General features: G+C 36.9%; 1 protein-coding gene and 1 long non-coding RNA gene across 5 annotated transcripts; both read right to left on the reverse strand.

The window, feature by feature from the left end:
* Nucleotides 1–17064: 17064 nt before the first annotated feature.
* PLA2G4A (phospholipase A2 group IVA) lies at nt 17065–175407 on the reverse strand. Of its 4 annotated transcripts, XM_082401668.1 has the most exons (19): nt 174585–175407; nt 150231–150380; nt 149293–149395; nt 128205–128286; nt 105421–105569; nt 104601–104714; nt 87300–87337; nt 84068–84209; nt 71494–71630; nt 62831–63053; nt 61788–61902; nt 55807–55944; nt 55626–55718; nt 52708–52779; nt 47740–47982; nt 40028–40212; nt 29374–29569; nt 27701–27858; nt 17065–17678 (listed from the first exon to the last, which is right to left on the reverse strand). In XM_082401668.1, the coding sequence occupies exons 3-19, from the start codon at nt 149323–149325 to the stop codon at nt 17547–17549; spliced, it is 2250 nt and encodes a 749-aa protein (XP_082257794.1). In that variant the 5' UTR covers nt 149326–149395; nt 150231–150380; nt 174585–175407; the 3' UTR covers nt 17065–17546. The 4 variants fall into 4 exon arrangements, with proteins under 4 accessions (XP_082257794.1, XP_082257793.1, XP_082257796.1 ...); XM_082401667.1 differs by lacking the exon at nt 150231–150380 and having other exon boundaries at nt 174585–175406; XM_082401670.1 differs by lacking the exons at nt 55807–55944; nt 150231–150380.
* A 3529-nt stretch (nt 175408–178936) lies between these two features.
* On the reverse strand, nt 178937–188971 carry LOC309606365. The gene is made up of 3 exons (XR_014231780.1): nt 187373–188971; nt 187116–187168; nt 178937–184549 (listed from the first exon to the last, which is right to left on the reverse strand). It is a non-coding gene; the product is annotated as an uncharacterized lncRNA (long non-coding RNA).
* Nucleotides 188972–215812: the final 26841 nt, after the last annotated feature.

Below are 215812 nucleotides of genomic sequence, written 5' to 3' on the forward strand. Positions count from 1 at the left end.
AGAGGGGCAGGCAGTAGCGTGCGCTTGCTACTTTACACAGCGTGGTGGCAGAAAGTGTCACCTGGTGGCACTGATGAGTGTCACCTGGTGGCTAGTTGGGGAGACTAGCCGAGCAGGTATCTGAGTGGGAAACATTCCAGGCAAAGAAAAAGACATGAGCAAAATCCTGATGCAGGAGAGGACTTGATAGATTTCCAGCTTGTGTGGCTAGAACAAAACATTTAGGGGAAAAAAATTGTAGGAAATGAGGTTAAAGAAGTAACCCAGCCATGTGATGACTTTAAGCCATCAGGTATTATTCCAAATGCAATAGCAACCATTGGAGAAGCATCTTTTGGGTGAATCATTTCTGCTGAAGTTGGTCTCACCCATCATATATTGACTTCTGGCCTTAACTAAAGCTCTGCTGGCTTTGTTGCTTGACCCTGAAGATAATTTTGTGTGGACTCCATTGCTCTAGCTAAGCATACAGCCATTAACAACATATTACAACTAAAATACTTGGAGGTGAATGAATTATTGAGCATGGCCCAACGTATGAGGCTTGGATCAGTCGTAGTCGATTCTAATAAACGTTAACGGTTAGAAGAAAGTCTGAGGAACCGTACTGTTCATCATGCCATTGCTCATATCGCCTCTTCAGTCGGCATATGCTTACCCACCTGTGTCCCTTTCTCCTACAGTCATCGATTTTACTCAATGATCCTTTTGTCCTTTGGGTGGTGAAAATGTCACTGGAGTTGGAGTCAAAATGCCTGGACTTGTAGCTTCAAAGCATGAGTTTTGGAATCAGACCTCAGTTAGTGGCAGATCAATTCATCTTACTTTTTGCCTTCAAAATAGGGATAAAATATCTACCCTTTAGGAGTTTTGTAAGAATTGGGATTATTTGTATTAAAAAATTATCATGACACCTAGCATGTAGCAAATGCTAAATAAATGATATGATTTTTAAATTTATAATATATGCTTGAGCATCTCTGCTCTGTCAAGGAACTTTCCACAGTTGGGTTTACATTATGGTTATGTGAACCTGTGTGTATTCTTACACTAGTGTGTGTATGCCTTGAGATTAGAACTACAAGCATATAATTTTTATGCCCAGTACCTGCCACTCTGTATCTGAAAAGGTAGATACTCAATAAATGTATGTTGAAAGCATGAGCAACTGGGTTTTACCAATTTCTGTAGGTTGCTCCAGAGCCAGACTAATGTAGGTCTTTCCTTTCCTTAACCTACAAAGAGAATTGGGACACGGTCAGTGTGTGGTTTCACCTTCTCTATCCCACTGGAGTGTCTCTTGGTTCAATTTCCTGAGAAAGTCAGTCTTCTAGCTGCTTCACCCTCTAGCAAGCCTGTATGTCTCTCTGTCCAGAATGGTCTAGATTTCTCCAGTATCACTGTCTATTCTTCTTCCACGTAATTCGTTGAAAGTTTCTGGTGGGAATAAAACTTGAACAGTTCATTGATAGGGACTTGTGGGTCACATCTGGATTTAATGAATTCTGGTAGTTTGAATATAATATAATAAAGTCCTCAATTTGTTGCTTGACTTTATCTCCTCTCAGGGAAGGCTACTGTTTTGTTTCTCTTCCTGATAAGTAATACATTCAACATCTCAAGTTATAGCATATTAGGGCAACACACCTCTGGGAACAAAGTCATCTGGTTGATATGTTAGGTTTTGTGGGAAGTGTCAAGTAGTTTGTGGGAGTCTTTGTGAGTTTGCTCTTTCATTACTAAGTTGCTTTGTGTGTGTGCACACACATACCCACACGCACACACACTCTCTTACACAATCAAAAGCAAGAAGCTACAGTGTTTTCCAAATTTGATGTTACAATGTCAAGATGATAAATTTTTACTTTTCAACTGTCTGGGATTACTAAGTTAATTTTTATGAAAACTTGTAGTAAATGATCAAGATACTTAGGAATATGTAAGAAAACACAATGAGTTCCCCAGGAATAATATGGCATTGCATTTAATAAGCACAATTTACTGAGAAAATGTGAAATGAAAAGTCTTAAGTAAGTAAAGAGTGCCACAGTGTGGTTATAGTATCAAATTTCATATAAACTTCTGTCCAAAAAATTTTTTGAAGCTAAAATAGGATTAGTTTGTTACTATTAAAGTTTCTTCTATATACCGCAACTTAAAATAAACATTTTAAATCTATCAGTTGTTCAACTTAAAGACACATATGATGATTAATGTTATTATTAATAAAAACCCAAAAGTTACGCTACTGGTAAATGGCTGAGCAGTATTAAAATTTATTTTTATCTGATTTCAGGTGCTATGCTCTCAACAATCTATAATCTAAGCGGAGGCCTCTATGACCTAAAAGACATCCCTCATCCCTCCCCACCCCTGCAATAATTAATGATCTTGGCTTCACAGGCCTACAGGATCAATGATATTGCACACATATTTTTGAGAGATCACATTAACACCTCAAACACGACTTCTCAGTTTTGATGTACTTCACAGTAATCTTGTCAAACAAAAGAGACATTCATTTTTGCAAACATGGAGAATAAAACTCAAAATATTTATGTGCTAATGTTTACATGGCACTTAAGTGACAGAAATAAGACTGGAGCTTCTGGCTTGAGGTCAGTACATCCGGATGATTATGAGAACAGGTGGAGTCAGAAATCAGGCAACCAGGACTTCAGGCTAAGCTCTGTCACGTGGTTAGTTGTATAATGTTAAGCAGATCACTGAACTCCAAGAGTTTCTAGTTCTTTATTTTGTAAACAAAGTAATTATATTCCCCTTGCTTGTCTTTAGAGACGGTTCTATCAATCAAATGAAATAGCACATGAAAGACCTTTTTACAGACTGTGAGGTACTATAAATGTTAGCTGTTTTTATTATTTTTCTTGCTACCACCACAATGTAAAAATGCTTCAATAATGTAGTAAAGCTTAATCATTGCTTTTTCAAAATCCTATAAGCGCTGTAATTGTAACCTAAGCTAAAATGTCTGCTTAAATCACTTATTCAAAATTATGATTTTTATACCAGTCTGAAAAATGCATAATCATCAAATTCTTATTGGTATCTTCTCACTTAGGGATGCAGTATTCTTGGCCCAGTAAATATTGTCCACTATATACATTATATGTATTACCTGCAGTAAAACAGAATCTGGAGTTATAGGAGGTGAGTTTTAAATATAATTTTATAGTAGTCTGATATTGGGTAAACCTTCAGAAAATCCAAATGCTGTACACAAGTGAGACCACGATAGCTCACATCTCACAGGACCTAACATTATAATAAATGTAGATTAGTTGTCTTTAAAACTGGCTAGAAGAGGACTATCTCCTTGAGAAGCAGATAACAACATTAATTTCATCAAATGTTTTTAGAATTAGTGCCAGGGGTATATTTTCTATACATGGTTCAGATCCTCTTCAAATTCCATAACTCACAGTATTTGGTTTTATTCATATCATTAGTTATTAATCATGAAATGGGTTCAAGAACGTTCTGAAATAAGATTATTTACCTACATGCTTTTATATTACATAATTGCCATAAAATTAACATAATGACTTTAAAGAGCTTTTCCACATTCACAAAAGATATAAGAAACTCTGGCAGTTTAAAACCCTGTCATTAAGTTTTGTTTCAGCACTTGAATCTGCATGGGTATGTCCAACATTGGAAATGTGTGAAGCGGGTACAGAAGATTTGATTTGATGAATTGGGGCCAAATAATATCTTGGTACAATGTGTAGCAGAATTTATACAGAATTAGGTAAGTTTAGGGTTCATTCAGCAAACAGTCATTGGTTCCCTACATGTAATAAGTACCACTGCCAGACTAACACCCCAGTCCCTGTGCTTAGAAGTTCATGGCAAGGTGGGGAGACATAAATAAATAAATCATTGGACAATAGGATGGTGCTATAATGGAGATATGCATGGGGAGTGCAGGTGCAGGAAAGAACCACAGAGGAGAAATGGGGTTTTTTTGCCCTTAGGATAAAGGGGAGGATGAAAATGTGAGAGCAAGTAACACCTGGAAATGCTAGCATTTTGAAGAAATTCCAGGGCCAGGGACAACATGTATAAAGGCAAGGTTGAGAAAGTGTTAGAAATTGGGAGGTGATTCTCTAGTGTGCTGAGTAGATCATTCACCCACAGGTTTTCATTATGTCTTTCTCATTACTCCATTTTATTCCTATGTATCTTTAAATTATTTTACAGCAGCAAACAAAATGAACAAAAGAATGGTTGAATCACTTTTAAAAATATGTGTTACATTTTTGTAATCCAATGACATAATATTGTATGTGTGTTCCTAAGTGCAAGACGTGTCCTGAACTGTGCTTTAACAGACCTACAGAAGTGCTAACGTAGAACAATTTTGGAGGAATGCTGCCATCTAGTGGTCAAATTGAGAAATTTACTCACTTGTGAATATATTTCTCAGCAAATTTCTTTCAAATGTGAGTCAAGGGGTTTTATACACTGAATACATGTTTTCCTGTTCACTAAGAGTTAATAATTTCTTATTTACTTTCAGTTATTGGGGTCTCTAACGGTTAAGTCTTACATTTGGCTTCTTGACTCTTGAAGAAATAACTTCTGTAAGAAAAATAAGTTGCCCAAAAGGCCTTATATTTGTTAACGTTTTCATACACACAATATCATTTGACATTCATAGCTATCTTATGAGAAAATAAAAACATTTAATATTATTCCCCTCTTTTATAGGTGAACAAACAAAAACATAACAGAGTGGAGCTTCAAGATGGTGGAAGAGTAAGACGCGGAGATACACATATACATCAGAAACACATCTACATGTGGAAGAACTCCTACAGAAAACCTACTGAACGCTGGCAGAAGACCTCAGACCTCCCAAAAGGCAAGAAACTCCCCACGTACCTGGGTAGGGCAAAAGAAAAAAGAAAAAACAGAGACAAAAGAATAGGGACGGGACCTGCACCTCTGGGAGGGAGCTGTGAAGGAGGAAAGGTTTCCACACACTAGGAAGTCCCTTCGTGGGCGGAGACTGCGGGTGGTGGAGGGGGGGGAGCTTTGGAGCCACGGAGGAGAGCGCAGCCACAGGGGTGCGGAGGGCAAAGCGGAGAGATTCCCGCACGGAAGAGCGGTGCCGACCAGCACTCACCAGCCTGAGAGGCTTGTCTGCTCCCCCGCCGGGGCGGGCAGAGGCTGGGAGCTGAGGCTCGGGCTTCAGTCGGATTGCAGGGAGAGGACTGGGGTTGGCGGCATGAACACAGCCTGAAGGGCCTAGTGCGCCACGGCTAGCCGGGAGGGAGTCCGGGAAAAGGTCTGGAGCTGCCGAAGAGGCAAGAGACTTTTTCTTGCCTCTTTGTTTCCTGGTGCGCGAGGAGAGGGGATTAAACGTGCCGCTTAAAGGAGCTCCAGAGATGGGCGCGAGTCGCGGTTATCAGCGTGGACCCCAGAGATGGGCATGAGACGCTAAGGCTGCTGCTGCCGCCACCAAAAAGCCTGTGTGCGAGCACAGGTCACTATCCACACCTCCCCTCCCGGGAGCCTGTGCAGCCCACCACTGCCAGGGTCCCGTGATCCAGGGACAACTTCCCCGGGAGAACGCACGGCGCCTCAGGCTGGTGCAATGTCATGCTGGCCTCTGCCGCCGCAGGCTCGCCCCGCATCCGTACCCTTCCCTCCCCCTGGCCTGAGTGAGCCAGAGCCCCCGAATCAGCTGCTCCTTTAACCCCATCCTGTCTGAGCGGGAACAGATGCCCTCAGGCATCCTACACTCAGAGGTGGGTCCAAATCCAAAGCTGAATCCCAGGAGCTGTGCGAAAAAAGAAGAGAAAGGGAAATCTCTCCCAGCAGCCTCAGGAGCAGCGGATTAAAGCTCCACAAACAACTTGATGTACCTGCATCTGTGGACTACCTGAATAGACAACGAATCATCCCAAAATTGAGGAGGTGGACTTTGGGAGCAACAATATATATATATTTTTCCTTTTTCTCTTTTTGTGAGTGTGTATATGTATGCTTCTGTGTGTGATTTTGTCTGTATAGCTTTGCTTTTACCATTTGTCCTAGGGTTCTGTCTGTCGGTTTTTTTGTTTTTTAGGGGTTATTTTAGTATAGTTTTTAGCGCTTGTTATCATTGGTTGATTTGTTTTTTGGTTTGGTTGTGCTCTTCTTTCACTCTTTCTATTTTTTTATGACCTAAAAAAATTTTTTTAATAATATTTTTTTATATTTATTTTAATAACTTAATTTTCTTTTATTCTTTCTTGCTTCCTTCCTCCTTCCTTCCTTTCTTTCTTCCTTTCTTCCTTTCTCTCTTTCTCCCTTCCTTTCTTTCTTTTTTTCTCCCATTTATTCTGAGCCATGCGGCTGACAGGGTCTTGGTGCTCCAGCCGGGTGTCAGGCCTGTGCCTCTGAGTTGGGAGAGCCAAGTTCAGCACATTGGTCCACCAGAGACCTCCCAGCTCCACATAATATCAAATGGCGAAAATCTCCCAGAGATCTCCATCTCAACGCCAAGACCCAGCTCCACTCAATGACCAGCAAGCTACAGTGCTCGACACCCTATGCCAAACAACTAGCAAGACAGGAAGACAACCCCACCCATTAGCAGAGAGGCTGCCTAAAATCATAAAAAGGTCACAGACACCCCAAAACACATGACCAGACATGGACCGGCCCACCAGAAGGACAAGATCCAGCCTCATCCACCAGAACACAGGCACCAATCCCCCCCACCAGGAAGCCTACACAACCCACTGAACCAACCTTAGTCACTGGGGGCAGACACCAAAAACATGGGAACTACGAACCTGCAGCCTGTGAAAATGAGACCCCCAAAACAGTAAGTTAAGCAAAATGAGAAGACAGAGAAACACACAGCAGATGAAGGAGCAAGGTAAACACTCATCAGACCAGACAAATGAAGAGGAAATAGGCAGTCTACCTGAAAAAGAATTCAGAGTAATGACAGTAAAGATGATGCAAAATCTTGGAAATAGAATGGAGAAAACACAAGAAATGTTTAACAAGTACCTAGAAGAACTAAAGAGCAAACAAACAATGATGAACAACAAAATAAATGAAATTAAATATTCTCTAGAAGGAATCAATAGCAGAATAATTGAGGCAGAAGAACGGATAAGTGACCTGGAAGATAAAATAGTGGAAATAACTATGGCAGAGCAGAATAAAGAAAAAAAGAATGAAAAGAATTGAGGCCAGTCTCAGAGACATCTGGGACAACATTAAACACACCAGCATTCAAATTATAGGGATCCCAGAAGAAGAAGAGAAATAGAAAGGGACTGAGAAAATATTTGAAGAGATTAGAGTTGAAAACTTCCCTAATATGGGAAAGGAAATAGTGAATCAAGTCCAGGAAGTTCAGAGAGTCCCATACAGGATAAATCCAAGGAGGAACACCCCGAGACACATAGTAATTAAATTGGCAAAAATTAAAGACAAAGAAAAATTATTGAAAGCAGCAAGGGGAAAACAACAAATAACATACAAGGGAATCCCCATAAGGTTAACAGCTGATCTTTCAGCAGAAACTCTGTAAGCCAGAAGGGAGTGGCAGGACATATTTAAAGTGATGAAAGGGAAAAAACTACAACCAATATTACTCTACCCAGCAAGGACCTCACTCAGATTTGGCGGAGAAATTAAAACCTTTACAGAGAAGCAAAAGTTAAGAGAATTCAGCACCACCAAACCAGCTTTACAACAAATGCTAAAAGAACTTCTTGAGGCAGGAAACACAAGAAAAAGGAAAGACCTACAATAACAAACCAAAAACAATTAAGAAAATGATAGTAAGAACATACATATCGATAATAACCTTATTATCTTAATTTTTAACAGATTAAATGCTCCAACCAAAAGACATAGACTGGCTGAATGGATACGAAAACAAGACCCATATATATGCTGTCTACAAGAGACCCATTTCAGACCTAGGGACACATACAGACTGAAAGTGAGGGGATGGAAGAAGATATTCCATGCAAATGGAAACCAAAAGAAAGCTGGAGTAGCAATTCTCATATCAGACAAAATAGACTTAAAAAAAAAGACTATTACAAGAGACAAAGAAGGACACTACATAATGATCAAGGGATCAATCCAAGAAGAATATATAACAATTGTAAATATTTATGCACCCTATATAGGAGCACATCAATGAATAAGGCTAATGCTAACAGCCATAAAAGGGGAAATCGACAGTAACACAATCATAGTAGGGGACTTTAACACCCCACTTTCACCAATGGACAGATCATCCAAAATGAAAATAAATAAGGAAACACAAGCTTTAAATGATACATTAAACAAGATGGACTTAATTGATATTTATAGGACATTTCATCCAAAAACAGCAGATTATACTTTCTTCTCAAGTGCTCATGGAACATTCTCCAGGATAGATCATATCTTGGGTCACAAATCAAGCCTTGGTAAATTTAAGAAAATTGAAATCGTATCAAGTATCTTTTCCGACCACAATGCTATGAGACTAGATATCAATTACAGGAAAAAACCTGTAAAAAATACAAACACATGGAGGCTAAACAATACACTACTTAATAACCAAGAGATCATGGAAGAAATCAAAGAGGAATCAAAAAATACCTAGAAACAAATGACAATGAAAACACGACGACCCAAAACCCAAAGGATGCAGCAAAAGCATTTCTGAGAGGGAAGTTTATAGCAATACAGTCCTACCTTAAGAAACAAGAAACATCTCAAATAAACAACCTAACCTTACACCTAAAGCAATTAGAGAAAGAAGAATGAAGAAAACCCCAAAGTTAGCAGAAGGAAAGAAATCATAAAGATCAGATCACAAATAAATGAAAAAGAAATGAAGGAAACAATAGCAAAGATCAATAAAACTAAAAGCTGGTTCTTCGAGAAGATAAACAAAATTGATAAAACATTAGCCAGATGTATCAAGAAAAAAAGGGAGAAGAATCAAATCTATAGAATTAGAAACAAAAAAGGAGAAGTAACAACTGACACTGCAGAAATACAAAGGATCATGAGACATTACTACAAGCAACTATATGCCAATAAAATGGACAACCTGGAACAAATGGACAAATTCTTAGAAAAGCACAACCTTCCAAGACTGAACCAGGAAGAAATAGAAAATATGAACAGACCAATCACAAGCACTGAAATTGAAACTGTGATTAAAAATCTTCCAACAAAAAAAGCCCAGGACCAGATGGCTTCACAGGCGAATTCTATCAAACATTTAGAGAAGAGCTAACACCTATCTTTCTCAAACTCTTCCAAAATATAGCAGAGGGAGGAACACTCCCAAATGCATTCTACGAGGCCACCATCACCCTAATACCAAAACCAGACAAAGATGTCACAAAGAAAGAAAAATATAGGCCAATATCACTGATGAATATAGATGCAAAAATCCTCAACAAAATACTAGCAAACAGAATCCAACAGCACATTGAAAGGAGCGTATAGCACGATCAAGTGGTGTTTATCCCAGGAATGCAAGGATTCTTCAATATGTGCAAATCAATCAATGTGATACACCATATTAACAAATTGAAGGAGAAAAACCATATGATCATCTCAATAGATGCAGAAAAAGCTTTTGACAGAATTCAACACCCATTTATGACAAAAACCCTCCAGAAAGTAGGCATAGAGGGAACTTACCTCAACATAATAAAGGCCATATATGACAAACCCACAGCCAACATCGTTCTCAATGGTGAAAAACTGAAACCATTTCCACTAAGATCAGGAATAAGACAAGGTTGCCCACTCTCACCACTATTATTCAACATAATTTTGGAAGTTTTAGCCACAGCAATCAGAGAAGAAAAAGAAATAGAAGGAATCCACGTCAGAAAAGAAGAAGAAAAGCTGTCACTCTTTGCAGATAACATGATACTGTACATAGAGAATCCTAAAGATGCTACCAGAAAAGTACTAGAGCTAATAAATGAATTTGGTAAGGTAGCAGGATACAAAATTAATGCACAGAAAGCTCTAGCATTTCTATACACTAATGATGAAAAATCTGAAAGTGAAATTAATGAAACACTCCCATTTACCATTTAACAAAAGGAATAAAATATGTAGGAATAAACCTACCTAAGGAGACAAAAGACCTGTATGCAGAAAACTATAAGACACTGATGAAAGAAATTAAAGATGATACAATCAGATGGAGAGATATACCATGTTCTTGGATTGGAAGTATCAACATTGTGAAAATGACTATACTATCCAAAGCAATCAACAGATTCAATGCAATCCCTATCAAACTACCACTGGCATTTTTCACAGAACTAGAACAAAAAATTTCACAATTTGTACGGAAACACAAAAGACCCCGAATACCAAAGCAATCTTGAGAAAGAAAAACGGAGCTGGAGGAATCAGGCTCCCTGACTTCAGACTATATTACAAAGCTATGGTAATCAAGACAGTATGGTACTGGCACAAAAACAGAAACATAGACCAATGGAACAGGATAGAAAGCCCAGAGATAAACCCACGCACATATGGTCACCTTATTTTTGATAAAGGAGACAAGAATATACAATGGAGAAAAGACAGCCTCTTCATTAAGTGGTGCTTGGAAAACTGGACAGCTACATGTAAAAGAATGAAATTAGAACACTCCCTAACACCATATACAAAAATAAACTCAAAATGGATTAAAGACCTAAATGTAAGGCCAGACACTATAAAACTCTTAGAGGAAAACATAGGCAGAACACTCTATGACATAAATCACAGCAGGATCCTTTTTGACCCACCTCCTAGAGAAATGGAAACAAAAACAAAAATAAACCAATGGGACATAATGAAACTTAAAAGCTTTTGTACAGCAAAGGAAACCGTACACAAGACGAAAAGAGAACCCTCTGAATGGAGAAAATATTTGCAAATGAAGCAACTGAAAAAGGATTAATCTCCAAAATTTACAAGCAGCTCATGCAGCTCAATATCAAAAAAACAGACAACCCAATCCAAAAAACGGGCAGAAGATGTAAATAGACATTTCTCCAAAGAAGATATACAGATTGCCAATAAACACAAGAAAGGATGCTCAACATCACTAATCATTAGAGAAATGCAAATCAAAACTACAATGAGATATCACCTCACACGAGTCAGAATGCCATCATCAAAAAATCTACAAACAATAAATGCTGGAGAGGGTGTGGAGAAAAGGGAACCCTCTTGCACTGTTGGTGGGAATGTAAATTGATACAGGCACTATGGAGAACAATATGGAGCTTCCTTATAAAACTAAAAATACAACTACCATACGACCCAGCAATTCCACTATTGGGCATATACCCTGAGAAAGCTATAATTCAAAAAGAGTCATGTACCACAATGTTCATTGCAGCTCTACTTACAATAGCCAGGGCATGGAAGCAACCTAAGTGTCCATCGACAGATGAATGGATAAAGATGATGTGGCACATATATGCAATGGAATATTACTCAGCCATAAAAAGAAATGAAATTGAGTTATTTGTAGTGAGATGGATGTACATAGAGTCTGTCATACAGAGTGAAGTAAGTCAGAAAGAGAAAAACAAATACTGTATGCTAACACACATATATGGAATCAAAAAAAAAAAAGTGGTCATGAAGAACCTAGGGGCAGGATGGGAATAAAGACACAGACCTACTAGAGAATGGACTTGAGGACCCAGGGAGGGGGAAGGGTAAGCTGGGACAAAGTGAGAGAGTGGCATGTATGTATCTACACTACCAAATGTAAAACCAATAGCTAGTGGGAAGCAGCCGCATAGCACAGGGAGATGATCTCGGTGCTTTGTGACCACCTAGAGGGGTGGGGTAGGGAGGGTGGGAGGGAGGGAGATGCAAGAGGGAGGAGATATTGGGATAGATGTATATGTATAGCTGATTCACTTTTTTATAAAGCAGAAACACACCATTGTAAAGCAATTATACTCCAATAAAGATGTTAAAAAATAAATTAATTAATTAATTAATTTAAAAAAAACATAATAGAGTAAGAAATTCACCTAAGGTTTCCATACAAAAAATTGACTCATGTCAGGACAATTCAGTTCTTATGTTCCTTTTTCTTGATGCATTAGGGACTTGTTTCATCATTAACTCTCTTGGTAAAGTTATGGATCCTTTATATGATGTGAATAATATCTATTTTGTGAGTTTGGAATTTGGAAGTTATGAGGTTTTCATAATGTAATGTATTAGTCAGCATAGGCTAGTTGATGCCAGGGTATCAACCCCTAAATCCCAGGGATTTCACACAATAAAAGTGTATTTCTCATCTTGACTCAGCAGTAGCTCATATCATATCTGCTTGCATTTCATCAGGCTAGGCTGCAGGGGAATGGAAAATGAACAGGAGCAAATTAAAATTTGGGGGAGAATTACTGTCTGCCACAGGAGGCATATAGTCTGTTTTTTCATTTATTAATGTGTATATAAAGTAAGGCTTTGGGATCATTTGGGTTTGCAAAGCATTACTGTGCTTTTATTTCTGTTTTGCTTTGTTGTGTTTCTGTAGAGGACCTCAGGATCACAGAATTGTTTTCATCTTCATCCTTGGCTCATGGCATTCTTATGGATGGTACATGCATGACCCTCTTCTATGTATGTATATATGCCTGCATGTGTGTATTTAATAACGTAAAAAGCACCTGTGGACTTAATAGCGAATATGAAAGCTCAGACTTTGGCAATAAGTTACATCCAGCTGTGTGGTCCCCGCTCCATCCATCTGCAGATCAACACACACTCCCTGAGCCAGTGGTGAGTCACCTCACATCTGACAAATGGGCCAAGCTCAGTTTCATCTCTGCACCTCTGTTCATGCAGTTTCTCCAACTTAGAAGGTTCTCCTAACTTCTCATGGCTTCCTTGAGAAGGAGAGCAAATAAGCAAATCATCCATATATTGCCACAAGGTAGAACTGAGGGAACTTTATATCATCCAGATCAGCCTTCAGGATTTGTGAGAAATAAGGACTTTCAGTAAGTTGAGGCATTACTGTCCAGGTGAATTGTTGTTTTCCCAAGTGAAAGCAAGAGGTATTGGCTAGCTTCATTAACTGGAATACTAAAGAATGCACTGCATAAATCAATTACAATAAAGAATTTGCTTCCAGGGAAAATGGATGTCAGTAGCACATGAAGGATAAGAAAAACAGGGTGTAGAGGAATAACAATGTTTATTGCTCAGAGGTCCTAGACAAACCTCCACCCTCAGCACTTTTTTTTAGCCTATGATTTATTTCTTTGGCTTTTATTCAGTATAGAAAAAATAGGATTTACAGTGATCATCTGTAAGAAGAGTTAAAAGAAAAAACCATGGATATTAAATGAAAGCGGCTCATGTAAACCTCTTTAATTCTTTGAGAATCCTCCAACTGAGATTCTGCTGCCAAAATTTTAATTTTAACATTTTGAAACAGTGCCAAGCTTACAGAAAGGTCGCAAGTAGAATTCGAAGGCATTGTTTTTTCTTTTGTGAGTCACTTGAAAGTAGGTTGCCAGCATGATGTTCTATCACGTAAAAATATTAATGTGTATTTAATACAAACAAGGATAATCTGCTACATAGCCACAATACAACAATCAAAATCAGGATATTAATAATGATAGCTTACTATGATCCAATCCTCAGAACTCATTCAAGTTTCAACAGCTATCCTGATGATGTCCTTCATCGCAATAAGAATTCAGGTCAGAATGAAACGTCTTCAGTAGTCATGTCTCTTTCATCTTCAATCTAGAACAGTTCTTTAGTCTTTCCCTGATTTCCCCGACCTTAACAATTTTGAATATTACAGACAATTATGCTTGAAATTTCTCTCATTTGGGCTTTCGTGATACTTATTCAAGAACAAATTCAGGTGATGCATCTTTTTAAAAAAAATTTGTATTGGGGTATATTTAATTTACAATGTTGTGTTAGTTTCTGCCCTACAGCAAAGTGAATCAGTTATACATATACCTATATCCACTCCTTTTTAGATTCTTTTCCCATATAGGTCATTACAGAGTACTGAGTAGAGTTCCCTGTGCTATTCAGTAGGTCCTTATTAGTTATCTATTTTGTATATAGTAGTGTGTATATGTCAATCCCAATCTCCCAATTTATCCCCTGTACCCCGCTTTCCCCCCTGGTAACCATATGATATTGCTTATATGTGGAATCTAAAAAATGGTACAAATGAACTTATTTACGAAAGAGAAATAGAGTCGCAGATGTAGAAAGCAGGTGACACATCTTTGACAGAACTACTGCAGAAGTGATTCTGCATTCTTCTCATTGTCTTCTATCAGGTGTGCAAGATTTCAATTTGTCCTGTTACTCATCATATTCATTTTTATTACTTAGCCTGCCTGGTTTCTCCATTGTAAAGTTACTCTTATTTCCCTTTGTAATAAATAAGTACTTTGCAAAAGGACATACTTTGAGATGTTGTAAATATCTGATTCCATATTAAACCATAAACTTATTTACCTATTTATCAAGATGGAGTCATGGTTTCCAATATTATTCAATGAGTCATAATCTCTTCCTATCAATATTTATTTTAATGCTCAATTTCCCCAAATGGAGCCAGTGGGTGTTCCTTCAATCTGGATTCTGTGAGTTTTTGACATGTCCCTATCATTCTTTGAGCACTTCTTTGCTTTCTGACGAATAAAATGGTCTAGGATCATTTTATACTTTTATTTTCCCAGCCCTGGAATCAAGTTCTCCAAGGAGCCTGGGTTTCTTTTAGCAAATAATGGGATTTAAAGGCCAAAATCTGGGCACCAGTGTTCTCCTTGTTCTTGGGGTGTCACTGCTCCTATGTCTTCTCACCGACCTACCTAGGGAATCTCTCTCTCTCTCTCTCTCTCTCTCTCTCTCTCTATATATATATGCTTTCAATTTCAACCTAATACTACAGAATACATTCTGGTTTTCATTTTCATATTTGTTGAGAACTTCATCATTTGTTGAGAAACCTGGCTTCCACTACATTTAATACATTTAATTATTCGATTAATCTCCATGTGTGTAACCAATCTACATTGTCATTGCTCTTCCTCTGCTTGCATGCCCCCTTGACACTTAATGTTCTCATGTCCTACTTTGATTCATTGTGGTTCCGTGACCACCACCACCCCCACCTACTTGTCTCTGCCCCACCTAATGGTTTTAGGATCAAATAGTTTAGGAAGTAAAAAGAGAGGAGGGGGGAAAGAAAAGGAAGAGGAACGATTACCAAAAATTTTTTATGAAGTTTTTTAATATTAGAACAAAAGTATTTGTGTCTAAAATTTTCTTTTTCAGAAGGAATGAAATATGTGTATATGTATACACACACACACACACACACACACACACATACATACACACACACTAAACTTTTATCATGGTGTTTTTGTTACTTACCAAAAAAGTTACCTGAAAATAATCAGATTGCACCAGATGAAGTAAAGTAGGATCCCGGTCGTAGGCATGAACAACAGGCAAATGCTTATGTCAAAAAGGCAAAGAACTAAGCCAAAATCACTGAGGCATGTGGATCGTTTGCAGGAAGACTAAGAGGACATTTCACTTACCAGTCATTCATTGAGACAGAGATAGAATGAAAAAATAAATGTATAGATTTAACTTGTCATCAAAATGTATTTTTATAAAATCAGAACTCTAGCAAATTTATAAATGAACAAATTGGTAACACTGAACTAGTTAAGGAGCCTCTGGTATTGGCATTAAGAAACTGAAAGCATGTGAACAAAGAAAAAGCAAGGACCCTAGATCATTCCGTTTTATAATCAATAGTCTTTAAAGTGTTCATCTAGTTAGTTTCTGGGAAGCACTGTCAATTGTGATATAAAGGCCATGAGGTCACGAGCATAGGACTCCAGCTCAGACTTTACTAACCTTGGACAAGTCTCTTAACCTCTCTTGGTCTTGTTATTTCACAGGGGTATTTTGAAGGACAAATTAAATATAAACAGTATTGCCATGTCTTGAACAAATAAGTGAAAATTAATTTGTTACCCCTCCCACTCCGCTCTGGGCACATTGGTCTCTTTCCTGTTCCTGGAACATGCTTGGCGCTCCACCTAAGAGCATTTGCATTTGCTATTCCCTCTGCCGGGAATGCTCTTCCCTTAAATATTCACAGGTCCTGCCCTCTCAGCTCCTTCACATCTTTAATCTGATGTAACTTTCTCATTGTGATCTTCCCCAGGGCCCCATTTAAAATGATACACCCCCAATATTTTCCATCTCCTTCTTTCCCTTCTTTAATTTTCTCCTTAGGACTTATTGTTAACATTCTAGAAACTTATTTGTATTGTTTATTGTTGGTCACCTCCACTAGAATGTAAGGTCCTTGAAGGCAGGCAATTTTGTCAGTTTTGTCCAATGCTGTATCCCCAGACCCTACAACATGCCTGGTGGCCTGTAGTGGGCATTCATTGGCTGTGTGCATTAATCAACCAATGAAAGAATGAACTTTCAAGTGTTCCCCTCCTGTTACATTTTTTGTCTTTCTTCACAAGTAGAAATGTTAAATGAAATGTGAGATGAAAAAAGAGACATGAACAAAGACATTAAAGAAAGGTAGACTCAAAGAAAGAAGAATGAGGAAGCCCTTATATACGGAACACTAACTCTGAACCTTAGCAGTTCAACGGTAGCAAACCACAGTCATGCAATACAGATTGTCCCTAACACAAGCCTTGCAGATACAGCCCTTGTCACTCTTCTGGATTCTTCTCTGAGGTCAACTGCTCTCTGTTGGACAAACAGGGTAATATCAGCAAGTAAACTAGAAGGGGTTAAATTTTTTTTCTACACTTTGAATAAATGTATGCCATTTGCTCAACAAATTATACATACTTTCTAAGAAAAATCACCATGATTGAAAATGACGTTTCACATTTGAGTTTAGGTTTAACAACTTTTGCGTTTGAAAGCCATGAATCTGAGCATCTGTCATAGCAATGGTGCAATATTTCATTAAAGATAACAAACAAAAACTCAGTTACCTCTTGCTCATTTGTATATAGATGTATTTATTTCATATATGTATCTATGCATATATAAATTAAAAATAGTGTTGTCTCATGGCACAAATAAATCCAGTCAGTGACTTACATTCACACACAATACAAAGAATTACATATTGAGACTAAACTGTTAAATAGTCTAGAAAAGAAACCACATTTTTAAAAAGGGAACACATAAGATAGTTGGTGAGGAATGTCTAAAAATACAGCATATGTCCCTACATTTGCATCAGGAAATTCATACTGATAGAAAATGTAGCTAAGTATATTTTTACGCAATTGACATCATCTGTCAATCTAACAAACATTTAAGGGTATTATTCTCATGCAGCTAAATAACTGCAACTTTGAGTATTAACCAGTCTCTTGAGACCAGTGCTAATATCTGTCCTGTGCTTTTAAATCCAGTTGTCATGGAATTTCAGACAGCCTCCGCATCAGAAATTGCTACGCTTTCCAGTACACAAACTATGCTGTGGGTTTGCTTAGAAACTCCTTGTTGAAGAATCTTCTTGCCTCAACACTACTGAGGGAAACAGAGCAACGAGATGGATTCTGTCTTCTATATTCAATGCTTTCAACTATGGCATTCTTTATTACCTGCGAATAGAAGCAAAAGATGTATAATTAGTGCTGTTCTGAACTCATTGAAACATTTGTTTGGTCAAAAAATATATATATAATTAATCTTTTTATTATAGTATTCTCTTTGAAATAGAAAGAGAAATCTCTGAGTCATTCATGTATATATTTATTTATTTTATTTTATTTAATTATTTATTTATTTATCTATTTGGTTGCATCAGGTCTTAGTTGCGGCTCGTGGGCTCCTTAGTTGCAGCTCACTGGCTCCTTAGTTGTGGCACGTGAACTCTTAATTGCGGCATGCGTGTGGGATCTAGTTCCCGGACCAGTGATCAAACCCAGGACCCCTGCATTGGGAGCAAGGAGTCTTAGCCACTGCACCACTACGGAAGTCCCGCATGTATATATTTAAATTCAACATCTCTATTACACTTAAAAAAATTTTTTTTTAATTGATGTATAGTTGACTTACAATGTTGTGTTAGTTTCAGGTGTACAGCAAAGTGATTCAGTTATATATATATATTCCTTTTTTTCAGTTATCTACCTATCTATCATCTATCTATCTATTCTTTTTCAGTTTCTTTTCCATTATAGGTTATTAGAAGATATTGAATATAGTTCCCTGTGCTATACAGTATGTCCTTGTTGTATATCCATTTTATATACAGTAGTGTGTATCTGCTAATCCCAAACTCCTAATTTATCCCCCCTCTTCCCCTTTGGTAACCATAAGTTTGTCTTCTATGTCTGTGAGTCTATTTCTGCCTTGTAAATAAGTTCATTTGTACTACGTTTTTAGATTCCACATATAAGTGATACCATATGATGTTTGTCTTTCTCTGTGCACATTACACTCTTGTTCAGTTCATAACCAGATACTATTCCTTCCCCCAGCAGAGAAAGAACTATTGTGGGAGTGTTTCAGATTTTTTTTTAAATTTATTTTTATTTATTTATTTTTGGCTGCGTTGGGTCTTCGTTGCTGTGCGCGGCTTTCTCTAGTTGCGGCGAGCGGAGGCTACTCTTCCTTGCGGTGCATGGGTTTCTCATTGTGGTGGCATCTCTTGTTGTGAAGCACAGGCTCTAGGTGCACAGGCTTCAGTAGTTGTGGCATGTGGGCTCAGTAGTTGTGGCTCGTGGGCTCTAGAGCACAGGCTCAGTAGTTGTGGTGCACAGGCTTAGTTGCTCCGTGGCATGCGGAATCTTCCCAGACCAAGGCTCGAACCCGTGTCCCCTGTGTTGGCAGGCGGATTCTTAACCACTGTGCCACCAGGGAAGCCCCTGTTTTGGATTTTTTGCTGTTAAAATAGGGAATAAAATGTGTGTAACATGGTAAATTTATCTTCGTTCTGTCCTTCATGGGGAAGGTAGTAAGAGGGAAGAAATAAGTAATTACTAAATCTAGAATTTATGTCCTTTATAGTTAGTAGATAAGCAGAAATGAGAGACCACAAGGAAGTACAAGACTTTCCCTAATCCTAATGAGAAAAGAAATTGCTGGAGAATTGCCCTGCTTCCTCAGTGAAACAAATACAGTTATAAAACATGGATATCCTCTATCTAGGAAACACCACGCTTTGTGATTTTATTGATGATGGCTCTTCTTTATTCAGAATAATCTTTGCATATACCCAGATTAATGGTGAATACAACCTCTAAGAATTGCTATTGTAATTATCATATACTTTTTTGGTATGATGTTAACCTAGTTAGGAACTTTTGGAATGAAGAGAAAATCTGGAATTTGGTTGAAGCAGTTATTGCAGAGCAATGGGAATGGGCTTTTGGAAAAGAGGCCTGGATAGTAACCTTGGCTCTGCTGCTGTTTTTGAACCCTGACAAAATCAGGAAGACTCCATTCCCAGGATAGGACTATACCATTTCATCGTTTTTTTTTTTTTAATTAATTTTTATTGGAGTATAGTTGCTTTACAATGTTGTGTTAGTTTCTGCTGTACAGCAAGGTGAATCAGTTACACATACACATATATCCACTAATGAGATAGAAGTTTCAGGGCCAGAGGCAAGTCACATCGATATGCCACGATTCACTTTATTCCCTTCCCCAGGGATTGTGAGGCCATGTTAAGGTATTATACACATGCTTTTCAGCCCACTGCCATGAGCAGGAATACTTGGCAAGTCTGAGAAGTTTAGAACACCATGGCCCCTCCCACCCAGAGCTGGTGTGGCCCTCTTGACCTTGGAGATGTGTACACAGTAGGGTTTTCCCATTTCACATCCAATCTAACTCGGCAAGCTGGGTTCAGTACCTGGAGGCGAGAAATGTTTGACTTGGGTGACACTAACATGCAGTTAATATTCTGTGACTTTATGTAAGGCCCAATGGGCAGGGCCCTCTATTCTCTAATGCTAACTTTAAACAAACTGTCATATTCTAGAAAGAGGGACTTATCACAGGAGTGTGACACCTTTGTTTGCTTTATGATTTTTAATTTTATATATATTTTCCCCAGAAGACAATTATATATATATTATAACTATATATATATAATTGTCTTCTGGGGAAAATATAAAATACACATTTATTTTAAATAAATATATAAATACTTATATATCTATATTATAAATATATAATTATATTATATATAACATTATGTAAATATAAAATTATATATATAATTATATGTATATAATGGTCTTCTGGGAAAAATGGGCTCAAATGTTACTGAGTCTTTTTAGCAAAGCAGATATTCGCTGACCCCATCTTCCCATGAGTAAGGGAAACATAATTCTATGGAGACAGAAGAGGGAGCTTCAAGCCTATGAAGCACACCTTGACAGAGGGCCTCCAGGCACAGTCACTTCTTGACTGTGTGAGATCAAGGGGAATTAACTTATGTCCTTAAGCCTGTTTCCTCTTCTTTAAAATGGAAATAATAATACTAATCTTGGTTTTTGTGGGAACTGGAGATCATTTATATAAAGCACTTTGCACAATGCCTGGCACATAGGAAACATTCCACAACTAGCATCTATTTATTGTTGGTATTTTTAAACTGACCACATGTGAGGAAATTTAGGAGCTTAAAATTAGATGTGAGGCTGTAAAGCTTACTAGAAACAAAGGCACCATGTATAGCCAATAGCGGGCTTATTATATGGTGAAATTCAGCAAATCAATTCTGCTATCAAATGTGTCCTACTACATCTTCTTTTAATAATCTCCCTGTCTTTCTAGAGACCATGTCAGCAAGTTTTTGGTTGGTTTTTCCTTCTGAAAGGAGCACCAAAGCAACATTTGACACACCAACCCTCATTGCAGAGAAGTACCCAAGTAAAACTAAAAATCATTTCTTTACTTTCCAAACACCCAAAAAGCTTTAAAATATATTAAAAAACAAAACAACAACAAAAAAACTACAGGGGACATTGTACTAATCATGACTGTTGTCAACACCTTTACAATGAATTCATGAGCACAAAAAGATCAACAATATCAATATTATGAACTAGTGGGTTTATCATAGTTGGCTCTTGGAAGGTGTTTTTAGTAAACAGGCCATTCTTTTAAAGGAAAATGGATATTCACATTTATAACTGAAAAACCCAAATAATATGCAATTAGAATGTGCATTTCGAACCACTAGGTGGCACATTAACACTATGAAACCATTAACCAGGTTTTTCAGATTACCCGTTTGTTGTGATGTGTAACAGCGGTCCCCAACCTTCTTGGCACCAGGGACCGGTTTCATGGAAGACGATTTTTCCTCAGACCTGGCAGGGGGGTGGGGGGGGGATGGTTTCGGGATGATTCAAGTGCATTACATTTATTGTGCGCTTTATTTCTATTACTATTACACTGTACTATATAATGAAATAATTATGCAACTCACCATAATGCAAAATCAGTGGGAGCCCTGAGCTTGTTTTTCCACAACTAGATGGTCCCATCTGGGAGTGATGGGAGACAGTGACACCCAAAGTGTGTTGCTTATGTCCAGTCTACTCCGTACGATGCAGCTGAATTGTCACTCGCTACTCACTGATAGGGTTTTGATATGAGTCTGCAAGCAACTGATTTATTATGGTCTCTGTGCAGTCAAACCTCTCTGCTAATGATAATCTGTATTTGCAGCCGCTCCCCAGCGTTAGCATCAACGCCTCAGCTCCACCTCAGATCGTCAGGCATTAGATTCTCATAAGGAACCTAGATCCCTCGCATGCGCAGTTCACAGTAGGGTTCACGCTCCTATGAGAATCTAATGCCGCTGCTGATCCGACAGGAGGCGGAGCTCAGGCAGCGATGCAAGTGATGGGGAGCGGCTGTAAATACAGATGAAGCTTCGCTCGTTCACCCGCCGCTCACCTCCTGCTGTGTGGCCCGGTTCCTAACAGGCACAGGTCCTGGCCCGGGGGTTGGGGACCCCTGATGTATAATCCTGTGATGTAAACAGAAGTGGCTGAGCTCAGCATTACATCAGTTGCTAAATTCAAACCTTTCGGCATGACACAGGGTACAATAGGATGTGTTCGAAAAGGCGATATGTTATATTTGAGTCTTCCTATTTTTTAAAATTATACTAGGAGTAATCGTCAATAGTATTGACATCTAATTTCTTCTTTCATTCCCCCCAAAAGTCATTGAGATACCAAATCCTTCCCGTCAGTTTTATCCTCGCAGGGGTCCTTATATCTCAACCCTCTTCATCCCCACCACCTATCCCCAAATAAGACTGGTGTCATCTTTCACTTGTGCCATTTAATAGTCTCCCAATTTGCCAGATCCTTTAAATATTTGGCACTAAAGGCATAAAGAAAAAAAAGAAAACATGAAAAATGTAATCTTTCCCCAAAAGGAACAAATTTAGAGATGTGAGATTGGAAGCACTCCACAAATAAGTATTGGATTTGCACAACAGAAAATTTAAAATGAGCCTTAAAAGAAAGTTACAGTATATTTTGAGAGAGAAATAAAAATTATAAATATAGCAGAATGCAAGAAGATATTCTGGAGTAAATTACTGTGGATTTACTGGCTAATGCCTGCTTCCTAATAAAAACTAAAGTGTCATGAAAGTAGGGGCCTTAAGTAGTCTTGTCATTTTTTATCCCAGCACTTAGAACATGGAAGGGGAAGAATAAAAATCTGTGAAATTAATGACTGCCCAGAAGGTGCTCAGTGGAGGTCAATTAAACAGGATAAGGCTCAACTCATGGAGACAATGAGATTTGAGTTGAGTTGAAGGACAAGCAGGATTTGATAAGTGGAGTGGAAAGACCGGGCATTCTCAGTAAAAGGATAATCTCATAAAGAGGCTGAAGATGGAAGGTCATGGCATGTACAGGAAACATCTGGGAAGTGGTTTGGCTGGAAAGGAAGCTGTGTTTGGGGTATACTAGGAAATAAGGCTTCTTGAAAGATAGATGGTTCAAAAGGGAGGAAAGAGTGCGAAAAAACCTTTGGCCCCATCTCAGCTCCTCAACATAACAGTGTGACTTCCAGCAATCAGCCTACCTAATCCATGATTCGGTTTCCTCATGTAGAAATAAAAAATACCTACCTCATAGGCCAGTTGTGAATGCTGAATATTTGAAAAGGAAATATCTGGCTTATATTAAGCACTCAAAAGTTTTCCTTGTTCTTTAGATTTTGTGCATTGTTGTATCCTTAGTTCCTAAGGATACAACACAGTAGATACTCAATAAATATGTATTGAATTAATAAATAAATAAGATACAAAAAGATTATAGGTAGCATTAAAGGTAAATGAATTTGGGCCTGATATAGAAGGCCATGATAACCAACAAGGACATACTGTATAGCACAGGGAACTATACTCAATATTTTGTAATAACCTAAAAGGGAAAAAAAACCTGAAAGGGAACATATATAGAGATATAGATATAGATATAGATATCCATATAGGTATAACTGAATCACTGTGCTATACACGTGAAACTAACACAGTATTGTAAATCAGCTATACTTCAATTAAAATGAAAAAGAAATGCCTAGAGATATCACATAAAAAAATAAGGCTATGATACATAATAAGCTTCTAAATTATTTTGTAAAAGATAAAAACTTTAACTTGTACCTAGACACTCTTAACATGATGATGAAATATCAGTAAATGAAGAAGTAAATACCAATACTTCTGGATATACACTTTTCCTCACTTTAATTAACACTTAATATTTAACACTTTACAGGATCACTGGAGAATTTTAAAAGCTCGTGATTATGCAGCGTTGGCATATGCTGTCACCGTCTTTAGAATATGCCAACAGAATGAATAAATTGAATGAGTGAGACTGCATAACAGTACATTTTCCTGTGATAACTGGTCCTGGAAAAGAGACCTCAGAAAGTGTATTTCCTCTAGATCGAGGTGGTAGTTTATGGGTACAGCATGTAGTCACACTACCTGGCCAGGCATACATTGCCTGGAGATTCTCCACAGTCAGGCATCTGCCTCCCACCAGCAGGCCCTGTATCCTGACACTCACTACTCGTTCCTCCTATTACGTTAAACTCTTTGACAGTTTCAGCCAGTAAGTCGATGACATTTTTTAAACGATTTATGAAAATTTTGTTGCATATTTATTTTAGGTGCCGGGCATTGTGATCAGTACCTCTGGAGGATACAAGGTAAATAAGGCAAGTCATTGTTTTTAAAGGGTTTAATTTTATAATTAAAAGCAGAAGAAAAATATGGACACGGATAATAATTATTATCATTACATATTACCTGTTTCAATAGAGTGTCTCATACACGCCAAGCTCTTAAATTGTATTCTTTTACTTAATCCTCATCCCAATCCTATAAAAATCTGTATCATTGTTTCCTTTTACAAATGAGGAAAGTAAAATTTGGAAAGGTTAATCAACATGCCCAACGTCACCTAGTGAAGAGGCACAAGCAAAAATCTGAGTACCCAATTTGGTTTAACTCGCAAGCCTCTGCATTTTGCACATACCACATGTCTACCAGTGTAAGTCACTATATATTAGGTTTCTTAAAATAAAAAAAAAAAAAGACAAAAAAAAAAAAAAACATGAAATGCTGCCATTGTAAAAAGCACTTGGGCAACGTTCAGTGAAAAGGAATTTGGGAGGACTGAGTAAGTGCAGAAACCCGACACTAATGAGAAACTCAGCCTGCTGTCATGAAGTGAGCAGAAACAGGACAGAAGTTCTCCAAAGATGAACTGGAATTTAGCTTCAGCAAAGCAGGGTTGCTAGAATCTCTGGGGAAAATGAAGCAACAGAAGCACAGCAACAGAGCTGTCAGAGACAGGTTGACATTTTCAGAGTAAAGATTTAAGTCAGAATGTGAATTGAAGATGAAAATTTGCCTTAAGTCACGGTGGTGGTGGCCACAAAGTTGAAAACTGCCTCCATGGGATTGGCGGTCAGATGTCTTTGCATCAGAAGAGTTTATATACACAGTGTCCACAATTGGTGAACAACTCTGACAGTCTGTGGCAAGTAAACATGTGTTGTGTTGCTGCAGCGTGAATACATCACCTACTCTCGTCAAATCGTGTGAGAATGAGTGATTTGGCTCATGATTGAGCCTCGTGACCCAGCATCCTACCTCAGAGTTTGGCTGTTCTTTATTTATCATCACTTACCAAGAAGCTTTGTTTCTGATAAAATGTGTTTTCCTGGTTAAAAGCGGGGAGTGGGAGTCATCAAGGGAGAGATAACTGAAGTCTTACCTGGGTATGAGGCACACACACGCGCACATATACACAACCAAGAATCACTTGAACAGAAGTCTCAATGGTCATATAATTTAAGAGGAAGCCTACATTCATTCATTCAAAAAATATATGTATTTACTGCCTAGGCTGCCATTACGTATATTGACTTGTCTATATTCTTAATTCTGGGCATTTGCAAAGGTCTTGAGGTGTATCCATCGCGGTATGGGATATAGACACACATAGTTATGGTTCCCATGTATTAAGCAGCTTCTGTTTGCAGGGCACTGTTCATACATCACCTGATTCAAGATTCACTACTGCCACTATGATAGGTGCTGTGACACCTGTTTCAGAGGTGAGGAAACTGAGGCTCAAAAAGTTTAAGTAGCTTATTCAAACTCACACAAATAGCCCATCTAAGAGCTAAACATGATATAAAATCTATGACCTTGCTTCTACTTACTGTGTCAGAAAACTTCTTAGGAGCAATTAAAACCTGGTTAATTAAGCGGCTTGTGAAAAATCTATATCTGATGAGCTCAGGACAGTTATTTTGGAATTCAGTCTGGTTTTGTTCAGGCTTTAACTGTTTCATCTATGTGTCAAACAAATTACTTTGAAGAATGTTTGTAAAATATATAAATAGAACTATATCATTCTTTACAGACAATAGCTTACAAGGTTTTACATAAACCAAAACTGAAAACAATGAGAGAAATGTAGTTGTGTAAGTTACATATATATATAGGCATACATGTATATATACATGTATGTCTATATACAGATATACTTTTGTGTATGTGTCCTTTTATTTTCCCAAGTTCAATAGGGTATTTATATATTCCTATAAGCTATTTTTTTTCCATTTGAGGACAACTGATCAAGTTTAATACATTTCATCCCAAGGAGTACAAAATATGATTTTGAGTTTATTGGCTTCATACTGGAAATATAGGATTACTCCTGTATTAACCCTTAGTTCATTTCTGTTTTAACAGCATGAGGTTTCATAAAACACAACTCCATTTTGAGAATGCCTGTTTGTTCCCTATGAATCATAGATTAAAATGCTGATTTTCTCTTAATATTCTTTAAATTTTCACCATCACCACAGAAACAATGTAGCATATGGGTTTCAGATTTTCACTGAATAATATAAAAGAGAAAGAAAAGGAATAAATCTATTTAGACAATGATATATGCTATAAATGTTGCTAAGCATGTTTTACTTGAATTATCACATATTCACAAATGAAGGCTGACAAGAAACATTTTAGAGTTGCAGAAACTGAAGGTTATTGGGAAAAATTTTATATGCTTACAAAAATTAAAGACATTGATTAATAAACGTATTACGGTGTAACTGTTATAACTGCACACAATTGATCATTACTAGTTTCAGACCAAACTAAACAAACAAGCAAACTAGATGTGCCAGTATTCTATTAGACCACAAAATGTAATTAAATCTCATATGCACGGAAGACTCATTCGCATGGTACATTCTTTTACTCCATTCATACAGTCTCCAAAAAGACTGACAAATCAGGCATGATACCTTTCCCTCTCCATTTGATTTCTTTCTTTCTTTTTCTTTTATTCTTTTTTTCTAATGTGCAAAATCCAATTAGGCCAATGAACTTGGGCTTTTACGACTGATAACCATTTGTCAGACACTATGATGTGGAACCGCAAGCCAACATGATTCCAATTACACAATAGTGGTCCTAAATGGTGAGTTTGCAGCTAAAGAATTTTACACAGAGACAGAATCTTAGCAGCAGATAAACTAGTGATAGGAATAATACTGAAGAGAATGACTTGTTTCTAATATTTCTGAAGCAAAGCATACTTGATATCTCCAGGGCTAAAAATGGAGAGACTGCTACTTTGAGAGACATTTCCAATATCCACAAAAATAAAGACATTTAAAAGCATGAGTGTATCCATTAAAATTCATGCTATTTTTGCAGGTTAACTACACTTCTGGTTACACTCACTTTCTCACTCTTATATTTCCATTTTATCACTTTTCTTCCTAATTAAAGTTTATTTTTTCATATGATAAATACACTAGATACTTTGGGAAAGAAGCTGAGGATAACTATCCTTCAATCAAATAATATTATAAAATGTGGGCTCTGCCAATTTGGATGCATTTGTTTTCTTATTCGTGAATGTTATGGGGTTCTTCTGGAGATTAATAGAATAATTCATGAAAAATAAAATGGTACAGTTTGGGTGGTGTCGTTCATAAACCTTATTTTTATTTTTAATTAATTAAAATGAGGTATTGTTATGTTCATGTTATATGGAAGTATTTGACATTGTCAATGATTGTAGGAGATACTTACATTGATGTTGTTCAGGGTATTGAAGTACATCAGATCATGCAGCCTTTTGAATGCTTGATTTGGGTATTGAAAGTTGAAGGTGGAAAACGGTGATTCAGGGTCATCAAAAATATCAAAATCAGCTATTTCTTTCTCTTCCTGAGTTTCTCTTGGAACACCTAATATAAGAGTCTCAAATGGTGTTATTTTGAAAACCACAAATTATCTCTAAAATCCAGGGCATAAAACATACAAATAGCCAGAAACACAACATAGGTAGCCCCTTCAGGGGTCATATAATCCTTAGTATACACTATTAGGCCTCTGCCTATATTTCCTGGACTTGACCATTTTCGTATGTTCTGACTGGGCAACTTCCAATTGCCAATTATCAGCATCTCTGTGCCTAAGAGCTTTCTACTCCTCCCTGTAACCGTTCAAGGCTGCTTTGCTCACTAGCATTAGGCTGGAAATTCCAGTAAATAATACTCTGTCCCAGGAAGCAGTCAACCAAAGACTCTATGGTGTTGGTATATAAGTTCCCCAGTTCCCTTGCTGCTTACTGTGTAAGTGGGAAGGATGATTCCAGACCATAGGTTCTATTTCATTTCGTAGAGTTTCCCAGCAGGATCAGGTTCTCCTAGTGGTAGCAGCTTACTAACACATCTTTTGTTGTCTGCCTTTCTTCCCTTTATCAGTTCCCTGCTCTCTTACTAAAGTTTCCTAGTTCACCCAAATAAACCATTTGCACTTGAACCCTTTGCTTGGAATCTGCTTCTGGTAGAACCCAAATCCAAACACTGATTAACTGTCTTCATGTCACAGGAATCCCCTCCACATCCTATTTTTGAGAATTAATAGTGATAGAAAATTCAAAATTTTCTAGGTTTTAAGTATTCCACTGTTCAATAACTAAAAATGCCAACAAATTCTTCCTTCTTTTGTGTTGAAGTATGACTCATAATAATGTCCATCTCTATTGATTTTTTCTCTGACTTCCTCCACTATCTAGAAGAAGATCACTGTCTTTTCCATAGTCTCCATGACTATTTTTTGTCTTTCCTCTCACAGCTACATTTTCTGGTCCTAAAATAATATGATTTTGAGGCATTTAGCATCTTGCCTGTCAACCTCTAGATCTCCTTTTGTTAATCAATAGCTTCCAGGATACAGAAGAGTCTATAGACTCCTCTGGATGTGGCAAAACAAAATGCCTGTGCCTTAAATTTGATTCTCTTTTTTTTTATGGAATATAACATGGCAAGCTGAAATTACTAGCCATATCGTACTGCTAGATAACATTAATTTTTATGGTCAGTTAACATTCCCAGAATTTTTTGCATGATTTGTTCTGAAACAAAGCCTCCCTTTCAAGGGTAGTATTTAAAATATTTAACAATGCCTATGACAAGGGTACCAATCAATCAGAACAAATACAATCTGAGGTTGTGGAGTAAAGCCCCAGAGATTTTTACTGAGCTAGTTGTTCACCCTTCAGTTTCTGAATTATGAGGAGCCAGGGGATCTTGGGCTAAGAAAGAGGGGGAGTACTCGGGGTCTCAGGATAGTAGCCATTTATCAAGGTAAGGGAAGTGTTCAGTGTTGTAATAGCTGGTATGGCAGTGTCAGCATGCACCAGCTTAATGTTAGTCTTTATCAGATTTCTACTTTACGGAATATAACTCCCAATGTACCTGGAGCCTTGTACTTTCTGAAGTTGATGTTGGCCAGAACAAAGTGGATGATAGTTGGGCAATCTTTCTCGACATCAGGATTCTTGGGTTTAAAGACATAGCATTCCTTCAGTCCTTCTCGATCAAACACATAAGGATCGATCTTTGGAAAGGGGAGCTTATTCATTTTAGCCCACTTTTCTGCAAGTAGAAGTTCCTATGGAAGAGAAGGAAAGATCATTTGTTCAGTTGGTCTGCACATTATTCAGTATTAGTTAGGTGTCTACTATGTGCTAGCTGTATGCTCCTTGCTAGGGTGAAAAATGACCCCGTTCTTAAGAAGCTTATCAATCTCAAAAGATATAAAATTACTCCATAAACAAACTCACTATTATTTTGTCATCTTTTTGTATAGGGCTAGTTCCATAGGAGGCATTGAAAAATTATTAATGAACTGAACTGAATGAAATTACGTCGATGCAATTGCTAGAGAAATAAGTATATATTATGAGTTCTGGGCATTTATAAGCCAAGTGAATGCTTTTTAACCCTTCAGAGTCAAAAAAAAATCTGTTGAAACAGAATGAGGAGCACTCTTGTTACTGATTTTTTACCTGCATCTTCTCCACAAAACTGATTAAAAATTAATAAATTTTCTGAACGCAAAAACATTGAGTTGCCCTGAACTAGCTTTTTTTTCTTTTCTTTTTTTTTTTTTTTTTTGCTTTTGTTTATGAAAAGAAACTGAGCTTCTGGCATCATTTGTTATTCTATGTGCAGTGGCCAAGAATTGGCCATACAGAGGAACCAAGAGTTAGTTAATGGGTGTGGCAGATTGTCATTACTTCCACATATGAACTTCCTTCCGGGTAAAAAGGCTTATACATCCCCACTGGAATGAGAAGACACCTGGCACACAGCCACAGCAGCTGATTTGCATCTACTGACATGTAACGTGACCAAGAAATGCAAGTTTGCTGTCGACTACTGAGGTTTCAGGTTTGTTTCTGCATCAAGGTTGACTAACACAATAGGTAAGCACAAAAAATAATTAAATTTAAACTAAAGAACATAAATCAATACAGAGAGGTGCAGCGAATAGAGCTTATTTCTACTGAAATGCAGCTGAAGGGCAAAAGGGACAAATAAGAAGCAGACTGTGGTAGTGGGAAAAGCACCAACTCTGGGGCCAGATTGCCTGAGTTAAAGTGCAAGCTCTGGGACTTTGGGCATGTTCCTTAATGTCTCCACACTCAGTATCCTCAAATATAAAGTAAAGATGGCAATGATAGTACATATTTCATAAGACTGCTGTTAGAATTAAATAAATTAATATGAGTGCAGTATTTAGAACCATGCCTGTCACATATTTCATGCTATACAAATATTTGACAAATAAATGCCAGTAAAGAGAAGAAAAGAAATGGAAGGGGAAAAGTGAAGAAAGAAAAGAGGAAAAAGAAAGAGGGATAGCAATGGTATTGGGGAAATCCCTAAAGAGGGGAAGTTTTAGAGAAATGATCACTATCATCTTAAGTTTTTGAACTACTCTTGTCATCACATTGATTCATTCAGTGATAATCATTAGTTGCCAATCTAAGTTCCATGCTAGGAGGTGGGGACATAACACTGAGTGAAACTGTTGTTCTTGTGGGATGTACATAGCCTGGTAGGTTAGAGATAGTAATCAAATAACACTTCAGGTTTAAAACTGTGGCAAATGCTATGAAAAAAGTATTTATTTGCCAGGAGATTTTGCAGTATACCTGGACTATTTCCTCAGAGTGCTTATTAATTCATTCAATGTTATAATTGAGCACCTATGTTCTAGGCATAAGAGAGAGGCTGTCCTTGGATACTTAGGGATTATAAATCAATGGGAAAGATAAAAAATAGATATGATAGTGCAGTATGGAAGAGGCAGGGAACATGATGGATGGCTTCATGCCTGGGCTGTGCAGCCTGAAAGGCCCAGCACATTTTGACTTGCAAGTTCAGTGATCTGAGACAAACCGCTTATCACTACAGCTAAACAGGGAAGAAATTATTTTGTGGGAGGAATTATGCAGTGATGCTCTCCTAATGGCACCATAGGAATCATAAATAACAACAAACGCACATGGACCAGGTTGTGTACTATCCTTGAAATAGCAGGCTCCCAATCCCATTTTATCTACATTTCAGCTGTTTCTTATTTCTCAGCAACTCATGCATACATAAATGAGTTGTAAAATAAAGTTAGCACTATTATCTTCCTGAACATTGCTGTGAGGATTAAATGAGATCATGTATTTTTAAAAACTCAGTAATTTATATTTTAGAAAACAAGTACTTTAAAATAGCACCTTATGCTTTGTGACCACCTAGAGGGGTGGGATAGGGAGGGTGGGAGGGAGACACAAGAGGGAGGAGATATGGGGATATATGTATAGCTGATTCACTTTGTTATAAAGCAGAAACTAATACACCATTGTAAAGCAATTATACTCCAATAAAGGTGTTAAAAATAAATAAATAAATAAATAAAATAAAAAAATAAAATAGCACCTTAAATTCAGAGAAAAATATGTTTTTCATTGAACTTTCACTGTTCCTGATGCTTCTAGAATGTCGTGAATTTTAAGTTGATCAACTCTCTCAATGCCATTTACTGAGAAATAAAAATCTGGGAGAACAAAGGATTTGATTTATATTAAAGCGTTTGTTTCATAAACTGTTAAGCTAAATGTGATTATATTTCACTGAAAATCCCATACATATATATGAATAATTGCTTGTTTGAAACTTGAGAAAACTTTTATCTCTAAATCATTTTTCTTCCTGTTCAGTTGAATTATTCAGCCTGTTATTTCTTGTCTAGCACTGTTCACAGTTATTCATTAAGGATTATTCAACATCAAAATAAAACTAAAAGTTCACGCTGTGGAATTGCGTGAGAACAAGGAAAAGAAGGAGCTTTCTAGTGTTTACAAACATGACTCAAGGGTATGACCAGTGATGTGTGGATGTGTGGAGAAAGAGGAAAAGGGGAATTGCGTGAGGTAAAAGACCGAGCTATTTTTAGATAAATATTTTACGCTGGAATCAGGAAGTGATGGAAACTTTCCCTTTCCTTATATGATTCTGACATGGAAAAGATTAAAAACTGATGACTCTAAAGGCAGTGATTACAGGATGGAAAAGCCATCTCCTCTCTGATGTCTTGTTTCTCTGTTTGTAATGGCTAAGAAACAATGACACAACTATAAGTAGAGCAGACGAGTTTGAAAAGAGTATTTTAGAAGAATGCAGTGAGCAAAAAAATTGCTGCTCCACAAATTACAGCAATATGCCAGAACTGTGTTCTAACCATCCATTTTGGTTATTGTTTGACACCGCAGACACTTCAGATTTCCACAGACTAATTCATGGTAAATTTACATAGTACTAACTAAAATGATTTTCTGTGGAGATAAAAACTTGATAGTGTCCTTCCAAGTGATACTTTGTAAGATATTTGTGCTCATTTTTAAGTACTAAAACATCTTGAAGGATAGGAAAAACAATCTAAGTAACATAGAAATATATTCAAACTATAGTGTTAATGGCATATATATGCCATTTTATTTATATATGTAAATAAATATATACTTAAATTAAATTTAATCTATATATGTATAATAAATTAGCTTTTCTCTAGAGGAAATGAGGTTTTTTTTCCTGTATAAACCTAGGCTATGTGTTTTCTAAGATATTTCTCATTATTCAAAATCTATTTTTAGATTGGGGAGAGGTATGGAGTATAATTGTGTAAATAAATTTACAGAATTTTTAAAAATTATTGAAGCAACAATTGTATAAGATACAATGGATATAAACAACAATTTAGAATTCATTATTTTGTGGTTATGGTCATTCTCACTTCCAAAAAATGTATTATATTAGGTTCCAAGAGCTTTATAATGCAATAGAGCTGAAATAATTTTCTATATCTAACAGTGTATAGAATTTACAGAGCACTTTGTACTTCTTAGTTCTTTTTCACTAAGAGGTTACTATACATTCACCAAAATATGTAAGGAGAAATTAATGTTGGGTATATTTCCTCATCACAAGGCATCTGATCCTCCATGACCAATACAGGTGTAATGGGTTGAATGGTGGCCCTCCAAAAGACAAGTCCATGCCCTCAACCCCCAAGACCTGTGAATGCAACCTCATTTGGAGAAGGGGTTTTTGCAAATGTAATTAAGGGTCTGGAGATGAGATCATTGTGGATTAGCTGGGTGAGCCATAAATCCAAAGACAAATGTTCTTACAAGAACACACACGCAGAGGAGAAGGCCATAGGAAGACAGGGGCTGAGATTGGAGTTATACAGCCACAAGCCAAGGAAAGCCTGGAGTTGCTAGAAACTGGAAAAGGCAAGGAAGATTTCTCCTGTAGAGCTTTTGGAGGGAGTGTGGCCCTGAGGACACCTTGATCTCGATTTCTGGCCTCCAGAACTGTGAGAGAATACACTTCTGTTGTTTTAAGTCACCATGTTTGTGGTAATTTGTTACTGCAGCCCCAGGAAACTAACATAAGAGGTAAATCTGTAAATGCTTCATTTAATAACATGCAGTTCCTTTCATCAGCCGTGGTGGACTGACGCCCACAGAGCTAACACTTGGATTGGTTTGGCCATGCTGGTTTCATCCAACCTAAAAACCATAAGTACATCATATACAGAGGTTCTAAACCAAGGATCATGCCATAAGGTCAATAAATAAATCAAGTTAGTGTGGAAAAATACAGATTCCTTTTTTGTGTTATTTGTGGGTAACTGAAATTTTGACCTTGAATGAAAATATAGGGAGATAAAGTTAATTTAGATATATTACTTCTATAATTTGTAAAGACTGGCTCATTTCAAATTTTCCTTGCTTCTTTCTTCTTTTTCTCCTTCCTTCATTGCCTCCTTCTCTCCTTCCTTCTTTCCTTTTATTTTTATTTATTTTTTATTTTATTTTATTTTTTTGGCTGCGCCACACGGCTTGTGGGATCTTAGTTCCCCGACCAGGGATTGAACCTGGGCCCTTGGCAGTGAGAACGTGGCATCCTAACCACTGGACCCCCAGGGAATTCCCCTTTCTTTCTCTTTTATTTTTAAGAGAATGAACCCATTGTTCTGGCTTCTGATCATTGAGCATTTAATAAGGCCTGAAAAACAGTGAGATTTATGTTCAATATACAGCAACATAATATAAAATAATATAATTTATGGCATAACAACCCAAATCTATTATTCTCCATAAAATTTTGTAAGGTAAAGGAAAAAACTCTCCAGTAGTAAACTAAATTTCCCTATATTCCTTGTTTTCTCCTCAAGACATCCAAAATTATTTCCCCCTTAAATTTAGTCTGTTTATTTTGCAGACTTGAATATGAAGACCCTGGCTTATTTTTATGACCAAAATTAAAGATAAATCCTACTAAAATTTTCCCTGGATGGATCCTACTGGTAAAATGAATTTGGATAGCATATATTTAAGTTACTAAATGGTTAACAAAAAGAAACTTGACAAAATGAAACACAGAGCTGTTTTTCTTAAATCATTTAATAACACTATTTAGAGTCATGAGGCTCTTTATAGTTGGACTATTATTAGGGTGTGTGCCCACTAATCTAAAAAAAAACAAAAGAACTCCAGTATCACTGACATTGACGTCATGACCTTTCAAGGCCAGTTATAAAATATAATATGAACTTTGTTGCCTTTACCAAAAGCCATGATATCCATCATTCTCTATCTCCCTGACAAAATCTGAGATTTAACTATACTTATGAAATAAAGTTAACGGTTCTAACTTTTTGCTCTACTCTTTAATTTCAAATGGTATCGATATTTTAGTCTCAAAAATAGAAAATTATTCACTATTTAATCACCTTAATAAACTCATATTGCTTATATCCAGGTATTGCATTGGAGCTTCTCCCTTTCTATCAAAAACTTTGATGTAGATTCAATTTTTAAACCTTACAATATTATACCTAAAATAACTATTCTACTTTAGCGTTAATAGTATATTTTTATTAACTTAAAAACTATATTTGAGTAATCTTTTAGATCCATATTGAAATGCATATTATTATAATGACACTCTATATAACAACACTCATAAGTTTAAAAAATCATTTTCAGTATTCCAAATGAGCCTGAAAAGTTCATTTTGTTCACTCTGAATTTCCTGAAGTTCATTTTTGGAGGAAAAAATGTATTACATATAATATATTGCAATTTCCTTTATATTAAGTCTCTGATTCATTCCAGAATTATAGGCTTTGTGCTATACTAAACCAATAGTTAAAGGATAGTTGAAGGTTAGTTAAGGGATATATTAACCAATAACCAATTGTTATTGGTTAAAGGATATATTAACCAATAACCAATTTAACCAATAGTTAAAGGATAGTTAAAGTATATATTCACATATGAGGAAGAGGGGTAGGATGTAAGGGGTAGGATGACAAAATAATTCTAAAGCACATCTATTAGCATGCACAGCTGTAATATTTTTTTCATGCCAACAAAGCTGTGTAAAACAAGGGCTTGCATGTACAATCTAATATAGTAATGTAAAACGGTGCAGCTTTTTTAGAAAGTGATCTGGAAATACTTATTAAAAATCTTAACTAATGCATATCTAAGAAGCCAACTAAAGAAATAATAAAAAGTGTGATTAAAGATTCATGCACAAGTATGATCATTAGAGGAAAAAGGTGACAAGATAGCAATAACCTAAAAGGTGAAAAGAGAGCATTGTTAAATAAATTCATGCATACCCACATATAAAGATACCATGCTGTGCTTAAAATTATGTTTTTTAAAATATTTAATGGCATAGTAAAATGCTCACAATGTAACTTTAGGTAGAAAGAAGCAAAAATATATGACCCTAGTGTTAATAAACACACACACATGCACGCACGCACACAGTGAAGAGAGAAAAAAAGTAAAAACCAAAATATCAGTAGCCATTGTCTATGAATAGCAGAAGCACTTGATGTATATTCCAAATTTCCAAATTTTTTACAAGTATTCTTCTTAATTGGAAATAGTGAATCAAAGTATGTTTAAAAACTAGACAAAGTACAATGGTTCTTTTTAGAGGTAGAAAGTAATATTCTAAAACCTTCTTCCAATATCAGTTCATTAATGTAGTGGAACTTTGATTCATATATAAAATGATGGCTTTGACATTTTACACTCCCATTGGTGAAATGAATAATCAGCTTCTCTTACCACCCGAATGAGCTTCTAAACTATCATGGTAGCGTCATCCATTGAAACTAACCTGCCATTGCTGCTCATGGGTCATCAAATCCTGCTCTTGGTTTTCACAGTCACCTGTCCTGGTTCAGTACTTCACTGTCCTATGCTTGCATTACAGTAAATCTCTCTTAATTTTAATCTTTTGTTCTCCATCCTCCAATTCATCCTACTCTCCATTGCCAGATTAATCATGCTAAAATTCCAATTTCATAAAGTCATTTGTCTGCTGGAAACGCTTCACTGATTCTCTGTTTGCTATCATCCAACCGTAAAGTCCTAACGGGAGCGTAATATCTATCACTCTAATCAGATCACTCCTCAGATGTGCTCATTGCCATTTCTATTCTATTTCATTTATTTCCCTGTTCATCTACTCCAGGACACACCAATCTATTTTCGTATGGATCTCCTATAATACACCTAGTTATATAAACCCAAGTAACTATTTAACAATAAGTTACTTAACTTCATTCCGAATGACTTTGTGTATAAAAGTCTTCCCCCCCCACCAAAAGCTAAAATTTTATCAAGATCAAGAACCATATTTTGGGCTTCCTTGGTGGCTCAGTGGTTAAGAATCTGCCTGCCAATGCAGGGGAAACAGGTTCAAGCCCTGGTCCAGGAAGATCTCACATGCTGTGGAGCAACTAAGCCCGTGCGCCACAACTACTGAGCCTGCGCTCTAGAGCCTGCAAGCCACAACTACTGAGCCCTCGTGCCACAACTACTGATGACCGCGCACCTAGAGCCCGTGCTCTGCAACAAGAGAAGCCACTGCAATGAGAAGCCCGCACACCGCAATGAAGAGTAGCCCCCGCTCGCCGCAACTAGAGAAAGCCTGTGCGCAACAAAGAAGACCCAACGTAGCCAAAAATAAAATAAATAAATAAAAATAAATTTAAAAAATAAACAAAGATATTACATAGTTACGAAAAAAAAAAGAACTATGTTTTACCATTAACTGCTGTGCACAGCACATAGCACACAGTGCAGGGAAAAGTACACACACAGTGTGTACAAAGGAGGCAGCTAGTGAAAGGAGAAGAACGTTACATTTTCATTCTGGAGCCTTAGAATTTGGTCCAACTTGACTACTTCTTAACTACCACTTTCCTAGCCAGATCCTGAGCTATGCTCTTTTCACCCATTATCTTATTTAATTTGTTGATGTGATGAGATTTCTTATCTCATCAATCCTTGTTTCTTTGTCTGAATACCAGTGACTGCCTCAAAAAAGGTAAAATATGAAAGCACTTTTAAAATATGAGGTTTAGGGGACTTCCCCTGGCGATTCAGTGGTTAAGACTCTGCGCTTCCACTGCATGGAGCGTGGGTTCGATCATTGGTCGGGGAATTAAGATCCCACATACCCTGCGGCATGGCCAAAAATTTTTAAAAAAATAAACAAATAGAGGGGCTTCCCTGGTGGCGCAGTGGTTGAGAATCTGCCTGCTAATGCAGGGGACACGGGTTCGAGCCCTGGTCTGGGAAAATCCCACATGCCGCGGAGCAACTGGGCCCGTGAGCCACAACTGCTGAGCCTGCGCGTCTGGAGCCTGTGCCCCGCAACGGGAGGGGCCGCGATAGTGAGAGGCCCGCGCACCGCGATGAAGAGTGGCCCCCGCTTGCCGCAACTAGAGAAAGCCCTCGCACGAAACGAAGACCCAACACAGCTATAAATAAATAAATAAATAAATAAATAAATAAATAAATAAAGTAGCTATTAATTAAAAAAATAAAATAAAAAATAAATAGAAATAAAATAAAATATGAGGTTTATATATATATATAAAAGAGTTATTATAACCATTATTAGTCTTGAGAACAGTTTAATCATGTACAATATAAAGGAAAACAGATGTCTGAGGACCTGGGTTATCACTGACTCTTCCTGGTTGGGAGATCATGAACTATTTCACTTAATTTCTGTGAGTTTCCATTTCTTAATCTATGAATAGGGAATAATAACTTCATATCTATTATAGCATTTCATTCATTCACCCACAAAAACTGTCCTACATACTCATAATTTGGGCTAGCACTTATAAAGCAATTAGAACCAAATGATTAACACACACACACACACACACACACACACACACACAATGAGTGTTCTAGTTCCCAAGGAGTTCACAGACAGTGGAAGCAATATGATGTAAACAAATATGGAGAGTAGAACATGAAAATCGCTGTTAGACGAATTTACTAAGTCCTTTGTACTAAAACTATACCTGTGGAGGTCAAGAAAGGTAACATTTGAGCTGCATCTAAAGAAAGTTTGAGGCAAAAGGAACAAATAACATTCGTGGTCTCACTTGAGTGCTGCCCAGCAATTGTTCTACATTGCCCTAGTCAGAACTTTTCCTCGTTTCTTCATATAGGCAGACTTTTACTATCCTCATACCCTGGCTCCACTTCCTCCATTCTCTCACCCTCAAAAGATAATGCTGACTCCTAATTCCTCTAAAAGTTAGAAGTTATCAAGTGAGTACTTTCCCATCTTCCCTTCTCAGTGCCTAACAGCTAAACTCCATCCATAGCCATAATTTCCCCCCTTCTCTCTTGTCCCAATACAGACATTTCCAGACTCCTGTCCACCTGTATTTTTGTATCTTCCTTCCACTCCGTACCCCTGTAACCTTCCCAGGGGTGTAACTCTATCATGTATGTCATCTCTCCATTCTCCAATAACATTTCTTCATTCATGAGTCCTAACCATCGAAACATTTAAACACACTCGAGTACCTCCGACACACCCCTCCACACACACAATTTTCTTATTCTCCACATCCTCGTGCAGATATAGCCCATCTCCTTCTTCCTTGAACAGTTTATAGAATTGTCTCCATTTTCTTAACTTCCACTTAACCCTCCAATCACTGCAGTATGACTTCTGCCCTCTCAACCCTATTGAAACTGCTTTTCACCAAAGACTTCCTGTTGTTAAATATCTTGACTTGGTTTTATAACACTGCACATTTCCTTGGTTTGTATCCTTTTCCCCTGATATTATTGTTGAATCATCAAGATACTATTTTACATCCTCTTCTCTTCTCATAGTATACACTCCCCGTGCATCGTTTTACTTATCTTTTACCTGCTAACTCCCAAATTTCAGCCTAATTTGCTTCATGAACTTTAGATATATTGCATCATTCTTGTCCTGCTCAGGACTATGAACTTGAACAAGGATCATGGGAAGTCATTTAAAAGTTTTTTTAAGCAGGGAAGTGACTGAACCACATCTGTGTTTTGGAAATATTACTGAAAATAATGTAGAAAATAGGCTAAAGGGATAAGAAATTGGGAGGACTAAGATAGCTACAAGGCAATGCAAAAGAATGTGGCAGATAATGGAATGCTACATAAATTCTCCTTACCTTGAACGGAGGACTGGAGTCACTTGGCCTTGCAGAAAAGTCAAAGGAGATGATGAGATCAACTCCTCTTTGAGGTCTCAGGATCAAGGGGTATGGCAGGTTAAATGTGAGGCCACTGTCCACCACATGAATCTTTTTCCTTTTGACATCCAGAGGCTCATATATCTGCTCAAATTCATCAGGATCTTTAAAAAGGATAGAAAAGAAAAGAATGAATTAAACAATCATTTAACATTATTTAGAATATTAAAACTATTTGTTATGTAAGTGTGTGAGAAGAATTCCCTATGGTTAGGCCCTCAGGGCTTGGAGACTTTTGGTTTCTTCATCTGTAATATCAGAATAAAAGATTCTATCAACAAGGTTGCTGTGAGGATTAAGTGGGATGATACATGGAAAGTGCAAGCAAGGCTCAGGCCCTAGTAGTAACTCTACTCTGTGCACCATGATCCCTGTCGTAGCATTACTTCACATTACATAGATCTTTAGTGTTTAAAAACATTTCCTCATGCATTATCTTGCTTAAGTCTTAGAACAGACGTGAGATAGAGGATATCTATAAATGGAGGATGAAATACATTAAATTCATCTCTAAAATGACACAACTTGGGAGTGGCAGAGTCTGAAGGGATCCCACACAGCACCTCTCTAGGTGATGGGAGTCTAAGAGAATAACCCAGCTGACACATTCAGCAAACATGTATTGTCTGCTACTCTTCAGGCACTACTCCAGGTGCTGAACAAGAGAGATGCAAACTCTTCTCCAATAGAGCACACTGCTGGTAAATCAGTAAACAAATATATTAAAAGATGGTTCAGGCAGTGATAAATACAATGAGGGAAATAATAGAGGGTAATAGGATAAGGAGGAACTTCAGGTAGGTAGTCAGGAGAGACCTCTCTGAGAAGACTTTGAGACCAGATTCACAAGAGAGAATTGGCCATCTAAGGATTTGGAGGGTGTGGTATTTTTTTCCAGGGAGAGGGAAGAACTAGAGCAAAGGCCCCAAGGCAGAGTAAGGAGTGGTATGTTTGAGGAAGTACAGTGTGGCTACAACTTAAGAGGAGAGTAGGATGAGATGGCAAGGGATCTGAAGGAAAGCAGGGCCTAGAGATCATTAGTTTTATGAACAAATAATATTGATAACATGTTGCTGTTCACATTTATGTGTGGTGCTCCTAATCCTCTTCCTAAGAGAAAGAAATGTGATCAGAATTAAATTGATTTGAGCTGAATGAAATGACATGCAATTATTTTGTTCTGTCCCCTTGCCCTCACACTTGTTCCCACTTGTTCTGTTAGAAAGAAGGGCAGCAAAGCTCAAGAGGGAGGTTTACTACAGTAGGATAGAGTGAAGGTGCTCATGCTAGACATGCATTATGACCTCTGAGCAAGATTTTAAATTCCACTGGTGAGCATTTTCATAGAGGAAACAACAAAAACTAGAGGATCAGAGCAATCTGTGTTTATACAATCACCTATAAAATGCAGTTAATACCTATTACCCAGGAAAATGTTCAGTACATGGTAGAAACCCATCACATGTTAATTCCCTCTATATATTTCGAAATAAGAATGATGCTGATTATAATTCTCTCACAGTCGATTTTATCACTACATTGTAAGAGCAAGAGATCAAAGAGGAAAGTAAATCTTTAAATTCTTAATGTCTGATTAAAATCTATAGTCCTCATCATCACTAGAAGCTGAAACTAAAACACCCATGAGACAATTAGCCAGAACACTTATTCAATGTGAATTGAAACAGTTCTCAATTAGACTTTGGTTTAGTTACTTAAGAAAACATTAATATCCTTAGAAGTTTCTACAGTTAACAGTCATTGTTTTCTTCTCTCATATCTATAAAAACTTCTCATCTCTAAAATACTGAATAACAAATGAATGTTAGAAACATTTACTAGTGATGTTTGTAAATAAAGTGGAAAAGAGTTTACATCTGAGGTGATGTGTACTGAAGGAAAGTAGGAAGGTGTGAAAAACAGTCTTAGACGAAAAACACATATGCTAAAAAAGAAAACCAAGAAACAATGGGGGACGGGGGTGTTAGACAAGAATAAGGTCATGTAACTGAATGAAAAGGCAGGTCAAGTTAAAAAAGAAAAAAAAAGTCTTGCTATGTCCAGGGTGAATGCCTAGGCCAAAAAGGAGAGAGCAGAGATATCATTCTTTAAATAATTATCTTCAGGTTAATGCTATTTTCTTATCAAGTATCGATGTAGTGACAATGTACTTTGCCACCAGCCAGAATTCTAAATATCTATCTATCACAGAACCTGAAACTTAAGAATTGTAAAATTGAAATATATATATATATTATATATATATATATATATATATTATCAAACCCAATTGTATCATCTATTCCTCTGAAATTTTTATTGTTTACAAATTACATATGTGAATTTTTTAAAAAGGTGAAGAATTATGAGTCTTTATCTTATATTAGTTTTAAAACATTTTACTAATAAGCTAGAAATTTATATTTGGGCACTTTTATTTGTCCTAAAAGCAGCTTTATTTTGAGTATCTATAATCTATTAGAAATTTCATATATAAGATTTATCATCCTTAGAAAACTCCTTAGAAGACAAAAGAGATATTATTAGTATCATTTTAAAGATAAGGAAATGAGGCCCTAACAGGTTCAGTTTCACACTGTGAGAGTCCAGTTTCCAAGCCAGGTCCAGGAAGTCTAAACCCTACACACAGTGTCACACTGTTACTTCAGAAAGTGGCACAGCCATAAGACTAAAAGGTTTTGAAATGGGTAATTTAAAAAACAATAACTGGGGATTTCCCTGGTGGTCCAGTGGTTAAGACTTTGCCTTCCAATGCAGGGGGTGCAGGTTCAATCCCTGGTAGGGGAGCTAAGATCCCATATGCCTCACAGCCAAAAAACCAAAACATAGAACAGAAGCAGTGTTGTAACAAATTCAATAAAGACTTTAAAAAAATGGTCCATCAAAGAAAAAAAATCTTAAAAAAAAAGCAATAAGTACAATGTATAGAGGCAATCTACACATGCATCTATCAATCATGAAAACCACATTGATATGTGTTTTTTATCACAATTAAGCATAAAAAATTAAAAACACATTAATGGGAATTTTTTTTACAATGACATGATTTTCCCTAAAATAATAAAGTACAATGATAATTCACAAATATTTTTCTCTGGTTTTATAAACTGATGCTTTAAATTTTAGCTAAAAGATTAACCAGAAACAGACTATTTCTCTCCTATTCTGTTTGAGTTCCCCCTTCTCATCATGAAGCTAATAGTCTCCTTTTTCCTGTTTTAAATCCAAGATTATATTTGAGAGAAAAATCATCATGTGGACCAATTCCCAGCTCTGGCATGTAGCTAAACACCATGGTTCCAACCTTCCATATAAACTGACGGGAAGTAATGTTTCCTAATTGTGTTGTAAAAAAAAATAGTTTTGCAAGATATTAACAGATATTCTATATACAAATTAAGAGTTCCATGATCAAATAGGTTTGAGAAACACAAGATTCAACAACTTAAAATAATAACAAATTATAATGCATGTTCCCTATTTTCCTTACTATGCCTTGGACTAATACTACTTTTTAGTGGAGATGCCACTTAATCTTGACAATAACTCTATAAGATAGGTAACAATTGTTTCTGTTTTATAAGTTAACCATTGGAGTAAACAATGAAGATTGTTGCTTCCTCACTAACCTATGGTTCCATCAGGATCAGGTTGTTGGTTTTTAGTTTCATTCTACTTTTCTATCGTTGTTAGCAGAGGTTACGCTAAGTAATGGCTCAGGACTGTCCAGCTAATAAATGACACAGTTGGGATTCAAATGCAAGTGAAGCTGCTTTTAAAGTACTATACTTGAGGCATCTTTAAGTAGGATTTCTCAAACTCATTAGGGTATCCCATGGCATTGTGAAGAGGGGGATGGAGTTGTTAGTTTTTCCAAACTTATTTGAACTTGAACCCTATTTATTAATATCTACTAAAACGTCATAGAAAGTTTGATGAATGCCCCTATGAAAGAACATCCTCCTGTAAATTAAAGTTTACATGGTTTCTCAACCTGTGAATGAGTTAATCAGGTTCTTTGATAGGTACGGAAACAATCTCTGTTTTATAATTATGAACCATTTCCTTAACAGTTCAGCTGTGGAATTTTACAGTGGTTGTTCTACAAATACATCACACAGATTCAATTTATAATGTACAAATATTTGGATGTTTGTGTTTTGAACTCTGTCCTAAATGAACTCATGTCTTGATTTCTTATTCCAGATGGTGTATGTCACAGTAAATAATATAAACACAAAAGTAAACAGGAAAGAAGTCATGTAACTAGTGAGCAGCTTCTCTAAAATTAGTTTCCACAGGTATACAACTATTTTGAAGTAAACAAATGAGGGGAATTTTTTCATCTTATTTCTCTTGTTTTCAAAAGATGGTCTGCAAGGTGAAGCAATAGGCACAAAAGTAATACACTAACTTTTTCTCATTTTAGGTTGAGAGATTATTCTAAATGCTCAAATTTTAATCTGTATAAACAAAATCCATATAAACAAAATAGTGAACTAAATGTAAGATTTTTCCCAACATAATACTAGATAAGATTTTTAAAAATCTCTAAAAATAAAAGAGCAATAACCTTAATTAATGTTTTCATTGTGGTATTTTAACTGTATAATAAATAAAAGTTTTAATGACGATTTTATGAACAACGTTGATAACATTTTATGATAAACCTTTTAACTTTTCATTTCAAACATATAGTTTTATTCTAAAATTTGGAAATAACCAGAGGGAGATAAAAAGGGTCTATTTTGGTAAGGGCTTTGTCTGAAAAAGCACTAATCAATTCAGTATATTCAGTCTAAAATGCAGTCAGTTTTAGCAATGTTGGTTCATAAGCAACAAACTTGAATGAACTTGTCACTCACCGAACTGGATTTTTGACTAAAGTCAACATGCTGTATACATTTTTTCAATCAGATAAATATAAAGTGACTGAAGTGTAATTTAATGAGATACACACTGAGAAATAATATTTAAAGTTCCTTCTGAAGCTCATTAATCTAAAACAATTTTAGGTTAGAACATTTCAATATATCTCAACAAAAGAAATATTCAACCTGTGTAATATCATATTTTAGGATGATTAATATTTTCTATCTCTTCATGTCATTTTATGAAAACTGTCCCTGACTCTTTTTTCAAAAGGCACCGAATAAAGAAGTCAGATAAGGTGATGCACGACTATTATCCTCCAAGCACTAGAGGGACGGCAAATGAAGATCATGCATCCTCGGGGACCTACAATCGCATCAGGATCAGGGTTGCTGGCTTTTAGTTTTACTGTACTTTTCTATCATTGTTAAATAAAGTATATAAGTCCCTCCAAGAATCAAATTTTCAAGGAAGGGTCATGAAATGATTTTAATCTTCATGAGGGCAAGGACTGCATGTCTTGTTGACAGCTGGATCCCTAGTGCCACGCACACTGAAGGAGCTCTGTAAATACTGTGGCAATGCAAGAACGAACAAAGGAAAGAAGAAAGATGAAAATGAAGAACAATCTGACATATGGTGAGAATAATGAAAGAGGCAGACTTCCTAAGGGTACCAAATGTATCTAATAAAAACGTAGGTTGCCCAGTTAAGTTTAAATTTCAGATAAACAGCAAACAATTTTTATACAAGGATGTCCCAAATGTTATAAAGGGCATACTTATATTCTCTCTCTCTCTCTCTCTCTCTCTCTCTCTATATATATATATATATATATATATATAAATTGAAATTCAAATTTAACTGAGCACTGTATTTTTCTGAGCAACGCTAACACCTCCAAATCTACATAAACTATTGCAAAACCACCAGGAAGCTGTTAAAATGTCGAGTGCAGGACTTGTGCTGTGCAAACCACAGAAGGAGCTATGCTTGGTATTGTGATTAAAGTAATAACATAAAACAGACGTAATAAGTACACACAAGGAAACTTCCATTTTTACATCAGCAAGACGATGACTAATAAAACCAAGGGCTATGAGGAAGAGAGTGAGCGGGAGGGAAAGGCTTCTGAGCAATGTCAAGAAGCCTGTTCAAGTGTCCCAATTCTAGCTCAGCTGAGCAATTCTAGGTAAACATGATGCTATCTTCTTTGATCTTCCTTTTCTATGGAGTAAAATAACTAACGATTCTTTCTAGTCCTAAATGCTCTATGAGGCTGAGTTTTTTTGTTGGTTTGTTTGTTTGTTTAAGCCCATCATAATTCATCCATAAAGCCTGCTTCTAAAGAAGATACATTTAATTGGTATTGTAATAGCAATAAGTTAAATCATAAGTAACACACAAAAAAATAACATCACTGATTGTATGGTCAAGTGTTTTTATTTTGGATGAATTTAAAAAGAGACACTGACTTTATCACAAATAGACTTTTATTATAGTTCATGTGAAAGGGTTTGCATTGCAGGTATATAATCATGTCCTAGACTTTGATGCCACAAACATAATGCAAAATATAGTGAGTTTCTACTCCTCTTGTTTAAAAAACAGGGGTAACTTTTGCTTCTGCAATTTCCCTTAAGCTCAAGCAACAAACAGAAACAGCATTACCTAAACAATAATAAGATCTAAAGCCATGTCTAATTTTTATAGGTAGAATCCTTAAACAGTAGTAGAAAGTTTTTTGGAAAAATTTCCATGTACATTCTCATAGCCTCCTGTCAATGTTCTTAGGCAGAAATGATTGAGAAATGACGTTTGGGCAGTTAAGGGGAAAAAGATGGTATGAAGAAGTAGAAAAAATGTAAGATGCCAGGAGCATTATAAGAAAGATAATTATGTAGTGATTAGTCACCAAGACAAATTTACCTTTTAATTTGGAACATGCATGGAACCGAAGAATCAAGGCAAGTATTCTTTGGAGTTTGGTTAAGTGACAAACCTGAAAGTGAGTGGGTTCTTATGAGGTTCTTAAGTGGCCTTAAGAAAGTTACCTAACCTTTCAGAGAACTGGAAGGACAGATTCAGTAGCCTGAGGGACACTGCAGATGGGCAAACTCAACTCCACTCACACCCCTAGGGGGCACACATTACTGCTCTGCACTGGAGACATAGGCTGAGGACCACGTGTACCAGATTCCCTCCCAGCTCTGGCTCTGCTGAGACCTATTCTCTGCCAAGGAGAAACACCCACGTGAGATTTGAAGGAGGAAATGAGACAGAGGCTATGTTTCTGCTATTTCTACTGCCAAGCACCGTTGTGGGGAGCGTTTGTGGGGGTGATCCTGAAGTGTTTTTGGAGTCATTCCGAGATGCTCAGCCTGGAGCTTGCTCCTCCAAGCCCTGGAACAATTTTGTAAGCACCTACTTTAAACCTCTTTTGCTTAAACAAGGGAGAGGGTTTCCTGTTTGTTGTGAGTGAACCTTGACCAATATAGAGAGGAGCAAAGTCCCCCTCAATATTTCAATGAAAACTGTTTATGCTGACATGACGATGCCACTTCCTGCCCAATGTATTTTTTCTTCCAAAAAAACAACTCAGAGCCCTTCATACATTAAATGCATGTTTTAAAATTTGATTGTAAATTAATTACTATTAATAATTAAAATGCTCCTCCCCAGAGAAGGAAGAAAGATCTCCTGAATTAGCTTCCATGGATTACATTTTGTGTACTTACCTGCTACAGCTGCATCCAATTCATCTTCCTCCAAGGACTCCTGGGTGGTAAAGTTTCTCAAAGGAGACATCGGATAGGATGTATTGAGATTCAAGCCCAGCATGAAGTTGTGCACCTTCCCAGCTCGTCCTTCTCTGGTATTAAACAAAGCTGAGTCACTCACCAAGGCCATTATCATACGTTGGACCCAACTTGCTTGATTATCATTTTGATATTCTCTTTCTGCTTCTTCATTTTCAGTGCCTAAGGAAAAAGAAAAGATCATTATACAGATTCCGAAAATCCATAATAACGAAAAAGATCTTTGGGCGATGGAATGTTAACATTAATGATGAAGCTCTACAGCTTTTGACTCAATAAACATTTGTGTAAATTATAGTAAATATTTCCGTTAATCATTTTTGTTCTTTACTTATTTTTACTGTACTGTTTACCGGTAGTCAGTCTAAAGGCTGTATTCTCGGCAGTGTTGCTTGGCCTATTCTTTAATTTCCAGAGAAACTTCTGTTTTTCCCTTTCCCAAATTCTTTTCTTTCTTTTCCCTGGCTACACACACATACACACACACACACACACACACACACATACACACAGAGGGAATATCCACAGTAGCTAATCCCCTTCCTTTCCCAAGTTTCCTTCCCTGTCCTGTTTAATAAACATCCAGAAATCATGCAGACTGAGAGCAGACAACTGAAGGATTCAACATATATTTGCCCTCTGAACTGTCATTTCATTCTTGCTTATAAAGTTTGGGGTTTAAAAGTCTGTAAATTAAACATGTGTTTTAAAATGTGTTAAAATTCAGGAATCTTCCAAAAGAAGCCATTTTCAACGATTTTTCCTTAAAATCTATGCACTCATCACTACTACTGGGAAGCCATATTGTGTAGTTATTTAGAGCAGTGGCTCCAGAACCACACTACCCTGATTCCAATCCTCTCTCCACTGTTTACTAGTTAGTTGACCCTTCTCAGTCTTCATTTCCTCATAAGTAAACCTCATAGGGTTGTTGTGAGGATAAACTAAGTTAATGCATTCATGTAAATTTCTTAGAAAAATTTAAGCCCACGTTAAATTCTCAATAAACACTAGTTGGTAGTAGAAATAGTTGTAATAGCAGCAGTGTCATAATCCTCATCATCAATATTATTCATTCATAACTCAAATCTAAGAACACTGTATGGTAGAGTACAATCTCCCCTACCTAAATCCCTTCTGTTCAGATTTCTGGGAACCCTGGATATAAATATATATGCATATATAAATCTATATGTGTATGTGTGTGTGTGTGTGTGTGTGTGTTGAGAGAAGAAAAAAAGAATCTATGTTCAAACTTCATAATTTTCAATAAATGGTAACTAAACATACATAAGACCATAATAAATATTGATTTTTATCTTCAAAAGATTAGCTTAACTGAGCTCAGTAAATGGAGGGATCTTTCTCTCAATAAACAATGCAGATGACTGCCTAGTCATGAAAAAACAAATATACAGTCTTTTCTACTCCCACATTTTTCTAATGCCAAGTATAACAAAGAAAATCTTTCAATAGAATGAATCAGGCTCTAAAATGAATGATTTATATCTTAGTTACACAGGATATGAATAAGACACTCAATCATTTTCCAAAGGTTTGGAGCTCCCTCCTCTTTTTCTTCTTCTTCATCATCACTGTTGTTGTTATTATTATTATTATTAAATTTATCCCACTTCTATACCAGCAGTGGATCTACTTTCCTTATGATGTATTTGGAAATGGCATCATTTGTGGGACGAACCCAAAAGTCAACAGATAAATCATATGTATTGCTTATTAGCTATAATTCTAATAGTAAATTTCTATTTATTAGCCCTTTACAACTTAAAACCCTTTGTATGCACTTGCTAATTTGATGATTACAGCAATTCTGTGAGCGCAGGTAAAATGACGCCAGCACAGATTTGAAAAAACTAAAGTTGAAAATGCCTAAAGACCTTGTTCAAAATCACGTGACTAAAAATGAAGGGGCGGGCTTCCCTGGTGGCGCAGTGGTTGAGAATCTGCCTGCCAATGCAGGGGACACGGGTTCGAGCCCTGGTCTGGGAAGATCCCACATGCCACGGAGCAACTGGGCCCGTGAGCCACAACTACTGAGCCTGCGCATCCGGAGCCTGTGCTCCGCAACAAGAGAGGCCACGATAGTGAGAGGCCCGTGCACCGCGATGAAGAGTGGCCCCCGCTTGCCGCAACTAGAGAGAAAGCCCTCGCACAGAAACGAAGACCCAATACAGCCAAAAATAAATAAATAAAAATAAATTAAAAAAAAAAAAAAATGAAGGGGCATCAAGAGAAGGAGAAGACAAGCCACAGACTGGGAGAAAATATTTGCAAAAGACACATCTGGGGAGCTCCCTGGTGGCCTAGTAGTTAGGATGCTGGGCTTTCACTGCCATGGCCCGTGTTCAATCCCTGGTCAAGGAACTGAGATCCCACAAGCCATGTGGGGTGGCCAAAAAAAAAAGAGAATTGATTAACCCTTCAATTTAAAAAAAAAGACAATAAAAAAAAAGAATTCTACTCAAAGTAAAACATTGTTTAACAAAACTGTTAACTGCTCATCCTCCCCAAAATTAAAAAAAAAAAAGACACATCTGATAATGGACTGTTACCCAAAATATCCAAAAACTTTTAAAACTCATCAATAAGAAAACAAACATCTCAATTTAAAAATGGGCAAAAGACCTTAGTAGTCACCTCACCAAAGAAGACATATAGATGGCAAGTAAGTATATGAAAAGATGTTCCATGTCACATGTCATCAAGGAAATGCAGATTAAAACACCAAGATGACACTACACACGTATTAGAAATGTCAAAATCCAAAACACTGACAGCACCGAATGCTGGTGAGGATGTGGAGCAACAGGAACTCTCATACATTTGCTGGTGGAAACACAAAATGGAACAATCACTTTGCAAGACAGTTTGGAAGTTTCTTACAAAACTTTGTTATCACATGATACAGAAATCATGCTTCTTGATTTTTTACCCAAAGGAGTTGAAAACATATCCAGACAAAAATCTGAACATGGATGTTTATAGCAGCATTATTCATAACTGCCAAAATTTGAAAGCCACCAAGATATTCTTCAGTAGGTAACCAGATAAACTATGGTATATCCAGACAATGAAATGTTATTCAGTGCTAAAAAGAAATGAGCTATCAAGCCATGAAAAGACATGGAGGAAACTTAAATGCATATTACTAAGTGAAAGAAGCCAATCTGAAAAGGCTACACACTGTATGATTCCAACTATATAACATTCTAGAAAGGCAAAATGATGGAGACAGTAAGAAAATCAGTGGTTGCCAGGGGCTGGGGGTGGAAAGCAGAGGGATAAATAGAGCACAGAAGATTTTAGGGCAGGGAAAGTACTCTGTATGATACTATAAACGTAGATACATGTCATTATACATTTGTGAAGACCTGTAGAATATACAACACCAAGAGTGAATCCTAAAGCTTGGACTTTGGGTGATAATGATGTGTCAGTACAGGTTCATTGATTGTAATAAATGTGCCACTCTGGTATAAGATGCTGAAAGTGGTGAAGGCTATGTGTGTGGGTGCAGGAAATATATGGGAACTCTGTACTTTTTGCTCAATTTTGCTGTGAGTCTAAAAGTACTCTAATAAATAAAGGCTATTTTAAAAAATGAATATTAAGAGCTAATAAGAAATCCTCAGAAACATCCTAAATATCATTCTCCAATGTAGGCTGGCAATAAAACAAAAACAGCCGTATTCAGAGGGTCCTTGAACTACTCAGCCTTAAGATAACAAGCTAGTACTGCAGAGGTGATCAAATGTACTGATCATTTTGGCAATTTACTTAATAATTGATAAACCATTATTACATCTACTTGATAGTCCCCAAATCAATACATAATTAATTCTAGAAATGCTAGGCATATGCTATTTATCACCTTTGTACTATCTCGCTTCATTAAAAAGAAATTCAAAATAAAAAAAAAAAGACCGGAACAACTAAAAAATAACAGCCCAGCTATGAAAAGAGAACTTTAATTTTAGTGTTGATTCAGCAAAGATTAAACAGGCTCTTCCAATATCTATACCTTGGCTGGTGGAGTTCTTTAGGTTTTGGACAAGAAAGCATTTAATATCTTTTAAAATCTAGATGATTGTATTCAAACTATAACAGGACATGTTCACCCAGTTGTTATAAAATCTTCTCTTTGTTTTTTATTTGTTTTGGCTTTTGAGCTATTAGGAACATTTGTACCAATGGCTGTGTCAAAATGTAAAATCATTCCATTTTACCACATAACAATTGCAACAAATATCCGTGATCCTTGCCTTATCTCTTCCCCGACTCCCCATTGACTATCGGGATCCACACAAAGCTAAAAACCGCCTTGTTAAGGTGTAAAAGTACTCACTTGTACTACAAAGTAATATACAAAACAAAAATTTCTCAATAATTCCACCCCACTTCATCACTGATCCCTTCCTGACAGATAGAATGTTGGCAATGGGATAAGGCTCAGGAATGGAGTGAGAACATCATTTTCTACAGGTTACTTAATAATAAGATTTTAAAAGATTAAATTTTAGTTATTAAAGCCATGTAAAAATGTTCCCAAATCACAATTTCCATGTTGAGAAGCCTGGTGCTCTAATCAGACTTAACACAGAATTTGGTATTTCTACCATCTCAGTTTGTTCTCTGTTCAACTGATAATATTTTTGAGGTATTTAAAAGAAATGAAATAAGGGATACTTGTGTTGCATATTTTATTACATATATGACATTAATTCTTGCTCTGAATTGAAAGCTACCATTCTATAACTCAATGCCTTAAGCAGAGACTACCATTAGCATCTTGAGTGAGAAAATCAGACAAAACATTCATGTCCTTTCTTAATCCACTTCTGCCAGAGGAGGTTCCAGCTCTCTTACCTTTGGGTTCTTGTGATTCATCATCACTATCCGAGCTATCATTACTCACAATATGCTTTGCTGTAATATTTTCTGCAGAAAGAAAACGAAACAATTGAAGAATCTCAGGTGTCAAGACTCACAATGAAATTTACTGCAAGGAAGTAATCGTAGCAAAACCACAGTGAGGTCTATTAGATTTACTGGTATAAATCTAGGTCAATTTAGTAAATCTAAATGTCTTAGCTTTACTAGTATTTTCAAATTTCTCATTTGAAAGCAAAATTTCCCAGGGTATGAAAAATTAGTTTAGAATTATTTATATATGATTTTAAAGGGGAGAATTTTTATTTGTTTATCTTAATTCTGACAGAAAGAATAACTTGATTATATAATTCTTATTATATCAAAAAATTTTTTCTTCAATTAAATATGTTGAAATGATGTTTATGAAGGTCAATACAGGGTAAAGCCAAAATTTACAAGGGGGCCACAAAATTGTTTCATCAAAATGAATGAAGCTACTAATATATCTTTTGATTTTAATAATACTGAATATTGTCCTTTGAAATGTCTGTTTTGGTATCAGTTTATGCTTCCTCGGAACATATTAAGAGAGCAGTTATAAAAACTAAAATAGAAACCATAAATCCGTAAAACAAAAACAAGAATAAAATCTAGCATAACTTGTCTTTTTTCAAGTAAGAAGCACTCAAATTATGGAGCACACAAACCATTTTATAATCAACATTTGTAGAAAAATCAAACATTTTTTGGACATGTACATGAAATCTTTATCTGTAGAGTGATTTTTTTTCCTTCTGTTAGTCAATAGAATTTTTTTTTTTTAATCCTAAGAAACTGACTCCAAATTGATAACTTTCAGTAATAGAGAGCCCTTTGGGCTTTTAAACTGAGAGAAATATAGGTATAACATTTGGTTTCCCCATATTATGCTCCAATTTACCTTAAAGTGTTTCTTTGAAAGAGAGGAAAACAAAACAAAAACCACCTTTGAACACCACTTTAAGAGGTAGACTTTAGTCGGCCAGTGGATGAAAGGGTCACCAGGAGTCCTCAGATTCCCCTCAGCCACCACTCTGGTCTCATTTCTGGAAACCCTTACCTAATCTGAGGTAACACGCATCCTGCTGGCCGGTGGTTCTCAAGGACACAATATTCCCCTTAAGTCTGACACACAGAGAAAGTAAATAAGCTGCCAAACCACTGGTCTCAAAGGGGGTGTCTCACAACAAAGAATATTCAAGACTATTGAGTATAAACATTCTCCTTTTCCTTGGCCGTCAGCCATTGTCTCATCCACCTTCAGATGTGTTATTTCAGTCCTATTCTCTTCCTGCCTTAGAAGGAAAAAGCAGCAAACCCTGGGTTTATCTGGATTATTTAACATAGAAGAACACAGAGAAGCAAGCCTCATAAGAGGTGGTACTTCTATTCTTTTTCTCTTCTTTTTTTCTGAACTCTTCACATCTTAGAGGAGAGTTAGTTATTCCCACAAAGTTAGAGTTGAGAACAGGTTATTCTTCTGGGATATAATGTTCATTCAAATAAATCAAGTCAGAGCTTTTCAGCATTATGCACTTTGCCTTTCAGTTACCCTTAAGAGCATGTGGCTCTGTAGTTAAGGTCAGAGAACACTCAAAAGTTCCACCAGCCTTGGCTGCTTATTCACTGAGTGATGCTCGGAGGACAGGAGCAAGTTCAAGGACAAAGTGCCTTTTTGGTTGTTTTTATTTTTATATTAAAATCTTTGGCTCTATTGCAATCATAAGATCACTTCTCCATTATTTACTAAGAACTACCCCCAAATATTAAGGACTATAGCAAGTTACTGCACTTAATATCAATATCACATATCTAAAATCAATTCTCACAGGAAGAGTGATCATACTACTTATAAGCCAATTTGTAGTGCATTAATTAAAGTACAATTATATTTTTGTTTTGCATATAAAGTTTAATTAAATAAACTGTCTGTCTGCAATAACTAAGGATGGCTTGTCAGAAAAATCCTACAGTAAGTTTTTTACATGCTAGTATTCTTCAGATAAATTGATTGTTGAGAAAGTCATTTATGCTGTTCTGTTAACTCTGTCCTCAAATAAATGTGTGATATTTCACACACAGAGAAGAGGTAGTAGGTAGGTAGTGTGCTGATAATCTACAGGACCCTTCTCCCCAGCCTCAGCTAGGCTGGCCCCAAATTCAAATTTAGCATCTCCCTGCTCCATCCCACCGCCAGTCAAAATAGCCATGAAAAATTTAGTGTTGATTGAGCTACAGATGGCAAGACATTTAGGAGATACTGAATGCATGTTTTGTTTCATTTACTTTAAATCAAATTTATTCATTAAAGAAAACATATGTTTCTATGGTATAAATATCATAACAAATGAATACTGCTGGTCCTCAATTGAGTTCATCTACTTTTTCAAGCTTTGTAAATATTATTTTTAATTTATTGTGGGCTAGTGAGTTAGATTTAAAGAAAATCATTGGTGTTAATTTATTAAATGTGATTTGAAACATTTTTTCCTTCTTTTTTGGTATGAATAAGCTGTGAGAAGTGAGGTAGTATTTAAGAGGTAAATGAACTGACAAGCATGAACTTAAGTGTTATACTGCATTCAATTGTTGTTGAATCTATTCTTCAAAAAGCTACCCTTACTGATAAAAGGAGTACAGATCTTCCTCAAATTACAATGGGGTTATGTCCCAATAAACCCACTGTAAATTGAAAATTTTGTAAGATGCACATGCATTGAATACATCTAATCTACTGAACACCACAACTTAGCCTAGCCTACTTTAGAACAATTACAATCTTTATGATGATTTAATTTTCTCTCAACATATGTGTTAATGAAATTTACCAATATAGTGTAATTATTATCAATGTAAGCATGTTTTTACAATACCTAGTTCTTCTTCCATTGTGGAACCTTTACTTTGTGAGCCAGAAACTCCCAAGACTCTGTTGAACAATATAGAAAAGGCACTCCCCCAGACACCTAAAATAAAGCAAAAACAGAGAATAACTTAGAATGCACCAGGATTTAAAACAGTCAAACAAACTCATGGTAGATTTTTATCACTTACCCATTAAGAAATGCAAGGGGTTTTCTTCATATTTCTTTACAACTGTTCCCATAAAAAATTTACTTCCAAATAAGTCAGGAGCCATAAAAGTACCATATTTAGCCATGCCAATCTCATATGGACTAAATTCAACCCAATCTGAAATCATTTTAAAAAATGCAATCCATTAATAGGGAAATACTACGGAGATGTGCACAAAGATTACTTCAACATTGTCGTGATTATTCTCATTCATTTATTTAAAATATTTTTTAAAAATTAACCAAATGCCTATTATGCATATGGCATTGTATAGGAGAAGTTGGGAGGGGAAAGCTTACCGATGAATAAAATGAGAACACAAAGGAGCCCTTAATTTGCACAAATTGAATAGCTTTTCGCATTTAAAAACTCACACATCTTTTATAAAGTCCATCTTAATTCTAAAGAAGGGAAAACTTTAGACTCAGTTTTAAAACTGCTGGCTCAGATGTTTAAAATCTGTGCAATTTGGGGTAGATTACTTGTATCCTCTGTGTTTTATTTCCTTAATCTGTAAAATGTGAATAAAATCAGTAGATAGTTTGTAGAATTGTTGTGAAGATCTAACGAGTTAAGAAACTTAAAGAACTTAGAAGAGGACATAGCACATTCTAATCACTCAATAAATAGTAGCCACTATTATATTTCATGTATTCCTGTGGCTATAACTATGCCTAATAATTATCTGAATCTTAATCTATCCAAAAAGAATTCCTGGTTTTCGACTCCCATTTCCTTGCCAATCTTTGTCTTCCCCTGTTTGGTAAATGGTACTACTTTTCATATATTCATACCACTATCCATACTTTAGAATTATTCTTGATGGTCCTCTTTCTCTTATATCTCAAATACAAAAAATCAAGTCTGTAGGCTCCATCATCAGATGTGGTTAGAAGCGGGCTACTTATCCATTTGTTCACCATGACCATACTGGTACAAGCTGCCATACTCTCTCCTGGATCTCCACAATAGCCTCTTAAGACTTTCTCTATTCCCCTACTATCTTGTTGATATCCTGTAGCCAGATGGATTTTTAAAAATATAAATCACACCACACCAGTGCCAGCTGAAAGCTTTCCAATGGCTTCCCATTACACTGAAAATAAAAACATGGCCGAGAAGTCCTCATGATGGTCTGGCCCATGCTCCTTGTCTGACTACATATCTTAACCAATCTCCTATCACATTTTGTCTTACTTATTCCACTTCAGCCACACACCTTCTTAATGTTCCTCCAAGAGACCAAGCTCATTCCTATCTCACAGCCCTTATGCTTGCGATTCCCTTCTGTAACCATAAGGCTTGCTCCTTCCTAACTTTAGTTCAAAGTCTTTGTTGACCATCTTCTATGGAGTCCCACTACCATGCACCCCTGCCTAACCCCAAACTCTCTGTCTGCCTTTATTTTTTTTTCAGTTTTCCCCTTTCTAAAATTATTGCATGTCTATAACTCTTTATCCAACAATCCAAAATCCAAATAACTCCAAAACCCACAAGTTTTTTGCTATTCATTTGGTAGTAAAACCTGACCTGAACTAATTTAGCAGAAAAACCAGTCTTGAAAAGATGTGAGGCTTAATCTTTAGATATCCCATGGAATGTGAATATCAATACATTCCACTGGAGAAATCACTCTATTTGATTATAAGATCCCAGTGGGGTATTATGTAATACATAGTATATTTTTTAACTTCAAAATCTAAAATATTCTGAATTTTAAAACATCTGTCCTCAAAGTTTTGGAAAAGGAATTGTGGATATGCATATATTTATTATTTACTCAATAGTATAGGTTAGAACATTCTACTTTTGTGAAACAAATTATAAAATCACAATTGTGATGAGAACACATTATAATTCATTTCACATCAAAGCCAAATGGTGCATATACCCTTCATGACAAAGTGGTGTGTTTTATAATGACTTACATGGAGTTAATGAGACATGACTAGCAATGAATCAGAGGCCATTAGGAAAATTTCTATATCACTGTGAGTAATTTCTTATCTCTGAATTTAACACCCCTCTCCAGGGTACTAAAGCGTAAAGACCTCCTGGTTCCTACTTCTCTAGCAATCTCTTCTTGATTAATGTTGTGGTTTGTATACACAGTAATGAGAGACATTCTCAAGAGGTAGATTTGCTCTCTAATCCTCACTGAAGAACTCACTACGGTACTTTGACTACTATTTCTCTGCTGCTGATTCCTACATTTCAAACTTGAACCTCTCTCCTGAGCCTCCATCTACTCATTTCCATCTTCTTGTTGTACGCTTGAGTATGCTGTCATCATACCCTGCTACACTTGCCTGGAAAGGAGCTCATCACCTTGCTTCCCAGTCTAGCTTACCTGTTTCTGTAAACCACGCTACCACCGCCCAGAAAAAAAAATTTTTCTTAACTGAAATCACTCTTAAACCCACTTACATCGAATCCATCCATCACACATTTCACTGGCAACCTTTAAGCTTTTCACATCCATCTTCTCCTCTCTTTCCTTATCAGTTTCTCCCTAGTTTCAGGACCTTATTTAAAGAAACACAGTAATATCACTGCTTCTGGTTTCCTTCTTACCAATCTACCCATATGAATCACCAAAATACTTTTTTTCAAAAACACTATTTAAATAATTTTATTGCCCTACCAAAAATCATTAAGTACTTCCCATTATCATAACTGAATAAAAACATTTCTGTCTGGAATTCAAAGCTTTCTATAACTTGGCACTAATGGTTTTCCCAAATATACCACTACTCTTCACCAGTTCACGCATGAGACCAAGGCTAGTGTCTCTTTACTGCTCCCCAAAATATACCTTTGGCTTCCCTTCTGAACATTTTCTTATACTGTTCACACAAAGTTGACTTTTCACTCCCAATTGATAGATCTTTCCAAGTTCAACTTAAATCTGAGTTCCATCACCCTCATGAAGTCTTTCTTATGACTATACTAAATCTCTAATGTCTTACAATTTATGTCAGTTCTATATACTCTAAAAGATAGTAGTATTCTATGTGTATGGTCTACTAATTTTTCATGTTTTATTTTTGTCTCGTTAATGAGACTATAGACTTCTTGAGGAAGTACTATATTTTTACTACTATAGTGTCTGTTAAAGAACTTAACATGATGTTAAGTCTATAAATTATGCTCAGTAAATGCAATTTACTGACCAATGGAAACTTTAAAATGAAAGTTTGAAATCCTGCTAGAAATGTAGTGAAGTGGAGGAACCAAAAATATGTAACCATTTAAACAACTAATATTTATGTGTTTAAAGTCTTCAAAAGGGGAAAGTGTTTAAAACTTTTCTGAGAGGGAAGATATAAACATTCTCTGGTATTGTTGAAGTAAAGTTGATAAAACTTCTGTAAGGTAATTTTGGTCTTTGACTTTTTATAATATAATTCAAATAATATTTTAACTTTTTTTTCTTGAATATCCATTTTAATCTAAGCAAATTTAAAGGCATAAAGTATAGGCATGTCTCCTTTTTCTTTTTCCCCAATAACTCAAGCTACCAAACACTCATAACATGCCCCTTTGAATGTCTTATCTGGGTACAAGATCAACATAACTAACGTTTGATGGTTTTGTCCAACTCTGTTGGAAGAAACAGCTTGAACCTCTTCATCATAGAAACTTAACAATGAAGGTTAATGGGGCTTCTCTCATCTCAGTAACAATATTGAAATTAGGCAGTTGGCCCAAATCAGACACATCCAGGTTGAAAGACTACTAACTGCACATAAAACAGCCGTTTCTCACTCTAGATGAATCCAAAATATTCACTCGCTGGAAATATTATTTATTCTTTAATTATTGTAGTCAGATTTTCTCTTGAGAATGGCTGCTGGCTAAAACTTCAGAATAGAAAGAGACAACTGTGAAAATGCCGTTCACAATCGTAACAGTAACAATAAAACTATTATATTTTTATGTCCCTTTATCATATTCAGTATTATCCCTATCTCATGCAGTTGGCTTAATAGCTCTGTACGATAAAACTGATGTTTATTAATATCCTTCTTTTTAATAATGAGGAAAATAAGAATCAGAGAGATTAAATGACCCATCCAAGGTATTTCAGCTTAGAAGTAAGACAAGGCTTCCAAATTAGTTTAATGCTTGTTTAACTAAATCATAATGCTTCTGGGGTAAAAGAAGCCTTGTTTGGCTATGCACAAATTTGACTGGCATGCTAGTGGTATTTACCAACCAATTTCCAAGCATTCCAAGACCTCATAAGACAATAGCTATGGGAAAGCAAAAACAAAACAAAACCAAACCACCAACAAGAAAAAACAATTTATCATGGCCCTTACTTTTCATATATGATAGAATCTTAACTCTCCCTATGAACTCCATCACACAGTGTGGTTCCTCATTGCTGCTGAGTAGGCCATGGTTATCCGACACTCTTACTGCATGCCTGAACCCCCCATCCAAGAATTAAATTTGCCTTTCATATACAAATTCTATTCATCTTCAGACCTCTGACTCTTCTCATACAGCTTTCATAGAACGCTCCACATTGTTAAGATTTATTGAAACTTGATTTGGGCCTGCAATTGTTTTAAGTACTTTACATACTTTACCTCATTTATTTAGCAAAATACTATAAGGAGGGTCTCATCCTCATTTAACAGATGAGAAAACTGAGGCTAAAAGGTGTCACACAACTTGGTCAAGGAAACAGTGCATAGTAACATTCTGTTCTCTCTTGTGATTTAACTTCTTTAATAACTATTGTAAATTTCTCAAACATACTATCAGGTCTTACAGAAAAAGGGTAACATACTGTGGAGGGGAAGGGAGTTCATGCTCAGCACCTGGCATACTACATTCTACATCATCAGTAATCAGAGAAGCCAATATTTTTATAAAAAGAACAAAGGATTTCAAGACCAATTCTCAGCTCTGCTACTTACTTTCTAGGTGGCAATGTGCAAATCACTGAATCTTTCTGAGGTTTTATTTTATTTTTTTCTGTGAAGCAGAGATAAAAATACCTCCTTCCCTCCCTGGGTTGTAGTAAATATTGAATAAGACAATAAATATGATAAGTGCTTTCTGAACCATAAGCATGAGAAACATTTTAGCCAAGATAATTGATAAACACTTGTTGAATGAATGAATTCCAGGTGCACTGCTTTTATAAACTATTCAAAATTCTTGCTTGACAGTAGTCGGTTGAAGAAAAAGTGAGACTTGGTAAAACTGCAAAAGAATTCTAGATATAAATCTAGTAATTACATGCCATTCACAATGATTTTTTTAAGCTCATGGTGTGACTGATGTCACTGAGATACTTTTCATAAAAATACAGTGAACCCTATTAGCCACAGTCAGAAATTCTACCACACTGCAGACTCAGACTGGCAGTGGCCTGGAGAAGTAGGACGTCACATACTTTTAGGGCACCCAACAAGAAACAGAGCTACAGAAGAAATAAATGTTTACCTCTGAGATTTAACAAAATGAGGCATTTTGTTCACCAGCTGCCACAAATACAGACTAGTACTTTTAAGGTGCTGAATTATAAAAATTAGAATAGTGTTTTGAATGATAAACAGGTATCATGTTACCCAATTTAATGAACAGATAAGCAGCAAACAAAAATATATGCCTTGCCTAAAAGCCCTAGGCATAGTATTTTGTTAAAAATCCTTGAGAAATGAATAATTAAAATTGAATATTGATTATATTCATGATTTACTTTTATATCTTCTTTCCAACTAATTTGAATGAAGATATACTAGTCACTAGTTTTGTAGGATAGTCCCTACAACCAGAAAATCATCTAGTTTAAAATATTCTTATATTTTCAAAAGTTTTTTTGTTACAGAAATATATTAAAATAAGCAACTAAAATTGCTTATGATCTTCCTCTAAAGAAAATCATTAGAAACCACAGTTCAAAGTTTCCAGGAAATGTTTTGCAAGAGGAAATTCCATACCTGCAAACATCAGCTCTGAGACATCGGGTTTGACGTGGAGACAGGTGAAAAGAGGCAAAGGGCACTGTCCAGCATTGACTTTTTCCTTCAAACTACTCAAGGTAGTGTTCATTCTCTGTCCACAGAAGAAAGAAAAGGTTTTACATATACAAACAGATACAGATTTTAAAAAAACTATGTAAAATAGTACTTCTAATCAAGACACAAAATTTTTGTAATAAAAACAGTCTTATGACTTCTAGGAACCTCTGATCCTGAAAAACAACAAAAAGTAAGCTCTATGGAGGTAATTACCTTCATTCTAAAAAGAGCTATACGTCTCGGGACTATGTCGACGTTTGGCAGCTAGGGAGCCCAGAAGGAATTGAGCCCCCAGATTCCCTGGCACAAACTCTACCCGCCCTGTTTCATGTTCAGATAAAATGTCGTTCTGTTGTCATGTATCGAATGGGTTTCTTCCATGTGATTCACTCCTTTTTTTTCCTGACTCTCTCCAGGCAAGCTCCATTCTTCTTCTGCTATTTAAATATTACTTGTATTCACCTCTTTATCTAAAAAGATTGCTATTTGGGCAGAATGGGCAGTTAAGGGTTAAAATGTGTATTTTTCCAAAGAAAAGGAATACAAAAGTATTTCCCTATACATCAAAACTGACACGTAGGGAGTTCCCTGGCAGTCCAGCGTTTAGGACTCTGCGCTCTCACTGCCGAGGGCTCGGGTTCAATCCCTGGTCGTGGAACTAAGATCCCGCAAGCCGCGCGGTGTGGCCAAAAAAACCCAAAAAAAACCAAAAACCAAAAACAACAACAAAACTGACACATAGTTAGAATAAATTAGTAAGCTGGTAAGAACTAATGTAATGTAGAATGAAACGTATTATAGAAGAGTTATGTCTGGCAGGGAGTATTTACTCAGTACATGTTGATAGGATAAGGTGAGTCAACTGACTTTTACAAAATGTATCGTATTTTGTTTTATTTAAAACATTACGATATACATGGTCTTCTTGTATTAAAAGGATTGTAGACTGAGCCAAGGCTTACATTGTGAATTAGTGTTTCTCCTATTAACATCCCAAAGATATCAGTAAAGGTGACAGGTTGTCCAGAGCTTTTCTTCTTCCATAAAGACTCAACGTATCTTTTAATTTTCTGTGGTGTGAGAAGTAAAAGAGGGTTGTGGCTAACACTTTTCATTAGCTCTTCGTTAATCTCCTCTGGCCCTTTCTCTGGAAAATCAGGGTGAGAATATAAAGTTGACATGTACCTGTAAAGAAAACAAAAGACAATCAGTAACGATAAAGGGCATCACACAGTAAATAGTCTCCAAAGAAAGCAGTCATCTTTGCCATCAGAAAATGAAAGAATAATAGAAATAGTTGGTTAACTAATTTTCTGATTGAAGATATTAGCTCATTTAAGGAAAGGATGCAACAATCAGAATATAGCTGGTCTACAATGGAAGTAAAGGAGAGGTCTCAGAGGAAACACTGGACTTCTCCTGCACAGTCCAGAGGAGAGGATGCCCTATTGGGCCAACTCTTCACTGTCTAGTCTCCAGGAATGGGTATCCCTATCAGACCATCAGAGACTGATGACACAACACACTGAGAGCCATGTAAATAAATTGACTTGCTGGATATAATACTAGCCAAGCAATTTGATAATTTGACTTTCCATTATGATTATCTATAGGTAGAAAATGTGCTGTGCAAACAATTGTGAATGCCTAATTCTCCTGACAATTGTGTGTGTGTTGTTGTTTTTTTTAATTGTCCATTGGCCAACTAGACAGAATCCCAAGCCTTGCCAACTGTAGGTCTCAGAATTTCTGAGCATACAAATCTAATGGTGAAATCATGGAGAGGAGTAGGTCTGAAAGATAAATGCTTTCTTGTGAAGATTCTTGGCCAACAGCCATTTGGCCACTTCTAGTGATGCTGGAAATCACCATATGCCTTGGTATTTGACATTTAGACAGTAAACATTAAGTTATGATCCTCCCAGGAACCAATATCTCTAATATTGTAGCTCTCAAACTAAATATTAATTATTAGTTTACTTATCTGTCTCCGCTAATTAGTTGTGACCATCTGCAAGGAAAACTTTGCTTATTTATCTTTTTTAGTCTCAATGATTAGCAAATGCCTAGTATACGACAAGCACAGTATATTGAACTGTTGAACTGAGAGCACAAACTAATGAAAGAAATACTCTACCACTTCACCCAACCAAAGAGAATGTAGCACATATTTAAATCTCCTGTCTCCCTGACATTCATATCAAAATGCCACCACAGTGATTTATCTTCCCTTCATGGAGGGGAGAAAACTAACTGTTATTGAGTCTTGGAATGTTCTAGGCCTGTGCTGGCTAATTGCTCATAAGGTGTTGTCTTGAAGACTTGTGATAACTTTCAATTCTTCTATTTTAAAGATAAGCAGAGGACTGATGAATTTAAATAACATGTTCATGGAAGCAACCTAAGTGTCCATCAACAGATGAATGGATAAAGAAGATGTGGCACATATATACAATGGAATATTACTCAGTCATAAAAAGAAATGAAATTGAGTTATTTGTAGTGAGGTGGATGGACCTAGAGTCTGTCACACAGAGTGAAGTAAGTCAGAAAGAGAAAAACAAATACCGTATGCTAACACATATATATGGAATCTAAGAAAAAAAAAAAGGTCATGAAGAACCTAGGGGCAAGACGGGAATAAAGACACAGACTTACTAGAGAATGGACTTGAGGATATGGGGAGGGGGAAGGGTAAACTGTGACAAAGTGAGAGAGTGGCATGGACATATATACACTACCAAACATAAAATAGATAGCTAGTGGGAAGCAGCCGCATAGCACAGGGAGATCAGCTCGGTGCTTTGTGACCACCTAGAGGGGTGGGATAGGGAGGGTGTGAGGGAGGGAGATGCAAGAGGGAAGAGATATGGGAACATATGTATATGTATAACTGATTCACTTTGTTATAAAGTAGAAACTAACACACCATTGTAAAGCAATTATACTCCAATAAAGATGTTAAAAAAAAAAACTATCACAGAAAAAATAAATAATAATAAATAAATAAATAACATGTTCACAGTTCCCCAATTAATAATAGAACTCGAATTTAAAATCTGTTCTCTCCCCTGATAGCCTTTATTTTTTAAAAATCTTTAAAGTAAGATTTCAGTTCTTAGAGACCAAACTACTCCCACTTAACATTAAATTAGAATTACTTGTTGGATTCAGAGTTCTTTAGAGACAAACTGAGAATAATTAAAACTTAACAAATGAAGAGTGATGACAGACCTAAAATGGAACACATGTTCTGCAAAAAAAATTAAACATTCTTAAAAGATCTTTATTATATAAACTGGGTTCTTAACATTTCTCACAACATGAGATAATGATAAATCAGATAGACTTACTCTGAACTCAAGCCTGATATAATCACCAAATATCTATTAAAAATACAGCTGAGATTGCTAGAAAGATGCAGAGTCCATCCATTCCCATAGTTATCCCAAGGTCTACCACATGATTCATCTAGATGAACAAAGATCTGATTCTGGACCTCATCATGCTTTTCAATAAATGCACACATTGGTGTAATGATATTGGTTTACCTTTAAGGATACAATAAAACTGGGAAAATAAAACTTCCTTTTGAGTTTCTAAGTGATCAGTTCTGGAACTATTCAGGATATGTTTCATTCTTTATGAGAACATTAAGAAATTCTTTACTGGTCTTAGTATCAAGAATAATTTCTACATCCATGGATCACTGGCTTGCCCTTAACTTATTAAAAATGTGCATTATATAACTGTGCATAGTTTGGATTTTGCCTTGAATTCTAGAAACCTGAAACCAAAGTCTGTGTCTCATGCCTCCCAAAGCTACAGGTTATAGCATGAACTTTTAATCTAGTTTCTAGTTTTATACATATATATATTACACACACACAAACATATACTTTTTTCCACTTCTATCTTTATTGTATGCATTCCAGTTTTACTTTATTATTAAGATACATCAAATCCTTTCCTTAATGAAGCAGGATAAAAATAAGGAAAAGAATCAAACAAACAATGTCAGCAGAAATCAATTTAGCCACAGAATTTTTTTTTTTTTAAGGTAGGTGAAGAGGAAATGATATGATCATTCTGCTATTGGAAGTTGTCATTTCTAACTGTTCAGCAGAATGATGTAATTACTCACATCTCATCCACGTTATTTAAGACTTCTCTTCTCCATCTATATTTAGTTGGTCTTTAAAATGAATCAATGTAAGATTCTAACAAGTACCTCAGCCTCATGGATTTCCTCCAGCAAGATCTGGAGGCTCCTCTTTTCTCTTCCCTTCCTCCCAATGTTCGCCATTGGATCTAGACTAAGAAAATCCTTCCTCTGAGGTTCAGAGATTGCTCAAAACCTAGGAATCTGTGCCACAGTTTCAGAGGCAGATCATTTTAAGAGGTCAAGTGCATATGCATGTCAGTCCAATTCTCTCTTTTTTGCTCCATGTAGAACGGCTGCAGTCCATTTCTGCTCTCTAAAGGTTGAAGTAAACTCATTCACTTGGGGAGTCTCTCTCTCCCCCTTTCTCTCTTTCTTTCCCTCCCATGAAGCAGTTGGCTCGAGTATACAAGCCCTATGGAAAGACAGAAAGACCTAGAATACCTCAACCATTTGCATTGGGGCTAAGGTTCTCTGCTTGTTCAGCATGTATGAGCCCATTTTGCTTAGAAGTAACAAGTGTGAGTTGGATAGACATTTCATGACATCATTATGGTGACATCTAAGGCTTGGATTTTGGCTTTGGTGACAGCTAAAGATGCAATAGCAGGCAATGGTCAGTTTTCCTTAAATTGCTTTTTTGCTTTTTGTTTGTTTGTTTGTTTCTTTGATTGCACCAAGGCAGAATTCAGCTATCATGAGCTTCTGTGGACATATTACCATCTAAAGCACACAAGCATCAACTCTGTAGTTAAGCCTTAATTTTCATCTCTTCACCAATAAGTGACTCCCAATTATACCAATCAAGTTTCAAAAACTAAGTGTCTTAGACATAGCAGGGCCTCCATAAATAATTATTGAATGAAAGGGTCTTCAATTTATTTCTCTATAAATCTGAAAATATTCACCTCTAATTCTTCAATATATTTATATGATGGGACACCTCATTCTCTCCATATGAATGTATTTTAGGCTAAGTACAAAGTTAAAAAAAAAAACCTTTAAATTATGCCAGAGAACAAGGAATTCTCAGTTCACTTCCTGCCTCCAAATCACAGAGTCAAAGTTTTAAAATATCAGTGTCTGCCTCCTACAAAAAAGGACCTTCCTAATCAGAATCTTCAGGGGTAAACATTTAGAATTTCTCTGCTTAAAAAAGTGCCAGAAGTGATTCTCATATGCAATAAAGGTTTGGAATGTCTTAACAAGACCCTCGACATTGTGAAGCAAGTATCCTGAAATCCTAAAGAAATTCCTAGATTAGTTTTTCCCCAAAATGTAGTTACTTATGCAAGGCTTCATTTAGTCATTAAACACGTGACAAGTGGGAGAGGTTCGTTAGCACAGTCTTCACCTCAAACAACATATTTTCTCTAACATAATCTTGATCTTTTAGCCTATCATTTCTTACAGGTCAGCTCCTACTAAAATTGGTTCATTTTTCAATGTCCCACGAATTCTTCAGATGCTAAACTGAAAGTTGTCATTCTTGAATTCTTTTTTATAGCTTAATGAATTGGGTCCCATTGCCTATAGACACAGAGCTGCTCTCATTTCTCTTTAGACGGTAATGTCATACAAACACAGCAGTCGAAATCCAATAGCCCTGTGACACCACAAATGAACAGCTGTGCTGAGGAAGACAGCTGTGCTCACTGAGCAAAATAACACAGGATTACTGTCACTAGTTCACTCAGGCCAGTTCTCCTGCTTGGCTAATTCTTACATTTAATGAATAACAACTATCACCCAAAAATAATTTCAGAAATAACTATCATAAAGATAGTAGCAATTATAAGAAAAGCTTTGTCTTACATAAAATTCTCTTTTGTGATCACAGAAAACTTTACGGGAGGTCCAAGCCTTCTCCAGATATTTCCGTATTACCTAATTTGTGCCAGATAATGGTCATGTATCAGCAGAATATAAAAACTTATACAACACAAGAGTGTACTTTCTTTTTCCAAGTGTTTCCGAATTCCTTCCTTTGAACTTTCTACCTTCTCACCTATACTGTTTGAGAGAAAATTGTTAATATGAATCATCCTGACCACCTTTTCTTTTGTCTCAGGAAGTGTCTCTTTTCTCCATGGTTAATAGCTTCACTTGTGCTTTTTATCTTGTCCTGTCCTGTCTCTGCCCGAATCTCTTTATATCCAAGATCCATCTATTTCTTTATCTTCCATCTATCCCTCTATACTGTTACCTTCACCTCAGACTTCTACAAAAATGCTCTAGTCTTTTATATTCTGAAAACAAAAATAAAACAAAAACATTTCCTGGGTCCTATATTCCCCATCTTGAAATAATAGATGGCTCCTACTAAGGTTCACATTCCCACCTTTCTTTCTTTCTTCTCCTATTCATTTCTTATTTGTAATTTCATGATCAAAAGTGCCTTTCATTTACTTTATCTAGTAATTTTCGCTAAAACCATGAAATCTCCAAACCCAGTTCTAAGCGAAGCTTCTCATAGATCTTTCCTCTATTAAAATACCCACTACTTTGTGAAGCACTCCCATGCTTGACCTCTGCAAACCCATCTTCCCTTGATTCTCTTCTCTGATGGCTACTTTGCATTGTCCATTAGGGTTTTCTTTCTCCCTTCCTTCTTCCCTTCCTTCCTTCCTTCCTCTCTTTCTTTCTTTCCTTCCTTCCTTCCTTCCTTCTTTCTTTCTTTTTCTTTCCTCCCTCTCTCCCTCCCTCCCTCCTTCCTTCCTTTCTTTCTTTCTTTCTTTCTTTCTTTCTTTCTTTCTTTCTTTCTTTCTTTCTTCTCTTCCTTCCTTCCTTCCTTCCTTCCTTCTTTCCTTCCTTCCTTCCTTCCTTCCTTGCTTGCTTTTCTTCCAGTAAGTTTTTGGATGTTTTGAAGAACTACAAATTAAATTATTGATGGTAATAACTGAAGTGGTACAAATTGGTGAAATTACCAAGGGAAGGGAGGATGTGTTGATATAATAGAAAAAAGGGGAGGGACTGGAGGAAAGCTCATTTTAAGGAGAAAAGTAGTGGAAGTAGAAAAGACAGCTATGAGGAGAGAGCAATCAGAGAGGACGGGGGGGAAAAGGCATGGTAGGAGGGATTTGAAAGAGGGACAATTGAACGTGTGAAATATCTCAACTCCCAACTTCATCCTCCCTGACTCCCCCCAAAAGTTGAGGAGAATAAGAACTTCAAAAGACACCATTATATTTGGAAATTATGTGGCCTCTTGGTGAAAAATGATTGTAGGATTTTAGGAGTACATGGATTTTAAGGAAATAGAATAACTAAGAAAAGGCTTCAGCTCAGTGCTTTGTGACCACCTAAAGGGGTGGGATAGGGAGGGTGGGAGGGAGACACAAGAGGGAGGGGATATGGGTATATATGTATACGTATAGCTGATTCACTTTGTTATACAGCAGAAACTAACACACCATTGTAAAGCAATTATACTCCAATAAAGATGTTAAAAAAAAAGATAGGCTAATTCTAAAGTCAACTTCCTGCAACATTAAAATGTATACATTTAAAAAAAAAAAAAGAAAAGGCTAACCTTTGAGGAAATTAGACACTGAAGGATAGAGCAGGAATTTAAGGTGGCCTATAGTATTTAAATGATTGGCCTGTAACATCTAAAATTCTCTTAATTACATTTTGTAGGACTTGTTTTCAGAACCCTGACAGGGGATCTTAGATGTTTTCCCAAATCTATAACCAAAGCAATGACTGCAGCTCTAATTAAACACAAATATACACTGTTACACCACTAAAATAGCACTCAAGGCCTGGTCTTTCTTTGTTAGATGAATTTAAGGAAGCAAGCTTCTTGCAATGTATTAGTCAGTGATGGACCACAGGGATCTAAAAATCAGTGAATACAGATAAAGAAAACTACCTGAAGAGTAATAATAAAATGCTTGAATAGGTGAATTAATCTAAGGGTCCAAGTTTTTCCATCACATTCATATTACTCATTAAACAGGCAGGTGCATGCTCTTTCCTTCAAGGGGAAGAATAATGATGGGCTACACCTTTCTTTCTAAAAAGACAAATCATTTTGAGAGTACATACACAGAAGGTGGCAACCATGGTTCTAAGTTTTTGTTTTTTAGCTAAAGAATCTGGTTCAAAATATATAAGAAACTGTAGACTCTTTAAATGTGAATCTCTATGTAGAACAGGGGTCCCCAACCCCTGTGCCGCGGACCGTTAGGAACCGGGCCACGCAGCAGGAGGTGAGCATTAGGCGAGCGAGTGAAGCTTCATCTGCCTCTCCCCATCGCTGGCATTACCTCCTGAACCATCTCCCCCCCAGTGGAAAAATTGTCTTCCATGAAACCGGTCCCTGGTGCCAAAAAGCTTCGGGACCACTGATGTAGAATATATAGCTGTCCAAGAGAAGGTTCTGGTTCAGTTGAAAGAACCTAGAGTAGGGGATCAAAATCCTAAGTCTATATGTTGGCTCTGCTAGTGATCTTGGACAAATCACTTGCCTTCTGAATCATATTTTCTTTACTTGAAAGATGAAGAAACTCATAGCCATCTCACAGGATGAGAAGACACAGAAATTTTAAAATACAGACATATATAATATATATTATTATATATATTGTAATTATATGATATATACTTATATAATACATATGTTATATATTTATATATAATAAAATATTATAAAAGGTAAGTTTTACCATGGCTGAGTGACTAAAAGGCCTTATAAGCCAATATCAGAAGTTCTATGATAAGGTGATACTTTTATTTGAGACATCTAAGCAAGGACTAAATATTTGATTTTCAATGTGCTTATGTGAGGTAAGCAAACCAAAAAGTACATAGTATTGTCTTTGAAAATGTTTTATAAATATATTCTTGAAAATGCAAATCTACAGTATACAAATATTATACATGCAGATGCTTTAACTCTGTCTCCAAATTTAGCTGAGCTTAGATACATTTAAAGGATTAATTTCATAATTAGATATAAATCAGTGAAATTTATTGCATTTCTTCATTCAGAAGTTGTTTCCTTCTTCTGTGTACTAAGGTATCTTGCATTTCATTCTATTTGCCTTAAAGAAGAAAATGAATGCCTAGTGAATCATGTAGACTTAGACATGATTGCTGCAAGATTACAAATCAGTAAATTATAGGAAGATTAAATTGATTATGGGCGGAGTATGTTATTCCACTTCTGAGGTATTTCTATAGAATTATTTCAATTGACCTATTTTTTTGTTTTATGTTTAACTACATTTTAAGTCACAAACGGGCTTAAAGGGAGAAAACTTATGACAACAGTCATCATTAGGTATGAATTTGCCTTAAAAAATATTTTTAAGAAACAAATTACTGCATCAAGCTGGAATATTTCAGTAATTTGAAGTTAATGTCAATTTTCTAAATCCTCATTTCTTTTCTAAGTTTCAGGTAGATAAACGCTAAGCATTTAGGATGACAAAACTAAGATTTAAAATGTATACTAACCACGTAGATCCAGAAAGACCAGCAATGTAGGTAGCGCAATCTAAAACGCCTGATTCATACAGTGCCTTCATCACACCGGAGAATCCTACCATGGCTCGGAACCCCCCGCCTGAGCCCAGTATGGCCACCACAGGCACCTGGAATGATGAAACACAGAGATCATTTGTAAAGTAAAATCATAAAATATGTCATTTTCATTTCAGTTTTTCTATGTCCCACATTTGGTAACAAAGAATTGTAAGTTCACTCATACCTTGATAATATCTAATTGTTAAAGAAGAAGAAAATAATGTTTCATTTAAGAAAATCAAGAATTAATGTCTATTAGAAAGCAGACATTATTAAAATAGCCAACTAACTGTTTGATAACAACAACAATAGCAACAACAATCCTTTGTATTTGCTTGACTGCTCGCAGTTTGGGGCTTGTTTTGGGGTGTAGTTTTTTTTAATTTGATCCTCTCAAAATTGCTGTAAAATGAGCAAAAAAGTATTTGCTCATTTTTCAGATGGAAGTTCTGAAAGGATACTATTACTTGTATAAGATCTATTAGCTGGTAATCTGCAGTTGAGTAAGCACCTTGCCTTCTTGGTCCAGAATTCTTAGCACTCCTTTATGCTGACCCATTTCAAAAATATGCTATTATTTAAGCCATCAAAAAGAACTTAATGAACTACAAAAAAACCTACAAAATTTATTTCTTCATTCTTTAATTCATTCATCAGTCTGATTAAGTGGTCTCTATGTTTCAAGTATCCCCAGGATGGATCTGGGGAATATAGTTAATTTAAGTGAGGCAGAAATGTAATAATAATTATGACAACAAGAAACACAGGAATAGATGATATTCACTGAGCTCTTATTATCTGGTAGGAACTGTTAGTATTTTACAGAAATTGTCTTATTTAATCTTCACAAAATCACTATGAGGTTTCCATTTTACAGATGAGGAAACCAATGCACTTAAAACCAAGACCTTGATGCACAGTTATTCCATAGGGAGAGATGAGGGCAGGGAAGGCAGCTGTTCTGGAGATGGGAGCAGCATAAGCCAGTGAAGAGTTTTTGCAGTAAAATAGGCTGTCTGTAATGTGACTGAAATGCAAGGGTGTTTCTCTGAAGAGGGAGATATTGTCATTTTCCTTGTGGTCCTGAACCATTATTGCCTAAGAGAGCTGGTTGTTTCCCTATACCCAGCAGTTCTCAAAGTGTGCATAGTTTTTAGGGGGTCCACAAGGTCAAAACTATTTTCATAATAGCAGGAAGATCTTATCTTCCTTTTTTTCATTCACATTCTCTCATGAGTGTACAAAGGAGTTTTTCAGAGACTACATGATGTGTGATATAGCAACATTTGAATTTAAAAGCAGATATGAGAATACACCTGCATTGTGTTCCCAGCACTTGGATCCTGACTCTTGGGTGTCACTCACCAATGTGATAAATATATATATATATATATATATATATATACACAGAATCATTATTTTAGAACTAAAAAGACGAAAAAGGCTATAGAATTCTTTCATAGAGAAAGGGAAGTCTCTAGAGGTTAGGTATTATTGGAGGTAGAACAATGAATAGCAGGACACCTAGCACTAATTTCCAAATTCAGGGCTCTTCTTTAATACTCAGTGGCAATCAAATCAGATGCAAATTGAAGACCACATTAATGAAAACACAGTCTACCAGTTCAGTGCAATGCAGCAATTTAAATGGCTTTGAACCTGTGGATGTTCAGATGAACAGAATGCTCTCAAACATAGTTTTAAAATTGTAAATAAAGTAAAATATATAAGTTCTTAAAAACTTCTATGGAGAGGGAGGAAAGCTAAGATAGGAAACTAAAGTGGGTTATAAAGTGGGTGAATAGAGTATAATATAGTATTAATATTAAGAGTAGATGTAAGGAAGACAGATTAGAAATTAGGAGAAGGAGGAGGGATTTCGATTAGGCCTTGAATGAAGGGTTGAGTTTATAGGCAATACAATAATAGTGATAATAACAATAATAGTAAACCATTTATTGTTACTATGTGCCAAACACTGGGCCTAAGGTCAGGCCAAGATAGGCACAAATAAGAAAGGGTATGTGATTTTGAGATGAAAAGACCAGCCTTCTTATTGTAGCAGGAGTATACTAGGGAGTTGGGGAAAATAAGACTATGAAGGGCTTTAAGGGGAAAAGAAGTCAGAGGGGATTTTAAGCCTGTTGATTTGGTTACTTGCAACACTAACATTAAACCCAATACAAGTCAGGTAGTTCAGAGTAAAAAAAATTCTTAGTAACAGATTACACTGTTTCATGTCAACATAAAACACACAACCTGTGCTATTGTTCAGAGAGAGATTTCATAAGAGAAGTTGGAAAATTGAACATAAAACCTCTTTAATCCTGAGAAAACAACTCCCCAGATGTCCTTCTTCATGTGCCAGTAGCCCAACACATATTTATGGATGACTATTTTATGTTAGGAATTTTATGTTAGGAATTTTCTGGAAACAGCTACTTATTAAACCGGGATTCATGTGTTATGTAACCCATTGTTTTCATTATTGCTTTACACTAATTCTTAAAGAGAGTTTTCAGGTAAGATATTGAAGTCAGAAATCTGGGTTGCTATCAGATGAAAGTGTCATACTATTTGTACATAAAAATTGAATAATGAAATAATTGAATGATTGTACACATTATAATTTATCCTTTATTTATTGCACATGAATTAATCTGTTTTTATGCATCATTTAATTTTCACAACTCTATGAGATATATATTATTACCATTTTATATGTATAATTTCTGGTCTATTTCCTTTTTCTTTTTCTTTTTGCTTGCAAGATCTTAGTTCCCCAACCAGGGATTGAACCTGGGCCCCAGGAGTGAAAGCCCAGGATCCTAACCAGTAAGCCATCAGGGAACTCCCTATTACCATTTTAAAGATAAAGGAACTGAAACACAAAGAAGATAATTTTTCCGCTGTCTCAAATCTAGAAAGTGGTATCTTGCGGATTTAGAGCCGGGTCTGTCAGACTCCAAAGCTCTTAATTCACTCTGCTCCATTCTGTCTCTGAAAGCTTCCCCTACAGCTAGGGGGACCTAGGTAAAGAAAATCCTCTTTGGACTCTTTACTTATATGTAAAAATATTGGGTAGAATTAATGAATCTGAAGCTTTTTGCTACTGGTAGCATTCTAGATTCTATAACTCATACAGAATATGAATTATTAAACTATAAAATTATAAATTTTTATTAAATATAAAAAAGAAAGGGAAATTAGACTGATGAAGAAAATTTATTTCATTTAATCTTCTCATGCCTCATTGGGAGATTGGGATTGACATATATACACTAACATGTATAAAAGAGATAAGCAATAAGAACCTGCTGTATAAAAAATAAATAAATAAAATTCAAAAACAAAAAATCTTCTCATCCCTCAAAAATCATTATTATTTTCACGTCTCAGAAGAGGAGGTATGGAGTGCACACATATAATACCTTGTTCACATCCGGATTGCTGATAACCAGGATGTGAGCTGAGGTGTCACTGACATATAATTCATACTCTTTCCTTTTCCCCATTATTCAGAAAGAAAAGAGTCATCTTTATTGAGAGAAACCATTTGATATTTAGCTAAATTACATTTCAGATTCATGTATCACTTCAGATGATAGCACAATGTTATGCAATAAATAGACTAACTTTGGATGTTTTAATAGTGATTGTTATTCTGAAATAACTTTCAAAGAATAACTGAGGACTTATAAGGTGCAGCTGTTAGTCTGGGCTTTAAATCTAAAAAAATCAAACAAATTAAGGTTGCCAAGAGTTTTTAGGTTATACTTAGACTTAAGTGCACCAATATTTGTGTATAAATGATATCAATGAATATTACTCATACTTCTCTCATACGATTACAGGAAATGAATTTTTATTTACCAAAGACGCTGTGTTTTGATTAAATTATCTTCATGCATTGGCTTGCAGATAGTATTAATTGCCTCCCTCACAAAAGAAAATTCTAAAGTGCTCAAGGATTTTTTTTTATGTTTTCATAGATTTTAAGTTCTGACAATTATATAAAGACTTTTGCCTCCCTGGTTCCTGTATTAGTCAGGGTTCCCCAGAGAAATGGAACCAATAGGTAGGTAGATACATAGGAAGGTAGGCTATCTATCTATCTATGGAACTGGATCACACAGGTGTGAAGAATGACAAGTCGAAATTTGCAGTATGGGACAGCAGCCTCCAAACTCTGGAGAGTCAATAATGCAGTTTTAGTCCAAACACCAGCAGGCAGAGACCCAGGAGAGCTGATGCCTCAGATGAAGTCCAAGGGTAGTCTGCTGGAGAATTCCCTCTTGCTTGGTGAGGTTGGTCTTTTTGTTCTACTCAGGCCTTTGACTGATTAGATTGGGACCCACCCACATTATAGACGACAACCTGATTACATAAATTTCACTGACTTAAATATTAATTGCATCAAAAAACATCCTCCAAGTTGATGCCAATTGACCATCACAAGTCCACCCCTCTCAACTCGGCAGCCACATACATCTCCTTCAACCATACTTAATATCCAAAGAAAGACAATAACAAGGTCATACTCCTGGCTAACATGATACAGACATCCTGTGTACAACTGGAAATGCACTAATCCTTTCCCCAGAAAAGGATACAAAGTCCTTAAACAATGCTTATTCTTCTCATTGATACTTCACAACTTAAATATGAATCTGTTTTTGTATTTCTGTGTGTACATGCACACACACACACACACACAAACATATTCATAACAAACTAAGGAAGAAATACTCATGGCAAATACAGTCTCATTTCTGTAATTGGTCATCTGGTCATAGCCGGTATTTATAACTACCTTCTTTCACCATCCATTCTGTATTTTCTTTGCCTTCAACAAGCACCTCAGCTGATGAGTAACCAAACCTTCATTCCTGAAGGGTCTGGGTCATTAGTAGTCCTTCCTGGATTGGGTTCTTATAGTTTTCCATTGACTCAACTCATGGCATGATAATACTAAGAGACACCACAGCGGATCTCTTGTATTCCAGACATACTCTTCATTACCTCCACCTTAGAGGAGTAGTCCAATCTCCCTTTAATAGTCAGAATCAACCACCCCAGCCAAGAGAGTAGCTCCCTTCTTTGCCTCTTGGTTCAGAGGCATGAGGAGCCAAAAAAGGTCAGGCAGCAGTATTAAATTACAGTTCAGTAGAATCATTGCTCCACTTCTGGTGGAAGCATTCCTTCCTTCAGAACTAAGACCTCTAAGTCAGAAGACTATAAGGTCACACAGACAGGAAACAAATATTTTGCTAGTGGGTCACTAGGGGTAATAGTGAGTGGTGTCACTCCCACTTCCACTCCTGGACCCATGAATCCTGGGGATAAAGAGCACCAATATTGGATGCTGAGTCAGAGCATTTACAGCCTCCTGGAAAACCGTGTTCCAGCCCTGCAGGATATTGCCACAAAGCTCGCACTATAACTGAGTCTTCAAAAGGTATTCTACCATTCTATCAAGCTAGTTACTTCATGATGGTGGAGAACATGGTAAGGCTGGTAAATTCCATTGCCATACTTCCTTTGCTGTGAGGTGAGTTCCTTGATCAGAATGCTGTGTGGAATATTGTGACTAAGGCATTTTGTGTATCTGTAGATGGTAGTTTTGGCAGAATCCTTGAGTGCAGGGAAGGCAAATCTGCATCCAGAATAAGTGTTTATTCAGGTAGAAACAAAGCATGCCCCTTCCAGGATGGCAGAAGTCCAGTGTAATCAATCTGCCACCAGGTAGCTGACTGATGACCCAAAGGAATGCTGCTATATTGGGGACTCGGTGTTGTTGGGGACTCTGGTGCTGGCCAATTGAGTACTCAGCAGCTGCTGTAGCCAGCTCAGCCTTGGTGAATGGAAGACCACGTTGCTGAGCCCTGCAGCTGTCCTCTTTCAGGTGGTGCCTAAATAGCGTGTACAATCACCTCTAACAAGGCCCAAGTTTTCTCTCCTTTTGTCAACTGATCGTAGGGATCTCCCCCATGAGGCTCTGGGTGGAGGATGGAAAAGAGAAGGCAGTGTAACAGGAATGGGGAACATGGACATTTGGGCCACTTCTTCATGGAACTTATTTGTATCTTCAGGGCCTGTTCAGCCCAATTTCATATACTCCACTTCCACCTGATGATGGAGTGCATCTGTGCACACCCAATTTTATGGCTTGGTGGGTCAGATAACATGATGGTCAGCTCAGGTCACCTGATAACTTGGTCACCCATGGTTAAGCATTCAATCTCTACTATGGCCCAGTAAGCAGGCCAAAAGCTATTTTTCAAAGGACGGTAGTTATCCACAGAGGATGGCAAGGCCTAGCACCAAAGGTGCCTATGCTGCAATTCACCTACCACAGCATCCCTATCTGTCACACACACTTCAAGCATCAATGGATCTGAATGGTCATATGGCCCAAGGGGCAGAGCAGCTTACGCAGTAACTGAGTCCTGTTGGAGAGCCTTCCCTTGCTCTGGGTTCCATTCAAAACTAGCTAAGGGGAGTTCAAACTGTTTGCCCAAAAATGTTTACAATCTAAAAGGAATAAGAATTGACACAGCAAAGTGCTATTGTCATAATGAAGGTGGAAGCAAGAGGAAGAATATTGTAGATGAAGAAAACAGAACAAACAAAGGAATAAAAATTCTTATTGACAACTCAAGGTCTATTTCTATTACCTCCTGCAGAAACTATTTTGCTTTGCCTCCACCTCTGTCACTAGACAGTCTCTTTTTTCTCTAGTTTTTCACTTAATTTATCTGACAAACTTAAGTACAGAATAGCACTCTATATAATAGATTATATTATTTAAGGACCACTTTATACTTCTATTTTCATCCAAAGCTATCTAATTGTATATCCCTTATATTCTGCCTTGACAGGAAACATTTCCTCCTTTATTCTTTGATGAAGGTTGGAGTAAAATTTCCTTCTCTCATTTCCCTGCTATTCTAATTCCAGATCTGAGTCCCCCAACCAGCTTTGCTCCCTTTATGGTCAGTTATGTGGAGACATGAAAACTGTAAAGCAGCATATCACTTCACAGAAGAGACTGTAATCTGGAAACTACATCTGACCAAAAGCTATTTTGGAACAAGAAAATTTAAAAGAAGTGGCCTCAAAACTTCCCATGCACAAAGTGTTACAGATCTTACTCATAGGAATGATCTCAGCCCTTTATTTATGGAGAAATTATACTAATCAGAGACACTGTTCTAACAACAAGCTTACTTATCAGATTTTAATTCCACAACCATAAAGTTGAAAGAGAAAGGGGTGATTTGAAGAAATTACTTCAAGGGAATATATAGAGCATGGAGAAATGGCAGTTGATTGCAAAGGCCACAGACATGAGAGCACTTAAATCAGTTCAGTCTGGGCAAAGGATTAAGTTTTTTAGAACGACTTCCATCCAAATGATTAAAATCAATACATTTTAAACTTTTTTTTTTTTTATTGAGAGTAATTTTTTTAAAGTCTTAGTACTTAAGAGAAGAAACTCTTGGATTACTAGAAACCTTAACTATTTAACTAATTCATTATCCAAGTAGGAAAGCTAAGGTTTTATTGAATTTGACATTGCCCTGGGGTGTTACGTAACAGCAACACCCATGTATTGGTTTAATAGCTACTATCGTATTGAGTAACTAATATGTGCCTTACACATTGTTCGGGCTGCTTAGTACTCATCCTTTTAACTGAATGAGACATTGTCTCCATTTTACAAGTGAAGTAGAGGAAAGAAGCAAGGCGCCCAAATGCCTACTGCCCAAGTTCATTCAACATTTTAATTTGACACTGATGTCCTAAACTGGATGCTGCAAACCATTTGTTGAAAATTGGGAACAAGACAGGCACCGTCTCTGCATCGAGAATTGAGTAGGGCTGTTCCGTCTTAGACAAGGTGTCGCTCCTCCTTACCTTCAGGAGGCCAACCAGCCAGCACTGAAAGTGAAAGTGAAGAAAGTGAAGATCTTGGCAGGGAGCAAGGGAAATGGGAGTTTAAGAGGCCCTTGGCCAAGGAGAAACACAAAATAGGAAAACGATATTTGTGTTATGGGAATGGGCGGTGCTGAATATATCTAAACAGATGATTTATGCCAAAAGAAAAAAATGGCTCGACCAAATCCAAAACAACAACATCAAAAGTTTTAATTTGAGGAATGACTTCCAAAAACATGAGTTTAATATTTTTGAAGACTAGCCCAGAGAAAAGCATAATTACCTCATTCTCCATCTGCTGCAGAAAAGCCAATCTGTATGAATATTAGGCCAAATTTCATTTTCCCAGAAAGATTCCTTTTCACAAAAGGAGGAGTGCCTGGGAGGTGAGGCAGAAACTTTCCTTTCGAAAAGGAAAACCTAAGACCAAAGGCTACTGGACATCTGCGCCAATATGCCCCACAGACTTTCTAATGCAACCATTCAAACTGGGATCTTTTCATCCAAGCCTTCTCCTCAACCTGTCTCCTCCCTAACAACCTGATGCAAGTGTTCCCCAGTTGTGAGCCCCTGATGCCTCTCTAGTGAAGCCATCCCCTGGCTGAAATGTCAAGCCACTGCCTACACTTGTGCTCTGACCCTCACAACACAAGATTTCCCAAGGCTCTGCCACGAGTCAGGAGCTGAGCTGGTGCTGGGAATATAAAGGTGAAAAACACAGACACTGCCCTGGTCCTCATGAAAATTATATTCTAATGGAGAAAAAAAGACGTTAAATGAGTATCTATACAAATACTTTTTTTTTATATACAAATATTTTTAAGTATGATTGTGGGAAATGCAGAGAAGATCACGTGCATATTTGTGCTATGAAAGAACATGACTGAGAGACCTAACTTGGACCTGGAGGGAGGGAGGAATGGATGAGGAAGACTGTCTGAATAAGTGACATGTGCACTGGTTCAAGAATGGGAGACTGGCATAGCATAGGGAGATCAGCTGGGTGCTTTGTGACCACCTAGAGGGGTGGGATAGGGAGGGTGAGAGGGAGACGCAAGAGGGAGGGGATATGGGGATATATGCATACATATAGCTGATTCACTTTGTTATAGAGCAGAAACTAACACACCATTGTAAAGCAATTATACTCCAATAAAGATGTTAAAAAAAAAAAAAGAATGGGAGGCTGTTAGTTAACTGAAAAGGGGGTGGGGTGGAGGGAGGGAGGGGAGGGCGAGGCCTAAGCAGAGAGAAGCAACAATGCATGCAAGAGCGTCACCTGGGAAGGGTTCTGCAGAGACCTGGAACCAAGAGGCACTTAGAGGAGGGGGCGTGGGAGATTTGAGATGAACCAGCAACACATGAAGCTGGAGAGATGCTGTGAGGCCAGTCCTAAGAGCAGTGGAAGGATTTTAAGCTTGGCTTGGATAGAAACAGGTTTGTGTCTTGAAAAGATCACTCTGAATTCAGTGTGAACAGAAAGTGGAAAGAAAGAGGACAGGCGTCGGTAGAACTATAGAGACCAGAGGATTTTGTGTACAGATTCAGACATGCTGAGTGTGAGATGTTAAGAATACAAGTGAAGGAATCAGAAAGAAGAGGTATAGATATTCGGGTGTGAATCTCAGAAGAGAGGTTCTAGGTTGTTGATATACGTGTGAAAGTTCTTAGCCCAAATGTGCTGGGTGACACATGGAAGGGAGAGAAAATTCTTAAGAGGGGCTAAGGCTGAGTCTTGAAGAACTCACATTTAAATAATGCACAGAGGAAGAAGATCTGGTAAAGGGAACCAGAGAGGCATGATGAAAATAAAGGGAAGACAGTAAGGGAAGGGTAGCGAATGATTAAAATAGTAGGAAAACATGAGTCATTTGCAGCTACAGAATTAGGGAACACAGGGCCAGAAGATCCTTTGCATTTGTTAGCTGGTACCTGTGACTAGTAAAGCAGCTGCTGTAGAGTCATGAGGGCAGAAGCCTGAGGAAAGCAAGGAAGTAGAATGAGATTGTGTAGGAAACTCTGGAAAAGTTTTTGAAGATAAGGAGAGAAGCAGAGCGGAAAGGAGAAGGGAATGTACATTCCATGGGGATTTTTTGGGTTCCTTTTTTCTCTCTCTATATCAGAGTTTAGAGCAGGAAAATTTCGTACAAACATGGAGGCAGACAGCAGAGGTGGGGAGCAGCCCTGGGAGGACTGGACAGAGTTGCTATGTTGGGGCTCGTAACGGGGGTTTGCAATCCATATCTGAGATGATGTGACTCTGGAAAGAAAAGGAGCTGTTTCCTCCATTGAGCTCAGAGGGAAGTGGCAAAGGGTAGGCCCGGGTTATGAAACATGTCAATCCTATGGCAAGAAATGAAAGATGTGTCACCTGATGACTTTTAATCTCTCTAATTAGGAGGCAAGTCTATCAGCTGTGAGGGAGGCAGAGGGTGGCTCAGCACCTGGGAGTGAAACAAAAAGAATTTTAAATAAATGGAAAGCAACTAGGCTGGGAAACGTTGAGACGGCCAGCATGGGTCTCCCAAATGAAGTTGATGACCATGAATTAACAGAGGTATCCATTTCCATCACCGTGTCATCTGCTGAAATGGCTTTCTCCCCAGCTACGCTTTAAACTCACCAAGGAAAGTGACTGTTTGGTATCACCCATTTCAGTTTTATTCACCTCAAGTTCCCAGCACAGTGTCTCAACAAATGAGAAATGACAGAAATCAAAAAAACTTGAAATATCATTTCTCTGCTCCAAGGGCATAACAATGCCAAACGAGGATGGGGACAAAAAGATGGTGTAGAATTGTTGATGGAAGGTTTACTACAGAAAAACAAACCAACAAACAGAACACCCAAAAAGACTTCCCAGGAAGCTAGAAACTTCTGAGTAATACATACAGAAGGATGTGTCTTCAAGGACTCATTAGCCGGAGACAATAAGCAACCACAAGATGCATGATTGAAGAGCAGTCTCTTCTTTTTAAAAAGAAGCTTCAATGGAGGTTTTGCTTCTCCTCCAAGCTTCCTTTTAGCAAAAATCCCCATCAGCAATATTTTACCTTAGAGTTTGCTCTCATAGTACCAAAAGCCACTCTAGAAGCCCAGACTGGCTTTCGACCCCTGCTACACCCACCTAGAAACACATTTAGAAATGTGCCATCATATGTGGGACAGGGGTACCCATCTGGCCCCGTTACTCAGAATTTATTTCTCATTTCCAGTGGCATTTTGTCCTTAATCTACAGTAATCTTTAATCCCTGGTCTGTGTGTACATGTATGGGGGTAAATATATATGCTTATAAATAGATATAAAATATATATTGACTTACACATTTAATGAAAATCTCTTTCTAAAAATAAATTATGTTCATCTAAAATATTTAATTAACAGAAAAGCTCAAAGAAATAAGTAAAAAAAAAAATTACCTGATATGCCGCTAAGAAGAAATTTCATTATTATCATCTGAGGAGCATCATTGCAGCAATTTATTTTTTTAATTTTGTTTTATTGAGGTATAATTGACATACATTATATTAGTTTCAGGTGTACAACATAATGATTTGATATTTGTATGTATTGTGAAATGATCACCACAATAAGTCTAGTTAATATCTATCCCCACATACGGTTACAAAATTTTTTTCTTGTGATGAGGACTTTTAATATCTACTCTCTTAGCAACTTTAAAATATATAATACAGTATTATTAACTATGGCAGCAATTTATTTTTGTAGATTTCAGAAAGAAGGATAGACCTATGGATGGATGGATGGGTGGATGAATGGACAGGTAGTTAGGTAGATAGATAGGTAGACAGACAGATAGATACATGAGTGAAGGGATAAATGAATAGACAAATAGACAAAAACTGGATTGTATAATACAAGTTACTGAATAATAAATGACATTTACTTTGCTGGAATTTAAGGGAAGAAAAAGAAATTAAAGTACAATTGAAGGATTGTACTTTCAATATTTGTTGACGAAAATATTTCAATTTTAACATCTCTCTATAATTAGGATTATGAAAAATATTAAAATGTGGAGGTTATTGTTTTAACTAGTTGGCCAATTTTGGATGATATCTTTTCACTCCCTGCTATGAAATAGTAATAATTTGAAACATTTCTTTTTATCTCCCTATTCACATCTTTTAAGAAAATTTTTTGTTAATTGTTGTCATTAAGATTTATAACATTTTGTTCTTGTTCAGTAATGATAAGTCCCACAATTGTTTAATCTTAGTCTGTATTAAAATGAATTCAATGATCATTTTATATCCTTTTATAGGTTAAACTTTTGTTACTTATGAAATGAACATCTTGTGTGTGCATCAGTCCTATTCCTCTTTTAAAATCTATATATGATAAATATTACCAAATATGGGCAGCATTTGTGATGATCTTCCTCAAAGAGTTTCTGTTTATGAAAGACTTACCTTATCTTAAAAAGACAGAGAAATAATGCTTAATCACAATATTGTCACATTTGGGTGGAATTATTTGGGAGAAAGTACAAACAAAATTATTATTAAGTTGCAATAAAATTTGAAAAATTTCCAACTCACATCACGTGTAGAATACAAGCCTTCACTATTCTTTGGACCCAGGAGTTTCTTCATGTTTTCCTTTATGTTTTCTTTTCTCTGTTGTCGGAAGACTTTCTCCTGATCACACAGAGCCATACTAAATCGGAGGTCTGGGGATGAACTGTATATAAAATAGAGATCATGAACCAATGTCCCCAGTAGCCTTGTATTTTACATTACACATTTAGGTCTAAATAATATATAGAGTCACTTTACAGGTTTTTAATTTTCGTATAAATGCTATCAACTGTATGTATTCTGCAAAACATTTTTTTCCATTGAACATTTTGTTTTTGAGATTCATCTGTGTTTATAAGTAGAACTAATTCAAATATATTTACTATTATGGAGTATTTTCATTATATAATTAGAGCACAATTTATGTATCCATAAATATTGACATTATGTCCAATTTTTTTTAACTACTACAAACAGTACCACCACAAACATGTGTATACATGTGGAAAAGTTTCCTATAATACATGCTGTTTAGAAAGAACACCTCACTATATCATCACAATAGATATAAAGTACTTTTCTTATTTTACAAATGAGTAAAAAAGTAATTAGAAATCCTTTCAACTGTTAACAAAATTAGCAAGTAGGTATTTAAATCCAGGGCTTCTCATTCTGGAACTCATGTTCCTTGTAATGTACTATGTTGATCATTATCCTACATTAAGCACGAGAAGCATGATTTTTAAAAGATCTACAAATAAAGCAATGAACATAGATGTTTAGAAGATATCAGTACAAAATATCTAAAAGAAAATTCAAAATATGTTGAGCAATTTTATAAATATAGTAACAGACATATGGCTTGTGTGTGTCTTCTTTTATGTACTATCTTTAACTCTCTAATTACTTTCCTGATTTTATTTTATATTTAATGGAAGACATTCCATGAAAAATTGAGTTTTCCTTTAATGAACATTTCATTTTATTTATTTTATTTTATTTATTTTTATTTTTGGCTGTCTTGGGGTCTTCGTTGCTGTGCGCAGGCTTTCTCTAGTTGCGGTGAGCGGGGGCTACTTTTCATCACAGTGTGCAGGCTTTTCATTGCGGGGGCTTCTTTTGTTGCAGAGCACAGGCTCTCGGCACTCGGGCTTCAGTAGCTGTGGCGCATGGGCTGAGTAGTTGTGGCGCACGGGCTTAGTTGCTCCATGGCATGTGGGAATCTTCCCGGACCAGGGATTGAACCCATGTCCCCTGCATTGGCAGGTGGAGTCTTTTTTTTTTTTAATAGATCTCTATTGGAGTATAATTGCTTCACAATACTGTGTTAGTTTCTGTTGTACAACAAAGTGAATCAGCCCTATGCATACATATATCCCCATATCCCCTCTCTCTTGAGCCTCCCTCCCACCCTCCCTATCCCACCTCTCTAGGTCATCGCAAAGCACCAAGCTGATCTCCCTGTGCTATGCTGCTGCTTCCCACTAGCTAACTATTGTACATTCGGTAGTGTATATATGTTGATGCTACTCTCACTTCGCCCCAGCTTCCCCCTCCCCTCCCCCACCATGTCCTCAAGCCCATTCTCTATGTCTATGTCTTTACTCCTGCCCTGCCACTAGGTTCATCAGTACCTTTTATATTTTTTTTTAGATTCCATATATATGTGTTAGCATATGGTATTTGTTTTTCTCTTTCTGAATTACTTCACTCTGGTAGGCGGATTCTTAATCACCACGAGGGAGGTCCAACATTTCATTTTAGAGTCAAGACAAATTAATATATAAAAACAGAGTTTGAGTAAAGTTCACTGTAAATATATAGTAAATTGCTTCTGGACCTATGTATACATTTAGCTGAGGTTTTTTTCCCTACATTTTTTTGATAACTCTGCTTTATTAAAGCATAATATTGTCCTAATTACACCAGTGGAGATCACTTCCCATTAAAACAAATAGCATTACTTTCATAGTCAAGTAACAAAAATATTTCTAATCTCATGCCAAAATATACCACTTGTAAGCAAGAATCGATGTAATTGAAAATAACACAACTAAAAAAGTTGGACTGTCCTTTGATACATGCTGACATATATTGAATGATAGTAGTAATTTATGTAATAATTTTTTAAGTTGAACCAACATTTTCTGGGGATCAAAATAAGAGAAGAAATACCTAAACCCAATGTCAATGTATCCGGCATCATTCATTTAGCAAATCATAAGAAATGAGAATGCTACACTAATTTTGTGATGTTCGTGTAAATAAAATGTGTACTAGTAACTCTGGTAAAACCCACTTCAGGGCTTCCCTGGTGGCGCAGTGGTTGAGAATCTGCCTGCCAATGCAGGGGACACGGGTTCGAGCCCTGGTCTGGGAAGATCCCATGTGCCGCGGAGGAGCTGGGCCCGTGAGCCACAACTACTGAGCCTGCCCATCTGGAGCCTGTGCCCCACAACAAGAGAGGCCACGACAGTGAAAGGCCCGTGCACCGTGATGAAGAGTGGCCCCCGCTTGCCGCAACTAGAGAAAGCCCTCGCACAGAAACGAAGACCCAACACAGCCAAAAACAAATAAATAAATAAATTAAAAAAAAAAAAAAACCCACTTCAACAGGGAAGTTCAAAGAGATGCAGAGAGGTTGAGGGAGGTGGGATCTATGAACCTCAGCATGAGGTCAGAGATGAGCTAATTCTCAAGGCAGGCCTGACTCCCCTAAGACTCACCATATGAAAATAAATAAATGAATTTCCAACATTCATTTATGGAGACCACTTTGAAAGAGCAACACACATCATGGAACTTAACCATTTATTTTCCTGATGATCATTATGAACAAAGACAGTCTCAATTTTCAGTTTTTCCTCTTATAGTTTCCTGTGTATGTTCACTGTCATACTTTTTAATACCTATCTGAATCAGCAATGAAAATAGGCTTCAATAGCTGTATTTATTTCTATGGGAATATATATTTAACTTGAGGAAGAGCCCCTTCTAAAGGCTCTTCTTCTGACATTTATGATTTAACTACCAAACTACTGGAAAACTAAACAAAGAATATTAGTTGTTGTTTTTTTTTTTAATGCTGTAGTTATTAGGAGAGAGCTAAGGAAAACCAAAGTACATTTAATGCATTTTTGATACTCAAAGGTGTCAGAGTTATTTCATATATTAAAAGTGTACTCTTCAACAATTAAAATCAGTCAGTGGATCACTCATAATATTTTCCATCCAACGAAATAAATGGACTTACCAAACTTCAAGAGACATTTCCAGAATCATTTCAGTGACCTAGTATAGATATATTAGTCAGATTAGGGTCATAAAATGGAAGTGTATTATATATAATGCAAACAAAGTCAAAATAATTTTTGAGTGACAGATTATTTTTAACCTAAAAATACACTAAAAATAAAAGTAACATAGCTCCATGAAGACCCGAAATTACAGGTGTATCTCAATAAATAATTTTTTGTTATTTTTCATGAGATAAGCCTACTTTATACATCATTTGCACCATGCGGCATGTGAGATCTTAATTTCCCAACCAGGGATTGAACCTGTTCCCCCTGCAGTGGAAGCACAGAGTCTTAACCACTGGACTGCCAGGGAAATCCTATACGTCAGCGATCCCCAACGTTTCTGGCACCAGGGACCAGTTTTATGGAAGACAATTTTTCCACAGATTGGCAGGGGGGGATTGTTTTGGGATGATTCAAGTGCATTACATTTACTGTGCATTTTATTTCCATTATTATTACATTGTAATATATAATGAAATAATTACACAATTCACCATAATGCTGACAGGAGACGGAGCTCAGGCAGTAATGCGAGCGATGGGGAGCAGCTGTAAATACAGATGAAGTTTTGCTCGCTCGCCTGCAGCTTGCCTCCTGCTGTGCAGCCTGGTTCCTAACAGGCCACAGACTGGTACTGGTCCATGGCCCAGGGCTTGGGGACCCTGCTATACATCATTTTAACAAGCATAAGAATTGCCTTGGCATGGTTGTTTTCCTTCTTCATTAAAAAGAAGCAGTGCATACCAAAATCATTACTCAAAAATCGTAAAAACTTCCTGAGATCTAAAAACTATGAAGATGTGTATTCTGGGGCTGTCCCTGGGCCTCAAAATCAGAGGTCAAAGTTAAAGAAAACCTGAGCGAAAATTAACACCTGTGCATTTGTGACAAGTGCAGGCTATAGTAAACTGAAGACAGAATGCCTATCCAAGGTGGACAGCAGGACCCAGGGGCCAACCAACTGTGCTCAGCTTAAGAAACATCTACAAATGGGATGTGGGGCTCAGGTTTTATTTTTTCAACACTATATGAACCAACCAAACTTATGGGAGGAATCCATCCTGTCAGTGGGCCAATTTGGGTTTAATGAAAAAAAGAATGAATAATATCTACAGAGAAAAGGGGTATTAAAAGATGTCTTTCCAGAGGCTATAAATCTGTTGTATAGAAAGGCCTTCTCAATACTATCCCTGCCCTTAGTTATGAATAATGTAACTTTAGATTGTTGCGAGAACCAAATGAGAAAATGTTTCGAAGTTTGCTGCACAAGTGTAAGATGGTGCTATTATTTTTATTACATCAGTTACCATAAGAATATAGCTAGAATGAACCTGTTGAATACCTTCAAATAGAACAGAACTAGGATATGCCTCTTAAAATGGGAAGAGGATATTTTTTGAGCCAACATAAAATGCAATAGATTATTGGCTTTTTCTTTTTTGGTTTCAGGGGATGGAAAAAAACAAAGTAGAAGGAGCTTTACAAAATGTTAAAATAAGTTCATGGATAATTCTTAGTACTGAATTTTATTAGTAAGAAAAAGGTATGGAAATTAACTGTACAAAAATTTGCCTTTCCCACTAAGTCGTAAGCTCTGTCTTAAATAGGTCTCTATTACAAGTTCATTGCACAGTATTTGGCATACAACATACAATCAATAAGTATCCGTTGAATTACTGTGTATGTGTGTGTGGAGCGGGAGCGCATCAGGCATCTTTTCCTGTCAAGAAATATCTCATTGGGAGATTGGTTCAAGACGGTGGAATAGAAGGACATGTGCTCACTCCCTCTTGCAAGAAGACCAGAATCCCAACCAACTGCTGAACAATCATTGACAGGAAGACACTGGAACTCAACAAAAAAGATACCCCACATCCAAAGACAATGGAGAAGCCGCAATGAGACGGTAAGAGGGGTGCAATCACAATAAAATCAAATCCCATAACCACTGGGTGGGGGACTCACAAACTGGAGAACAATTATACCACAGAAGTCCACCCACTGAAGTAAAGGGTCTGAGCCCCACGTCAGTCTTCCCAACCTGGGGGTCTGGCAACAGGAGGAGGAATTCCCAGAGAATCAGACTTTGAAGGGTAGTGGGATTTGACTGCAGGATGTCGACAGGACTGGGGGAAACAGAGACTCCACTCTTGGAGGGCAAACACAAGGTACTGTGTGCATCAGGACCCAGGGGGAAGGCGCAGTAACTCCATAGGAGACTGAACCAGACCTACCTACTAGTGTTGGAGGATCTCCTGCAGAGGTGGGGGGTGTCTCTGGCTCACTGCAGGGACAAGGACACTGGCAGCAGAAGTTCTGGGAAGTACTCCTTGGCATAAGCCCTCCCGGAGTCTGCCATTAGCCCCACCAAAGAGCCTGTAGCCTCCCGCACTGAGTCGCCTCAGGCCAAACAACCAACAGAGAAGGCACTCACCCAACTCATCAGCAGAAAAGCAGATTAAAGTTTTACTGAGCTCTGCCAACCAGAGCAACACCCAGCTCTACCCACCACCAGTCCCTCCCATCAGGAAGCTTGCACAAGCCCCTTAGATAGCCTCATCCTCCAGAGGGCAGACAGCAGAAAGAAGAACTACGGTACTACAGTGTGTGGAACAAAAACCACATTCACAGAAAGATAGACAAAATGAAAAGGTAGAGGACTATGAGAGAACAAGATACAACCCCAGAAAAACAACTAAATGAAGTGGAGCTAGGTAACCTCCCAGAAAAAGAATTCAGAATAATGATAGTGAAGATGATCCAGGACCTCAGAAAAAGAATGGAGGCAAAGACTGAGAAGATGCAAGAAATGTTTAACAAAGACCTAGAAGGATTAAATAAAAAACACTTAGAAGAATTAAAGAAGAAACAAACAGAGGTGAACAATACAATAACTGAAATGAAAAATACACTAGATGGAATCAATAGTAGAATAACTGAGGCAGAAGAACAGATAGCTGACCTGGAAGACAGAATGGTGGAAATCACTGCCATGGAACAGAATAAAGAAAAAAGAATGAAAAGAAATGAAGACAGACTAAGAGACCTCTGGGACAACATTAAACGCACCAACATTCACATTATAGGGGTCCCAGAGGAGAAGAGAGAGAGAAAGGGCCTGGGAAAATATTTGAAGAGATTATAGTCAAAAACTTCCCTAACATGGGAATGGAAATAGCCACCCAAGTCCAGGAAGCGCAGAGAGTCCCAGGCAGGATAAACCCAAGGAGAAACAGGCCGAGACACATAGTAATCACGTTGACAAGAATTAAAAACAAAGAAAAATTATTAACAGCAACAAGGGAAAAGTGACAAATAACATACAAGGGAACTCCCAAAAGGTTAACAGCTGATTTCTCAGCAGAAACTCTACAAGCCAGAAGGGAGTGGCATGATATATTTAAAGTGATGAAAGGGAAGAACCTACAACCAAGATTACTCTACCCAGCACGGATCTCATTCAGATTTGACGGAGAAATCAAAAGCTTTACAGACAAGTAAAAGCCAAGAGAATTCAGTACCACCAAACCAGCTCTAGAACAAATGCTAAAGGAACTTCTCCAAGTGGGAAACATAAGAGAAGAAAAGGACCTACAAAAAACAAACCCAAAACAATTAAGAAAATGGTAATAGGAACATACATATCAATAATCACCTTAAATATGAATGGATTAAATGCTCCAACCAAAAGACACAGGCTAACTGAATGGATACAAAAACAAGACCCATACATATGCTGTCTACAAGCGACCCACTTCAGACCTAGGGACACATACAGACTGAAAGTGAAGGGATGGAAAAGATATTCCATGCAATTGGAAATCAAAAGAAAGCTCTAGTAGCAATACTCATATCAGATAAAATAGACTTTAAAATAAAAATGTTACAAGAGACAGGGAAGAACACTACATAATGACCAAGGGATCAATCCAAGAAGAAGATATAACAATTATAAATATATATGCACCCAACATAGGAGTGCCTCAATACACAAGGCAAATGCTAACAGCTCTAAAAGAGGAAATCGACAGTAACACAATAATAGTGGGGGACTTTAACACCTCACTCACACCAATGGACAGATCACCAGACAGAAAATTAATAAGGAAACACAAGCTTTAAATGACACAATAGACCAGGTATATTTAATTGATATATATAGGACATTCCATCCAAAAACTGCAGATTACAGTTTCGTCTCAAGTGCACACGGAACATTCTCCAGGAAAGATCACATCTTGGGTCACAAATCAATCCGTGGTAAATTTAAGAAAACTGAAATCAAATCAAGCATCTCCTCTGACCACAACACTCTGAAATTAGAAATCAATTACAGGAAAAAAAAACGTAAAAAACACAAACACATGGAGGCTAAACAAGACGTTACTAAACAACCAATAGATCACTGAAGAAATAAAAGAGGAAGTCAAAACATACCTAGAGACAAATGACAACAAAAACACGACAATCCAAAACCTATGGGATGCAGCAAAAGCAGTTCTAAGAGGGAAGTTTATAGCAACACAATCCTACCTGAAGAAACAAGAAAAATCACAAATAAACAATCTAACCTTACACCTTAAGGAGCTAGACAAAGAAGAACAAACAAAACCCAAAGTTAGTAGAAGGAAAGAAATCATAAATATCAGAGCAGAAATAAATGAAATAGAAACAAAGAAAACAATAGATCAATAAAACTAAAAGCTGTTTCTTTGAAGAGATAAACAAAATTGATAAACCTTTAGCCAGACTCATCAAGATAAAGAGGGAGAGGACTCAAATCAATAAAATTAGAAAGGAAAAAGTAGAAGTTACAATGGACACCACAGAAATACAAAGCATCCTAAGAGACTACTACAAGTGACTCTATGCCAATAAATTGGACAACCTGGAAGAAATGGACAAATTCTCGAAAGGTATAACCTTCTAAGACTGAACCAGGAAGAAATAGAAAATATGAACAGACCAATCAAAAGTAATGAAATTGAAACTGGGATTAAATATCTTCCAACAAACAAAAGTCCAGGACCAGATGGCTTCACAGGTGAATTCTATCAAACATTTAGAGAATAGCTAACACCCATCCTTCTCAAGCTCTTCCAAAAAATTGCAGAGGAAAGAACACTGCTAAACTCATTCTACAAGGTCAGCATCACCCTGATACCAAAACCAGACAAAGATACTACAAAGAAAGAAAATTACAGACCAATATCACTGATGAATATAGATGCAAAACTCCTCAACAAAATACTAGCAAACAGAATCCAACAACACATTTAAAGGATCATACACCATGATCAAGTGGGATTTATCCCAGGGGTGCAAGGATTCTTCAATATACACAAATCAATCAATGTGATACACTATACTAACATATTGAAGAATAAAAACCATATGATCATCTCAATAGATGCAGAAAAAGCTTTTGACAAAATTCAACACCCATTTATGATAAAAATTCTCCTGAAAGTGGGCACAGAGGGAACCTACCTCAAGATAATAAAGGCCATATATGACAAACCCACAGCAAACATCATTTTCAATGGTGAAAAACAGAATGCATTTCCTATAAGATCAGGAACGAGACAAGGATGTTGACACTCGTCACCATTATTCAACATAGTTTTGGAAGTCCTAGCTACAGTAATTAGAGAAGAAAAAATAATAAAAGGAATACAAATTGGAAAAGTAGAAGTAAAACTGTCACTGTTTGCAGATGACATGATACTATACATAGAGAATCCTAAAGATGCCACCAGAAAACTACAGAGCTAATAAATGAATTTGGTAAAGTTGCAGGATACAAAATTAATGTACAGAAATCCCTTGCATTCCTAAACACTAACAATGAAAGATCAGAAGGAGAAATTAAGGAAACACTCCCATTTACCATTGCAACAAAACGAATAAAATACCTAGAAATAAACCTACCTAAGGAGGTAAAAGATCTGTACTCAGAAGACTATGAGACACTGATGAAAGAAATCATAGATGACACAAACAGATGGAGAGCTATACCATGTTCTTGGATTGGAAGAGTCAATACTGTGAAAATGACTATACTACCCAAAGCAATCAACCGATTCAATGCAATCCCTATCAAATTACCAATGGCATTTTTTACAGAACTAGAACAAAAAATCTTAAAATTTGTATGGAGACACAAAAGACCCCGAATAGCCAAAGCAATCTTGAGGGGAAAAAAACGGAGCCGGAGGAATCAGGCTCCCTGACTTCAGACTACACTACAAAGCTACAGTAATGAAGACAATATGGTACTGGCACAAAAACAGAAATATAGATCAGTGGAACAGGATACAAAACTCAAAGATAAACCCACACACCTATGGTCAACTAATCTATGACAAAGGAGGCAAGGGTATACAATGGAGAAGACAGTGTCTTCAATAAGTGGTGCTGATAAAACTGGGCAGCTACACATAAAAGAATGAAATTAGAACACTCCATAACACCTTACACAAAAATAAACTCAAAATGGATTAAAGACCTAAATGTAAGACCAGACACTATAAAACTCTTAGAGGAAAACATAGGAAGAACAGTCTGACATAAATCACAGCAAGATCTTTTGTGACCCACCTCCTAGGGTAATGGAAATAAAAACAAAAATAAGCAAATGGGACCTAATGAAACTTGAAAGCTTTTGCACAGCAAAGGAAACCATAAACAAGACGAAAAGACAACCCTCAGAATGGGAGAAAATATTTGCAAGTGAATCAATGGACGAAGGATTAATCTCCAAAATATATAAACAGCTCATGCAGCTCAATATTAAAAAAAACCAAACAACCCAATCAATAAATGGGCAGAAGACCTAAATGGACACTTCTGCAAACAAGACATACAGATGTCCAAGAGGTACATGAAAAGCTGCTCAACATCACTAATTATTAGAGAAATGCAAATCAAAACTACAATGAGGTATCACCTCACCCCTGTTAGAATGGGCATCATCAAAAAATCTACAAACAACAAATGCTGGAGAGGGTGTGGAGAAAGGGGAACCCTCTTGCACTGTTGGTGGGAATGTAAATTGATACAGCCACTATGGAGAACAGTAAGGAGGTTCCTTAAAAAACTAAAAATAGAATTACCTTATGACACAGCAATCCCACTACTGGGCATATACCCAGAGAAAACCATAATTCAAAAAGACACATGCACCCCAATGTTCATTGCAGCACTATTTACAATAGCCAGGTCATGGAAGCAACCTAAATGCCCATCGACAGATGAATGGATAAAGAAGGTGTGGTACATATATACAATGGAATATTACTCAGCCATAAAAAGGAAGGCAATTGGTCATTTGTAGAGATGTGGTGGGACTTGTCATACAGAGTGAAGTAAGTCAGAAAAAGAAAAACAAATATTGTATATTAACGCATATATGTGGAATCCAGAAAAATGGTGCAGATGAACCTGTTTGCAAGGCAGAAATAGACACAGATGTAGAGAAGAAACGTATGGACACCAAGGGGGGAAAGTGGCGGGGGGGGGGATGATGGTGTGATGAATTGGGAGATTGGGATTGACATATATACACTAATATGTATAAAATAGATAACAAATAAGAACCTGCTGTATAAAAAATTAAATTAAATTAAAAAAAAATTTCATTGCTACTAGCAATAAAATCATGGGCTGGTCCCACCCAGACAGCAGTTTCTGTGTATGGAATTCTATGAATAGAAATATTGCTTTGAAGTTAATAAAATAATCAAGAATCCTAGTACAAATGGAATTATACATGCCCAGATGAACTGTAGTTCAGTTTTAAGTCAAAAAGATAATTGGCTTCTAAACAATTAATGTAATTGCTGTGCATTCTATCAATGAAAGCACTGCTCAGACCACATCCCAGCACATCCCCATTTCCACTTTCAAATGGAGTCTTTCCCAAAGAGGGCTTGGAAAACATTTTATATTGAATGAGGTCACTTCTTCAGATATTTAGTTAGAAAAATGAGACATGGGTAAAACACAGTCTGCTTGTTTTAAAGAAATACATGAAAGCTGCTATTAAAATGAGACTAGATTTACTGTTTTTATCTCCAAAGGGCAAAAGCACCAAGGAAGAATGGAAATTAAAAGAACAAGAATGCAGCTCAATATGAAGTTTGAGCTGAGTTTGAGCTCAATATTTAGTTTCCAATCTAACAAATGGAAAGATTCAAAGATGGAATGGGCTTCCTATTCCCATGTGTGCCATCTCATGACAGAAAATGGTTGGGAAAAAGCTGGCTTCTCAACTGGCAGATCCCTAAACATTTTACATTTTAAAATATCTGATGCCTCGGAATTCCCTGGCAGTCCAGTGGTTAGGACTCTGTGCTTTCCCTTCTGAGGGTATGGGTTCAGTCTCTGGTTGGGGAACTAAGATCCCACAAGCTGTGCAGCACAGCCCAAAAAAAAAAAAAAAAGAAAAGAAAAAAAAATCTCATGCCTGAATATGTCTAATGCCTACTTGTTCCAACAATTTAACAAAAGGAAAATTAACTGTGCTATGTTTATGGTCATATTTGTCTTCTCCATAAGAATATCCCTTCTACGTCTATCTGCAACATTTCTTGGCTGAGACATTCATGATCCTAGACAGACTGCTAAGACTCTTTAAATGAAAGCAGGAGGAGAGAAGAGAAAACACAGGATTTTTCCGCCATTCGGAGTGTTATAGAAGGTGCTGCCATGTTTCTTGTCACATGGATTCTGATCCTTACTTCCATGTGTTGCCCAAGTGGACCACTCACAACCTGGAGGAAATTAAAAATTTTCCCTCTTGATGCACTATGTTCAGACATGCTATGAAGACGGACATTCAAAATCTCTCTGCATCTTTCACCTGGAACACGTCATTCAGATAAAAGTGCCACAAAAATATGTGCTTCCTGTGAGGCATTAAACAATTATTGTAAACTCCTTCCCACACACTCCATGAAGCATCTCTGTATCGCACTCTTCCAGGTGGCTTGCATTATCAAGGCAATTAGAAGGAAAGGTGATCAAATTTCCCTGGGTCTCCCCCACCCCATCATACTTAGCCAGGAACAAGGACAATGAGGAGAGCTCCACCTCTTCTAGGAATTATTAATGTGAGAAGCAGGCTGTACTCATTGTATGTTCTTGGGGGGGAACAACAATCTCTTCTTTGAATTCCACAGTGGAATGCAATTTTAGATGCTTACAATGGGAGATGTTCAGTTGGGGCAGGGGAGGAGAACTATAGGAGAGAAACTAAAAAAAAGCCATTTCAGACTTAAAAATAATTTTAAAAGTATCTAACCCACTAATTCTCTTGCAAACTTCCCAGGGTCATTTTGAAATAATAAAGCTAATGCAACAAGCATAGTGCCTGGCATTAAGGAAGTCATTTAAAATTATTATTTCCAAAAGATGCACACCGTCAAATAATTTTTAACTTGAAAATCTATCCTATTAGTAAAGAGCTCATCAAATATGCCATGCCTTCTCTTATCAAAATACTCCAGTATTTACAAACTTTACTTTCAATAAAACTTTTATTTTGAATTCTGATCCCTCCTGAGTCAATTTTTTCCCTCCTTGGTAGAAACAAAGAGCGACTTATGACCATGTTGATTCAATAATCATTTATATTTTTCAAGAGAATTACATAATATTTTTTGCTTTGCCTGTATTTACCTGACCTATGCAAGATAGCAAATAAAATTATATCCAAAAAAGGGCAACTTTTGCAAAATATCATGTTTCCATAAACTGTAACTTCATCCTATGAAGAAGTAATCATATGTGTATCTAACAAATAGGCAATTCAAGTGCAGAGTAGAAGTTACAATCCCACCAATACAAACAAGGTCACAACTAAATAAATTTTGCATGTTTAAAATTGAATGATACACTGCTAAAATCATCTTTTTAAACACATGTGACTTTTTGATAACACTAAAAACTAACATTTTTTTGACTGAGATATAATTGCCATATAACATATTAGTTTCAGGTATGTAACATAATGATTCAATATTTGTATATAATGCAAAATGATCACCACAGTAAGTCTAGTTAATATATCTAATTTCTTAATTAATTTAGGCTTTATTACCAGGAATCATATAATCCATCACCCAATAATTCAGGATAATTGTGTCTCCCCAGATATCCCAGACAGTCTTAAAAGATTTGAAATATTAAAAAGTACACTATTTTCCCTGTAGCCATGTTTCACTCTGTCACACAGAGTTTTCTTCCTTTTATTTGACAACAATCTCTTTGTTCTTAATTTAAGGTCCCTTTTCTTTATGTGGACATTGGAAATTCAGAAAGAGCTGTGTAATCATCAGCTATCATACAATAAACCAGATTTCCTAGAGCACTAGTACCAGGCCAAAATACTATCTTTTTTTTCTCCAAATGGAAATCTCTCACATTCTTAAGTTTTTCTCTTTTTTAAACTTTATTTACTTTCATTATGCCCGTCTGAGCACTTCCCAGATTTTCTATATTTCCCATAAGTGCATTCAGAAAAGAAAGTGTCTGATGTGTGTCAGGCTGGGTAACAACAGTAAATAGGCTGAAAGTGTTCTAGTCCCTGACGGAGCTTAGGTCCAGAAGAGGACCCCAAGGATACAAGAGCACTCTAAAATGCCCTGTAATTTAAAAGTTATAAACTGTAGAAGTATGAAAACAGACTCACTTGAGTTTCCATTGCTAGTGTTCCAAAATAAAAATGCATTCTCTCATAAAGCCAGGAATTGTTTGACCTACGTCTGAACTCTGCCCTGCATCAATGTAATGGCATTCACATCTTAGCCAAAGATCTCCCAAGTTTCTCACAAAATTATATATTTTTCTTGTTTTCCCTCCAAAGTCTGCTTGGTCTCATTCACTTTGCTAAATTGTAGTCTTTGTCTTCACACATCAATACATGGTTTTCCAATGAAATCATCCTGATACTGACTCACCATCAAAACGCCCATTTTTTAAAAGTTTTGTCACTATCTCTTCTATAGAACTCTCTCATTCATTTTCAAGTTGCAATCAGGAATGAGCAAAAATCAAAGAAAGCATTCAGCCAAAATTAGGTACCACAGAAACCATGAGACATGACTATTTTTAAACAATAACACTAACTTCTAAATAAATATGTCAAATTAAAACACTACACAGTGGAAAATCAGAGGCTACCTTCCTCAGAATATTGGCCAAGATAAAGATTCATCTAGAGAATAAAGAAGTGTAATTTTTCCCTGTCTTACTTCAAAATCTTAGCATGGGGCCTTCCCTGGTGGCGCAGTGGTTGAGCATCTGCCTGCCAATGCAGGGGACACGGGTTCAAGCCCTGGTCTGGGAAGATCCCACATGCCACGGAGCGACTAAGCCCGTGAGCCACAATTGCTGAGCCTGCGCATCTGGAGCCTGTGCTCCGCAACAAGAGAGGCCGCGATGGTGAGAGGCCCGCGCACCGCAATGAAGAGTGGCCCCCACTTGCCGCAACTGGAGAAAGCCCTCGCACAGAAACGAAGACCCAACACAGCCATAAATAAATAAAAAAAAAAATCTTAGCATGTTCATGATTTTCTTGAAGTGGGCTACTTTGTTTACACAAAACACACTAAATTTGGAAGAAACTCTTTCTGCTTTAAAATGGGATATTGCAACCCAAAGCCACACTTAATATATTCAGTAACGGGTGACTAGAGCATTCTTGATTTTGAAGTGTGTTGAAACAAATGATTACTAAATTTATAGGCTCTACCCATATATAAATAAGTTGATTTCGATCAGTAAGTTCAAACAAATAAGTAAGTGTAATAGTCAGTTAAGTCAGTTTCATGAAGCGCTTGACAAATAGTTCAATCTGGCCAGTATAATTAAATGAGAATATCTAATATTTATTTACTGTTTACTGGGCCAGGCACTGTTCTAAAACTCTCCATGTATTAACGCATTTAACCACAACCACAACCTTTAGAGGTAGGTATGATACACATACAGCTCTGTTTCACAAATGGGCATGCAAGGTGAAGAGAAAAAAAAAAATAACTCGTCTGACATCACACAGTGAATAAGTAGTCGAATCATGATTCCAACCCAGACGGTGGCTGTCTGACTCTGAGCCTGGGATCAAAAGCTGCACGTCCCACCAGGTTCTCTCAAATGACAACTCTGACACTCTCTAAACTTAGGATTCCAACAAGCACAACCTAACCCAGATTTTATAAATGTTAGCTGGGAAACAAAACTGTGGACCCAAATTGGCTTTCTCCTTAAAAAAATAAAATAAATAAAAATTTAAAAAAGAGAGAGAGAGCATTCTGAAATTGATTTGAATGATAAATCATAGTCTCAGGAAAAGCTGAAAAAATTCCTGCTTTCCAACTTTAGCTGATCCTTACTGCCACTAAGTAATCATTCCATTCCACTCTTACTGACACATTAAAGCTAATGCTACACGTTGTTCAAGTCACCCCGTATTCCTCATACCTGCCACTTTCGACAGAGGTAGTCTGCTAAAGCTGCATCAGCCTTCTTATTTTCAATATCAAACATTCTTTATCTTTACCTACCAACTTTTGGTTTAGTAATACTTCTGAGGAAAAAACCAAATCCTGTTTGCTCTAAATTCCCCATTACCTGGTCAAAAACCTTCCATGACTCACTGCTGTCAATAAGATAATATCTAAACCCAGCTTCCTGAATTTGGGCTCTGCTAAAGTTTGATCCCCATGTACCTGTTCTTCCTTCACGTACAAATGCTCTGCTCCCCTGGCACTTGTCTAGACACCATTTCCTGAACATGCGTGTCTTTTCTAGTCTCGGAACTGAGAGCAAAGGCTCAGGCTGTTCTCTCCACCAGAATGGCCTTCCACCCCCTTAGTGATCCAACCACATCCTTCCTTTAGGAACAAGCCCATACCATTGATATCCACTGTAACCCACAATGGTCCACTGTAACCCCATGCCCCGTCCTCATCTCCTACTACTCTCCCTACTACTCTCTGTGTTCCAGCCATGCTCTCCTCCTTGCTGCTACTCAACAAGCCAGGCAAACTTCTGCTTCAGGATCTTCCTACTCAGAGTGGCTTCTCCCCTCAGGTATCATCAGAGATGCTTTTCTCGGCCACAGTTTTGGAACTGCATTTGCAACCCTCTTCACACACATATGCATACTCTCCTCTCCTCCTTCCTCGGTTTATTTAGCACTTATCTCTCTCACTATCCAACACAGGCATCCTTTACTTATTTATCTTACTAAGTAGAATATAAGTTCCAGGAGGGTAGGGATTCCTGTTTGTTTTATTTATTTCTGAATAGGTAGTGCCTAAAGACTGTCTGACACACAGTAAGTGCTCAATAGTTACTTGTGAAATGAATGAATGGATGAATAATTCCTTCTTATAACTCTCAGTATACATTGTTTACACGATTTATTTAGCACTTACAATTATAAATTTGTAAATAATGAACTCTAGTTGATGATATGCTGAAGTCTTTAGGGATGAAGGATACTATTGTCTGCAGTTTGTGTTTCAATGTATCAAGATGGGGAATTCCCTGGCGGTCCAGTGGTTAGGACTCCACAGTTTCACTGCAGAGGGCCCGGGTTCCATCCCTGGTCGGGGCACTAAGATCCCACAAGCCACACGGCACGGCCACAAAAACAAACAAACAAACAAATAAATAAATAATGTATCAAAATGGTTTGATGGATGGACAGATAGAAAGATACGTGAAAAGCAAGTAGAATAAAATGTTAATTGTAGAAACTAGGTAGCAGTTATATGGGTAACCAATGTAGAAATATTTCAACTTTGTATATGCTTGAAAATTTTGATAATAAAATTTGAAGCAAAATATAATACCTTAGAAAGGCCTTTTTTGACTATATAAACTTACTTGCCCACCAACTGTTCTCTACCACATCCCTCTATTTTATTTTTTTCATAGTATTTATCACTAGCCAATATTGTGTTGATTATCCTTTTGCTTCCTGTGGCCTATTTACTTTCCCCATCAGCATGCAAGCTCCCTGGGAACCATCATCCACCATGTCCTCTGCTGTTTGCCCATCACCTAGAATATTGCCTGGAACACACGCAGTGTTTAATAAATAACTCCTAAGTAGGTAAATCAATGAATAGATGCCTCATGAGACTGCTTATTATATTACTTATCAGTTTATACGTGAATGCCTACTCCTTTTCAAACAGACTATTAGTTCCTTGAAAATGAAACTTTTCATAGCTTTCTTAATATTAATCAAAGTTTTAGGTACACAATAAAGGCTCAAGTTCTCATATTAAAAAATAATCTATGGATAGGTCAGTACTATAAAACTGCATAATAAAGATTTTTTAATACATTATCATGTTTTTCCATATCTGTAAAATGGGAAGCATTGAAAACTTCTGGGTAAATATAGTCAAGTGAAAAATAAGATATTCTTTCTAAAGCACAGAATTTTATAAATTAAAAAGCATTTAGAAATAAGTTAATGGAGGGACTACCCTAGTGGTCCAGTGGTTAAGACTGTGCACTTCCACTGCAGGGGGCGTGGGTTCCATCCCTGGTCTGGGATCTAAGATCCCACATGCCTCCCAGTATGCCCCCTCCAAAAAAGTTAATGGAAACCTTCATTTTAGTGATGAAGCAAATAAGACTCAGAGAGAAAGAATGACAACTCAAACACTCTAGAGGGAGGTTAGTAACAGACAAAATGAGAGCCCAGGTTTCCTGGTTCCCAGTTTCTACCCTGAGTGGGTAGAGCAGGACCCTGGGAATCTGGAAATCTCCATTTGGAGGTTCCTGTTCTTTCTCCAGCTGGCTCCTGGCCACAGAAATCCCTCTATGTTGACTCAGTATGAACTTCTGGATGACAAAATTTTGAAGGAGTTTTTGCTAACGTCTTGGCTTGAAGCATAAGTCCTTCCTTTGCCAAACTCAAGTTATACCAGATTGCCTTAACCATCTCCAAGAACTGTTTATAAATCTCCTCTCCCACATGATTCCCTCGCAACTTGTTTTCTCTTATAACCTCCGTGAACACTGTAGACAAAAGACAGTCCTCCTCTGAAAGATGGGGATTCAGGGATTAGGAGAGGCTGGATGGCTTGCTTAGGGCACGCCACATGGTCTGGGGGGGGGACAAATGGGGGTTCTCCCCAACCAGCCATTATGTATTTACTTTTCTCCCACTACCATCACGGGTCACCAACTCAAAGAATTGTCATTCAGATGAAAATTACAAAGGACTCTTGAGAACAGTGTAATGAAAGAAAGCTGTTTGGCCAACTGTTTTCTCAAGCACACTAAAGAAAATAATTATGTAAGCTACTTTAAATTCAGGAATGTAGAAAACCTTGCTACACACCTAAGCATAGGAAATGACAGGAGGAGAGGAAATGCATGTTTTCCTACAGTATCTTCTCTTAAAATCAGTCTTTGTGTCATAGACTGAAGGGCAGAAAAAAAACATTCTATTTCAGAAAGGCCAATTGTGCTTATGAAGCCCTCAACAAGGGTTTATTGAGAACCGATCCTAGCAACATGCCATAGGTAAGGTCTGCAGATGTTATAACATTTAGCCACTTCTAACTCTCTATCCTAATGCTCACCAACATGTACTTGCCAAGCCATGTAACTTGTCATGCCTTAGCTTGTTTTATTCTTTCAAAACTCCATGCCTTTGCACTTTCTACTAGAAACTAGAATGCTCATAACTGCTTCTCTGCCTACTGAAATTCTATTCTTCACAAACATTTATATACTGCTTAATATGTACCAGGCAATAAGCACTATATGTATGTACAGATACATCTATGTGAGTATTATATATATCACTATAATCAATTATTGTTATATATTTTATATGTAATGTTATATACTTAATATATAAACTAAGTAATACATAACCATATTTTATATAAAATTATATAAATTATAATTAAATAATTACATCTAAATATATTTAAATGTAATATACATTATAATCTATAATTATATGGATATATTATATATAAATATAGCTAACTCATGTAATCATAAGGATTCTCCTGTGAGATATAATCTCCATTTTACAGACGAGCAAATTGAGATTCAGAGGAACTAAGTGATTTCCCCAGGATGAAACAAATGGTAAGAAACAGAGCTGGGGTTTAAACACCAAACAACCTGGCTTCCAACGACGAAGTATTAACCACTATGTTCACTGTTCGACCTGCTCAAAATCATCTACCGCTATGGAGCCATCTCTGGCCTCCTCTCACAACATAATCTTTCTTTACTCTGTCTTCCCCCTGCACTCTGAACACACCTCATTGATACTTATCTAACCGTACAGTGGTTTCTTTTCATCACATGTATCTCCCTATGTTCACTTCCTTTTCCAACCCCTACCTCACCTCCACCCCAGATGAAGATAATTGAGGGAAGAGCTTCCTGTACCATATTCTTCTTTATGTGCCTTGAACAAAACACAGTGGTTGGTATAGCTCTGGGTAGAAAACATATAGAAGACATGCTTCCTGGAGCAGCTAAAGGTATGAGCAGGGAGTATGTGACTGGAGTGTCCTCAAGACAACTGGGTCACTCTGATTACATGAACTGGTCATCGTTTGGGCTTAAGTCAGTTTCTAAATAGGTATATACTCATGGAATAAATATAAACTATGTATTAGGTCTGTAATTAGGCATGCATAACCAGTATTCCAGTTTCCTGACCAGGATTTGAGTTTGAACAGTTTAAATGATTCAGTGAACAACACATAATTATCATGGGGGTTCAGGAAGAGGTCATTTGGGATGCTAACAGTTAGGAAAGGAGGTAAGAGTTAAGGGATAAGCAGATGTGGGTGAGGGGAGAGATTTGAAAATCATTCCAAGGGACAAAAACACCAAGCTGCTCCCAAAAAGAAGAAATTAATACATTAACCAGCTTTCTGAATCCTGGTCTACCAGTTGCTTACATTTCTCACTGTAAACTACTACACTAGTTTCCTGTAAAATTCAGAATCCAATGTTTGCTCTGTATAAATAATTTCTCTAGGGTTTTATTAATCTTAAATAAATTATTGAAATTTCAGAAATGCAGCAAACCTAAGAAAGAAAGAAAGAAGGAAAGGAAGGCAGAAAGGAAGAAAGACTAGGAAGGAAGGAAGCAAAGGAAGGATTTCCAAACATTAAACTCCAACTTTCCAGGTTAAATAGATTTTATCTGACATAAGGTTGAAAAATAATTCTGTTGTGCTGCTTACTTCGTTGAAAGTAAAAGGAACCTCTTTCTTCTCTCCCACTTTCATAGAAGATATGGGAAATACTGCTGTCCCGAGCGTTTCATCCATGACGTAATTGGCATCCATCAACGTGATCTATAGAGAGTAAAAGATAGAGCAGAGGTATCAAATTTTTCTGGACTCTTTGGAAATTATATCTATAATCTCCATCACACTTAAAAAATGAAAGTTCTCAAGTGATATTTAACAGTCATTTGAAATCCTCAATATTCAACTGGTAACAAGACTTTGTCTTTTGTTTCTGAATGCCACATTTGCTTCTAACATAATAATTAATTTTTCACTTTCCTCATTGACATTATCATATTTTGAAAAATGAAACTTTATCCCCTCTCAGGGGAAATGCTATTTTTGGAATATGAGAAAGAAATTAATGTAGAAAATCCATGCAACTCTTTTGGAAAAGATCTATGTGAACTTATTTTAAAGCTAACTATTTGAACTTTAAGCCAATAAAGTTAATTTATTTTAAAGTCCTAATCAATTGACAATATTTTTATTCTATTGTACTTGGATCCTCCTCTTTCTAACAGAACGAATATTTTCTCCAAAGCACTTGAGGAGGATAACAGATTCTTCCCAGCCCCACCTAACTCCTGTATTTCCCACTGGACACTCACATAGCTTGATGTGCAGTAGCTAGAAGCTCATCTACCATATACTGCACAGCGGGACTCCAACTACATCAAACTGAGAAGAATGAAGGCAGTGAGGGGACAAACTCAAGCATCAACCTCAACATGATGATGGCCATCTCACTGTCCCCAAATGACTCACTTACCTCCAAAACATTGTCCTGATTAGGATCCAAAATAAATTCAAAGGTCTCATTCCACACAGGGTTTATGTCATTATTGAAGTGTTTTGTTCTCTTCCTGCTGTCAGGGGTTGAGGAGATGAAAAGTTCCACATAGGGGTCTGGAGTGTCAACTATAGACAGTAAACACAAATGAGAAGGGGGCAAAAATGTGATTAATTCCTAATTTGTTTTTATTAATATGTGTTATCAGATTATTTTCAATGAATCTGCAATAACATATTCAAAATGTCTGAGACAAAATGATATATAATAGAAGAACGTCATAGGTTATATACTTTTTACATATTATGTCCCTGCACTTCCCAACAGTCCTGTGAGAGGGAATCATTTATTTGGTACTTTATTCAGAATTCCTCTGTCCACCTAGAGGGCACGGTCACTGCAATCAACAACTCAGTCCAACTGCTAGACAATGATAACAATCTCACTCAGCTAACCACAGCGTAACCTTCACCCCAGGACTACGATGGCAACAAGATCATGAGTTCAGGATCATCATGATTGTTTATATTAGAAAAAAAATTAACCTACTATGTTATTTGTCAAACAAAATAATGAAAGTCGGTGTGGCATAAGTATTGCTTGTAGTTATAAGGCTGCCTTGTATGGTTGTACAGGTTGTGCACTGAAGAACTCTAAAGGGAGGCATTTACATTAGTAGTCAACATATATTTCTCTATTTATTATGGAGGTATTCAATAAGATGGAAGTGGACATCTCAAGGAAGTGACAGCTTTTTCTGTTACACATAAAGATCCCCTGAGGGCATGATATGGGTGCCATTTTAAATAGAAAGGAACAACTGCAAATAATGGAACTATTTAAATTTCCTCCCACTATACACATACTTAACAACAAGGCAACTGACCCTGAATGTGGAAATATTGATTACTCCCCCCCTTTTTTTTAAATAGATCTTTATTGGAGTATAATTGCTTCACAATACCATGTTAGTTTCTGTTGCACAACAAAGCGAATCAGCCATATGCATACAGATGTCTCCATATCCCCTCCTTCTTGAGCCTCCCTCCCATCCTCCCTACCCAACCCCTCTAGGTCATCGCAAAGCACTGAGCCGATCTCCCTGTGCTATGCTGCTGCTTCCCACCAGCCAACTATTTTATATTCAGTAGTGTATGTATGTCGATGCTACTCTCACTTCGCCCCAGCTTCACCCTCCCACCCCATGTCATCAAGTCCATTCTCTATGTCTACTCTTTATTCCTGCCCTGCAACTAGGTTCATCAGTACCTTTTTTTTTTTAGATTCCATATATATGCTTTAGCATACGGTATTTTTCTCTTTCTGACTTACTTCACTCCCTTTTAATGGCTCCTTTGAATCCTTCATCTGACAGCACTGCACATACTATATTTTATAAAGGAAACTACACAGCTATCTGTCTTTTCCTACAAGACCGTCAACAACTTGAGGTTAGGAACCAAGTCTTACTCATCTTTATATCTTCAGAACCTAACAACTATCACAATATTTAAGGTCTCCTCACTTAAGGACTCGACTTTTCTCTTTAACACATCCTTTCCTATGTGGCCATTACAACTCATAACCACAAAAACCAACCAAAAACCATCAAGTGATGCCTGATAGGATCTCTGTTGAGCACTTCACATACGTGAGTCTCATTCTAATCTCACAACAGCACTATAAGGTAAGTACTTTTAGTGTTGAGGCAACAAGAACTGAGAGATGTTAAGCAATCTGTCCAATATCACACAGCTAGTAAGTATCAGAGCAAGATGGGACTGCAACAATCATCCTCTCAATGACATCATGCTCCTAAGTGCTGAAGATGTGATCATAAGGTATGGCTTGTTATGGAAAGAGGAGATGGAAAAGAGCTTTGGAGAAGAAGAGGAAGGGAGATAAGCAGGAAGAAAAGAGGAGGGAAGGGGTAAGGATGGAAAGAGAGAGAGGAAGAGAGAGAGGTGCAGAGGTTCATAAAAAAAGATACAAAAATTGAAAACAAAGGAAAAGCAAAAATAATAGTTCTTAAATGATTGGCTTTCAAAGAATAGTTTTTTAAAAAATAATTTAAAACATATACTTTGTCCTTTCACAATAGTTATGGTCAAATAATGTCATCAATGTCCTTCACAGCTCTTCTATGTGGTTATCAGATTTTTTAAGTGGGCTTTTTTACTGTTAAGTGGGAAGATCTACAAATGAGGTATTAGCATTTGGGATTTTCGTTTAGTTAATTTTTCCACTTGCAGCTTATGCATCATTGGTCAAGGGCAGGGGAGTCTCAAAAGTGAGAGTGCAAGGTAAATGCCTAGGGAAAACTAACCACCACACATTTCAGGGCCTCTCGCCTTCTGAGATGGCCCACACTCTGTCTGTGGAGTGTGTTTTCCCCCAAGGCCCTTCTCGCCTTTTGAGATGGACCTCATTGTGTCTATGGAATGTGTATTTCTCTAAATAAACCTGCAAGAAAAAAAGAAAGGAAGGAAGGAAGGAAGGAAGAAGGAAGAGGGAAAGAAAGAAAAGACAAGAAAAGAGAAGAAAAAACATAAATGCCTAGGGTTCTGATTAAAAATACAGACCCTTGACCCACATCCCATAAGACCCATAATCAGGAGATCTGTAGTGGGACTAGGGATCTGCACTTTTCAACAATTATTCTAGTTGATCTGATGTAGGTCATGTTCTGTTCACACTTCTGATATCTTATTTTAGGGGGAAATAGCTAGTTATTCCCATTTCATTTATTTATTTCTTCATATTGAGATATAATTGATATATAACATCGTGTAAGTGTAAGCTATACAATGTGTTGGTTTGATACATTTACATATAGCAATTTCTAACTCAATGTTTTTCTCTCTCAATGGGACCATGGAAGACAAATTAGAAAACAAAAGACTTGGCAGGAAGGATGGCAAGAGGAAATGGGCCAAAGAAGAGAAGGACATGCTACAAGGGGACTCAACTCACTCCTCAACCAAGAGGTGACTGTTCCTTTTCCTTAACCATGTTTCTGCCACGTCTCCAGTACTCAGGGTTGTAAACCACAAATAAAACTACATGTTTAGAATAGCAGGTAGTAGAAGACTATAAAGAAAAATATTTTTCCTTTTTTGAATGGAGGTAGATAGGTGCTTTTAAAGAGAATATTCAATGGCACTTCACATTAAATGTAGAAAAATAAAAATGTAGCCCTTCCTCATCTCATAAGGCTGGTTCTTTCTTACGGGATTAATGCCCTTTTATATGTTTTCCCCCAAATATTAGAAAACACAAAACCAAGCAAAAGCTAATCTAGAAAACAAAAAGTGTGCCAGGAAGGAGAAGCATGCAGATGGTAAACATCATTCATTCATTCAACAAATATTTGGGTGCCTACTATATGCCAGGAACTGCCCATCAAGAAGCAGTTTGGCCAGCACATCTATGTTACTTGACTTGGATCACACAGCTGGTGAGTGTGGAAGCTGGAATTATATTTGTTCTGAGGAACTGCCTGCCCTGGGAACCAACCCTTTAGGGACCATTATGACAATTTGCACAAAAAAGCATCCCATGGACTCCTACTTGTTCCAAAAAATGGCCCGCCACAAAAAGCCCTTGCCTCTAACTCAGAACAATCCTTCCTCTATTGAAATATTCTAACTTGCTTGTTTATACCTTTGCAGCCAAAGACTACCAAATGTATCTAAAGGCCAAAGATCATTTCCAAAAATCTCACCTTAATAGAACGCTTGCAGATCACTGATTTTCTCAGGAATTCCTCTTTTTAATCTATAGCACTTACACTCGCTCTTCTAACACCTTGGAAGTCTTGCCAAAACACAGCAAATAGGTTCACTTGCTGCAAGTTTATGAATAAATAGCCTTTGTTAATTGTGTCAAAAAAAGAAGGGGGAAAAAAAAAAAAAAAGCAGTTTGGCTTGGCTTGGCTTAGATAGGGAGCCAAACACAAAAGTGCAGATTTGAAATATGGAAGTGAGTCAAATGCTAATAGCCTAATTTTAGAGGCAAGAGTAAATGGAAGACAAGCAGATACACTCCACCAATGACTAATAACTCAGTCACCCAGGTTATTACACACACATAAAGTCAAATCGTAGGTGGAGAAATGGCCTTTTGAGGCTTAATCTTCATTTGAATCTTTGAACAAGAGGAAAGACAGGTTTTCTTGGGTCAAACAAGAAAGAGAAAGTAGAAAGTAAAGTTCCTTGGGAGGAACCAGATACGGACAGGATGCAGCAAATTGAAGCGGTATAAGTCAACCAGTGATATTACCATCTTCTCAGCCATTTTGGACTCTCAGTGGGTCATATGCTTTTCCAAATTCTAACTGACAAAATAATAAAGAAATTACCATACAGCAAGATGCCAACCTTATGTGTATATGTCAAAACATCAACAGACTTCTTTTAAAAATTGGAATCCAGTTCAAAGCTGTCATTTTAGTTTCTTATTTTTACTTCTAAAAAAAGTCAGTACTCTAAAATTTTTCTCAAGACTGGTGGTTTTTCTAGTTTCTCCTCTTGCTTCATTGATAAGAGACACCAAAGGGTGCTAAACAGTGGAAAACCACAGACAGCTGTGAACTGTGATACTGCAATCTGCATCATTGCTAATCTTTGCAAGTTAAGAAACAGCTGTAGCAGTGGTAGACACCGCAGGATGAAAAGAAGTTTTAAGAAGCTATTTTAAAATTGGATTAAGATAATCACATATCTCTGTTCAGTTTTTTTTTTAACATAATCTATAATCTTCATTGGCATGGTAGCGCGTGGAAACTTTGAAAGGCGAAAGCAGTCCATTTTGACAGCAAAACTTAGCCCAATGCTTTAGAGAAGTTCCTAGAAATGCATTGAGGGAAAAAAAAAAGTCAAACACAGGAAAAGAAATTTTTTTTTTCTCGCCTTTGTACTTATTTCATGCCTTTGTGAATTAATGCCTATAGGGTAACTGGGTGTTGAGTCACTGATCCAGCTTCACCTTGATTAGCTCCAGCGAAAACAGGTGGCAAGGTAAAGACATAATGTGTGGGTAAAGACTTACATCTTATCCTTTTATCTAAATCTTGACTAACAAAAATGTTGGGGGTGTGGGATACAGATCTGATGCGTGTAGACATGAAATTACAGGCACCACAAATAGCTTCAGAGTTCCCGGGTTATAAAACTTCTTATAAATTTCAGTAGTTGAAGGAGCGCCCGCCTAAAGTCATAACAGGTCCATCTGTCATTTTGGCTTTGTCTGAGTAATATATTATATGATTCATCACAGGAGCTGGCGGCAGCTTCTCAACTCCAAGTTCGATTTAAAATATGCTCCGTTTGCTTTCTCATATCCATTTTGCTCAGTAGCAACTTAAACGCTTTGCTTCAAATAAAGATGACCCATAACCTGTTACAATTCATGCGATATGCAGCAAAAAAAAAAAAATAAACAAAACCCAAAGGAAAAGTCCTCCCAAATCCACAGTCAAAATGTCCTATTCTGAATAGCTATGTCCACTGATGGTGAGCATAAAGCAGTGTTTTCCAAAACATAGTCCACTAGAGTATCTTCACAGTATCATCTGGAGTGTTAAAAATGCAGACACCTTGCATTTTCAGTCTTCAGTGAGGGCTTGGAAATCTGCATTTTTAACAACTTGACCAGATGATATTTACGCACACAAGTTTGAAAAATGGGATTTAAAGTATATTATGACAATCAAATACAGAACAATGGTATAATAACACCCACAGAAAAGTAGAAACATTTCGGCATTGAGAAGTCAACAGCCTTCGTCATGGATAGTCTGCCCATAGACTATATTAAGCACAATCCAGTAATTCACGTCTGTTTCTCTTAAGTCATTAAATACATTTTCAAGTGACCACATGAAAACAAATCCAAGAATAAAGTATATGTGGGTGCATGAGTTAGCAATCTATTTAAGGTGATGGACTGATATTCAAGTGTTCTGCTTCATTATCACCAAACTAGGAATGCCATAGTAAGACCAAAAATTAAATGATAATTTGTTGAAAGAATGCCTCTGAATACTATTTTCCAATGTGGTCACTCCTTTAAATGTTTATGATTTAGTGATAATGATAATTACATGGTGAACTTAAAGCTTTTAAACATAAAGGCTGAAAAACTTAAATGTTTTATGATTGCCAACTTTTTCACTATCCCTGCCCTATGCCAGCAGAGTTGCAGGTATAAACCCTAGGAAAGTGATGGTTAGCCCCACTATAAACGTATGAATTTCCATAACAGTTTAGTTCTTTTCTTAATGTAACGTTTTTATTGAAGGATAAGATACATGCAGAAAAATTAGATGATTGTAACCATACAGTTTGTTGAAGTTTCATAAAATGAACTCACCCAGGATACCACCACCCAGATCAAGATATAGAACATTGCCAGCACTCCAGAAGCCTTCCTCACCTCCCTCCAGAAGGGTGACCACTACCTTACCTTCTACCACCAAATAATATTTTTACCTGTTTCTTATCTTTATATAAATAGAATCAAGAATAGTATATACTCCTACGTCTGGCTTATTCTGCTCACCATTAAATTTGTAAGATTCATCCATGTTGGCATGTGCAGAATAACACATTCATTAATTACTAATGTAAACTGTTTCACTGTATGAGCATTCCATAAAATATTTATCCATTCCACTGTTAGTGGACATATGGATTGTTTCTAGTTTGGGCTGTTACTAATGGTGCTGCTATGAACATTCTTGTACATGGCATTTGGTGCACACATTTTTATGTTTCTGTTGTGAAATTCCTAAGAATGGAATTACTTGGACATGGAATTATTATGCCATTGTACACCCTGATGTTAATGTTTACATGGCAGCAATCATTCTTAATATTTAATAGTCAGTTTTGTAATTTAAACATCTGGTGGATATGTAACGGTATCTCAGTATGGATTTAATTCATACATCTTAGATGACAATATGAGGTTGTATATTTCTTTATGTATTTTTATTGGATAGTCTCTTGAGTGAAAGGCATACTCAAATTTTCCATTTGCTTCTTTTCTGTATAACTGGTTCCCTGGTAAAATTCTCCACCTTGCCAACTATATTCTTGAACATATTAATCTTAGTTATTTTAAAGTCCATATCCAATACTTGGGGATCTATTTATTTTTCTTGATCTTACTTTTTTGGTCTACCTGGCAATTCTTGACTGAATGCCAGAACTTTTCATGAAAAATTGTTCGGGAGCTAGACCTACCTCCTCAGAGGACCCATCTTATTCTCCAGCAGGCAGTGTGAATGGGATGGATCTACTCAGTTTAATCAAAAATTGAATTGACTTAAAACTTTGTAAAATTTAGTCTACTTCTTATTCACTCCCACCCAAAGCTTTTCAACTGAGAGCCAGGGGTGTTTTCTAGGCCCCTTTTATTTGGCAGTTCTGATATCCAATTTTTTCCCCTCTTAGCACTGTGAGACTGCCAATAACTCTTCTTTGCTTTTCTCATATTTTACGTTTGCTTCTTAGTCTGTTGCCCTGCACAGGTTACAAATTTGGCTCCTGCACATGGTGGAGGCACTGACTTGCAAGCTTCTCTAGGCTTCCCTTCTCTCAGGGATCTTGTCCCTCAAATTCTAACTGACTTGGTTCTGAAATCCAGTTTTTATGTCCACAAGTCCTTTGAGATTGCCAAAGCTCTAGTAGATTCCCTTACTCTTCACTGCTTGGCCACGTCTCACATCCCCATCACCCCCAAACCCACCTAGATTACACAGTGGATTGAGAGGAAAGTGGCTTGCAGAATACGGGGCCTACTTCAATGACTTCTCTCCTCTCTGAGATCCTGGTCCCTCAAATCCCAGTTGACTCAGCAGCTTTTCAATCCTTCAGACATTTTTAAAACTTAATTTAATCTGTGTTTTCTAAATTTATCTTAGGAGAAAGGAATGCTCTGCTATTAGTTACTTCAGCATAGTCCAATGACCATTTAACTGTTAACTTGACCAAACATATACTAATCCCTATTCTTTTTTATTTCCATCCTCCACATGGCTGTTCAAACTTTTACTGCTTTTCTCAAGTCACTACTCACTATTCCTCATCTAAGAAAATAACTCAGGTTCACACTTCACTAGGAAAACAAAAGGAGAGGATTAAATGTTCTCTTCCAGTTTCTCTTCCCTATACTTCACAATTTAAAAAATATATTTATAATTGAAAATTGTATTTATTCATACTTAAGTTCTTTTCTGATGTCTTAGAAGAAAAAGTTTCCATACACTCTTCTCTCAATTTCAAACTATTACACCTCCTCTCAGAGATTTCTCATTTATTTATCCCCAACCCCAAATTTAATCTGTAAATATTTGCTTGGGCATGGCTACTTCCTCTCAAGCAATAAATATAAACAAACATTGATTATCTTAAAAAATAAATACAACTTTAATTAATTCTGCCAATTCCTCAAGATCTTTCCTCTCCTCCATTAAAGCTTTTGGAAAAATAAATACAGTTTATATTTACTGCTTCTAAATCCCATCACCTATAAATTCCTAACCTACTATGCTCTGCCTTATTCTATTACCATAATCAGTCTATTCTCTCTATTGTAACTTTTTTTGGTAGCTTTATTGAGATGTAATTGACATATCACATTGTATAAGTGTGAGGCATACAACATGATTACTTGATACACTTACCTACTGCCAAATGATCACCACAGTAGAGTTAGTTAACACCTCCATCACCTCACATAATTGCCGTTTCTTTTTGTGGTGAGAACATTTAAGACCTATTCTCTTGGGACTTCCCTGGTGGTGCAGTGGTTAAGAGTCCACCTGCCAATGCAGGGGACACGGGTTCGAGCCCTGGTCTGGGAAGATCTCACATGCAGCGGAGCAACTGGGCCTATGCGCCACAACCGCTGAGCCTGTGCTCTAGAGCCCATGAGCCACAACTACTGAGCCTGAGTGCCACAACTACTGAAGCCCAGGAGCCTAGAGCCCATGCTCCACAACAAAGAGAGGCCACCGCAATGAGAAGCCCGAGCACCACGACGAGGAGTGGCCCCTGCTCGCCGAAGCTGGAGAAGGCCTGTGTGCAGCAACGATGACCCAATGCAGCCAAAAAATAAATTAAAAAAAAAAAAAAAGACCTACTCTCTTAGCAATTTCAGGAATATAATACGGTATTATTAACTGTAGTCACCATGCTGTACATTACATCCCCAGAACTTACTCTTCTTATAACTGGAAGTGTGTACCTTTTGATGGACATCTCCCTATATCTACCCCCTCCCCTCCCCAGCTCCTGGCAATCACCATGCCCCTATCATAACTTCAGTATAAAATTCAATGAGCTTTTTCTCAATTTTCATCAGATTTGGCATATATGCAATGCCCTTTGTGCAATTATCTCCTTCTTTTGTGCCCAAGTTATCATTTTTTTTCTGATTCCCTAACTACCTCTCTAAATGTTTCCTCATTGTATCTTAATTTTTTCCCCCAAAACTTGCCACTAAATTGTAGACTTTCTCTTCATAGCTGTTACATATCTCCACTAGAATGTTTCAGAAGGAAATGAACACTTTAAAAAATTTAGTGCTCATGTAGTCAAAACCAATTTGAAAAGGAATTATCACAGTTATTTATACGGTGGTTTTTTTTTTTTTTTTTTTTTTTTTGGCCACACCACGCAGCATGTGGGATCTTAGTTCCCCGACCAGGTATCAAACCCATGTCCCCTGCAGTGGACGCTCAGAGTCCTAACCACTTGCCCACCAGAGAAGTCCTATATAGTCTTAAGAATATTCGATGTGCACCCTTCAAGTCACATGGCACACATCAATCCTATAGTATAATTATTCTCGGATCCTTTAAAGCTGATCATATTCAGGTTTAAGTGGTAGCCATCATGCATTCCTTCATTTCCTCAAGGCTTCAAGGAGGAAGCAGTACAAACATGACAAATATAAGATTCTTGATTACATGTCCATATATAATCTATTGCTAAGTAATCCATTTTGAATTTTTCCCTAAATGCAAGAGAAAAGAAAAACAAAGCAAAACAAAACCAAAAAACTAAAATAAAAACATGTTCTTTTTCCTGACTTTCTTATTTTATTTCATGGTACCATATTTCTTGCTGTCTGAGCCAGAAACGTGAGAGTCATTCTCTTTTCCTCATAGTTCCTGTATCCTATCTGTCTCCAGCTTTTACCTATTTCACCTCTAACATGCTGGCTCCTCAATTCCTCTCAAAATATCACTTACCCAGTTCAACTGGACTATTCACATAATTTCGTAGTTGCTTATTCTCCCACATTCAAGCCACTCTCCATAATGCTGCTATAGTCATCTTTGTGAAACACTTTTGACTCTTGCTGCCTACAAAGGCAGGCCTAACCTCTGTGATAAAAGGCCTACAAGTCCCCCTCACCCACCGGACCCTGGGTTTCCTTCCAGGCAGTGACCCTCCTCCACCAGGCACGGGAACATCGCTCTCGCAAGTCAACATTCAGGCCACGGAGCATCTATGAAATCCACACATTTCAAACATTCCGCACCGTCATACTGGTGGCAGAAGTATCTGTCCTGTCCAAGAGAACATTGCTTCTCTTTTACTTATGTGTATCATTATGTTTTCATTTGACGTTTTAGCTGATAACTAAACACTAGTAATTCATAACTAAATGTTATCCAAGTTGTTGTCCTTGTCCTAAGACTATCCAAGATAAGGGTCCAAAGACTGTACACTTAAAGGATGGGTGGAATGAGATGTTCTCTCTATGCTTCCCTTATCTAGTTCATAAGTCAACTAGTTGTTCTATTTTCCTATCGGGTTAAATTGGCCACTGCCAATCATGTCTCCTAGTAGCCCCATCTACGTAAACCTGCATAAAAATAATTCTACTTCAACTTGCTGATTTAGGTATTATTATTCTCAACTCGTAGGTAAGGGAATTGAGACTCCCTTGAGGCATTTAGTAAGTTGAGCAAGGTCATTTAGAAACAGGAGTTTAACCTAGTCTTTCTGAAGCCAAATTCCTTGTTCTTTCAAATATACCAACACTAACAACACTTACCTATTTTTGCCTCTATTAAACTGTAAACTTCATGATAGCAGAAACCACATCCTTCCAAATTACTATTGGATCCAAGAGTCTAGCACAAAGTCTGAAACATTATAGGGACATAATAAATATTATTGAAGTAATGGGCGATGGACTAGCTCTGAGCAATACTGTAGAAGAGGTGACCTTTGTTATAGGCACAACAATCTCCCCTAACTTCTTTTTACTCTTTGTTAGTATGTCTCAACTTTCCTAGTGCTTTGCCCCACCCCATTTATTTGCATTTTAATATACAAATATCATTGTCAATCATTTAATATATCAATGTCGGTTATGTTTTTCCAAGTGCATTTGTATTTAACCTTTATTTCCAAGTACTAAATGTGAAAGTAAATAAACGAACAAACAAACATATCTTCAAGTCCCAGTGTGCCTTCCTTAATAACTCTAAGGAATAGGGTAAAGTGCCAAAGGACTTATTTATGAGTAGCAGCCCCTGATCCCTCCAGAATGGGCTCAAAATTGGAATTGTTATGGCTATAGGTGCTGAAGGGCAGTCCCTGCAAATTGCTGGAAATGCAGAAGCTGGAAACGTTAGTGAAAAATTCAATGTGGTTTAGTAAAACAGAACTTTGGCAGTAATTCTCTATATATTGGAGAGAGAAGTACAAAACCCTTACACCAAGGCAGCATTGTCTAGGAACTCAATCATAGAATACCTTTTCCTCATTTGAAATTACGAAGCTGTTTTGTTAACACTGTTTTGGGATCCCTTTATCAGGCAGAGTGTCCGGTTTGAACGCCTCCTATTTTTCATTTTCCTTTTGCTCACAGCCTCTGATCTAGCACGGTATTTTCTCAGTGTCACATGTTTCCTTTTGTAAATGAACATGAAGCTATCAGAATGTACCATCAGCCAAATGAATGCCAGGAAGAATGTCTATAGCATCTACTCACAATCGACTTGGTACATTTTGTACTAACAATTGACTTACTACAGTAATGAAGCAGGCTACAACCCAGCCTACAGTAAAAGTGACTTATTATAAAGAATGCTTATATTCATGAGAGAACAGAGAAAGATACATGGAAAGTGACCCAAAGAAAGTTAAATGAACAGAAAATTTTGTCGTTGCCTGCATTGCCCTTTTACTTAAATCTCTATGATACCTTTTTGGAAGGAAACAAAAATACTTCTGTTATCAGTGTTTCTGCTTGGAATGGTTTAAAGATTTATAACCTAGGGATGTTTTTTGGAATCCCTTTAGGTTGGAGAGAAAGTAATTCTCCAGAAGTTCTTATGTAGTATTATAAAACATATTAATTTATTTATATTATTAATTTTAGCTGTATGGATTTAGCTATATATTTGGATTCCACTCTATACAAGAATAATTCTTTTTCATTAAAACAGGAGTTCTTAACCTTGACATTATTGACATTTGGGGCTAGATAATCCTTTGCTCTGGGGTACTGTCTGTGACCTCTACCCACTAGATGCCAGTAGGATCCCCCAACTGTGACAACTAAAAATGTCTCCAGGGACTTCCCTGGCAGTCCATTGGTTAAGACTCCATGCTTCCAGTGTAGGGGGCGCGGGTTCCATCCCTGGTCTGGGAACTAAGATCCCACATGCTTTGCGGTGTGGCCAAAAAATAAAAAAAATAAATAAAATAAAATATAAAAATAAAAATGTCTCCAGATATTGCCCAATGTGCCTGGGAACAAAATTGATCCCCAGTTTAGAAACACTGCACTAGAGCAGGGTATTATCCCTGCTACCTGACATTTATTCCTAGGGCAAACCATTAAAAATTAGCTAAATTCCCTAAATAATATAATTAGAAGTGTTATATCAATCCCATTTTTAAAATATTTTCTTACTTTTTTTTCCAAATTGAAATGTCCCACCTCCATTCCATACATTAGTACTCTACTTAAGTTATAAAACCCATCTCAGTCTCCATTCAAGCTACAAAGTCTTCTCAGAAGCTTATTGTCAACACTTTTCAAAATTAGTAATACTGTATAATCTAAACACACAATTACTGAGTATATACTCTCTTGGAATGACTTTCCAAAGAGTTATTTACACCCATTTCATCTTCCCAGCTAGACCATAAGTAGCTCAAAGGCAAAGGTGCTGCACGAGTAGACACCGGAGTGAGACAGGCTTGAGTTCTAGCCCCAAAACAGAAGAACTGTGTGATTTTGGACTATTTATTTAATGTCTTTAAACAAATCCCTATATTGGTAAAATTAAAATAAAAAGATCACATATCTCATAGTGTTACCGAAATGAGTAAATGAAATATAAGGTCCTAAGACCTCTGCTTAGCATTTTTGTTTATTCATTTAACAAACACACTGTGTACATTATGTATCAAGCACTTTTCTAAGCACTTCATAATCTAATTTAGTCCTCATTAAAAAATCTAGGAGGTAGGAGGGATAAATTAGGAGTTTGGGATTAACATATACATGCTACAGTATACAAAATAGATAACCAACAAGGTCCTACTGTATAGCACAGGGAACTATACTCAGTATTTTATAATAACCTATAAGGGAAAAGAATCTGAAAAAAAAACATATATATGTATGTATAACTGAATCACTTTGCTGTACATCTGAAACTGACACAATATTGTAAATCAACTATACTTCAATTAAAAAAAATCTAGGAGGAAGGTATAATTATTACCCTACATTTAATGTTGAGGAAATTGAGACCTAGGAAAGCTAAATAACTTGCCCAAATTCACATGGTTAATAAAGGAGAAGGGAGATGTGAATCCAAGTAAGCGAGTTCCAGAGTCCTTGTCCTAACCATTAAGCCATGCTTCCTTGCGGGTATGAAACAGGCACTCACTAAAGTTATCTACCATAAGTATTGCATTCATTTTTTTTTTTTTTTTGTACTTCTTCAAGGCACTGAATGAGTACTAAGTAAATGAGAATATTTGCAACTCCATAATGAGCCTTGCTGGGATAAGCACTGGGTTTTATTTCTTTAACATTTCTTTTCCAAAGTTAAAATTTCAAAACTGTTATTTCATTTTGCATCTGGAGGCTTAGATTACCCTTGTACATCAAGTTAAAATAATTTTGTCTAGGATTTTATCTAAAATATTTTATAAAAAACTTACTGATACATCAAATGAGGAGTAAGAATGGAAAAGTGCTTCCAAAGAATCAGTAAAATTTACAGAACCCCTCAGGCCATACCTCAGCTAAGTTTAACTAGTCATTTCAATCTCTATGTCATATAATTTTATTTTTAAGAAAACGGTTAAAATATTAAAATATACTAAAATAACATACATGATAAGAGTTTTCCCATAAATTTTAGACCAGCAGAGTTTTTCTCTTTGAAATAAAAACTTTAATAGCATACTTTTCTTTGGAAATTTAAGAAACATTTAACCTGTTTTTTAAATTTAATTCCATTAGGTATTAATTGCACCTGTTCAATATAGAAGTGGTACATGATTTCTGGCAAAGAGTGTTTACTTAACACATGATGAGAAGGTGGCATATCACTCAGCTTTAAAAAAGTTTTTTAAATTAAGTTTGTTTTCTTTAATTTTAGAAAACTAAAGAAACTATAGAACACTAACATGTTAAAGTATATATATGAAAAATATAAAAACTATTTTAAGATGAAGAAGCTCAAGTGTAAGATATATGCGATAAAGAATTAAATGAGGGAATTCCCTGGCAGACTAAATGAGTAGGATCCATCACTAATAGGTCTTGAAAAAATAAAAAGAGAGGGGGCTTCCCTGGCGGTGCAGTGGTTGAGAATCTGCCTGCCAATGCAGGGGACACGGGTTCGAGCCCTGGTCTGGGAAGATCACACATGCCACGGAGCAACTAGGCCCGTGAGCCACAACTACTGAGCCTGCGCATCTGGAGCCTGTGCTCTGCAACAAGAGAGGCCGCAATAGTGAGAGGCCCACGCACCGCGATGAAGAGTGGCCCCCGCTTGCCACAACTGGAGAAAGCCCTCCCACAGAAACGAAGATCCAACACAGCCAAAAATAATTAAATAAATTAATTTAAAATAATAATAATAATAAATTTTTAAAAAATAAAAATAAAAAGAATAAAAAGAGAATATGTGGATTTTGTCCCTGTTAGTACTGGTAATGTACTCTTCACTTTGACAGGAACCTGCATTACTGCCAAATATACCACTGGAATATAGCTCCATTTATCTTATTGAATAAATGTGGTGAAAATCCACACAAGGATCAATTGATGTTAACAAAATATCATAAAATAGTATCATTCACTACATTTATCAGACCTAAAACACACAAATACATACATGTAAACAAACAAAAAAACTACTGAAATTTAAATAGAAAGGAAAAAGACTAACTGTACTCACAAAACCATTTGACAGCTTAATAAACTGCATGACATTCTAAATGAGTGAGGAACAGGAGTGCCTTCCTAACACATTCTATTTCCCTACCACATAGAAAATACAAGACAAGATATAAGAGACAGACATGCATTCTGGAATACTTTACTCATCTTGAAATTATTTTCCATAAAAGCCCCCTGGGAAGTTATTTCAGATTTTTTAGAATCGTGGGTGGATACTCAAAAACATTACAAAAATATTTAGTAAACCAAAATTCATGTTCAGTCACAACTGACCTCAGGGAAATGTTTGATTCAGAAAAGATGACAGCAGCAGCGCCATTTATAAAAAAGAATATCTGCAACTCCATAATTAATCCAAGAAAAGATTAATTATGTTATAAATTAATCCAAGATCTTATAAAATTTGAAACCCATGATAATTCTAGATAGCTTATGGATAGAAATCACAGAGGTATTTATAATCTACAAAAATGGAGTATAAAATTATTTTTTTAATTCTCTCTCCATTGAGGCAAAAAAGGAAGCAATATCCTAGAAGAAAGGTACAGTTACACATATTTATGTATTTTATTCATTCATCCAAAATTCTCTGAGATTTTCCTACTATACCAGGCTCAAGACTAAGCACTTATTTTCTAAAAAGTGAAGAAGAAATAGGCTCCAAAGTACATGTGACAAGTGTTTCATGGGGCATTTTTTGTTTTGCTTTTTTTGTTTGTTTGGTTGTTTTTTTGGCTGCACCGTATGGCTTGAGGAATCTTAGTTCCCAGACCAGGGATGGAACCTGGGCCCCCACCACCCCTCAGTGGAAGCACGATCCCTAACTACTGGACCACCAGGGAAGTCCCACATGAGACAGGTGTTAAGCAGAGGTCTGGAGAGCTGTCAGGGGAGCAAAGGAGTGAACTGTGCCCAAGAGTATCAAAAAGACAGTGGAAGTACCATTCTACTGTTTCTCTTGAGCTGAAAAAATGAAGGATCCAATAATCTGCTCAACACAGAAATTCAGAATGGAAATTTCTTGTTTCCAAGGTGAAAAACTGAAAATAATCTCAAGTGCACAAACTACCCAAATAGAAAATACTTTGGCTCATATAAAGATTATATTTAAAAAATAAATGTCTTCTTATGTTGATATCTGAAATCATGTTAACAATAATAGATAATATTCATTGAGCAATTACTATGCATGAGGAATGTAATGCTTCACATATGTCAACTCATTGAATTCTCTCAATGTCTCTAAGATGAGAAAAAAGAAGACGGAGAGAGGAAACTTGCCTGAAGACACAAGACCAGTGAGTAGTGCTTTGCCTCTGAAGACCATGTTCTTTCATAAATATATTCTGCCTCCTCCCTGGAGATTCTGATGACTGTGGAATTCAGGAATGGCTACAGGAGAGGATAATGTATTTTCATAGTAATTTCTACATTGCCCTTGCTGCTAACACAGATTCTCAGAAGATTACATAGATGATGTTTCTCTACATACAGACTCAACACTATGTCTCTTGCCCCAACATGTGCAAAAAGGAAGGATGAATTCTAACTTCCTTTCCCAGGGAATTATTAACACTTTGTGTTGAGAGTCATGTCCTTTGAAGAGGCTTAATCCTCTGGATGGTCTCGAGGTGAGGGGATTTGAGACTGCTGCTTTGGAGAGACAAGACTGGAGGAAACAGGGCTACCTTTCTTAAAACTCAAATGTGTTTGGGTTTTCTTAAGTTTCTACAAGTGTTGGAAAGTCACACTTCTGGTGCACTGTGGGTGGCGTGATGTCTACAGGATGGTCATGGAGTCTGGACTCTAAGCACCGTAGCCTTGAGCTCAGGGCTAGAGTCTCTCTGGCGTGGCATGTGATCTCTGGGAAGACTACTCTGAGAGGTGTCCCAGTGCTTGCCAAAAGTGGAAAGCCAGGATCCATGTAAACAACATTTAGCCGAAGGTTGGATGCCAATGATTGCATCCACCAAGGCTTATGGCAGGACCCACTCCTAATTTACAGGCAACTCTAAGTGCCTAGAATACCTGTAGGACCCTGGGGAGGGGGAGATCACCCACACTCCCCCACCTATTCTAGTGAATGGGGGCTCAGAATCAAAATTAATGCGATTTAGAAAAATCATATAGGTGAGATTTCATGGACCTGAGTAATGTGGAGAATATTCATTTCACTACACAGTGATGTGTGAACTCTTGCAGTAATTACTCCATAGGACTGAAAGACATAAAAAACAACACAGAATGATTCAAAAAGAATCAGACACTTGCAAATAATTAGTATCTGATGCCTGGTTTATATATGAATAGGTAGTAAAAATAGGTAGTCAAAAAAAAATTTGTAAACGAACTTTCATGTTTAGTTTGAACAGTCTTAGAGATTGGTAAGATGGTCCACATGCATCCCCCAGATCACAAGTCCCCCATCAGTACTGATGCTGATTCATCCTCAACCCCACATCACCCCTGAAGGTAGGAGTGAAGCCACAGTGTGTTTCTTCTTTCCTCAAGACCACGAGGGGGTACAAACCCAAGGTTCTTCCTGAATCCCCACCAGAAGTCAGGTGGTCTAGAATATTTTAAAAGTCTTCCATTCTGTTTGAATCACCCTGTTTTTGTACTTACATTCTTTGACAATATGTGAAAGATGACAACTTAAACTTCCTTTGTGAAGAACAGCCAGTAACAATAAGCATTTATCCAAACTTCTTGCAGTCAACACACTTATAGTACACAACTCAACCAAAGCTCTTTGCAGGGGAGAGGGAGATAGTATTTCACAATAGAGTAATGAAAAGCAGGGTACGTAGAGTTACCCTGCCTGGGTTCTTAGAAATGTCCTAAATAAAATCACAGATTAGTAAGTTGAGGGAGCATTAAACCATATTAAAATATTTATGGAGGATATATCTATGTATATGAGAGGAAGAGTATATTTATGTACATGAGGGAAAGAGTACACTATATTCATATGGGTATATGCAAACTACTTCTTTTTAAAATAAGACTATGGTGAGTCAGATGCAAATTTGAACTTCAAACTACCTCTTCATATGACGTGAACATAAGAATACAGGGAAGGGCTGGCACGGGGCACTGGGAAAAAATGTACATGATATATTTGAACAAACTGAGATTAGCAAGGATGTCTCGGAAGGGGCTGTCTTGTTCTTGGCTTGCCCAGTGCTCTGAAGTGAAAACAAGGAAGTGAGTGAGATGTTATGATTCAAATGTCAGCTCTGACTCCTCTAAAGATAGTTTATGGGGTGCTGCTGACGGTATTATGATGTTCTAGCAATGCAGTATGGTATTTCTAAAAGAAGCTAGTTAAAAGAGGATGAATAATAAAAATAAAATAATCTTGGTATTATATTTTTTAAAAAAGCAGATATAGGACTTCCCTGGTGGTCCAGTGGTTGAGACGCCACGCTTCCACTGCCAGGGGTGCGAGTTCGATTCCTGGTCGGGGAACTAAGATCCCACAAGCTGCGCAGTGCGGCCAAAAAAAATTTTTCAAAAGTAAAGCAGATATAGGTGTCAACACTTTGATTCATGTGGCACCCTTGAGAAAGCCCCTACATACACAGGTAAAGCTGAAAAACCAAATAGTAATCTGTCATTCTTTACCAACATGCAAAACTTTATGGAAATTTGCCTTTTTAAATAAATGTAGACACTATCAACAACAGAAGAGAGTGTAGTTTTCTGTCATCCTTTTCAGATCTTAGGACATTGTTTATCGTTCTATCCTTGTCTATCTTTAGAGAACTTCTGTATACAAACATCCCAAATTCTGCTTACTTGGTAATCTGTATAGATCAAGCTCACCAAGTAATATCATCAAAACTCCTCTTAGAAAAGTGACAGCTAACACCCATGCCTTTTCTCACTATAATCGCCTACAACTTCTCAAAAATAAATTGTTTGGCACTGTATATTGTCCCTCTACTTTTTCTTACCAACCTTATCATTGAATTTATTTCTCTAAGACTCTCTTTTGTTCTTTTTATCTCCTCCTGATTTCCTGTAAACTCAACAAGATGATATCAAGGGCTGGCAATGATCTCCTCCTCCCCCCAAAAAATTTAATTCAAGAAAAATAAAATCAAATTACAAATGCTGAATAGAAATGTTAACAGAATGTCACAACACTATCCTTTCTCCAACAGTGATTAACCTCCAGTGGCTATTCCTTCCAAGCGTCCTTCACTTTAAAAAGGAAGCTTTCGGGAATTCCCTGGCAGTCCAGTGGTTAGGACCCTGTGCTCTCACTGCCGGGGCTGGGGTTCAATCCCTGGTCCGGGAATTAAGATCCCGCAAGCTGTGAGGTGTGGCCAAAAGAATAAAAATTAAAAAAATATAAAGGAAGCTTTTTGGAAATCAAGGGTCCAACCTGTGTTGTGTACACTGTGGGGATCCAAACTGTTCCCTATTTCATTAGATGAATTAATATCTCATGTTCATTTTTAAGTAATATTATCAATATCAACTCAAATAGATTTAAAATGACACTTGCAGCATTACTCTTTCTCTTCCCTGTCCTAATTACAGTAAATAAGCACGGGCAAAGTGCCTGGGGCCTATGGGGAAAGTAGCTAAGAAATGAGATCCATACCAGTTGAAGGTGACTCAGCATAGAATTTGACCTGCTGTAGGACTCATCTCAAGTATGGTAAAAACCATTCTCTCTCTGAGCCAGAGCTCTGCACTGATAGTCAAATTAAAGTCAAATTAGGTCAGTAACTTGCATGGCTGGCGATTCACTGACATAGCCTTTAGCTGAATTATGAATGGCTTTTCTAACTAACAGTACAACCTCTAGAGTTGTAAGGCATGTCCTTTTCTCAAGGTCACGGGGGTACCACTTTTTTTAAATCTTTTTTTTAACATCTTTATTGGAGTATAATTGCTTTACAATATTGTGTTAGTTTCTGCTTTATTACAAAGTGAATCAGCTATACATATACATATATCCCCTTATCCCCTCCCTCTTGCATCTCCCTCCCACCCCACCCCACCCCACCCCACCCCACCCCTCTAGGTGGTCACAAAGCACAGAGCTTATCTCCCTGTGCTATGTGGCTGCTTCCCACTAGCTAGCTAGCTATTTTACATATGGTAGTGTATGGCTTCCGATTTGGATTCTCTTTCTTCTTTTTTTTTAAAATAAATTTATTTATTTTATTTATTTATTTTTGGCTGCGTTGGGTCTTCGTTGCTGTGCGCAGGCCTTCTCTAGTTGCGGCGAGCGGGGGCTACTCTTCATTGCGGTGTGCAGGCTTCTCATTGCGGTGGCTTCTCTTGTTGTGTAGCATAGGCTCTAGGTGCATGGGTTTCAGTAATTGTGGCACATGGGCTCAGTAGTTGTGGCTCACAAGCTCTAGAGCGCAGGCTCAGTACTTGGGGTGCACGGGCTTAGTTGCTCTGCGGCATATGGGATCTTCCCAGACCAGGGCTCGAACCCGTGTCCCCTGAATTGGCAGGCGGATTCTTAACCACTGTGCCACCAGGGAAGTCCCTGGCTTCTCTTTCACAGGAGCCTTTCTTCCAGTGAACTCTCGTTTAATTGATGAAAATGCAAAGAATTATAAAAAGCAAAAGGATAACTTAAGAAAAGCTTTGGCAAAGGAGTGATTAAATGGGGTAGATTGATGTATGAGATAAAATTTAGAAAATAAACCCCTGGTCCAGACTAGATGTGAAGAAATTGTCCTTGTTCCCGTCACCTCTCCTGAGAAGCACTGTTCATCAAAAACTCTTGCCATTAGATTCCACCTCCTGGCCCCCTCCTTCTGACTTTTACCAATTTCCTGGACACCCTTCATTCACTGAAGGCTTGAGCCCAGAGCCCAAATTCTTCATTCCTTAATATTTAACCTCTCTCTATTGGTCCATTTTCATTGTGATTTCAACAAGCTCAAGTCCCTCTTATTCTTATTTTTGTTTTTAAAGGAATTCCTTTTTATTTTTATTTATTTATTTTTGGCTGTGTTGGGTCTTCGTTTCTGTGCAAGGGTTTCCTCTAGTTGCGGCAAGCGGGGGCCACTCTTCATCGCGGTGCGCGGGCCTCTCACTATCGCGGCCCCTCCCGTTGCGGAGCACAGGCTCCAGACGCGCAGGCTCAGTAGTTGTGGCTCACGGGCTCAGTTGCTCCGCGGCATGTGGGATCTTCCCCAGACCAGGGCTCGAACCCGTGTCCCCTGCATTCGCAGGCAGATTCTCAACCACTGCGCCACCAGGGAAGCCCCCCCTCTTATTCTTAAATATAAAAAGCATATTCTATAGTCACCTCCAATATATTTAACATACTATGGCCAGAACAAATATTTTTTAAAATAAAGAGCCAATCCTGTGACTTGTGACTCAAACGCCATCAAATTCTTCCCACTGCATTTCTCATAAAATCTCAGTCTCGTTGTATGAGTGCTTGTCCTCCTTCACCTTTGCTGTGTGTCTCTAACAGTTTGGGACCTCACAAGCAATCTGCCCTTCGCTCGCCTTTGAACATGCTGTTTTCTCTGCCTGGGATTCTCCCCGCTCTCAGCACTAAGATTTTCTTCCTTCAAGAACCAGTGTAAATGCCATTTCAGCCAGAAAGACTTCCCTGTTGCCCAGAATGGTAAATTGCAATCTCCGTTCTTTCCCCCAAACCCGTTATGAGGGGTAAATTGCCATTCCCATATTTTAGCAATAATCTACAACTTTACCCAATTCGTTGTCACAATACTTATCCATCCTTCTTTGTATTCCCACCTCCATTACCTTTAGTCATCTGCATGGTAAGATTAACCAGGAAAACTGCATTTTAAAACGTAGAAGGATACTGCCACCAAATTAATTCAACATTATCCTCAGGCTTTGGTTCATATCATTTGAAGCTGTCCCACACCAGTTTCTATAGCTATTTGCACACATAATAAACACATTTAAAGCCATAAGAATTAAACTGCATTTTTAAAAAATCCAAAGGCACAATACCTCACAGAGGCAGCTAGTTTAAAGTCTTGACTCAGCCGTCTTTCCAAAATAAAATGGAAATGTCTTTGAAATCCAAAACTCTATCCTAGGACAGTCATTTTATCTGATCCCAAGTACTCCCAATTAATGTAAAGTCAAGGTAAAACACTATTCTGACAGATAAAAGAGCATCAGAGAACCATTCAAAATGTTATCATTCAAAGATGTAGACAAAGATTATCACATCTGAAAAAGGGACAGCCCCTGGGTTTGTCAAGGAACACAGGCAACTAAAGAGTGAATCATAATGACATATTTTCAACAGAAAAGCAAATAAGGGCACTTACGCATGTCACCAAAGGCCCCCTTTGTCACTTTCGTGGCACCTAACACCACTACTGTGAACTTGTGGGAATACTGGTGCTCCACCTGGAAAAAAAAAAACATAATGAATTTAAAATAAGCCTGTAATATAGGATCCAGGTAAATTGTTTTCATTGTTTCCTTGAGACTAATTGAAAACATTCCAGTTGAAAGGAAGTAACATGCATACCAGAAACATTCTTTGATCATGAGGCTTTTCCTTTTTTGATCCTTTCCTCTCTCCGGCACAGAATGATTGAGAAGTTTATATCATGCTTTAAAATGTCACTGCAGCTTGACTGTTAGGACTTCTTTGCAGTCCCTGCTTTACAGGATTTACCAAGCCCTTGAGAAAAATGTAAATCAGGACTGCAGGCTTTCTAGGCGCACAATCAGGCTTTGTACTAGGTGAGAAGCAAGACCTGCCTTAGAAAGGTGACGTCAGAGCAAGATGTTTGCATTATCTAAATGTGTTTGTTTTTATTGTTACTGTTCAATGAAAGTCTTTTTTTGGTATAACATTTCCAGAGCAGTTTTCAAAATCCTTTGGATCCAAAGCAATAACCAGCAAGCTACTTATATTAATTTTAATTTATTTGTTAAAACCATATGTGACAATGTTAAAAGTTTCTATTAGCCTAATAGCTTGCATGCACATAAGAAGTATTAACAGGTAGAAGACTTTATTAAACACTTCACGTAACTGGATATTAGTTCTCAAATGATTCTACTCACCAAAACAGAATGGGAAAGCAGAAACTCACAAAGTTCTCTGAGCAACTGAAAAGATTACAAACTCTTTATCTAAAGCTCAAGCATTCTTGTTTAATCTTAGGAGAGGCCCACATTTATAAGTTACTCCTACCTTTCATAATTTTAATAAACTTGCTTAACTGGTTAAAAAGTCCATAACTAAGTAAAAAGAAGCTAAGATACTGACAATACTGAGAAGTGAGTCTAAAAGTAAGGAAGCAGAAAAAAATTATAAAAATGGACTCATAAGGACCAGCAGTAGTGGGATATAGGAGCAAAAGTTATACAGCATTCAACAGTTTCTGAAGATATCACTCTATGAACAGAGTAATTTATGTCCAGATTTATAACACAGCATTAAGAAGAGGTGAAGTCATGAATACTGAGCATACCTTGTTTAAAAAGGCAGAGAAGCATATAAAATCTTTCAAGATAATTTTTATTCAAGTTTATTGTCAAAGAGAAACGCCTTCTGTATTCAGAAGGGCTCTGAATAGCCAAAGTTTTATTCTACATACATGAAATTATCAATCATAAAAAAAATGAATGCTTAAAAAATGGCATATTGCCTTATACTACAACCAAAAATCACATGCACTCCTCCCACCAAAAAAAAAAAAAAAAAAAGAGAAAGAGAGAGAGAATCCAGAGAATTCCCTGGCGGTCCAGTGATTAGAACTCCATGCTTCCACTGCAGGGGGTACAGGTTCATTCCTGGCTGGGGAACTAAGATTCCGCATGCCACGCTGTGGCAAAAAAAAAAAAAAAAGAGAGAGAGAATCCACTATCATAATTAGAAACTTCAACACCCCTCTATCAGAAATGAACAGATGCAGTAGGCAAAAAATCATTAAGGACAGAGTTGAACTCAACAGCACCATCAGTCAACTAGATATAATTAACACTTATAGACTACTTCATCCAACAGCAGCAGAATACATATTATTCTTAAGCTAACATGGAACAAAACTGCAATGTCTACTCTCACAATGGAATTAAACTAGAAATCAGTAACAGAATAATAGCTAAAAAAATCACAAAGTACTTGGAGATTAAACAACTTCTAAATAACATAAGTGTCAAACAAGAAGTCTCAAGAGAAATTTTTAAATATTTGGAACTAAATGAAAATGCAACTACAACTTATCAAAGTTTAGCGGGATGCAGTGAAAGTAGTGCTTAGAGGGAAATTTACAGCACTGAAACATATGTGTGTGTGTGTGTGTGTATATATATATATATATATATATATATATATATATATACACACACACACATACATATATATGAAAGACCTAAAATCAATCATCTAAGTGTCTACTTTAGGGAACTAGAAAAAGAAGGGCAAATTAAATCTCCAGTAAGCAGAAGAAAAATTGTAAGAACTGGAGGAGTGAATAAAATTAAAAATGGAAAATCAATAGAGAAAATCAATGAAACCAAAATTTGAAAAGATCAATAAAATCGATAAGCCTTTAGCAAGGCTAAATAAGAAAAAACCAGAGAGAACACAAATTATAAATATCATAATTGAATAAAGGAAGTTCATTACAGATCATATGGACATTAAAAGAATAATAAAGGAACACTATGAACAATTCTAAGCCCACAATTTCAAAACCTAGATGAAATGGACCAATTCCTTGAAAGACAAAATCTGCCCAAATTCACACAAGTAGAAATAGACAATCTTAATAGGCCTATGTCTATAAAGAAATTGAGTCAAAATTTAACCTTTCAAAACAGAAAACACCAGGCCCAGATGGATTCACTGGTAAATTCTACCAAACACTTAAGGAAGAAATTACACCAATGTTCTCCAATCTCTTCCAGAAGATAGTAGAGAGAATAGTTCCTAACTCATGCTATGAAGCCAGCTTTATCCTGATAACAAAACCATACAGAGGCACTGCAAGAAAAGAAAACTGCAGACCAATATCTCTAATAAACAAAGATATAAAAATTCTCAACAAACTATTAGCAAATAAAACCCAACAATGTATAAAAGGAATTGTAACCACAACCACATAGGATTTATCCCAGGTATGGAAGACTGGTTCAGCATTTGAAAAGTAATTATTGTAATCCATCATATTAACAGTCTGAAGAAGAAAAATCACATGATCATATCAATAGACGCAAAAAAAGTATTTGACAAAATTCAATACCTATTCATGATGAAAACTCTCAGCAACCTAAAAATAGATGGAAACTTTTTCAACTGGATAAAGAACACCTATAAAAATCCTACAGACAATATCATAGTTAATGGTGTGAAACTAGAAGTTTTCCTGAAAAGATCAAGACAAGGATGTCCCCTCTTACCACTTCTTTCAACATTGTACTGGATGTCCTAGCTAATGCAAGAAGACAAGAAAGGGAAATATAAGATGTATGGATAGTGAAGGAAGAAATAAAACTGTCTCTGTTCACGGATGACATGATTGTCTATGTAGAAAACCCAAGTGAACTGATTTTTAAAACTCCTGGAATTAGAAGTGATTATAGCAAGGTTGTAGGATATAAGTTTAATATGCAAAATTCAATCTCTTTCCTATATACCAACAATGAATAGGTGGAATTTGAAATTAAAACACAATACCATTTACATTAGCATCCCCCCCACACACACACAAAAATTGAAAAACTTACGTATAAATCTAAAAAAAATGTACAAGGTCTATATAAGGAAAACTACAAAACTCTGATGAATGAAAGCAATCAAGAACTAAATAAAAAGAGAAATATTCCATGTTCATGGATAGAAGACTGAATATTGTCAAGATAACAGTTCTCTCCAAATTGATCTATAGATTCAAGGCCATCCCAATCAAAATCTCAGCAAGTTATTTTGTAGATATCAACAAACTGATTCTAAAGTTTATATGGAAAGACAAAAGACCCCAGAATAGCCAACATAATGTTGAAGGAGAAGAATAAACTTGTAGGACTGATGCTACCCGACATCCAGACTTACTATAATGCTACAGTAATCAAAACAGTATTGCATTAATGAAAGAATAAACAAATAGATCAATGGAACAGAATAGAGAGCCCCAAAATACACCAACACACATATAGTCAACTGATCTTTTACAAAGGAGCTAAGGCCATACAATGGAAAAAAGATAGCCTTTTCATCAAATGGTGCTGGAACAACTAGACAGCCACATTTAAAAAAAAAAAAAAGAGAGAGAGAGAGACAAATGATATCTGAGCCTGAAAGAGAATAAGAAAATGTTCTTGAAAATCCAATTTAGGGATTAGCTTTCTCCACTAAAGAGAACTTTTCAATAATTATCATATATAATAGTACATACTCCCCAAATCATCTATGCTCTTTTTCCATATCCTAGAGCTTTTAATACCACATGGGTTTTCAAATGCCTAAAAACTCCCTCATAGGATAAAAATGATTAGCAATGCTCATCTATTATTTAACATTTTTTGAAACTGTTACAAATGTATTCATATGTCAAATGTTTATTAATAACATGTACAGAAAGATGAAAATTTTATTAGAAGGATTCATTGAGTATGAACCATCTGTTACACATTCTAATAGATGCAAATTCTCATTTTCACAACAACCCTATAAAATAGATGTTATTATATGTATTTATAGATGAGTAAAGTGAGAGGTTAAGTAATTTCCCAGTATCTCACAGACAGTAAAAGTTAAAATTGAATTAGAATCCAGTCTTCCTGTCCCCAATGTCTTTACTCTTTCTATATTCCTTTACTTATAGAGAATAATAATATCAACATCACTACCTAATAGCAAAAAAGGTTATTTCCATTTATTAAAGTTGTACAAATATTTAAAATCTAGTGCATTATATCTGTAGTTGATCTAAAGTCTCTCTAGAGGAGACCTTCAAGTTGGCGGAAGAGTAAGAAGTGGAGATCACCTTCCTCCCCACAAATACATCAGAAATACATCTACATGTGGAACAACTCCTACAGAACACCTACTGAACACTAGCAGAAGACCGCAGACTTCCCCAAAAGCAAGAAACTCCCCACATACCTGGGTAGGGCAAAAGAAAAAAGAAAAAACAGAGACAAAAGAATAGGGATGGGACCTGCACCAGTGGGAGGGAGTTGTGAAGGAGGAAGAGTTTCCACATACTAGGAAGTCCCTTCACTAGCGGAGATGGGGGGCGGCGGGGGGGAAGCTTCGGAGCCATGGAGGACAGCGCAGCAATAGGGGTGCAGAGGGCAAAGCGGAGAGATTCCCACACAGAGAATCGGTGCCGACCAGCACTCACCAGCCCGAGAGGCTTGTCTGCTCACCCGCCAGGGCGGGTGGGGGCTGGGAGCTGAGGCTTGGGCTTCGGAGGTCAGATCCCAGGGAGAGGACTGGGGTTGGCTGCATGAACACAGCCTGAACGGGGCTAGTGTGTGACAGCTAGCAGGGAGTGAGTCCGTGAAAAAGTCTGGAACTGCCTAAAAGGCAAGAGACCATTGTTTCGGGGTGCGCAAGGAGAAGGAATTCAGAGCACTGCCTAAACAAGCTCCAGAGATGGGTGTGAGCTGCGGCTATCAGTGTGGACACCAGAGACAGGCATGAAATGCTAAGGCTGCTGCTACAGCCACCAAGAATTTTGTGTACAAGCACAGGTCACTATCTACACCACCCCTCCTGGGAGCCTCTGCAGCCCACCATTGCCAGGGTCCTGTGATCCAGCGACCACTTCCCCAGAAGAACACATGGCACACCTCAGGCTGTTGCAACGTCATGCTGGCCTCCGCCACCGCAGGCTCGCCCCACATTCTGTACCACTCCTTCCCCCTGGCCTGAGTGAGCCAGAGCCCCTGAATCAGCTTCTCCTTTAACCCCATCCTGTCTGAGCAGAAAAACAGATGCCCTCAGGCGACCTACACGCAGAGGCGGGGCCAAATCCAAAGCTGAACCTAAGGAGCTGTGCGAACAAAGAAGAGAAAGGGAAATTCCTCCCAGGAGCCTCAGGAGCAGTGGATTAAATCTTCACAATCAACTTGATATACCTGCATCACTGGAATACCTGAATAGACAATGAATCATCCCAAATTTGAGGCAGTGGACTTTGGGAGCAACTGTAGACTTGAGGTTTGCTTTCTGCATCTAATTTGTTCCTGGTTTTATGTTTATCATAGTTGAGTATTTAGAGTTTATTATCATTGGTAGATTTGGTTATTGATTTGGTTGCTCTCTTCCTTTATATATAGATAGATAGATAGATAGATAGATAGATAGATAGATAGATAGATATAGATAGATATATAGATATTTTTTCCTTTTCCTCTTTTTGTGAGTTTGTATGTGTATGCTTCTTTCTGTGATTTTTCTCTGTATGGCTTTGCTTTTAGCATTTGTCCTAGGGTTCTGTCTGTCCGGTTTTTTTTTTTTTTTTCTTTTCTTATTTATTACCTTTTAATTATTCTACTTTTTAATAATTTTTTTATTTTAATAACTTTATTTTATTCTTTCTTTCTGTCTTTCTCCCTTTTCTTCTGAGCCGTGTGGTGGACAGGGTATTGGACCTCCAGCCGGATGTGAGGCCTGTGCCTCTGAGGTGGGAGAGCTTAGTTAAGGACATTGGTCCACTAGAGACCACCCGGCTCCATGTAATATCAAATGGCATAAGCTCTCCCAGAGATCTCCATCTCAACACTAAGACACAGCTCCACTCAACGACCAGCAAGCTACAGTGCTGGACACCCTAGGCCAAACAACTAGCAAGACAGGAACACAACCACACCCATTAGCAGAGAGGCTGCTAAAATCATAATAAGGTCACAGACACCACATAACACACCACCGGATGGGGTCCTGCTACCAGAAAGACAAGATCCAGCCTCACCCACCAGAACACAGGCACCAGTCCCCCCCACCAGGAAGCCTACACAACCCACTGAACCAACCTTAGTCACTGGGGGCAGACACCAAAAACATGGGAACTACGAACCTGCAGCCTGTGAAAATCAGACCCCAAAAACAGTAAGTTAAGCAAAATGAGAAGACAGAGAAACACAGAGCAGATGAAGGAGCAAGGTAAAAACCCATCAGACCAGACAAACGAAGAGGAAATAGGCAGTCTACCTGAAAAAGAATTCAGAATAATGATAGTAAAGATGATCGAAAATCTTGGAAATAGAATGGAGAAAATACAAGAAACATTTAACAAGGACCTAGAAGAACTAAAGAGCAAACAAACAACGATGAATAACACAATAAATGAAATTTTAAATTCTCTAGAAGGAATCAATAGCAGAATAACTGAGGCAGAAGAACGGATAAGTGACCTGGAATAAAATAGTGGAAATAACTCCTGCAGAGCAGAATAAAGAAAAAAGAATGAGAAGAATTGAGGGCAGCTCAGAGACCTCTGGGACAACATTAAATGCACCAACATTCGAATTATAGGGGTCCCAGAAGAAGAAGAGAAAAAGAAAGGAACTGAGAAGATATTTGAAGAGATTATAGTTGAAAACTTCCATAATATGGGAAAAGAGATAATCAAGCCCAGGAAGCACAAAGAGTCCCATACAGGATGAATCCAAGGAGAAACACACCAAGACACATATTAATCAAACTATCAAAAATTAACTACAAAGAAAAAATTTTAAAAGCAGGAAAAACAACAAATTACATACAAGGGAATCCCCAAGGGTTAACAGCTGATCTTTCAGCAGAAACTCTGCAAGCCAGAAGTGAGTGGCACAATATATTTAAAATGATGAAAGGGAAAAACCTACAACCAAGATTACTCTACCCAGCAAGGATCTCATTCAGATTCGACGGAGAAATTAAAACATTTACAGACAAGCAAAAGCTAAGAGAATTCAGCACCACCAAACCAGCTTTACAACAAATGCTAAAGGAACTTCTCTAGGCAAGAAACACAAGAGAAGGAAAAGAGCTACAATAAAAAACACAAAACAATTAAGAAAATGGTAATAGGAACGTACATATCGATAATAACCATAAATGTAAATCGATTAAATGCTCCAACCAAAAGACATAGACTGGCTGAATGGATACAAAAACAAGACCCATATATATGCTGTCTACAAGAGACCCACTTCAGACCTAGGGAAACATACAGACTGAAAGTGACGGGATGGAAAAAGATATTCCATGCAAACGGAAATCAAAAGAAAGCTGGAGTAGCAATTCTCATATCTGACAAAATACACTTTAAAATAAAGACTATAACAAGAGACAAAGAAGGACACTACATAATGATCAAGGGATCAATCCAAGGAGAAGATATAACAGTTGTAAATATTTATGCACCCAAAATAGGAGCACCTCAATATGTAAGGCAAATGCTAACAGCCATAAAAGGGGAAATCGACAGTAACACAATCATAGTAGGGGACTTTAACACCCCACTTTCACCAATGGACAGATCATCCAAAATGAAAACAAATAAGGAAACACGAGCTTTACATGATACATTAAACAAGATGGACTTAATTGATATTTATAGGACATTCCATCCAAAGACAGCAGATTACACTTTCTTCTTAAGTGCTCATGGAACATTCTCCAGGATAGATCATATCTTGGGTCACAAATCAAGCCTTGGTAAATTTAAGAAAATTGAAAACGTATCAAGTATCTTTTCCGACCTCAATGCTATGAGACTAGATATCAATTACAGGAAAAGATCTGTAAAAAATACAAACACATGGAGGCTAAACAATACACTACTAAATAACCAAGAGATCATTGAAGAAATCAAAGAAGAAATCAAAAAATACCTGGAAACAAATGACAATGAAAACACACGACCCAAAACCTATGGGATCCAGCAAAAGCAGTTCTAAGATGGGAGTTTACAGAAATAAACTCCTACCTCAAGAAACAACAAACATCTCAAATAAAGAACCTAACCTTACACCTAAAGCAATTAGAGAAAGAAGAACAAAAAAAACCCCAAAATTAGCAGAAGGAAAGAAATCATAAAAATCAGATCAGAAACAAATGAAAAAGAAATGAAGGAAACAATAGCAAAGATCAATAAAACCAAAAGGTGGTTCTTTGAGAAGATAAACAAAATTGATAAACCATTATGTAGACTCACCAAGAAAAAAAGGGAGAAGACTCAAATCAATAGAATTAGAAATAAAAATGGAGAAGTAACAACTGACACTGCAGAAACAAAGGATCATGAGAGATTACTACAAGCAACTAGAAGAAATGGACAAATTCTTATAAAAGCACAACCTTCCAAGACTGAAGCAGGAAGAAATAGAAAATATAAACAGACCAATCACAAGCACTAAAATTGAAACTGTGATTAAAAATCTTGCAACAAACAAAAGCCCAGGACCAGATGGCTTCACAGGTAACTTTTATCAAACATTTAGAGAAGAGCTAACACCTATCCTTCTCAAACTCTTCCAAAATATAGCAGAGGGAGGAACACTCCCAAACTCATTCTACTAGGCCACCATCACCCTGATATCAAAACCAGACAAAGATGTCACAAAGAAAGAAAACTACAGACCAATATCACTGATGAACATAGATGCAAAAATCCTCAGCAAAATATTAGCAAACAGAATCCAACAGCACATTAAAAGGATCATACACCATGACCAAGTGGGGTTTATCCCAGGAATGCAAGGATTCTTCAATATACGCAAATCAACCAATGTGATAAACCATATTAACAAATTGAAGGAGAAAAACCACATGATCATCTCAAGAGATGCAGAAAAAGCTTTCGACAGAATTAAACACCCATTTATGATAAAAACTCTCTAGAAAGTAGACATAGAGGGAACTTACCTCAACATAATAAAGGCCGTAGATGACAAACCCACAGCCAACATTGTTCTCAATGGTGAAAAACTGAAACCATTTCCTCTAAGATCAGGAACAAACCAAAGTTGTCCAATCTCACCACTATTGTTCAACATAATTTTGGAAGTTTTAGCCACAGGAATCAGAGAAGAGAAAAATATAAAAAGGAATCCAAATCGGAAAAGACAAAATAAAGCTGTCACTGTTTGCAGATGACATGATACTATACACAGAGAACCATAAAGATGCTACCAGGAAACTACTAGAGCGAATCCATGAATTTGGTAAAGTAGCAGGATACAAAATTAATGCACAGAAATCTCTAGCATTCCTATACACTAATGACACTAATCATGAAAAATCTGAAAGACAAATTAAGGGGACATTCCCATTTACCACTGCAACAAAAAGAACAAAATACCTAGGAATAAACCGACCTAAAGAGACAAAAGACCTGTATGCAGAAAACTATAAGACACTGATGAAAGAAATTAAAGATGATACAAACAGATGGAGAGATATACCATGTTCTTGGATTGGAAGAATCAACATTGTGAAAATGACTATACTACCCAAAGCAATCTACAGATTCAATGCAATCCCTATCAAACTACCAGTGGCATTTTTCACAGAACTAGAACAAAAAATTTCACAATGTGTATGGAAACACAAAAGACCCCAAATAGCCAAAGCAATCTTGAGAAAGAAAAACTGAGCTGGAGGAATCAGGCTCCCAGATTTCAGACTATACTACAAAGCTACAGTAATCGGGATAGTATGGTACTGGCACAAAAACAGAAATATAGATCAATGGAACAGGATAGAAGGCCCAGAGATAAACCCACGCACATATGGTCACCTTATCTCTGGCAAAAGAAGAAAGAATATACAATGGAGAAAAGACAGCCTCTTCAATAAGTGGTGCTGGGAAAACTGGACAGCTACATGTAAAAGAATGAAATTAGAACACTCCCTAACACCATACACAAAAATAAACTCAAAATGGATTAAAGACCTAAATGTAAGGCCAGACACTATTAAACTCTTAGAGGAAAACATAGGAAGAACACTCCATGACATAAATCACAGCAAGATCCCTTTTGAACCACCTCCTAGAGAAATGGAAATAAAAACAAAAATAAACAAATGGGACCTAATGAAACTTAAAAGCTTTTGCACAGCAAAGTAAACCATAAACAAGATGAAAAGACAACCCTCAGAAGGGGAGAAAATATTTGCAAATGAAGTAAGTGACAAAGGGTTAATCTCCAAAATATACAAGCAGCTCATGCAGCTCAATATTAAAAAAACAAACAACCCAATCCAAAAATGGGTAGAAGATCTAAATAGACATTTCTCCAAAGAAGATATACAGATTGCCAACAAAGACATGAAAGGATGGTCAACATCACTAATCGTTAGAGAAATGCAAATGAAAACTACAATGAGGTATCACCTCACACCAGTCAGAATGGCCATCATCAGAAAATCTACAAACAATAAATGCTGGAGAGGGTGTGGAGAAAAGGGAACTCTCCTGCACTGTTGGTGGGGATGTAAATTGATACAGCCACTATGGAGAACAGTATGGAGGGTCCTGAAAAAACTAAAAATAGAACTACCATATGATCCAGCAATCCCACTACTGGGCATATACCCTGAGAAAACCAAAATTCAGAGTCATGTACCACAATGTTCACTGCAGCTCTATTTACAATAGCCAGGACATGGAAGCAACCTAAGTGTCCATCAACAGATGAATGGATAAAGAAGATGTGGCACATATATACAATGGAATATTACTCAGCCATAAAATGAAACGAAATTGAGTTATTTGTAGTGAGGTGGATGGACATAGAGTCTGTCATACAGAGTGAAGTAAGTCAGAAAGAGAAAATCAAATACCATATGCTAACACATATATATGGAATCTAAAAAAAAAAAAAGGTTCTGAAGAACCTTTGGGCAGGACAGGAATAAAGACGCAGACGTAGAGAATGGACTTGAGGACACGGTGAGTGGGAACAGTAAGCTGGGATGAAGTGAGAGACTGGCACGGACATATATACACTACCAAGTGTGAAATAATAGCTAGTGGGAAGCAGCTGCATAGCACAGGGAGATCAGCTAGGTGCTCTCTGACCACCTAGAGGCGTGAGATAGGGAGGGTGGGAGGGAGATGCAAGAGGGAGGAGATATGGGGATATATGTATATGTATGGCTGATTCACTTTGTTATAAAGCAGAAACTAACATACCATTGTAAAGCAATTATACTCCAATAAAGATTTTTAAACAAATAAGTAAATAAATGATGAATTAATAAATGAATGAATAAATAAAGTCTCTCTAGTAATTGGGTTATTTTTTCTAGCATTCAACTCTCCATTTTTAATCTGCTTTTATTTCCATCAGCCTCAATTCTGTCTGCCTAACTACAATGAATGTGAACTTGCGTACTGTTCACAGGAAATAAGGAGCAAATTGACCACTTCCTTGGTTTGTTTTTTTTTTTCCCTTGGTTTTTATAAGTTAATTTTGGAAACATTAAAAATCTTCAGGTGACGTGTAAACTTCTTCAAAACAGGATTATCAAAATCATGCCCCTCTCTTTCTAAGTGCTGTAAAGAGCCATGTTTCCTGGAGCCAATATCACATATAATTTCAAACTAGTATGGACTGGGCTAGCTTCCGACTTGGATAAGTGACTTTTGGTTATGTCTCAGGGATGGTGCCAGAGGAAATAATGTTACTGAATACAAAACCAGTGTTCCCTAGGGGGGAACCTAATGGCTCAGCACAATGCTACTTGGTAGTTGACAAAAAGAGATGCCATATTTAAATTGAGATGTCAAATATAAGCTTAATACCCTGATTTAGTCAACAAGATTAAGCCTTGCCTTCAGGTCTTGAATTACCTTACTCTGAGTGTCTTTCTTTATCCATAATCTTTTTCATGGTGAAAATCATGACCCTTTTTTTTTTCACAGTTACAATTTCAAGTCATCATGAAAACTGCTACTGCATTAAATTCATTCTGGAGAATTATATTGACGTCTGTAACTAAAATGATTGGTCACTGGAAAAAAGAACCAGTCAATTTATGCAAAATCAATTTGATGTTTGTCCTATTCTGTTGAAAGTTCTACTGTTACAAAGAAGAACCAAAGAACAATCATAAAACAAATCTGATGGAAGAGAAGGTAGATTCTGCATACAAATATTATTTTTCTATTCAACTGCCATTGCCTAATTTAACTCAAATTAAAACTAAAGACTGTTAGTACGATAAGGACTACAGAATCTCATTACTGAATACAGAGATCACCATAATCACCAACAGGCAGCTTCAAACAGATATCAGCAATTTTAAAAAGAACGGCTGCTTTGATGTCATCCAAGAGTGAAGATACTTTTTTAGATAAGATACTTATTTTCAGTGTCACTTCCTGGTGTGGTTTCATTCTAATACATTTAAGAGGCACAAACATCATGCTACTATTCTCCCACATTTTTTAAAGAGCAATCAGTTTTTCTACTGAAAATCAACAGTGCTATCTAAACTTGCTTTAAGAACTGTCAGTCATGGATTGGCTATATGTACAAATGTCCAAAATTGGCTATATGTCCAAAACACCCACCTAATTTGGCAACAGAATTTAACTTTAGCAAATATCATTAAAGAAAATTATAATCAGAAATATGACTTAAGTTTCTTCTCCCTTGTGAACAAGAAATTTTCCATTTGCACAATAAGTACATCTGTCAAATATAGTAATAACATTGTATTATAATATATGTATCTTTAAATATTCAAGTAAACAGAGAGTTCATTTTCACGGAAATTAGAAGATTTTAGGTCCTATTTTAATCAGGATTACTGGGGCTGCTCTAGCAGTGAAATCAGTACCAAAAAAAAAAAAAAAAAAAAAATTGATGGTGATAACTTGGGTCTAAAATACTCATTTAATGACATATTCACCATGAATGTGACTCTAGTATCTTCAAGATACCCAAAATAAATAATCACCCAAATTTTTAACACCTAAATTTTAATTGATATAGATTCTAGTCCAATGGTAATTAAGCAGCTATACTACCACAAAAAAAAATTTTTTTAACATTAGTTTTTTTCTTCCCTCAACACTGTAAGCAGATAGGGTAGGGGGTCCCTGGAGAAAGAGAACTAGGTATGGCTTTCATGACATAAGAGAAGCCATTTTTGGCCTAAGCCATTTTGAGATCTAAGCCTGGCCACAATGCTTGTCCTTGAACAGGTCTCAGTAATTAATGATCTTAAGAGAAAAAAAGAATGAAGAGACAAAGGATTGTCATCAGGCAAGAGAAATACCAAAAGCAAAGATAATATATCAGTTATTAAGTACTCCCAGTTCTGTTTCAATGGTAAAGATAAGCCTGAAGCACTCAACCACCAGATCAACTAGAACCTAGGGGAAGATGATGTTGACCTTTTCTGACCTTCGTGACTTCAATCAACTAAAGCTTGGACTCTGTTGACCTCTTCTGCAATTCTATACTGAATTCTCCTCTGCTTAAGCCCCTTCATGAAGATGCATGCACCCTTAGCTTAAAACTTCCCTGACTTTGTTGTTTGGGAGACAGCTCTTTGGGAAAGATCCCCTGTGTTCTCCTTACTTACTGCAAGTAATAAATCCTTTCTTCTTTTGATCTTTTGCTTGGTTGTGTCTTTTGGTTCGACACCCACCAAGAGGTGAACCCAGTTTTCAGGTCACAATAATCCTGAAAAAATCTACACCCTCCTAGGAGTAATTATGGCTGAGTTAAGGCCTGTGAAGTATAGGTATACCTTCGCCCTCCTGGAGGGGCTCACTAGAACACATGAAGTAGCATGTGCACTTGAAAAATTCTCCCCATACATCCTTAAAGTCCTTTGGGTGGCAGAGATACTTACTTGGTTTAGAATTACTGACCTAGGTGATATGTCATGTTCATTAAAATCTAAGATGTCTTTGCATTGATGATTTTCAGATGTGAGTTTTAAATTAGTAGATCTAACAAACTTGGAAATATGGATATACTTACTATTTTGGAGAATATATCCTTATTTTAAGGGACTTCTTAAAAACCTCTTTGTCTTACTTGTTCTTTTCATTAAGTGAAAAGTGATTAAAAGACACAGACATGAGTCAGAAGGGTATTTACAATACAGTGCTTTATATTCTCTATCTCGGTTTTCTACCCTTGCAATACTGTGATTTATAGGAAAAATATATATTTGGTTATTCAGATGATCAAATATATATCAATATATTTTTTTATAATATAATTTTATAATTATATATTTTATAATTATAGAATTGAGTTGAATTCTTCGTCACTCTGCCAGTCTCCAAGAATTGCTTGTTGGTGTAAAGAAGGCTCCACGCACATGTTGGAATTGGGTCCGGGAACCCCTTTCAGCCTTGGTTTCTTCATCTGTAAAATGGCAATTATAATATTACCAACTACATGGGATTTTTCAAGGGTCTCCTGATACAAATCCAGATTCCAATATTAGAATTTCACATAAGGCAATATTGAACTTCAAGTTTGGGGGATAATTTTACCATCTGTGGAAATCTTTTAAGATGAGATGATTATCTATTTTCTTGGAATTATCTAGAGGCATTATTGATTTAGAGCAAAAGAATTAGTTGAATTCCACTTGTGATAATGGCAGACTAAATAATCTGGGTTACCACTTCCCACAGAAAATAAATAAAAACTGGATAAGGTTTTACAAAATAAGTAAACATTTTCCTAAAAGTAACTGTGATGGTTAATTTTATTTGTCAGCTTGACTGGCCACAAGGTGCTCAGTTTAAACATTATTTCTGTGTGTGTCTATGAGGGTGCTTCCAGATGAGATCAGCACTTGAATCAGTGGACTCAGGAAAGGAAAGTACCATCCCCAGTGTGGGTTGGCCTCCAATCTGTTGAGGGCCTGAAAAGAATAAAAGGAGGAATTTGCCCCCTTTTTTCCTGTCTCACTGCTTGAGCTGAGACATCTCATTTTATCTCCTGACTTGAACTGAATTACACCCTTGTCTGCCCTGGGTCTCCAGTTTGCAGATGGCAGACTGTGGGACTTCCCAGTCTCCATAACCTCATAAGACAATTCTTCACAATAAATCTCGTGTCTAGATCAATCTATCTGTTATGGTCTGAATGTTTGTGTCCTCCCAAAATACATGTGGAAATCCTAAGCCCCCAAAGATGATGGTATTAGGAGATGGGATATTTGGGAGGGGCAAGGAACCCCCATGAATGGATAAGTGCCTTTATAAAAGAATCCGGAGAGATTCCTTGCCCCTTCCACCTTGTGGACACCGTGGCTAAAGCCCTCATCAAAAGCAACCATTCCAGTGTCTCAGTCTTGGACTTCCCAGACTCCATAAGTATGACCAATAAATTTCTGCTGTTCATAAGCTACCCAGTCTGTGGTATTGTTACGGCAGCCCAGATGAATTAAGACATTATCTATCTATCTATCTATCTATCTAACTATCTATCTATCTACCTCCTACTGGTTCTGTTTCTAATCAATCAGAGAACCCTGATTAATATAGTAACAAAGAAGTAACAAGATGGGAAGGCCTTAACTCCCAGGACAGAGATCAAGGGGAGCAAAGAAACACAGGTTTTGCCACAGGGGCATTTGTTGATCCAGAGAGGAGGAGGCTGAGGGATTAGGACCCTTCTAAGGATAAGGACCCTAGTAAGCCACTCCCTTGTTTCAAGCCTAAAACTCTACAGATTGCACCATAGGAATAAGTATGAACAGCCCCTCCACATACTGGCAGCCTCTTTTAGTGTCATCCAGGGGACCCAGAAAACAATTGACTTGAAACTAGGATTATATTTGTCCCAGACTGCTAGCTTCCCGAGCAGCCTGACAGAAACCAATAAAATTCTGAAGAATTATTTCTATAGATAATTTTTCATTATAATAATGTTAAGCAAAATCAAAGATAATTAGGAACACAAGGAGGTATGACACCAAGACTACAAACCAGCACAGTTAATTAACAGGCACAGAAACAGCCCCCTCCATGAAACAGCCACACTACACTTACCATGTCTAAGGAAATGGAAGTCAAACTTAAGTATGACTACATGAAACTGGAAACTATAAAAAATGGCTCAGAAGTTTTAAAAGAGAACCAAATCGAAATTCAAGAACTGAGAAGTAAACTTGGTGACCTTCTAGGGATCTCTAATCTGTGCTCTGTGGTGAAGAAGCAGAAATATGGACCTTACTTTAAATGTGTGTACTTCTGCCTCAGGTTAGAGGCTTGTGGCAGGGAATGGCTGGTATCAGGAAGAGGTTAGAAGCTTATTCCTAACTGCCCTCTTCCTCACTTGTCTAGAATTTGTTAGTGCTCACAAAAAATATGCTATTTGCCATAAAACTCGTTATTCCTTTGTGCACAGTGCTGTGATTTTGTAATAGTTTTGTCACCTTTATATTTCTGATTTCCCAGCAGCACTATCTCACCTTCTGATGCCCCCTAGAAATATCCTACCTTATTAAGTTTCTAAAGAATGCTTGTGTACATAATGATTTATTATTTATAAAAGCCCCGTGGAACAGACACAGCAGGTACTACTCATACTCCATATGAAGCAGCTAAAAGTCAGTTTAAGTGCTCAAGAGCACGTAACTAAAGTCTGGAACTACCACTAAAACACTAGTTCTTTGATTACCTACTCCAGTGTTTTTTTTTTTCCCCCCCATGTTTCCATAATAATCTAGAATAATAGCTTTCTACTTTTTTGGTAACATTTCCAGTCATCCTACAATGACCTTTTTCAAATGTCCCTGTATTTTAGCAGGCAGTCATGCTCGCATACCCAGGTGGTTGACCTCAGTGTGGACACAACCTCAGTTTTCCGTGGATGTGGGGCAGTGGCCCTCCATTGCTAATTGGTGGTGGGAAGAGCTCTAGATTTTTTTTCACTCCAGGGAAGTGACTCATCTTTTCAGAGTAAAAAGATGGAAATTTTTTATAAGTATTTTATATTTGATCTATCTTTGCAATATTGATATCTTCCTGGTCCAAAAGAACTTCAGTAGATTCTGGAGACACAAATACCCTTCAGAATGGAAAGTACCTCAGAACAACTCTAGACCTATGGGAACTGCATTGTGCCATATACGTATTACTCCATTTTCTCCTACATTCTTAAAAGCTGGCACCATTGGAAACCAGAGAACTTGCTGCATCAGCCCACAGGATTCTCCAACATGTCCCTGCATTACAGGTGTGGTGAGGATGAGTCCAGTCTTCACCGCCTTGAGGCAGACAAAACTGCGTCGGCCTGTCTGGCACCCTTCATTACTAGTAAGTTGGCTCAGTTTTCCCCATCTTTCCTTTTTAATAAAAGTATTCTCGGTTATATATTTTGAAAAGTATCCTTCTGTGAAAACTAGAGCAGGAAATTTTGTCACTAAAACAATTTACACACACACATGCACAGTTTTTTTCCACACACACAGCAAAAACAAGCATGAATGAAAGTATAAAGCTCATAGGACCCTCTCACTGAAAAGGGCTATACACCGGAACGCTAATTGATTGTCCAATTCTGATGCTGGAGAAGGTCAGGAAAAATGTGATACAGATATATGGTTTTAGCATGCTTCATCATATTAAGATGCCACATAGGTAATTATTATGGCCTAAATATTTGTCTATAGTTAACAAAATTTGCAAGAAAAGGTGACAGAAATGAGTCTTAAAACGTCCAGATGCAATTTGGTTTTAAATATGCTCTGCCATGTTAAAAAAAGAAACTAAATAGTCGGTTAACACAGTCATCTGACATGAGACATGTGAGGCCTGCATAGCAGTTAGTAATAAGGCCTGGTCATATTAGGCAGAAAAGTGAAGGTCATTTGAAATAATAATTTCTTTGAAATGTATTATGCTCCAGCCATACCGAAATTCTTTCATTTCCTTACATCATGTACTTTCTCACCTCCAGACTACTTCACATATGCTTTTCCCAATCCAGAAAAGTCATTTTCTCTCTCTTCACCTAACTTCTACTAAACCTTCAGGTCTGTGCTTCCATGTCACTTCCTTTAGGAATTCCAGAAGGATCCCTGTTATTAGTTATTCATGTTGTATATTCCCAGAGTAATCTTCATTGTCTCCTATCAGAGCCCTTACGGTTATTATAAATTATTTTGCTGCTAGACATAAGCTCAATTCAAGGATTATTTTGATTTCCCAGTGCCTACTGACAGGGAGTAGTACACAATGGGCATTCAATAAATGGTGATAAGTGCTCAGAAAAAAATATTAAAATAGATTTGGAGATAAACTGAATTGAAAGTATAAATGTTAAGATTTAGAATTATTATTGGTCTTTGTCTCAAGCTCAGGGCTATACACCTTAACCTTATCTTCCTTCTCAGTTTCAAGTGCCAGATTTCATGTTAAGGTTTAAGAATGAACACTTTGATTGAATTCTCTGAGTTATAGAAATTATCCATCTCTCTTGAGGTGGTAGGGTAAGAAAAAACTAATCTGCACCTACCTTCATTGTTTAAATTCATCTACAGAGCACCATAACGGTGGAAGGAAAACTGGAATTATTCACTGATAACAGGAATGTGTAAGTTGAAAATCTAAAAAAACTTCAAACTATTAGAATTAATAAAGAAATTCTGTAAGTTCACTGGGTCTATAAAAAACACTTGTATTTCCATATAAATACAACGCTGGTTTTTTAGTTTCTAGTGAAACATTAGTTTAACATTAGTTTCATGATTGTAAATGGATTGGAAGATTCAATATTACTATCATGTCATCTCCCCTAACCCATCTACAGAATAATTTCAGTATTAATAAAAATCCCAGCATTTGTGTGTGTGTGTGTGTATGTTGACAAATTGATTTAAAAACCTATATGGAAATGCAGAGGCCTAAGAAAAGCCAAGACAATCTTGAAGAAGAAAACGTTGGAGGATTTACACTACCATACATAAAGACACATTTCAAAGCTATAGACATTAAGATAGATTGGTACTGGGGCAAACAAAGACTAATAGACCAATAGAACAGAAAAGAAACCAAGCCACACATATATGGTTGCCTGATATTTAGCAAAGGCACCCTTGCCATTTGGTGAGGACATGAGGGTTATCAGTAGACTAGATAAATAGTTTGTGGTATACCGTATTCAGATAATGAGATACTACATGGCAACGTAGAAGTGTGGAATTCTGCTACTCACAATAACATGAATGAATCTCGCAGACAAAATGTTGAATGCAGACATCTACATGAGGGTCAAGAACAGGAAACCTGATCTTTGGTAATAGAAGACAAATATTGGTTAGTTTTGTGGAGTTTATTGACTGGAAGGGACCTGAACAACTCTTCCAGGGTACTTATAATGTGTATTTTTATCTGTATGATGGTTTCATGGGTGGAATACATATGTAAAAATCCATCAAGCTGAACAATTAAAATTTATGCACTTTATATATGCTATGCCTCGGTTTAAAAAAGGAGTCAAACGTTAAGAGAAGCTTGCAAAAAAAAAAAAAACAAAACTTTTAAGGAGTTTTAAGAAGAGCAGAATGACCAGCAGAGATGGGGGTGGGGGAGGGGACCTGAAGAATCTATTTGATTCAGCACCAAAGAGGCCCTTGATGAGACCTTTTCATAAAGTAGAAAACCTGAGTCCAGTTTTCAATGATTCAAGTTGTGAAAGGAAGAAAGAACTACAAAAAATTATAGTACATTAATCCTTGCTATCCAAGCAGGGAAAGAAAGAGGATGGCAGCTCGAAAGGGCTGTAGGGTAAGAGAAGAGTGTTTCATTCTGAATAAAAATGAGGCTTTGTATTATTCCTTAATATCCATAAAAACTATTTCTAGTCCATATAAATCTAACTGGATCTCAAGTGTTAAATTCAGCAAAGAAATTTTTCTCCTCTGCTTTTTTGATCAGAAGAGAGAGTGTACACTTCCAACGGAGTTTGGAAAATTACATACCAAAATTTGAATTATTCAACTTTTTATTAAAAATTGCCCACCTATAAAAGAGTTTCCTTAAATACATCTAACTAAGGGAGAGTTTACAAAATTAATTACTCTGAAAATGCATACCAAAATATAGCCCTTAACTCAATAATTATTTTATCTTCTCTCTTTCAATTCATGTGAAGTGTGCAGGCTGATAATTGCTGAGTGATAACTACACTTTTTACTGTTCCATGAATGTTCAATACTGTTACATATGTTTTGGTATTATTTCCCTCCAAGTCCCTCTTTTCTGTAAACTTACAGTGATAAAAAGAGGAGATGAGTTACTTTTATTACAGATTCTACCTTATTTGAACCACACTAAGTTCATATGATTTTCATAAAAAATGCAAGGCTTTTCATAGAGTTTTATACTTTACTAGCAACAGCACCAATACTCATGCACAAAAGTATGTCTGCCCCCTCCCAGAAGAATATATAAACAGTAAATGACTTACTATAATGTGCTGATAAGGATCTATAAATGACATGTTGGTTTCAATTACAGGAAATCTCTTCACACTTCAAAAGTCTTCTCTGGCACTCTAGCTTCTTTAAAACCTACAAAATAAACAATCCTTATTGTTAAGCCTTCTCTTGGATGTATTCCCAAGATTTAGATGATAATGGGTGTGAACCTTAGGAAGTAAAACTCTACCCAAGGGAACCAGTTAGATTGAGCTCCCTAATTGTTTATATGCATGGGTATACTCACATAATTTAAGAAAGGATAAACATATTCTGATAGTACTTCTTAATTTCCATATTTCTTTGTTCAAATTTATTCTGTGAGTAATTATTGGGAAACTCCAGGATTTTTTTTTTTTTCATTTGCCAAGTATTTCATGAGAAATATATTGAAATTACAGAAAATTAAAATTGTTTTTGTACTATTTATAATTTAAAAACCACATGCCACTGTTTGTTTTCTTAACTGGATCAGTATTACACAAATTCACAATAAAAAAGGAACATTTTTCGCTTTAGCTATTTGTTAAGAATTTTAAAAACATATTCATGTTAAATTTTAATTTTAATGCTGATGTTTTAAAAGAAATGTTTGTTCATTCTGAAGTACCAGTTTAACTTGAAAGAAGCTAAATGAAATATTAAACAATTAGAAACAGTGCTGTACAAAATGATGGGAACAAGCAAAAAAGTGGAACTAGAGAATAACCTGAGAACTGATCTCTGGAAAGGAGCTAACTATAGACGGTGAGGCGGAGTGAATTTAGAATATAGTGTTCCAGGCGGGCAATTTGAGGAACTGAGAGAAGACAAGTGGCTAGTGAATGGTGAGCAAGAGTGAAAATAGCTTATGATGAGTTTGGAAATAATAGGCATGGACAGATCATGTACAGCCTTGTAGGCAACTGTTCATCTAGATATAGCTCACCCATTCTCCAGGACACAGCTTAAATGTCACCTCGACAGAGAAGCCTTCCATGACCTTCAGAGTATGTTTGGTCTGCCTGTTACTGGTTCCATTTATACCTTGTACTTCTCTTTCAAGCCTTTCATTCCACTTATACAATGTCTGCCTTTCCTGAGAGAATTAAAGATGCATAAAGTCGGTGACCACATTTATCTTGTTCATAGAGTTATCCATGCCTACTGCCTAGCACTATGCCTAAAAATATAGTAGGTTCAGGATAAATATTTGTTGGATAGATGGGTGGATGGATGGATGGATATTACATTATGTCAGGTTTATATATGAAGGAAATTCACAGACTAGCACTGACACTCTCTTTTGATGTCTCTCTTTTTCATTCCTAACTATCCTTAATGTCAAAGGATGTTAAATATCACTCTCTAATTTAAAAAAAAAAAAAAAAAAACAGAATAAGTGAAATTCCAGAAGGTGTAAGACTAGTACTCAAAGCGTTTAGAGGAAATTTGTTACTGGCGCCCAAAGTTTGGTGTCAGCAACTTTATTTCCTCTTCTCATTTCTAGCAACTCCATTCATAACCCCTGTGTTTACCACCCAACTATTCACCACTACTACTGTCACTACCATATCCTGCATCAAGACCTGGATAGAGGCTCTCTATATATTAAAGCCAAAAGTAGGAAGCATGTGTACAACAGCTAACTGCCCAGGTCTATTAGGTTAGAAACTACAAGGCAAATAGATATTTAAAAACATCACTCATGGCACTTAATCCTAGAGCAACATCCTTTTGTTCTTTAAATCCATTCAGGGGTATCTCTTTTCCTACCTTACTAAGTTTAAAAATAAAAACAAGAATGGAAAATAACTGAGCTGACACAGAGTCTGAACGTTGTAGGGGAAGACTCCATAGAACAAGCTGAGGAAAGTCACTAAAACAAACAAATAAACAGCAACAGTAGCCTTCCCAGAGAAAGGATCAGAATCCATGAGTTGCTATAATATATAATCTAAAATACCCAGTTTTCAGCAACAACACCACTAAAAACAAAAAAAAAGAAAAACAGGAAATTGTGACCTCTTGAGCCACACACAGGAAAAAAAGCAGTCAAAGTAACTATCTCTGAAGGACCCCAGATTATGAACATCAGAAATATTTCACAGCATCTGTTATACGTTCACAGAACAAAAGGAAAGCACGAATTAAAGGAAAGTATGATGCAATAACATATCAAATAGAAAATAGCAATAAAGAAATATAGACATTAGAAAAAATAACCAAATGGAAAATCTGGAGTTAAAACATAAACTGAGGACTTCCCTGGTTGCACAGTGGTTAAGAATCCACCTGCCAATGCAGCAGACACAGGTTCGAGCCCTGGTTGGGGAAGATCCCACATGCCGCGGAGCAACTAAGCCCGTGCACCACAACTACTGAGCCTGCGCTCTACAGCCCGTGAGCCACAACTACTGAGCCCGTGTACTACAACTACCGAAGTCCATGTGCCTAGAGCCCGTGCTCCACAACAAGAGAAGGCTGCGCACAACAATGAAGAGTAGCCCCTGCTTGCCACAACTAGAGAAAGCTCGCATGCAGCAATGAAGACCCAACACAGCCAAAAAAAATAATAATTAATTAATTTTAAAAATAACTGAAAAATTTACTAGAGAGGATAAACAGATGTGAGCTTGTAGAAGAATCAGTGAATTGAAAGATGCCTCAATAGAGATTATTCAATCTGAAGAACAGAAAAATAAAATTAAAATAATGAAGAAAAAGCCTCAAAGACTGGGGACAACATCAACTACACTAATGTATATGCAAGTTGAATCTCAGAGGGGAGAGAAAAAAAGGAAAGAAAAAATATTTGAAGAAATAATGGCTGAAAATTTCCCAAGTTTGATTAAAAACATGTTGAAAAGCTCAACCAATTCCAAGTGGGAAAAATACAAAGAAATCCAAACATAGACATATTCTATCTGTTGAGTATCCAAGACAAAAATAAAATAAAATCTTGGGGGCTTCCCTGGTGGCGCAGTGGTTGAGAATCTGCCTGCCAATGTAGGGGACACGGGTTCGAGCCCTGGTCTGGGAAGATCCCGCATGCTGCGGAGCAACTAGGCCCGTGAGCCACAACTACTGAGCCTGCGCGTCTGGAGCTTGTGCTCCGCAACAAGAGAGGCCGCGACAGTGAGAGGCCCGCGCACCGCGATGAGGAGTGGCCCCCGCTCGCCGCAACTAGAGAGAGCCCTCGCACAGAAACGAAGACCCAACACAGCCAAAAATAAATAAATAAGCAAAAAAAAAAAAAAATCTTGGAAGTTACAGAAGAAAAAAGGTTCATCATGTACAAGGTAACCAAAATAAGATTAATAGATGACTTCTCATCAATGGAGCTTGAAGGCAATTGGATGACATATTCAAAGTGCTGAAAGAATAAAACTGTCAACCAAGGATACTATATCCAATAAAATTATCCTTCAAGGAAAGAAGAAAAAAAAAAGACATTCCCACATCAATACAGACTGAGAATTTTTTTTGCTAGGAGATATGCATTACAAGAAATAGTGGAAAAAGTTCAGGTTGAAAGGGAGTGACACCAGATAGTAACTCAAATCCACACAAAGAAATAGAGGGCACTGATAAAGGTAAGTATATAGAAAATTTTAAATGATGGTATAAATACATATTTTTTTTTCTCTTCTCTTAACTGATTTAGAAGTCAATTACATAAAATAATAAAATTGTGTTGTTGGACTTAAAGATGTAATATATATGAAAATAATAGTACAAAAGAGGGGAAGAAATTGGGGCTATAATGGAATAAGGAAAGAACACAAGATGGTAATTGAATCCATAGGAAGAAAGAAATTGTAAATAAATACATCAATATAAAACATTTTATAAATACAATTTTTCTCTTTTCTTCTTAATCTTCTTTAAAAGAAATGGAATATGTAAAGCAATAAATTACAATACTGTATTGTTGTGTTTACAACATATATAGAATTAATATATATGATAATAATAGCACAAAGGAGTGGGGAGGGATTGGAACTATATTAGAGCAAAGTTTCTATATTTTACTGGAATTAAGTTATTATTTGCATAAAGTAGATTATAATAAATTAAGGTGCACCTAGAAATAATTCCTAGAGTAACCACTAGGAAAATCACTCAAAAATATAGTTAAAACATCAACAAAGGAACTAAAATGGTCTGCTAGAATATACCAACTTAACACAAGGAACAGAGGAACAAAAAAAGAAATGAGACATATAGAAAACAGAAAGCAAAATGGCAGATGGAAATCCAACCATAACTATAATATAGTAGTCCCTTCTTATCTGCTGTTTCCCTTTCCAAAGTTTCAGTTACCTGTGGTCAACTGAAGTCCAAAAATATTAAGTGGAAAATTCCAGAAATAAACAATTCATAAGATTAAAATTTTGCACTGTTCTGAGCAACATGATGAAATCTCATAATATCCTGCTCAATCCCACCCGTAATATGAATCATCCCTTTGTCCAAAGTATTCTACCCATTAGCCACTTAGTAGCCATCCTGGTTATAAAATTGACTGTTGCAGTATCTCAGTGTTTGAATTCAAGTAACCCTTATTTCACTTAATAATGGTCCCAAAGCACAAGAGTAGTGATGCTGGCAATTCGGATATGCCAAAGAGAAACTGTAAAGTGCTTCCTATAAATTAAAAGGTGAATGTTTTCAACTTAAGGAAAGAAAAAAAAATTGTATGTTGAGGGTGCTAAGACCTACAGTAAGAAGGAATCTTTTATCTGTGAAACTGTGAAGAAGAAAAAAGAAATCCGTGCTAGTTTTGCTGTCATACCTCAAACTGCAAAAGTTACTGCCACAGTGCAGATAGGTGCTTAGCTAAGATGGAAAAGGTATTAAATTTGTACCATAAAATACTTTGAGAGAGACCAAATTCATATAACTTTCATTACATATATTGCTATAATTGTTCTATTTTATTATTAGTTATTGTTGGTAAACTCTTACTGTGCCTAATTTATAAATTAAACTTTATCATAGGTATGTATAAGAAAAAACATAATATATGTAGGATGCAGCATACCTGAGATTTCAGGCATCCACCAGGAGTCTTGGAACATAACCACTGCAGATAAGGGGGGATAACTATAATATTAAATGTGAATGAATTTTACCCTCCAATCAAAAGGCAGAGGTTGTCAGGCTGGATAAAATCTAATACATACAAAAGACTAATAAAATCCAAATAAGGTTTGTAGTTTAGTTAATATCATTCTACCAATGTCAGTTTCCTGGTTTTGATAACGTACTATGGCTATTTAAGATATTATATTGGGGAAATCTGGGTAAAGAATATATGGAAGTTTTTTTTGCAATTTTTTTTTGATGTGGACCATTTTTAAAAAGTCTTTATTAAACTTGTTACAATATTGCTTCTGTTTTGTGTTTTGGTTTTTCGGCTGTGAGGCAGGTGGGATCTCAGCTCACTGACCAGAGGTCAAACCCACACCCTCCACATTGGAAGGCAAAGTCTTAACCACTGGACCACCAGGGAAGTCCCATATTTTTGCAATTTCTTACCTTAAATTATTTCAAAATAAAAAATTAGTTTAAAAGTCCAATACACGAGGATAGATGTAATTTATATGTACAATTTTCATTCCAAAGTTATGTTCAAAAGAAGTAACAAAGGAGTCATATGGGAAAATTATTGGGTAAGGTCCACTTTCTTCAGAATAAAATCATTGGTCATTATTGCCAGACAGTGATGACATTTTCAGTTCCAGTTACAAATGGGCACCCATTCATCCTTTTTCCCCCTAAACTGTTAATAGTAACAGTAGATATTTTAGGTTTCTGTGAAATTAAGGCATTTCTGTCCACCTAGCCACATTAAATACTGGGAAAATATCTTCCCCCAAACAACTAGCTTAGCCTGGAGACATTATTGCAACTAATTTGCATAACCACTATCATGAATGATGTATCATGAATGATATCATGAATGAATACTCATAGAACAGCAGTTTTGGGGTTTTTTGTTTTTTATAACTAAGCTGAATAACCAGTCTTGGTGAGTGTACAGTCTTTTAAGTCTGAAGCAAGAGATATGAAGCTCATAGTTTCTTTTTCTTTCTTTCTTTCTTTTTTCCTTGGCTGCCCTGTAATTTGAAACTTCCTGAACACTAATGAAAGGGAAATGCAGATACACTTTCCAACACACACTGGCCTGTGCAATGCAACTGTTGACTTTCAGTGAATGCTTCATATTGTGTGGTCTGTCCAAAACCCTGTTAGTCACGTTGTCAGGGCAAGATGGACTTCTCTGGGAAAGGTGAAAAACAAACAAACAAACAAACAAAAACACAGACTAGAGTGTTTTGTCATTCTCTTTCCCTGCCTAGAGTTACAGGACAACAGGAAAATAAGAGGTTATCACAAGTATACCACAGAGATATTGCAGGTTTGGTTCCAGACCACCACAACAAAGCAAATATCTCAATAAACAGAGTCACAAAATTTTTTTGGTTTTCCAGTGCATATAAAAGTTATGTTTACATTGTAATGTAGTCTATTAAGTGTGCAGTAGCATTGTATCCAAAAGAACAATGTACAAACCTTAATTCAAAATACTTTATGGCTAACCATCATCTCAGCCTTTAGCAAATCATAATCTTTTGCTGGTGGAGGGTCTGGCCTCGATGTTGATGGCTGCTGACTGATCAGGATGGTGGTTTCTGAAGGTTGGGGTGACTATGGCAATTTCTTTTTTGTGTGTGTAGTAATTTCTTAAAATGAGACAACGATGAAGTTTACTGCATCAATTGACTCTTCCTTACAAGAAGAATTTCTCTGTAGCATGCAATGCTGTTTGAGAACATTTTACCCACAGTAGAACTTCTTTCAAATTTGGAGTCAAGGGACTTCCCTGGTGGTCCAGTGGTTGAGAATCAGCCTTCCAGTGCAGGGGACATTGGCTCGATCCCTGGCTGGGGAACTAAGATCCCACATGCTGCGGGGCCACCAAGCCCACGCACTGCAACTACTAAGCACGCAGGCCACAACTAGAAAGCCCACGTGCCACAACTACAGAGCCTGCATGCTGCAACTACTGAGCCTGTGTGCCACAACTAAGACCCGACATAGCCCCCTCCAAAAAATTAAATAAATAAATATTAAAACAAAACAAAATTGGAGTCAATCCTCTCAAACCCTGCTACTGCTTTATCAACTAAGTTTATGTAATGTTTTAAACTTTTTACTGTCACTTCAACAATCTTCACAGCATCTTCACCAGGAGTAGATTCGACCTCAAGAAACCACTTTCTTTGCTCATCCATAAGAAGCCACTCCTCATCCTTTCAAGTTTTATCATGGGATGGCCAAAATCCAGTCACATCTTCAGGCTCCACTTCTAATTCTAGTTCTCTTGTTATTTCCACCACATCCGCATTTACTTCCTCCACTGAAATCTTGAACTCCTCAAAGTCATCCATGAAGGTTAGAATCAACTTCTTATAAACTTCCTTTAATGTTGATATTGTGACCTCTTCCCATGAATCACAAATGTTCTTCATGGAATCTAGAATGGTGAATCCCTTCCAGAAAGTTTTCCATTGCCTTTGCCCAGATCCATCAGAGGAATCACTATCTATGGCAGCTATAGCCTTACAAAAATGTATACCTCTTAAAGAATAAGACTTGAAAGTCAAATGAATTGATGTTGTGTCATCAGGCATAAAAACATTAATTTCATTGTACATCTCTGTCAGAGCTCTTGGGTGACCAGGTGCATTGTCAGTGAGCAGTAGTAATATTTTGAAAGGCATCCTTTTTTTTGAGAAGTAGGTCTCAACAATAGGCTTAAAATATTCAGTAAATCATGTTCTAAACAGATATGCTATCACCCAGGCTTTGTGTTTCCATTTATAGAGTACAGGCAGAGTAGATTCAGCATAATTCTTAAGGGCCCTGGGATTTTCAGAATGGTAAATGAGCACTGGCTTCAACTTAAAGTCACCAGATGCATTAGCCCCTAACAATAAAATCAGCCTTTCCTTTGAAACTTTGAAGCCAGGCATTGACTTCTCCTCTCTAGCTATGAAAATCCTAGATGGCATCTTCCTCCATTAGAATGTTGTTTCATCTCCATTGAAAATCAGTTGTTTGGTGTAACCACCTTCATTAATGATCTCAGCTAGATCCTCTGGATAACTTGCTGCAGCTTCTACATCAGCATTTGCTGCTTCATCTTGCACTTTGACGTTTTAGAGATGGCTTCTTTCCTGAAACCTCATGAAACAACCTCTGCTAGATTCAAACTTTTCTTCTGCAGCTTCCTCACTTCTCTCAGTCTTCATAGAATTGAAGAGAGTTAGAGCCTTGCTCAGTATTAGGCTCTGGCTGAAGGAAATGTGGCTAGTTGGATCTTCTATCCATTCCACTAAAACTTTCTCCATATCAGCAATAAGGCTGTTTCACTTTCTTATCATTCTTGTGTTCACTAGCGTAGCATTTTTATTTCCTCAAGAACTTTTCCTTTGCATTTACAACTTAGCTAACTGTTTGGTACAAGAGGTCTAGCTTTTGACTGATCTCAACTTTCAACATGCCTTCCTCACTAAGTTTAAACTTATTTCTAGTTTTTTATTTAAAATGAGAGACACATGATTTTCCTTTCACCTGAACACTTAAAGACCATTGTAGGGTTATTAATTGGCCTAATTTCAATATTGTTGTGTCTTAGGGAATAGGAAGGCCTGAAGAGAGGGAGAGAGATGGGGAACAGATAATGGATGGAGCATCAGAACACACACAACATTGATCAGTTAAGTTTGCTGTCTTATATGGGTGCAGTTCATGGAGCCCCAAAACAATTATGATTGTTTCTTTCTCTATAAAATAGGGGAAATGGTCCCCGCACCTCACAGAGGCAGTGGGGGGATGAAATGAGAAAAAGTATGTCAGTCATTAAGCATCATACCTAGTGGGTCATAAATATACAAAATTATCATTTGTTATTGTTTTTTAGGAAACTGATGCTTTCCCCCAAGTTCCTGAGACTTATTTGGTTCTATGGAGATTTCTAAGAAATTCAAGTAGGCAAATTTGTTGAGCACATTTTATAAAGACTGTGTACTTTATCACACTCAACAATGAGTTTTAATAGAGATTAAAGATCCTGCTGTTCCTGATCATTACATTTTATATATATATATATATATATATATATATATATACAAACATATGTGTGTGTGTGTGTATATATATATATGGCTCTGATTTATCTGCTTCAAAATTCAAAGCTTTCTCCATTATTTTGGATATAGAAAGATGTTCTAAAAGCATGAAGGCATGAAGTGCATTATTGTTTCCTTCATCATCATTCATATATACCAAGGCATTACTAAAGTTACTAGGGCATTAATAAAGTTTTAAATTCTTAAATTATTTTGCTGTTGCTTTTTTAAAACCTAGGCTAAGCAAAGAGTTTGATATCATCCACAGGCACAGAGGAATGAAGAAACAATAAGAATTAAGTACATGAGCTGCTTTATATTAGAACTGTCTCTCAGGCTGTACCCTAAGTTTAATACAGAAAACCTATTAAGAGAACTGCCCTGTTCCCAAGGAAATAGACAAGCATGCCATCAGATACATAGGCACAGATTAATGAACTGGGTCTATTTCTCAAGCCAGGAACCCAAGAGTATGGTACATGCCTCTCAGGTCCCACAGTGAGATGTGTGGTCCCTCACTAATGTCCATCCACACTATTCCTTTTGAATTGAATTTTTCCACTCTGTTTTTATTCCTAGGCCACTGACACTGCTTCTTCATCTCTCAAATTTGTATTACTGAAAGTTCATTATTTAACTTGACAAATATATATGGAATATCTATTGGAGTTTCAGAGCAGAGAAAGATTCAACTGGTTTAAAATAAACAAGGCTTGCTAGAAAAGGCAAATACCTGAGCTGATATTTGAAACCACAAAAGGGCCTAGATGTCTAGAAAAGGGGGTAGAAACATGTGCTCTAGGAAAAGGCCATGATCAGCAAGCTGCAGCCACAGTGGAGATGCCCCGTCCCATCTCAGGCTCTCACCGGTGCCACCCAGCCACCCAAAACCCTCCTTACCTCTCTCCCACATACCTTTTCTTTTTTGGCCACGCTGCATGTGACCTGTGGGATTTTAGTTCCTGGACCAGGAATCGAACCCAGGTCTTGGCAGTGAAAGGCGAACCACTGGACCACCAGGGAACTCTCTCCCCCACACACCTTCTGTGCAGGATAGTCTCTTCCTGTCCTTGAGGATTCTGTATAAACTCACTCTCTGAAGTAAACCATCTCTTTATCTACATGGTTAGGACCCTTGCATTTCTCCTTGATATCTCCTACCGCAGTGTTATGTACTCTATTACCATTATTTAGAGGGTCTGTCTCCTCTAGCTGTGAACGACAAGAGGGAAGTTTTGTCTCCTTCTCCCTGTATTCTTGTTGGGCCCTGAGTGATCGCCCAATTTACTATTTACTAAAGGATGAATGAACAAACTTGGAATTTATATGGACTACTGGGGAAAACTGATTAGACCATAGACGAGGTTTTGGGTTGAGAAATAATCAAGGGGAAGTACAGCGTAATTATAGAACCTGGAATGACAAGCTGGAAGATATCTCAGCAATTACTAATCTGAACGCTTAATTTCAAAAGTTCACGTTATGCATTTCCCAGATGCCAGTGTTATTGTGCTAAGTGATTTATATACGCCATCTTGTTTTGTCTTCGTAATAAGAGAGGGATTATTATGCCATTTTAGAGACAAAGCGTGAGTGATTTGTCTAAAAATCACTGAAAACTGAGGCAGATGGTCCCCCTTACTCACACTTTACAAGAGAATATTGCCTCCCAGAAAGACTAAGCAACATTCCCCAGGTCATCTGGGTGAGAAACGTTGAGTTGGCCCTAGAATCCTGACCCTCTGACTCATACCAGGTTTTCTTTCTACATCATTCTGCCATTCTACAAAAGCCTCTAAAGGACAGGAAGAGAGAGGGGGCAGGGTGGAAGTGACACTTTGTATTAGTTTGCCAGGGCTACTATAATTAAACACCACAACCTACATGGCTTAAACAACAGAAACATTTTCTGACAGTTCTAGAGGCCAGAAGGCTAAGATCAAAGTGTCCAGCAGGTTTGGTTTCTTCTGAGGCCTTTCTTCTTGGTTTGAAGATACTATCTTCTCCCTGAATCCTCACATGGTCTTTCCTCTGTACCCATGCTCCCCTAGTGTCTCTTAGGGTGCCCAAATTTCCTCTTGTTATAATCACACCAGTCAACTGGATGAGGGCTCATCCTAAGGGTCTCATTTTAACTCAATCACCTCTTTAAAGGCCTAATCTCCAAATACAGTCACATTCTCAGGGACTGGGGGTTAGGACTTTAATATATGAATGGGGAGGGGCACAATTCAGTCTATAACACAGTTCAATAATATAAATATAACAGTTAAACAAAGATGCATACAGTTGTTAATGGAGAAGGGTGGCATTTGAGGAGGGAAGGGCAACCAGCCAGAGGAGTCCAGATATCATACAACAGGCACCTAAACTAGGATTGTGAGGAGATAAAGAAGAAGAGAGAGCACAGCATTATTTAGATGGACCAGCCTCCCTCATCCCCATCTGGTTATTTTGAAAGTGCACAGAAACACACACACACACACACACACACACACACAGCGTACATAAATGAAACACAATGCATAATATAATTTATTTTACCACTTCACAATTGGGAAGTACAAATCCAGATAAACCTATTTTAAGGGCCAGAAAACTGGCTGGCCCAGTTTCATACGTTGCATGACAGACAAAGCAAGAATGTCTCCTCACTCCAGAGACAGTTTTCTGGTTTTCTTTCTCCGACCTTCCAGTTTGCTGTTATTTTCCATCGTTTCACCTCTTCAGTGGCCAAAAACAAGCAGCCACTCTGGCTGTATTTTAAGGTCAGAAAATTTTGGAATTGGAAGAAACAGTCATAATCACCACCTAGACAGACCTTGTGCAAATTTGTAAGCTGAGGTCTAAAGATATAAACAAACCTAGAGAGTTCACCCAGTTAGGGAAACAGCTGAACTCATCTCGCCACTCTCAACCAGGTGCCCTTTCTTTACACCCTCTCCTCTCCCCACCGCCATCCCCAACCAGCATACTTAGGCTAAAAAGGGAATTTAGCCAAAATTAAAAGAGCATTTGTATACAATTTAGTTTGACCAAATGGCCAAGTTATTGTCTGGTGGTGTGAAGTAGGCTCAAGATATGAATCTGAAGGAAATGAACAACTGAATTTCTCTCTGTGATTGGTCAAATAAAGCTTAAAAAGAGCCATTTTCATCTTTTAGATTTTTCTAGATGTGAATCATAGTTATAAGATGTTGACTTACAAATGCAACATGGATTGTTTTTAAAAATTCCTCTTCCCACACAGACCACTACGGAATAATACCACATTGACAAGTGTTTATTATGCTCATTTTCAGAAAGTGGAAAATGTTTTACCTTCTACTTAAAAGAAATTGATAATGGAGAGGTATCAGTGTTAAGGCTTTTGAAATATACCTAACAATGTGGCACAAAATGCCAGGAAAAGGAATGGGCTTTGAAAAGTGCATTTACTTCTGCAACTTTCTTTCTCCAGACCAGATGGTTTGCAAATATGCTCCCCTAGGGAGTATTTGTGTTTTGTTGAGGGTTCCACTCCCTCCTTAATTGCTGCCTCTTTTTATGACGTACCCAAGATTGCCACAGCAGGGAAAGCCATATCTTTTTCTAAAGAAAACAGTCCAGGGAAAACCCCCAGGAAAACCGTCATGCTGGCTTAAGTGTTTCATGAGAGCCATTTTATTACTGGGTGAGTTATAACATTTTGAAGTTGTTTTACTTCTCAACTAACATGATAACTATTTCAAGCAGCCCATGAGGTTGATCTTGTAATTAAAATATGAATGTTGACTATGATCTTGAAGTGGAAAAAAATGACAAAAAAAATAGCAGGAGCTGTGGAAGATCAGAGGCACTGTACACCCACCCATCTCATGGGTTACTGGGAAGTTAAACCACTAACCATGACAGGAGCATTCTACAAGTCCTGGATTGTGTAATGTACAATAGGAATTCAAGTTCATCATTCTTTTTTCAGGTTGTAAGAAGTTTTAGAAACGTGCTTCTAGACACTGTGAATGGCGATTCACTTTTGAAATAAACAGGAAATTCAGTCTTTTGCAGGATTAAGAACTCTGTACATAGAAAGTATGCATTTGAGGGGAAATTCTCAGGAGTTCTTAATATGTTTTATGCCTTGGATCCCTTTGGCAGTCTGATGAAGCCTACACGCCCCATGATATAGTCTGACACTGTAAAGTTCTTAAAATAAAAACTCTGGATTACAAAGGAAACCAATTATATTGAAATGCATGGAATCTATGCAGTGTAGTAGACCTCTTAAACGGTCTCAATGTATGCATTGAAGGGTTTTCTCTCTCTACTTCTGTGGAGTAGTACATCTATGCAAGTCTAAAGTTCAATGTAAAATTTTTTAAGACAGAAGAACTTTCAGCACTATAAAGGGTAAAGCAATAGAAAACTAAGTTATTTTTGTACTATCTACCTCTGCTAGCACCATAATAAACATGTAAGCCCAACCTGAATATTTAGGTGTTACATATAATAAACACAGGTTGAAATGAACTAGAAATACTCATTTGCTCCAAATTGTGAAATATACATTTCCTCAACCTTTGATCAACAGTGGAGAACAGTGCCAAGGATATTAATAAAATCTGTAAGAATGTTTCAGTTGAGCTTCTGCTGATGAGATATAACACCTCAATGGGTTTTGTAAAAATAGGAAATTAACAAAAGCAATGTTACACTCTCCCCTTCATTTTGGACAGGAAGAAGTTCGATAACTATATCTATACCACAGCCTAAGGAAATATGGGCAGAACCAGGAATAAAGTGTAGGATGACTTTCCAACACATGATAGACATGTCTTATTGAGGTGGGGAGGGAAGGAGGACATAGAGGCATCTCCTGAGTGCCAGGCAGCGCATCTGGGAAACATCTGAGCCAGAAGCAAACTCAAGTGCATCTGATCACAAGGAGCTTCCCCTCCCCACCTCCCTGCCCAGCCTGAGCCACACAGACTCACTGCTTCCATTCATGGAAGCACCTGGCCATCCACAGTGTAAAACTAAAGCACTTCAGTAGAAGGATTTATGAGAAATGGCTGATGAATTAAAAATTTATTAAAACAAGATATTTTTAAACTTCAAGGAAATACGAGAGTCCGTATTTCAATGAAATTGTTTTAGTTCTTAAAAAAAAATATGTTTGATTATGGTGATCATGATAACCAGCTGTTCTCTAAAACTCTAAAGATTGAAAAAAAAAGAAGGAAATGACTTTTAGTTGCAAAATGAAGGATTTTTGTCAGGTTGAAGAAAGAATATCCTGCTAACAGAGCTGTAAAAGAAAGACCCTCTTTTTCGATGGTTGATTATTACTACTGAATGTTTCAGCCCTCTTTACATTGCAGAGTTGTAATGGTTCCAAGTCTACAAAGCACTGTCTTTCAGGCAGCACTAAGGTGGCCTTAGTGCAGGAGTGAAGTAGGCAAAGTGGAGGGGTAAGATATAAACTCTACACAAGAACTTAGCTAGATAGCCAAGAAAGGCAGGCAAGGCCACGGTTAAACATTCAGAACTGAAAACAATTCTAGCAACTAGGAAGGAAACGGAACCTAGCATGATGGCTCCTGGAACAGGTAAAGGCATTGAGATTCGCTGAAGTGTAGAACTGGGCCTAGCAGTTGGCTAGGCAAGGAAACCAAGAGTTTGAAAGGAACAAAGACTGAATCCCTGCTGACTAAATGCTGGAAATCAAGCCAATTTGTGACTGTTCCTTACTAGTTAATAATTATCCTAGATAAAAGGATCTGTATTCTACAAGTTCATGAATTTCTACGCATTTTTGTTTTAGGTGTTTTGTTTTGTTTGCTTAGTGTATTGGTTGTTCATTTTAAGGGTTTCCAGATTTTCTTTCTTTAAAAACTCACACTCAAAAAAAAAAAAAAAGAACCCACTCTAGCAAAACTCAGCCATTCTGGCTTCTCTGGGTTTGCTCCTAGCATTTAAACATAGCTGGAGAAAAACGACCTAAACTGGCAGACTGTTTTTTAATCTTCGGTTTACATTCTCAGAACTCAAAGAGGCTCTCACCACTACACAACGCCTTTCTAAGTTTTTCTGGTGCCCTTGAAGTCCCACGCTAGAAAGACTTTCCTCTCCCCCTCAAGTCTCTCGCCTCACCCCACCCTCACTATTGGCTGTGACCTCATCTCCCTTCACTGAGAAAACAGAAGGCACCAGGGGGAAGTTCCCATCTTCCCACCAGCAAATCTGCAAACTCCTCTGCCCAGGCACTTGGGTTCTCCTTCTCCCTGGCACGAAGGAGGCAGAGTTCCTCCTTGTGTTGCGGACCTAGCCCCACACGTGGCTCTCTAGACGCAAAATCCCTCTATCTTCTTCAAGTACTTCCCTCTGACGGCCATGCCTTTTTTTTTTTTTTTTAATTTATTTTATTTATTTTTGGCTGCGCTGGGTCTTCGTTTCTGTGCGAGGGCTTTCTCTAGTTGTGGCAAGCGGGGGCCACTCTTCATCGCGGTGCGCGGGGCCTCTCACTATCGCGGCCTCTCTTGTTGCGGAGCACAGGCTCCAGACGCGCAGGCTCAGTAGTTGTGGCTCACGGGCCTAGTTGCTTTGCGGCACGTGGGATCCCCCCAGACCAGGGCTCGAACCCGTGTCCCCTGCATTAGCAGGCAGACTCCAAACCACTGCGCCACCAGGGAAGCCCAATGCCTTTCTTTTCTGAATCATCAGCCTTTACCTTCTACTGGAAAATCTGATTGGCTAGCTTTGTTACAGTCTCCCTTAACTCCATATTCCTTTTCCCTCCATGTCTCCATTTTTATGCTGGGTTTCACTGACAGATTTCTCTAAAGGGCCATTTGTTCCCACTGTACCTATCCATGTCCCCAGAGTCCTCCACTCCTATCCCTTTTGCCATCTCACTGAGTCCCCACCTCTCCACTGGAACTGCTCTTATCAAGACCACTAACGAGGGACTTCCTTGGTGGTCCAGTGGTTAAGACTCCGTGCTCCCAACGCAGGGGGCCCAGGTTCGATCTCTGGTCAGGGAACTAGATCCCACATGCCGCAACTAAGACCTGGCGCAGCCAAATAAATAAATATTAAAAAAAAAAAAAAAAAAAAAAAAGACTGCTAATGACCTCCAAGTTTTCAAATATGGTCGTCACTTTCCTATCCTCTGTTTCTCTGGAAGCACTTTCCCTCCTTTGTTCCCATGGCATCATCCTAACTACTGGTTTTCCATCTGATTTCTTGGTTGTTCCTTTGCAGGCTCATTTACAAATGCTGTTCTCTGCCTGGAACCCCCATCTGAGCCACACTACCCTCACTCTAGGCACCTCCCACACCTGGCTTCTCATCCCTCACATCCCGGCTTAAATTTTACCTCGCAGGGAAACCTTTCCATCCTTCACCTCCCCAGGTTAGCCTGTACTATTAAAGTCCATTTGCTTCTTTTATTATTTGTTTATTATTTGCTTAATTATCATCTCTCTCCTCCAAGAGGGAATTGACTCTTTATTCACCCATGTGTGCCCTAAATGTAGGACAGTGCCTAGCATGTAGTTAGTATTAATTAAAACATACTGAACTGGTGAAGGAATAAATGCACATAGCCCAGTGATCAAAAATTCCTGGATTATATTAGCATCTGACTTTTTCTTTTCTTGACCCAACAGGTAAAATTCTTAAGTGAAAAAGAGAGTACAGACTATCTAAATTGCTTCTAATACCTCTTCTTTTTCTAAGTATTTAAAAAGGTACATTTTTCCTACTCTTTTCCTAGGCATGCTACATATATTCATGAAATAGTATCTAGAAATTCTTTTCTTCACAGAAAATTGTAATTTATACAAGAATGCTCTTTTCATTGTGACAATAGCTCATAAGGTATTAATCAACCAAGCCAACTTGTCAACTTAACACATAATTTAAGCAGATAGTAAAATTTTCTGCAAACACTGAATGAGTTTCACAAAACTGATTCTTTTATTGCTTTTCATTGACAACAGAGGGATCGTCAGTGATAAGGATAAGAAAAAAAAACTCATATAAACATTGTGGACTTCTATATATTTTAAATATAAATCCCTCATTGTCACTACCTCAAAAAATAAGTACCAAGCAGCAGATTATAAGCAACCATCTTAATATTTTGCAACTAAATTTTTAACTAACTAAGAAATCTCTTTAAATTAGAATTTAAATTTGCTGTGAGAAGTCTTCCTAAAATGTTAATAGCATCTTCTACTAATCAATGATATAATGATACTTTGAAGTTATATTTGAACATGAATTCCCATTGTACACTGAAAGTAGTGATTTTGAAGACTATTCCATGAAATGCCCTAATGTTACCTCTTTGAGATCTAAGTTCATGACCTCAACCAGTTTTAAACTCATCTGCCTCTTCTTCATGACAGTTAAATGGAAAGGAAGTGGATACCTGTTTGAGCTTTGTGGTAGATAATAACAACGGACTGATGGATATTAAGATATCTTAATTATAGATGCCAGAATCTACACAGCATATCCTCATAACCACATGCATCTTTAGATACTTTTCCCCAGAGTACTTTTCTATAAATTCTTACTTAATTGCTCTAAATTACTTTTCTTACTACTTTCATAATATTGCATCAACTACATGTAAACAGTCCACAAAATGGATTACCCTTTTGTTTCAAGTAGTAAAAAATGAGAGCCTGGGGACTTCCCTGGAGGTCCAGTGGTTAAGACTCCGCACTTCCACTGCAGGGGCACTGGTTCGATCCCTGGTTAGGGAATTAAGATCCCACATGCCATGCAGCACGGCCAAAAAATAAATAAATAAATAAATAAATAAATAAGAGAGAACCTGAAGAAAACTTAAAGACACTATTTTCCTGCCCCTAGACTAACCCAGGCAGACATTGTCTCTTCTACAATTACAGATCCAGGAATCCCACAAGAATACATACGGAGTCTAACATCCCAGTTTATTGCCGAGGTACTGCGCCCAACTTGCTTATCTTGTTAAAGCTGTGGATGTAAAAGTATGGGGCAAATAGGAAGTGTGTCAATTTACTGACTGAAATTCAGAAGCCATTTGCTGACCTAAGGTTTCTAGTGGTGCAGTTGCATCACAGTCAAACATGACTTTCTATGTATTATTTATTATGAAGTTATACATATGTGTAATAAGCCAACGTTATAACTAAAGTTGATTTTTACTCCTGAAAAGGAATATCTGGTATACCATAAGCTACTGGGTTGTTCAGAAAGGTAAAATAATAATGATTTTTTTCTACAAATGATAAATCCAAGGTCAGAGTAACCATTTTGATACAAATGCTTTATGCCAACCACCAGGATTAATAAGAGCCAAAAAGAACCATAGGCTCTGTAGGTTATACTCAGAATATTCTAAAAAAATGCTCTATTACCAAATGAAAGTAAAACTGTTGGTAGAATTAGTGTTTCTTATACAACTCATAATACACCTCTTTTGTATTTTTGGATTAAAGTTCATATACTTTATTGCCTTAAAGTGGCATATATCTTTATAAAATTCTAAATAGTTACAAAATAAGAAATTCTAAATCATATGCTACTTCTTCAATTATTCTTAAATTTGTGCAACTTCCTCTATTATGTCAATCAGTAATCCAGTTATAAGAACAGAACAATTGAGTTAATATGGAAACGTGCATTAGGATGTGTACTTTCTGGTTCTTCCCCTATAATTTTTCTGATATTAACAAATAGGAGGAGGTTGACAGTCTTAAATAACATGCATCAAAACTGGAAATACAGGGCTTCCCTGGTGGCGCAGTGGTTAAGAATCTGCCTGCCAATGCAGGGGACACGGGTTCGAGCCCTGGCCTGGGAGGATCCCACATGCCGCGGAGCAACTGGGCCTGTGAGCCACAATTACTGAGCCTGCGCGTCTGGAGCCTGTGCTCCGCAACAAGAGAGACCGCAACAGTGAGAGGCCCGCACACCGCGATGAGGAGTGGCCCCCACTTGTCGCAGCTGGAGAAAGCCCTCGCACAGAAGCGAAGACCCAACACAGCCATAAAATAAATTAATTAATTAATCAATTAATTAATTTAAAAAAAAAGAACCTTCCTTGAACTTAAAAAAACAAAACAAAACTGGAAATATAAACCAATCAATTAGTTAATTGAAGCATACAAAATGCATCAAAATGGAAATCATAAGACTCGGATATTAAATAAGCTATTTAACTTTCCAACACTTCTCTTTTCACATCTACAAAATGTGAATATCTGCTCTGCTAACCTACATGGTTATTATGGGAATATAGTTCTTGAGCAATCTCTTTATAAACCACAAAATGCTATGCAAACGAAAGGGATTATTGTCCCTCTGATTTTTTTTTTCAAACTAGGTAATCAGAAAACAGATTGTAAATTAAATAATAAAATGAAAAACTAACCTGAGTGTTATAAATACCTGAGTTTTTCGTACTATGGAATACTGAAATTACACATATTATGGATATTTGTTTTCTAATTCAAAACACTGTTACCTAAAATACCTAAATTTCCCTGTAGACTCCAGAAGTCAAACAAATGAAGAGGAAGATTAAGGAAAAGGGAGCAGCTGATTTACAAGTGCATTCCCTTCCCCCTAAGAAGGGAATGGAAGGAAAATGAGTGCACCTTGGTCTCTCAGCCCTTCATCTTTGACTCAGCGGTTACTAAACTCTGACCGGGATCACTTACAGGTGATTGCTGAGTTTCTCTAAAGCTATTTGAATTCATTCAATAAGTGATCAGACTGGTGGTGCAGCTTCATAAATCTGCTTATGGCGAGCACTGAATTATCAATATTTAAGCTTATTTTATATTTGTATAGAGGAGAGATAAACTGTATTTTCAAAGAACTGTTCTGAGGGTAGACTAAGAATCACAGAGAATCCAAAAAACTGAGAATCACGGAGTGGCAAGAGTAGCAAAATTTGGGCACATCTCTTTTTCTCAGGCAAGTAGTGGTATCAAAAGGCAGGAACAATATCTGCTCTATTTAATGTCTTCTTTGGAAAGAACCCCTGAACCAACCTTTTGGTTCTCCCAACTGTCACTGCCCTAGTCGCCAAGGAGTACAAGATGAACGGCCTAAAGCTTATATTCATTTTCTCTAAGTTGGTTCTTGACAAACATGGACACCATTTTTCTTACAAAACCTTTCAAAAGAATCATCCTGTAACCTTTAGACCTATCTCTAGCTCCATCTTCCTGCATTAAGCAAGTCTGGATGTTCCTAAAGCTGTGGGAGATTCTACAAGGGTTTTGGCCCTCTTCTCGGAAACCTCTTTAAGTTCCCTGAATTTTGTAGAAGCTGACAGACTGTGAGAATAAGAATGACTTGCTTTCATTTTTCTATGCATCTCACCCATTGTTAAAGAAAAGGTATCAGGAAACAATAAGAACAATCCTCTAAACTTGAAAAAAGCAATGTTTACAGAATTTCTATTTCCATTTCAAAATTTAGCCTTTCATGTTAAGACCCCTAACACTCTTCAGAATTATTGAGGACCCCAAAGGGCCTTTGATTATGTGAGTTATATCCATTGATATTTACCATATTAGCAATTAAAACTGAAAAAAGATTTAAAAATCACATTGAAAGATGCAATTCGTAAACATAGGCATACAAGTGTCCACCATGAAAATTGTTCAACCTGAAAAAAAATGCGAATTTAAACAAGATACCATTTTCATATAACAATTGTCTCAGTTTTTGGATTTGTTGTTTGTTCTGTTTGAGTGATAACACAATGTTGGCTTAGGGAAATTCTACTCTCTTATACTACTGATAAATGGATCCAATCTTTCTCAAGAGCAAAATGGCAAAAATAATAACAAGTACTCTACAATATTTTGCTAAATGCTTTTTAAATCCTCCAAATACTCAATTATTATTATTATTATTATTATTATTATTATTATTATTATTCTTTTACAGCTGAGAAAAGAAAATTTTGATAAAGCATTTGGCTTATGATCTCATAACCTGTAATTAGTGAAACTTTTGTTAGAACTTGAAAAATGCATTTTAAGAATCTATCCAAAGGAAATAAACAAAGATGTATACAAACATTTATATTGACGTCCTAAATGAAACACTATTTATAATAGTAGAAAACTTTAATCCACCTAAATATCCAGCAATTTATAATCAGCCAATACAACATGTCCATAGACTAAAAATTACATCTTAGAACCATACTCTCTTGCTGTGGCTAGATTGCCATCACTTGCATAGTGCCTGACACATAGTAGGGACTTAGTAATATTTAAGATATGAATGAATATAAAATAAGGCATGAATATAAAAATATGTTTTAAGAGAAAATCTCATGATTGAGTGGAAGCATGTTATGAAACAGCATCAGCAGTGTGCTAAATTAATTAAACAAGGAGGCCATTAGACTAAGGTGACTCTAATGCCACTGCAGCCTACATCAGCAAACCAAACTCTAAGCCGGTAAATGCCAGTACAAAATTGAAACCTAAGGACAGTCATTCACAAACAGCCAACTAAGCTTCTGTAGCCAATCCATAAATTCCTTACTTTGCTTCTGCTTTTCCTCTATAAAATTCTCTCCCACATATCATGTCAGTGAAGTGCTCCTGACCACTTCTGGTTGGGCACTGCCCCATGCCAATCAATTTTTGCTCAAATGAACTCAAAATTTTTAATATGCCTCAGTTTATCTTTTAACAAGTGTGATCACAACTTTGTAAAATCTACATGTGGGTGTATGTGTAGAAAAATGTCTAGAAGCATAAATAGATGTATATACATGAATTCCTTATCTCTGTGCTGATGCATGCTAGTTACCCAATAAATATTTTGATTGAATGAATAACATTTTAAAAGTAGTTACCCCTTGCAACTAAGGGTTCGCATGCCACAACTAAGGGTTCGCATGCCACAACTAAGGAGCCCGCCTGCCTCGACTAAGGAGCCCACGTGCCACAACTAAGGAGGTCATCTGCCCCTAACTAAGGAGCCCACGAGCTGCAACTAAGGATCCCACCTGCCACAACGAAGACCCAGAACAACCAAATAAATAAATAAATTAAAAAAAAAAAAAAAAAGTAGTTACTGGGCTTCCCTGGTGGCGCAGTGGTTGAGAGTCTGCCTGCCGATGCAGGGAACACGGGTTCAAGCCCTGGTCTGGGAGGATCCCACATGCCGTGGAGCGACTAGGCCCGTGAGCCACAACTACTGAGCCTGCGCGTCTCGAGCCTGTGCTCCACAACAAGAGAGGCCGCGATAGTGAGAGGCCCGCACACCGCCATGAAGAGTGGCCCCCACTTGCCGCAACTGGAGAAAGCCCTCGCACAGAAACGAAGACCCAACACAGCCATAAATAAATAAATAAATAAAATTAAAAATAAAATAAAAATGAAATTAATGTGAACTAAAATTAAATAAATTAAAAAAAAAAAAAGTAGTTACCCCTTTTGGGAACTATATGTTCAATTTTCCTTTTCTTCTTTGCAATTTCTATATGTAACAGGATTTAAACAGTAAGCATGAATTATCTTTGTAATAAACAAGAATGTTATAAAACATAATTATGCTGGGAAATATCATTCGGAATTTTGGAACAAAAGCAGCAAATATAGACATCCCACAATCCAATAAAAAATAACTTGTATCTTACTTCCCTATTATGTTTTACTTATTGCATTCAGCAATAAAAAATATAAGATGTTATAGAAAAATGGCAAGCTTAATATTGTACAGCTAATTACTATCGGGGTGGAGTCTAAAATCTAGGTCATTTGGTTTCCAGGCAGCAGTTTTTCCATTACACCAATTACTTAGAGTTCCAGAACACTAACTGAATACATGCAATATTCACTGTGAGGCAGTTCTTTACTCATAAGTAAAATAATTTTGCTAATTATTTGAAATCGTCAGAAAGCTCCGAAATTCTAAGAAATACTATGTTTTCACACGACATGAATCGTTTTGGGGGATTTGTGAAATTCCTAAAGGTGTTTCAAAATTTGTGCATGTTTGAGGAGCAAAAGTGTCATTATTCTAGGAAGGAGTCTACAGCTTTCATAAGATTTGTAAAAGGGTCTGTGATAAACAAACAAAAAAGAAGAAGCTGAGAATAACTAACGCTATAAAATCTGCAAGCAAGAGGAAGAAAACAACTGATGGTAAATAAAAAGGCATAAAAGAGGAAAAGGAAACAGCTAATTCTGTCTTCCTCTTTTTTATTCCTGGAAGATATTTTTTTTAAATGCAAATGATTTCATTTTATGACTTTGCGTTCTAAGCAGAGACACTAGGAATGATACTGATGGGTTAAAAATTTACACAGGCCAAAGTATCTCTGTGGGATGACCTTTATCAGGTACTATTAGTAAGAAACTGACAAACGTAAAATGTAAAAAAAAAAAAAAAAAAAAAAAAAGCATTTTAACATTGCAAGTCACTTTTGAGATATTTTTCATTTATGTTTAATTGGGACAAGGAAAATTACTAAATAGGTTTCGTAGTTTCTTATCCCATAAAATGTGCTTCCCCTACAGGAAGTTTGTAAAGCTGCTTTGAGCAAATCAGATTAAACACTTCTCTATGCATTTCACAATTATTGCTTAATTTAAAATTTAACTCTTCCTCTGCTCACTGAAAGAAACAAATACCTGTTGTTTAATATCAATATCAAACTTGACTGGAAAGGTCTAGAGATCTCTAGAACATAATTTTAAAACTCTTAACAAGGTTTCTTTCACTACTATTCCCTGCAAACATCTCTTAGGCTACAATTCCAAATTTATGCAACAAACAGACACAAAACAAAACAGAAATTCTCCTTGAACCCAAAGGGTCATATATGTAAATATCATAACTTAGGAATGACACCCATCCAAATGGTCCGCCTCTAGTATTCTCCATCTGCCTTAGATGAATAAGTGCTTACATCATCAACCAACATAAAGAGCATTTCTTGTCCTAGTTTTTGAGGTAAAAATGACTAATTTTAAGATTAAAATGAGTACAAGTTATAGGAAACTTAAGTTAAACCACTATTATTTCAAATCCAAATGCCTTTTTTTTTTTTTTTTACAAATGCTTCCAATACAAAATTACTAAAATAGTATTCACACTCAAAACTTAGCTTTCTTATTTGAGCAAATCTTTTCCAATATCTTGTTTCGAGCTCTGTTCTCCTGGCATGTCAAATAACTTAGAAGGACGAATCAGAATACCAGTCAGTATACAATTAATTTTTCAGAAGGACGAATCAGAATACCAGTCAGTATACAATTAATTTTTCAGTGTTGTTTGTTTTTTCGCATAACACTGCCACACATTAAATACCCAGGAATGCTTTGCATAAGTAACCGAAATGACTATTTTTTAATTAAACCTTAAATTAGTTGATAAATTTCTTCGCTAAAGATCCTTAGGGCTGTCAAAGATCAAGCTGTTCAATAATGGGAATACACTACCAAATGTAAAATAGATAGCTAGTGGGAAGCAGCCGCATAGCACAGGGAGATCAGCTCGGTGCTTTGTGACCACCTAGAGGGGTGGGATGGGGAGGGTGGGAGGGAGGGAGATGCAAGAGGGAAGAGATATGGGAACATATTGTATATGTATAACTGATTAACTTTGTTATAAAGCAGAAGCTAACACACCATTGTAAGGCAATTATACTTCAATAAAGATGTTTAAAAAAAATAAAAATAAAAAATAAAAAAACAAACAAACAAACAAAAAAAAAACAAAAAAAAATAATGGGAATAGGCAACCACCGGGTGGCATCACGTGGAGCGCTAAGTAGAGCCCCCTTACTGCCTTTCTGAACGTTCGCTTTCTTTCGGCGCTGTACATGAAGGAAATCCTTATCGTCGGATTCCACAGTGCATTTACACCCCGGAAAGCAAACTGGCATTTCTTAGAAGGAAATTAAGGTCCCTGATCTGCATCTCATTTCAAAACTCAGAGGACATGCAGACTTTTCACAGCGGTGAATCCTAGGCTTCCCTTCGTCCTTTCTTCCTTCCAAGCAAGATACAAACTAAAAGCTAAAGGAGGGCGGGAGAGAGAAGTGGAGCGAGCGAGGGAAGAGTAAATATATTGCTTACAGTTCCCAGAGTTACAATGAGATTCCTCAGGCTCCTTTACGCCTCTAGCTTTCTGTCAGGATCCTTTCTCAGCCCGGGACCACAGAGAAGTTCAAGTCTTATCCTTGGTAGGAGGGGCTAAAATGTGAGCTGGTTTCCTTTCGTCTTTGCAGATGTGTTAAGGTGGAATTAAGGAGGAAGGGAGGAAAAGCGTTGTTCTCAGAGCAGCTGAAATCTTAAATGTACATGTTTACTTATTAGAACTAGGAGTTTGAAGTCAGAAAACACGCTTAAATAATATGTAAGTTAAACAGTCCTAAATTACATGGAGTCTATGTATGCATGTGTCTGAAAATACTTCTTGTCCTTAAGTAGTTACTGCTTCCTCCTTTTTTTCCAAACAAGTAAGAACTCAATTGAAAAGATGGATAACCCAGAGCATACTAGAGAGTGTAATACATATGTTGAGATTTAGGGGGAAAAATCAAATCACGTTAAATTAGAAATATGCTAAGTAAATTCAAATACCTGATATCACTGTAACCAAGAAGGTATATTGTTTAAATATATCCAAATTCTGCAAGAATCAATTAGTGTCTTTACAAGATGACTTCTTTCTTTTTATTCTTTATCAATCATCCATGAGATGTTATAATGCAATTAACTATGAATTATAACAGAAACTTGAGGGGTTTTTTTGTTTTTCGTTTTTGCAAAGTTAGAATAAATGATCTGGGAATTCCCTGGTGGTCTAGTGGTTAAGACTCTGCACTTCCAACTTCCACTGCAGGGGGCATGGGTTCGAACACTGGTTGGGGAACTAAGATAACACATGTCACAGGGCACAGCCAAAAAAACTTATATTACTTATATTACTAAAATCAATTTCATGTATAAAAAAAAGAATGTGACTGTTTAATTTAACTTTTTACTATTAATCTGTAGCTAATATGAACACCATAATAATTAGTCATTACATTTAGCTTTTTCTGAATATCAAACTCTGAGCAACTAAATATATTTGAATATAAAAATTTAAAATGTGGTGGTTACCAAGGGCTGAGGGGAAGGGGTCATGGGGAGTTACAAATCAGTGAGCATAAAGTTTCAGTTAAGCAAGATGAGGAAGTTGGAGAGATCTGCTGTACCACATTATATCTATAGTCAACCATAATATGGGGTACACTTAAAAATTTAAGGGGGTTGATCTCATGTTAATTGTTCTTACTGCAATAAAATAAAATTTTAAAACAAAAACAAACCAAAAAAATTAGTGTCTTTAAAGACTGACACACTAATTTAGTGTATCTTGTTTTTCAAACACAGGATCTTCTAATTTTGTCTTTAATCTAACATTGAGCACACTCTCCTATCTCTCTCTCTTTTTTTTTTTCTAAAGTATTTGTTTATTTATTTTATTTATGGTTGTGTTGGGTCTTCGTTTCTGTGCGAGGGCTTTCTCTAGTTGTGGCAAGCGGGGGCCACTCTTCATCGCGGTGCGCGGGCCTCTCACTATCGCGGCCTCTCTTGTTGCGGAGCACAGGCTCCAGACGCGCAGGCTCAGTAATTGTGGCTCACGGGCCCAGCCGCTCCTCGGCACGTGGGATCTTCCCAGACCAGAGCTCAAACCCATGTCCCCTGCATTGGCAGGCAGATTCTCAACCACTGCGTCACCAGGGAAGCCCCTCTCCTATCTCTCTTATAACATTTTCAAAGAATATAATTTCTGCAGACCCCATCATTAAATCTTCTGGATTATCTGCTTTCTGTAGCTCAGAATTCAACTCCTTTTTGTCTTGATTTTCTCCTATAAATTTAACCTGTTATACTATCAATCTCACCTTCCTAAAAAAGGCCTGTGGTGTCTCAGGAAGTCAAGATTGTTTTCTTTCCAAAGAAGATCCTGAATTTCTGAAAGGTTAAGTGTGCTAAGTAGAGGAACAGAGAGCACACTACTATTTTTTTTTACCTTTTTCCCCAGGTGAAGAAAGAATATGTTTTGCAGGGCACATTCATCCTAAGACCCTGGTGAAGAAAGACTCCTTTGAAAAGCAGCTTCACAGTGCTCGGGTCAGTTTGATAATAAAAGTTGTAGCTCAGTATTTGGAGGGGATATCCAATAGTGTGTAACCTGTTAAAGATAAGAAAAAGTTTTGATTAAATACTTTCAAAGAGAATTTCAGGATATGTTATGGCTAGGGTTAAAACATATGAGGAGATATTTGCCTCTTTTCAGCCTTACTAAATTGGGCTGACTTATCTCCATCCTTATAGTGAATAAAATCTACTGCAGGTTATGTCTTTCCCTATCTGGAACGGATATCCGGACCACCTCCCATTGCCCACATTCAGTTCAGTTTGGCTCCCTACCTATGATCTCATTGTTTACATAGACCCCTAGATGAATGATACCTATTCAGATTCACTATCCTCACTTTGTCCTAATTCCTCCAAAAATATTTCCAACATTAGCCTACTAGTTCAAGAATCTCCACCTTAGGTAAGAAAGCCCCTGCTTTCATAGCCTGCCTCAGTCTGTAGGATGAATTGGTCGGAAGACCCCTCTTTTCCAGGCCTATCCATAAAGAAGATCTGTTAGGAGAAGGAATACAGGTAGGACCCATCTGAAACTGAGTATGTAGCAGCCTCTTTGAGTCCAATCCCACCTTGTGCATTATTGCTAGTCAATAAGTTTCAGACCCTTTACCATTAATTATCAATATTTTCAAAAATTTAGACGGAGGATAATAAGCTAATTTAAGCACTGGATAATTAAGCAAAAGGAATGGCCTAAAAACTGGCCAGATTAACTACAACTGGCCAGATTTGACTACTTACTTGTCAAAACCCATGGCTTAAAAAGCAGAAAAGAAAAACCTGAAGTTTTCATGATTGATTTTTCTTCCTCTATATGCAGTTGCTTTCTATTGTCTTTTTTCACTGCTTCCACTTCACCTATCCTGTATTCTAACTATATGAAAGTGATCTGTCTCCCATAAACTTATTGACTTGAGGAATGAGGTACTGTTTGGTAGCTAAATCCATACATCCAATGAAAATTATTAGCCAGCATGGTATGCTGAACGGGGAAATCTAATCCAGATTGCAGATAGAAACAAGGAAGGTTCTCAATGGTCACCAATTAACCAATTTACTTATAATAATATGTCCCTCTTTTCCACTGCTACACTTGCATGTTCTAGTTCATAATGCGACTATAGTGATAGTAAAACAATAAATTGGTATTCTTACTATTTATCTGTCTGTGAATACAATTAATATGAGTCATTCCTCTCTTTATGTATTAACAAAATCAAGTTAGTAAGACACCCTAATCAAAGAAAAGGAAAGTAATTCTCACCTGTGAATTTTTTGACATCCAGCTAATTAACTCTCATCTTTCATTCAGACTACCACAGAGACTAATCTCCTTGCACACCTTTCCCTTAAATTCTACTAAAATAACCCTACTTACTCTGCAAGGCTTAGCTCAGTTATACCTTGTCTGGAAAATTTCTCTACCCACTCCCCTTTCCAGCATAATTAATCTTTCAGTTTCAGTAAGAACACTTATTAAAGGAAAAATATTTTATGCTACATGATGGTAGGAAACAAGCCTTCTTAATTTTAGTAAACCCTCTTGGCACACAAAGTCCATAACATATTAGGAGTTCAAAGGATGTTTGCTGAATTTGTTATCCATGGTATTAGGTTCAAAGATATCTTAAACCTGACACCCAAATAGCCCCTACTGCCACCTTACTGCCATTTCCATCTGTACTAAAGAAGAGGAAGTTTATTTTTTTATGCCCTGACAGACACTAATAAAATTCCTGGAAATATGAAGCTAATCAGAGGTAAGCGTGAAATGGACCCTAATTAAAATATATTTACAATTAATTTAAAAATTAGATGTCATGGGAGTTCGCTGGTGGCCTAGTGGTTAGGAGTCTGGGCTTTCACTGATATGACCAGGGTTCAATCCCAGGTCGGGGAACTGAGATCCCGCAAGCTGCACGGCACGACCAAATAAATAAATAAAATAAAAAATTTTTTAAATAAATAAAACTTAGTTGGGTTGAAAGCACAGATCTAGAGATAGTATATTTATGAACAATAAGAACTCTATTTTAATAGCTAGATATCTACTAGGACTCATCATCTGTACCTTCAATATACATTTACTATACCCATATGTTTGCATCAATATTTTTGACCTGAAAAATGGAAGCAATAATTTTCTCTTATTCTTTTTTTTAATAGTTAATTTTTTTTTACATTATTTATTTATTTATTTGGAGTATAATTGCTTTACAATGTTGTGTTAGTTTCTGCTGTACAATGCAGTGAATCAGCTATATGTATACCTATAATCCCTCCCTCTTGGACTTCCTTCCCACCCACCCCCATCCCACCCATCTAGGTCATCACAGAGCACCAAGCTGAGCTTCCTGTGCTTTTCTTTTTTTTAATATAAATTTATTTATTTATTTTTGGCTGCGTTGGGTCTTCGTTGCTGCACACGGGCTTTCTCTAGTTGCAGCGAGCGGGGGCTACTCTTCGATGTGGTGCATGGGCTTCTCATTGAAGTGGCTTCTCTTGCTGTGGAGGACGGGCTCTAGGTGCATAGGCTTCAGTAGTTGTGGCATGCGGGCTCTAGAGCTCAGGCTCAGTAGTTGTGGTGCACGGGCTTAGTTGCTCCACAGCATGTAGGGTCTTCCCGGGCCAGGGCTCGAACCCGTGTCCCTGCATTGGCAGGTGGATTCTCAACCACTGCGCCACCAGGGAAGCCCTTCCTGTGCTTTATAGCTTGTTCCCACTAGCTATCTATTTTGCACATGGTAGTGTATATATGTCCATCTTAATCTCCCAATTTGTCCCACCTTCCTCTTCCCCACCCCGTGTTAATTATTCTTCTTTTAATTGAACATGTTAGGCAGATTATTACTACTTTATTAAACTTTTTCCTCCTCAGTGTTTTTTTTAAATATATTAAGAGGACTATACCAAATAAAGCAATAGTAATATCATTGTTGCTCCTTATATAGAGCCTATATTGGGCCACATACTTTGTATTATCACTACATTTGCAGTATCATTAACCACTATATTCATGAAATTATGCATTACTGTCTTTATTTAGAATCCTAAGCACACAAAATCAGTAGTGAAGCCAGAATTTCAATCCAAGTCTGTCCGACAATTTTTTCAGTGTATTTTTTTTGTTTTGTTTGACCATCTTTTCAGCCTATCCCAAATCAGCCAAATCCCTGACTTACTAATTTATATTATACAAATGGAGTCATATTGTCAGTGATTAACATGACTTAATACACAGTAGAAAATTTGACTACAAATACACCATGTTCAGGAACTTTTGACAAAACCAAGTTGTCCTAATTCATTTTACTTGCTTGTGGCAATAATCTATAGTTAGCTAGTGGGAAGCAGCAGCATAGCACAGGGAGATCAGTTCGGTGCTTTGTGACGACCTAGAGGGGTGGGATAGGGAAGGTGGGAGGGAGGCTCAAGAGGGAGGGGATATGGGGATGTATGTGTGCATGTGGCTGATTCACTTTGTTGTGCAACAGAGGCTAGTGCAGTATTGTGAAGCAGTTATACTCCAATAAAGATCTATTAAAAAAAAAATAAGACCCTTGATTTTAGGGGCTATAATAAATGTAATTATTTTCAAAAAAAATAATAATAATGTACAAGCTGTTTTCTGCTCTCCAAGATCCCTCTAAATTTGGTAAAGCAAGCGCATGTCTAATTTCAGCAGTTCTGTCAGAATGGGCACAAGCCCAATCACACAGCTCAGAAACTGACTTGCAGACACTTTATAGGGTTTTAAAAATTCCTGTGCTCTTGGAATTTAAATGTACTGGCAACCATGCGAGAGGTTGAGCACATGTCTTTTGCTTTGAAGGCAATCCTGATTAGGAAGAATTACTGCTAAGCAAATGTCCAGAGCTCCTCAACTAACTGAGCTCCAAAGATGTCAGTAGAGGAATTCCATTAGAGGATGAAGATAATAGCATTCCTATACTTATGTTTATAAAACCAGTGACTAAGTATCTCAAAAGCACTTTTGTTATTTGACTTTTCAAATACGTTGTCAGAACCAACATGTTCTCTTTGGAAAAATCTGTTTTCCTTCATTCCATATATATATATATAAAATCCATATATATATAAAATCTTTCTCTGATTGGAAACACAATAAAGACAACTCTTAATCTTCACCCAAATAACAAAAATAGTCACATAACAAAATTTAATTTCATTACATTTATAATCTAGCCTTAAATCCCAGTTTGTCCCAAATTTATTTTTTAGGATAGAGTAAAATTTGATAATTTATAACCACAACAACAAAAATCCAAAAGCTGCTATAAAAAATAAAAATTTCTGCTAATCTAATTCATTACAAATTAGCAAAATGATCCAACTGTTTTCTACATATAGATAGGACTATTAAAGAAAACATTGTTGACTCAACAAATTAACTATTTCCTAATTAATATGCTACTGAGGTATTTTTACTTTCCTGAAAATAGCAGTGGTCCAAGAACTGAAATAAAAATAAAATATTAGACTAATATCCTAAACAGTTGTAAGTCCATTACTGCTTATAACTTGCTACATTTAAAGAAAACACTGCAATAACGTATAATATTTTGATTTATCACTAAAATAGGGAGAAAGAAGAAGGTATGATTATTTTGCTATAAATCATAATTCTAGAAAAAGAATCTCCCTTTCGTTTGGCTCTCTAGATATTTCTATTTCCCTTAACAGCCATTCTGCTACTTGTAATAAATGCATGGTAAAGTAATTCAATTTTATATATATATATATATACACACACACACACACACAAATAGGACCTACCTATACAGTAGGTCCTTGTTGGTTACAACTACTACTATATATAAAATAGGTAACCAACAAGGACCTACTGTATAGGTAGGTCCTATTTGTGTGTGTGTGTGTGTGTATATGTATATAAAATTGAATTACCTTGCTGTACACTTGAAACTAAGACAATGGGACTTCCCTGGTGGCGCAGTGGTTAAGAATCTGCCTGCCAATGCAGGAGACATGGGTTCAAACCCTGGTCCAGGAAGACCTCATATGCTGTGGAGCAACTAAGCCTGTGCGCCACAACTACTGAGCCTGTGCTCTACAGCCCGCGAGCCACAACTACTGAGCCCGCATGCCACAACTACTGAAGCCCGTGTGCCTAGAGCCCGTGCTCTGCAACAAGAGAAGCCACTGCAGTGAGAAGCCTGCACACCGCAATGAAGAGTAGCCCCCACTCACCGCAACTAGAGAAAGCCCGTGCGCAGCAACGAAGATCCAATGCAGCCAAAAATTAAAAAAAAAAGAAACTAACACAACATTATAAATCAACTACACTTCAATTAAAAAAATAAAATTTTAAAAAAAGAGAATAAATAAATGTAATGGCAAATTTGAAAAAAAAAAAAGAAAGAAATTTCCCAGCTATCAAAGATGGTAGTGGTTAGTTGCGCTATTTTGTTTTGAATATGGTAGTTGATTGTCAGAGATGGGTGTTGGTTTCTTGGCTCTTGGCAAGGGAATGACATTATTAACCTGGTATTTAGTAAGATAGCAGCATAGACTGAAGAATGGAGACAGTAATGTGAGGAGGGGGAAAACCTGAGTGATTACTGTGTCAAGAAGGAATGGTGAACTCCCTGTATGGGAGGAGACTTATCAAGATGAGAAAGATGAATTGGAAGGTTGAGACAATTTGACAAAACTCAACTACAGGAGTAAACCAAACCACATGGCATAAGAAGATAATCTGTAACAGAATGATGATTCAGAGACTCAATCTAGAGTTAGAGACAATGTCTTATACACGGTATGTATTTAATGTTTTATTAAGATTTAAGATTTAATCTTCAACTTGCTGCTTACCTCATATAGTTATGTCTGAACAAGTCAGTCAGTTTATTCTTAGTTGGGATCAGTTTTTCCAACTGAAAGTTGTGAAAAACAATTTGGGGAAGCAGATTTGGGATTATAAAATGTGTCCTCTGCTTTTAAGCCCGCGGAGAGGCAGACATTATTCCTTAGAGAAGAAACTCTTCCCAGTGTACTGGAGTCATCCGGTGGAGTTGCATGTAACCTCTGGGATTAACTGGGCATCCTGGTAGCATTGCCCCAGCCTTGCAGAGTAGGTGATTTACCCAAAAGTGAACATCAGAGTCAAAGTTTAAATCAAACCTTTGACCTCAAATTACATATCTCTTTCTATAGCTCTTTCCCATTGCCTATTTACAGATAAATTAATTGAGCCTTAGAAGTCAAAGAAAAAGCTCCCAAGTAAATAAGAAATGGGAAAGTTTTGAGTTTTTATAAACACATGCTTTGTTTTGTTCCCTGATAGCTGTTTTTTTTTAAATAAATTCATATTAGAAAGGTAAAAATTTCACTGTTGAACATTTTGAAAATGCATGTGCCATCCTTTTGTGTTTAGTCCTCAGGGCTGTGGGTATTTTTTCTTCTCTACTCCAAATCATGATATTGCATTCCCTTAACAAATAATCTTTTAAGAAGTATAACCACTAAAGCAGCCACTATAAAGCATGGAGAAGATTACTCCCCTGTACTCCCCACTTTCCTCCATGTCTTTTCCCAATATGTTTGCAAAGTGCAAGTTCTTATAGGGAATTATGAAAGGGAGCAAATGTGAAGACAAGGTAGAAAGGATCCAGGTGATTTGTTTATTTACAGAGTGCTGGTAACCCCATCCCTCAGATCAAGAGCAGGTAGCAAGACTTCTGGGGAATGGCTACCTCGCCGCATGGTAGAAGATAATTTGTATAAGATTGATGGTTCAGAGACTCCATTTAAAATTAAGGATTCTAGTGTCTTATACAATAATAATACATATTATTACATAGTAGTATATAAGTAATACATAGTGATACATAATAAGTATGTATTTAATAATGTATATTTAGATTTCATCTTCGAATTTCCACTTACGTCATGAATTAATACCTGAATACGGAAGCCAGTTTATTCTTAGTGGGAAACAGTTTTGCCATGCGAAAATAAGAAAAACAATTTGAGGAGGAATGAAAAGATTTGGGATTACAAAATGCACAGTGCCTAGGGTAACATTGGACTATATCTGCAGGAGTTTGTAGGACTCAAGCTGGGCCCAGAAGAAAGAGAAAATTTCTTAGATTTAAAGGCATGCTGTGGCTTGGGCATGGGCTTATCATGGGTAATGGGAATACAACAAAACGTGAAGATTCTATTTAAATGTTTGGAACTTTACAAGATCCACAGGACACTTGCACAAACTTGGACAATTTTAAGAGGAAAGAAGTTTCAATAGTGCTTGAAATTACATGTCCTAGCCAGATGGGGACCAGGAGCAGTTTAATTTTGACTAGGAAAATAAAAGAAATGTCACATTTCTTACATCCTGTCTCATAGAAGTCATAGCCACTGGCCTAGTTATTTAGAAGAAAGAGAATAAAAAGTCACACATCCCACCATCCAGAGATAACAATTGTTAACATTTGTTGTATATCATTCCGGTTTTTTATTCTATGCATGTACATATGATTTTCCATATCATTATACTGTATACATTGCTTTATTTCTATTTTTCCCTATCCACAGCATGTTGGAAATATTTTTCCATGCCAATAAGATATTTTTAATGGTTGTGTAACATTACAATATATGAGTACACTAGAATTTATTAAAGGATAACTTATTTTAAGATATTATGCTGTTTCCAACATTTTCCACTATTTTAAACAAAATTTTGTTAAATATTTTTGTAACTAAAACTCAGTTCAAATCCACAATTAATCGAAAAGGCAAACTTTGATTTGAGAAGCAATGGGAAAGTTAACATTTGTATGTTTCCCTGTGGAGAACACTCTAGATCAGGCAGATGGATATCCAACATCCAGGACATCCAAAGGGACCTAGGTGGAAAGGGAGGGTTGGATACTAGAATCAGAAGAATGAACATGAGAAGAGAATAGTAATCATTTATTGAGGGTCCAGAAAACATATTGATGCTCTTTCATTCACTTTCAACTGCACTATAACAGGGTATTATCCACATTAATTAATAATTAATAATATTCTCATATAAATGAGAAACTAAGGCACACGTTCACTAAATTGCCCAAGGTAAGTTACTAAGTGTTAGAGCAGAGATCCAGACTCAAGTCTTCCTGATTTCAAAACCCATGGCATTTTTATTGTTTTTTTTTTTTAACATATGTAACTTAAAACAAGTTTGACAAATATCACATTGTACATAGGCAGGATTTTACCTAGTAATAATAGCATTTATTCTGCTCTAAAATATCTAAGGAATGATGAAGAAAGCAAGAAGTTCAAGTTTCTGGAAATACTCCTCTTGATGTGTTAGTGGGAAGTATGCTAGTGTCATTCCTCTCCAGGTTAAGACTAAACTCTCAGACCTTCTTAAGCCTGCTTTATATAGAGACAAAAATTACATTTTCCTGTTCCCAAAGCTTTTTTCCACCAGATGAACTACTTTAATTAAGAATAAAGTGAAAGCAAAAATACAGTGTCTATGAAACAAACATTTTCAGAGATGCTCACTCACTGGATCTTTATTTTCTAAACATCTTCAATATATATTAATATATATGCAGCTATTTTATTGTATGTGTATGTTCCTTAGAAAAATACCACAAGTCAGGGAAGTCTTAAAATAAGAGGTTTTAAGTTTCTGTTCCTATTCTGAGGTTACTTTTCAGCACCCTTATATGAAAGCACGATGACTCATCAGAATTGTGTTGTGTCTTCCAGGGGTATATTTACAAATCTAGTAGTTATTAAACAAAGGAAAACTCTGAGAAACATCTGCTCTCCTCCAATGAATAAGCAACTCTGCCACTTTCTCGGTAAGAGAGGTTAAGCCCCTTCTAGTCTATCCTAAAAGACACAGGTGTGGAATCAAGGCATTTTTCAAACTCTTAAGTGACTTTGGGTATGTTTGATTCACAGGTAAAGGCAATACCAGTTTTTATCCTGTCTCTGTGGTAGGTAGAGCTGAGGTTTACAAAATTCAGTCTTTGGGCTACTGTGAACAAGACAAAATGTTATAGCTTTGTGAACTATAGAACTAGAAAAATGAGGAAAATCTTATGCACAAAAATGTTATTAACCATCCTTTCAGAGGAATGAGAAGGCTTACCATTTCCTGTGAGATTGTACTCTTTAAAGTTTGGTGTTAGAATGGCAATCCAAATTTTTATTTGGGTTATTGTTTTGTTTTGTTTTTTTTGCAGGGTGAGAGGGAAGTAATTTTTGATCCCTGATATACAAAGGTCTGGGAACCATAATTTTGAACCCTATCCAGAAAGGCTAGGGAACACTTCCAGCAGTACAAGTGTTTGCAATCTCATAACGAGTGTTGTCATCAAGAAGGAAAACTTCACCAGACTGCATAAATGTGATAAATCATTATCCCAAACTTCCTCTTGCTCTTCCTTCAGTTAATACAATCTACCTTATTGACTGGTAGACATATTGTCTGAGAGGCACATATAGATATACACATATATGTTCCCAACTTTCACTCATTTCCCCTCCAAAGTTTTCTCTAATAGCAGCTAACATGATCATGATCACTGCAGTACACAAATCTTTTGTCAATTCCCTTCAATGTCTCCCCACTTCTTTTGGAATGCTACCCATTCTCTTTGACATGGTCTCAGAACATCTTGACCCAATAAGTATCGTCTGTTTCTCTTTTCTCCAGAGCTAACTGGACTTTTTTCATTTCCAAGAATATCTCATACTCTTGACTGTCTAATTACCTTCCCACAAATCCCATTTCTTTCTCAACATCTCTGCCTTGCTGACATCTACTTAACGTCAATTTTCAATTTAAAGGTTCCTTTTTCCAAAAAGATTTTACCAGGCCAACACCCGCCTTCCTCTGCCCAAGCAAACCAGGCCCTTCTCCTTTTCCTTCTATTTCCCCTGCAATTCTCCATCTTAACACTTCAAGTCATTTATGCAGTGTCTACATTTCCTATAGTTTCATGCTCTAGACTACACTCTTGGGGAGGGCAAGGACTGTCTATTTTGTGTTCTGCTGTATAAACTATGTAAAACATGGTGCCGCAAAGTTAATAACTGGTATGCAATAGATCTTTTCAAATGAATGAATTCCCTCTGCTTAGCTTTCTAAGCTCTTTTGTCTTGTTATTTTTTATTCTATTAGTTTCAATAACTGATCTTAATTAATTCAAGAAACAGTGTGATAAATCAGTATCTTAATTTCCAAGATTCCACAGCTCTGCATTTTATATATGATAATAACATGTTTTCCTATAACATTTCTTCTTTGTGCTAGCAAATTCTGAATTATGCTCCCTAAATTCTGGTTGAATTTTTTTTTAAGATAAGGCGCCGTGAATTCAGGACCGTAGTTAACACAAACTAGTATGCTTCTGTTTCTCATATTAAGGTTCTAGAATGAAATTTTAAGACTCTGCAACATACCTCAACTGGATGATTGATGACGGTAGCGTTTCTTAGCCATTTCTGAGGGTGTGCTGCAGTGAAATGAATGAAAGTAAGGTAAACAGAAGAAGAGTTTTATCAAATGATTACTGCGGAGGAAACCATAATAGAAAACAGACTCATAACTGTGGGTTAAATTTTCGTTTAAATTTAAAAATTTAAATTAAAAAAAATGTAAATTTCATTTAAATTTAAAAAAGAAAGAAAAGCAGGTGGTTTTGTGGAGCAATGCTTACCAAAGACAAGACGCAGTCACAGGGGGACCTTCAAGATGGCAGAGGAGTAAGACGTGGAGATCACCTTCCTCCCCCCAAATACACCAAAAATACAGCTACATGTGGAACAACTCCTACAGAACACCTACTGAACGCTGGCAGAAGGCCTCAGACTACCAAAAAGGCAAGAAACTCCCCACATACCTGGCCATGTGGCTGAGAGGGTCTTGGTGCTCTGGCCTGGTGTTAAGCCTGAGCCTCTGAGGTGGGAGAGTCAAGTTCAGGACACTGGACCACCATAGACCCATGTAATATCAATCGGCGAGAGCTCTCCCAGTGATCTCTGTCTCAATGCTAATACCCAGCTCCACCCAATGGCTAGCAAGCTCCAGTGCTGGAAATCCCATGCCAAACAACTAGCAAGACAAGAACACAACCACACCCATTAACAGAGAGGCTACCCAAAATCATACTAAGTTCACAGACACCCCAAAGCACACCATCCAACACAGCCCTGCTTACCAGAAAGACAAGATCCAGCCCCACCCACCAGAACACAGGCACCAGTCCCACCCACCAGGAAGCCTACACAACCCACTGAACCAACCTTACTCACTGAGGGCAGACACCAAAACCAACGGGAACTACGAACCTGCAGCCTGCAAAAAGGAGACCCCAAACACAGTAAGTTAAGCAAAATGAGAAGACAGATAAATATACAGCAGGTGAAGGAGCAAAGTAAAAACACATCAGACCAAACAAATGAAGAGGAAATAGGCAGTCTACCTGAAAAAGAATTCATAGTAATGATAGTAAAGATGATCCAAATCTTGGAAATAGAATAGAGAAAATGCAAGAAACGTTTAACAAGGACCTAAAAGAAATAAAGAGCAAACAAACAATGATGAACAACACAATAAATGAAATTAAAAATTCTCTAGAAGGAATCAATGGCAGAATAACTGAGACAGAAGAATGGATAAAGTGACCTGGAAGATAAAATAGTGGAAATAACTACAGCAGAGCAGAATAAAGAAAAAAGAATGAAAAGAATTGAGGACAGTCTCAGAGACATCAGGGACAATATTAAATGCACCAACATTCAAATTTTAAGGGTCCCAGAAGAAGAAGAGAAAAAGAAAGAGTCTGAGAAAATATTTGAAAATATTAGAGTTGAAAACTTCCCGAATATGGGAAAGGAAATATTCAATCAAGTCCAGGAAGCTCAGAGAGTTCCATACAAGATAAATCCAAGGAGACACCAAGACACATATTAATCAAATCTTAAAAATTAAATACAAAGAAAAAATATTCAAAGCAGCAAGGGAAAAGCAACAAATAACATACAAGAAAATCCCCATAAGATTAACAGCTGCTCTTTCAGCAGACTCTGAAAGCCAGAAGGCTGTGGCAGGACATATTTAAAGTGATGAAAGGGAAAATCCTACAGCCAAGATTACTCTACCCAGCAAGGATCTCATTCAGATTTGACAGAGAAATTAAAAACTTTACAGACAAGCAAAAGCTAAGAGAATTCAGCACCACCAAACCGGCTTTACAACAAATGTTAAAAGAACTTCTCTAGGCAAGAAACACAAGAGAAGGAAAAGACCTACAATAACAAACCCAAAAGAATTAAGAAAATAGGAATAGGAACATACATATCGATAATTACCTTAAATGTAAATGGATTAAATGCTCTCACCGAAAAACACAGACTGGCTGAATGGATACAAAAACAAGACCCATATATATGCTGTCTACAAGAGACCCATTTCAGACCTAGGGACACATACAGACTGAAAGTGAGGGGATGGAAGAAGATATTCCATGCAAATGGAAACCAAAAGAAAGCTGGAGTAGCAATTCTCATATCAGACAAAATAGACTTAAAAAAAAAGACTATTACAAGAGACAAAGAAGGACACTACATAATGATCAAGGGATCAATCCAAGAAGAAGATATAACAATTGTAAATATTTATGCACCCAACATAGGAACACCTCAATACATAAGGCAAATGCTAACAGCCATAAAAGGGGAAATCGACAATAACACAATTATACTAGCGGACTTTAACGCCCCACTTTCACCAATGGACAGATCATCCAAAATGAAAATAAATAAGGAAACACAAGCTTTAAATGACACATTAAACAAGATGGACTTAATTGATATTTATAAGACATTCCATCCAAAAACAACAGGATACAATTTATTCTCAAGGGATCATGGAACATTCTCCAGGACAGATCATATCTTGGGTCACAAATCAAGCCTTGGTAAATTTAAGAAAATTGAAATCATATCAAGTATCTTTTTGACCACAATGCTGTGAGAGTAGATATGAATTACTGGAAAAAAATCTGTAAAAAATAGAAACACATGGAGGCTAAATGATACACTACTAAATAACCAAGAGATCACTGAAGAAATCAAAGAGGAAATCAAAAAATACCTAGAAACAAATGACAATGAAAACACGAAGACCCAAAACCTATGGGATGCAGCAAAAGCAGTTCTAAGATGGTAGTTTATAGTAATACAATCCTACCTCAAGAAACAACAAACATCTCAAATAAACAACCTAACCTTACACCTAAAGCAATTAGAGAAAGAAGAACAAAAAATCCCAAAGCTAGCAGAAGGAAAGAAATAATAAAGATCAGATCAGAAATAAATGAAAAAGAAATGAAGGAAACAAAAGCAAAGATCAATAAAATGAAAAGCTGGTTCTTTGAGAGGATAAACAAATTTGATAAACCATTAGCTAGACTCATCAAGAAAAAAAGAGAGAAGACTCAAATCAACAGAATTAGAAATGAAAAAGGAGAAGTAACAACTGACACTGCAGAAATACAAAGAATCATGAGAGATTACCACCAGCAACTATATGCCAGTAAAATGGACAACCTGGAAGAAATGAACACATTCTTAGAAAAGCACAACCTTCTGAGACTGAACAAGGAAGAAATAGAAAATATAAACAGACCAATCACAAGCACTGAAATTGAAACTGTGATTAAAAATCTTCCAACAAACAAAAGTCCAGGACCAGATGGCTACACAGGTGAATTCTATCAAACATTTAGAGAAGAACTAACACCTATCCTTCTCAAACTCTTCCAAACTATAGCAGAGGGAGGAACTCTCCCAAACTCATTCTAAGAGGCCACCATCACCCTGATACCAAAACCAGACAAAGATGTCACAAAAAAAGAAAACTACAGACCAATATCACTGATGAACACAGATGCAAAAATGCTCAACAAAATACTATCAAACAGAACCCAACAGCACATTAAAAGGATCATACACCATGATCAAGTAGGGTTTATCCCAGGAACGAAAGTTTCTTCAATATACTTAAATCAATCAATGTGATACACCATATTAACAAACTGAAGGATAAAAACCATATGATAATCTCAATAGGTGCAGAAAAACCTTTTGACAAAATTCAACACCGATTTATGATAAAAACTCTCCAGAAAGTAGACATAGAGGGAACTTACCTCAACATGATAAAGGCCATATATGACAAACCCATAGCCAACATCGTTCTCAATGGTGAAAAACTGAAACCATTTCCTCTAAAATCAGGAACAAGACAAGGATGCCCACTCTCACCACTATTATTCAACATAGTTTTGGAAGTTTTAGCCACAGCAATCAAGGAAGAAAAAGAAATAAAATAATCCAAATTGGAAAAGAAGTAAAGCTGTCACTGTTTGCAGATGACATGATACTATACATAGAGAATCCTAAAGATACTCTCAGAAAAGTACTAGAGCTAATCAATGAATTTGGTCAAGAAGCAAGACACAAAATTAATGCACAGAAATCTCTTGCCTTCCTATACACTAATGATGAAAAATCTGAAAGAGAAATTAAGGAAACACTCCCACTTACCATTGCAACCAAAAGAATAAAATACCTAGGAATAAACCTACCTAAAGAGACAAAAGACCTGTATGCAGAAAACTATAAGACACTGATGAAAGAAATTAAAGATGATACAAACAGATGGAGAGATATACCATGTTCTTGGATTGGAAGAATCAACATTGTGAATATGACTGTACTACCCAAAGCAATCTACAGATTCAATGCAATCCCTATCAAACTACCAATGGCATTTTTCACAGAACTAGAACAAAAATTTCAATTTGTATGGAAACACAAAAGACCCCGAATAGCCAAAGCAATCTTGAGAAAGAAAAATGGAGCTGGAGGAATCAGGCTCCCTGACTTCAGACTATACTACAAAACTAGACAGTACGGTACTGGAACAAAAACAGAAATATAGATCAATGGAACAGGATAGAAAGCCCAGAGATAAACCCAGGCACATATGGTCACCTTATCTTTGATAAAGGAGGCAAGCATATACAGTGGAGAAAAGACAGCCTCTTCAATAAGTGGTGCTGGGAAAACTGGACAGCTACATGTAAAAGAATGAAATTAGAACACTCCCTAACACCATACACAAAAATAAACTCAAAATGGATTAAAAACCTAAATGTAAGGCCAGACACTATAAAACTCTTAGAGGAGGGACTTCCCTGGTGGTCCAGTGGTAAAGAATCCACCTTACAATGCAGGGGACACGGGTTTGATCCCTGGTTGGGGAACTAAGATCCCACATGCCGCAGCACAACTAAGCCAGCGTGCCACAACTACTGAGCTTGCCCACCTCAACTAGAGTCCACGAGCCACAAACTACAGAGCCCACGTGCTCTGGAACCCACGCCACAACTACAGAGTCCATGCGCCCTGGAGCCTGCATGCCACAACTAGAGAAGAGAAAATCTGCAGACCCCAACTAGAGAGAAGCCCTCACACCACAATGAAGATCCCGTGTGCTACAACTAAGACCCAACGTAGCCAAAAAATAAATTAAATAAATAAATAAATAAAAATAAATAAACCTTTTTAAAAAAAAACTCTTAGAGGAAAACATAGGAAGAACGCTCTTTGACATAAATCACGGCAAGATCCTTTTTGACCCACCTCCTAGAGAAATGGAAATAAAAACGAAAATAAACAAATGGGACCTAATGAAACTTAAAAGCTTTTACACAACAAAGGAAACTATAAAAAGACAATAAGACAACCCTCAGAATAGGAGAAAATATTTGCAAACGAAGCAACTGACAAAGGATTAATCTCCAAAATATACAAGCAGCTCATGCAGCTCAATATCAAAAAAGCAAACAACCCAATCCAAAAATGGGCAGAAGATCTAAATAGACATTTCTCCAAAGAAGATATACAGATGGCCAAGAGGCACATGAAAGGATGCTCAACATTACTAATCATTAGAGAAATGCAAATCAAAACTACAGTGAGGTATCACCTCATACCAGTCAGAATGGCCATCATCAAAAATCTGCAAACAATAAATGCTGGAGAGGGTGTGGAGAAAAGGGGACCCTCTTGCACTGTTGGTGGGAATGTAAATTGATACAGCCACTATGGAGAACAGTATGGAGGGTCCTTAGAAATCTAAAAATAGATTTACCATATGACACAGCAACACCACTGCTGGGCATATACCCAGAGAAAACCATAATTCAGAAAGAGTCATATACCATGATGTTCATTGCAGCACTATTTACAATAGCCAGGACATGGAAGCAACCTAAGTGTCATCAACAGATGAATGGATAAAGAAGATGTGGCACATATATGCAATGGAATATTACTCAGCCATAAAAAGAAATGAAATTGAGTTATTTGTAGTGAGGTGGATGGATCTAGAATCTGTCATACAGAGTGATGTAAGTCAGAAAGAGAAAAACAAATACCGTATGCTAACACATATATATGGAATCTAAAAAACAAAATGGTTCTGATGAACCTAGGGGCAGGACAGGAATAAAGATGCAGACGTAGAGAATGGACTTGAGGACACGGGCAGGGGTAAGGGTAAGCTGGGACGAAGTGAGAGAGTAGCATTGACATATATACACGGCCAAACGTAAAATAGATAGCTAGTGGGAAGCAGCTACATTGCATGGGGAGATCAGCTCCGTGCTTTATGCCACCTGGAGGGGTGGGATAGGGAGGGTGGGAGGGAGACGCAAGAGGGAGGGGTGAGATGTGACAGGGTGAGAGAGTGTCATGGACTTATATACACTACCAAATGTAAAATAGATAGCTAGTGGGAAGCAGCCGCATAGCACAGGGAGATCAGCTCGGTGCTTTGTGACCACCTAGAGGGGTGGGATAGGGAGGGTGGGAGGGAGGGAGATGCAAGAGGGAAGAGATATGGGAACATATGTATATGTATAACTAATTCACTTTGTTATAAAGCATAAACTAACACACCATTGTAAAGCAATTATACTTCAATAAAGATGTTTAAAAAAAAAAAAGAGGGAGGGGATATGGGGATATATGTATACATATAGCTGATTCACTTTGTTATGCAGCAGAAACTAACACAACATTGTAAAGCAATTATACTGCAATAAAGATGTTAAAATAAAATAAAATAAAATAAAAAATAAAATGTGAACTACCTCAAAAGAAAAAAAAAAGAAGCAGCCACAAACATTTTCAGGCCTTGCAAACTTAAAAAAAAAAAAAAAATGCACTTTATGTGTATACAACCTGGGAAAAATTTCTAATTATATACTTGTTTTTAAATATATTTGTTCAGCCAGATAATGATCACTTTCAGGGCCATTATTTTGAAATAAGAAGAGGGAAGGAAAAGGAGGTGCATGTAAAAGAAGGAACCTGCTTCAATTCACAAGAAACTTACAAATTCAGAGAGGACAATGACCCTCGAAATCACCTAGGAAAATTCTTACCGATTTAAAGATGAGGAACTTCATGTTTGGTAATTGCAATCATTGTTGCTTTTGTTGTGGTCATCCATGTACAATGCTTGGTGTCAGTCTATTTATCTCTTGTAAAAATAAAATACAGTGTGTGTGTGTGAAAAAAAAAATAAATAAAAAAAAAAAAAATAAAGATGAGGAACTGAGACATGACTTGTGCACTAACTTGCGTTCATCCATTCCATGATTTTTACGTGGACCATTAGGATATCTAAAAATTGTAATAAATTTTAAGCAGCATTTAGCACATTCCTCTAATTAGATGATATCCCAAATTCCCCAGTGCTCTTAAGATCCATGGGCTCATAATCCTAGAGTTACATTTGAATTAACTCTCTCCTTGTTATCTCACATTTAATGAGATTTTAAGTTCTTTCATTTTTTTCCCTGCTCAATATCTCTTATATTATTATTTTTTCTTTTCTAGTTCTAGGGTTATAATAATAATTCTCCATAATTCCTCATCTGGAAGAACTGTGATAGACACTAACTGGTCTCTCTGTAATTCAGCCTGTACAAAGTAGCCAGAGCAGTGAAAATATTTATCTCAAAGATCATTTCCATCATAGCATATTACATTTATAGTATCATTCAAAATCTCAAATAGTTCTCCACTGCCTAGTAAATCAAAAACATTCATAGCAATCAGTAACTGTCTGCTCCTGCACAGAAAACTTTCCTTCTTGCACGGGTCTGTGATTTTAACACCCTCTATGCTGTGATCTTGGGCTAACTGGATAAGATAAGCACAGTGGTGGAAAGAATCCAGCATTGTTTCTCAGCCTTGCTCATCACCAGGGGTATAACCTTGCTACTGCTCTTTATCGATTCTGAGCTGCAGTTTATTCACCTCTGAAAGGTAGATGATTTCACTCTTCACCACAATGATTTGCTATGAGAATTTACAGACATAATGCAAGTATAGCACCTGGCATGTATTAAACATACTCACACGTTTAACTACTATTATTTTATATATTTGCCCTGCCTAATTTCACAAAGGATTTAAGTAAGCCATCATCTACTCATTTTTTCATTCATGTATTCAACCAAAATTATTTATTGAGCACTTCTTTGTGCCAGACCTTATGTCAGTTACTTGGAATATAAAGGAAAAGAAGTAATCCCTCACCCTGAAAAAACCTCACATAGTAGCAAAATATAAAAATATAAACATAAAGCAATGTGACTATGTGGGAATAGTAATACACTGTGTACTAGTGGATCCCTGAGGAAGGAATCCTAAAGTTGACCAAAATTTGGGAGTTGGGTCAAGAGGATGGGATGCCTGATTTCAACCAATAGGCGAAAATGAGTTAAAGCTATAAAGGCAAAGAGAGAACAAAAGGCTGCCAGAGGTATACGGGTAGATCACTATAACTGTGGTTATTATTATTATAAATACCTCCACCAGAAAACACTGCCTCAGATCCAAGTTAACTTCTGGTTCCTTACTTACAACAAACTGTACTGAACTCTAACTTTGCCCAGTTTATCAGTGACTGAATCCCACACCTTCGCCCATACCCAGCTCTGGACATGTTCTCTCTGACCTAGTTCTCTGCTTCTATATACTTCAGAATTGTGGTTTAAGTTCCTGAGATCCTTCCATTTGTTTCTTTGCTACTCCTTCTTGACCACATTGGCCTCCCGGGGTGTTGGATTTAGTCCGTCCGCTGGGAATTGTTCCACCAGACTGTGTTCATCCCAGCCACACAACCCTCAGTGTATGTGCGTGGCTCCTTCTTGATATCAGGTCTTTGTTTAAATGTCACGTCTTCAGAGGGCCCTCTCTTACTCACCTCCCTTCCCCACTCCCAGATTTGAGAGAATATCTCAGTCTCTCTTCCATATTATTCACTGTAATTTCGGCATTGCAATTGTTATCTGGTATTTTTTTCTCATGGTTTGTTATCTGTTTCTGCCTCTTTCCACTAGGATGTAAGTTCCATGAGGTTTGAGGTCATGTCTGTTTTAATCCCTATTGCATCCACGGTGCTTAGACCATTTCTTGGAACATAGCAAATTATCAATAAACACTAGATTAATGAATGAATGAACGAATATCTCTACTCTGTCAGTGGGCCATAAATTCCTGCTTCCCTGACTCTCACACACAATAGATTCCTCTGCTTTCAGCTGACTCCTAGTATTAAACTCTTTTTTTGTTTGTTTGTTTCTAGCATATTCTCTGCTTATTTGCCTAGAGGAAAAAGCATTTGCCGGTTAAATAAATGTACCACAAATATCAAGGCATGTGTTTGGTTGTTCCAATAAAGAGACTGTATCTTTTTTTTCTAATTTAATTTAATTTTTTTTTATACAGCAGGTTCTTATGAGTTATCCATTTCATACACATCAGTGTGTACATGTCAATCCCAACCTCCCAATTCATCACACCACCCCCACCACCCCCCACATTCCCCCCTTGGTGTCCATATGTTTGTTCTCTACATCTGTGTCTCTATTTCTGCCCTGCAAACCAGTTCATCTGCACCATTTTTCTAGATTCCATATATATGCATTAATATACGATACTTGTTTTTCTCTTTCAGACTTACTTCACTCTGTATGACAGTCTCTAGGTCCATCCACATCTCTACAAATGACCCAGTTTCATTCCTTTTTATGGCTGGGTAATATTCCATTTATATATGTACCACATCTTCTTTATCCATTCATCTTTCGATGGGCATTTAGGTTGCTTCCATGATCTCGCTATTGTAAATAGTGCTGCAGTGAACATTGGGGTGCATGTGTCTTTTTGAATTATGGTTTTCTCTGGGTATATGCCCAGTAATGGGATTGCTGGGTTATATGGTCCTGGTTCTAAACTCTTATGATCTGTTCCACTGGTTGCCACACAAGTCCCTAGATCCACATGAGCCTAAAATTGAAGGTCATCCATTATCTTCCCCATACCAAACCTTAACTGATATTTTATTAATCATCAATTTGACCCCTCTGCTTTAGCCAACAACATGAATTGTCATCCTTCAACCAAACTTACTAATGTTTGTCCTTACCTAGACTTAGCTATAGGATAAGAGTTTATTTTCATCATCATCTTCAGGTTCTGGTTAAAAACTACGCTCAAAGTCGTTTCTAATCATCTTCAAATGAGAGTACCCTGTAATCATGTCCTTTATTAGTTTTTTCATGCTGTACCATATTGTAATTTTTAGTATTGATTTTAATTTTTTTATCTCTAACCATATGCATTTATTTTTTCCTTGCTACACTGCAAGAGTTTTATACTAATTATTATTATCTCTCTTTTTTTTCAATCCTTACATTCATTTCCATCACAGTTTTATGATTTCTCCTTAGGAGACAAAAAGTAGAGTTTCAAATAAAATAGGATCCCAATTATTACTGATATTATACAATTTTGTTTGTTGTTGTGACTATTCAGAGTAGCCAAATTTCATGAAGTCCCAAATCTCTTCACTCAATCATTGTTTTTTTTAACATCTTTATTGGAGTATAATTGCTTTGCAATGGTGTGTTAGTTTCTGCTTTATAACAAAGTGAATCAGCTATACATATACATATATCCCCATATCTCCTCCCTCTTGCATCTCCCTCCCACCCTCCCTATCCCACCCTGCTAGGTGGTCACAAAGCACCGAGCTGATCTCCCTGTGCTATGTGGTTGCTTCCCACTAGCTATCTGTTTTACATTTGGTAGTGTATATATGTCCATGCCACTCTCTCACTTCGTCCCAGCTTACCCTTCCCCTTCCCCGTGTGCTTAAGTCCATTCTCTACGTCTGTGCTTTTATTCCTGTCCTGCCCCTAGGTTCTTCATAACCATTTTTTCTTTTAGATTCCATATATATGTACTAGCATACGGTATTGTTTTTCTCTTTCTGACTTACTTCACTCTGTATGACAGACTCTATGTCCATCCACCTCACTACAAATACCTCCATTTCATTTCTTTTTATGGCTGAGTAATATTCCATTATATATATGTGCCACATCTTCTTTATCCATTCATCTGTTGATGGACACTTAGGTTGCTTCCACATCCTGGCTATTGTAAATAGTGCTGCAATGAACATTGTGGTACATGACTCTTTTTGAATTATGGTTTTCTCAGGGTATATGCCCAGTAGTGGGATTGCTGGGTCATATGGTAGTTCTATTTTTAGTTTTTTACGGAACCTCCATACTGTTCTCCATAGTGGCTGTATCAATTTACATTCCCACCAAAGAGAAACTTCTCTAGTAATGAACTAAAGAAATGATCCCTGAAAGTATAGTCTTTCAATCATTTTTTTAATGTATCACCACAACTCTTTCTTTTCTCCTTACCCACCAGGACAGTGAGCTCCTTGAGGACAGAAACCCAGTCCCATTCATCTACGAAGTCCTAATAGCTAGCACATAGCTTGGCATATAGTAGGTGTTCAGGAAAACTTCACTGAAGACCAAAATAAATTAATCATATTTCCAAAGGTTCTTGTGGAGCACAGCTTAGAACTTTCACTTCAACAACAGCTTAGATTGTGACCCTGAAGTGCTGGTTCAACTGCTTTGGCTTTCATGGAATTGTCAGAATTGGACTGTGCTTGCTCAGTGGGTCAGTTCTATATAACTGTGCTTGTGGGTCCCATGCTTCAGCAGCAAAATATCAAGAGTTCACCGTTCTTCTGAACTTTCTTCTACTTGTTATTACAGAAAGTCCATTCTTTCCTCAATGGGAAGACAATCAAATTTATATTTTAGGTGCTTTTTCAGCATATCTTGTTTATAGCTTTGTAATTTATTTTCCTATATTGTGTAGAAGGCAAAAAGTCCCCCAGACTTAGAAGAATCAGTGGTGTGTTTGTGACAAAGAGAAGTGGTAAAAAGTAACATGTTACTGCACAGGACCCCAAATCAGCCAGGGCATAGTTACAGAGGAAACAAAGGAGGGACTCACTTCAATCATAGTAAGAGGCAGAAGATGAGAACTAGGTAAGGCTCAAAGTCAGAGAGAGATTAGTAACGTCTTTTACTTGAGGCTGAGCCAACAAACTATTAACTTAAGGCTTATTATGTTTTACTTGATTTGGTTCCAGAGTCTGAAGCAGAGCTGAGCAATGCCCATAGCAGGTCCAACTATATATGTTGAAGGAAGGCAGTGAAACAGAGACAGGCAGGACATTATCCTCTCGGGTGCATCCTCTGGTTTCATCGTACTCATTTGATCCCTCTGTTTATGAGGTTCATTTTCTCTATTTCTTTCTTCCCACATACATACACATGTATGGTGCTATATTCCTTTTCTTACCAGCCTATTCTTAACCTTGAACATTCTCATTGATCAGAATTTAATTTTAGTTATAGTATATGGTAACTCAAGACAGTATTTTTTTTTTAATTAATAGCTACTCTATTTATTATTTTTTTATTTTTTATTTATTTTTAGCTGTGTTGGGTCTTCGTTTTGTGCGAGGGCTTTCTCTAGTTGCGGCAAGCGGGGGCCACTCTTCATCGTGGTGCGCGGGCCTCTCACTGTCGCGGCCTCTCCCGTTGCGGGGCACAGGCTCCAGACGCGCAGGCTCAGCAGTTGTGGCTCACGGGCCCAGTTGCTCCGCGGCATGTGGGATCTTCCCAGACCAGGGCTCGAACCCGTGTCCCCTGCATTGGCAGGCAGATTCTCAACCACTGCGCCACCAGGGAAGCCCCCGACAGTATTTTGTTATTAGAAATTTAAGAGCATTTCTTATAATTCTGAAAGCACTGAAAATGTATTCAGCTAACACTGGTTTCCTTCTAGTGCCATAATCCTTCATATAAGCTGCCAATCATTCAGTTGATTGAATATTAAGAGTTTAACTACATATAATCTCTTTACATTATTTTATGTAAGAGGTAAGCTACTGTCCCAGAATTTAGCTAAACTTATATTCTATTATAGTTTTATTTTTCATGTTGATTCATACTCAAGTCTCCTCTTTTTTGGTTCATTCTTTCCCTGTAGAATTTTGACCTCATTCTCCCTTGAGAAGCCATAAATTACTTATCTTGGAATCTTTTTAAAATTCTTGTGGCTCATAAGATTTCAGTAGTAAGACTATTTTCATCACTGTGAGACAATCCCTCAATGAAAACAGTGTAATCTTCACATTGTTAGCCTCGCACCCTGTATTTTTTCTCTTAACAAAACAAAAATGTATTTGTGGATTACCACAGCCCTCTTAATTCTCTTGTTGGTAAAAATTTATTTATGCATTCAACAAGCCTTATTCAAATCTTTATTACATACTAGTAACCAAGGGGGAATTCAGAAGTAAAGAATGACTCAACACTTCCCTTCCAAAAGCTTATAATCTAATTGGGGAGATAAAAATACATACATGCATGAAACAAAAACAATAATAATAATGACAATAATAATAGCAATAACAATAACATTCTCATGGAGCTTTACCATTTTTAAGGAACATTCTCTTATTCGATCCTACAATGATCCTGTGAGATGGATGATATTACCATGCCCATTTTACACATGAGGACCCCAAATACATAAAGCTAATATGACTTGTCATAATTCCCTTACCCAAAACTGGAGTTTGAAATTGGTCTTCTAACTCCAAATCCTATTGCTTACCACACTATCCTTCAACAACTAAAAAAAATATACAGTATTCTCTGCCTCAGGTCACCCATATTATCCATATTTCATAGCATTGAGGCACTCTAATCATTTTATTTACTGATATTTTTGTTTATAAATGATATTAGAAAGGGAAGAGTATTTCAAAAAAGAGTTGGGACTTGAACTTTGGATAAGGAGTGAGAATGGGACCTGTAACTAGAGGAGGAAAGAGGACATTCCTATGTCCAGGGTAACACATGTAAAGGTCTAGTTTCAATAATAGGCATATCTTATGCAGGACGGTGGGAAAGCTTCCTCACCTGAAGTAAAGGGCTCATGATGAGCTGTCGAGAAAGATGTTTTGAACATATAGTCTGGGGACAAATAATTGTGTTCCATGTCCCTGCATGTTGGGCTGAGGAACTTTATTTTATGGGAAATGGTGAGCCTCCAGAAGGTTTTATGCTCAGAAGTGGAAAGATCAAATCACTGTTTCAGATTTTTAATGTACCCAGAAGCAGAGTGATCAGCTAGGAAGCGGCTATAGAAATCCAGGCATTGGGTGATGACCACCTAACTAGGGGAGGGCACTGGGGATAGAGAAGAAAGGAACAAATGTGAAACAACTTTAGAAAGAAGTGACAATACAATTTGGCAGCTGATTAGAAATAAAGTAGAAAAAAAGAGTCAAAGACTGCATGAGATTTCAAGCCTGGGTAAAGGCACTGATTAGAACAAAGAAAGACCATAGTGAACTTACTTTGGTTTGTAGAGTATGGGGGAAATCTAAGAAATTACCATTATGAAGCCAGAGGTAATGGGCATGGTCTCAGACACATTTAAAAAATAAATTTTTACTTACGAAGATCCATCTCTCCATGTTAAAAGATAAGAGTATCACCACTAGGGGACTTCCCTGGCAGTCCAGTGGTTAGGACTCTGAGCTTCCACTGCAGGGGACACAGGTTCAATCCCTGGTCGGGGAACTAAGATCTTGCATGCCCTTTGGTGCAGCCAAATAAAAAAAAAAAAGAAAGAAAGAAAATGAATATCACCACTGGGGAGTTTTTAAGATTATAAATACCCTCATATTTACAGAAAGAGTAAACAGTAGCTTGACAACTTTCCAGTTGAAACCAAATCATAAATATCCTCCCCAAAACATTTTATTCATTAATTAGTGTATACCTTTAATCACAACAAATTGTCCCTTTCTTCTTATTTCAAAGCAAGCAATTTCTAGAATCATGTCTGATGACCATATTATTGCCTTATTTCCATGCATTTTATGCAGACAATTTTAGTTCTCATCCTATCTTCTAAACTCCTAGACTGAAGAGATTATATGGTGTGAAGAAGCCACACAATAGACACCAGTGATTCTTAACCTTCGTGGTCTCAGGAACCCTTTATGCTCCTCAAAATTATTGAGGACCCAAGAAAGCTTTTGATTATATGGCTTATAGCTACTGATATCTATTGCATATGCCATGGAAACAGAAACTTTTAAAACAATTACCTACATATTCATTTTAAAATAACAATAATAGGTTCATTATATGTCAACACAAGTATATATTTTAATGAAAAATAACATTCTTCAACCAAAAATAATTTAGTGGGAAGAGTGGCATTATTGGGCATTTTTGCAAATTTCTTTAATGTCTGGCTGAAGAGAGGATATCTAGATTCTCATATTGTCTCTATAGTCTATCTATTGTAATATTGCTTCAGTTAAAGTATATGAAGAAAATCCAACCTCACACAGATATGCCATTGGGAAAAGAGGAATATTTTAATAGCTTTTTAACAAGTATCTTTGATACCACACCACAAGTTAACAAATAGTAGTTTCTTAAAAGTGAGTTGAAATGTGGAATCTGAAACCAAATATCAATAAACTTTTTGTACTTTTCTATATGCAAATTCATTGGTCTGTCTTATGCTTGAATCAATCTTTTACACATGCATGATTTTGTAGCAAATATGTCTGTCATTTGAAAAATATTGGTTCACTGAGTTACACACTCTTTAAAACGTTGACACATTTCATTGTAGAAAATGAAAGGTTACATTTGTTACTATTACTACCAATCTCATCAGAAAAGTGTTTAAGTATTTGGAAAATGTAAAGCTCACAGTGCCAGATATAAGTTTTCCAAAATTCTAATTTTCATGTGAAACTTCAAATGTTATTGGCAACAAACACTGTTGGTTTTTTTCCTTGAAGTGACAGGCACACTCCACTCATTTTTGAGAGAATGAATGCCAAAAATTAAAGTCAAAATAACCATAATCTGTCTGTCAGTTGGCCTTTCAATAAAAAATAGTATTTCATAAAAAATGTGAGTAGTTTAACCCACAACTCAAACAACTGCACACATGCTTTTTTCTCAAGACACCACCATACTTTAGGGCATAGAAATGTTTTATGTATTCTCTTTGCATCACACAGGATATTAAAAATATATATACTCAGTAGTTGAGATTTAATAAAATTATTATATTTTACTACTTCATAAAGGACATTCTTAAGTGATGCTGACATTCTTTTTAACTGAGATTGCATGGTGGTAAAGGATTCAATGACTATAATATGAGCACCAGTACTAGCAGTAAAGAGTACAATAACTTCTAGTAATGGTTAAATAAATAATGGGCAATTAATACCTTAGCATTGTTATGAAAATGTTTTTCCTTGTGGATCTCCTGATAGGATTTTGAGGACCCCCAGGTGCCCATGTATTATATTCTAAGTACTGTTGCCCTAGAGCATCTGATAATAGTTGATGTTTATGGGCTTTTCCTATATGCCAGGCCCTATTCCAAGCACTGAGTTACTTTAAATCTGAATGCAACATCTTTTTTACTTTAATAAGAAATGTAAATGTGCCAGAGTGGAAGAATAAAATGTTGTGGAAAATACTTTTTAACAGAATATATCCAGTAAATGCTGTCAGTAACATTTTTTCCTTACAGTTTTATTGAGATAGTGGACGTACAGCACTGTATAAGTTTAAGGTGTACAGCATAATGATCTGACTTACATACATCCTGAAATGATTATTACAATAAATTTAGTGAACATCCATCATCTCATATGGATACAAAATTAAAGAAATAGAAAAAAATATAGATTTTTTTCCTTGTGATGAGAACTCTTAGGATTTACTCTTAACTTTCTTATATAACATACAGCAGTGTTAATAATATTTATCATATTGTATCGATACATTACATCACTAGTACTTGTTTATCCTATAACTGGAAGTTTGTACATTTTGACCACCTTCATCCAATATCTCCTCCCCCTACCCCCAACCTCTGGTAACCATATATCTGATTTATTTTTCTACGAGTTTGTTTGTTTGTCTTTGAAGTATAATTGACCTACAAGACTGTGTTGGATCCTAGTACACAACTTAGTGATTCAATATTTCTGTACATTTCAAAATGATCACCGTGTTAGTCTAGTTACCATCTGTCACTACACAAAGATATTGTATAATTATTGACTATATTTCCCATACTGTACATTTTGTAACCATCATTTGTTTTGTAACTGGAAATTTGTACCTCTTAATCTCCCTTACCTATTTCTCTCCTCTCCCTACCCCGCTCCCCTCTGACAACCACCTGTTTGTTCTCTGTACCTATGATTCTGTTTTTGTTTAGTTATGCTTGTTTGCTTGTTTTGTTTTTTAGATTCCACATGTAAGTGAAATTACACAGTATTTGTCTTTCTATGTCAGACTTATTTCACTTAGCAAAATATCCTCTAAGTCTATCCATGTAGTCACAAATGGCAAGACTTTTTTTTTCAATGACTGAGTAATATTCTAGTGTGTGTGTGTGTGAGAGTGTGTGTGTATATATATATATATATATATATATATATATATAAAATCTTCTTTATCCATTTATCTATTGATGGTCACTTAGATTGTTTCCATATCTTGACTATTGTAAGTAATGCTGCAATGAACATAGGGGTGCATGTATCTTTTAGAATTAGTGGTTTTTTATCCTTTGGATAAATATCCAGGAGTGGAATTGCCGGATCAATTCTTTGGCATTGGTCTTAACAATACATTTTTGGATATATCTCCTCAGGCAAGGGAAACAAAATCAAAAATAAACAAATGGGACTACAATAAACTAATTTTTTGAGGAACCTCCATACTGTTTTCCATGGAGGCTGCACCAACATTCCCACCAACAGTGTACAAGGGTTCCCTTTTCTCCACATCCTCTGCAGTACTTGTAATTTGTTATCTTTTTGATAATAGTCATTATGACGGGTGTGAGGTGATATCTCATTGTGGTTTTGATTTGCATTTCCTTGATTATTAGTGATGTTTAGCATCTTTTCATGTGCCTGTTGGCCATCTGTATGTCTTCTTTGGAAAAATGTCTATTCAGGCCTTCTGCCCATTAGTTAATCAGGTTATTTGTTATTTTGATGTTGAGTTGTATGAGTTTTTGGTATATATTGGATATCAAACCCTTATTGGATATATCATTTGCAAAAATCTTCTCCAATTCAGTAGGCGGCCTTTTCATTTTGTCAATAGTTTCCTTCACTGTACAAAAGCTTTTTAGTTTGATATAATCCCATTTTTTAATGTTTGCTTTTGTTTCCCTTGCCTGAGGAAACGTGCAAAAAAATACTGCTAAGACCAATGCCAAATAACGTGCTGCCTGTATTTTCTTCCAGGAGTTTTATGATTTCAGGTCTTACATTTAGGTCTTTAGTCCATTTTGAGTTTATTTTTATGCATGGCATGAGAAAGTAGTCTTGTTTGATTCTTTTGCATGTTGCTGTACAATTTTCTCAAGACCATTTCTTGAAGAGGCTGTCTTTCCTCCACTGTGTATTCTTGCTCCTTTGTTGTGGATTAATTGACCTTGTCTGTGTGGGTTTATTTCTGCATCTCTGTTCTGTTCCATTAATCTGTGTGTCTGTTTTTGTGCCAGTACCATGCTGTTTTGATTACTGTAGCTTTGTAGTATTGCTCTCAGTAACTTGAGATCTAAAGTATATACTTTTAAATGATATGCATTGGTAAACTATAATAAAGTCAATATTTTTGTAGGACTGTAAATAGAATGAAATTTCCCCAGTTCTTAACATCAATTCTTCCCATTGGCGAAAGGATTAACCAAAGATTTTAAAGAAAATTATGCCTACTTGGTGTTATAGCAATTTTAGGAAGACCCAGCTCCTATCTTCAAGAAGTTTATTTAACCCTGGAATCAGATTCTAGTTCAAGCTTTGCTATTTTAAGTGCTGCATAATACAAATCACTAACTTTGGGGGTGCTAGAGAATTAAAGGAAGATTTTAAAGTACACAAAAAAAGCCTTAGGTCTGCGGCCATTAAGAGAAAACCCAGAGCCTGCTGAAATTCTTTTTTTTTCCAAAGATTTTTCTTTTTAATATTTATTTATTTATTTATTTATTTAGGCTGTGCCAGGTCTTAGTTGAAGCATGCGGGATCTTTTAGCTGTAGCTTGTGGACTCTTAGTTGCGGCATGCATGCGGGATCTAGTTCCCTGATCAGGGATTGAACCCGGGCCCCCTGCATTGGGAGCATGGAGTCTTACCCACTGGACCACCAGGGAAGTGCCAGAGCCTGGTCAAATTCTAAGCCAAGAGTTATTCAGAAGGACTGTTGGGTCAGACATTCTCCTATGGAAACGGCTAGTAAGTGGGCCTTTGGTACCCACTTTTAGGCATTGGAAAATAGAAGACTTTTAGATCCTATGGGAACACCAGTGCATACCAATCACACTAATCTAGATACTCTAACTAATAATGAAAAACCAAAATTTTATCTATCTTGTTTACTAAACTCAGTTTCTCTATCTGTAAAACTGGTCTAATAAAACTGACCTAAATGATTTAGGATTATCCAGAACTGTCAGTACAGTTTAATTCCAAGACAGTGCGTTCCTGGCTAGAACTAGTCAAATTATAGGACAGTTTTGGTGTCATAGAATCTAAGAGTAAAGGATCAGCATGTGCGAGGGTCCCAAATCAACCTCTAAACTTTCCTGCAATTACCAATTTTCATTGTAATCTGGGAGGAAGGAACATAATGTGTCCTCACTCATCATAATCTCCAGGAAAAAGGCCTGGAGATATGGCCTGTCAGAGTAAATGTAGGGAAATGACATAGCATTCTCTTACAGGTCAGCAGGGGGTGTCACTTCACCAGCCTTCTTGTTGTCCTTTAAGCTCCTATAGTTGGAGAAGAGATCTTTAAATGAACAAAGCATTCAAATGAAATTCATCCATGACAGTTGTGACTCTTCTCACTTTATTTCCTTCTATTCATTTAATGTTTTGTTTTGGTTTTCAGAACTACCTTCCTAGACTTCTGTAGAAAGTTAATATATTGCTGCATAAATAAATTAGGTTCCTGGACTTAGTTCCCTCTTGTGTGTGTGTGTGTTGGAGGGGGAGGGGTGCTCTGCCACACCAACAAGCAATTCTCAGATGCAAGCAAGGTGTCTGAGAACTCACCTCAATTCTGGCACTAGCTAACTGGAGATAGAATCAGATTCCACTGGTAAAGAGCTCAGTCCCGCAAGACCTCCCTCCACTTTGGACGCCAGTCTCAGGTCCAGCTTGTTACCTGTGCTTCTGACCCATTGGCTATAAATAAAATGTTCCCACGACCCCCTCCTTGGGTTTAATTAATTTGCTAGAATGGCTCACAGGACTCAGGAAAATCCGTTTACTCACTAGATTACCGATTTATTGCAATGGATATTAAACGATATGAACCAGCCAGATGAAAAGATTCATAGGGCATTAGGGAGGTGGGGAGGGGGGTCCCGAACAAAGGAACTTTTGTCCTTGTGGAGCATGGGGCCCAACACAGTGGTACGTGGAACTGTTCAATTTCCCAACATGGTGGTTCCCCACAAAATCCTCATTTGGGGTTTTATGGAGGCTTCATTAGGTGTGCCTCGTTGGTTAACTCATTGGCCATTGGTGACTGACTCAACCTCTAGTCTCTCTTCCGTCCCTGGAAATCAGGGGTTGGGACTAATAGTTCCAACCCTCTGTTTATGGTTGGTTCCCCTGGCAACCAATCCCCATCCTTAGGTGTGTTCCAAGAGTCACCCCATTAACATAAACCCAGTCCGGATAGTAAGAGCTTGTTGTGAATAACAAGACACACATTTCACCTTTGCGTCAATGAAGCATTTTCAGGAACTGAGCACAAGAGACCACATATCATAACAAAGAGACTCCCATTTCTCTTGTAGTTCAGGAAATTTCAAGGGTTTGGGGACTGTGAGCCAGAAACTGTAGATGACCAAATATAGATGCGAAATGTGTTTTGGTCAACTGAATGACCAAATATAAATATTCCTTATAAATCACAGTATCGCAACAAAAATGTTTAAAATTCTCAGCCTATATTTTACAGCGTGTCCTTATTTGTTTGTCACCATCACAAAAATCAACTCATTTTAAAATATAATTGAAGTAAGTTTCTCATGCTTTTCAAAAAAAAAAAAGAAAAAAATCAGAATCAGCTCAGGAAAAACTAGAATTCCTCACGTGATAAGGAACATTACAGACTGTAATGACAGAAGAACTTTAGAAAAGTGGTTATGTCACTAACGAATAGGCAAGGTTTTCCTCAATGAAATTCAAGTCAAGCATTAAGAGACACAGTCCATACTATAGAGTTGCACCTTGACACAACATATGAAAGCAGGTAAAGGCTCACACAGTCAGGGCAATTGTACCAAGTTAGGTTAAGGAGTGAGTGAGGAACATACGATTATAGGAGATTTTGCCATTTAATTGTTAAAAAAAATTAAGAACAAATTTAAAATGCTTAGCTAGAGGCAAATATGAGACAAAAACTTGCAATTGTTTTCTTTTATTTTTATTTAGTTATTTAAAATGTTGTTGAAGTATAGTTGATTTACTATGTTGTGTTAATTTCTGCTGTACAGCAAAGTGATTCGGTTATACATATATATGTGTATATATATATTCTTTTTTATATTCTTTTCCATTATGGTTTACCACAGGATGTTGAATATAGTTCCCTGTGCTCTATAGTAGGACCTTGTTGTTTATCCATCCTAGATACAATAGTTTGTATCTGCTAATCCCAAACTCCCAATCCTTCCCTCCCCTACCCTGCAATTTGTTTTTTTAAGCCTTAAAAAATTAGTGGGAGAACAAACTGTTTGAGGGGGATAGTGGGGGGGAAAGTTTGCACTCTTCCTATTCGTTTTGTGTACCAGTGGAAACCAGGAAACTGGGCTTGTGCTTTCTCTGTTGTCATGGCTAGGATCTGGGCACTTGTCCTCACTGACTACTGATTCCCCCAGATGATTGCAACTCAATCAACTTTAGCAACTCATGTGTTTAAGAAGTGGAAAGTAAGCTAATTACATAATGTCTTTTGCATTAATAGACAACACAGCTCTGACCCATTCATGATGTACTTTGACTTTGGAAGTAGTTTTCATCAGCTTGGTTATTTTCCTCCTCAAGTGGGCCAGGCAACCTGGATCCAGGGGACAGATTAGGATAATTCATGAACTTTTAAATTGTCAGGGAGGAAGAAATATTCCTCTCTTTTTCTAGGTTCTTCTGGCTGGTCTAAGAATTAAAATGACATGAGACAAATTAACAGGAGAAAATCAAACAAAAGTTTAATAAGATGTATACATGAGAAAAGCCCCCAAAACTGAGCAAGTCACCAAAATGGCTGAAAACCCCTAAATACCATCTTCAGCTAAATACAGAAGAGGATGTTGGGAGTAGTGGTTTGGAACTTCAAGTAGGAGGAAGGTAATTTACATAGAGATGGAAAAGCAAATATTTGGCGAACAGATGTTTCCTGGGCCACGGAGAGACAATGAGACACGAGTGGACACTCATCTCCAGGCCCTGCCTGGAGTTTCCCCCACCATATTTAGCCCATATTCTTTGCAAATATATCTGGTGACAGCTCTATCAAAGTTTCTTCCTGAGTCTTTTGGCCTTGATTATTTTCAGCTCAAAATAATCTCCATACCAGAGAGACATTTTGGGGTGGCAAATCTTGTTTCCCCACAGAACAAAGGAGCATGTTTCCAAAGGAAAGGAATCTATAAACATGGGACAAAGTTGTTTTATTTTTAACCTACCTTTGCATCCAATAATTTACCTATATACACAAAGTCAACACAAGTAGTAATATATGTTTTCTATCCATTCAACATAGATAACAAGACTTGAAAGACTGTGAAAATATAAATATTAGGTACTTGGGTGACATTTTAATGACAAGTTGATTCATTATATGCTTCAAAGAAGGCTCACATCATGGGTAATTTATGTTTATGTTGCTGGAACATAGTTATCTCAAAGCATTTATATTGCACTAAAGATCTCCACTCTTATGGGTGTTCAGTGTGAATGGTGGTTAAAAAACAATGACTGGGAGTTAGGGAGAGTAGGTAATCAAGAGGCAGTGGTGTGACTAACCTTGCATGCCCTTCAGAAAATGACTGCGTAATAACCGTGTCCTGCCTTGAAACAGCATAGTTCATTAGGTTTCTGAATACCCTATTCAATCATTTCAAAGCTTGCCCATAGTTAAAGAGTAACAACGTGATTATTTCCCTTTCCCCAAGGGAATTACCAAATTGCAAAATCCTGTTATGAAGACCCAGGCCTCTGACAACATACTGAATAAGAAAACCTCACTCACTCAGAATAATTGTGCAGGCGGCTCCCTTGTTCTGAATGGGGTCTCTGGTGCACTTTCGTAAGTACTTTAATTTATAGACTATTTTGAAAAAAATGTGGCTTGTTAGTTTCCAGTACATTTTATGAAACACCGAGACATCAGTGAGTTCTGATACTCATAGTTCATACCATGGTTTCAGCAATATTGTCTCAGAAGAGCCAGAAAAACTGATTTTAACTCCAAAAAATAACAACCAACAGCAACGAGCAAAATTGCCAAATTTGAAGCTCTCACATGTTTGTTTGAAAGGATCTCCAAACTCTCCTTCATTATTATCCCCTCACCTTCACTAGTATTTACTCTTCCTTTGATGCCCACTGGGACCAAACTGTTTAATCTCATCACTCAATAAAGAAAGAGGAGTAGACCTGAAAGTAAGTAAATACGGACACACACTCATTCACATCAATCTCTTCACTTTTATGAGTAACCAATTTAATACACAGATGGTCCCTTCTTTGAAAAGTCACTGTAGGCCATAAAAAGCAGAATGCAAAGGAACTAGAATGAAAGAAGTCAATGACTGCATACAAGTTTCCTCTGGGCCAATGCCTTCCTCTTCTCTATCCACCCCTGCTATCTCTTCTGCCCTAAGGACTTCAGACTCCAGGAACCCAAAATCTGCTCTCATTTCAAAACATTCCCGTCCCTGATCTATTCATCCTTGAATAATCATATTTTCCAATTTACAGAGTATTACAGTATTCCAGGTGAGAAGTGGTCAGGAGCTGGACCAGGTGGTAGTAGTAGGAATAAAGAGAGAGTCAAAACTAGGTACCTGCCTTTAACTGTATGATCCTGCTCATTGGAAAAATGTTGCCCCTGTCCAACCAGTACATGTTAGACACTCAGAATAGCAGCTTCTCCCGAGGGGTTAGTACAGAGGGGTAGAAATGTTACTTTCAAAACTTAGATTGGGATTGACAAATACACAGTACTATATATAAAATAGATAACTCACAAGGACCTACTGTATAGCACAGGGAACGCTACTCAATACTCTGTAATGACCTATATGGGAGTGAAGTCTAGAAGACAGTGGCTATATGTATATGTATGGCTGATTCACTTTGCTGTACAGCAGAAACTAACACAACATTGTAAATCAAATAGACTCCAATACAGATTAAGAAAACAAAACCCCAAAAAAAGACTTCCCTCATGGAGAGCAGCTCAAGGCAATGTGAGCAGTGGCTGAAAGCTAACAAAAGAGTCATTTCACAACATTACTGCTCAGGAATGTCTAGTCTCCACATCTCTGAACTGGGACATATTCCAGAAGACCCTTAGAAAATTCTATCGAGTGGGTCTGTAGCAATGGTCTTGGCCATTCTCTAGACAAGTTCCTTTCATGTGGAAGAAGAGGAGCATTGTAAGTTGCCACTGATTGCTCTAATATTTCTGTCAGAGAAGAGGAGAAGCCTGCCTCTCAGAACCAGAAATGAGAAAGAAAAGCTGTAGCTGGTGGGAAAAAAAAGAACCCTTCCAGTAAAGAAAGCAACCTCACAGTCAGAGAGCTAAGGAAGCAGTAGGGTGATATTTGATAGTAAAATATAAAAGAGACAATGGTGAAAAATATTCTTGTTTGATACATTTTTCTTGGAGTTCTTACTATTTTGTTACCTTTAAAAAAAAATAAAGCAGATATATTCCCTTTGAGTTCAATAAAAAGAAGAGAGTCTCCCCTGACCTTCCTCAAATATTCCATCAAAAAGGAGATTTAGAATATATCACAAGTTAAGTATTCTTTTGGTCTACTAGGCCAAGTAAAAAATCAAAAGAAAACACATCGGGACTTCCCTAGTGGTGCAGTGGTTAAGACTCTGCCTGCCAATGCAGGGGACACGGGTTCGAGCCCTGGTCCTGGAAGATCCCACATGCCGCAGAGCAACTAAGCCCGTGCACCACAACTACTGAACTTGTGCTCTAGAGCCCGTGAGCCACAACTACTGAGCCTGTGTGCCACAACTACTGAAGCCCGCACGCCTAGAGCTCACGCTCTGCAACAAGAGAAGCCACCGCAATAAGAAGCCCGCGTACCACAATGAAGAGTGGCCCCTGCTCGCTGCAATTAGAGAAAGCCCACACGCAGCAACAAAAGACCCAATGCAGCCAAAATTAAATAAATAAATAAATTTTATTGAAAAAAAGAAAATACATCATCAGTATCTTTTGGCATTTTGCAATCAAGGTCACGTAGGTACTTTATTTAGGCATTTCTTGTGTGTGTGTTTCCATGTTTTGCCTGTAACAACTTCCTCTCCATTCAAGATTTTTTTTTTTACTATATTAGTAGCACAATAAAAGGAAGAAAACAAATTGATTGACTGTGTGGATCTAACCTCATTAGTCACTGATATGTTTTTAATTTACTTTAAAATTTTTTTCTTTTGTTGCACCAACTATGTTCCATAATTTTTTTCTCATTTATTTATATTCCTTTTTATTTTATTCCATTGCTCAACAGTGGGCTTGTTCAGACTCCAGAAGGCAACCAAAGAACAAGTTGCAATAAATAATTTTAATGTTTTATAGTATATTAATTTTTATATTAAAATGTAATAAATTATAAGAGTTTTCATCACAGGGAAAAAAATATTTTTTCTATTTCTTTAACGTTGTATCTATATGAGATGATGGATGTTCACTCAACTTATTGTGGTCATCATTTCATGATGTATGTAAGTCAAATCATCATGCTGTACATCTTAAAGTTATACAGTGCTGTATATCTCAATAAAACTGGAAGTATGTATATATTTATTACATTTATATGTAATATATAATATACATATTTATCTCTTTATATACTATAATATTTAAATATTTGTGATTTTTGTATAGCTTAATAAAATCACCTTACATCTTATGGAAAAATACATTTTAAAATACTAATTAAATAAAATTAATTTGATAATCTTCCAGGTCTGGAGTATTCAGGTAACTACTTCAAGAATCAAATATCTTTCCAAATCTCTAAAAGACAAAAGTCAATGTAATAGGACTCTTAGGAGTTCATTCTTTGTTGTCAGTTTCTAATACTACCCTGAAATAGTGTCTGCTGTAAGCCAGAGTTAAGGAGGAAAGGGGTTTAAAGGTAGGGTAAGGTATGATATAATATCTTGTCAGAATTTCATCACATTAAAGCTGTGTATCTAGGTATCTCCCATCAAACTAATCAGTCAAAAAAGTACGAATTAAAAGTCATCTAGTAGATAAAATCTTATCTGGCAGGGACAAGAAAATCATGAGAGATATTGTCTTAAAAATATTTTTTAATTGAACACAATAAATGTGATAACATCTTTAGACTGCTCAGCTTGGAGCCTTTTGTGTGAATTCAGGAATGTGGATGTCTGCAATCCTAAAATCAATGTGGAAGAGAGCTGGAGAATACGAATAAAAATTAGATGAACACAACAATAACATCTTATATGCATAATAAACCTCTACACTTTTCCTCCAGTCTAATTGTCCTCAAAACAATAACCTGGTAACAGTAACAGCAACAGCAGTGGACCAGTCTTTGTCATGTTTTGATACATAACAAAGATTTGCAAGTATGTTGACCAAAGTCTAGCATGATGATATACATTGCTATGCTTTGAATCCCATGCAGTATTACATAATATTGCAATCACCATTGTCTTCATCAATCAAGTACTATTTGTAGAATATTTTTATATCTATGGATTGTGCTAAAGTATTATAAATTCATTAGGTGATAACATCCTTGCTTGCATTATAACATGAAGATACATGAAATAAGAATATTCATGACTTTTTATAAAGCTGGAATACAAACAAAAAGTGTTTCCTTTATTTTACTATATTTCACAAAGGATATTTTCTAAGTATAAGAAGGGGAAATGTAGGCAAAAAAACTAAACAAGAGTCCATGAGTAGACAAATAACTTGACTCATATTGTGATTGTAAATCAGTTCAGGAAGGGAGAGAAGGAGGGAGAGACCAGGAGGGAATAAAAAGGGAAGGAGAGGAAAGGGAAAAGGAGTAAAGAAAAGAGGGATAGGACAATTCAGAAACAATCAACAGGAATCTTTTTAAAAACAGGGCAGGAATTTATAATACTATAAATTATACTATTATCAATCTTATACTATGAGTAAATAAAAATATATTATTTACTCAATGGCTATGGTCAACTTTGAGAGGTGAAAAGAGATTAGGTAACTCCTGAGTCTTCCAGCTCAGTAATTAGTGGAATCATTTGGCATTATTTTAATTATTTAACAGTAAACTTACGGTTACTGGGGGAAAGGGGGGAGAGATAAATTGGGAGATTCGGATTGACATATACACACTACTATATAAAATTAGATAAATAACAAGGACCTACTGTATAGCACAGGGAACTCTACTCAATACTCTGTAATGGCCTATATGGGAAAAGAATCTAAGAAAGAGTGGATATATGTATATGTATAACTGATTCACTTTGCTGTACAGCAGAAACTAATACAACATATAAATCAACTATATTCCAATAACAATTTAAAAATTATTTAACAGTAATATCATCAATGACTCCAGATGAATATTTTTTATTTATTCCACTTTCTTTTCTATTTCATCCTTCTTCTAACAGTTAAACATGTTTCTCATGTCAATGATGCAGAGTTAAATCATAGCCTAAATGTATAAAATCTCAGTTGCTTAAAAGACATTTCCATCATTACCAAATCAGTTATGGGAACAAAAACAAAGGGTAAGAACTCTGGTTCTCTGACTGTGATTTCCCCTCATAATAAAAAATCTGCTCAAAATGTCCTGTATTTCTTAAATGGGAAGCATGTTTCACCCAACATTATCTACGAGGTCATACTTGAGAGATGTTTGCACAGAGCGTATCTGTATTTGTTTTATGAATTGAGTTATCTGTGAAACTGACCTTAATTGGAGGTCCTGGAATATTGAAATCTGTAAATAAAAAGATGATTAAAAGACTTGTGGGGAGTGTGCTGTATAAGAAAAGTAAAGCCCTGGTTTGGGGCAGGATTAGTATGAAGACTGTTTCCAGTCACCTGAGCCCCTCCTCACTCATTCTCAGCTATGGTGTCTCCTCCTCTGATCTGGCTTCCTCATCACCCCAGCTGACCCTTTTTACCATCTGGTGGTCAGACAACCCCATGAGGAAATTATCTGATTCACAGAGTCACACAAAAGTGTATTTGAAAGATTAGGTTTTATTAATTACCATTCCCAGAAGTATTTGCAACAAGA

This window comes from Balaenoptera borealis, assembly GCF_965194805.1.
Source record: "Balaenoptera borealis genome assembly, chromosome: 1".
NCBI lineage: Eukaryota > Metazoa > Chordata > Mammalia > Artiodactyla > Balaenopteridae > Balaenoptera > Balaenoptera borealis.

What these genes read in the sequence shown, in the direction of transcription:
- PLA2G4A (XM_082401668.1), bottom strand. Translation starts at nt 149,325, where the DNA reads ATGTCATTTATAGATCCTTATCAGCACATTATA. An exon ending in GGTCTTTCTGGATCTACGTG is followed by an intron (nt 63,054 to 71,493) that starts GTTAGTATACAT and finishes TTTTCTTTACAG; the next exon opens with GTACATGTCAACTTTATATT. An exon ending in TGAATCACAAGAACCCAAAG is followed by an intron (nt 47,983 to 52,707) that starts GTAAGAGAGCTG and finishes CTTTTTCCTTAG; the next exon opens with GCACTGAAAATGAAGAAGCA.